General features: G+C 56.6%; 1 protein-coding gene across 1 annotated transcript in view; it reads left to right on the forward strand.

The window, feature by feature from the left end:
* The first annotated feature begins 277,802 nt into the window (after nucleotides 1-277,802).
* LOC139825424 (procollagen galactosyltransferase 2-like) overlaps nucleotides 277,803-288,358 on the forward strand; it is a 162,200-nt gene continuing 151,644 nt past the window's right edge. Inside the window, exon 1 of the mRNA XM_071802908.1 lies at nucleotides 277,803-277,918. The gene's annotated coding sequence lies outside the window, so the exon portion shown is untranslated. The remainder of the gene's footprint in view (nucleotides 277,919-288,358) is intronic.

A 288,358-nucleotide genomic window follows, 5' to 3' on the forward strand; every position in this document is an offset into this window, starting at 1 on the left:
CTGGGGACAAAGGGGGGTCCTGGGATGTCACAATGGGCCCTGGGGACAAAGGGGGTGTCCCCATGGTGCCACAACGAGCCCTGGGAGCAAGGCGGTGGCCAGGATGTCACAATGGGTCCTGGGGAAAATGGGGGGTGCCCAGGATGTCACAATGGACCGTGAGGACAAAGAGGGGGTCTCCATGGTGACACAATGGTCCCCAGTGACAAAGGGGGTCCCCTGAATGTCACAATAGGTCCTGGGGACAATGGGCGGTCCTGGGACATCACAATGGGCCCTGGGGACAAGGAGGGATCCCCAGGATGTCACAATGGGCCCTGGGGACAATGGGGGGTCCTGGGACATCACAATGGGCCCTGGGGACAAGGGGGTTCCCCAGGATGTCACAATGGGCCCTGGGGACAAAGAGGGGTCCCCTGAATGTCACAATGGGCCCTGGGGACAAGGGGGTGCAGAGGATGTCACAATGGGCCCTGGGGACAATGGGGGGTCCTGGGACGTCACAATGGGCCCTGGGGACAAGGAGGGATCCCCAAGATGTCACAATGGGCCCTGGGGACAATGGGGGGTCCTGGGACGTCACAATGGGCCCTGGGGACAAGGGGGGGTCCCCTGGATGTCACAATGGGCTCTGGGGACAAGGAGGGTCCCCAGGATGTCACAATGGGCCCTGGGGACAAAGAGCGTCCCCAGGATGTCACAATGGGCCCTGGGGACAACAGGCGGTCCTGGGATGTCACAATGGGCCCTGGGGACAAAGAGTGTCCCCAGGATGTCAGAATGGGCCCTGAGGACAAGTTGGGGTCCCCTGAATTTCACAATGGGCCCTGGGGACAAAGAGGGCTCCCCAGCATATCACAATGGGCCCTGGGGACAATGGGGGGTCCTGCGACGTCACAATGGGCCCTGGGGACAAGGAGGGATCCACAGGATGTCACAATGGGCCCTGGGGACAATGGGGGGTCCTGGGACGTCACAATGGGCCCTGGGGACAAGGAGGGATCCCCAGGACGTCACAATGGGCCCTGGGGACAAAGAGGGGTCCCCTGAATGTCACAATGGGCCCTGGGGACAAGGGGGTGCAGAGGATGTCACAATGGGCCCTGGGGACAATGGGGGGTCCTGGGATGTCACAATGGGCCCTGGGGACAAGTAGGGTTCCCCAGGATGTGACAATGGGCCCTGGGGACAATGGGGGGTCCTGGGACGTCACAATGGGCCCTGGGGACAAGGGGGGGTCCCCAGGATGTAACAATGGGCCCTGGAGACAATGGGGGGTCCTGGGACGTCACAATGGGCCCTGGGGACAAGGAGGGATCCCCAGGATGTCACAATGGGCCCTGGAGACAAGGGGGTTCCCCAGGTTGTCACAATGGGCCCTCGGGACAAGGGGGTGCCGAGGATGTCACAATGGGCTCTGGGGACAATGGGGGGTCCTGGGATGTCACAATGGGCCCTGGGGACAAGGAGGGATCCCCAGGATGTCACAATGGGCCCTGGGGACAATGGGGGGTCCTGGGATGTCACAATGGGCCCTGGGGACAAGGGGGGGTCCCCAGGATGTCACAAAGGGCCCTGGGGACAAGGGGGTGCCGAGGATGTCACAATGGGCCCTGGGGACAATGGGGGGTCCTGGGATGTCACAATGGGCCCTAAGGACAAGGGGGGGTCTCCAGGATGTCACAATGGGCCTTGGGAACAAGGGGGTCCCCCAGATATCACAATGGGCCCTGGGGACAAAGTAAGGTCCTGGGCTGTCACAATGGACCCTGAGGACAAGGGGGGTCCCCAGGATGTCACAATGAAGTCTTGGGACAAAGGGGGTCCCCAGGATGTCACAATGGGCCCTGGGGACCAGGGGGGGTCCTGGGATGTCACAATGGGCCCCAGTGACAAAGGGGGTCCCTATGGTGCCATAATGGGCCCTGGGGACAAATGGGGTCCCCTGGATGTCACAATGGGCTCTGGGGACAAGGAGGGTCCCCAGGATGTCACAATGGGCCCTGGGGACAAAGGGGGGTCCCCTGAATGTCACAATGGGCCCTGGGGACAAAGGGGGTCCCCACGGTATCAGAATGGGCCCTGGGGACAAAGGGGGGTCCCCTGAATGTCACAATGGGCCCTGGGGACAATGGGGGGTCCTGGGATGTCACAATGAGCCCTGCAGAAAAGCGTGGTACCCACGGTGTCACAATGGGCCCTGGGCACAAGGGGGGGTCCCCATAGTGTCACAATGGGTCCTGGGGACAAGTGGGGTCCCCAGGATGTCACAATGCGCCCTGGGGACAAAGAGGGGTCCCCTGAATGTCACAATGGGCCCTGGGGACAAGGCGGTGCAGTGGATGTCACAATGGGCCCTGGGGACAATGGGGGGTGTCCAGGGTGTCAGAATGAGTCCTGAGGACAAAGGGGGTCCCCAGGATGTCACAATGGGCCCTGGGGACCAGGGGGGGTCCTGGGATGTCACAATGGGCCCCAGTGACAAAGGGGGTCCCTATGGTGCCATAATGGGCCCTGGGGACAAATGGGGTCCCCTGGATGTCACAATGGGTTCTGGGGACAAGGAGTGTCCCCAGGATGTCACAATGGGCCCTGGGGACAAAGAGCGTCCCCAGCATGTCACAATGGGCCCTGGGGACAAAGAGTGTCCCCAGGATGTCAGAATGGGCCCTGAGGACAAGTTGGGGTCCCCTGAATTTCACAATGGGCCCTGGGGACAAAGAGGGCTCCCCAGCATATCACAATGGGCCCTGGGGACAATGGGGGGTCCTGCGACGTCACAATGGGCCCTGGGGACAAGGAGGGATCCACAGGATGTCACAATGGGCCCTGGGGACAATGGGGGGTCCTGGGACGTCACAATGGGCCCTGGGGACAAGGAGGGATCCCCAGGATGTCACAATGGGCCCTGGAGACAAGGGGGTTCCCCGGGTTGTCACAATGGGCCCTCGGGACAAGGGGGTGCCGAGGATGTCACAATGGGCTCTGGAGACAATGGGGGGTCCTGGGATGTCACAATGGGCCCTGGGGACAAGGGGGGGTCCCCAGGATGTCACAATGGGCCCTGGGGACAAGGGGGTGCCGAGGATGTCACAATGGGCCCTGGGGACAATGGGGGGTCCTGGGATGTCACAATGGGCCCTAAGGACAAGGGGGGGTCTCCAGGATGTCACAATGGGCCTTGGGAACAAGGGGGTCCCCCAGATATCACAATGGGCCCTGGGGACAAAGTAAGGTCCTGGGCTGTCACAATGGACCCTGAGGACAAGGGGCGTCCCCAGGATGTCACAATGAAGTCTTGGGACAAAGGGGGTCCCCAGGATGTCACAATGGGCCCTGGGGACCAGGGGGGGTCCTGGGATGTCACAATGGGCCCCAGTGACAAAGGGGGTCCCTATGGTGCCATAATGGGCCCTGGGGACAAATGGGGTCCCCTGGATGTCACAATGGGCTCTGGGGACAAGGAGGGTCCCCAGGATGTCACAATGGGCCCTGGGGACAAAGAGGGGTCCCCTGAATGTCACAATGGGCCCTGGGGACAAAGCGGGTCCCACGGTATCAGAATGGGCCCTGGAGACAAAGGGGGGTCCCCTGAATGTCACAATGGGCCCTGGGGAGAATGGGGGGTCCTGGGATGTCACAATGAGCCCTGCAGAAAAGCGTGGTACCCACGGTGTCACAATGGGTCCTGGGCACAAGGGGGGGTCCCCATAGTGTCACAATGGGTCCTGGGGACAAGTGGGGTCCCCAGGATGTCACAATGGGCCCTGGGGACAAAGAGGGGTCCCCTGAATGTCACAATGGGCCCTGGGGACAAGGCGGTGCAGTGGATGTCACAATGGGCCCTGGGGACAATGGGGGGTGTCCAGGATGTCACAATGGGCCCTGGGGACAAAGAGGAGTCCCCTGAATGTCACAATGGGCCCTGGGGAGAAGGGGGTGCAGTGGATGTCACAATGGGCCCTGGGGACAATGGGGGGTGTCCAGGATGTCAGAATGAGTCCTGAGGACAAGGGGGGGTCCCCATGGTGTCACAATGGGTCCCCAGTGACAAGGAGGGGTCCCCATGGTGTCACAATAGGCCCTGGGGACAAAGTGGGGTCCAAGAATGTCACAATGGGCCCTGGGGACAAAAGGGGTTGCCATGGTGCCACAATGGGCCCTGGGGTCAAAGGGGGTCCCCATGGTGCTACAATGGGCCCTGGGGACAAAGGGGGGTCCTGGGCTGTCACAATGGTCCCTGGGGACAAAGGGGGTGTCCCCATGGAGCCACAACGGGCCCTGGGAGCAAGGGGGTGGCCAGGATGTCACAATGGGTCCTGGGGAAAATGGGGGGTGCCCAGGATGTCACAATGGACCCTGAGGACAAGCGGGGGTCTCCAGGATGTCACAATGGGCCTTGGGAACAAGGGGGTCCCCCAGATATCACAATGGGCCCTGGGGACAAAGTAAGGTCCTGGGCTGTCACAATGGACCCTGAGGACAAGGGGCGTCCCCAGGATGTCACAATGAAGTCTTGGGACAAAGGGGGTCCCCAGGATGTCACAATGGGCCCTGGGGACCAGGGGGGGTCCTGGGATGTCACAATGGGCCCCAGTGACAAAGGGGGTCCCTATGGTGCCATAATGGGCCCTGGGGACAAATGGGGTCCCCTGGATGTCACAATGGGCTCTGGGGACAAGGAGGGTCCCCAGGATGTCACAATGGGCCCTGGGGACAAAGAGGGGTCCCCTGAATGTCACAATGGGCCCTGGGGACAAAGCGGGTCCCACGGTATCAGAATGGGCCCTGGAGACAAAGGGGGGTCCCCTGAATGTCACAATGGGCCCTGGGGAGAATGGGGGGTCCTGGGATGTCACAATGAGCCCTGCAGAAAAGCGTGGTACCCACGGTGTCACAATGGGTCCTGGGCACAAGGGGGGGTCCCCATAGTGTCACAATGGGTCCTGGGGACAAGTGGGGTCCCCAGGATGTCACAATGGGCCCTGGGGACAAAGAGGGGTCCCCTGAATGTCACAATGGGCCCTGGGGACAAGGCGGTGCAGTGGATGTCACAATGGGCCCTGGGGACAATGGGGGGTGTCCAGGATGTCACAATGGGCCCTGGGGACAAAGAGGAGTCCCCTGAATGTCACAATGGGCCCTGGGGAGAAGGGGGTGCAGTGGATGTCACAATGGGCCCTGGGGACAATGGGGGGTGTCCAGGATGTCAGAATGAGTCCTGAGGACAAGGGGGGGTCCCCATGGTGTCACAATGGGTCCCCAGTGACAAGGAGGGGTCCCCATGGTGTCACAATAGGCCCTGGGGACAAAGTGGGGTCCAAGAATGTCACAATGGGCCCTGGGGACAAAAGGGGTTGCCATGGTGCCACAATGGGCCCTGGGGTCAAAGGGGGTCCCCATGGTGCTACAATGGGCCCTGGGGACAAAGGGGGGTCCTGGGCTGTCACAATGGTCCCTGGGGACAAAGGGGGTGTCCCCATGGAGCCACAACGGGCCCTGGGAGCAAGGGGGTGGCCAGGATGTCACAATGGGTCCTGGGGAAAATGGGGGGTGCCCAGGATGTCACAATGGACCCTGAGGACAAGCGGGGGTCTCCATGGTGACACAATGGGCCCCAGTGACAAAGGGGGTCCCCTGAAGGTCACAATAGGTCCTGGGGACAATGGGGGGTCCTGGGACGTCACAATGGGCCCTGGGGACAAGGATGGCACCCCAGGATGTCACAATGGGCCCTGGGAACAAAGGGGGGTCCTGGGACGTCACAATGGGCCCTGGGGACAAGGAGGGTTCCCCAGGATGTGACAATGGGCCCTGGGGACAATGGGGGGTCCTGGGACGTCACAATGGGCCCTGGGGACAAGGGGGGGTCCCCAGGATGTCACAATGGGCCCTGGGGACAAGGGGGTGCCGAGGATGTCACAATGGGCCCTGGGGACAATGGGGGGTCCCCCAGATATCCCAATGGGCCCTGGGGACATAGTAAGTTCCTGGGCTGTCACAATGGACCTTGAGGACAAGGGGGGTCCCCAGGCTGTCACAATGAAGTCTTGGGACAAAGGGGGTCCCCAGGATGTCACAATGGGCCCTGGGGACCAGGGGGGTTCCTGGAATGTCACAATGGGCCCCAGTGACAAAGGGGGTCCCTATGGTGCCACAATGGGCCCTGGGGACAAATGGGGTCCCCTGGATGTCACAATGGGCTCTGGGGACAAGGAGGGTCCCCAGGATGTCACAATGGGCCCTGGGGACAAGGGGGTGTCCCCAGGCTGTCACAATGAAGTCTTGGGACAAAGGGGGTCCCCTGGATGTCACAATGGGCTCTGGGGACAAGGAGGGTCCCCAGGATGTCACAATGGGCCCTGGGGACAAAGAGCGTCCCCAGGATGTCACAATGGGCCCTGGGGGCAACAGGTGGTCCTGGGATGTCACAATGGGCCCTTGGGACAAAGAGTGTCCCCAGGATGTCAGAATGGGCCCTGAGGACAAGTTGGGGTCCCCCGAATTTCACATTGGGCCCTGGAGACAAAGAGGGCTCCCCAGCATATCACAATGGGCCCTGGGGACAATGGGGGGTCCTGGGACGTCACAATGGGCCCTGGGGACAAGGAGGGTCCCCAGGATGTCACAATGGGCCCTGGGGACAAGGGGGTGCCGAGGATGTCACAATGGGCCCTGGGGACAAGGAGGGATCCCCAGGATGTCACAATGGGCCCTGGGGATCCTGGGACGTCACAATGGGCCCTGGGGAAAAGGGGGGGTCCCCAGGAAGTCACAATGGGCCCTGGGGACAAGGGGGTGCCGAGGATGTCACAATGGGCCCTGGGGACAATGGGGGGTCCTGGGATGTCACAATGGGCCCTAAGGACAAGGGGGGGTCCCCAGGATGTCACAATGGGCCTTGGGAACAAGGGGGTGCCCCAGATATCCCAATGGGCCCTGGGGACAATGTAAGGTCCTGGGCTGTCACAATGGACCCTGAGGACAAGGGGGGTCCCCAGGCTGTCACAATGAAGTCTTGGGACAAAGGGGGTCCCCAGGATGTCACAATGGGCCCTGGGGACCACGGGGGGTTCTGGGATGTCACAATGGGCCCCAGTGACAAAGGGGGTCCCTATGGTGCCACAATGGGCCCTGGGGACAAAGGGGGGTCCTGGGATGTCACAATGGGCCCTGGGGACAAGGAGGGTCCCCAGGATGTCACAATGGGCCCTGGGGACAAGGGGGTGCCGAGGATGTCACAATGGGCCCTGGGGACAATGGGGGGTCCTGGGATGTCACAATGAGCCCTAAGGACAAGGGGGGGTCCCCAGGATGTCACAATGGGCCTTGGGAACAAGGGGGTCCCCCAGATATCACAATGGGCCCTGGGGACAAAGTAAGGTCCTGGGCTGTCACAATGGACCCTGAGGACAAGGGGGGTCCCCAGGATGTCACAATGAAGTTTTGTGACAAAGGGGGTCCCCAGGATGTCACAATGGGCCCTGGGGACCAGGGGGGGTCCTGGGATGTCACAATGGGCCCCAGTGACAAAGGGGGTCCCTATGGTGCCACAATGGGCCCTGGGGACAAATGGGGTCCCCTGGATGTCACAATGGGCTCTGGGGACAAGGAGGGTCCCCAGGATGTCACAATGGGCCCTGGGGACAAAGGGGGGTCCCCTGAATGTCACAATGGGCCCTGGAGACAAAGGGGGTCCCCACGGTATCAGAATGGGCCCTGGGGACAAAGGGGGGTCCCCTGAATGTCACAATGGGCCCTGGGGACAATGGGGGGTCCTGGGATGTCACAACGAGCCCTGCAGACAAGGGTGGTACCCACGGTGTCACAATGGGCCCTGGGCACAAGGGGGGCTCCCCATAGTGTCACAATGGGTCCTGGGGACAAGTGGGGTCCCCAGGATGTCACAATGGGCCCTGAAGACAATGGGGGGTCCTGGGACGTCACATTGGGCCCTGGGGACAAGGGAGGGTCCCCAGGATGTCACAATGGGCCCTGGGGACAAAGAGGCGTCTCCTGAATGTCACAATGGGCCCTGGGGAGAAGGGGGTGCAGTGGATGTCACAATGGGCCCTGGGGACAATGGGGGGTGTCCAGGATGTCAGAATGAGTCCTGAGGACAAGGGGGGGTCCCCATGGTGTCACAATGGGTCCCCAGTGACAAGGAGGGGTCCCCATGGTGGCACAATAGGCCCTGGGGACAAAGGGGGGTCCTGGGATGTCACAATGGGCCCTGGGGACAAAGGGGGTGTCCCCATGGTGCCACAACGAGCCCTGGGAGCAAGGGGGTGGCCAGAATGTCACAATGGGTCCTGGGGAAAATGGGGGGTGCCCAGGATGTCACAATGGACCCTGAGGACAAGCGGGGGTCTCCATGGTGACACAATGGTCCCCAGTGATAAAGGGGGTCCCCTGAATGTCACAATAGGTCCTGGGGACAATGGGGGGTCCTGGGACATCACAATGGGCCCTGGGGACAAGGAGGGATCCCCAGGATGTCACAATGGGCCCTGGGGACAATGGGGGTTCCTGGGACATCACAATGGGCCCTAGGGACAAGGGGGGGTCCCCAGGATGTCACAATGGGCCCTGGGGACAAGGGGGTGCCGAGGATGTCACAATGGGCCCTGGGGACAATGGGGGGTCCTGGGATGTCACAATGGGCCCTGGGGACAAGGGGGGGTCCCCAGGATGTCACAATGGGCCTTGGGAACAAGGGGGTGCCCCAGATATCCCAATGGGCCCTGGGGACAATGTAAGGTCCTGGGCTGTCACAATGGACCCTGAGGACAAGGGGGGTCCCCAGGTTGTCACAATGAAGTCTTGGGACAAAGGGGGTCCCCAGGATGTCACAATGGGCCCTGGGGACCAGGGGGGGTTCTGGGATGTCACAATGGGCCCCAGTGACAAAGGGGGTCCCTATGGTGCCACAATGGGCCCTGGGGACAAAGGGGGGTCCCCTGAATGTCACAATGGGCCCTGGGGACAAAGGGGGTCCCCACGGTATCAGAATGGGCCCTGGGGACAAAGGGGGGTCCCCTGAATGTCACAATGGGCCCTGGGGACAATGGGGGGTCCTGGGATGTCACAACGAGCCCTGCAGACAAGGGTGGTACCCACGGTGTCACAATGGGCCCTGGGCACAAGGGGGGCTCCCCATAGTGTCACAATGGGTCCTGGGGACAAGTGGGGTCCCCAGGATGTCACAATGGGCCCTGAAGACAATGGGGGGTCCTGGGACGTCACATTGGGCCCTGGGGACAAGGGAGGGTCCCCAGGATGTCACAATGGGCCCTGGGGACAAAGAGGCGTCTCCTGAATGTCACAATGGGCCCTGGGGAGAAGGGGGTGCAGTGGATGTCACAATGGGCCCTGGGGACAATGGGGGGTGTCCAGGATGTCAGAATGAGTCCTGAGGACAAGGGGGGGTCCCCATGGTGTCACAATGGGTCCCCAGTGACAAGGAGGGGTCCCCATGGTGGCACAATAGGCCCTGGGGACAAAGGGGGGTCCTGGGATGTCACAATGGGCCCTGGGGACAAAGGGGGTGTCCCCATGGTGCCACAACGAGCCCTGGGAGCAAGGGGGTGGCCAGGATGTCATAATGGGTCCTGGGGAAAATGGGGGGTGCCCAGGATGTCACAATGGACCCTGAGGACAAGCGGGGGTCTCCATGGTGACACAATGGTCCCCAGTGATAAAGGGGGTCCCCTGAATGTCACAATAGGTCCTGGGGACAATGGGGGGTCCTGGGACATCACAATGGGCCCTGGGGACAAGGAGGGATCCCCAGGATGTCACAATGGGCCCTGGGGACAATGGGGGTTCCTGGGACATCACAATGGGCCCTAGGGACAAGGGGGGGTCCCCAGGATGTCACAATGGGCCCTGGGGACAAGGGGGTGCCGAGGATGTCACAATGGGCCCTGGGGACAATGGGGGGTCCTGGGATGTCACAATGGGCCCTGGGGACAAGGGGGGGTCCCCAGGATGTCACAATGGGCCTTGGGAACAAGGGGGTGCCCCAGATATCCCAATGGGCCCTGGGGACAATGTAAGGTCCTGGGCTGTCACAATGGACCCTGAGGACAAGGGGGGTCCCCAGGTTGTCACAATGAAGTCTTGGGACAAAGGGGGTCCCCAGGATGTCACAATGGGCCCTGGGGACCAGGGGGGGTTCTGGGATGTCACAATGGGCCCCAGTGACAAAGGGGGTCCCTATGGTGCCACAATGGGCCCTGGGGACAAAGGGGGGTCCTGGGATGTCACAATGGGCCCTGGGGACAAGGAGGGTCCCCAGGATGTCACAATGGGCCCTGGGGACAAGGGGGTGCCGAGGATGTCACAATGGGCCCTGGGGACAATGGGGGGTCCTGAAATGTCACAATGAGCCCTAAGGACAAGGGGGGGTCCCCAGGATGTCACAATGGGCCTTGGGAACAAGGGGGTCCCCCAGATATCACAATGGGCCCTGGGGACAAAGTAATGTCCTGGGCTGTCACAATGGACCCTGAGGACAAGGGGGGTCCCCAGGATGTCACAATGAAGTTTTGGGACAAAGGGGGTCCCCAGGATGTCACAATGGGCCCTGGGGACCAGGGGGGGTCCTGGGATGTCACAATGGGCCCCAGTGACAAAGGGGGTCCCTATGGTGCCACAATGGGCCCTGGGGACAAATGGGGTCCCCTGGATGTCACAATGGGCTCTGGGGACAAGGAGGGTCCCCAGGATGTCACAATGGGCCCTGGGGACAAAGAGCGTCCCCAGCATGTCACAATGGGCCCTGGGGACAAAGGGGGTCCCCACGGTATCAGAATGGGCCCTGGGGACAAAGGGGGGTCCCCTGAATGTCACAATGGGCCCTGGGGACAATGGGGGGTCCTGGGATGTCACAACGAGCCCTGCAGACAAGGGTGGTACCCACGGTGTCACAATGGGCCCTGGGCACAAGGGGGGCTCCCCATAGTGTCACAATGGGTCCTGGGGACAAGTGGGGTCCCCAGGATGTCACAATGGGCCCTGAAGACAATGGGGGGTCCTGGGACGTCACATTGGGCCCTGGGGACAAGGGAGGGTCCCCAGGATGTCACAATGGGCCCTGGGGACAAAGAGGCGTCTCCTGAATGTCACAATGGGCCCTGGGGAGAAGGGGGTGCAGTGGATGTCACAATGGGCCCTGGGGACAATGGGGGGTGTCCAGGATGTCAGAATGAGTCCTGAGGACAAGGGGGGGTCCCCATGGTGTCACAATGGGTCCCCAGTGACAAGGAGGGGTCCCCATGGTGGCACAATAGGCCCTGGGGACAAAGGGGGGTCCTGGGATGTCACAATGGGCCCTGGGGACAAAGGGGGTGTCCCCATGGTGCCACAACGAGCCCTGGGAGCAAGGGGGTGGCCAGGATGTCACAATGGGTCCTGGGGAAAATGGGGGGTGCCCAGGATGTCACAATGGACCCTGAGGACAAGCGGGGGTCTCCATGGTGACACAATGGTCCCCAGTGATAAAGGGGGTCCCCTGAATGTCACAATAGGTCCTGGGGACAATGGGGGGTCCTGGGACATCACAATGGGCCCTGGGGACAAGGAGGGATCCCCAGGATGTCACAATGGGCCCTGGGGACAATGGGGGTTCCTGGGATATCACAATGGGCCCTAGGGACAAGGGGGGGTCCCCAGGATGTCACAATGGGCCCTGGGGACAAAGAGGGGTCCCCTGAATGTCACAATGGGCCCTGGGGACAAGGGGGTGCAGAGGATGTCACAATGGGCCCTGGAGACAATGGCGGGTCCTGGGACGTCACAATGGGCCCTGGGGACAAGGAGGGATCCCCAGGATGTCACAATGGGCCCTGGGGACAATGGGGGGTCCTGGGACGTCACAATGGGCCCTGGGGACAAGGGGGGGTCCCCAGGATGTCACAATGGGCCCTGGGGACAAGGAGGGATCCCCAGGATATCACAATGGGCCCTGGGGATCCTGGGACGTCACAATGGGCCCTCGAGACAAGGGGGGGTCCCCAGGATGTCACAATGGGCCCTGGGGATCCTGGGACGTCACAATGGGCCCTGGGGACAAGGGGGGGTCCCCAGGATGTCACAATGGGCCCTGGGGACAAGGGGGGGTCCCCAGGCTGTCACAATGAAGTCTTGGGACAAAGGGGGTCCCCAGGATGTCACAATGGGCCCTGGGGACCAGGGGGGTTCCTGGGATGTCACAATGGGCCCCAGTGACAAAGGGGGTCCCTATGGTGCCACAATGGGCCCTGGGGACAAAGGGGGTCCCCTGGATGTCACAATGGGCTCTGGGGACAAGGAGGGTCCCCAGGATGTCACAATGGGCCCTGGGGACAAAGAGCGTCCCCAGGATGTCACAATGGGCCCTGGGGACAACAGGCGGTCCTGGGATATCACAATGGGCCCTGGGGACAAAGAGTATCCCCAGGATGTCGGAATGGGCCCTGAGGACAAGTTGGGGTCCCCTGAATTTCACAATGGGCCCTGGGGACAAAGAGGGCTCTCCAGCATATCACAATGGGCCCTGGGGACAATGGGGGGTCCTGGGACGTCACAATGGGCCCTGGGGACAAGGAGGGATCCACAGGATATCACAATGGGCCCTGGAGACAATGGGGGTCCTGGGACGTGAAAATGGGCCCTGGGGACAAGGGGGGGTCCCCAGGATGTCACAATGGGCCCTGGGGACAAGGGGGTGCCGAGGATGTCACAATGGGCCCTGAGGACAATGGGGGGTCCTGGGATGTCACAATGGGCCCTAAGGACAAGGGGGTGTCCCCAGGATGTCACAATGGGCCTTGGGAACAAGGGGGTCCCCCATATATCACAATGGGCCCTGGGGACAAAGTAAGGTCCTGGGCTGTCACAATGGACCCTGAGGACAATGGGGGTCCCCAGGATGTCACAATGAAGTCTTGGGACAAAGGGGGTCCCCAGGATGTCACAATGGGCCCTAGGGACCAGGGGGGGTCCTGGGATGTCACAATGGGCCCCAGTGACAAAGGGGGTCCCTATGGTGCCACAATGGGCCCTGGGGACAAAGGGGGTCCCCTGGATGTCACAATGGGCTCTGGGGACAAGGAGGGTCCCCAGGATGTCACAATGGGCCCTGGGGACAAAGAGCGTCCCCAGGATGTCACAATGGGTCCTGGGGACAACAGGCGGTCCTGGGATGTCACAATGGGCCCTGGGGACAAAGAGTGTCCCCAGGATGTCAGAATGGGCCCTGAGGACAAGTTGGGGTCCCCTGAATTTCACAATGGGCCCTGGGGACAAAGAGGGCTCCCCAGCATATCACAATGGGCCCTGGGGACAATGGGGGGTTCTGGGACGTCACAATGGGCCCTGGGGACAAGGAGGGATCCACAGGATGTCACAATGGGCCCTGGGGACAATGGGGGGTCCTGAGACGTCACAATGGGCCCTGGGGACAAGGGGGGGTCCCCAGGATGTCACAATGGGCCCTGGGGACAAAGAGGGGTCCCCTGAATGTCACAATGGGCCCTGGGGAGAAGGGGGTCCAGTGGATGTCACAATGGGCCCTGGGGACAATGGGGGGTGTCCAGGATGTCAGAATGAGTCCTGAGGACAAGGGGGGGTCCCCATGGTGTCACAATGGGTCCCCAGTGACAAGGAGGGGTCCCCATGGTGTCACAATAGGCCCTGGGGACAAAGTGGGGTCCAAGAATGTCACAATGGGCCCTGGGGACAAAAGGGGTTGCCATGGTGCCACAATGGGCCTTGGGGTCAAAGGGGGTCCCCATGGTGCTACAATGGGCCCTGGGGACAAAGGGGGGTCCTGGGATGTCACAATGGGCCCTGGGGACAAGGGGGTGCAGAGGATGTCACAATGGGCCCTGGGGACAATGGGGGGTCCTGGGACGTCACAATGGGCCCTGGGGACAAGGAGGGATCCCCAGGATGTCACAATGGGCCCTGGGGACAATGGGGGGTCCTGGGACGTCACAATGGGCCCTGGGGACAAGGGGGGGTCCCCAGGATGTCACAATGGGCCCTGGGGACAAGGAGGGATCCCCAGGATGTCACAATGGGCCCTGGGGATCCTGGGACGTCACAATGGGCCCTGGAGACAAGGGGGGGTCCCCAGGATGTCACAATGGGCCCTGGGGATCCTGGGACGTCACAATGGGCCCTGGGGACAAGGGGGGGTCCTGGGACGTCACAATGGGCCCTGGGGACAAGGAGGGATCCACAGGATATCACAATTGGCCCTGGAGACAATGGGGGTCCTGGGACGTGAAAATAGGCCCTGGGGACAAGGGGGGGTCCCCAGGATGTCACAATGGGCCCTTGGGACAAGGGGGTGCCGAGGATGTCACAATGGGCCCTGAGGACAATGGGGGGTCCTGGGATGTCACAATGGGCCCCAGTGACAAAGGGGGTCCCTATGGTGCCACAATGGGCCCTGGGGACAAAGGGGGTCCCCTGGATGTCACAATGGGCTCTGGGGACAAGGAGGGTCCCCAGGATGTCACAATGGGCCCTGGGGACAAAGAGCGTCCCCAGGATGTCACAATGGGCCCTGGGGACAACAGGCGGTCCTGGGATATCACAATGGGCCCTGGGGACAAAGAGTGTCCCCAGGATGTCAGAATGGGCCCTGAGGACAAGTTGGGGTCCCCTGAATTTCACAATGGGCCCTGGGGACAAAGAGGGCTCCCCAGCATATCACAATGGGCCCTGGGGACAATGGGGGGTCCTGGGACGTCACAATGGGCCCTGGGGACAAGGAGGGATCCACAGTATGTCACAATGGGCCCTGGGGACAATGGGGGGTCCTGAGACGTCACATTGGGCCCTGGGGACAAGGGGGGGTCCCCAGGATGTCACAATGGGCCCTGGGGACAAAGAGGGGTCCCCTGAATGTCACAATGGGCCCTGGGGAGAAGGGGGTGCAGTGGATGTCACAATGGGCCCTGGGGACAATGGGGGGTGTCCAGGATGTCAGAATGAGTCCTGAGGACAAGGGGGGGTCCCCATGGTGTCACAATGGGTCCCCAGTGACAAGGAGGGGTCCCCATGGTGTCACAATAGGCCCTGGGCACAAAGTGGGGTCCAAGAATGTCACAATGGGCCCTGGGGACAAAAGGGGTTGCCATGGTGCCACAATGGGCCCTGGGGTCAAAGGGGGTCCCCATGGTGCTACAATGGGCCCTGGGGACAAAGGGCGGTCCTGGGCTGTCACAATGGGCCCTGGGGAAAAAGGGGGTCCCCAGGATGTCACAATGGGCCCTGGGGACAAGGAGGGATCCCCAGGATGTCACAATGGGCCCTGGGGATCCTGGGACGTCACAATGGGCCCTGGAGACAAGGGGGGGTCCCCAGGATGTCACAATGGGCCCTGGGGATCCTGGGACGTCACAATGGGCCCTGGGGACAAGGGGGGGTCCCCAGGATGTCACAATGGGCCCTGGGGACAAGGGGGGTCCCCAGGATGTCACAATGAAGTCTTGGGACAAAGGGGGTCCCCAGGATGTCACAATGGGCCCTGGGGACCAGGGGGGTTCCTGGGATGTCACAATGGGCCCCAGTGACAAAGGGGGTCCCTATGGTGCCACAATGGGCCCTGGGGACAAAGGGGGTCCCCTGGATGTCACAATGGGCTCTGGGGACAAGGAGGGTCCCCAGGATGTCACAATGGGCCCTGGGGACAAAGAGCGTCCCCAGGATGTCACAATGGCCCCTGGGGAAAACAGGCGGTCCTGGGATATCACAATGGGCCCTGGGGACAAAGAGTATCCCCAGGATGTCGGAATGGGCCCTGAGGACAAGTTGGGGTCCCCTGAATTTCACAATGGGCCCTGGGGACAAAGAGGGCTCTCCAGCATATCACAATGGGCCCTGGGGACAATGGGGGGTCCTGGGACGTCACAATGGGCCCTGGGGACAAGGAGGGATCCACAGGATATCACAATTGGCCCTGGAGACAATGGGGGTCCTGGGACGTGAAAATGGGCCCTGGGGACAAGGGGGGTCCCCAGGATGTCACAATGGGCCCTGGGGACAAGGGGGTGCCGAGGATGTCACAATGGGCCCTGAGGACAATGGGGGGTCCTGGGATGTCACAATGGGCCCCAGTGACAAAGGGGGTCCCTATGGTGCCACAATGGGCCCTGGGGACAAAGGGGGTCCCCTGGATGTCACAATGGGCTCTGGGGACAAGGAGGTTCCCAGGATGTCACAATGGGCCCTGGGGACAAAGAGCGTCCCCAGGATGTCACAATGGGCCCTGGGGACAACAGGCGGTCCTGGGATATCACAATGGGCCCTGGGGACAAAGAGTGTCCCCAGGATGTCAGAATGGGCCCTGAGGACAAGTTGGGGTCCCCTGAATTTCACAATGGGCCCTGGGGACAAAGAGGGCTCCCCAGCATATCACAATGGGCCCTGGGGACAATGGGGGGTCCTGGGACGTCACAATGGGCCCTGGGGACAAGGAGGGATCCACAGGATGTCACAATGGGCCCTGGGGACAATGGGGGGTCCTGAGACGTCACATTGGGCCCTGGGGACAAGGGGGGGTCCCCAGGATGTCACAATGGGCCCTGGGGACAAAGAGGGGTCCCCTGAATGTCACAATGGGCCCTGGGGAGAAGGGGGTGCAGTGGATGTCACAATGGGCCCTGGGGACAATGGGGGGTGTCCAGGATGTCAGAATGAGTCCTGAGGACAAGGGGGGGTCCCCATGGTGTCACAATGGGTCCCCAGTGACAAGGAGGGGTCCCCATGGTGTCACAATAGGCCCTGGGGACAAAGTGGGGTCCAAGAATGTCACAATGGGCCCTGGGGACAAAAGGGGTTGCCATGGTGCCACAATGGGCCCTGGGGTCAAAGGGGGTCCCCATGGTGCTACAATGGGCCCTGGGGACAAAGGGGGGTCCTGGGATGTCACAATGGGCCCTGGGGACAAAGGGGGTGTCCCCATGGTGCCACAACGGGCCCTGGGAGCAAGGGGGTGGCCAGGATGTCACAATGGGTCCTGGGGAAAATGGGGGGTGCCCAGGATGTCACAATGGACCCTGAGGACAAGCGGGGGTCTCCATGGTGTCACAACGGGCCCCAGTGACAAAGGGGGTCCCCTGAATGTCACAATAGGTCCTGGGGACAATGGGGGGTCCTGGGACGTCACAATGGGCCCTGGGGAAAAGGGGGGGTCCCCAGGATGTCACAATGGGCCCTGGGGACAAAGAGGGGTCCCCTGAATGTCACAATGGGCCCTGGGGACAAGGGGGTGCAGAGGATGTCACAATGGGCCCTGGAGACAATGGGGGGTCCTGGGACGTCACAATGGGCCCTGGGGACAAGGAGGAATCCCCAGGATGTCACAATGGGCCCTGGGGACAAAGGGGGTCCCCACGGTATCAGAATGGGCCCTGGGGCCAAAGGGGGGTCCCCTGAATGTCACAATGGGCCCTGGGGACAATGGGGGGTCCTGGGATGTCACAATGAGCCCTGCAGACAAGGGTGGTACCCACGGTGTCACAATGGGCCCTGGGCACAAGGGGGGGTCCCCATAGTGTCACAATGGGTCCTGGGGACAAGTGGGGTCCCCAGGATGTCACAATGGGCCCTGAAGACAATGGGGAGTCCTGGGATGTCACATTGGGCCCTGGGGACAAGGGAGGGTCCCCAGGATGTCACAATGGGCCCTGGGGACAAAGAGGAGTCCCCTGAATGTCACAATGGGCCCTGGGGAGAAGGGGGTGCAGTGGATGTCACAATGGGCCCTGGGGACAATGGGGGGTGTCCAGGATGTCAGAATGAGTCCTGAGGACAAGGGGGGGTCCCCATGGTGTCACAATGGGTCCCCAGTGACAAGGAGGGGTCCCCATGGTGTCACAATAGGCCCTGGGGACAAAGTGGGGTCCAAGAATGTCACAATGGGCCCTGGGGACAAAAGGGGTTGCCATGGTGCTACAATGGGCCCTGGGGACAAAGGGGGGTCCTGAGATGTCACAATAGGCCCTGGGGACAAAGGGGGTGTCCCCATGGTGCCACAACGGGCCCGGGGAGCAAGGGGGTGGCCCGGATGTCACAATGGGTCCTGGGGAAAATGGGGGGTGCCCAGGATGTCACAATGGACCCTGAGGACAAGCGGGGGTCTCCATGGTGTCACAACGGGCCCCAGTGACAAAGGGGGTCCCCTGAATGTCACAATAGGTCCTGGGGACAATGGGGGGTCCTGGGACGTCACAATGGGCCCTGGGGACAAGGAGGGATCCCCAGGATGTCACAATGGGCCCTGGAGACAATGGGGGGCCCTGGGACGTCACAATGGGCCCTGGGGACAAGGGGGGGTCCCCAGGATTTCACAACGGGCCCTGGGGACAAAGAGGGGTCCCCTGAATGTCACAATGGGCCCTGGGGACAAGGGTGTGCAGAGGATGTCACAATGGGCCCTGGGGACAATGGGGGGTCCTGGGATGTCACAATGAGCCCTAAGGACAAGGGGGGTCCCCAGGATGTCACAATGAAGTCTTGGGACAAAGGGGGTCCCCAGGATGTCACAATGGGCCCTGGGGACCAGGGGGGGTCCTGGGATGTCACAATGGGCCCCAGTGACAAAGGGGGTCCCTATGGTGCCACAATGGGCCCTGGGGACAAATGGGGTCCCCTGGATGTCACAATGGGCTCTGGGGACAAGGAGGGTCCCCAGGATGTCACAATGGGCCCTGGGGACAAAGAGCGTCCCCAGGATGTCACAATGGGCCGTGGGGACAAAGGGGGTCCCCACGGTATCAGAATGGGCCCTGGGGACAAAGGGGGGTCCCCTGAATGTCACAATGGGCCCTGGGGACAATGGGGGGTCCTGGGATGTCACAATGAGCCCTGCAGACAAGGGTGGTACCCACGGTGTCACAATGGGCCCTGGGCACAAGGGGGTGTCCCCATAGTGTCACAATGGGTCCTGGGGACAAGTGGGGTCCCCAGGATGTCACAATGGGCACTGAAGACAATGGGGGGTCCTGGGACGTCACATTGGGCCTTGGGGACAAGGGAGGGTCCCCAGGATGTCACAATGGGCCCTGGGGACAAAGAGGCGTCTCCTGAATGTCACAATGGGCCCTGGGGACAAGGGGGTGCAGAGGATGTCACAATGGGTCCTGGGGACAATGGGGGGTCCTGGGATGTCACAATGGGCCCTGGGGACAAGGAGGGATCCCCAGGATGTCACAATGGGCCCTGGGGACAATGGGGGGTCCTGGGACGTCACAATGGGCCCTGGGGACAAGGAGGGATCCCCAGGATGTCACAATGGGCCCTGGGGACCAGGGGGGGTTCTGGGATGTCACAATGGGCCCCAGTGACAAAGGGGGTCCCTATGGTGCCACAATGGGCCCTGGGTACAAAGTGGGGTCCAAGAATGTCACAATGGGCCCTGGGGACAAAAGGGGTTGCCATGGTGCCACAATGGGCCCTGGGGATAAAGGGGGGTCCTGGGATGTTACAATGGGCCCTGGGGACAAAGGGGGTGTCCCCATGGTGCCACAACGGGCCCTGGGAGCAAGGGGGTGGCCAGGATGTCACAATGGACCCTGAGGACAAGCGGGGGTCTTCATGGTGTCACAACGGGCCCCAGTGACAAAGGGGGTCCCCTGAATGTCACAATAGGTCCTGGGGACAATGGGGGGTCCTGGGACGTCACAATGGGCCCTGGGGACAAGGAGGGATCCCCAGGATGTCACAATGGGCCCTGGAGACAATGGGGGTCCTGGGACGTCACAATGGGCCCTGGGGAAAAGGGGGGTTCCCCAGGATGTCACAATGGGCCCTGGGGACAAGGGGGTGCCGAGGATGTCACAATGGGCCCTGGGGACAATGGGGTGTCCTGGGATGTCACAATGGGTCCTAAGGACAAGGGGGGGTCCCCAGGATGTCACAATGGGCCTTGGGAACAAGGGGGTCCCCCAGATATCACAATGGGCCCTGGGGACAAAGTAAGGTCCTGGGCTGTCACAATGGACCCTGAGGACAAGGGGGGTCCCCAGGATGTCACAATGAAGTCTTGGGACAAAGGGGGTCCCCAGGATGTCACAATGGGCCCTGGGGACCAGGGGGGGTCCTGGGATGTCACAATGGGCCCCAGTGACAAAGGGGGTCCCTATGGTGCCACAATGGGCCCTGGGGACAAATGGGGTCCCCTGGATGTCACAATGGGCTCTGGGGACAAGGAGGGTCCCCAGGATGTCACAATGGGCCCTGGGGACAAAGAGCGTCCCCAGGATGTCACAATGGGCCGTGGGGACAAAGGGGGTCCCCACGGTATCAGAATGGGCCCTGGGGACAAAGGGGGGTCCCCTGAATGTCACAATGGGCCCTGGGGACAATGGGGGGTCCTGGGATGTCACAATGAGCCCTGCAGACAAGGGTGGTACCCACGGTGTCACAATGGGCCCTGGGCACAAGGGGGTGTCCCCATAGTGTCACAATGGGTCCAGGGGACAAGTGGGGTCCCCAGGATGTCACAATGGGCACTGAAGACAATGGGGGGTCCTGGGACGTCACATTGGGCCTTGGGGACAAGGGAGGGTCCCCAGGATGTCACAATGGGCCCTGGGGACAAAGAGGCGTCTCCTGAATGTCACAATGGGCCCTGGGGACAAGGGGGTGCAGAGGATGTCACAATGGGTCCTGGGGACAATGGGGGGTCCTGGGATGTCACAATGGGCCCTGGGGACAAGGAGGGATCCCCAGGATGTCACAATTGGCCCTGGGGACAATGGGGGGTCCTGGGACGTCACAATGGGCCCTGGGGACAAGGAGGGATCCCCAGGATGTCACAATGGGCCCTGGGGATCCTGGGACGTCACAATGGGCCCTGGGGACAAGGGGGGGTCCCCAGGATGTCACAATGGGCCCTGGGGACAAGGGGGTGCCGAGGATGTCACAATGGGCCCTGGGGACAATGGGGGGTCCTGGGATGTCACAATGGGCCCTGAGGACAAGGGGGGGTCCCCAGGATGTCACAATGGGCCTTGGGAACAACGCGGTCCCCCAGATATCCCAATGGGCCCTGGGGACAATGTAAGGTCCTGGGCTGTCACAATGGACCCTGAGGACAAGGGGGGTCCCCAGGATGTCACAATGAAGTCTTGGGACAAAGGGGGTCCCCAGGATGTCACAATGGGCCCTGGGGACCAGGGGGGGTCCTGGGATGTCACAATGGGCCCCAGTGACAAAGGGGGTCCCTATGGTGCCACAATGGGCCCTGGGGACAAATGGGGTCCCCTGGATGTCACAATGGGCTCTGGGGACAAGGAGGGTCCCCAGGATGTCACAATGGGCCCTGGGGACAAAGAGCGTCCATAACATGTCACAATGGGCCGTGGGGACAAAGGGAGTCCCCACGGTATCAGAATGGGCCCTGGGGACAAAGGGGGGTCCCCTGAATGTCACAATGGGCCCTGGGGACAATGGGGGGTCCTGGGATGTCACAATGAGCCCTGCAGACAAGGGTGGTACCCACGGTGTCACAATGGGCCCTGGGCACAAGGGGGTGTCCCCATAGTGTCACAATGGGTCCTGGGGACAAGTGGGGTCCCCAGGATGTCACAATGGGCACTGAAGACAATGGGGGGTCCTGGGACGTCACATTGGGCCTTGGGGACAAGGGAGGGTCCCCAGGATGTCACAATGGGCCCTGGGGACAAAGAGGCGTCTCCTGAATGTCACAATGGGCCCTGGGGACAAGGGGGTGCAGAGGATGTCACAATGGGTCCTGGGGACAATGGGGGGTCCTGGGATGTCACAATGGGCCCTGGGGACAAGGAGGGATCCCCAGGATGTCACAATGGGCCCTGGGGACAATGGGGGGTCCTGGGACGTCACAATGGGCCCTGGGGACAAGGAGGGATCCCCAGGATGTCACAATGGGCCCTGGGGATCCTGGGACATCACAATGGGCCCTGGGGACAAGGGGGGGTCCCCAGGATGTCACAATGGGCCCTGGGGACAAGGGGGTGCCGAGGATGTCACAATGGGCCCTGGGGACAATGGGGGGTCCTGGGATGTCACAATGGGCCCTGGGGACAAGGGGGGGTCCCCAGGATGTCACAATGGGCCTTGGGAACAACGGGGTCCCCCAGATATCCCAATGGGCCCTGGGGACAATGTAAGGTCCTGGGCTGTCACAATGGACCCTGAGGACAAGGGGGGTCCCCAGGCTGTCACAATGAAGTCTTGGGACAAAGGGGGTCCCCAGGATGTCACAATGGGCCCTGGGGACCAGGGGGGGTTCTGGGATGTCACAATGGGCCCCAGTGACAAAGGGGGTCCCTATGGTGCCACAATGGGCCCTGGGTACAAAGTGGGGTCCAAGAATGTCACAATGGGCCCTGGGGACAAAAGGGGTTGCCATGGTGCCACAATGGGCCCTGGGGTCAAAGGGGGTCCCCATGGTGCTACAATGTGCCCTGGGGATAAAGGGGGGTCCTGGGATGTTACAATGGGCCCTGGGGACACAGGGGGTGTCCCCATGGTGCCACAACGGGCCCTGGGAGCAAGGGGGTGGCCAGGATGTCACAATGGACCCTGAGGACAAGCGGGGGTCTTCATGGTGTCACAACGGGCCCCAGTGACAAAGGGGGTCCCCTGAATGTCACAATAGGTCCTGGGGACAATGGGGGGTCCTGGGACGTCACAATGGGCCCTGGGGACAAGGAGGGATCCCCAGGATGTCACAATGGGCCCTGGAGACAATGGGGGTCCTGGGACGTCACAATGGGCCCTGGGGACAAGGGGGGTTCCCCAGGATGTCACAATGGGCCCTGGGGACAAGGGGGTGCCGAGGATGTCACAATGGGCCCTGGGGACAATGGGGGGTCCTGGGATGTCACAATGGGTCCTAAGGACAAGGGGGGGTCCCCAGGATGTCACAATGGGCCTTGGGAACAAGGGGGTCCCCCAGATATCACAATGGGCCCTGGGGACAAAGTAAGGTCCTGGGCTGTCACAATGGACCCTGAGGACAAGGGGGGTCCCCAGGAAGTCACAATGAAGTCTTGGGACAAAGGGGGTCCCCAGGATGTCACAATGGGCCCTGGGGACCAGGGGGGGTCCTGGGATGTCACAATGGGCCCCAGTGACAAAGGGGGTCCCTATGGTGCCACAATGGGCCCTGGGGACAAATGGGGTCCCCTGGATGTCACAATGGGCTCTGGGGACAAGGAGGGTCCCCAGGATGTCACAATGGGCCCTGGGGACAAAGAGCGTCCCCAGGATGTCACAATGGGCCGTGGGGACAAAGGGGGTCCCCACGGTATCAGAATGGGCCCTGGGGACAAAGGGGGGTCCCCTGAATGTCACAATGGGCCCTGGGGACAATGGGGGGTCCTGGGATGTCACAATGAGCCCTGCAGACAAGGGTGGTACCCACGGTGTCACAATGGGCCCTGGGCACAAGGGGGTGTCCCCATAGTGTCACAATGGGTCCTGGGGACAAGTGGGGTCCCCAGGATGTCACAATGGGCACTGAAGACAATGGGGGGTCCTGGGACGTCACATTGGGCCTTGGGGACAAGGGAGGGTCCCCAGGATGTCACAATGGGCCCTGGGGACAAAGAGGCGTCTCCTGAATGTCACAATGGGCCCTGGGGACAAGGGGGTGCAGAGGATGTCACAATGGGTCCTGGGGACAATGGGGGGTCCTGGGATGTCACAATGGGCCCTGGGGACAAGGAGGGATCCCCAGGATGTCACAATTGGCCCTGGGGACAATGGGGGGTCCTGGGACGTCACAATGGGCCCTGGGGACAAGGAGGGATCCCCAGGATGTCACAATGGGCCCTGGGGATCCTGGGACGTCACAATGGGCCCTGGGGACAAGGGGGGGTCCCCAGGATGTCACAATGGGCCCTGGGGACAAGGGGGTGCCGAGGATGTCACAATGGGCCCTGGGGACAATGGGGGGTCCTGGGATGTCACAATGGGCCCTGGGGACAAGGGGGGGTCCCCAGGATGTCACAATGGGCCTTGGGAACAACGGGGTCCCACAGATATCCCAATGGGCCCTGGGGACAATGTAAGGTCCTGGGCTGTCACAATGGACCCTGAGGACAAGGGGGGTCCCCAGGCTGTCACAATGAAGTCTTGGGACAAAGGGGGTCCCCAGGATGTCACAATGGGCCCTGGGGACCAGGGGGGGTTCTGGGATGTCACAATGAGCCCCAGTGACAAAGGGGGTCCCTATGGTGCCACAATGGGCCCTGGGTACAAAGGGGGTCCCCTGGATGTCACAATGGGCTCTGGGGACAAGGAGGGTCCCCAGGATGTCACAATGGGCCCTGGGGACAAAGAGCGTCCCCAGGATGTCACAATGGGCCCTGGGGACAACAGGCGGTCCTGGGATGTCACAATGGGCCCTGGGGACAAATAGTGTCCCCAGGATGTCAGCATGGGCCCTGAGGACAAGTTGGGGTCCCCTGAATTTCACAATGGGCCCTGGGGACAAAGAGGGCTCCCCAGCATATCACAATGGGCCCTGGGGACAATGGGGGGTCCTGGAACGTCACAATGGGCCCTGGGGACAAGGAGGGATCCACAGGATGTCACAATGGGCCCTGGGGACAATGGGGGGTCCTGGGACGTCACAATGGGCCCTGGGGACAAGGGGGGGTCCCCAGGATGTCACAATGGGCCCTGGGGACAAAGAGGGGTCCCCTGAATGTCACAATGGGCCCTGGGGAGAAGGGGGTGCAGTGGATGTCACAATGGGCCCTGGGGACAATGGCGATTGTCCAGGATGTCAGAATGAGTCCTGAGGACAAAGGGGGGTCCCCATGGTGTCACAATGGGTCCCCAGTGACAAGCAGGGGTCCCCATGGTGTCACAATAGGCCCTGGGGACAAAGTGGGGTCCAAGAATGTCACAATGGGCCCTGGGGACAAAAGGGGTTGCCATGGTGCCACAATGGGCCCTGGGGTCAAAGGGGGTCCCTATGGTGCTACAATGGGCCCTGGGGACAAAGGGGGGTCCTGGGATGTCACAATGGGCCCTGGGGACAATGGGGGGTCCTGGGACGTCATAATGGGCCCTGGGGACAAGGGGGGGTCCCCAGGATGTCACAATGGGCCCTGGGGACAAAGAGGGGTCCCCTGAATGTCACAATGGGCTCTGGGGACAAGGGGTGCAGAGGATGTCACAATGGGCCCTGGGGACAATGGGGGGTCCTGGGACGTCACAATGGGCCCTGGGGACAAGGAGGGATCCCCAGGATGTCACAATGGGCCCTGGAGACAATGGGGGTTCTGGTACGTCACAGTGGGCCCTGAGGACAAGGGGGGTTCCCCAGGATGTCACAATGGGCCCTGGGGACAAGGGGGTGCCGAGGATGTCACAATGGGCCCTGGGGACAATGGGGGGTCCTGGGATGTCACAATGGGCCCTAAGGACAAGGGGGTGTCCCCAGGATGTCACAATGGGCCTTGGGAACAAGGGGGTCCCCCAGATATCACAATGGGCCCTGGGGACAAAGTAAGGTCCTGGGCTGTCACAATGGACCCTGAGGACAAGGGGGGTCCCCAGGATGTCACAATGAAGTCTTGGGACAAAGGGGGTCCCCAGGATGTCACAATGGGCCCTGGGGACCAGGGGGGGTCCTGGGATGTCACAATGGGCCCCAGTGACAAAGGGGGTCCCTATGGTGCCACAATGATCCCTGGGGACAAATGGGGTCCCCTGGATGTCACAATGGGCTCTGGGGACAAGGAGGGTCCCCAGGATGTCACAATGGGCCCTGGGGACAAGGGGGTGTCCCCAGCATGTCACAATGGGCCCTGGGGACAAAGGGGGTCCCCACGGTATCAGAATGGGCCCTGGGGACAAAGGGGGGTCCCCTGAATGTCACAATGGGCCCTGGGGACAATGGGGGGTCCTGGGATGTCACAATGAGCCCTGCAGACAAGGGTGGTACCCACGGTGTCACAATGGGCCCTGGGCACAAGGGGGGGTCCCCATAGTGTCACAATGGGTCCTGGGGACAAGTGGGGTCCCCAGGATGTCACAATGGGCACTGAAGACAATGGGGGGTCCTGGGACGTCACATTGGGCCCTGGGGACAAGGGAGGGTCCCCAGGATGTCACAATGGGCCCTGGGGACAAAGAGGGGTCCCCTGAATGTCACAATGGGCCCTGGGGACAAAGAGGCGTCTCCTGAATGTCACAATGGGCCCTGGGGAGAAGGGGGTGCAGTGGATGTCACAATGGGCCCTGGGGACAATGGGGGGTGTCCAGGATGTCAGAATGAGTCCTGAGGACAAGGGGGGGTCCCCATGGTGTCACAATGGGTCCCCAGTGACAAGGAGGGGTCCCCATGGTGTCACAATAGGCCCTGGGGACAAAGTGGGGTCCAAGAATGTCACAATGGGCCCTGGGGACAAAAGGGGTTGCCATGGTGCCACAATGGGCCCTGGGGTCAAAGGGGGTCCCCATGGTGCTACAATGGGCCCTGGGGACAAAGGGGGGTCCTGGGATGTCACAATGGGCCCTGGGGACAAAGGGGGTGTCCCCATGGTGCCACAACGGGCCCTGGGAGCAAGGGGGTGGCCAGGATGTCACAATGGGTCCTGGGGAAAATGGGGGGTGCCCAGGATGTCACAATGGACCCTGAGGACAAGCGGGGGTCTCCATGGTGTCACAACGGGCCCCAGTGACAAAGGGGGTCCCCTGAATGTCACAATAGGTCCTGGGGACAATGGGGGGTCCTGGGACGTCACAATGGGCCCTGGGGACAAAGAGGGGTCCCCTGAATGTCACAATGGGCCCTGGGGACAAGGGGTGCAGAGGATGTCACAATGGGCCCTGGGGACAATGGGGGGTCCTGGGACGTCACAATGGGCCCTGGAGACAAGGAGAGATCCCCAGGATGTCACAATGGGCCCTGGAGACAATGGGGGTCCTGGGACGTCACAATGGGCCCTGAGGACAAGGGGGGTCCCCAGGATGTCACAATGAAGTCTTGGGACAAAGGGGGTCCCCAGGATGTCACAATGGGCCCTGGGGACAATGGGGGGTCCTGGGATGTCACAATGGGCCCTAAGGACAAGGGGGTGTCCCCAGGATGTCACAATGGGCCTTGGGAACAAGGGGGTCCCCCAGATATCACAATGGGCCCTGGGGACAAAGTAAGGTCCTGGGCTGTCACAATGGACCCTGAGGACAAGGGGGGTCCCCAGGATGTCACAATGAAGTCTTGGGACAAAGGGGGTCCCCAGGATGTCACAATGGGCCCTGGGGACCAGGGGGGGTCCTGGGATGTCACAATGGGCCCTAAGGACAAGGGGGTGTCCCCAGGATGTCACAATGGGCCTTGGGAACAAGGGGGTCCCCCAGATATCACAATGGGCCCTGGGGACAAAGTAAGGTCCTGGGCTGTCACAATGGACCCTGAGGACAAGGGGGGTCCCCAGGATGTCACAATGAAGTCTTGGGACAAAGGGGGTCCCCAGGATGTCACAATGGGCCCTGGGGACCAGGGGGGGTCCCCAGGATGTCACAATGGGCCCTGGGGACAAGGGGGTGCCGAGGATGTCACAATGGGCCCTGGGGACAATGGGGGGTCCTGGGTTGTCACAATGGGCCCTGGGGACAAGGGGGGGTCCCCAGGATGTCACAATGGGCCTTGGGAACAAGGGGGTCCCCCAGATATCCCAATGGGCCCTGGGGACAATGTAAGGTCCTGGGCTGTCACAATGGACCCTGAGGACAAGGGGGGTCCCCAGGCTGTCACAATGAAGTCTTGGGACAAAGGGGGTCCCCAGGATGTCACAATGGGCCCTGGGGACCAGGGGGGGTTCTGGGATGTCACAATGAGCCCCAGTGACAAAGGGGGTCCCTATGGTGCCACAATGGGCCCTGGGTACAAAGGGGGTCCCCTGGATGTCACAATGGGCTCTGGGGACAAGGAGGGTCCCCAGGATGTCACAATGGGCCCTGGGGACAAAGAGCGTCCCCAGGATGTCACAATGGGCCCTGGGGACAACAGGCGGTCCTGGGATGTCACAATGGGCCCTGGGGACAAAGAGTGTCCCCAGGATGTCAGAATGGGCCCTGAGGACAAGTTGGGGTCCCCTGAATTTCACAATGGGCCCTGGGGACAAAGAGGGCTCCCCAGCATATCACAATGGGCCCTGGGGACAATGGGGGGTCCTGGGACGTCACAATGGGCCCTGGGGACAAGGAGGGATCCACAGGATGTCACAATGGGCCCTGGGGACAATGGGGGGTCCTGAGACGTCACAATGGGCCCTGGGGACAAGGGGGGGTCCCCAGGATGTCACAATGGGCCCTGGGGACAAAGAGGGCTCCCCAGCATATCACAATGGGCCCTGGGGACAATGGGGGGTCCTGGAACGTCACAATGGGCCCTGGGGACAAGGAGGGATCCACAGGATGTCACAATGGGCCCTGGGGACAATGGGGGGTCCCCAGGATGTCACAATGGGCCCTGGGGACAAAGAGGGGTCCCCTGAATGTCACAATGGGCCCTGGGGAGAAGGGGGTGCAGTGGATGTCACAATGGGCCCTGGGGACAATGGGGGGTGTCCAGGATGTCAGAATGAGTCCTGAGGACAAGTGGGGGTCCCCATGGTGTCATAATGGGTCCCCAGTGACAAGGAGGGGTCCCCTTGGTGTCACAATAGGCCCTGGGGACAAAATGGGGTCCAAGAATGTAACAATGGGCCCTGGGGACAAAAGGGGTTGCCATGGTGTTACAATGGGCCCTGGGGTCAAAGGGGGTCCCCATGGTGCTACAATGTGCCCTGGGGACAAAGGGGGGTCCTGGGATGTCACAATGGGCCCTGGGGACAAAGGGGGTGTCCCCATGGTGCCACAACGGGCCCTGGGAGCAAGGGGGTGGCCAGGATGTCACAATGGGTCCTGGGGAAAATGGGGGGTGCCCAGGATGTCACAATGGACCCTGAGGACAAGCGGGGGTCTCCATGGTGTCACAACGGGCCCCAGTGACAAAGGGGGTCCCCTGAATGTCACAATAGGTCCTGGGGACAATGGGGGGTCCTGGGACGTCACAATGGGCCCTGGGGACAAGGAGGGATCCCCAGGATGTCACAATGGGCCCTGGGGACAAGGCGGGGTCCTGGGACGTCACAATGGGCCCTGGGGACAAGGGGGGGTCCCCAGGATGTCACAATGGGCCCTGGGGACAAAGAGGGGTCCCCTGAATGTCACAATGGGCCCTGGGGACAAGGGGCGCAGAGGATGTCACAATGGGCCCTGGGGACAATGGGGGGTCCTGGGACGTCACAATGGGCCCTGGGGACAAGGAGGGATCCCCAGGATGTCACAATGGGCCCTGGAGACAATGGAGGTCCTGGGACGTCACAGTGGGCCCTGAGGACAAGGGGGGTTCCCCAGGATGTCACAATGGGCCCTGGGGACAAGGGGGTGCCGAGGATGTCACAATGGGCCCTGGGGACAATGGGGGGTCCTGGGATGTCACAATGGGCCCTAAGGACAAGGGGGTGTCCCCAGGATGTCACAATGGGCCTTGGGAAAAAGGGTGTCCCCCAGATATCACAATGGGCCCTGGGGATAAAGTAAGGTCCTGGGCTGTCACAATGGACCCTGAGGACAAGGGGGGTCCCCAGGATGTCACAATGAAGTCTTGGGACAAAGGGGGTCCCCAGGATGTCACAATGGGCCCTGGGGACCAGGGGGGGTCCTGGGATGTCACAATGGGCCCCAGTGACAAAGGGGGTCCCTATGGTGCCACAATGGGCCCTGGGGACAAATGGGGTCCCCTGGATGTCACAATGGGCTCTGGGGACAAGGAGGGTCCCCAGGATGTCACAATGGGCCCTGGGGACAAGGGGGTGTCCCCAGCATGTCACAATGGGCCCTGGGGACAAAGGGGGTCCCCACGGTATCAGAATGGGCCCTGGGGACAAAGGGGGGTCCCCTGAATGTCACAATGGGCCCTGGGGACAATGGGGGGTCCTGGGATGTCACAATGAGCCCTGCAGACAAGGGTGGTACCCACGGTGTCACAATGGGCCCTGGGCACAAGGGGGGGTCCCCATAGTGTCACAATGGGTCCTGGGGACAAGTGGGGTCCCCAGGATGTCACAATGGGCACTGAAGACAATGGGGGGTCCTGGGACATCACATTGGGCCCTGGGGACAAGGGAGGGTCCCCAGGATGTCACAATGGGCCCTGGGGACAAAGAGGGGTCCCCTGAATGTCACAATGGGCCCTGGGGACAAAGAGGCGTCTCCTGAATGTCACAATGGGCCCTGGGGAGAAGGGGGTGCAGTGGATGTCACAATGGGCCCTGGGGACAATGGGGGGTGTCCAGGATGTCAGAATGAGTCCTGAGGACAAGGGGGGGTCCCCATGGTGTCACAATGGGTCCCCAGTGACAAGGAGGGGTCCCCATGGTGTCACAATAGGCCCTGGGGACAAAGTGGGGTCCAAGAATGTCACAATGGGCCCTGGGGACAAAAGGGGTTGCCATGGTGCCACAATGGGCCCTGGGGTCAAAGGGGGTCCCCATGGTGCTACAATGTGCCCTGGGGACAAAGGGGGGTCCTGGGATGTCACAATGGGCCCTGGGGACAAAGGGGGTGTCCCCATGGTGCCACAACGGGCCCTGGGAGCAAGGGGGTGGCCAGGATGTCACAATGGGTCCTGGGGAAAATGGGGGGTGCCCAGGATGTCACAATGGACCCTGAGGACAAGCGGGGGTCTCCATGGTGTCACAACGGGCCCCAGTGACAAAGGGGGTCCCCTGAATGTCACAATAGGTCCTGGGGACAATGGGGGGTCCTGGGACGTCACAATGGGCCCTGGGGACAAGGAGGGGTCCCCAGGATGTCACAATGGGCCCTGGGGACAAAGAGGGGTCCCCTGAATGTCACAATGGGCCCTGGGGACAAGGGGTGCAGAGGATGTCACAATGGGCCCTGGGGACAATGGGGGGTCCTGGGACGTGTACAATGGGCCCTGGAGACAAGGAGAGATCCCCAGGATGTCACAATGGGCCCTGGAGACAATGGGGGTCCTGGGACGTCACAATGGGCCCTGAGGACAAGGGGGGTCCCCAGGATGTCACAATGAAGTCTTGGGACAAAGGGGGTCCCCAGGATGTCACAATGGGCCCTGGGGACAATGGGGGGTCCTGGGATGTCACAATGGGCCCTAAGGACAAGGGGGTGTCCCCAGGATGTCACAATGGGCCTTGGGAACAAGGGGGTCCCCCAGATATCACAATGGGCCCTGGGGACAAAGTAAGGTCCTGGGCTGTCACAATGGACCCTGAGGACAAGGGGGGTCCCCAGGATGTCACAATGAAGTCTTGGGACAAAGGGGGTCCCCAGGATGTCACAATGGGCCCTGGGGACCAGGGGGGGTCCTGGGATGTCACAATGGGCCCTAAGGACAAGGGGGTGTCCCCAGGATGTCACAATGGGCCTTGGGAACAAGGGGGTCCCCCAGATATCACAATGGGCCCTGGGGACAAAGTAAGGTCCTGGGCTGTCACAATGGACCCTGAGGACAAGGGGGGTCCCCAGGATGTCACAATGAAGTCTTGGGACAAAGGGGGTCCCCAGGATGTCACAATGGGCCCTGGGGACCAGGGGGGGTCCCCAGGATGTCACAATGGGCCCTGGGGACAAGGGGGTGCCGAGGATGTCACAATGGGCCCTGGGGACAATGGGGGGTCCTGGGTTGTCACAATGGGCCCTGGGGACAAGGGGGGGTCCCCAGGATGTCACAATGGGCCTTGGGAACAAGGGGGTCCCCCAGATATCCCAATGGGCCCTGGGGACAATGTAAGGTCCTGGGCTGTCACAATGGACCCTGAGGACAAGGGGGGTCCCCAGGCTGTCACAATGAAGTCTTGGGACAAAGGGGGTCCCCAGGATGTCACAATGGGCCCTGGGGACCAGGGGGGGTTCTGGGATGTCACAATGAGCCCCAGTGACAAAGGGGGTCCCTATGGTGCCACAATGGGCCCTGGGTACAAAGGGGGTCCCCTGGATGTCACAATGGGCTCTGGGGACAAGGAGGGTCCCCAGGATGTCACAATGGGCCCTGGGGACAAAGAGCGTCCCCAGGATGTCACAATGGGCCCTGGGGACAACAGGCGGTCCTGGGATGTCACAATGGGCCCTGGGGACAAAGAGTGTCCCCAGGATGTCAGAATGGGCCCTGAGGACAAGTTGGGGTCCCCTGAATTTCACAATGGGCCCTGGGGACAAAGAGGGCTCCCCAGCATATCACAATGGGCCCTGGGGACAATGGGGGGTCCTGGGACGTCACAATGGGCCCTGGGGACAAGGAGGGATCCACAGGATGTCACAATGGGCCCTGGGGACAATGGGGGGTCCTGAGACGTCACAATGGGCCCTGGGGACAAGGGGGGGTCCCCAGGATGTCACAATGGGCCCTGGGGACAAAGAGGGCTCCCCAGCATATCACAATGGGCCCTGGGGACAATGGGGGGTCCTGGAACGTCACAATGGGCCCTGGGGACAAGGAGGGATCCACAGGATGTCACAATGGGCCCTGGGGACAATGGGGGGTCCCCAGGATGTCACAATGGGCCCTGGGGACAAAGAGGGGTCCCCTGAATGTCACAATGGGCCCTGGGGAGAAGGGGGTGCAGTGGATGTCACAATGGGCCCTGGGGACAATGGGGGGTGTCCAGGATGTCAGAATGAGTCCTGAGGACAAGTGGGGGTCCCCATGGTGTCATAATGGGTCCCCAGTGACAAGGAGGGGTCCCCTTGGTGTCACAATAGGCCCTGGGGACAAAATGGGGTCCAAGAATGTAACAATGGGCCCTGGGGACAAAAGGGGTTGCCATGGTGTTACAATGGGCCCTGGGGTCAAAGGGGGTCCCCATGGTGCTACAATGTGCCCTGGGGACAAAGGGGGGTCCTGGGATGTCACAATGGGCCCTGGGGACAAAGGGGGTGTCCCCATGGTGCCACAACGGGCCCTGGGAGCAAGGGGGTGGCCAGGATGTCACAATGGGTCCTGGGGAAAATGGGGGGTGCCCAGGATGTCACAATGGACCCTGAGGACAAGCGGGGGTCTCCATGGTGTCACAACGGGCCCCAGTGACAAAGGGGGTCCCCTGAATGTCACAATAGGTCCTGGGGACAATGGGGGGTCCTGGGACGTCACAATGGGCCCTGGGGACAAGGAGGGATCCCCAGGATGTCACAATGGGCCCTGGGGACAAGGCGGGGTCCTGGGACGTCACAATGGGCCCTGGGGACAAGGGGGGGTCCCCAGGATGTCACAATGGGCCCTGGGGACAAAGAGGGGTCCCCTGAATGTCACAATGGGCCCTGGGGACAAGGGGCGCAGAGGATGTCACAATGGGCCCTGGGGACAATGGGGGGTCCTGGGACGTCACAATGGGCCCTGGGGACAAGGAGGGATCCCCAGGATGTCACAATGGGCCCTGGAGACAATGGAGGTCCTGGGACGTCACAGTGGGCCCTGAGGACAAGGGGGGTTCCCCAGGATGTCACAATGGGCCCTGGGGACAAGGGGGTGCCGAGGATGTCACAATGGGCCCTGGGGACAATGGGGGGTCCTGGGATGTCACAATGGGCCCTAAGGACAAGGGGGTGTCCCCAGGATGTCACAATGGGCCTTGGGAAAAAGGGTGTCCCCCAGATATCACAATGGGCCCTGGGGATAAAGTAAGGTCCTGGGCTGTCACAATGGACCCTGAGGACAAGGGGGGTCCCCAGGATGTCACAATGAAGTCTTGGGACAAAGGGGGTCCCCAGGATGTCACAATGGGCCCTGGGGACCAGGGGGGGTCCTGGGATGTCACAATGGGCCCCAGTGACAAAGGGGGTCCCTATGGTGCCACAATGGGCCCTGGGGACAAATGGGGTCCCCTGGATGTCACAATGGGCTCTGGGGACAAGGAGGGTCCCCAGGATGTCACAATGGGCCCTGGGGACAAGGGGGTGTCCCCAGCATGTCACAATGGGCCCTGGGGACAAAGGGGGTCCCCACGGTATCAGAATGGGCCCTGGGGACAAAGGGGGGTCCCCTGAATGTCACAATGGGCCCTGGGGACAATGGGGGGTCCTGGGATGTCACAATGAGCCCTGCAGACAAGGGTGGTACCCACGGTGTCACAATGGGCCCTGGGCACAAGGGGGGGTCCCCATAGTGTCACAATGGGTCCTGGGGACAAGTGGGGTCCCCAGGATGTCACAATGGGCACTGAAGACAATGGGGGGTCCTGGGACATCACATTGGGCCCTGGGGACAAGGGAGGGTCCCCAGGATGTCACAATGGGCCCTGGGGACAAAGAGGGGTCCCCTGAATGTCACAATGGGCCCTGGGGACAAAGAGGCGTCTCCTGAATGTCACAATGGGCCCTGGGGAGAAGGGGGTGCAGTGGATGTCACAATGGGCCCTGGGGACAATGGGGGGTGTCCAGGATGTCAGAATGAGTCCTGAGGACAAGGGGGGGTCCCCATGGTGTCACAATGGGTCCCCAGTGACAAGGAGGGGTCCCCATGGTGTCACAATAGGCCCTGGGGACAAAGTGGGGTCCAAGAATGTCACAATGGGCCCTGGGGACAAAAGGGGTTGCCATGGTGCCACAATGGGCCCTGGGGTCAAAGGGGGTCCCCATGGTGCTACAATGTGCCCTGGGGACAAAGGGGGGTCCTGGGATGTCACAATGGGCCCTGGGGACAAAGGGGGTGTCCCCATGGTGCCACAACGGGCCCTGGGAGCAAGGGGGTGGCCAGGATGTCACAATGGGTCCTGGGGAAAATGGGGGGTGCCCAGGATGTCACAATGGACCCTGAGGACAAGCGGGGGTCTCCATGGTGTCACAACGGGCCCCAGTGACAAAGGGGGTCCCCTGAATGTCACAATAGGTCCTGGGGACAATGGGGGGTCCTGGGACGTCACAATGGGCCCTGGGGACAAGGAGGGGTCCCCAGGATGTCACAATGGGCCCTGGGGACAAAGAGGGGTCCCCTGAATGTCACAATGGGCCCTGGGGACAAGGGGTGCAGAGGATGTCACAATGGGCCCTGGGGACAATGGGGGGTCCTGGGACGTCACAATGGGCCCTGGAGACAAGGAGAGATCCCCAGGATGTCACAATGGGCCCTGGAGACAATGGGGGTCCTGGGACGTCACAATGGGCCCTGAGGACAAGGGGGGTCCCCAGGATGTCACAATGAAGTCTTGGGACAAAGGGGGTCCCCAGGATGTCACAATGGGCCCTGGGGACAATGGGGGGTCCTGGGATGTCACAATGGGCCCTATGGACAAGGGGGTGTCCCCAGGATGTCACAATGGGCCTTGGGAACAAGGGGGTCCCCCAGATATCACAATGGGCCCTGGGGACAAAGTAAGGTCCTGGGCTGTCACAATGGACCCTGAGGACAAGGGGGGTCCCCAGGATGTCACAATGAAGTCTTGGGACAAAGGGGGTCCCCATAATGTCACAATGGGCCCTGGGGACCAGGGGGGGTCCTGGGATGTCACAATGGGCCCTAAGGACAAGGGGGTGTCCCCAGGATGTCACAATGGGCCTTGGGAACAAGGGGGTCCCCCAGATATCACAATGGGCCCTGGGGACAAAGTAAGGTCCTGGGCTGTCACAATGGACCCTGAGGACAAGGGGGGTCCCCAGGATGTCACAATGAAGTCTTGGGACAAAGGGGGTCCCCAGGATGTCACAATGGGCCCTGGGGACCAGGGGGGGTCCCCAGGATGTCACAATGGGCCCTGGGGACAAGGGGGTGCCGAGGATGTCACAATGGGCCCTGGGGACAATGGGGGGTCCTGGGTTGTCACAAGGGGCCCTGGGGACAAGGGGGGGTCCCCAGGATGTCACAATGGGCCTTGGGAACAAGGGGGTCCCCCAGATATCCCAATGGGCCCTGGGGACAATGTAAGGTCCTGGGCTGTCACAATGGACCCTGAGGACAAGGGGGGTCCCCAGGCTGTCACAATGAAGTCTTGGGACAAAGGGGGTCCCCAGGATGTCACAATGGGCCCTGGGGACCAGGGGGGGTTCTGGGATGTCACAATGAGCCCCAGTGACAAAGGGGGTCCCTATGGTGCCACAATGGGCCCTGGGTACAAAGGGGGTCCCCTGGATGTCACAATGGGCTCTGGGGACAAGGAGGGTCCCCAGGATGTCACAATGGGCCCTGGGGACAAAGAGCGTCCCCAGGATGTCACAATGGGCCCTGGGGACAACAGGCGGTCCTGGGATGTCACAATGGGCCCTGGGGACAAAGGGGGGTCCCCAGGATGTCAGAATGGGCCCTGAGGACAAGTTGGGGTCCCCTGAATTTCACAATGGGCCCTGGGGACAAAGAGGGCTCCCCAGCATATCACAATGGGCCCTGGGGACAATGGGGGGTCCTGGGACGTCACAATGGGCCCTGGGGACAAGGAGGGATCCACAGGATGTCACAATGGGCCCTGGGGACAATGGGGGGTCCTGAGACGTCACAATGGGCCCTGGGGACAAGGGGGGGTCCCCAGGATGTCACAATGGGCCCTGGGGACAAAGAGGGCTCCCCAGCATATCACAATGGGCCCTGGGGACAATGGGGGGTCCTGGAACGTCACAATGGGCCCTGGGGACAAGGAGGGATCCACAGGATGTCACAATGGGCCCTGGGGACAATGGGGGGTCCCCAGGATGTCACAATGGGCCCTGGGGACAAAGAGGGGTCCCCTGAATGTCACAATGGGCCCTGGGGAGAAGGGGGTGCAGTGGATGTCACAATGGGCCCTGGGGACAATGGGGGGTGTCCAGGATGTCAGAATGAGTCCTGAGGACAAGTGGGGGTCCCCATGGTGTCACAATGGGTCCCCAGTGACAAGGAGGGGTCCCCTTGGTGTCACAATAGGCCCTGGGGACAAAATGGGGTCCAAGAATGTCACAATGGGCCCTGGGGACAAAAGGGGTTGCCATGGTGTTACAATGGGCCCTGGGGTCAAAGGGGGTCCCCATGGTGCTACAATGTGCCCTGGGGACAAAGGGGGGTCCTGGGATGTCACAATGGGCCCTGGGGACAAAGGGGGTGTCCCCATGGTGCCACAACGGGCCCTGGGAGCAAGGGGGTGGCCAGGATGTCACAATGGGTCCTGGGGAAAATGGGGGGTGCCCAGGATGTCACAATGGACCCTGAGGACAAGCGGGGGTCTCCATGGTGTCACAACGGGCCCCAGTGACAAAGGGGGTCCCCTGAATGTCACAATAGGTCCTGGGGACAATGGGGGGTCCTGGGACGTCACAATGGGCCCTGGGGACAAGGAGGGATCCCCAGGATGTCACAATGGGCCCTGGGGACAAGGCGGGGTCCTGGGACGTCACAATGGGCCCTGGGGACAAGGGGGGGTCCCCAGGATGTCACAATGGGCCCTGGGGACAAAGAGGGGTCCCCTGAATGTCACAATGGGCCCTGGGGACAAGGGGCGCAGAGGATGTCACAATGGGCCCTGGGGACAATGGGGGGTCCTGGGACGTCACAATGGGCCCTGGGGACAAGGAGGGATCCCCAGGATGTCACAATGGGCCCTGGAGACAATGGAGGTCCTGGGACGTCACAGTGGGCCCTGAGGACAAGGGGGGTTCCCCAGGATGTCACAATGGGCCCTGGGGACAAGGGGGTGCCGAGGATGTCACAATGGGCCCTGGGGACAATGGGGGGTCCTGGGATGTCACAATGGGCCCTAAGGACAAGGGGGTGTCCCCAGGATGTCACAATGGGCCTTGGGAAAAAGGGTGTCCCCCAGATATCACAATGGGCCCTGGGGATAAAGTAAGGTCCTGGGCTGTCACAATGGACCCTGAGGACAAGGGGGGTCCCCAGGATGTCACAATGAAGTCTTGGGACAAAGGGGGTCCCCAGGATGTCACAACGGGCCCTGGGAGCAAGGGGGTGGCCAGGATGTCACAATGGGTCCTGGGGAAAATGGGGGGTGCCCAGGATGTCACAATGGACCCTGAGGACAAGCGGGGGTCTCCATGGTGTCACAACGGGCCCCAGTGACAAAGGGGGTCCCCTGAATGTCACAATAGGTCCTGGGGACAATGGGGGGTCCTGGGACGTCACAATGGGCCCTGGGGACAAGGAGGGATCCCCAGGATGTCACAATGGGCCCTGGGGACAATGGGGGGTCCTGGGACGTCACAATGGGCCCTGGGGACAAGGGGGGGTCCCCAGGATGTCACAATGGGCCCTGGGGACAAGGGGTGCAGAGGATGTCACAATGGGCCCTGGGGACAATGGGGGGTCCTGGGACGTCACAATGGGCCCTGGAGACAAGGAGGGATCCCCAGGATGTCACAATGGGCCCTGGAGACAATGGGGGTCCTGGGACGTCACAATGGGCCCTGAGGACAAGGGGGGTTCCCCAGGATGTCAGAATGGGCCCTGGGGACAAGGCGGTGCCGAGGATGTCACAATGGGCCCTGGGGACAATGGGGGGTCCTGGGATGTCACAATGGGCCCTAAGGACAAGGGGGTGTCCCCAGGATGTCACAATGGGCCTTGGGAACAAGGGGGTCCCCCAGATATCACAATGGGCCCTGGGGACAAAGTAAGGTCCTGGGCTGTCACAATGGACCCTGAGGACAAGGGGGGTCCCCAGGATGTCACAATGAAGTCTTGGGACAAAGGGGGTCCCCAGGATGTCACAATGGGCCCTGGGGACCAGGGGGGGTCCTGGGATGTCACAATGGGCCCCAGTGACAAAGGGGGTCCCTATGGTGCCACAATGGGCCCTGGGGACAAATGGGGTCCCCTGGATGTCACAATGGGCCCTGGGGACAAGGCGGTGCCGAGGATGTCACAATGGGCCTTGGAGACAATGGGGGGTCCTGGGATGTCACAATGAGCCCTGCAGACAAGGGTGGTACCCACGGTGTCACAATGGGCCCTGGGCACAAGGGGGGGTCCCCATAGTGTCACAATGGGTCCTGGGGACAAGTGGGGTCCCCAGGATGTCACAATGGGCACTGAAGACAATGGGGGGTCCTGGGACGTCACATTGGGCCCTGGGGACAAGGGGGGGTCCCCAGGATGTCACAATGGGCCCTGGGGACAAAGAGGGGTCCCCTGAATGTCACAATGGGCCCTGGGGACAAGGGGTGCAGAGGATGTCACAATGGGCCCTGGGGACAATGGGGGGTCCTGGGACGTCACAATGGGCCCTGGAGACAAGGAGGGATCCCCAGGATGTCACAATGGGCCCTGGAGACAATGGGGGTCCTGGGACGTCACAATGGGCCCTGAGGACAAGGGGGGTTCCCCAGGATGTCAGAATGGGCCCTGGGGACAAGGCGGTGCCGAGGATGTCACAATGGGCCCTGGGGACAATGGGGGGTCCTGGGATGTCACAATGGGCCCTAAGGACAAGGGGGTGTCCCCAGGATGTCACAATGGGCCTTGGGAACAAGGGGGTCCCCCAGATATCACAATGGGCCCTGGGGACAAAGTAAGGTCCTGGGCTGTCACAATGGACCCTGAGGACAAGGGGGGTCCCCAGGATGTCACAATGAAGTCTTGGGACAAAGGGGGTCCCCAGGATGTCACAATGGGCCCTGGGGACCAGGGGGGGTCCTGGGATGTCACAATGGGCCCCAGTGACAAAGGGGGTCCCTATGGTGCCACAATGGGCCCTGGGGACAAATGGGGTCCCCTGGATGTCACAATGGGCTCTGGGGACAAGGAGGGTCCCCAGGATGTCACAATGGGCCCTGGGGACAAGGGGGTGTCCCCAGCATGTCACAATGGGCCCTGGGGTCAAAGGGGGGTCCCCTGAATGTCACAATGGGCCCTGGGGACAATGGGGGGTCCTGGGATGTCACAATGAGCCCTGCAGACAAGGGTGGTACCCACGGTGTCACAATGGGCCCTGGGCACAAGGGGGGGTCCCCATAGTGTCACAATGGGTCCTGGGGACAAGTGGGGTCCCCAGGATGTCACAATGGGCACTGAAGACAATGGGGGGTCCTGGGACATCACATTGGGCCCTGGGGACAAGGGGGGGTCCCCAGGATGTCACAATGGGCCCTGGGGACAAAGAGGGGTCCCCTGAATGTCACAATGGGCCCTGGGGACAAGGGGTGCAGAGGATGTCACAATGGGCCCTGGGGACAATGGGGGGTCCTGGGACGTCACAATGGGCCCTGGAGACAAGGAGGGATCCCCAGGATGTCACAATGGGCCCTGGAGACAATGGGGGTCCTGGGACGTCACAATGGGCCCTGAGGACAAGGGGGGTTCCCCAGGATGTCAGAATGGGCCCTGGGGACAAGGCGGTGCCGAGGATGTCACAATGGGCCCTGGGGACAATGGGGGGTCCTGGGATGTCACAATGGGCCCTAAGGACAAGGGGGTGTCCCCAGGATGTCACAATGGGCCTTGGGAACAAGGGCGTCCCCCAGATATCACAATGGGCCCTGGGGACAAAGTAAGGTCCTGGGCTGTCACAATGGACCCTGAGGACAAGGGGGGTCCCCAGGATGTCACAATGAAGTCTTGGGACAAAGGGGGTCCCCAGGATGTCACAATGGGCCCTGGGGACCAGGGGGGGTCCTGGGATGTCACAATGGGCCCCAGTGACAAAGGGGGTCCCTATGGTGCCACAATGGGCCCTGGGGACAAATGGAGTCCCCTGGATGTCACAATGGGCTCTGGGGACAAGGAGGGTCCCCAGGATGTCACAATGGGCCCTGGGGACAAGGGGGTGTCCCCAGCATGTCACAATGGGCCCTGGGGACAAAGGGGGTCCCCACGGTATCAGAATGGGCCCTGGGGACAAAGGGGCGTCCCCTGAATGTCACAATGGGCCCTGGGGACAATGGGGGGTCCTGGGATGTCACAATGAGCCCTGCAGACAAGGGTGGTACCCACGGTGTCACAATGGGCCCTGGGCACAAGGGGGGGTCCCCATAGTGTCACAATGGGTCCTGGGGACAAGTGGGGTCCCCAGGATGTCACAATGGGCACTGAAGACAATGGGGGGTCCTGGGACGTCACATTGGGCCCTGGGGACAAGGGAGGGTCCCCAGGATGTCACAATGGGCCCTGGGGACAAAGAGGGGTCCCCTGAATGTCACAATGGGCCCTGGGGACAAAGAGGCGTCTCCTGAATGTCACAATGGGCCCTGGGGAGAAGGGGGTGCAGTGGATGTCACAATGGGCCCTGGGGACAATGGGGGGTGTCCAGGATGTCAGAATGAGTCCTGAGGACAAGGGGGGTCCCCATGGTGTCACAATGGGTCCCCAGTGACAAGGAGGGGTCCCCATGGTGTCACAATAGGCCCTGGGGACAAAGTGGGGTCCAAGAATGTCACAATGGGCCCTGGGGACAAAAGGGGTTGCCATGGTGCCACAATGGGCCCTGGGGTCAAAGGGGGTCCCCATGGTGCTACAATGGGCCCTGGGGACAAAGGGGGGTCCTGAGATGTCACAATGGGCCCTGGGGACAAAGGGGGTGTCCCCATGGTGCCACAACGGGCCCTGGGAGCAAGGGGGTGGCCAGGATGTCACAATGGGTCCTGGGGAAAATGGGGGGTGCCCAGGATGTCACAATGGACCCTGAGGACAAGCGGGGGTCTCCATGGTGTCACAACGGGCCCCAGTGACAAAGGGGGTCCCCTGAATGTCACAATAGGTCCTGGGGACAATGGGGGGTCCTGGGACGTCACAATGGGCCCTGGGGACAAGGAGGGATCCCCAGGATGTCACAATGGGCCCTGGGGACAATGGGGGGTCCTGGGACGTCACAATGGGCCCTGGGTAAAAGGGGGGGTACCCAGGATGTCACAATGGGCCCTGGGGACAAAGAGGGGTCCCCTGAATGTCACAATGGGCCCTGGGGACAAGGGGTGCAGAGGATGTCACAATGGGCCCTGGGGACAATGGGGGGTCCTGGGACGTCACAATGGGCCCTGGAGACAAGGAGGGATCCCCAGGATGTCACAATGGGCCCTGGAGACAATGGGGGTCCTGGGACGTCACAATGGGCCCTGAGGACAAGGGGGGTTCCCCAGGATGTCACAATGGGCCCTGGGGACAATGGGGGGTCCTGGAATGTCACAATGGGCCCTAAGGACAAGGGGGTGTCCCCAGGATGTCACAATGGGCCTTGGGAACAAGGGGGTCCCCCAGATATCACAATGGGCCCTGGGGACAAAGTAAGGTCCTGGGCTGTCACAATGGACCCTGAGGACAAGGGGGGTCCGCAGGATCTCACAATGAAGTCTTGGGACAAAGGGGGTCCCCAGGATGTCACAATGGGCCCTGGGGACCAGGGGGGGTCCTGGGATGTCACAATGGGCCCCAGTGACAAAGGGGGTCCCTATGGTGCCACAATGGGCCCTGGGGACAAATGGGGTCCCTTGAATGTCACAATGGGCTCTGGGGACAAGGAGGGTCCCCAGGATGTCACAATGGGCCCTGGGGACAAGGGGGTGTCCCCAGCATGTCACAATGGGCCCTGGGGACAAAGGGGGTCCCCACGGTATCAGAATGGGCCCTGGGGACAAAGGGGGGTCCCCTGAATGTCACAATGGGCCCTGGGGACAATGGGGGGTCCTGGGATGTCACAATGAGCCCTGCAGACAAGGGTGGTACCCACGGTGTCACAATGGGCCCTGGGCACAAGGGGGGGTCCCCATAGTGTGACAATGGGTCCTGGGGACAAGTGGGGTCCCCAGGATGTCACAATGGGCACTGAAGACAATGGGGGGTCCTGGGACGTCACATTGGGCCCTGGGGACAAGGGGTTCAGAGGATGTCACAATGGGCCCTGGGGACAATGGGGGGTCCTGGGACGTCACAATGGGCCCTGGAGACAAGGAGGGATCCCCAGGATGTCACAATGGGCCCTGGAGACAATGGGGGTCCTGGGACGTCACAATGGGCCCTGAGGACAAGGGGGGTTCCCCAGGATGTCAGAATGGGCCCTGGGGACAAGGCGGTGCCGAGGATGTCACAATGGGCCCTGGGGACAATGGGGGGTCCTGGGATGTCACAATGGGCCCTAAGGACAAGGGGGTGTCCCCAGGATGTCACAATGGGCCTTGGGAACAAGGGGGTCCCCCAGATATCACAATGGGCCCTGGGGACAAAGTAAGGTCCTGGGCTGTCACAATGGACCCTGAGGACAAGGGGGGTCCCCAGGATGTCACAATGAAGTCTTGGGACAAAGGGGGTCCCCAGGATGTCACAATGGGCCCTGGGGACCAGGGGGGGTCCTGGGATGTCACAATGGGCCCCAGTGACAAAGGGGGTCCCTATGGTGCCACAATGGGCCCTGGGGACAAATGGGGTCCCCTGGATGTCACAATGGGCCCTGGGGACAAGGCAGTGCCGAGGATGTCACAATGGGCCCTGGGGACAATGGGGGGTCCTGGGATGTCACAATGAGCCCTGCAGACAAGGGTGGTACCCACGGTGTCACAATGGGCCCTGGGCACAAGGGGGGGTCCCCATAGTGTCACAATGGGTCCTGGGGACAAGTGGGGTCCCCAGGATGTCACAATGGGCACTGAAGACAATGGGGGGTCCTGGGACGTCACATTGGGCCCTGGGGACAAGGGGGGGTCCCCAGGATGTCACAATGGGCCCTGGGGACAAAGAGGGGTCCCCTGAATGTCACAATGGGCCCTGGGGACAAGGGGTGCAGAGGATGTCACAATGGGCCCTGGGGACAATGGGGGGTCCTGGGACGTCACAATGGGCCCTGGAGACAAGGAGGGATCCCCAGGATGTCACAATGGGCCCTGGAGACAATGGGGGTCCTGGGACGTCACAATGGGCCCTGAGGACAAGGGGGGTTCCCCAGGATGTCAGAATGGGCCCTGGGGACAAGGCGGTGCCGAGGATGTCACAATGGGCCCTGGGGACAATGGGGGGTCCTGGGATGTCACAATGGGCCCTAAGGACAAGGGGGTGTCCCCAGGATGTCACAATGGGCCTTGGGAACAAGGGGGTCCCCCAGATATCACAATGGGCCCTGGGGACAAAGTAAGGTCCTGGGCTGTCACAATGGACCCTGAGGACAAGGGGGGTCCCCAGGATGTCACAATGAAGTCTTGGGACAAAGGGGGTCCCCAGGATGTCACAATGGGCCCTGGGGACCAGGGGAGGTCCTGGGATGTCACAATGGGCCCCAGTGACAAAGGGGGTCCCTATGGTGCCACAATGGGCCCTGGGGACAAATGGGGTCCCCTGGATGTCACAATGGGCTCTGGGGACAAGGAGGGTCCCCAGGATGTCACAATGGGCCCTGGGGACAAGGCGGTGTCCCCAGCATGTCACAATGGGCCCTGGGGACAAAGGGGGTCCCCACGGTATCAGAATGGGCCCTGGGGACAAAGGGGGTCCCCTGGATGTCACAATGGGCCCTGGGGACAAGGCAGTGCCGAGGATGTCACAATGGGCCCTGGGGTCAATGGGGGGTCCTGGGATGTCACAATGAGCCCTGCAGACAAGGGTGGTACCCACGGTGTCACAATGGGCCCTGGGCACAAGGGGGGGTCCCCATAGTGTCACAATGGGTCCTGGGGACAAGTGGGGTCCCCAGGATGTCACAATGGGCACTGAAGACAATGGGGGGTCCTGGGACGTCACATTGGGCCCTGGGGACAAGGGAGGGTCCCCAGGATGTCACAATGGGCCCTGGGGAGAAGGGGGTGCAGTGGATGTCACAATGGGCCCTGGGGACAATGGGGGGTGTCCAGGATGTCAGAATGAGTCCTGAGGACAAGGGGGGTCCCCATGGTGTCACAATGGGTCCCCAGTGACAAGGAGGGGTCCCCATGGTGTCACAATAGGCCCTGGGGACAAAGTGGGGTCCAAGAATGTCACAATGGGCCCTGGGGACAAAAGGGGTTGCCATGGTGCCACAATGGGCCCTGGGGTCAAAGGGGGTCCCCATGGTGCTACAATGGGCCCTGGGGACAAAGGGGGGTCCTGAGATGTCACAATGGGCCCTGGGGACAAAGGGGGTGTCCCCATGGTGCCACAACGGGCCCTGGGAGCAAGGGGGTGGCCAGGATGTCAAAATGGGTCCTGGGGAAAATGGGGGGTGCCCAGGATGTCACAATGGACCCTGAGGACAAGCGGGGGTCTCCATGGTGTCACAACGGGCCCCAGTGACAAAGGGGGTCCCCTGAATGTCACAATAGGTCCTGGGGACAATGGGGGGTCCTGGGACGTCACAATGGGCCCTGGGGACAAGGAGGGATCCCCAGGATGTCACAATGGGCCCTGGGGACAATGGGGGGTCCTGGGACGTCACAATGGGCCCTGGGGAAAAGGGGGGGTACCCAGGATGTCACAATGGGCCCTGGGGACAAAGAGGGGTCCCCTGAATGTCACAATGGGCCCTGGGGACAAGGGGTGCAGAGGATGTCACAATGGGCCCTGGGGACAATGGGGGGTCCTGGGACGTCACAATGGGCCCTGGAGACAAGGAGGGATCCCCAGGATGTCACAATGGGCCCTGGTGACAATGGGGGTCCTGGGACGTCACAATGGGCCCTGAGGACAAGGGGGGTTCCCCAGGATGTCACAATGGGCCCTGGGGACAATGGGGGGTCCTGGGATGTCACAATGGGCCCTAAGGACAAGGGGGTGTCCCCAGGATGTCACAATGGGCCTTGGGAACAAGGGGATCCCCCAGATATCACAATGGGCCCTGGGGACAAAGTAAGGTCCTGGGCTGTCACAATGGACCCTGAGGACAAGGGGGGTCCCCAGGATGTCACAATGAAGTCTTGGGACAAAGGGGGTCCCCAGGATGTCACAATGGGCCCTGGGGACCAGGGGGGGTCCTGGGATGTCACAATGGGCCCCAGTGACAAAGGGGGTCCCTATGGTGCCACAATGGGCTCTGGGGACAAGGAGGGTCCCCAGGATGTCACAATGGGCCCTGGGGACAAGGGGGTGTCCCCAGCATGTCACAATGGGCCCTGGGGACAAAGGGGGTCCCCACGGTATCAGAATGGGCCCTGGGGACAAAGGGGGGTCCCCTGAATGTCACAATGGGCCCTGGGGACAATGGGGGGTCCTGGGATGTCACAATGAGCCCTGCAGACAAGGGTGGTACCCACGGTGTCACAATGGGCCCTGGGCACAAGGCGGGTCCCCATAGTGTCACAATGGGTCCTGGGGACAAGTGGGGTCCCCAGGATGTCACAATGGGCACTGAAGACAATGGGGGGTCCTGGGACGTCACATTGGGCCCTGGGGACAAGGGAGGGTCCCCAGGATGTCACAATGGGCCCTGGGGACAAAGAGGCGTCTCCTGAATGTCACAATGGGCCCTGGGGACAAAGAGGCGTCTCCTGAATGTCACAATGGGCCCTGGGGAGAAGGGGGTGCAGTGGATGTCACAATGGGCCCTGGGGACAATGGGGGGTGTCCAGGATGTCAGAATGAGTCCTGAGGACAAGGGGGGGTCCCCATGGTGTCACAATGGGTCCCCAGTGACAAGGAGGGGTCCCCATGGTGTCACAATAGGCCCTGGGGACAAAGTGGGGTCCAAGAATGTCACAATGGGCCCTGGGGACAAAAGGGGTTGCCATGGTGCCACAATGGGCCCTGGGGTCAAAGGGGGTCCCCATGGTGCTACAATGGGCCCTGGGGACAAAGGGGGGTCCTGGGATGTCACAATGGGCCCTGGGGACAAAGGGGGTGTCCCCATGGTGCCACAACGGGCCCTGGGAGCAAGGGGGTGGCCAGGATGTCACAATGGGTCCTGGGGAAAATGAGGGGTGCCCAGGATGTCACAATGGACCCTGAGGACAAGCGGGGGTCTCCATGGTGTCACAACGGGCCCCAGTGACAAAGGGGGTCCCCTGAATGTCACAATAGGTCCTGGGGACAATGGGGGGTCCTGGGACGTCACAATGGGCCCTGGAGACAAGGAGGGATCCCCAGGATGTCACAATGGGCCCTGGAGACAATGGGGGTCCTGGGACGTCACAATGGGCCCTGGGGACAAGGGGGGTTCCACAGGATGTCAGAATGGGCCCTGGGGACAAGGCGGTGCCGAGGATGTCACAATGGGCCCTGGGGACAATGGGGGGTCCTGGAATGTCACAATGGGCCCTAAGGACAAGGGGGTGTCTCCAGGATGTCACAATGGGCCTTGGGAACAAGGGGGTCCCCCAGATATCACAATGAGCCCTGGGGACAAAGTAAGGTCCTGGGCTGTCACAATGGACCCTGAGGACAAGGGGGGTCCCCAGGATGTCACAATGAAGTCTTGGGACAAAGGGGGTCCCCAGGATGTCACAATGGGCCCTGGGGACCAGGGGGGGTCCTGGGATGTCACAATGGGCCCCAGTGACAAAGGGGGTCCCTATGGTGCCACAATGGGCCCTGGGGACAAATGGGGTCCCCTGGATGTCACAATGGGCTCTGGGGACAAGGAGGGTCCCCAGGATGTCACAATGGGCCCTGGGGACAAGGGGGTGTCCCCAGCATGTCACAATGGGCCCTGGGGACAAAGGGGGTCCCCACGGTATCAGAATGGGCCCTGGGGACAAAGGGGGGTCCCCTGAATGTCACAATGGGCCCTGGGGACAATGGGGGGTCCTGGGATGTCACAATGAGCCCTGCAGACAAGGGTGGTACCCACGGTGTCACAATGGGCCCTGGGCACAAGGGGGGGTCCCCATAGTGTGACAATGGGTCCTGGGGACAAGTGGGGTCCCCAGGATGTCACAATGGGCACTGAAGACAATGGGGGGTCCTGGGACGTCACATTGGGCCCTGGGGACAAGGGGTGCAGAGGATGTCACAATGGGCCCTGGGGACAATGGGGGGTCCTGGGACGTCACAATGGGCCCTGGAGACAAGGAGGGATCCCCAGGATGTCACAATGGGCCCTGGAGACAATGGGGGTCCTGGGACGTCACAATGGGCCCTGAGGACAAGGGGTGTTCCCCAGGATGTCAGAATGGGCCCTGGGGACAAGGCGGTGCCGAGGATGTCACAATGGGCCCTGGGGACAATGGGGGGTCCTGGGATGTCACAATGGGCCCTAAGGACAAGGGGGTGTCCCCAGGATGTCACAATGGGCCTTGGGAACAAGGGGGTCCCCCAGATATCACAATGGGCCCTGGGGACAAAGTAAGGTCCTGGGCTGTCACAATGGACCCTGAGGACAAGGGGGGTCCCCAGGATGTCACAATGAAGTCTTGGGACAAAGGGGGTCCCCAGGATGTCACAATGGGCCCTGGGGACCAGGGGGGGTCCTGGGATGTCACAATGGGCCCCAGTGACAAAGGGGGTCCCTATGGTGCCACAATGGGCCCTGGGGACAAATGGGGTCCCCTGGATGTCACAATGGGCCCTGGGGACAAGGCAGTGCCGAGGATGTCACAATGGGCCCTGGGGACAATGGGGGGTCCTGGGATGTCACAATGAGCCCTGCAGACAAGGGTGGTACCCACGGTGTCACAATGGGCCCTGGGCACAAGGGGGGGTCCCCATAGTGTCACAATGGGTCCTGGGGACAAGTGGGGTCCCCAGGATGTCACAATGGGCACTGAAGACAATGGGGGGTCCTGGGACGTCACATTGGGCCCTGGGGACAAGGGAGGGTCCCCAGGATGTCACAATGGGCCCTGGGGACAAAGAGGGGTCCCCTGAATGTCACAATGGGCCCTGGGGACAAGGGGTGCAGAGGATGTCACAATGGGCCCTGGGGACAATGGGGGGTCCTGGGACGTCACAATGGGCCCTGGAGACAAGGAGGGATCCCCAGGATGTCACAATGGGCCCTGGAGACAATGGGGGTCCTGGGACGTCACAATGGGCCCTGAGGACAAGGGGTTTCCCCAGGATGTCAGAATGGGCCCTGGGGACAATGCGGTGCCGAGGATGTCACAATGGGCCCTGGGGACAATGGGGGGTCCTGGGATGTCACAATGGGCCCTAAGGACAAGGGGGTGTCCCCAGGATGTCACAATGGGCCTTGGGAACAAGGGGGTCCCCCAGATATCACAATGGGCCCTGGGGACAAAGTAAGGTCCTGGGCTGTCACAATGGACCCTGAGGACAAGGGGGGTCCCCAGGATGTCACAATGAAGTCTTGGGACAAAGGGGGTCCCCAGGATGTCACAATGGGCCCTGGGGACCAGGGGGGGTCCTGGGATGTCACAATGGGCCCCAGTGACAAAGGGGGTCCCTATGGTGCCACAATGGGCCCTGGGGACAAATGGGGTCCCCTGGATGTCACAATGGGCTCTGGGGACAAGGAGGGTCCCCAGGATGTCACAATGGGCCCTGGGGACAAGGGGGTGTCCCCAGCATGTCACAATGGGCCCTGGGGACAAAGGGGGTCCCCACGGTATCAGAATGGGCCCTGGGGACAAAGGGGGGTCCCCTGAATGTCACAATGGGCCCTGGGGACAATGGGGGGTCCTGGGATGTCACAATGAGCCCTGCAGACAAGGGTGGTACCCACGGTGTCACAATGGGCCCTGGGCACAAGGGGGGGTCCCCATAGTGTCACAATGGGTCCTGGGGACAAGTGGGGTCCCCAGGATGTCACAATGGGCACTGAAGACAATGGGGGGTCCTGGGACGTCACATTGGGCCCTGGGGACAAGGGAGGGTCCCCAGGATGTCACAATGGGCCCTGGGGACAAAGAGGGGTCCCCTGAATGTCACAATGGGCCCTGGGGACAAAGAGGCGTCTCCTGAATGTCACAATGGGCCCTGGGGAGAAGGGGGTGCAGTGGATGTCACAATGGGCCCTGGGGACAATGGGGGGTGTCCAGGATGTCAGAATGAGTCCTGAGGACAAGGGGGGTCCCCATGGTGTCACAATGGGTCCCCAGTGACAAGGAGGGGTCCCCATGGTGTCACAATAGGCCCTGGGGACAAAGTGGGGTCCAAGAATGTCACAATGGGCCCTGGGGACAAAAGGGGTTGCCATGGTGCCACAATGGGCCCTGGGGTCAAAGGGGGTCCCCATGGTGCTACAATGGGCCCTGGGGACAAAGGGGGGTCCTGAGATGTCACAATGGGCCCTGGGGACAAAGGGGGTGTCCCCATGGTGCCACAACGGGCCCTGGGAGCAAGGGGGTGGCCAGGATGTCACAATGGGTCCTGGGGAAAATGGGGGGTGCCCAGGATGTCACAATGGACCCTGAGGACAAGCGGGGGTCTCCATGGTGTCACAACGGGCCCCAGTGACAAAGGGGGTCCCCTGAATGTCACAATAGGTCCTGGGGACAATGGGGGATCCTGGGACGTCACAATGGGCCCTGGGGACAAGGAGGGATCCCCAGGATGTCACAATGGGCCCTGGGGACAATGGGGGGTCCTGGGACGTCACAATGGGCCCTGGGTAAAAGGGGGGGTACCCAGGATGTCACAATGGGCCCTGGGGACAAAGAGGGGTCCCCTGAATGTCACAATGGGCCCTGGGGACAAGGGGTGCAGAGGATGTCACAATGGGCCCTGGGGACAATGGGGGGTCCTGGGACGTCACAATGGGCCCTGGAGACAAGGAGGGATCCCCAGGATGTCACAATGGGCCCTGGAGACAATGGGGGTCCTGGGACGTCACAATGGGCCCTGAGGACAAGGGGGGTTCCCCAGGATGTCACAATGGGCCCTGGGGACAATGGGGGGTCCTGGGATGTCACAATGGGCCCTAAGGACAAGGGGGTGTCCCCAGGATGTCACAATGGGCCTTGGGAACAAGGGGATCCCCCAGATATCACAATGGGCCCTGGGGACAAAGTAAGGTCCTGGGCTGTCACAATGGACCCTGAGGACAAGGGGGGTCCCCAGGATGTCACAATGAAGTCTTGGGACAAAGGGGGTCCCCAGGATGTCACAATGGGCCCTGGGGACCAGGGGGGGTCCTGGGATGTCACAATGGGCCCCAGTGACAAAGGGGGTCCCTATGGTGCCACAATGGGCTCTGGGGACAAGGAGGGTCCCCAGGATGTCACAATGGGCCCTGGGGACAAGGGGGTGTCCCCAGCATGTCACAATGGGCCCTGGGGACAAAGGGGGTCCCCACGGTATCAGAATGGGCCCTGGGGACAAAGGGGGGTCCCCTGAATGTCACAATGGGCCCTGGGGACAATGGGGGGTCCTGGGATGTCACAATGAGCCCTGCAGACAAGGGTGGTACCCACGGTGTCACAATGGGCCCTGGGCACAAGGCGGGTCCCCATAGTGTCACAATGGGTCCTGGGGACAAGTGGGGTCCCCAGGATGTCACAATGGGCACTGAAGACAATGGGGGGTCCTGGGACGTCACATTGGGCCCTGGGGACAAGGGAGGGTCCCCAGGATGTCACAATGGGCCCTGGGGACAAAGAGGCGTCTCCTGAATGTCACAATGGGCCCTGGGGACAAAGAGGCGTCTCCTGAATGTCACAATGGGCCCTGGGGAGAAGGGGGTGCAGTGGATGTCACAATGGGCCCTGGGGACAATGGGGGGTGTCCAGGATGTCAGAATGAGTCCTGAGGACAAGGGGGGGTCCCCATGGTGTCACAATGGGTCCCCAGTGACAAGGAGGGGTCCCCATGGTGTCACAATAGGCCCTGGGGACAAAGTGGGGTCCAAGAATGTCACAATGGGCCCTGGGGACAAAAGGGGTTGCCATGGTGCCACAATGGGCCCTGGGGTCAAAGGGGGTCCCCATGGTGCTACAATGGGCCCTGGGGACAAAGGGGGGTCCTGGGATGTCACAATGGGCCCTGGGGACAAAGGGGGTGTCCCCATGGTGCCACAACGGGCCCTGGGAGCAAGGGGGTGGCCAGGATGTCACAATGGGTCCTGGGGAAAATGAGGGGTGCCCAGGATGTCACAATGGACCCTGAGGACAAGCGGGGGTCTCCATGGTGTCACAACGGGCCCCAGTGACAAAGGGGGTCCCCTGAATGTCACAATAGGTCCTGGGGACAATGGGGGGTCCTGGGACGTCACAATGGGCCCTGGAGACAAGGAGGGATCCCCAGGATGTCACAATGGGCCCTGGGGACAATGGGGGTCCTGGGACGTCACAATGGGCCCTGGGGACAAGGGGGGTTCCACAGGATGTCAGAATGGGCCCTGGGGACAAGGCGGTGCCGAGGATGTCACAATGGGCCCTGGGGACAATGGGGGGTCCTGGGATGTCACAATGGGCCCTAAGGACAAGGGGGTGTCTCCAGGATGTCACAATGGGCCTTGGGAACAAGGGGGTCCCCCAGATATCACAATGGGCCCTGGGGACAAAGTAAGGTCCTGGGCTGTCACAATGGACCCTGAGGACAAGGGGGGTCCCCAGGATGTCACAATGAAGTCTTGGGACAAAGGGGGTCCCCAGGATGTCACAATGGGCCCTGGGGACCAGGGGGTTCCTGGGATGTCACAATGGGCCCCAGTGACAAAGGGGGTCCCTATGGTGCCACAATGGGCCCTGGGGACAAATGGGGTCCCCTGGATGTCACAATGGGCTCTGGGGACAAGGAGGGTCCCCAGGATGTCACAATGGGCCCTGGGGACAAGGGGGTGTCCCCAGCATGTCACAATGGGCCCTGGGGAGAAAGGGGGTCCCCACGGTATCAGAATGGGCCCTGGGGACAAAGGGGGGTCCCCTGAATGTCACAATGGGCCCTGGGGACAATGGGGGGTCCTGGGATGTCACAATGAGCCCTGCAGACAAGGGTGGTACCCACGGTGTCACAATGGGCCCTGGGCACAAGGGGGGGTCCCCATAGTGTCACAATGGGTCCTGGGGACAAGTGGGGTCCCCAGGATGTCACAATGGGCACTGAAGACAATGGGGGGTCCTGGGACGTCACATTGGGCCCTGGGGACAAGGGGTGCAGAGGATGTCACAATGGGCCCTGGGGACAATGGGGGGTCCTGGGACGTCACAATGGGCCCTGGAGACAAGGAGGGATCCCCAGGATGTCACAATGGGCCCTGGAGACAATGGGGGTCCTGGGACGTCACAATGGGCCCTGAGGACAAGGGGGGTTCCCCAGGATGTCAGAATGGGCCCTGGGGACAAGGCGGTGCCGAGGATGTCACAATGGGCCCTGGGGACAATGGGGGGTCCTGGGATGTCACAATGGGCCCTAAGGACAAGGGGGTGTCCCCAGGATGTCACAATGGGCCTTGGGAACAAGGGGGTCCCCCAGATATCACAATGGGCCCTGGGGACAAAGTAAGGTCCTGGGCTGTCACAATGGACCCTGAGGACAAGGGGGGTCCCCAGGATGTCACAATGAAGTCTTGGGACAAAGGGGGTCCCCAGGATGTCACAATGGGCCCTGGGGACCAGGGGGGGTCCTGGGATGTCACAATGGGCCCCAGTGACAAAGGGGGTCCCTATGGTGCCACAATGGGCCCTGGGGACAAATGGGGTCCCCTGGATGTCACAATGGGCCCTGGGGACAAGGCAGTGCCGAGGATGTCACAATGGGCCCTGGGGACAATGGGGGGTCCTGGGATGTCACAATGAGCCCTGCAGACAAGGGTGGTACCCACGGTGTCACAATGGGCCCTGGGCACAAGGGGGGGTCCCCATAGTGTGACAATGGGTCCTGGGGACAAGTGGGGTCCCCAGGATGTCACAATGGGCACTGAAGACAATGGGGGGTCCTGGGACGTCACATTGGGCCCTGGGGACAAGGGGTGCAGAGGATGTCACAATGGGCCCTGGGGACAATGGGGGGTCCTGGGACGTCACAATGGGCCCTGGAGACAAGGAGGGATCCCCAGGATGTCACAATGGGCCCTGGAGACAATGGGGGTCCTGGGACGTCACAATGGGCCCTGAGGACAAGGGGGGTTCCCCAGGATGTCAGAATGGGCCCTGGGGACAAGGCGGTGCCGAGGATGTCACAATGGGCCCTGGGGACAATGGGGGGTCCTGGGATGTCACAATGGGCCCTAAGGACAAGGGGGTGTCCCCAGGATGTCACAATGGGCCTTGGGAACAAGGGGGTCCCCCAGATATCACAATGGCCCCTGGGGACAAAGTAAGGTCCTGGGCTGTCACAATGGACCCTGAGGACAAGGGGGGTCCCCAGGATGTCACAATGAAGTCTTGGGACAAAGGGGGTCCCCAGGATGTCACAATGGGCCCTGGGGACCAGGGGGGGTCCTGGGATGTCACAATGGGCCCCAGTGACAAAGGGGGTCCCTATGGTGCCACAATGGGCCCTGGGGACAAATGGGGTCCCCTGGATGTCACAATGGGCCCTGGGGACAAGGCAGTGCCGAGGATGTCACAATGGGCCCTGGGGACAATGGGGGGTCCTGGGATGTCACAATGAGCCCTGCAGACAAGGGTGGTACCCACGGTGTCACAATGGGCCCTGGGCACAAGGGGGGGTCCCCATAGTGTCACAATGGGTCCTGGGGACAAGTGGGGTCCCCAGGATGTCACAATGGGCACTGAAGACAATGGGGGGTCCTGGGACGTCACATTGGGCCCTGGGGACAAGGGGGGGTCCCCAGGATGTCACAATGGGCCCTGGGGACAAAGAGGGGTCCCCTGAATGTCACAATGGGCCCTGGGGACAAGGGGTGCAGAGGATGTCACAATGGGCCCTGGGGACAATGGGGGGTCCTGGGACGTCACAATGGGCCCTGGAGACAAGGAGAGATCCCCAGGATGTCACAATGGGCCCTGGATACAATGGGGGTCCTGGGACGTCACAATGGGCCCTGAGGACAAGGGGGGTTCCCCAGGATGTCAGAATGGGCCCTGGGGACAAGGCGGTGCCGAGGATGTCACAATGGGCCCTGGGGACAATGGGGGGTCCTGGGATGTCACAATGGGCCCTAAGGACAAGGGGGTGTCCCCAGGATGTCACAATGGGCCTTGGGAACAAGGGGGTCCCCCAGATATCACAATGGGCCCTGGGGACAAAGTAAGGTCCTGGGCTGTCACAATGGACCCTGAGGACAAGGGGGGTCCCCAGGATGTCACAATGAAGTCTTGGGACAAAGGGGGTCCCCAGGATGTCACAATGGGCCCTGGGGACCAGGGGGGGTCCTGGGATGTCACAATGGGCCCCAGTGACAAAGGGGGTCCCTATGGTGCCACAATGGGCCCTGGGGACAAATGGGGTCCCCTGGATGTCACAATGGGCTCTGGGGACAAGGGGGTGTCCCCAGCATGTCACAATGGGCCCTGGGGACAAAGGGGGTCCCCACGGTATCAGAATGGGCCCTGGGGACTAAGGGGGGTCCCCTGAATGTCACAATGGGCCCTGGGGACAATGGGGGGTCCTGGGATGTCACAATGAGCCCTGCAGACAAGGGTGGTACCCACGGTGTCACAATGGGCCCTGGGGACAAAGTGGGGTCCAAGAATGTCACAATGGGCCCTGGGGACAAAAGGGGTTGCCATGGTGCCACAATGGGCCCTGGGGTCAAAGGGGGTCCCCATGGTGCTACAATGGGCCCTGGGGACAAAGGGGGGTCCTGGGATGTCACAATGGGCCCTGGGGACAAAGGGGGTGTCCCCATGGTGCCACAACGGGCCCTGGGAGCAAGGGGGTGGCCAGGATGTCACAATGGGTCCTGGGGAAAATGAGGGGTGCCCAGGATGTCACAATGGACCCTGAGGACAAGCGGGGGTCTCCATGGTGTCACAACGGGCCCCAGTGACAAAGGGGGTCCCCTGAATGTCACAATAGGTCCTGGGGACAATGGGGGGTCCTGGGACGTCACAATGGGCCCTGGAGACAAGGAGGGATCCCCAGGATGTCACAATGGGCCCTGGAGACAATGGGGGTCCTGGGACGTCACAATGGGCCCTGGGGACAAGGGGGGTTCCACAGGATGTCAGAATGGGCCCTGGGGACAAGGCCGTGCCGAGGATGTCACAATGGGCCCTGCGGACAATGGGGGGTCCTGGGATGTCACAATGGGCCCTAAGGACAAGGGGGTGTCTCCAGGATGTCACAATGGGCCTTGGGAACAAGGGGGTCCCCCAGATATCACAATGGGCCCTGGGGACAAAGTAAGGTCCTGGGCTGTCACAATGGACCCTGAGGACAAGGGGGGTCCCCAGGATGTCACAATGAAGTCTTGGGACAAAGGGGGTCCCCAGGATGTCACAATGGGCCCTGGGGACCAGGGGGGGTCCTGGGATGTCACAATGGGCCCCAGTGACAAAGGGGGTCCCTATGGTGCCACAATGGGCCCTGGGGACAAATGGGGTCCCCTGGATGTCACAATGGGCTCTGGGGACAAGGAGGGTCCCCAGGATGTCACAATGGGCCCTGGGGACAAGGGGGTGTCCCCAGCATGTCACAATGGGCCCTGGGGACAAAGGGGGTCCCCACGGTATCAGAATGGGCCCTGGGGACAAAGGGGGGTCCCCTGAATGTCACAATGGGCCCTGGGGACAATGGGGGGTCCTGGGATGTCACAATGAGCCCTGCAGACAAGGGTGGTACCCACGGTGTCACAATGGGCCCTGGGCACAAGGGGGGGTCCCCATAGTGTCACAATGGGTCCTGGGGACAAGTGGGGTCCCCAGGATGTCACAATGGGCACTGAAGACAATGGGGGGTCCTGGGACGTCACATTGGGCCCTGGGGACAAGGGGTGCAGAGGATGTCACAATGGGCCCTGGGGACAATGGGGGGTCCTGGGACGTCACAATGGGCCCTGGAGACAAGGAGGGATCCCCAGGATGTCACAATGGGCCCTGGAGACAATGGGGGTCCTGGGACGTCACAATGGGCCCTGAGGACAAGGGGGGTTCCCCAGGATGTCAGAATGGGCCCTGGGGACAAGGCGGTGCCGAGGATGTCACAATGGACCCTGAGGACAAGGGGGGTCCCCAGGATGTCACAATGAAGTCTTGGGACAAAGGGGGTCCCCAGGATGTCACAATGGGCCCTGGGGACCAGGGGGGGTCCTGGGATGTCACAATGGGCCCCAGTGACAAAGGGGGTCCCTATGGTGCCACAATGGGCCCTGGGGACAAATGGGGTCCCCTGGATGTCACAATGGGCCCTGGGGACAAGGCAGTGCCGAGGATGTCACAATGGGCCCTGGGGACAATGGGGGGTCCTGGGATGTCACAATGAGCCCTGCAGACAAGGGTGGTACCCACGGTGTCACAATGGGCCCTGGGCACAAGGGGGGGTCCCCATAGTGTCACAATGGGTCCTGGGGACAAGTGGGGTCCCCAGGATGTCACAATGGGCACTGAAGACAATGGGGGGTCCTGGGACGTCACATTGGGCCCTGGGGACAAGGGGGGGTCCCCAGGATGTCACAATGGGCCCTGGGGACAAAGAGGGGTCCCCTGAATGTCACAATGGGCCCTGGGGACAAGGGGTGCAGAGGATGTCACAATGGGCCCTGGGGACAATGGGGGGTCCTGGGACGTCACAATGGGCCCTGGAGACAAGGAGGGATCCCCAGGATGTCACAATGGGCCCTGGAGACAATGGGGGTCCTGGGACGTCACAATGGGCCCTGAGGACAAGGGGGGTTCCCCAGGATGTCAGAATGGGCCCTGGGGACAAGGCGGTGCCGAGGATGTCACAATGGGCCCTGGGGACAATGGGGGGTCCTGGGATGTCACAATGGGCCCTAAGGACAAGGGGGTGTCCCCAGGATGTCACAATGGGCCTTGGGAACAAGGGGGTCCCCCAGATATCACAATGGGCCCTGGGGACAAAGTAAGGTCCTGGGCTGTCACAATGGACCCTGAGGACAAGGGGGGTCCCCAGGATGTCACAATGAAGTCTTGGGACAAAGGGGGTCCCCAGGATGTCACAATGGGCCCTGGGGACCAGGGGGGGTCCTGGGATGTCACAATGGGCCCCAGTGACAAAGGGGGTCCCTATGGTGCCACAATGGGCCCTGGGGACAAATGGGGTCCCCTGGATGTCACAATGGGCTCTGGGGACAAGGAGGGTCCCCAGGATGTCACAATGGGCCCTGGGGACAAGGGGGTGTCCCCAGCATGTCACAATGGGCCCTGGGGACAAAGGGGGTCCCCACGGTATCAGAATGGGCCCTGGGGACAAAGGGGGGTCCCCTGAATGTCACAATGGGCCCTGGGGACAATGGGGGGTCCTGGGATGTCACAATGAGCCCTGCAGACAAGGGTGGTACCCACGGTGTCACAATGGGCCCTGGGCACAAGGGGGGGTCCCCATAGTGTGACAATGGGTCCTGGGGACAAGTGGGGTCCCCAGGATGTCACAATGGGCACTGAAGACAATGGGGGGTCCTGGGACGTCACATTGGGCCCTGGGGACAAGGGAGGGTCCCCAGGATGTCACAATGGGCCCTGGGGACAAAGAGGGGTCCCCTGAATGTCACAATGGGCCCTGGGGACAAAGAGGCGTCTCCTGAATGTCACAATGGGCCCTGGGGAGAAGGGGGTGCAGTGGATGTCACAATGGGCCCTGGGGACAATGGGGGGTGTCCAGGATGTCAGAATGAGTCCTGAGGACAAGGGGGGTCCCCATGGTGTCACAATGGGTCCCCAGTGACAAGGAGGGGTCCCCATGGTGTCACAATAGGCCCTGGGGACAAAGTGGGGTCCAAGAATGTCACAATGGGCCCTGGGGACAAAAGGGGTTGCCATGGTGCCACAATGGGCCCTGGGGTCAAAGGGGGTCCCCATGGTGCTACAATGGGCCCTGGGGACAAAGGGGGGTCCTGAGATGTCACAATGGGCCCTGGGGACAAAGGGGGTGTCCCCATGGTGCCACAACGGGCCCTGGGAGCAAGGGGGTGGCCAGGATGTCACAATGGGTCCTGGGGAAAATGGGGGGTGCCAAGGATGTCACAATGGACCCTGAGGACAAGCGGGGGTCTCCATGGTGTCACAACGGGCCCCAGTGACAAAGGGGGTCCCCTGAATGTCACAATAGGTCCTGGGGACAATTGGGGGTCCTGGGACGTCACAATGGGCCCTGGGGACAAGGAGGGATCCCCAGGATGTCACAATGGGCCCTGGGGACAATGGGGGGTCCTGGGACGTCACAATGGGCCCTGGGGAAAAGGGGGGGTCCCCAGGATGTCACAATGGGCCCTGGGGACAAAGAGGGGTCCCCTGAATGTCACAATGGGCCCTGGGGACAAGGGGTGCAGAGGATGTCACAATGGGCCCTGGGGACAATGGGGGGTCCTGGGACGTCACAATGGGCCCTGGAGACAAGGAGGGATCCCCAGGATGTCACAATGGGCCCTGGAGACAATGGGGGTCCTGGGACGTCACAATGGGCCCTGAGGACAAGGGGGGTTCCCCAGGATGTCACAATGGGCCCTGGGGACAATGGGGGGTCCTGGGATGTCACAATGGGCCCTAAGGACAAGGGGGTGTCCCCAGGATGTCACAATGGGCCTTGGGAACAAGGGGATCCCCCAGATATCACAATGGGCCCTGGGGACAAAGTAAGGTCCTGGGCTGTCACAATGGACCCTGAGGACAAGGGGGGTCCCCAGGATGTCACAATGAAGTCTTGGGACAAAGGGGGTCCCCAGGATGTCACAATGGGCCCTGGGGACCAGGGGGGGTCCTGGGATGTCACAATGGGCCCCAGTGACAAAGGGGGTCCCTATGGTGCCACAATGGGCTCTGGGGACAAGGAGGGTCCCCAGGATGTCACAATGGGCCCTGGGGACAAGGGGGTGTCCCCAGCATGTCACAATGGGCCCTGGGGACAAAGGGGGTCCCCACGGTATCAGAATGGGCCCTGGGGACAAAGGGGGGTCCCCTGAATGTCACAATGGGCCCTGGGGACAATGGGGGGTCCTGGGATGTCACAATGAGCCCTGCAGACAAGGGTGGTACCCACGGTGTCACAATGGGCCCTGGGGAGAAGGGGGTGCAGTGGATGTCACAATGGGCCCTGGGGACAATGGGGGGTGTCCAGGATGTCAGAATGAGTCCTGAGGACAAGGGGGGTCCCCATGGTGTCACAATGGGTCCCCAGTGACAAGGAGGGGTCCCCATGGTGTCACAATAGGCCCTGGGGACAAAGTGGGGTCCAAGAATGTCACAATGGGCCCTGGGGACAAAAGGGGTTGCCATGGTGCCACAATGGGCCCTGGGGTCAAAGGGGGTCCCCATGGTGCTACAATGGGCCCTGGGGACAAAGGGGGGTCCTGAGATGTCACAATGGGCCCTGGGGACAAAGGGGGTGTCCCCATGGTGCCACAACGGGCCCTGGGAGCAAGGGGGTGGCCAGGATGTCACAATGGGTCCTGGGGAAAATGGGGGGTGCCCAGGATGTCACAATGGACCCTGAGGACAAGCGGGGGTCTCCATGGTGTCACAACGGGCCCCAGTGACAAAGGGGGTCCCCTGAATGTCACAATAGGTCCTGGGGACAATGGGGGGTCCTGGGACGTCACAATGGGCCCTGGGGACAAGGAGGGATCCCCAGGATGTCACAATGGGCCCTGGGGACAATGTGGGGTCCTGGGACGTCACAATGGGCCCTGGGTAAAAGGGGGGGTACCCAGGATGTCACAATGGGCCCTGGGGACAAAGAGGGGTCCCCTGAATGTCACAATGGGCCCTGGGGACAAGGGGTGCAGAGGATGTCCCAATGGGCCCTGGGGACAATGGGGGGTCCTGGGACGTCACAATGGGCCCTGGAGACAAGGAGGGATCCCCAGGATGTCACAATGGGCCCTGGAGACAATGGGGGTCCTGGGACGTCACAATGGGCCCTGAGGACAAGGGGGGTTCCCCAGGATGTCACAATGGGCCCTGGGGACAATGGGGGGTCCTGGGATGTCACAATGGGCCCTAAGGACAAGGGGGTGTCCCCAGGATGTCACAATGGGCCTTGGGAACAAGGGGATCCCCCAGATATCACAATGGGCCCTGGGGACAAAGTAAGGTCCTGGGCTGTCACAATGGACCCTGAGGACAAGGGGGGTCCCCAGGATGTCACAATGAAGTCTTGGGACAAAGGGGGTCCCCAGGATGTCACAATGGGCCCTGGGGACCAGGGGGGGTCCTGGGATGTCACAATGGGCCCCAGTGACAAAGGGGGTCCCTATGGTGCCACAATGGGCTCTGGGGACAAGGAGGGTCCCCAGGATGTCACAATGGGCCCTGGGGACAAGGGGGTGTCCCCAGCATGTCACAATGGGCCCTGGGGACAAAGGGGGTCCCCACGGTATCAGAATGGGCCCTGGGGACAAAGGGGGGTCCCCTGAATGTCACAATGGGCCCTGGGGACAATGGGGGGTCCTGGGATGTCACAATGAGCCCTGCAGACAAGGGTGGTACCCACGGTGTCACAATGGGCCCTGGGCACAAGGCGGGTCCCCATAGTGTCACAATGGGTCCTGGGGACAAGTGGGGTCCCCAGGATGTCACAATGGGCACTGAAGACAATGGGGGGTCCTGGGACGTCACATTGGGCCCTGGGGACAAGGGAGGGTCCCCAGGATGTCACAATGGGCCCTGGGGACAAAGAGGCGTCTCCTGAATGTCACAATGGGCCCTGGGGACAAAGAGGCGTCTCCTGAATGTCACAATGGGCCCTGGGGAGAAGGGGGTGCAGTGGATGTCACAATGGGCCCTGGGGACAATGGGGGGTGTCCAGGATGTCAGAATGAGTCCTGAGGACAAGGGGGGGTCCCCATGGTGTCACAATGGGTCCCCAGTGACAAGGAGGGGTCCCCATGGTGTCACAATAGGCCCTGGGGACAAAGTGGGGTCCAAGAATGTCACAATGGGCCCTGGGGACAAAAGGGGTTGCCATGGTGCCACAATGGGCCCTGGGGTCAAAGGGGGTCCCCATGGTGCTACAACGGGCCCTGGGGACAAAGGGGGGTCCTGGGATGTCACAATGGGCCCTGGGGACAAAGGGGGTGTCCCCATGGTGCCACAACGGGCCCTGGGAGCAAGGGGGTGGCCAGGATGTCACAATGGGTCCTGGGGAAAATGAGGGGTGCCCAGGATGTCACAATGGACCCTGAGGACAAGCGGGGGTCTCCATGGTGTCACAACGGGCCCCAGTGACAAAGGGGGTCCCCTGAATGTCACAATAGGTCCTGGGGACAATGGGGGGTCCTGGGACGTCACAATGGGCCCTGGAGACAAGGAGGGATCCCCAGGATGTCACAATGGGCCCTGGAGACAATGGGGGTCCTGGGACGTCACAATGGGCCCTGGGAACAAGGGGGGTTCCACAGGATGTCAGAATGGGCCCTGGGGACAAGGCGGTGCCGAGGATGTCACAATGGGCCCTGGGGACAATGGGGGGTCCTGGGATGTCACAATGGGCCCTAAGGACAAGGGGGTGTCTCCAGGATGTCACAATGGGCCTTGGGAACAAGGGGGTCCCCCAGATATCACAATGGGCCCTGGGGACAAAGTAAGGTCCTGGGCTGTCACAATGGACCCTGAGGACAAGGGGGGTCCCCAGGATGTCACAATGAAGTCTTGGGACAAAGGGGGTCCCCATGATGTCACAATGGGCCCTGGGGACCAGGGGGGGTCCTGGGATGTCACAATGGGCCCCAGTGACAACGGGGTCCCTATGGTGCCACAATGGGCCCTGGGGACAAATGGGGTCCCCTGGATGTCACAATGGGCCCTGGGGACAAGGCAGTGCCGAGGATGTCACAATGGGCCCTGGGGACAATGGGGGGTCCTGGGATGTCACAATGAGCCCTGCAGACAAGGGTGGTACCCACGGTGTCACAATGGGCCCTGGGCACAAGGGGGGGTCCCCATAGTGTCACAATGGGTCCTGGGGACAAGTGGGGTCCCCAGGGTGTCACAATGGGCACTGAAGACAATGGGGGGTCCTGGGACGTCACATTGGGCCCTGGGGACAAGGGGGGGTCCCCAGGATGTCACAATGGGCCCTGGGGACAAAGAGGGGTCCCCTGAATGTCACAATGGGCCCTGGGGACAATGGGGGGTCCTGGGACGTCACAATGGGCCCTGGAGACAAGGAGGGATCCCCAGGATGTCACAATGGGCCCTGGAGACAATGGGGGTCCTGGGACGTCACAATGGGCCCTGAGGACAAGGGGGGTTCCCCAGGATGTCAGAATGGGCCCTGGGGACAAGGCGGTGCCGAGGATGTCACAATGGGCCCTGGGGACAATGGGGGGTCCTGGGATGTCACAATGGGCCCTAAGGACAAGGGGGTGTCCCCAGGATGTCACAATGGGCCTTGGGAACAAGGGGGTCCCCCAGATATCACAATGGGCCCTGGGGACAAAGTAAGGTCCTGGGCTGTCACAATGGACCCTGAGGACAAGGGGGGTCCCCAGGATGTCACAATGAAGTCTTGGGACAAAGGGGGTCCCCAGGATGTCACAATGGGCCCTGGGGACCAGGGGGGGTCCTGGGATGTCACAATGGGCCCCAGTGACAAAGGGGGTCCCTATGGTGCCACAATGGGCCCTGGGGACAAATGGGGTCCCCTGGATGTCACAATGGGCTCTGGGGACAAGGAGGGTCCCCAGGATGTCACAATGGGCCCTGGGGACAAGGGGGTGTCCCCAGCATGTCACAATGGGCCCTGGGGACAAAGGGGGTCCCCACGGTATCAGAATGGGCCCTGGGGACAAAGGGGGGTCCCCTGAATGTCACAATGGGCCCTGGGGACAATGGGGGGTCCTGGGATGTCACAATGAGCCCTGCAGACAAGGGTGGTACCCACGGTGTCACAATGGGCCCTGGGCACAAGGGGGGGTCCCCATAGTGTCACAATGGGTCCTGGGGACAAGTGGGGTCCCCAGGATGTCACAATGGGCACTGAAGACAATGGGGGGTCCTGGGACGTCACATTGGGCCCTGGGGACAAGGGAGGGTCCCCAGGATGTCACAATGGGCCCTGGGGACAAAGAGGGGTCCCCTGAATGTCACAATGGGCCCTGGGGACAAAGAGGCGTCTCCTGAATGTCACAATGGGCCCTGGGGAGAAGGGGGTGCAGTGGATGTCACAATGGGCCCTGGGGACAATGGGGGGTGTCCAGGATGTCAGAATGAGTCCTGAGGACAAGGGGGGTCCCCATGGTGTCACAATGGGTCCCCAGTGACAAGGAGGGGTCCCCATGGTGTCACAATAGGCCCTGGGGACAAAGTGGGGTCCAAGAATGTCACAATGGGCCCTGGGGACAAAAGGGGTTGCCATGGTGCCACAATGGGCCCTGGGGTCAAAGGGGGTCCCCATGGTGCTACAATGGGCCCTGGGGACAAAGGGGGGTCCTGAGATGTCACAATGGGCCCTGGGGACAAAGGGGGTGTCCCCATGGTGCCACAACGGGCCCTGGGAGCAAGGGGGTGGCCAGGATGTCACAATGGGTCCTGGGGAAAATGGGGGGTGCCCAGGATGTCACAATGGACCCTGAGGACAAGCGGGGGTCTCCATGGTGTCACAACGGGCCCCAGTGACAAAGGGGGTCCCCTGAATGTCACAATAGGTCCTGGGGACAATGGGGGGTCCTGGGACGTCACAATGGGCCCTGGGGACAAGGAGGGATCCCCAGGATGTCACAATGGGCCCTGGGGACAATGGGGGGTCCTGGGACGTCACAATGGGCCCTGGGGAAAAGGGGGGGTCCCCAGGATGTCACAATGGGCCCTGGGGACAAAGAGGGGTCCCCTGAATGTCACAATGGGCCCTGGGGACAAGGGGTGCAGAGGATGTCACAATGGGCCCTGGGGACAATGGGGGGTCCTGGGACGTCACAATGGGCCCTGGAGACAAGGAGGGATCCCCAGGATGTCACAATGGGCCCTGGAGACAATGGGGGTCCTGGGACGTCACAATGGGCCCTGAGGACAAGGGGGGTTCCCCAGGATGTCACAATGGGCCCTGGGGACAATGGGGGGTCCTGGGATGTCACAATGGGCCCTAAGGACAAGGGGGTGTCCCCAGGATGTCACAATGGGCCTTGGGAACAAGGGGATCCCCCAGATATCACAATGGGCCCTGGGGACAAAGTAAGGTCCTGGGCTGTCACAATGGACCCTGAGGACAAGGGGGGTCCCCAGGATGTCACAATGAAGTCTTGGGACAAAGGGGGTCCCCAGGATGTCACAATGGGCCCTGGGGACCAGGGGGGGTCCTGGGATGTCACAATGGGCCCCAGTGACAAAGGGGGTCCCTATGGTGCCACAATGGGCTCTGGGGACAAGGAGGGTCCCCAGGATGTCACAATGGGCCCTGGGGACAAGGGGGTGTCCCCAGCATGTCACAATGGGCCCTGGGGACAAAGGGGGTCCCCACGGTATCAGAATGGGCCCTGGGGACAAAGGGGGGTCCCCTGAATGTCACAATGGGCCCTGGGGACAATGGGGGGTCCTGGGATGTCACAATGAGCCCTGCAGACAAGGGTGGTACCCACGGTGTCACAATGGGCCCTGGGGAGAAGGGGGTGCAGTGGATGTCACAATGGGCCCTGGGGACAATGGGGGGTGTCCAGGATGTCAGAATGAGTCCTGAGGACAAAGGGGGTCCCCATGGTGTCACAATGGGTCCCCAGTGACAAGGAGGGGTCCCCATGGTGTCACAATAGGCCCTGGGGACAAAGTGGGGTCCAAGAATGTCACAATGGGCCCTGGGGACAAAAGGGGTTGCCATGGTGCCACAATGGGCCCTGGGGTCAAAGGGGGTCCCCATGGTGCTACAATGGGCCCTGGGGACAAAGGGGGGTCCTGAGATGTCACAATGGGCCCTGGGGACAAAGGGGGTGTCCCCATGGTGCCACAACGGGCCCTGGGAGCAAGGGGGTGGCCAGGATGTCACAATGGGTCCTGGGGAAAATGGGGGGTGCCCAGGATGTCACAATGGACCCTGAGGACAAGCGGGGGTCTCCATGGTGTCACAACGGGCCCCAGTGACAAAGGGGGTCCCCTGAATGTCACAATAGGTCCTGGGGACAATGGGGGGTCCTGGGACGTCACAATGGGCCCTGGGGACAAGGAGGGATCCCCAGGATGTCACAATGGGCCCTGGGGACAATGGGGGGTCCTGGGACGTCACAATGGGCCCTGGGTAAAAGGGGGGGTACCCAGGATGTCACAATGGGCCCTGGGGACAAAGAGGGGTCCCCTGAATGTCACAATGGGCCCTGGGGACAAGGGGTGCAGAGGATGTCACAATGGGCCCTGGGGACAATGGGGGGTCCTGGGACGTCACAATGGGCCCTGGAGACAAGGAGGGATCCCCAGGATGTCACAATGGGCCCTGGAGACAATGGGGGTCCTGGGACGTCACAATGGGCCCTGAGGACAAGGGGGGTTCCCCAGGATGTCACAATGGGCCCTGGGGACAATGGGGGGTCCTGGGATGTCACAATGGGCCCTAAGGACAAGGGGGTGTCCCCAGGATGTCACAATGGGCCTTGGGAACAAGGGGATCCCCCAGATATCACAATGGGCCCTGGGGACAAAGTAAGGTCCTGGGCTGTCACAATGGACCCTGAGGACAAGGGGGGTCCCCAGGATGTCACAATGAAGTCTTGGGACAAAGGGGGTCCCCAGGATGTCACAATGGGCCCTGGGGACCAGGGGGGGTCCTGGGATGTCACAATGGGCCCCAGTGACAAAGGGGGTCCCTATGGTGCCACAATGGGCTCTGGGGACAAGGAGGGTCCCCAGGATGTCACAATGGGCCCTGGGGACAAGGGGGTGTCCCCAGCATGTCACAATGGGCCCTGGGGACAAAGGGGGTCCCCACGGTATCAGAATGGGCCCTGGGGACAAAGGGGGGTCCCCTGAATGTCACAATGGGCCCTGGGGACAATGGGGGGTCCTGGGATGTCACAATGAGCCCTGCAGACAAGGGTGGTACCCACGGTGTCACAATGGGCCCTGGGCACAAGGCGGGTCCCCATAGTGTCACAATGGGTCCTGGGGACAAGTGGGGTCCCCAGGATGTCACAATGGGCACTGAAGACAATGGGGGGTCCTGGGACGTCACATTGGGCCCTGGGGACAAGGGAGGGTCCCCAGGATGTCACAATGGGCCCTGGGGACAAAGAGGCGTCTCCTGAATGTCACAATGGGCCCTGGGGACAAAGAGGCGTCTCCTGAATGTCACAATGGGCCCTGGGGAGAAGGGGGTGCAGTGGATGTCACAATGGGCCCTGGGGACCAGGGGGGGTCCTGGGATGTCACAATGGGCCCCAGTGACAACGGGGTCCCTATGGTGCCACAATGGGCCCTGGGGACAAATGGGGTCCCCTGGATGTCACAATGGGCCCTGGGGACAAGGCAGTGCCGAGGATGTCACAATGGGCCCTGGGGACAATGGGGGGTCCTGGGATGTCACAATGAGCCCTGCAGACAAGGGTGGTACCCACGGTGTCACAATGGGCCCTGGGCACAAGGGGGGGTCCCCATAGTGTCACAATGGGTCCTGGGGACAAGTGGGGTCCCCAGGATGTCACAATGGGCACTGAAGACAATGGGGGGTCCTGGGACGTCACATTGGGCCCTGGGGACAAGGGGGGGTCCCCAGGATGTCACAATGGGCCCTGGGGACAAAGAGGGGTCCCCTGAATGTCACAATGGGCCCTGGGGACAAGGGGTGCAGAGGATGTCACAATGGGCCCTGGGGACAATGGGGGGTCCTGGGACGTCACAATGGGCCCTGGAGACAAGGAGGGATCCCCAGGATGTCACAATGGGCCCTGGAGACAATGGGGGTCCTGGGACGTCACAATGGGCCCTGAGGACAAGGGGGGTTCCCCAGGATGTCAGAATGGGCCCTGGGGACAAGGCGGTGCCGAGGATGTCACAATGGGCCCTGGGGACAATGGGGGGTCCTGGGATGTCACAATGGGCCCTAAGGACAAGGGGGTGTCCCCAGGATGTCACAATGGGCCTTGGGAACAAGGGGGTCCCCCAGATATCACAATGGGCCCTGGGGACAAAGTAAGGTCCTGGGCTGTCACAATGGACCCTGAGGACAAGGGGGGTGCCCAGGATGTCACAATGAAGTCTTGGGACAAAGGGGGTCCCCAGGATGTCACAATGGGCCCTGGGGACCAGGGGGGGTCCTGGGATGTCACAATGGGCCCCAGTGACAAAGGGGGTCCCTATGGTGCCACAATGGGCCCTGGGGACAAATGGGGTCCCCTGGATGTCACAATGGGCTCTGGGGACAAGGAGGGTCCCCAGGATGTCACAATGGGCCCTGGGGACAAGGGGGTGTCCCCAGCATGTCACAATGGGCCCTGGGGACAAAGGGGGTCCCCACGGTATCAGAATGGGCCCTGGGGACAAAGGGGGGTCCCCTGAATGTCACAATGGGCCCTGGGGACAATGGGGGGTCCTGGGATGTCACAATGAGCCCTGCAGACAAGGGTGGTACCCACGGTGTCACAATGGGCCCTGGGGAGAAGGGGGTGCAGTGGATGTCACAATGGGCCCTGGGGACAATGGGGGGTGTCCAGGATGTCAGAATGAGTCCTGAGGACAAAGGGGGTCCCCATGGTGTCACAATGGGTCCCCAGTGACAAGGAGGGGTCCCCATGGTGTCACAATAGGCCCTGGGGACAAAGTGGGGTCCAAGAATGTCACAATGGGCCCTGGGGACAAAAGGGGTTGCCATGGTGCCACAATGGGCCCTGGGGTCAAAGGGGGTCCCCATGGTGCTACAATGGGCCCTGGGGACAAAGGGGGGTCCTGAGATGTCACAATGGGCCCTGGGGACAAAGGGGGTGTCCCCATGGTGCCACAACGGGCCCTGGGAGCAAGGGGGTGGCCAGGATGTCACAATGGGTCCTGGGGAAAATGGGGGGTGCCCAGGATGTCACAATGGACCCTGAGGACAAGCGGGGGTCTCCATGGTGTCACAACGGGCCCCAGTGACAAAGGGGGTCCCCTGAATGTCACAATAGGTCCTGGGGACAATGGGGGGTCCTGGGACGTCACAATGGGCCCTGGGGACAAGGAGGGATCCCCAGGATGTCACAATGGGCCCTGGGGACAATGGGGGGTCCTGGGACGTCACAATGGGCCCTGGGTAAAAGGGGGGGTACCCAGGATGTCACAATGGGCCCTGGGGACAAAGAGGGGTCCCCTGAATGTCACAATGGGCCCTGGGGACAAGGGGTGCAGAGGATGTCACAATGGGCCCTGGGGACAATGGGGGGTCCTGGGACGTCACAATGGGCCCTGGAGACAAGGAGGGATCCCCAGGATGTCACAATGGGCCCTGGAGACAATGGGGGTCCTGGGACGTCACAATGGGCCCTGAGGACAAGGGGGGTTCCCCAGGATGTCACAATGGGCCCTGGGGACAATGGGGGGTCCTGGGATGTCACAATGGGCCCTAAGGACAAGGGGGTGTCCCCAGGATGTCACAATGGGCCTTGGGAACAAGGGGATCCCCCAGATATCACAATGGGCCCTGGGGACAAAGTAAGGTCCTGGGCTGTCACAATGGACCCTGAGGACAAGGGGGGTCCCCAGGATGTCACAATGAAGTCTTGGGACAAAGGGGGTCCCCAGGATGTCACAATGGGCCCTGGGGACCAGGGGGGGTCCTGGGATGTCACAATGGGCCCCAGTGACAAAGGGGGTCCCTATGGTGCCACAATGGGCTCTGGGGACAAGGAGGGTCCCCAGGATGTCACAATGGGCCCTGGGGACAAGGGGGTGTCCCCAGCATGTCACAATGGGCCCTGGGGACAAAGGGGGTCCCCACGGTATCAGAATGGGCCCTGGGGACAAAGGGGGGTCCCCTGAATGTCACAATGGGCCCTGGGGACAATGGGGGGTCCTGGGATGTCACAATGAGCCCTGCAGACAAGGGTGGTACCCACGGTGTCACAATGGGCCCTGGGCACAAGGCGGGTCCCCATAGTGTCACAATGGGTCCTGGGGACAAGTGGGGTCCCCAGGATGTCACAATGGGCACTGAAGACAATGGGGGGTCCTGGGACGTCACATTGGGCCCTGGGGACAAGGGAGGGTCCCCAGGATGTCACAATGGGCCCTGGGGACAAAGAGGCGTCTCCTGAATGTCACAATGGGCCCTGGGGACAAAGAGGCGTCTCCTGAATGTCACAATGGGCCCTGGGGAGAAGGGGGTGCAGTGGATGTCACAATGGGCCCTGGGGACCAGGGGGGGTCCTGGGATGTCACAATGGGCCCCAGTGACAACGGGGTCCCTATGGTGCCACAATGGGCCCTGGGGACAAATGGGGTCCCCTGGATGTCACAATGGGCCCTGGGGACAAGGCAGTGCCGAGGATGTCACAATGGGCCCTGGGGACAATGGGGGGTCCTGGGATGTCACAATGAGCCCTGCAGACAAGGGTGGTACCCACGGTGTCACAATGGGCCCTGGGCACAAGGGGGGGTCCCCATAGTGTCACAATGGGTCCTGGGGACAAGTGGGGTCCCCAGGATGTCACAATGGGCACTGAAGACAATGGGGGGTCCTGGGACGTCACATTGGGCCCTGGGGACAAGGGGGGGTCCCCAGGATGTCACAATGGGCCCTGGGGACAAAGAGGGGTCCCCTGAATGTCACAATGGGCCCTGGGGACAAGGGGTGCAGAGGATGTCACAATGGGCCCTGGGGACAATGGGGGGTCCTGGGACGTCACAATGGGCCCTGGAGACAAGGAGGGATCCCCAGGATGTCACAATGGGCCCTGGAGACAATGGGGGTCCTGGGACGTCACAATGGGCCCTGAGGACAAGGGGGGTTCCCCAGGATGTCAGAATGGGCCCTGGGGACAAGGCGGTGCCGAGGATGTCACAATGGGCCCTGGGGACAATGGGGGGTCCTGGGATGTCACAATGGGCCCTAAGGACAAGGGGGTGTCCCCAGGATGTCACAATGGGCCTTGGGAACAAGGGGGTCCCCCAGATATCACAATGGGCCCTGGGGACAAAGTAAGGTCCTGGGCTGTCACAATGGACCCTGAGGACAAGGGGGGTCCCCAGGATGTCACAATGAAGTCTTGGGACAAAGGGGGTCCCCAGGATGTCACAATGGGCCCTGGGGACCAGGGGGGGTCCTGGGATGTCACAATGGGCCCCAGTGACAAAGGGGGTCCCTATGGTGCCACAATGGGCCCTGGGGACAAATGGGGTCCCCTGGATGTCACAATGGGCTCTGGGGACAAGGAGGGTCCCCAGGATGTCACAATGGGCCCTGGGGACAAGGGGGTGTCCCCAGCATGTCACAATGGGCCCTGGGGACAAAGGGGGTCCCCACGGTATCAGAATGGGCCCTGGGGACAAAGGGGGGTCCCCTGAATGTCACAATGGGCCCTGGGGACAATGGGGGGTCCTGGGATGTCACAATGAGCCCTGCAGACAAGGGTGGTACCCACGGTGTCACAATGGGCCCTGGGCACAAGGGGGGGTCCCCATAGTGTCACAATGGGTCCTGGGGACAAGTGGGGTCCCCAGGATGTCACAATGGGCACTGAAGACAATGGGGGGTCCTGGGACGTCACATTGGGCCCTGGGGACAAGGGAGGGTCCCCAGGATGTCACAATGGGCCCTGGGGACAAAGAGGGGTCCCCTGAATGTCACAATGGGCCCTGGGGACAAAGAGGCGTCTCCTGAATGTCACAATGGGCCCTGGGGAGAAGGGGGTGCAGTGGATGTCACAATGGGCCCTGGGGACAATGGGGGGTGTCCAGGATGTCAGAATGAGTCCTGAGGACAAGGGGGGTCCCCATGGTGTCACAATGGGTCCCCAGTGACAAGGAGGGGTCCCCATGGTGTCACAATAGGCCCTGGGGACAAAGTGGGGTCCAAGAATGTCACAATGGGCCCTGGGGACAAAAGGGGTTGCCATGGTGCCACAATGGGCCCTGGGGTCAAAGGGGGTCCCCATGGTGCTACAATGGGCCCTGGGGACAAAGGGGGGTCCTGAGATGTCACAATGGGCCCTGGGGACAAAGGGGGTGTCCCCATGGTGCCACAACGGGCCCTGGGAGCAAGGGGGTGGCCAGGATGTCACAATGGGTCCTGGGGAAAATGGGGGGTGCCCAGGATGTCACAATGGACCCTGAGGACAAGCGGGGGTCTCCATGGTGTCACAACGGGCCCCAGTGACAAAGGGGGTCCCCTGAATGTCACAATAGGTCCTGGGGACAATGGGGGGTCCTGGGACGTCACAATGGGCCCTGGGGACAAGGAGGGATCCCCAGGATGTCACAATGGGCCCTGGGGACAATGGGGGGTCCTGGGACGTCACAATGGGCCCTGGGGAAAAGGGGGGGTCCCCAGGATGTCACAATGGGCCCTGGGGACAAAGAGGGGTCCCCTGAATGTCACAATGGGCCCTGGGGACAAGGGGTGCAGAGGATGTCACAATGGGCCCTGGGGACAATGGGGGGTCCTGGGACGTCACAATGGGCCCTGGAGACAAGGAGGGATCCCCAGGATGTCACAATGGGCCCTGGAGACAATGGGGGTCCTGGGACGTCACAATGGGCCCTGAGGAAAAGGGGGGTTCCCCAGGATGTCACAATGGGCCCTGGGGACAATGGGGGGTCCTGGGATGTCACAATGGGCCCTAAGGACAAGGGGGTGTCCCCAGGATGTCACAATGGGCCTTGGGAACAAGGGGATCCCCCAGATATCACAATGGGCCCTGGGGACAAAGTAAGGTCCTGGGCTGTCACAATGGACCCTGAGGACAAGGGGGGTCCCCAGGATGTCACAATGAAGTCTTGGGACAAAGGGGGTCCCCAGGATGTCACAATGGGCCCTGGGGACCAGGGGGGGTCCTGGGATGTCACAATGGGCCCCAGTGACAAAGGGGGTCCCTATGGTGCCACAATGGGCTCTGGGGACAAGGAGGGTCCCCAGGATGTCACAATGGGCCCTGGGGACAAGGGGGTGTCCCCAGCATGTCACAATGGGCCCTGGGGACAAAGGGGGTCCCCACGGTATCAGAATGGGCCCTGGGGACAAAGGGGGGTCCCCTGAATGTCACAATGGGCCCTGGGGACAATGGGGGGTCCTGGGATGTCACAATGAGCCCTGCAGACAAGGGTGGTACCCACGGTGTCACAATGGGCCCTGGGGAGAAGGGGGTGCAGTGGATGTCACAATGGGCCCTGGGGACAATGGGGGGTGTCCAGGATGTCAGAATGAGTCCTGAGGACAAGGGGGGTCCCCATGGTGTCACAATGGGTCCCCAGTGACAAGGAGGGGTCCCCATGGTGTCACAATAGGCCCTGGGGACAAAGTGGGGTCGAAGAATGTCACAATGGGCCCTGGGGACAAAAGGGGTTGCCATGGTGCCACAATGGGCCCTGGGGTCAAAGGGGGTCCCCATGGTGCTACAATGGGCCCTGGGGACAAAGGGGGGTCCTGAGATGTCACAATGGGCCCTGGGGACAAAGGGGGTGTCCCCATGGTGCCACAACGGGCCCTGGGAGCAAGGGGGTGGCCAGGATGTCACAATGGGTCCTGGGGAAAATGGGGGGTGCCCAGGATGTCACAATGGACCCTGAGGACAAGCGGGGGTCTCCATGGTGTCACAACGGGCCCCAGTGACAAAGGGGGTCCCCTGAATGTCACAATAGGTCCTGGGGACAATGGGGGGTCCTGGGACGTCACAATGGGCCCTGGGGACAAGGAGGGATCCCCAGGATGTCACAATGGGCCCTGGGGACAATGGGGGGTCCTGGGACGTCACAATGGGCCCTGGGTAAAAGGGGGGGTACCCAGGATGTCACAATGGGCCCTGGGGACAAAGAGGGGTCCCCTGAATGTCACAATGGGCCCTGGGGACAAGGGGTGCAGAGGATGTCACAATGGGCCCTGGGGACAATGGGGGGTCCTGGGACGTCACAATGGGCCCTGGAGACAAGGAGGGATCCCCAGGATGTCACAATGGGCCCTGGAGACAATGGGGGTCCTGGGACGTCACAATGGGCCCTGAGGACAAGGGGGGTTCCCCAGGATGTCACAATGGGCCCTGGGGACAATGGGGGGTCCTGGGATGTCACAATGGGCCCTAAGGACAAGGGGGTGTCCCCAGGATGTCACAATGGGCCTTGGGAACAAGGGGATCCCCCAGATATCACAATGGGCCCTGGGGACAAAGTAAGGTCCTGGGCTGTCACAATGGACCCTGAGGACAAGGGGGGTCCCCAGGATGTCACAATGAAGTCTTGGGACAAAGGGGGTCCCCAGGATGTCACAATGGGCCCTGGGGACCAGGGGGGGTCCTGGGATGTCACAATGGGCCCCAGTGACAAAGGGGGTCCCTATGGTGCCACAATGGGCTCTGGGGACAAGGAGGGTCCCCAGGATGTCACAATGGGCCCTGGGGACAAGGGGGTGTCCCCAGCATGTCACAATGGGCCCTGGGGACAAAGGGGGTCCCCACGGTATCAGAATGGGCCCTGGGGACAAAGGGGGGTCCCCTGAATGTCACAATGGGCCCTGGGGACAATGGGGGGTCCTGGGATGTCACAATGAGCCCTGCAGACAAGGGTGGTACCCACGGTGTCACAATGGGCCCTGGGCACAAGGCGGGTCCCCATAGTGTCACAATGGGTCCTGGGGACAAGTGGGGTCCCCAGGATGTCACAATGGGCACTGAAGACAATGGGGGGTCCTGGGACGTCACATTGGGCCCTGGGGACAAGGGAGGGTCCCCAGGATGTCACAATGGGCCCTGGGGACAAAGAGGCGTCTCCTGAATGTCACAATGGGCCCTGGGGACAAAGAGGCGTCTCCTGAATGTCACAATGGGCTCTGGGGAGAAGGGGGTGCAGTGGATGTCACAATGGGCCCTGGGGACAATGGGGGGTGTCCAGGATGTCAGAATGAGTCCTGAGGACAAGGGGGGGTCCCCATGGTGTCACAATGGGTCCCCAGTGACAAGGAGGGGTCCCCATGGTGTCACAATAGGCCCTGGGGACAAAGTGGGGTCGAAGAATGTCACAATGGGCCCTGGGGACAAAAGGGGTTGCCATGGTGCCACAATGGGCCCTGGGGTCAAAGGGGGTCCCCATGGTGCTACAACGGGCCCTGGGGACAAAGGGGGGTCCTGGGATGTCACAATGGGCCCTGGGGACAAAGGGGGTGTCCCCATGGTGCCACAACGGGCCCTGGGAGCAAGGGGGTGGCCAGGATGTCACAATGGGTCCTGGGAAAAATGAGGGGTGCCCAGGATGTCACAATGGACCCTGAGGACAAGCGGGGGTCTCCATGGTGTCACAACGGGCCCCAGTGACAAAGGGGGTCCCCTGAATGTCACAATAGGTCCTGGGGACAATGGGGGGTCCTGGGACGTCACAATGGGCCCTGGAGACAAGGAGGGATCCCCAGGATGTCACAATGGGCCCTGGAGACAATGGGGGTCCTGGGACGTCACAATGGGCCCTGGGGACAAGGGGGGTTCCACAGGATGTCAGAATGGGCCCTGGGGACAAGGCGGTGCCGAGGATGTCACAATGGGCCCTGGGGACAATGGGGGGTCCTGGGATGTCACAATGGGCCCTAAGGACAAGGGGGTGTCTCCAGGATGTCACAATGGGCCTTGGGAACAAGGGGGTCCCCCAGATATCACAATGGGCCCTGGGGACAAAGTAAGGTCCTGGGCTGTCACAATGGACCCTGAGGACAAGGGGGGTCCCCAGGATGTCACAATGAAGTCTTGGGACAAAGGGGGTCCCCAGGATGTCACAATGGGCCCTGGGGACCAGGGGGGGTCCTGGGATGTCACAATGGGCCCCAGTGACAACGGGGTCCCTATGGTGCCACATTTGGCCCTGGGGAAAAATGGGGTCTCCTGGGATGTCACAATGGGCCCTAAGGACAAGGGGGTGTCTCCAGGATGTCACAATGGGCCTTGGGAACAAGGGGGTCCCCCAGATATCACAATGGGCCCTGGGGACAAAGTAAGGTCCTGGGCTGTCACAATGGACCCTGAGGACAAGGGGGGTCCCCAGGATGTCACAATGAAGTCTTGGGACAAAGGGGGTCCCCAGGATGTCACAATGGGCCCTGGGGACCAGGGGGGGTCCTGGGATGTCACAATGGGCCCCAGTGACAACGGGGTCCCTATGGTGCCACATTTGGCCCTGGGGACAAATGGGGTCCCCTGGATGTCACAATGGGCTCTGGGGACAAGGAGGGTCCCCAGGATGTCACAATGGGCCCTGGGGACAAGGGGGTGTCCCCAGCATGTCACAATGGGCCCTGGGGACAAAGGGGGTCCCCACGGTATCAGAATGGGCCCTGAGGACAAAGGGGGGTCCCCTGAATGTCACAATGGGCCCTGGGGACAATGGGGGGTCCTGGGATGTCACAATGAGCCCTGCAGACAAGGGTGGTACCCACGGTGTCACAATGGGCCCTGGGCACAAGGGGGGGTCCCCATAGTGTCACAATGGGTCCTGGGGACAAGTGGGGTCCCCAGGATGTCACAATGGGCACTGAAGACAATGGGGGGTCCTGGGACGTCACATTGGGCCCTGGGGACAAGGGAGGGTCCCCAGGATATCACAATGGGCCCTGGGGACAAAGAGGGGTCCCCTGAATGTCACAATGGGCCCTGGGGACAAAGAGGCGTCTCCTGAATGTCACAATGGGCCCTGGGGAGAAGGGGGTGCAGTGGATGTCACAATGGGCCCTGGGGACAAAGTAAGGTCCTGGGCTGTCACAATGGACCCTGAGGACAAGGGGGGTCCCCAGGATGTCACAATGAAGTCTTGGGACAAAGGGGGTCCCCAGGATGTCACAATGGGCCCTGGGGACCAGGGGGGGTCCTGGGATGTCACAATGGGCCCCAGTGACAAAGGGGGTCCCTATGGTGCCACAATGGGCCCTGGGGACAAATGGGGTCCCCTGGATGTCACAATGGGCTCTGGGGACAAGGAGGGTCCCCAGGATGTCACAATGGGCCCTGGGGACAAGGGGGTGTCCCCAGCATGTCACAATGGGCCCTGGGGACAAAGGGGGTCCCCACGGTATCAGAATGGGCCCTGGGGACAAAGGGGGGTCCCCTGAATGTCACAATGGGCCCTGGGGACAATGGGGGGTCCTGGGATGTCACAATGAGCCCTGCAGACAAGGGTGGTACCCACGGTGTCACAATGGGCCCTGGGCACAAGGCGGGTCCCCATAGTGTCACAATGGGTCCTGGGGACAAGTGGGGTCCCCAGGATGTCACAATGGGCACTGAAGACAATGGGGGGTCCTGGGACGTCACATTGGGCCCTGGGGACAAGGGAGGGTCCCCAGGATGTCACAATGGGCCCTGGGGACAAAGAGGGGTCCCCTGAATGTCACAATGGGCCCTGGGGACAAAGAGGCGTCTCCTGAATGTCACAATGGGCCCTGGGGAGAAGGGGGTGCAGTGGATGTCACAATGGGCCCTGGGGACAATGGGGGGTGTCCAGGATGTCAGAATGAGTCCTGAGGACAAGGGGCGTCCCCATGGTGTCACAATGGGTCCCCAGTGACAAGGAGGGGTCCCCATGGTGTCACAATAGGCCCTGGGGACAAAGTGGGGTCCAAGAATGTCACAATGGGCCCTGGGGACAAAAGGGGTTGCCATGGTGCCACAATGGGCCCTGGGGTCAAAGGGGGTCCCCATGGTGCTACAATGGGCCCTGGGGACAAAGGGGGGTCCTGAGATGTCACAATGGGCCCTGGGGACAAAGGGGGTGTCCCCATGGTGCCACAACGGGCCCTGGGAGCAAGGGGGTGGCCAGGATGTCACAATGGGTCCTGGGGAAAATGGGGGGTGCCCAGGATGTCACAATGGACCCTGAGGACAAGCGGGGGTCTCCATGGTGTCACAACGGGCCCCAGTGACAAAGGGGGTCCCCTGAATGTCACAATAGGTCCTGGGGACAATGGGGGGTCCTGGGACGTCACAATGGGCCCTGGGGACAAGGAGGGATCCCCAGGATGTCACAATGGGCCCTGGGGACAAAGAGCGTCCCCAGCATGTCACAATGGGCCCTGGGGACAAAGGGGGGCCCACGGTATCAGAATGGGCCCTGGGGACAAAGGGGGGTCCCCTGAATGTCACAATGGGCCCTGGGGACAATGGGGGGTCCTGGGATGTCACAATGAGCCCTGCAGACAAGGGTGGTATCCACGGTGTCACAATGGGCCCTGGGGATAAGGGGGTGTCCCCAGGATGTCACAATGGGCCCTGGGGACAAGGGTGGTACCCACGGTGTCACAATGGTCACTGGGCACAAGGTGGGGTCCCTATAGTGTCACAATGGGTCCTGGGGACAAGGAGGGATCCCCAGGATGTCACAATGGACCCTGAGGACAAGCGGGGGTCTCCATGGTGTCACAACGGGCCCCAGTGACAAAGGGGGTCCCCTGAATGTCACAATATGTCCTGGGGACAATGGGGGGTCCTGGGACGTCACAATGGGCCCTGGGGACAAGGAGGGATCCCCAGGATGTCACAATGGGCCCTGAGTACAATGGGGGTTGCTGGGACGTCACAATGGGCCCTGGGGACAAGGGGGTGTAGAGGATGTCACAATGGGCCCTGGGGACAAGGGGGTGTCCCCAGGATGTCACAATGGTCCCTGGGGACAATGGGGGGTCCTGGGACGTCACAATGGGCCCTGGGGACAAGGAGGGATCCCCAGGATGTCACAATGATCCCTGGGGACAAAGTGGGGTGCCCAGGATGTCACAGTGGGCCCTGAGGAAAAGGGGGGCTCCCCATGGTGTCACAATGAGTCCCCAGTGACAAGGAGGGTCCCCATGGTGTCACGATGGGTCCTGGGGACAAGGGGGTCCCCAGGATGTAACAATGGACCCTGGGGACAATGGGGGGTCCTGGGGCATCACAATGGGTCCTGGGGACAAGGAGGGATCTCCAGGATGTCACAATGGGCCGTGGGGACTATGGGGGGTCCTGGGACGTCACAATGGGCCCTGGGGACAAGGGGGCGTCGCCAGGATGTCACAGGGGGCCCTGGGGACAAAGAGGGGTCCCTACAGTGTCACAATGGGTCCTGGGGACACATAGGGGCCATAGGACCTCACAATCGGCCCTGGGGACAAAGTGGGGGTCCCCTGAAAGTCACAATGAGCCCGGGGAACAGAGGGGGTCCCCAGGATCTCACACTGGGCCCTGGGGACAATGTGGCGTCCTGGGATGTCACAATGGGCCCTGGGGACAAAGGGGGCTCCCCAGGATATCACAATGTGGCTTGAGGACAAGGGGAGGTCCCCATGGTGTTACAATGGGTCCCCAGCGACAAGGGGGTCCCCCATGGTGTCACAATGAGCCCTGGGGACAATGGGGGGTCCTGGGATGTCACAATGGGCCCTGGGGATAAGGGGTTAGGGGGTTGCGTTAGGGGGTTGGAGGATTAGGTGGTGCAGGATTTGGGGGTGCAAGGCCAGGGGAGCAGGATTTTGCGGGGTCTGATTTGGGGCTACAGGGTCTGTGGCTGCAGGTTCCAGGGGTGCAGGATTTGGGGGTTCAGGGTTCAGGGTTCAGGGGTGCAGTGGTTTGGAGTGCAGTGGTTTGGGGTGCAGGGTTTGGGGAAGGAGGATATAGGGGTGCAGTGGTTTGGAGTGCAGTGGTTTGGGGTGCAGGGTTTGGGGAAGGAGGATATAGGGGTGCAGGGTTTAGGGTGCAGGATCTTTGGGTGCAGGGGTTTGGGGTGGAGGGCTTGGTAGGGCAGGATTTGGGGTGGAAAGTTTAGGGGGTAGGGCTGGGGGTGCAGGATTTGGGGGTGAAGGGGTTGTGAGGTGCAGGGTTCTGGGCTGCAGGGTTTGGGAGATCGGTACGTGGGGCTGGAGGATTTGGGGGTGCAGGGTTTGGAGCAGCAGGATCTGGGGGTGCAAGATTGGGGGTAGCAGGGTTTTGGGGGAGCAGGGTTTAGGGGTCAGGCTTTAGGGGGACAGGGTTTGGGGGGCAGGGTTGGGAGGGATGATTTTGGGGTGCAGGGTTTAGGGCAGCAGGATCTTGGGGTGAAAGGGTTTGGCGTGAAGGGTTGGGTAGGACAGGATTTGGGGTGCAGGATTTTAGGGTGCAACTTGTGGGGATCAGGATTTGGGGTACAGGGTTTGGGGGTGCAGGGTTTAGTGGTGCAGGGTTTGGGGGTGCAGGTCTTGGGGAGGCAGAATTGGGGGTGCAGGTTTTTGGAGTTCAGGGATTTGGGGGTGCAGATTTTGGGTGTTCAGGACCTGGGGGTGCAGGTTTGGGGGATGTAGGTTTGGGGTGCAGGGCTTAGGGTTTCAGTATCTTGGGTTGAAGAGGTTTGGGGTGAAGGGTTGTGTACGGCAGGATTTGGGGGTGCAGGGCTTTGGGCTGAATGTTTGGGGATGCAGGGTTCGCATGTTTAGGAACTGGGGGTGCAGGATTTGGGTTTGCAGGTTTGGGGAATTTTGCGGTAAAGGATTTGGGGTGCAGGGTTGGGGGACGCAGGATCTGAGGGTGCAGCGTTTGGGGTGCAGAGTTAGGGGCTGCAGGATCTGGGGTGCAGGGTTTGGGGGGCACTGTTTTGGGGGGAAGGATTTGCGAGATGCAGGGTTTAAGGGTTTAGAATTTGGAGGTGTCGAATTTTGGGGTGCAGGAGGTGTGGGGTTTGGGGTTGCAGGATTTGGGGGAGAATGGTTTGGGGGTGCAAGACTTGAGGGTGCAGGGTTTGGGGGTTTGGGACATGGGGCTGGAAGATTTGGGGGTGCAGGATTTGGGGTGCAGTGTGTGGGGGTGCAAGATCTTGGGGTGTACGAGCGTTGGGTGTGGGATTTGAAGGACAATGATTTGGGGGTGCAGGGATTGGGGGTGTAGGGTTTTGGGGTTGCTGCGTTTGGAGATTCGGGATGTGGAGGTCAAGGATTTGGGGGTACAAGGGCTGGTTGCAGGATTTGGGGGTACAGGGTTTGGTTGCAGGATTTGGGGAGCAAGGTTTGAAGTGCAGGGCTAAAGGGGGCAGGATTTGGAGGTGCAAGATTTGGTGGTCTGGGGTACTGGGGTGCAGAATTTTGGGGTGCGGGATTTGGGGGTGCAGGTTCCATGTCTTTAGGAACTGGGCGGGGAGGGTTTCTTGGTGCGGACTTTTGAGTGCAAGTTTGAGGGGCCTTGATTTTGGGGTGCACGGTTTGGGTGGCAGGATTCCGGGTGTAAGGTTTTGAGGTGCAGGACTTGGGGTGCAGGTTTCACACGTTAAGGAACTGGGGCTGCAGAGGTTGGGGGTGCAGCGTTGTGGGCTGCAGGGTTGAAGGGTGCAGGATTTAGGGGTACAGGTTTTGGGGGTGCAGGAGCTGGGGGTGCAGGCTGTAGGGATCCGAATATGGGGGTGCAGGGTTCTGGGGTGCAGGATCTGGGTGAGCAGGCTGTTGGGGTACAGAACCTTGTAGTTCAGCGTTTAGAGGCAGGATTTGGGGGTGCAGGGCTTTGGGGTGAGGGGTCTGGGGTGAGGGGTTCAGGTGTTCAGCACCTGGGGGTGCAGGACCTGAGGGCTGGAGGATTTGGGGGTGCAGGGATTTCAGGGTGCAACTTGTGGGGTGCAGGGTTTTGGGTATAGGGTTTAGGGGTGCAGAGTTTTGGGGGGGAGGATTGGGGAAGCAGGGTTTTGGGGTGCAAGGTTCAGTGGTGCAGGGTTCTGGGGGTGCAGGGTTTAGCGCAAGAATTGGGGGTGCAGGGTTTGGGATTGCAGGGTGTTGGGGGAAGGATCTGGGGGTACAAGATTGGGGGTAGCAGGGTTTTGGGGAGCAGGGTTTCAGGGTCAGGCTTTAGGGAGACAGGGTTTGGGGGGCAGGGCTGGGAGGGATGATTTGGGGGTGCAGGGTTTAGGGCAGCAGGATCTTGGGGTGAAGGGATTTGGGGTGAAGGGTGAGTAGGACAGGATTTGGGGGTGCAGGATTTTAGGGTGCAACTTGTGGGGGCAGGATTTGGGGTACAGGAGGTTGGGGGTGCAGGGTTTGGGGTGTAGGATTTAGTGGAGTAGAGAATGGGGGTGAAGGTCTTGTGGAGGCAGAATTGGGGGTGCAGGTCTTGGGGAGGCAGAATTGGGGGTGCAGATTTTGGGTGTTCAGGACCTGGGGGTGCAGGATTTGGGGATGTAGGTTTTGGGGGGTAGATTTTGGGGTGCTGGGTTCGGCACATGGGTCTGGAGGATTTGGGGGTGCAGGGTTAAGGGGTTTAGGATTTTGGGGTGCACAGTTTAGGGTGCACGTTCTGGGCATGTATGATTTCAGAGTGCAGGGCTTTGGGGTACAGGATTTGGGGTGCAGGGTTTTGGGGTCAGGATCTGGGGGTGCAGGGTGTTGGGGAGAAGGATTTGGGGGTGCAGCATTTTGAAGTGCAGGGTTTGGAGGAGGGAGGTTTTGGGGGTGAAGGATTTGGTGGTTCAGGTTTTGGGGGTGCAGTGTTAAGAGGGTGGAGGTTTAGGGGTGCAGGATTTGGGGGTTCAGGATGTGGGGGTGCAGGGTATGGGAGGGAAGGATCTGGGGCTTCAGGATTTGGGGGTGCACTGTTGGGGGTGCAGGGTTTAGAAGTCAGGTCTAAGAGTGCAGCGTTTGGGGTGCAGAGTGTGGGGTGCATAGGACTGGGGCACAGGATTTGGGGGTGCGGGGTTTCAGGGATCAGGATTTGGAGGTGTGGAGTTTTGGGGTGCAGGGGATGGGGTTGAAGGATCTGAGGGTGTAGGGTGGTGGGGGAAGGATTTGGGGGTGAGAGATTTGGGTGCAGGATTTGGGGGTTCAGTGTTTAGGGCAGCACAATCTTGGGGTGCAGGGGTTTGCAGTGAAAGGTTTGGTAGGCAGGCTTTGGGGTGCAGGATTCTGGGGGGCTGGGTTTGGGGTACAGGATTTGGTGTTGCAGGGATGGGGTTGAAGAGCTTGGGTTTCCAGGCCTTTGAGGTGCAGGATTTGGAGGTGCAGGGTTTGGGAGGGAATTCTTTGGGGTGCAGGGTTTGGGGGCAGGGTTTAGGGGTGTAGGGTATAGGACGGAAGGATTTGGGAATGCAGGGTTTGGGGTGCAGGTTTCGGGGTTCAGGAAGGTAGGGAGGGCAGGATTAGGGGGTGCAAGGTTTCAGTTGTAGGGTTTAGGGGTGCAGAGTTTGGTAGGGCCGAATTTGGGGGTGCAGGATCTGGGGTGCAGGGTTTGGGAAGACAGGATCGGGGGTGGAGGATTTGGGGGTGCAGGATTGAGGGGCAGGGTTTTGGTGCAGGGCTTGGGGTCAGGATCTGGGGTGCAGGTTTGGGAAGAGTATTTGGGGGTGCAGGATTTTGGGTGCCGTGTCTGCGGGGCAGGTTTGGGGTGATCACTGCTGATCCGCACACACTCGCTCTCTCTGGTATTCACCTCCACTCCTGCTCCTCCACCTCCCCACTGTTCTCTCCATCTCCTCTCTTCTCGTTCCCACCCCCCCACCCCAGTTCCTGGTGCTGAGTGCGAAGCTCAGCGCACACAGAGCTGCCCAGGGTGAGCAGTGCAGGTGCGGTTCGAGCTGGGAGGAAAGGCTGTGGGTGTGTTCAGCGTTCTGGGCCATGATGGGTATGAACCCCTACCGTGTTTAACACACCCGTGCTGTTTAACGGGGGCGTGTGGGGCGGAGCGAATCCCCCGCGCTGCTTTGCTTTTGCTCTGATGAACGGGAGTTTAAGGAATACAAGTGAGGAATTGGATTGAAATAAATAACTTACGCTTTTGCTATGGATAAAAACGTTTAAGCCAATAATTCACAAACAAATTTCGTAACTTTTTACATAGAACTTAAGCACCTTTTCCTTTCTCCAGGTGCAGAGCCCGTGCCTCACTTGGTTCCGTCTGCAAACAGCGCCCATCCCAGCTCGAATCCCCCTGCCCCTCTCACCCTGTGCAGCTCTTTGTGCGCTGAGCTCCGCACTCAGCACCAGCGGGTGCGGCTCCTCCTGAGGGGCTGGGGGGAGGGGGCGGGGCCAAGGGCTGGTTTGAGGGGGCGGGGCTGAGGCGGCGAGCTGCGATTGGCCGGCCGGGCCGCAGCGGCCGTTCCCGCCTGAGCCTTGGGGCGGAGCCAGAGCGGGAGTGCGGGGGGCGGCCGGGCCAGGAGCCGCCCGCAGAGCGCCCGGAGAGCGGGCTTCGGGGACTCTGCCCGGGAACGAGCGGCAGGAGGAGAGGAGACGGCCCCAGCGGTACCGGGTGAGCTTCTGGCTGGAGCCTGGGAGCTGTTCCTCCCAGCGAGGGCTGTCGGGCACTGAACGGGCTGCCCAGGGCAGGGCTGGAGCCACCATCCCTGGAGGGGTTTCCACAGGAGCTCCTGAGGGCCATGGTCAGTGCCGGGGGGTTGTGCTTGGACTCCAGCACCTTCAAGGTGTTTGACACCCAAAGGGATTCTGTGGCACACTCCATTTTCACATTGCCATGGAGCCCGGAGGTCCCAGCGGGGTTTGGATCAGCGTGTTCTGGAACATTCTCAGTGGTCGGGTCTGTGTGCAGAGTGTGGTGGGAACGAGAAGAGAGGAGATGGAGAGAACAGTGGGGAGGTGGAGGAGCAGGAGTGGAGGTGAATACCAGAGAGAGTGAGTGTGTGCGGATCAGCAGTGATTACCCCAAACCTGCCCCGCAGACACGGCACCCAAAATCCTGCACCCCAAAATACTCTTCCCAAACCCGCCCCCCCACATCCTTCCCCCCAGAACCCTCAAACCCCAAATCCTGCACCCTAGATTCTGCATCCCTGTTAACCCTTCACCCCAAAACCCTGCAACACAAAATCCTGCAGCACCAAATCCTGCAACCCTAATTTCGGCCCTACCAAACTCTGCACCCCTAAACCCTACAAGCGAAATCTTGCACCCCCTAAACCTGCCCTCCCAAATCCTAAACCCCCAACAATGCACCCCCAAACCCTGCACCCCAAATCCTGCCCCCCCCAACTTGCACTCTGCACCCCCAAACCGTGCACTCCCAATCCCTGAACACCCAAGTCCTGCACCCCCACGTCCTTAGCGCCCAAAATGTGCACCCCAGATCCTCCCCACCCAGTCCTGCACCCCTAATATTCCACCCTCTAATAATGCACCCCTAAGCCTCGCACCCTGAAAGCTGCACCCCCAGGTCCTGAGTCCCCAAACCCTGCACCCCCACATCCCGCGCCCTTAAATCCTGTCCTCCTAAAACCCAGGACCCCCATAATTTGCCTCCTCAAACCCTGCTCCCCAAAACCCTGCACTCCCAAACACAGCACCCCCAGGTCCTGAACACCCAAACCCTGCACCCCAAAACCCTGCACCCCCAAAAGCAGCACCCCCAGGTCCTGAACTCTGCACCCCAAACCCTGCAATCCCAAACCCTGCACCCATAATTCTGCCTCCCAAACCCTGATCCCTGAAACACTCCACCTCCAAACCCGGCACCCCCAAATCGTTCCCCAACACCCTGCACCCCCTAACCCTGAACCCCAAATACCAAAAACCCTGCACCCCAACATCCTGCAAGGTTTGGTAACCTTGCACCCTCAAATATTGCACTCCCCAAACCTGCATCCCGAAAGCATTCCTGCCCAAATTCTGGACCCTAAGATCCTGCACCCTAAAACCCTGCACCCCTAAAATCCTTCTCCCCAACCCTGCACCCCCAAAAACTCCGCCTCCACAACCTGAGCCCCCAAACCCTGTACTAAAACCTGCAACCACAGACCTGGCACGCCCAAACTCTGCACCCCAAATCCTCCCTCCCCAAAACCTGCACCCCAAAACCGTACATGCCCAGATCTTGCACCCCTAAATCTCTGCACTCCACAACCCTGCACCCTCAAATCCTGCACCCCTATATCCTGCCCCCCAAAACCCTGGCACCTCCAAACCCTTGACCCCCAAATCCTGCAACCCTAAACTAGTCACCCCCAAACCCTTCCCCACCAAACCCTGCACCCCCAATTCCTCCATCCCCACGTCATGAGCCCCCAAACCCTGCTGCCTAAAACTCTGCACCCCCAAATCCTGAATTCCCAGGCCCTGCACCCCAAACTTAGCTGTCAAAACTGTGCACCCAAAATTCTGCCCCCACCGAACCCTAACCCTGGCTCCCCAAACCCTGCCCCCCAAACCCTGCTTCCCGTTATCCTCCAACCCCACAGCCCAAATCCCCAGAACCAGCAACCCCAAAACCCTGTACCCCCATCCCTGCACCCCAAATCATTTTCCTTCAAATCCTACCTGCAAAACTTGTACACCCCAAGATCCTGCACCCCCAAACCCTGTGCCCCAAACACTGCACCCCCAAACCCTGCCCTTCTAGATCCTGCACCCCAATACCCTGCCCCCCCACGTTCTGAACCCCCAAAACCTGCTCCCCAAACCCTACCCCCCCCTAAACTGTCCACCCCCAAACTCTGCCCTACCGAGCCCTCCACCCCAAACCCCTGCACACCAAGATCCTGCTGCCCTAAACCCTGCACCCCCTTATCATCCTTCCCTAAACCCTGCACCCCAAACCCTGCACCCCAAACCACTGCATCCCAAACCTGACACCCCAGAACGCTGCAACACCACATCCTGCCCCCTTAAACTGCACACCCCAGAATTCTGCACTCTAAAGTCCTGCACCCCAAAGCGTGCCCTACCAAAACTTTGTACCCCAACCCCTGCAGCCCCAACCCCTGCACCTCCAACCCTGCATCCCCAAACCCTGCACCCCAAATCCTGCACTCCAAAATCATACACCCTGAAACACTGAAACCCCAAATCCTACCCCTCAAACACTGCACCCCAAATCCTTCCTCCAGAACACTGCAGCCCTAAACCCTGCACCCTAAATCCCTGCAGCCCCAAATCCCGTCTAACCTTGGACCCCCAAAACCTGCACCCCTAGATCCTTCCCCCCAAGTGAATGCACCCCCAAAACCTGAACCCCAAACCCTGTACCCCAAAACTCTACATCAACAAATCCTGAACCCTTAAACCCTGCACCCCCAGATCCTCCCTCCCCAAATGATTGCACCCCCAAATAAAAGCACCCCCAGATCCTGCTGCCCCATACCCAGCACCCCAAACTCTGCACCCAAAAATCCTGCACTCTCATAACCCTGCACCTCAAATAATTCCCTCGACCCTGCACCCCCAAAACCTGTAACCCCAAACGCTGCACCCCCAGATCCTGTCCCCAAACTCTGCACTGCCAGATCCTGCCCCCCATAACCCTTAAAGCCCAAATATTGCACCCCCAGATCCTTCCTCAACACCCTGTACCCCCAAATTCCCCACCGAAAACCTGCAGCCCCAAACCCTGCACCCCCAAATCCCTGCACCCCCAAACCCTGACCCCCCAGATAATGCCCCCAAAACCCTGCATCCCCAATTCTTCACCCCTAAACTCTGCACCCTCAAAACGTGCACCCCTAAATTCTGCACCCCCAAATCCTTCCTCCCAAGCCATGGACCCCCAAAACCTGTAATACCAAACTCTACAACCCCGAATCCTGCACCCCAAAACCCTGAACCCCAAAATACTGCACCCCTAAATTCTGCACCCCAAACCCTGCAGGCCAACCCCGGCACCCCGACGCCCTGCACCCCCAGTTCCTGAACACAGAAAACCTGCCAATGGGAACCCCAAAACCTTGCACCACAAATCACTTTCCTTCCAATCCCACACCCAAAACTCATACACCCCAAGATGCTGCACCCCAAAACCCTGCCCCCTAAACTTTGTACCCCAAACCCTACACCCCAAAACCTGCAGTCCCAGACCCTGCACCTGAAAACTCTACACCCCCAAATCCTTCACCCCAAAATCCTGCCCTACCAAGCCCTGCACCCTCAGATCCTGCACCCCAAAACCTTCACCCCAAAACCATCACCCCAAACCCTTCACCTGGCAACTCTGCCCCCCAAACCCTTCACCCCCCAACCCTACACCCCCAAATCCTCCACCCCAAAACCCTGTACCCCAAAACCCTTTACCCTAAAAGCTGCACCAGCAGATCCTTCCCTCAACTCCCTGCACCCCCAATTCCTGCCCCACCAGACCCTGCACCCCCAACCCTGCTCCTCTGTTCCTGCTCTCCACAAGCCTGCACCCCCAAATCTGTCCCCCAAAACTCTGAACCCCAACAGCATGCACGCTCGAATCCTCCACCCCTCATCCTGACCCCCAAACCCCTCACCCCAAAACCCTGCACCCCAGTACCCCAGACCACCAAATCTTGCACCTGCAAATCCTGTCCCCTTCAAACCCCTGTACCCCGAAATCTTGAACCCAAGCCCTGTACCGTGAAATCCTGCACCCAAGCCCTGTACCCCCAAATCCTTGACACCCACATCCTGAATCTTCAAAAACTGCAACCCCAAACCCTGCGCCCCCAAACCCTGCACCCCTGAACCCTGCACCCCAGATCCTGCACCACTGAACCCTGCATCCCCCAATCCCTTAACTCCCAAAACCTGCACCCCCAGACCCTGTAGCATCAAATCTGCCCCCCAAAACCCTGCAGCCCTGAACTATGCACCCCCAAATAATTTTCCTTCAAATCTCACACCCAAAGCTCGTAGACCCCAAGCTCATGCACCCCCAAACCTGCACCCCAAACCCTGTACCCCAGATCCTGCACCCCTGAACCCTGCATCCCCAATTCCTGCCCACCAAACCCTGCACCCCCTAACCCTGAACCCCAAATCCCTCACCCAAACACCCTGCACCCCCAAATCCTGCACCCCAAATCCTTCCCCAACACCCTGCTGCCCCAAATCCTGCACTCCCTAACCCTGAACCTGAAATCCCTCACCCAAAATCCTGCACCCCAGAACCCTGTACCCCAAAATCCTGCCCTACCCAACCCTTCACCTCGAAATTCTGTCCCCCAACCCTACACCCCTAAATCCCACACCCCCAGATCCTGCCGCCCAAATCCTGAAACCCCAAATCATGCACACCCGATTCTTCTCTCACAAGCCCTGCAACCCCATCCCTGCAACACCAAATCCTGTGCCCCAAAACCCAGCACCCCAGAATCCTGCACCCCAAATCCTGCCCTACCAAACCTTTCACTGCAAACCCCTGCACCCCAAGATTGTGCTGCCCTAAACAATGAACCCCCAAATCCTGCAGCCCCAGGTCCTTGCCTCCCAAAACTCTGCACCCCCAAATGCTGCACCTCCAATCTCTCACCCCCAAATCCTTCCGCACAGAGTCCCAGGATGTCAGGGGTTGGAAGGGACCTGGAAAGCTCATCCGGTGCAATCCCCCCATGGAGCAGGAACACCCAGCTGAGGTGACACAGGAAGGCGTGTACCCCACCACCCTGCACCCCCAAATCCTTCACCCCCAAACCCTGCCCCCCAAAACTCCACCCCTCCACATCCTGAACCCTGAAACCCCGCACCCCCAAATCCTCTGCCCCAATGCTCTGCACCCTTAACACTCTGCAACCTTAAACTTTCCCCCAAACCCTGGACTCTGAAACTCTGCACCCCAAAACCCTGATCCCCCAAATTCTTTCCCAAACCCTGCACCCTTGATTCCTGCACCCCCAGTTCCTGAACTCATGAAACCTGCACCCCCAAACCCCTGCACCCCCAAACCCTGCACTCTTAGACCTGACTTCTAAACCCTGCACCCCGAAACGGTGCACCCCCAAATCCTGAAGCCCCAGATCCTTCCCTCCCATACCCTGCAGCCCAAATCCTGAACCCCCAAATCCTGAACTCCAGGATCTTGCACCCCCAGACCCTGTACCCCCAAATCAGGCCCCAAAAACCCTGCACTCCCAACCCTGCACCCCCAAATCCTGCACCTCTAATCCTCCACCCCCTTAACACTGCACCCCCAAAACCTGCACCACCATATCTTGCACCCTCAAAACCTGAACCACCAAACCTTGCACCTCCAAAACCTCCCTCCTCCAAACCCTGGCCTTCAAAATGCTGCACCCCGAATCCTTCTCCCCAACACCCTGCACCCCCAGATCCTGACCCCAAAACCCTGCACCCCAAATCCTGTACCCCAAAGCCCTGCACTCTCAAATCATACATGCCCAGAACGTGCACCCTAAACCGTGCACCCCAAAATCCTAAACCCCTTAACCCTGCACCCCCAAATCCTCCAGACCCATGTGCCGAACCCAGCACCCCAAAATCTACCCCCCAAAACCTACATCCCCAAATCCTGCACCCCCAGGTCCTGAACACCCAAAATCCGCACCCCCAAACCCTTAACTCCCAAAACCTGCACCCCCAATTCTGCTTCCCCAGGATCTACAACCCAATCCGTGCTCCACTAAATCCTGCACCCACAAACCCTGCACCCCCAATCCCCTGTACCCCAAATCCTGCCCCCACAAGTGGCACCCTAAAAACCTGCACCCCAAATCCTGTCCTACCCAACCCTTCACCCCAAACCCCTTCACCCCAAGATCCTGCTGCCCTAAACCCTGCACCCCCAAATCATCCCTCCCAGTCCTGCCCCCCAAACCCTGACCCCCTAAAGCCTGACCCCGAAACCCTGCTCCCCAAAACCCTGGTACCCCAAACCTTGTACCCTCAGATCCTACACCCAATATCCTGCAATCCCAAACAATGCACCCCGATATTCTGATCCCTACAGCCTGCACCCCCAGCTCCTGCACCCCCAAAACCTGTACCCCTAAATCCTGCACCCTTCAACCCTGCAGCCCACAACGCTGCACCCCCAACCTCTGCAGCCCCAGTTCCTTAACGTGTGAAACCTGCGCCCCCAAGTCCTGCACCCCAAAACCTTACACCCGGAATCCTGCCCCCCAAACCATGCACCCCAAAATCAAGGCCCCTCAAACTTGCACTCAAAAGTCCGCACCACAAAATCCTGCCCCCCCAGTTCCTAAAGACATGGAACCTGCACCCCCAAAGCCTCACCCTAAAGCCCTGCAGCCCCAAATCCGGCCCTACCAAACCCTTCAGCCCCGCACCCCACGATCCTCCTACCCTAAACCCCAAGAGCCTGCACCCATAAATCCTGGAGCCCCAGATCCTGCACCCGACACCCTGCACCCCAGAACTCTGCACCTCCAGATCTAAACCCTTCAACCCTGCACCCCAAATCCTCCCCAAAACACTCCACCCCCAAAGCCTACAGCCCTGAATCCTGCCCCACAAACCCTGCACCCCCAGATCTGTCCCCGAAACTCTGTGCCCCAACAGCATGCACGCTCAAATCCTCCACCCCACATCCTGACCCCCAAATCCCTCACCCCAAAACCCTGCACCCCAATACCCCAGACCACCAAATCTTGCACCTCCAAATCCTGCCCCCTTTAGACCTGCACTTCAAACACTGCACCCCAAATCCTGCAACCAAACATTGTACCCCCAAATCCTTGACCTCCACATCCCGAATCTCCAAATGCAGCAACCCCAAAACCCTACACCCCCAAACCCTGCACCCCCAAATCATTGTCCTTCAAATCCCACACCCAACGCTCGTACACCCCCAGATCTTGCACCCCCACACACTGCACCCCAAATCCTACACCCCCAAATCCTCCAGCCCTACGTCCCAAACCCCCAAACCCTGCACCCCCAGTTCCTGAACATGCGAACCCTGCACCCCCAAACCCGAAGCCCGAAGCCCTGCACCCCCAAATCCTGTCCTACCCAACCCTTCACCCCAAACCACTTCACCCCAAGATCCTGCTGCCCTAAACCCTGCACCCCAAAATCATCCCTCCCAACCCTGCCCCCCAAACCCTGTCCCCGTAAAGCCTGACCCCGAAACCCTGCTACCCCCAATCTTGCACCCCCCAACTCTGCACCCCCAGATCCTACTGCTCCAAACCCTGCACCCCAAATCCTCCAGCCCCACGTACCGATCTCCCAAACCCTGCACCCCAGAACCCTGCACCCCACAACCCCTTCACCCCCAAATCCTGCACCCCCAGCCCTACCCCCTAAACCTTCCACCCGCAAACCCTGCCCTACCAAGCCCTCCACCCCAAACCCCTGCACCCCAAGATCCTGCACCCTAAACCCTGCACCTCCATATCCTCCTTCCCCAAACCCTGCACCCCAAAACACTGCACTCCAAACCACTGCACCCCTAAATCCTGCAACCCCAAATCCTGGCCCCCAAACCCGGCACCCCAAACTCCTGCACCCAAAGATCCTACTGCCCTAAACCCTGAACCCCCAAATCCTGCAACCCTGGAACCTGCAACCCCAGACCCTGTAGCCCCAAATCAGGCCCCGCAAAATCCTGCTCCCCCAGCCTTGCACCCTCAAATCCTGCACCACCTAATCCTCCAACCCCCTAACACAACCCCCTAACCCCTTGTCCCCAGGGCCCATTGTGACATCCCAGGACCACCCATTGTCCCCAGGGCCCATTGTGACATCCTGGGGACCCCTCTTTGTCCCCAGGGCCCATTGTGATGTCCCAGGACCCCCCATTGTGCCCAGAGCCCATTGTGACAGCCTAGGGAGCCCCTTTGTCCCCAGGGCCCATTGTGACACCATGGGGACCCCCCTTGTTCCCAGGGCCTATTGTGACATCCCAGGACCCTCCATTGTCCCCAGGGCCCATTGTGACATCCTGGGGACCCCCCTTCGTCCCCAGGGCCGATTGTGCGACTGTGGGGACTCCCTTTGTCCACAGGGCCCATTGTGATGTCCCAGGACCCCTCATTGTCCCCAGGACCCATCATGGCACCGTGGGGACCCCCTTGTCACTGGGGACCCATTGTGACACCATGGGGACCTCCCACTGTCCTCAGGGCCCATTGAGACATCCTGGGGACCCCCTTTGTCACTGGGGACCCATTGTGACATCCTGGGGACCCCTCTTTATCCCCAGGGCCCATTGTGACACCGTGGGGACCCCATTAGTCCCCAGGGCCCAGTGTGACATCCTGGGGACCTCCCTTTGTCCCCGGGGCTCATTGTGGCACCATGGGAAAGCCCTTTGTCACTGGGGCACATTGTGATATCCCAGGACCCCACTTTGTCCCCAGGGCCCATTGTGACATCCCAGGACCTCCTATTGTCCCCTGGGCCCATTGTGACACCATGGGGACCTCCCTTTGTCCCTGGGGCCCATTGTGACACCATAGAGACCGCCCCTTGTCCCCCGGGCCCGTTGTGACACCATGAGGACACCCCCTTGTCCTCAGAACTCATTGTGACATCCTGGGCACCCCCATTGTCCCCAGGGTCCACTGCGCCATCATGGGGACCACCTTTGTCCCCAGGGCGCATTGTGACATCCTGGGGAAACCCCTGTCCCCAGGGTCCATTGTGACGTTCAGAGGACCCCTATTTGTCCCCAGGGCCCATTGTGACATCCTGGGGACCTCCCCTTGTCCCCAGTGCCCATTGTGGCGTCCCAGGACCCCCCATTGTCCCCAGGGCCCATTGTGGCACCATGGGGACCCACCTTTGTCCCCAGGGTCTATTGTGAGACCATGGGGACCCCCCCGTGTCACTGGGGACCCATTGTGACACCATGGAGACCCCCCTTGTACTCAGGAGCCATTCTGACATCCTGGGTACCCCACATTGTTCCAAGGGCCCATTGTGACATCCTCGGGACCCCACTTTGTCCCCAGAGCCCATTGTGACATCCCAGGACCCCACTTTGTCCCCAGTGCCCATTGTGACACCATGTGACACCATGGAGACCCCTCTGGTCCGCAGGGCCCATTGTGACATTCAGGGGACCCCCTTTGTCACTGGGGCCCATTGTAACATCCCAAGCCCCACTTTGTCCCCAGTGACCATTGTGACACCGTGGGGACACCTCTTGTCCCCAGGGGCCATTGTGACATCCTGGGGACCCCCCATTGTCCCCAGGGTTTTGTGACACCATGGGGACCCCCTTTGTCCCCAAGGCCCATTGTGATGTCTCAGGATCCCCCGTTGTCCCCAGGGCCCATTGTTGCACCATGGGGACCCCCTTTGTCACTGGGGCCCATTGTGACATCCCAGGACCCCAATTTGTCCCCAGGACCCATTGTGACACCGTGGGTATCGCTCTGTGTCCCCAGGGCCCCTTGTGACACCATGGGGACCCCCATTGTCCCCAGGGCCCATAGTGGCACCGTGGGGATCCCCCTTTTCACTGGAAACCCATTCTGACACCGCAGGACCCCCCTTGTCCCCAGGGCCCATTGCGACATCCCAGGAACTCCCTTTGTCCCCAGGGTACTTTGTGGCACCATGGGGACCCCCTTTGTCACTGGGGCCCATTGTGACATCCCAGGACACCCCTGGTCCCCAGGGCCCATTGTGACATCCTCGGGACCCCCTTTGTCCCCAGAGCCCATTGTGACATTCTGGGAAGCCCCCATTGTCCCCAGGGCCCATTGTGAACATCCTGGAGACGCCCTTTGTGCTCAGGGCCCATTGTGACACTGTGGGGACCCCCTTTGTCCCCAGAGCCCATTGTGGCATCCCAGGATTCCCCTTTGTCCCCAGGGCCAGTTGTGACATCCTGCTGACCCCTCTTTGTCCCCAGGGCCCACTGTGACACCGTGGGGACCCACCTAGTTCTCAGGGCCCATTATGACATTCAGGGGACCCCTCTTTGTCTCCAGGGCCTATTGTGACATCGTGGGGAACCCCCGTTGTCTCCAGGGCCCATTGTGACGTCCCAGGACCCCCTATTGTCCCCAGGACCCATTGTGACATCCTGGGGACTCCCTTTGGAATCAGGGCTCATTGTGACATCCCAAGACCCCCCAGTGTCCCCAGGACCCATTGTGACATCCTGGGGTCCCCCATTGTCCTCAGGGTCCATTGTAACATCCTTGGGATGCCTCTTGTCCCCAGAGCCCATTGTGACATCCTGGGGACGCCACTTTGTCCCCAGGGTTCATTGTGAAACCGTGGGGACCCCGCTTGTCCTCAGGGCCCATTGTGACATCCCAGGACCCCCCATTGTCCCCAGGGCCCATAGTGAACATCCTGGGGACCCCCCTTTATCCCCAGGGCCCATTGTGACATCCTGGGGACCCCCTTTGTCCCCAGGGCCCATTGTGACATCCTGGTTACCCCCTTTGTCCCCAGTGCCCTTTGTGACATGGTGGGGACCCCCTTGTCCCCAGGGCCCATTGTGATGTCCCAGGACCCTCCATTGTCCCCAGGGCCCATTGTGACATCCTGGGGAACCCTCTTTGTACCCAGGGGCCATTGTGACATCCCAGGACCCCCCATTGTCCCCAGGGCCCATTGTGACATCCTGCGGACCCTCTTGTCCCCCGGGCCCATCGTAGCACTGTGGGGACCCCCCCCTTTGTCTCCAGTGCCCATTGTGATATCCTTGGGACCCCCCTTGTCCCCAGAGCCCATTGTGACATCCCGGGCACCCCCCCTTGTCTCCAGGGCCCATTGTGACGTCCCAGGACCCCCTTTGCCCCAGGCCCCATTTTGACATCCTGGGGACTCCCTTTGGACTCAGGGCCCATTGTGACATCCCAGGATCCTCCAGTGTCCCCAGGGCACATTGTGACATCCTGGGGACCCCCTTTGTCCCCAGAGCCCATTGTGACATCTTGGGGACCCCCCTTTGTCCCCAGGGTTCTTTGTGACACCGTGGGGACACCGCTTGTCCTCAGGACCCATTGTGATATCCGAGGACCCCCCATTATCCCCAGGGCCCATAGTGAACATCTTGGGGACCCTCCTTTATCCCCAGGGCCCATTGTGACATCCTGGGGACCCCCTTTGTCCCCAGGGCCCATTGTGACATCCTGGGGACCCCCTTGTCCCCAGGGCCTATCGTGATACCGTGGGTTTCCCATATATTCTCAGGGCCCATTGTGACAGGGTGGGACACCTCTTGGCCCCAGGGCCCATTGTGACATCCTGGGGACCCCTTTGTCACCGGAGCCCATTGTGGTATCCTGGGGAGCCCCCTTTGTCCCCAGGGCCCATTGTGACATCCCAGGACCCCCTCGTTGTCCCCAGGGTTCATTGTGAGACCGTGGGAACCCCCCTTGTCTGCAGGGCCCATTGTGATATCCCAGGACCCCACTTTGTCCCTACGTCCCATTTTGACACCGTGGGGACCCCGCTTGTCCTCAAGGACCATTGTGAACATTCAGGGGACCCCCAGTGTCCCCAGGGCCTATTGTGACATCCTGGGGACCCCCTTGTCTGCAGGACCCATTGTGACATCCCAGGACCCCAACCAGCACTGAGTCCCTGTGGGACCCTCCCTGCCCCCCAGCCTCTTGCCACACGGCCCCATCCCAGGGCACGCTTTGAGCCTTTGGGCCCGTTTCAAATCAAAGCTGGGATTGCTTTGGCACTTTGGGCCACTTTTGAGCTAAATCTGGGCACATTTGTGCCCTTTGGGATCGTTTCTGCCTATATCTGGGAGTTCTTTGGCTTTCCATTTTTTCCCAAAATGGGCCCTGGGGACAAGGGGCGTCCCCAGGATGTTACAGTGGGCCCTGGGGACAACTGGGGGTCCTGGACGTCACAATGGGATCTGGAGACAAGGGGGGGTCCCCAAGATGTCACAATAGGTCCTGGGTACAAAGAGGGGTCCCCTGAATATCACAATGGGCCCTGGGGACAACGGGGGGTCCTTGACGTCACAAAGGGCCCTAGGGACAAAGGGGGGTCCCTAAAATGCCACAATGAGCACTGGGGACAAGGGGGGATCCTGGGACGTCAGAATGGGCCCTGGGTACAAAGGGGGTCCCCACGGTGTCACAATTGGCCCCAGGGACAAAGTGGGGTCTCTAAGATGTCACAATGGGCTTTGGGGACAAGGAGGGTCCCCAGGATGTCACAATGGACACTGGAGACAAAACGGGGGTCCCTACGGTGCCACGGTGGGCCCTGGGGACAAGGGGGTCCCCAGGATGTCACAGCAGACTGTGAGGACAATAGGAGTCCCCAGGATGTCACAATGGGCCGTGGGGACAAGGGGGGTCCCCAGGATTTCACAATGGGCCCTGGGGACAAAGGGCGTGCCCAGAATGTCACAATGCACCCTGGGGACAAAGGGGGTCCTGGGATGTCACAATGGGCCCTGGGGACAAAGGGGGGTCCCAAGGATGTCACAATGGGCCCTGGGAACAATGGGGGGTCCTGAGATGTCACAATGGGCCCTGGGGACAAAGGGCGTGCCCAGAATGTCACAATGCACCCTGGGGACAAAGGGGGTCCTGGGATGTCACAATGGGCTTTGGGGACAAGGAGGGTCCCCAGGATGTCACAATGGACACTGGAGACAAAACTGGGGTCCATACGGTGCCACGGTGGGCCCTGGGGACAAGGGGGTCCCCAGGATGTCACAACAGACTGTGAGGACAATAGGAGTCCCCAGGATGTCACAATGGGCCGTGGGGACAAGAGGGGTCCCCAGGATTTCACAATGGGCCCTGGGGACAAGAGGGGGTCCCCTGAATGTCACAATGGGCCCTGGGTACAAAGTGGGGTCCTGGGATGTCACAATGGTCCCCTGTGACAAAGGGGGTCCCCATGGAGCCAAAATGGGCCCTGGGGACAAGGGGCGTCCCCAGGATGTTACAGTGGGCCCTGGGGACAACTGGGGGTCCTGGACGTCACAATGGGCTCTGGAGACAAGGGGGGGTCCCCAAGATGTCACAATAGGTCCTGGGCACAAAGAGGGGTCCCCTGAATATCACAATGGGCCCTGGGGACAACGGGGGGTCCTGGACGTCACAAAGGGCCCTAGGGACAAAGGGGGGTCCCTAAAATGCCACAATGAGCACTGGGGACAAGGGGGGATCCTGGGACGTCAGAATGGGCCCTGGGTACAAAGGGGGTCCCCACGGTGTCACAATTGGCCCCAGGGACAAAGTGGGGTCTCTAAGATGTCACAATGGGCTTTGGGGACAAGGAGGGTCCCCAGGATGTCACAATGGACACTGGAGACAAAACGGGGGTCCCTACGGTGCCACGGTGGGCCCTGGGGACAAGGGGGTCCCCAGGATGTCACAGCAGACTGTGAGGACAATAGGAGTCCCCAGGATGTCACAATGGGCCGTGGGGACAAGGGGGGTCCCCAGGATTTCACAATGGGCCCTGGGGACAAAGGGCGTGCCCAGAATGTCACAATGCACCCTGGGGACAAAGGGGGTCCTGGGATGTCACAATGGGCCCTGGGGACAAAGAGGGGTCCCCAGGATGTCACAATGGGCCCTGGGAACAATGGGGGGTCCTGAGATGTCACAATGGGCCCTGGGGACAAAGGGCGTGCCCAGAATGTCACAATGCACCCTGGGGACAAAGGGGGTCCTGGGATGTCACAATGGGCCCTGGGGACAAAGAGGGGTCCCCTGAATGTCACAATGGTCCCTGGGGACAAGGGTGGTCCAAACAGTGTCACAATGGGCCCTGGGAACAAGGGGGCTCCCCAGGATGTTACAATGGGCACTGGAGACAAAGGGGGGGTCCCCATTGTGTCACAGTGCGTCCCCAGTGACAAGGTGGGTCCCCACGGTGTCACAATGACCCTGGGGACAATTGGGGTCCTGGGATGTCACAATGGGCCCTGGGGAGAAAGACGGTCCCCAGGATGTCACAATGGGCACTGGGGACAAAAGGGCTCCTCATGGTGTCACAATGGGCCCTGGGGACAAACGGGGTCCCAAGGATGTCACAATGGGCCCTGGGGACTTGGGGGTCCCCAGGATGTCACAATGGGCTCTGGGGACAATGCGGGGTCCTGGGACGTCACAATGGGCCCTGGGGACAAAGGGGGTACCCACGGTGCCACGATGAGCCCTGGGCACAAGAGGGTGTACAGGATGTCACAATGGACTCTGGGGACGCTGTGGGGTGCCCAGGATATCACAAGGGGCCTTAAGGACAAGGAGGGGTCCCAGGATGTGACAATGGGCCCTGGGGACAAAGAGGGGTCCACTGAATGTCACAATGGGTCCTGGGGACAGTTGGGGGTCCCCTGAATGTCACAATGGGCCCTGGGGACAATGGGGGGTCCTGGGACGACACAATGGGCCCTGCGGACAACAGGAGGGCCCCAGGATGTCACAATGGGCCCTGGGGGCGAAGGGTGTCCCCAGGATGTCACAATGGGCTCTGGGGACAATGGGGGGTCCTGGGATGTCACAATGGGCCCTGGAGACAATGGGGAGTCCTGGGATGTCACAATGGGCTCTGGGGACAATGGGGGGTCCTGGGATGTCACAATGGGCCCTGGGGACAATGTGGGGTACTGGGATGTCACAATGGGCCCCAGTGACAAAGGGGGTCCCCATAGTGCCACAATGGGCCCTGGGGACAAAGGGGGCTCCCCAGGATGTCACAATGGGCCTTGGGAACAATGGGGGGTCCTCAGATGTCACAATGGGCCCCATAGACAAATGGGGTCCCAATGGTGTCACAATGGGCCGTGGGGACAAAGTGGGTCCCCTGAATGTCACAATGGGTCCTGGGGACTAGGGGTTCCCCACGGTGTCACAATGGGCCCTTGGGACAAAGTGAGATCCTGGGTTGTCACAATGGGCCCCAGTGACAAAGGGGGTCCCCATGGTGCCCCAATGGGCCGTGGGGACAAAGGGAGTCCCCAGGATGTCACAATGGGCCCTGGTGACAAAGGGGGTGTCCCCATGATGTCACAATGGACCCTGGGGACAATGGGGGTTACTGTGACGTCACAATGGGCCCTGTAGACAAGGGGACTTCTCCAGGATGTCACAATGGGCCCTGGGATGTCACAATGGGCCCTAAGGACAAAGGGGGTCCCCATGGTGCCACAATGGGCCCTGGGGACAAACGGGGTCCCCAGGATGCCATAATGGGCCCTCGGGACAAAGAGGGTCCCCACGGTATCACAATGGGTCCTAGGGATGAAGAGGGGTCCCCTGAATGTCACAATGGTCTCTGGGCACAAAGGGGGTCCCCAGGGTGTCACAATGAGCCCTGGGGACAAAGGGGGCCCCCACGGTGCCACGATGGGCCCTGGGGACAATGGGGGGTCTTGAGATGTCACAATGGGTCCTGGGGACAAAGGGGGTCCCCAGGATGTCACAATGGCCCTGGGGACAAGGAGGGGTCCTGAGATGTCACAATGGGCCCTGGAGACAAGGGGGGGTCCCCAGGATGTCACAATAGGCTCTGAGGGCAATGGGGGGTCCTGGCATGGCACAATGGCCCCTGGGGGCAAAGAAAGGTCCCCAGGATGTCACAGTGTGCCCTAGGGGACAATGGGGGGTCCTGCGATGTCACAATGGGCCCTGGGGACAAAGGGAGTCAGAGGATGGCACAATGGGCCCTGGGGAAAAAGGGGGTCCCCAGGATGTCACAATAGACCCTGGGGACAGCGGGGGCTCCTTGGCCGTCACAATGGACCCTGGGGACAAAGGGGGCTCCCCAGGATAGCACAATGGGCTCTGGTGACAAAGGGGTCCCCAGGATGTCACAATGGGCCCTGGGGACAATGGGGGTCCTGCGATGTCACAATGGGTCCTGGGGACAAGAGGGGGTCCCCAGGATGTGAGAATGGGTCCTGGGGACAAAGGGGGTCTCCCAGATGTCACAATGGGCCTTGGGGATAATGGGGGGTCCTGTGATGTCACAATGGGCTGTGGGGACAAAGGGGGCTCCCAGGGATGTGACAATGGGTTCTGGGGACAAACGGGAATCTGCGATGTCACAATAGGCCCTGGGGGCAAAGGGGGTCCCCATAGTGTCACAATGGCCCCTGGGGACAATGGCGGGTGCCCAGGATGTCACAATGGGCTTGGGGACAAAGTGGGTTCCCTAGGATGTAACAATGGGCCCTGAGGACAATGAGTTGTCCTGGGATGTCACAATGGGCCCTGGGGACAAAGGGGGCTCCCCAGGATGTCACAATGGACTCTGGGGACAAAGGGGGTTCCCCAGGATGTAACAATGGGCCCTGAGGACAATGGGGGGTCACCAGGATGTCACAATGGCCCTGGGGACAAAGGGGGTCCCCAGGATCTCACAATGGGCTCTGGGGACAATGGGGAGTCCTGGGATGTCACAATAGACCCCAGTGACAAAGAGGATCCCCATGGTGTCACAATGGGCCCTGGGTACAAAGGGAGTTCCCCAAGATGTCTCAATGGGCCCTGGGGACAAAGGGGGTCGCCACGATGTCACAATGTGCTCTGCAGACAATGGGGTGTTCTGGGGCTTCAAAATGGACCCTGGGGACAAAGGGAGTCCCCAGGATCTCACAATAGGCCCTGGGGACAAAGAGGGGTCCCCTGAATGTCAAAATGGGCCCTGGGGACAAGGGGGGACCCCACGGTGTCACAATGGGCCCTGGGGACAAAGTGGGCTCCTGGGATGTCACAATGGGCACTGGGGACAACAGGGGGTCCTGGGACGTAACAATGGGCCCTGGGGAAAAGTGGGGGGGGCCCAGGATGCAACAATGGGCCCTGGGGACAAAGAGGGGTCCCCTGAATGTCACAATGGGCCCTGGGGATAACGGGGGTCCTGGGATGTCACAATAGGCTCCAGTGACAAAGGGGGTCCCCGCGGTGTCACAATGGACCCTGGGGACAAAGGGGGTTCCTGCGACGTCACAATGGGCCCTGGGGACAAAGAGGGTCCCCAGGATGTCACAACGGGCCCTGGAGACAATGTGGGGTCCCCATGCTGTCACAATGCGTCCCCAGTGACAAGGGAGGTCCCCATGGTGTCACAATAGGCCCTGGGGACAAGGCGGGGGCTCCAGGGTGTTCCCCGTGGGAACAAATGGGGGGTCCTGAGATGTCACAATGGGCCCTGGGGACAAAGTGGGGTCCTGGGATGTCACAATGGGGCCCAGTGACAAAGGGGTTCCCATTGTGCCACAATGGGCCCTGGGGACAAACGGGGTTCCCAGGATGTCACAATGGACCCTGGAGACAACGAGGGGTCCCTTCAATGTCACAATGGGACTTGGGCACAACGGGGGGTCCGGGAATTTCACAGTGGGCCATGGGGACAAAGGGGGTCCCGAGGATGTCACAATGGGCACTGGGGACAAGGGGGTCCCCAGTGTGTCACGATGGGCCCTGAAGATAACAGGTGGTCATGGGACGTCACAATGGGCCCTGGGGACAAGGGGGGTCCCCACGGTGTCATAATGGGCCTTGGGTACAAAGTTGGGTCCTGAGATGTCACATTGGACCACAGTGACAAAAGGGGGCCCCATGGTGCCACAATTGGCCCTGGGGACCAAGAGGGGTCCCCTGAATGTCACGATGGGCTCTGGGGATCAAGGGGGGTCCCCACGGTGTCACAATGGGCGCTGGGGACAAGGGGGGTCCCCATGGTGTAACAATGGGCCCAAGTGACAAGGAGGGTTCCCACGGTGCGACGATAAGCCCTGGAGACATGGGGGTCCCCCGGATGTCACAATGGGCCCTGGGGACAAAGGGGGTCCCCAGGATGTCACAATGGGCCCTGGGGACAATGGGGGGTCCTGGGATGTCACGATGGGCCCTGGGGACAAAGAGAGTCCTCAGTATGTCACAATGGGCCCTGGGGACCAGGGGGTCCCCAGGATGTCACAATGGGCCCTGGGGACAAAGGGGGTCCTCAGGATGTCACAATGGGCCCTGGGGACAAAGGGGGCTCCCCAGGATGTCACAATGGACCCTGGGGACAAAGGGGGTCCTCAGGATGTCACAATGGGCCCTGGGGACAAGGGGGTCCCCAGGATGTCACAATGGACCCTGGGGACAAAGAGAGTCCTCAGGATGTCACAATGGGCCCTGGGGACAAAGGGGGTCCCCACAGTGTCACAATGGGCCCAGGGGACAACAGGGGGTCCTGGGATGTCACAATGGGCCCTGGGGACAAAGAGAGTCCTCAGGATGTCACAATGGGCCCTGGGGACAAGGGGGTCCTCAGGATGTCACAATGGGCCCTGGGGACAAAGGGGGCTCCCCAGGATGTCACAGTGGGCCCTGGGGACAAAGGGGGGTCCAGGGACATCACAATGGTCCCTGGGGACAAAGAGGGTTTACCAGGATGTAACAACGGGCTCTGGGGACAAGGGGTGGTCCTGAGATGTCACAATGGGCCCTGGCCACATAGTGGGTCCCCAGGATGTCACAATGGGCACTGGGGACAAAGGGGGCATCCCTATGGCATTACAGTGGGCCCAAGCAACAAGAGGGGTCCTCACGATGCCACTATGGACCCTGGGGACAATGGGGTCCCCCGGATGTCACAATGGGTCCTTCGGACAAACGGGGTCCCAGGATATCACAATAGGTCCTGGGGACAAGGGGGGTCCCCAGGATGTCACAATGGGCCTGGAGACAAAAAGGGTACCCATAGTGCCAAAATGGGCCCTGGGGGCAAAAGGGGGTCCCCAGTATGTCACAATGGGCCCTCAGGAAAAAGGGGGGTCCTTCGATATCACAATGGGCCCTGGGCACAAAGAGGGTCCCCAGGATGTCACGATGGGCACTGGGGACAAAGAGGGCGTCCCCATGGTGTCACAATGGGTCCCCAGTGACAAGGGCGGTCCCCAGGATGCCACAATGGGCCCCGAGGAAAAAGGGGGGTCCTTGGATATCACAATGGGCCCTGGGGACAACAGGGGGTCCTGGGATGTCACAATGGGCCCTGGGGACAAAGAGAGTCCTCAGGATGTCACAATGGGCCCTGGGGACAAGGGGGTCCTCAGGATGTCACAATGGGCCCTGGGGACAAAGGGGGGTCCTTGGATATCACAATGGGCCCTGGGGACAACAGGGGGTCCTGGGATGTCACAATGGGCCCTGGGGACAAAGAGAGTCCTCAGGATGTCACAATGGGCCCTGGGGACAAGGGGGTCCTCAGGATGTCACAATGGGCCCTGGGGACAAAGGGGGCTCCCCAGGATGTCACAGTGGGCCCTGGGGACAAAGGGGGGTCCAGGGACATCACAATGGTCCCTGGGGACAAAGAGGGTTTACCAGGATGTAACAACGGGCTCTGGGGACAAGGGGTGGTCCTGAGATGTCACAATGGGCCCTGGCCACATAGTGGGTCCCCAGGATGTCACAATGGGCACTGGGGACAAAGGGGGCATCCCTATGGCATTACAGTGGGCCCAAGCAACAAGAGGGGTCCTCACGATGCCACTATGGACCCTGGGGACAATGGGGTCCCCCGGATGTCACAATGGGTCCTTCGGACAAACGGGGTCCCAGGATATCACAATAGGTCCTGGGGACAAGGGGGGTCCCCAGGATGTCACAATGGGCCTGGAGACAAAAAGGGTACCCATAGTGCCAAAATGGGCCCTGGGGGCAAAAGGGGGTCCCCAGTATGTCACAATGGGCCCTCAGGAAAAAGGGGGGTCCTTCGATATCACAATGGGCCCTGGGCACAAAGAGGGTCCCCAGGATGTCACGATGGGCACTGGGGACAAAGAGGGCGTCCCCATGGTGTCACAATGGGTCCCCAGTGACAAGGGCGGTCCCCAGGATGCCACAATGGGCCCCGAGGAAAAAGGGGGGTCCTTGGATATCACAATGGGCCCTGGGGACAAGGGTCGTCCCCACCGTGACACAGTGGGCCATGGGGACAAAGGAGGTCACCCAGGATTTCACAATGGGCCCCACTGACAAAGGGAGTCCCCACGGTGTCACAACGGGCCCTGGGGACAATGGGGGGGTCCCCATGGTGTCACAATGGGTCCCCAGTGACAATGGGGGTCCACACAGTGCCATGATGGGCCATAGGGACAAGGGGGTCCCCAGGATTTCACAATGGGCCCTGGGGACAATGAGGGGTACCCAGGATGTCACAATGGGCCCTGGGGACCAGGTGGGGCTCTCCAGAATGTCACAATGGGCCCTGGGGACAAAGAGGGGTCCCCTGAATGTCACAATGGGCCCTGGGGACAAGGGGGGTCCTGGGATGTCACAATGGGCCCCAGTGACAAAGGGGGTCCCCATGGTGTCAAAATGGGTCCCGCGTGATAAGGGGGTTCCCCACAGTGCCACGATGGACCAGAGGGAAAAGGGGGGGTCCCCATGGTGTTAAAATGGGTTACCAGTGACAGGAAGGGTCCACATGGTGTCACGATGGGCCCTGGGGACAATGGGAGGTCCTGGGATGTCACAATGAGCCCTGGGGACAAACGGGGGTCCCTATGGTGTCACAATGGGTCCCCAGTGACAAGTGGGGTCCTGAGATGTCGCAGTGGGCCCTTGGGACAGTGGGGGATCCTGGGATGTCACAATGGGCCCTGGAGACATGGAGGGGTCCCCAGGATATCACAATGGGCCCTGAGGACAAGGGGGGGTTCTGGGACGTCACAATGGACCCTAGGGGACAATGGGGGGTGCACAGGATGTCACAATGGCCCCTGAGGACAAGGGGGCGTCCCCATGGTGTCACAATGTGTCCCCAGTGACAAGGGGGGTACCCATGGTGTAACAATGGGCCATGGGCAAAATGGGTGGGTCCTGGGAGGTGTACAATGGGCCCTGGGGACAACGGGGAGTCCTGGGACGTCCAATGGATCCTCTGGACAAAGGGGGTCCCCAGGATGTCACAATGGGCCCTGGGGACAAAGGGGAGTCCCCACGCAGTCACAATGGGCCCTGGGGACAAAGTGGAATCATGGAATGTCACAATGGGCCCCAGTGACAAAGGGGGTCCCCATGGTGCCACAATGGGCCCTGAGGAAAAAGGGGGTCCCCAGGATGTCACAATGGGCCCTGGGGACAAAGGGGGGGTCCCCATGTTGTCACAATGGGTCCCCAGTGACAAGGGCGGTCCTGGGATGTCACAATGGGCCCTGGGGACAAGGAGGGGTCCTGGGATCTCACAATGGGCCCCAGTGACAAAGGTAGTCCCCATGGTGCCACAATGGGACCTGGGAACAAAGGGGGTCCCCAGGATGTCAGAATATGCCCTGGGGATAATGGGGTGTCCCCATGGTGTTACAATGGGCCCTGGGGACAAGAGGGGGTGCCCAGGAAGTCACAATGGATACTGAGGAGATGAGGGGGTCCCCATGGTGTTACAATGGGTCCCCAGTGATAAGGGGGGGTCCCCATGGTGTCACAATGGGCCCTGGGGACAAAGTGGACCCCTGGGATGTCACAATGGGCCCTGGGGACAAGGTGGGGTCCTCCTTGTGTCACAATGGGTCCCCCGTGACAAGGCAGGTCCCCATGGTGTCACAATGGGCTCTGGGGACAAAGGGGGTCCCCAGGATGTCACAGTGGGCCCTGAAGACAAAGGTGGATCCCCTGAACGTCACAATGGGCCCTGGCGACAGTGGGGGATCCTGGGATGTCACAATGGGCACTGGGGACAAGGGGAGCTTTTGGGACATCACAATGGGCCCTGGGGACAAAGGGGCTCCCCAGGATGTCACAATGGGCCCTGGGAACAAGGGGGTTCCCAGGATGTCACAATGGGCCCTGAGGACAACGAGTGGTCCCCATAGTGTCACAATGGGTCCTGGGGAAAATGGCTGGTCCTGGGACGTCACAATGGGCCCTGGGGACAAGGGGGATCCCCACCCTGTCACAATGGGCCCTGGGGACAAAGGGGGTCCCCACGGCGTCACAATGTGCCCTTGGGAGAAAGGGAGGTCCCCAGGATGTCACAATGGGCCCTGAGGACAAGGGGAGGTCCCCATGGTGTCACAATGGGTCCCCAGTGACAAGGGGGTCCCCCATGGTATCACAATGAGCCCTGCGGACAATGGGGGGTCCTGGGGACAAGGGGTTTAGGGGGTTGTGTTAGGGGGTTGGAGGATTAGGTGGTGCAGGATTTGGGGGTGCAAGGCCGGGGGAGCAGGATTTTGCGGGGCCTGATTTGAGGCTACAGGGTCTGGGGTTGCAGGTTCCAGGGGTGCAGGATTTGGGGTTGCAGGATTTAGGGGTGCAGTGGTTTGGAGTGCAGTGGTTTGGGGTGCAGGGTTTGGGGAAGGAGGATATAGGGGTGCAGGGTTCAGGGTGCAGGATCTTGGGGTGCAGGGGTTTGGGGTGGAGGGCTTGGTAGGGCAGGACTGGGGGTGGAAAGTTTAGGGGGTAGGGCTGGGGGTGCAGGATTTGGGGGTGAAGGGGTTGTGGGGTGCAGGGTTCTGGGGTGCAGGGTTTGGGAGATCGGTACGTGGGGCTGGAGGATTTGGGGGTGCAGGGTTTGGAGCAGCAGGATCTGGGGGTGCAAGATTGGGGGTAGCAGGGTTTTGGGGGAGCAGGGTTTAGGGGTCAGGCTTTAGGGGGACAGGGTTTGGGGGGCAGGGTTGGGAGGGATGATTTTGGGGTGTAGGGTTTAGGGCAGCAGGATCTTGGGGTGAAGGGGTTTGGTGTGAAGTGTTGGGTAGGACAGGATTTGGGGTGCAGGTTTTTAGGGTGCAACTTGTGGGGGTCAGGATTTGGGGTACAGGGTTTGGGGGTGCAGGGTTTAGTGGTGCAGGGTTTGGGGGTTCAGGTCTTGGGGAGGCAGAATTGGGGGTGCAGGTTTTTGGAGTTCAGGGATTTGGGGGTGCAGATTTTGGGTGTTCAGGACCTGGGGGTGCAGGATTTGGGGATGTAGGTTTGGGGTGCAGGGCTTAGGGTTTCAGTATCTTGGGTTGAAGAGGTTTGGGGTGAAGGGTTGTGTACGGCAGGATTTGGGGGTGCAGGGCTTTGGGCTGAATGTTTGGGGGTGCAGGGTTCGCATGTTCAGGAACTGGGGGTGCAGGATTTGGGTTTGCAGGTTTGGGGAATTTTGCGGTAAAGGATTTGGGGTGCAGGGTTGGGGACGCAGGATCTGAGGGTGCAGCGTTTGGGGTGCAGAGTTAGGGGCTGCAGGATCTGGGGTGCAGGGTTTGGGGGGCACTGTTTTGGGGGGAAGGATTTGCAAGATGCAGGGTTTAAGGGTTTAGAATTTGGAGGTGTCGAATTTTGGGGTGCAGGAGGTATGGGGTTTGGGGTTGCAGGATTGGGCGGAGAATGGTTTGGGGGTGCAAGACTTGAGGGTGCAGGGTTTGGGGGTTTGGGACGTGGGGCTGGAGGATTTGGGGGTGCAGGATTTGGGGTGCAGTGTGTGGGGGTGCAAGATCTTGGGGTGTACGAGCTTTGGGTGTGGGATTTGAAGGACAATGATTTGGGGGTGCAGGGATTGGGGGTGTAGGGTTTTGGGCTTGCTGCGTTTGGAGATTCGGGATGTGGAGGTCAAGGATTTGGGGGTACAAGGGTTGGTTGCAGGATTTGGGGGTACAGGGTTTGGTTGCAGGATTTGGGGTGCAGGGTTTGAAGTGCAGGGCTAAAGGGGGCAGGATTTGGAGGTGCAAGATTTGGTGGTCTGAGGTACTGGGGTGCAGGGTTTTGGGGTGCGGGATTTGGGGGTGCAGGTTCCATGTCTTTAGGAACTGGGGGGGCAGGATTTTGTGGTGCGGACTTTTGAGTGCAAGTTTGAGGGGCCTTGATTTTGGGGTGCACGGTTTGGGGGGCAGGATTCCGGGTGTAAGGTTTTGGGGTGCAGGACTTGGGGGCGCAGGTTTCACACGTTAAGGAACTGGGGCTGCAGAGGTTGGGGGTGCAGCGTTGTGGGCTGCAGGGTTGAAGGGTGCAGTATTTAGGGGTACAGGTTTTGGGGGTGCAGGAGCTGGGGGTGCAGGCTGTAGGGATCAGAATATGGGGGTGCAGGGTTCTGGGGTGCAGGATCTGGGTGAGCAGGCTGTTGGGGTACAGAACCTTGTAGTTCAGCGTTTAGAGGCAGGATTTGGGGGTGCAGGGATTTGGGGGTGCAGGGCTTTGGGGTGCAAATTATGGGGTAGAAGGTTTTGGGGTGCAGGGTTTTGGGGGTGCAGGGTTTAGCGCCAGAATTGAGGGTGCAGGGTTTGGGATTGCAGGGTGTTGGGGTAAAGGATCTAGGGGTACAAGATTGGGGGTAGCAGGGTTTTGGGGAGCAGAGTTTCAGGGTCAGGCTTTAGGGGGACAGGGTTTGGGGGGCAGGGCTGGGAGGGATGATTTGGGGGTGCAGGGTTTAGGGCAGCAGGATCTTGGGGTGAAGGGGTTTGGGGTGAAGGGTGGGTAGGACAGGATTTGGGGTGCAGGATTTTAGGGTGCAACTTGTGGGGGCAGGATTTGGGGTACAGGAGGTTGGGGGTGCAGGGTTTGGGGGTGTAGGATTTAGTGGAGCAGGGACTGGGGGTGAAGGTCTTGTGGAGGCAGAATTGGGGGTGCAGGTCTTGGGGAGGCAGAATTGGGGGTGCAGATTTTGGGTGTTCAGGACCTGGGGGTGCAGGATTTGGGGATGTAGGTTTTGGGGGGTAGATTTTGGGGTGCTGGGTTCGGCACATGGGTCTGGAGGATTTGGGGGTGCAGGGTTAAGGGGTTTAGGATTTTGGGGTGCACAGTTTAGGGTGCACGTTCTGGGCATGTATGATTTGAGAGTGCAGGGCTTTGGGGTACAGGATTTGGGGTGCAGGGTTTTGGAGTTAGGATCTGGGGGTGCAGGGTGTTGGGGAGAAGGATTTGGGGGTGCAGCATTTTGAAGGGCAGGGTTTGGAGGAGGGAGGTTTTGGGGGTGAAGGATTTGGTGGTTCAGGTTTTGGGGGTGCAGTGTTAAGAGGGTGGAGGATTAGGGGTGCAGGATTTGGGGGTTCAGGATGTGGGGGTGCACGGTATGGGAGGGAAGGATCTGGGGCTTCAGGATTTGGGGGTGCACTGTTTGGGGGTGCAGGGTTTAGAAGTCAGGTCTAAGAGTGCAGCGTTTGGGGTGCAGAGTGTGGGGTGCATAGGACTGGGGCACAGGATTTGGGGGTGCGGGGTTTCAGGGATCAGGATTTGGAGGTGTGGAGTTTTGGGGTGCAGGGGATGGGGTTGAAGGATCTGAGGGTGTAGGGTGGTGGGGGAAGGATTTGGGGGTGAGAGATTTGGGTGCAGGATTTGGGGGTTCAGTGTTTAGGGCAGCACAATCTTGGGGTGCAGGGGTTTGCAGTGAAAGGTTTGGTAGGCAGGCTTTGGGGTGCAGGATTCTGGGGGGCTGGGTTTGGGGTACAGGATTTGGTGTTGCAGGGATGGGGTTGAAGAGCTTGGGTTTCCAGGCCTTTGAGGTGCAGGATTTGGAGGGGCAGGGTTTGGGAGGGAATTCTTTGGGGTGCAGGGTTTGGGGGCAGGGTTTAGGGGTGTAGGGTATAGGACGGAAGGATTTGGGAATGCAGGGTTTGGGGTGCAGGTTTCGGGGTTCAGGAAGGTAGGGAGGGCAGGATTAGGGGGTGCAAGGTTTCAGTTTTAGGGTTTAGGGGTGCAGAGTTTGGTAGGGCCGAATTTGGGGGTGCAGGATCTGGGGTGCAGGGTTTGGGAAGACAGGATCGGGGGTGGAGGATTTGGGGGTGCAGGATTGAGGGGCAGGGTTTTGGTGCAGGGCTTGGGGTCAGGATCTGGGGTGCAGGTTTGGGAAGAGTATTTGGGGGTGCATGATTGAGGGGCAGGGTTTTGGTGCAGGGCTTGGGGTCAGGATCTGGGGTGCAGGTTTGGGAAGAGTATTTTGGGGTGCAGGATTTTGGGTGCCGTGTCTGCGGGGCAGGTTTGGGGTGATCACTGCTGATCTGCACACACTCGCTCTCTCTGGTATTCACCTCCACTCCTGCTCCTCCACCTCCCCACTGTTCTCTCCATCTCCTCTCTTCTCGTTCCCACCCCCCCACCCCAGTTCCTGGTGCTGAGTGCGGAGCTCAGCGCACACAGAGCTGCCCAGGGTGAGCAGTGCAGGTGCGGTTCGAGCTGGGAGGAAAGGCTGTGGGTGTGTTCAGCGTTCTGGGCCATGATGGGTATGAACCCCTACCATGTTTAACACACCCGTGCTGTTTAACGGGGGCGTGTGGGGCGGAGCGAATCCCCCGCGCTGCTTTGCTTTTGCTCTGATGAACGGGAGTTTAAGGAATACAAGTGAGGAATTGGATTGAAATAAATAACTTACGCTTTTGCTATGGATAAAAACGTTTAAGCCAATAATTCACAAACAAATTTCGTAACTTTTTACATAGAACTTAAGCACCTTTTCCTTTCTCCAGGTGCAGAGCCCGTGCCTCACTTGGTTCCGTCAGCAAACAGCGCCCATCCCAGCTCGAATCCCCCTGCCCCTCTCACCCTGTGCAGCTCTTTGTGCGCTGAGCTCCGCACTCAGCACCAGCGGGTGCGGCTCCTCCTGAGGGGCTGGGGGGAGGGGGCGGGGCCAAGGGCTGGTTTGAGGGGGCGGGGCTGAGGCGGCGAGCTGCGATTGGCCGGCTGGGCCGCAGCGGCCGTTCCCGCCTGAGCCTTGGGGCGGAGCCAGAGTGGGAGTGCGGGGGGCGGCCGGGCCAGGAGCCGCCCGCAGAGCGCCCGGAGAGCAGGCTTCGGGGACTCTGCCCGGGAACGAGCGGCAGGAGGAGAGGAGACGGCCCCAGCGGTACCGGGTGAGCTTCTGGCTGGAGCCTGGGAGCTGTTCCTCCCAGCGAGGGCTGTCGGGCACTGAACGGGCTGCCCAGGGCAGGGCTGGAGCCACCATCCCTGGAGGGGTTTCCACAGGAGCTCCTGAGGGCCGTGGGCAGTGCCGGGGGGTTGTGCTTGGACTCCAGCACCTTCAAGGTGTTTGACACCCAAAGGGATTCTGTGGCACACTCCATTTTCACATTGCCATGGAGCCCGAAGGTCCCAGCGGGGTTTGGATCAGCGTGTTCTGGAACATTCTCAGTGGTCGGGTCTGTGTGCAGAGTGTGGTGGGAACGAGAAGAGAGGAGATGGAGAGAACAGTGGGGAGGTGGAGGAGCAGGAGTGGAGGTGAATACCAGAGAGAGCGAGTGTGTGCTGATCAGCAGTGATCACCCCAAACCTGCCCCGCAGACACGGCACCCAAAATCCTGCACCCCAAAATACTCTTCCCAAACCTGCACCCCAGATCCTGACCCCAAGCCCTGCACCAAAACCCTGCCCCTCAATCCTGCACCCCCAAATCCTCCACCCCTGATCCTGTCTTCCCAAACCCTGCACCCCAAATCCTGCACCCCCAAATTCGGCCCTACCAAACTCTGCACCCCTAAACCCTACAACTGAAACCTTGCACCCCCTAATCCTGCCCTCCCTACCTTCCTGAACCCCAAAACCTGCATCCCAAACCCTGCATTCCCAAATCTTTCCGTCCTATACCCTGCACCCCTAAACCCTGCCCCCAAACCCTGCACCCCAAAGAATTCCCTCCCAAACCTTGCACCTCCAAATCCTGCACCTCAAAGGCCTGGAAACCCAAGCCCTTCAACCCCATCCCTGCAACACCAAATCCTGTACCCCAAACCCAGCCCCCCAGAATCCTGCACCCCAAATCCTGCCTACCAAACCTTTCACTGCAAACCCCTGCACCCCAAGATTGTGCTGCCCTAAACACTGAACCCCCAAATCCTGCAGCCCCGGATCCTTGCCTGCCAAAACTCTGCACCCCCAAATCCTGCACCCCAAATCTCTCACCCCCACCACCCTGCACTCCCAACCCCTGCACCCCAAAACTCCACACCTCCAAATCCTGAACCCTGAAACCTCGCACCCCCAAATCCTGTGCCCCAGTCCTGTGCACCCCACACTCTGCAACCTTAAATTTCCCCCCAAGCCCCTGCACCCCAAACGCTGCACTCTTAGACCTGACTTCTAAACCCTGCACCCCCAAACAGTGCACCCCCAAATCCTGAAGCCCCAGATCCTTCCCTCCCATACTGTGCACCCCCAAATCCTGAACCCCCAGATCCTGAATTCCAGGATCTTGCACCCCCAGACCCTGCACCCCCAAATCAGACACACGAAAACTCTGCACCCCCAAATCTTGCACCTCTAAGCCTCCACCCCTTAACACTGCGTCCCCAAATCTTTCACCCCAAAACCTCAACCCAGAACCCTGTACCCCAAAACCCTACACCTCCAAATCCTGAACCCTTAAACCCTGCACCCCCAGATCCTCCCCCCAAATGAATGAACCCCCAAAACCTACACCCCCAGATGCTGCTGCCCCATACCCCGCACCCCAAACTCTGCACCCAGAAATCCTGCACTCTCATAACCCTGCACCTCAAACAATTCCCTCGACCCTGCACCCCCAGAACCTGTAACCCCAATCGCTGCACCCCCAGGTCCTGTCCCCAAACTCTGCACTGCCAGATCCTGCCCCCCTAAACCCTTAAAGCCCAAATATTGTACCCTCAGATCCTTCCTCAACACCCTGCACCCCCAAATTCCCCACCGAAAACCTGCACCCCCAGATCCTGCACCACCAAGTTCTGTACCCTGAAACCCTGCACTGAAAATCCTGCCCCCTAACTCTGCACCCCCAAATCCTGCACCCCCAAATCCTGCATCCCGAAATCCTGCACCCCCAAATCCTTCAACCCCCAAAGGCAATGCACTGCCAAACCCTGGACCCCCAGATACTGCACCCCAGAACCCTGCACGTTGAAATCCTGCACCCCAAACCCTGCAGCCCAGAACCCTATACCCGATATCCTGCCGCCCCACAACTTGCACCCCCCAAACCTGCAACCCCAAATACTGCACCCCAAATCCTGCATCTTGAAACCCTGCACCCCTAAATCCTTCCTCCCAAGCCATGAATCCCCAAAACCTGTAATACCAAATCCTACACCCCCAAATCCTGCACCCCAAAATCGTTGCCCCAAACCATTCGCCCCCGAATCTTTTATGTCCAAACCTGTCCCCCAAAACCTTGCACCCCTGAACTCTGCTCCCCCAAAGCCGGCCTGCGAAACCTTGTCAACCAATTCCATCACCCCCAGATCCTGCTCCCCAAACCCTGCACCCAAAATCCTGCCCCACAAACCCTGCGCCCTCAGATCCTTCCTTACCCAACCCTGCACCCCCAAATCCTCCAACCCCCAAATCCTCCATCCCCCAAGTCCTGAACCCTGCACCCCCAACTCCTCACCCCAAAGCCCTGCACCCCCAAATCCTGCCTCTAAACCCTGAACAACAAGGTTCTGCACCCCAAACCCTGCTCCCCCATATCCTGCTCCCCAGATCCTGCACCCCAGAATCCTGCACCCCCATACTGTGATCCCTGCACCCTGCACCCCCAGATCCTTCCCTCCCAAAACCCATAGCCCCATAACCCTGCACCCCAAAACGCTGCACCTCCAGATCGTGAACCTTTAAACCCTGCACCCCAAATCCTTCCTCCCCAAAACCTGCACCCCAAAACCCTACAATCCCAGATCTTGCACCTGCAAATCTCTGCACTCCACAACCCTGCACCCTCAAATCCTGCACCTGTATATCCTGCCCCCCAAAACCCTGGCACCTCCAAACCCTTGACCCCCAAATCCTGCAACCCTAAACCAGGCACCCCAAACCCTTCCCCACCAAACCCTGCACCCCTCAGACCCTGAAGCCCAAATCCCTCTCCCAAAGCCCCTGCACCCCTTAAATCCTGCACCCCTGAAATCCTGTTCCCTAAGACCCTGCACCCCAAAATACTGCACCCCAATCCCTGCAGGCCAACCCCGGCACCCCAGAGCCCTTCAACGCAAAATCCTGCACCCCCAGTTCTGAACATGCAAAACCTGCCCCCTAAACCCTGCACCCCAAAACCTGCCCCCTAACACTGCACCCCAAAATCCTTCCCCCCCAGTTTCTAAAGACATGAAACCTGCACCCCGATAACCTCACCCTAAAGCCCTGCACCCCCAAATCCTGCCCTACCAAAGCCTTCAGCCCTGCACCCCAAGATCCTCCTACCCTAAACCCCCAACACCCTGCACCCATAAATCCTGGAACCAAACCTTGCACTACAAACCCCTACACCCCCAAATCCTTCCCCCCTAACCCTGCACCCTGAAACCCTTCAACCCCAGATCATACACCCCCAAACCCTGCACCCCGAAAGCATTCACCCCCTAACACTGCACCCCCAAATCCTGGAACCCCGAATCTTGAAATCTCAAACCCTGCACTGCAACACCTTGTGCTTCCAAACCCTGCACCCCCAAACCTTGCACCCCCAGATTCTGCACCCCAAAACCCGGCACCCCAGACCCCTGCACACCTAAATTCTGCACCTCCAGGCTCTACACGTGTGGACCCTGTACCCCCAAACCCTGCATACACAAAACCTGACCTTGGAAATCCTGCACCCCCAAATCCTCCAGCCCCATGTCCTGAACTCCCAAACCCTGTACCCCTAAAACCTGCAACCACAAACCTGGCACCTCCAAACTCTGCACCCCAAATCTTCCCTCCCCAAAACCTGCACCCCAAAACCATACAAGCCCATATCTTGCACCCCTAAATCTCTGCACTTCACAACCCTGCACCCTCAAATCCTGCACCCCTATATCCTGCCCCCCAAAACCCTGCACCTCCAAACCCTTGACCCCCAAATCCTGCAACCCTAAACCAGGCACCCCAAACCCTTCCCCACCAAACCCTGCACCCCCAGTTCCTCCATCCCCACGTCATGAACCCCCAAACCCTGCTCCCCAAAACTCTTCACCCCCAAAGCCTGAATTCCCAACCCCTGCACCCCAAACTTAGCTGTCAAAACTGTGCTTCCCAAAATTCTGCCTCCTCAAGCCTGGCCCCACAGAACCCTGACCCTCACCCTGGCTCCCCAAACCCTGCACCCCAAACCCTGCACCCCCAAATCATTTTCCTTCAAATCCTGCATCCAAAACTCGTACACCCCAAGATCATGCACCCCCAAGTCCTGAAACTTCAAACCCTGCACCCTCAGATCCTTCCTTACCCAACCCTGCACCCCCAAACACTGCACCCTAAATCCGGCTTCCCCAAACCGTGCACCCCAAAATCAAGGCCCCTCAAACTTGATTCAAAAATCTGCACCACAAAACCCTGCCCCCCCAGTTCCTAAAGACATGGAACCTGCACCCCCAAAGCCTCACCCTAAAGCCCTGCACCCCCAAATCCGGCCCTACCAAACCCTTCAGCCCTGCACCCCAAGATCCTCCTACCCTAAGCCCCCAACACCATACACCCATAAATCCTGGAACCCCAGATCCTGCACCCCAAAACTCTGCAGCTCCAGATCCTAAACCCTTCAACCCTGCACCCCAAATCCTCCCCAAACACTCTACCCCCAAAGCCTACAGCCCTGAATCCTGCCCCACAAACCCTGCACCCCCAGATCTGTCCCCGAAACTCTGCCCCAACAGCACGCATGCTCAAATCCTCCACCCCCAAATCCCTGACCCCGAAACCCTGCACCCCCAAATCATTGTCCTTCAAATCCCACACCCAAAGCTCGTACACCCCAAGATCTTGCACCCCCACACAATGCACCCCAAATCCTGCACCCCCAAATCCTCCAGCCCCACGTCCCAAACCCCCAAACCCTGCACCCTCAAGTCTTGCACCCCCAAACCATTCTCCCCCAAATCCTGCAACCCCAAACCCCACACCTCCTGCACCCCAAAATTCGACACCTCCAAATTCTAAACTCTTAAACCCTGCATCTCGCAAATCCTTCCCCCCAAAACAGTGCCCCCCAAACCCTGCACCCCAGATCCTGCAGCCCCTAACTCTGCACCCCAAACGCTGCACCCTCAGATCCTGCGTCCCCCAACCCTGCACCCCAAATCCTTTACCGCAAAATTCCCCAAACCTGCAAACCCAAATCCTGCACCCCCAGTTCCTGAACATGTGAACCCTGCACCCCCAAACCTTCAGCCCGAAGCCCTGCACCCCCAAATCCTGCCGTACACAACCCTTCACCCCAAACCTCTTCAACCCAAGATACTGAAACCCTAAGCCCTGCACCCCAAACCTACATCCCCAAATCCTGCACCCCCAGGTCCTGAAGACCCAAAATCTGCACCCCCAAATCCCTTAACTCCAAAAACCTGTACCCCCAATTCTGCCTTCCCAAGACCTGCACCCCCAAACCCTGCACCACTAAACCCTGCACCCCAAATCCTGACCCCCACAAGTTGCACCCTAAAAACCTGCACCCCAAATCCTGTCCTACCCAACCCTTCACCCCAAATCCCTTCACCCCAAGATTGTGCTGACCTAAACCCTGCACCCCAAAATCATCCCTCCCAACCCTGCCCCCTAAACCCTGTCCCCCTAAAGCCTGACCCCTAAACCCTGCTCCCCAAAACCCTGCTACCCCCAATCTTGCACCCCCAGATCCTGCTGCTCCAAACCCTGTACCCCCAAATCCTCCAGCCCCACGTACCGATCTCCCAAACCCTGCACCCCAGAACCCTGCATCTCACAACCCCTTCACCCCCAAATCCTGCACCCCCAGCCCTACCCCCTAAACTTTCCACCCCCAGTCCTGCCCTACCAAGCCCTCCACCCCAAACCCCTGCACCCCAAGATCCTGCACCCTGAACCCTGCACCCCTATATCCTCCTTCCCCAAACCCTGCACCCCAAACCACTGCACTCCAAACCACTGCACCCCTAAACCCTGAACCTCCAAATCCTGCACCCCTGGAACCTGCAACCACAGACCCTGTAGCCCCAAATCAGGCCCCGCAAAATCCTGCTCCCTTGGCCTTGCACCCCCAAATCCTGCACCACCTAATCCTCCAAACCCCTAACACAACGCCCTAAACCCCTTGTCCCCAGGGCCCACTGTGACATCCCAGGACCCCCCATTGTCCCCAGGGCTCATTGTGACACCATGGAGGACCCCCTTGTCGCTGGGGACCCATTGTAACACCATGGGGACCTCCCCTTGTCCTCAGGCCCCATTGTGATATCCTGGGGAGCCCCCTTTGTCACTGGGGCCCATTGTGACATCCCAGGACCCCACATTGTCCCCAGGGCCCATTGTGACATCCTGGGGACCCCTCTTTGTCCCCAGGACCCATTGTGACGTCCCAGGACCCCCCATTGTCCCCAGAGCGCATTGTGACATCCTGGAGACCCTTTTTGTCCGTAGGGCCCATTGTGACGTCCCAGGACTCCCCATTGTCCCCAGGGTCCATTGTTACATCCTGGGGACCCCCTTGTCCCCAGGACCCATCGTGACACCATGGGCACCCTCCTTGTTACTGGGGACCCATTGTGACACCATGGGGAGCCCCCCTTGTCCTCAGGGCCCATTGTGACATCCTGGGCACCCTCCTTTGTCCCCCGGGACCATTGTAACACCGTAGGGACCCCCTTTGTCCCCAGGGCCCATTGTGACACTGTGGGGAACACCCTTGTCCCCAGGGCCTATTGTTATGTACCAGGACCCCCCTTTGTCCCCAGGGCCCATTGTGACACCTTGGGAACCCCCTTGTCACTGGGGACCCATTGTGACACCATGGGGAACACCCCTTGTCCTCAGGGCCTATTGTGAACATCCTGGGGAACCTCCAATGTCCTCAGAGCCCAGTGTGAGATTCTGGGGACCCCCTCTGTTCCCCGGGCTCATTGTGACTTTCAGGGGACCCCCCCTTTGTCCCCAGGGCCAATTGTGAGGTCCTAGGGCCCCTCTGTGTCCCCAGGGCTCATCGTGACACCATGGGGACCCTCCTTGTCACTGGGGACCCATTGTGACATCCCAGGACTCCACATTGTCCCCAGGGCCCATTGTGACATCCTGGGGACCCCTCTTTGTCCCCAGGACCCATTGTGACGTCCCAGGACCCCCCATTGTCCCCAGGGTCCATTGTTACATCCTGGGGACCCCCTTGTCCCCAGGACCCATCGTAACACCATGGGGACCCTCCTTGTCACTGGGGACCCATTGTGACACCATGGGGAGCCCCCCTTTTCCTCAGGGCCCACTGTGACATCCTGGGGACCCCACTTTGTCCCCCGGGACCATTGTAACACCGTGGGGACCCCCTTTGTCCCCAGGGCCCATTGTGACACTGTGGGGACCCCTCTTCTCCCCAGGGCCTATTGTTATGTTCCAGGACCCCCCATTTTCCCCAGGGCCCATTGTGAATCCTTGGGGACCCCCTTGTCACTGGGGACCCATTGTGACACCATGGGGACCACCCCTTGTCCTCAGGGCCTATTGTGAACATCCTGGGGAACCTCTATTTTCCCCAGAGTCCATTGAGAGATCCTGGGGACCCCCTTGTCCCCAGGTCCCATTGTGACATCCTGGGGAACCTCCATTGTACCCAGAGCCCATTGTGAGTTCCTGGGGACCCCCTTGTCCCCAGGTCACATTGTGACATCCTGGGGAGCCTCTTTGTCCCCACAGCCCATTGTGACATCCTGGGGACCCCCTTTGTCCCCAGGGCCCATTGTGACATCCTGGGGACCTCCTTGTCCCCAGGACCCATCCTGGCACCGTGGGGACCTCCCTTGTCACTGGGGACCCTTTGTGACACCATGGGGACCTCCCATTGTCCTCAGGGCCCATTGAGACATCCTGGGGACCCCCTTTGTCACTGGGGACCCGTTGTGACATCCCAGGAACCCCATTGTCCCAAGGGCCCATTGTGACATCCTAGGGACCTCCCTTTGTTCCCAGGGCTCATTGTGGCACCATGGGGACCCCCTTTGTCACTGTGTCACATTGTGATATCCAAGAATCCCACGTTGTCCCCAAGGCCCATTTTCACATCCTGGGGACCCCCTTTCTCCCCAGGGCCCATTGTGACATTCAGGGGACCCCTCTTTCTCCCCAGGGCCCATTGTGACATCCTGGGGACCCCCCCTTGTCACTGGGGCCCATTGTGACGTCCCAGGACCCCCCACTGTCCCCAGGGCCCATTGTGGCATCCTGGGGATCCCTGCTTGGCCCCAGGGCCCATTGTGACGTCTTAGGACACCCCATTGTCCCCCGGACCCATTGTGACATTCAGGGCACCCCCTTGTCCCCAGGGCCCATTGTGACATTCAGGGCACCCCCTTGTCCCCAGGGCCCATTGTGACATTCAGGGGATGCCTCTTTGTACCCAGGGCACATTGTGACATCCTGGGGACCCCCCCTTGTCCCCAGGGCCCATTGTGACGTCCCAGAACCCCCTATTGTCCCCAGGGCCCATTGTGACATCCTGGGGATCCCTCCTTGTCCCCGGGGCCCATTGTGACATCCCAGGACCCCACATTGTCCCCAGGACCCATTGTGACATCCTGGGGACCCCACTTGTCCCCAGGACCCATTGTGACACTATGGGGACCCCCCCTTGTTCCCAGGGTCCATTGTGACACCGTGGGTACCACCCTTGTCCACAGGGCTCATTGTGACATCCCAGGACCCCCCTTTGTCCCCAGGGCCCATTGTGACATCCAGGGGATCCCCTTTGTCCCCAGGGCCCATTGTGACATCGCAGGACCCCCCCTGGTCCGCAGGGACCATTGTGACATCCTGGGGACTCCTTTTGTCCCCACGGCCCATTGTGGCACCATGGGGACCCCCTTTGTCACCGGGGCCCATTGTGACATCCCAGGACTCCACTTTGTCCCAAGGGCTTATTGTGACACCATGGGGACCTCCCTTGTTCCCAGGGCCCATTGTGACATCCCATGACCCCCCTTTGTCCCCAGTGCTATTGTGAAATCCTGGGGACCCCCTTTGTGCCCAGGGCCCATTGTGGCACCATGGGGAACCCCTTTGTCACTGGGGGCCATTGTGACATTCCAGGACTCCACTTTGTCCCCAGGGCTCGTTTTGACGCCTTGGGGATCCCCCTTTGTCCCCAGGGTCCATTGTGACATCCTGGGCAACCCCATTGTCCCCAGGGCCCATTGTGACATCTGGGGGACCCCCTTGTCCCCAGGAGCCATCGTGGCACTGTGGGGACCCTACTTGTCACTTGGGGCCATTGTGACACCATGGGGACCCCCCCTTTGTCCCCAGTGCCCATTGTGACATCCTGCGGACCCCCCTTTGTCCCCAGGGCCCATTTTGACATTCAGGGGACTCACCATTGTCCCCAGGGCCCATTGTGACCTTCAAGGGACCCCCATTGTTCCCAGGGCCCATTGTGACTTTCAGGGGACCCCACCTTGTCCCCAGGGCTGATTGTGACGTCCTAGGGCCCCTCTGTGTCCCCAGGGCCCATTGTGACACTTTAGAGACCCCTCTTTGTCCCCAGGGCCCATTGTGACATCTTGGGGACCCCCCCTTGTCCCCAGGGCCCATTGTGACGTCCCAGGACCCCCCATTGTCCCCAGGGCCCATTGTGACATCCTCGGCACCCCCTTGTCCCCAGGGCCCATTGTGACATCCCAGGACCCCCCATTTTCCCCAGGGCCCAGTGTGACATTCAGGGGACCCCCTTTGTCACTGGGGTCCATTGTGACATCCCAGGACCCCACATTGTCCCCAGGGCCCATTGTGACATTCAGGGGTCCCCCCCTTGTCCCCAGGGCCCATTGTGATGTCCCAGGACCCCTCAGTGTCCCCACGGCCCATTGTGACATCCTGGGGACCCCCCTTTGTCACTGGGGCTCATTGAGACATCGTGGGGACCAACTTTGTCCCCAGGGCCCATTGTGACGTCCCAGGACCTCCCGTTGTCCCCAGTGTCCATTGTGACATGCGAGGAGCCCACTTTGTCCCCAGGACCCATTTTGATATTGAGGGGAGCCACGTTTCTCCCCAGGGCCCATTGTGACACCATGGGGACCCCCCCTTGTCACTGGGGGCCCATTGTGACACCATGGGGACCCCCCCTTGTCACTGGGCACCCATTGTGACACCATGGGGACCCCCCCTTGTCCTCAGGACTCATTCTCACATCCTGGGCACTCTCCATTGTCCCCAGGGCCCACTGTGACATCCTGGGGACCCTCAATGTCCCCAGGGCCCATTGTGACATCCCAGAACCTCCTATTTTCCCCAGGGCCCATTGTGACATCCTGGGGACCCCCATTGTCCCCAGGGCCGATTGTGACATTCCAGGACCCCCCATTGTCCGCAGGGCCCATTGTGACATCCACTGCACCCCCTTGTCCCCAGGGCCCATTGTGACATTCAGGGGACCCCTCTTTGTCCCCAGGACTCATTGTGACATCCTGGGGACCCCGCCTTGTCACTGGGGCCCATTGTGGCGTCCCAGGACCCCCCATTGTCCCCAGGGCCCATTGTGACATCCTGGGGATCCCTGCTTGACCCCAGGGCCCATTGTGATGTCCCAGGACCCCCCATTGTCCCCAGGGCCCATTGTGACATTCAGGGCACCCCCTTGTCCCCAGGGCCCATTGTGACATTCAGGGGATGCCTCTTTCTACCCAGGGCACATTGTGACATCCTGGGGACCCCCCCTTGTCCCCAGGGCCCATTGTGACGTCCCAGGACCCCCTATTGTCCCCAGGGCCCATTGTGACATCCTGGGGATCCCTCCTTGTCCCCAGGGCCCATTGTAACGTCCCAGGACCCCCCATTGTCCACCAGGACCTATTGTGACATCCCAGGACCCCACATTGTCCCCAGGACCCATTGTGACATCCTGGGGACCCTCATTGTCCCCAGGGCCCATTGTGACATCCCAGAACCTCCTATTGTCCCCAGGGCCCATTGTGACATCCTGGGGACCCCCATTGTCCCCAGGGCTGATTGTACACATTCCAGGACCCCCCATTGTCCCCAGGGCCCATTGTGACATCCACTGCACCTCCTTGTCCCCAGGGCCCATTGTGACATTCAGGGGACCCCTCTTTGTCCCCAGGGCCCATTGTGACATCCTGGGGACCCCCCCTTGTCACTGGGGCCCATTGTGACGTCCCGAGACCCCCCATTGTCCCCAGGGCCCATTGTGACATTCAGGGGACCCCCTTTGTCACTGGGGCCCATTGTGACATCCCAGGACCCCACATTGTCCACAGGGCCCATTGTGACACCGTGGGGATCCCCTTTGTCCGCAGGGCTCATTGTTACATCCCAGGACCCCCCTTTGTCCCCAGGGCCCATTCTGATACCGTGGGGATCCCCTTTGTCCCCAGAGCCCATTGTGATATCCAGGGGACCCCCTTTGTCCCCAGGGCCCATTGTGACATCGCAGGACCCACCGTGGTCCCCAGTGCCCATTGTGACATCCTGGGGACCCCTTTTGTCCCCACGGCCCATTGTGGCACCATGGGGACCCCCTTTGTCACTGGGGCCCATTGTGACATTCCAGGACCCCAGTTTGTCCCCAGGGCTTATTGTGACACCATGGGGACCTCCCTTTTCCCCAGGGCCCATTGTGACATCCCATGACCCCCCTTTGTCCCCAGTGCTATTGTGAAATCCTGGGGACCTCCTTTGTGCCCAGGGCCCATTGTGGCACCATGGGGAACGCCTTTGTCACTGGGGGCCATTGTGACATTCCAGGATTCCACTTTGTCCCCAGGGCTCGTTCTGACACCTTGGGGACTCCCATTGTCCCCAGGGCCCATTGTGATATCCTGGGGATCCCCCTTTGTCCCCAGGGTCCATTGTGACATCCTGGGCAACCCCATTGTCCGCAGGGCCCATTGTGACATCTGGGGGACCCCCTTGTCCCCAGGACCCATCGTGGCACCGTGGGGCCCTCTTTGTCACTTGGGCCCATTGTGACACCATGGGGACGCCCCCTTTGTCCCCAGTGCCCATTGTGACATCCTGCGGACCCCCCTTTGTCCCCAGGGCCCATTTTGACATTCAGGGAACCCACCATTGTCCCCAGGGCCCATTGTGACCTTCAAGGGACCCCCATTGTTCCCAGGGCCCATTGTGACGTCCTGGGGAGCCCCCTCTGTTCCCAGGGCTCATTGTGACTTTCAGGGGATCCCCCCTTGTCCCCAGGGCTGATTGTGACGTCCTAGGGCCCCTCTTTGTCCCCAGGGCCCATTGTGACATCCTGGGGACCCCCCCTTGTCCCCAGAGCCCATTGTGACGTCCCAGGACCCCCCATTGTCTCCAGGGCCCATTGTGACATCCTGGGGATCCCTCCTTGTCCCCAGGGCCCATTGTGACGTCCCAGGACCCCCCATTGTCCCCAGGGCCCATTGTGACATCCTCGGCACCCCCTTGTCCCCAGGGCCCATTGTGACATTCAGGGGACCCCTCTTTGTCCCCAGGGTCCATTGTGACATCCTGGGGACCCCCTCTTGTCCCCAGGGCCCATTGTGACGTCCCAGGACCCCCCATTGTCCCCAAGGCCCATTGTGACATTCAGGGGACCCCTCTTTGTCCCCAGGGCCTATTGTGACATCCTGGGGACCCTCTCTTGTCCCCAGGGCCCATTGTGAGGTCCCAGGAACCCCCATTGTCCCCAGGGCCCATTGTGACATCTTGGGGATCCCTCCTTGTCCCCAGGGCCCATTGTGACGTCCCAGGAACCCCCCATTGTCCCCAGGACACATTGTGACATTCAGGGGACCCCCTTTGTCACTGGGGCCCCTTGTGACATCCTTGGGATCCCTCCTTGTCCCCAGGGCCTATTGTGATGTCCCAGGAACCCCCATTGTCCCCAGGGCCCATTGTGACATTCAGGGGACCCCCTTTTTCACTGGGGCCCATTGTGACATCCCAGGACCCCACATTGTCCCCAGGGCCCATTGTGACATTCAGGGAACCCCCTTTGTCACCGGGGCCCATTGTGACGTCCGAGGATCCCCCATTGTCCCAAGGGTCCATTGTTACATCCTGGGGACCCCCTTGTCCCCAGGACCCATCGTGACACCATGGGGACCCTCCTTGTCACTGGGGACCTGTTGTGACACCATGGGGACCCCCCCTTGTCCTCAGGGCCCATTGTGACATCCTGGGCATCCCCCTTTGTCCCCTGGGACCATTGTAACACTATGGGGACCCCCTTTGTCCCCAGGGCACATTGTGACACTGTGGGGAACCCCCTTGTCCTCAGGGCCTATTGTTACGTCCCAGGACCCCCCATTGTCCCCAGGGCCCATTGTGACACCTTGGGGACCCCCTTGTCACTGGAGACCCATTGTGACAGCATGGGGACCACCCCTTGTCCTCAGGGCCTATTGTGAACATCCTGGGGAACCTCCATTGTCCCCAGAGCCCATTGTGAGTTCCTGGAGACCCCCTTGTCCCCAGGTCCCATTGTGACATCCTGGGGAGCCTCTTTGTCCCCAGGGCCCATTGTGACATACTGGGGACCTCCTTTGTCACTGGGGACCCATTGTGACACCATGGGGACCTCCCATTGTCTTCAGGGCCCATTGAGACATCCTGGGGACCCCCTTTGTCACTGAGGACCCATTGTGACATCCCAGGATCCCCATTGTCCCAAGGGCCCATCGTGACATCCTGGGGACCCCCCTTTGTCTCCAGGACATATTGTGACACCGTGGGGACCTCATTAGTCCCCAGGGCCCATTGTGACATCCTAGGGATCCCCTCTTGTACCCAGGGCCCATGGTGACGTCCCAGGACCCCCCCTTGTCCCCAGGGCCCATTGTGACATTCACGGGACTCCCCTTTGTCCCCAGGGCCCATTCTGATATGGTGGGGACCCCCTTTGTACCCAGGGCCAATTGTGACATCCTGGGGACGCCCTTTGTACCCAGGGCCCATTTTGACACCGTCAACACCCCCCTTTGTCCCCAGGGCCCATTGTGACATCCTGGGGACCCTCCCTGTCCCCAGAGCCCATTGTGACATCCAGGGGACCCCCTTTGTCCCCAGGGCCCATTGTGGCACCATGGGGACCCCCTTTGTCACTGGGGCCCATTGTGACATCCCAGGACCCCCCTTTGTCCCCAGGGCCCATTGTGGCACCATGGGGACCCCCTTTGTCACTGGGGCCCATTGTGACATCCTGGGGACCCCCCTTTGTCCCCAGGGCCCATTGTGACATCCTGGGGTCCCCCCTTTGTCCCCAGGGCCCATTGAAATGTCCCAGGACCACCGTTTGTCCCCAGGGTTCATTGTGACATCCTGGGGACCCCATTTGTCCCCATGGCCCATTGTGGCACCATGGGGACCCCCTTTGTCACCGGGGCCCATTGTGACATCTCAGGACCCCACTTTGTCCCCAGGGCTTATTGTGACACCATGGGGATCTCCCTTGTCCCCAGGGCCCATTGTGACATCCCATGACCCCCCTTTATCCCCAGTGCTATTGTGAAATCCTGGGGACCCCTTTTGTCCCCAGGGCCCATTGTGGCACCATGGGGACCCCCTTTGTCACTGGGGCCCATTGTGACATCCTGGGGACCCCCCTTTGTCCCCAGGGCCCATTGTGACATCCTGGGGTCCCCCCTTTGTCCCCAGGGCCCATTGAAATGTCCCAGGACCACCCTTTGTCCCCAGGGTTCATTGTGACATCCTGGGGACCCCATTTGTCCCCATGGCCCATTGTGGCACCATGGGGACCCCCTTTGTCACCGGGGCCCATTGTGACATCTCAGGACCCCACTTTGTCCCCAGGGCTTATTGTGACACCATGGGGATCTCCCTTGTCCCCAGGGCCCATTGTGACATCCCATGACCCCCCTTTATCCCCAGTGCTATTGTGAAATCCTGGGGACCCCTTTTGTCCCCAGGGCCCATTGTGGCACCATGGGGACCCCCTTTGTCACTGGGGCCCATTGTGACATCCTGGGGACCCCCCTTTGTCCCCAGGGCCCATTGTGACATCCTGGGGTCCCCCCTTTGTCCCCAGGGCCCATTGAAATGTCCCAGGACCACCCTTTGTCCCCAGGGTTCATTGTGACATCCTGGGGACCCCATTTGTCCCCATGGCCCATTGTGGCACCATGGGGACCCCCTTTGTCACCGGGGCCCATTGTGACATCTCAGGACCCCACTTTGTCCCCAGGGCTTATTGTAGACACCATGGGGATCTCCCTTGTCCCCAGGGCCCATTGTGACATCCCATGACCCCCCTTTATCCCCAGTGCTATTGTGAAATCCTGGGGACCCCTTTTCTCCCCAGGGCCCATTGTGGCACCATGGGGAACCCCTTTGTCACTGGGGGCCATTGTGACATTCCAGGATTCCACTTTGTCCCCAGGGCTCGTTCTGACACCTTGGGGACTCCCATTGTCCCCAGGGCCCATTGTGACATCCTGGGCAACCCCATTGTCCCCAGGGCCCATTGTGACATCTGGGGGATGCCCTTGTCCCCAGGACCCATCCTGGCACCGTGGGGACCCTCCTTGTCACTTGGGCCCATTGTGACACCATGGGGACCCCCTCTTTGTCTCCAGTACCTATTGTGACATCCTGGGGATCCCTCCTTGTCCCCAGGGCCCATTGTGACGTCCCAGGACCCGCCATTGTCCCCAGGGCCCATTGTGACATTCAGGGGACCCCCTTTGTCACTGGGGCCCATTGTGAAATCCCAGGACTCCACATTGTCCCCAGGGCCCATTGTGACATCCTGGGGAACCCACTTGTCCCCAGGACCCATTGTGACACTATGGGGAACCCCCTTGTCCCCAGAGCCCACTGTGACACTGTGGGTACCACCCTTGTCCGCAGGGCTCATTGTGACATCCCAGGACCCCCCATTGTCCCCAGGGCCCATTGTGACATTCTAGGACCCCACTTTGTCCCCAGGTCCTATTGTGACACCATGGGGACCCCTCCTTGTCACTGGGGACCCATTGTGACACCGTGGGGACCCCCCCTTGTCCTCAGGACTCATTCTCACATCCTGGGCACCCCCCATTGTCCCCAGGGCCCATTGTGACATCCTGGGGACCCCCATTGTCCCCAGGGCCCATTGTAACATTCCAGGACACCCCATTGTCCCCAGGGCCCATTGTGACATCCTCGGCACCCCCTTGTCCCCAGGGCCCATAGTGACATCCTGGGGACACCCCCATGTCCCCAGGGCCCATTGTGACATCCCAGGACCCCCCATTGTCCCCAGGGCCCATTGTGACATCCTGGGGATCCCTCCTTGTCCCCAGGGCCCATTGTTACGTCCCAGGACCCCCCATTGTCCCCAGGACCTATTGTGACACCATGGGGACCCCCTTTGTCACTGGGGCCCATTGTGACACCATGGAGACCCCCGCTTGTCTTCAGGGTCCATTGTGACATCCTGGGCAGCCCCCATTTTCCCCAGGACCCATTGTGACATCCTGGCCACCCCCTTGCTCCCAGGGCCCGTTGTGGCACCATGGGGACACCCCCTTTGTCCCCACGGCCCATTGTGACATCCCAGGACCCCCCTTTGTCCCCAGGGCCCATTGTAGCACCATGGGGACCCCCTTTGACCCCAGGGCCCATTGTGGCACCATGGCAACCCCTTTTGTCCCCAGGGCCCATTGTGACATTCTTGGACCCCACTTTGTCCCCAGGGCCTATTGTAACACCATGGGGACCCCTCCTTGTCACTGGGGACCCATTGTGACACCATGGGGACCCCCCCTTGTCCTCAGGACTCATTCTCACATCCTGGGCACCCCCCATTGTCCCCAGGGCCCATTGTGACATCCACTGCACCCCCTTGTCCCCAGGGCCCATTGTGACATTCAGGGGAAACCTCTTTGTCCCCAGGGCCCATTGTGACATCCTGGGGACCCCCCTTGTCCCCAGGGCCCATTGTGACGTCCCAGGACCCCCCATTGTCCCCAGGGCCCATTGTGACACCGTGGGTACCACCCTTGTCCCCAGGGCTCATTGTGATATCCCAGGACCCCCCATTGTCCCCAGGGCCCATTGTGACATTCAGGGCCCCCCACTTTGTCCCCAGGGCCCATTCTTATACCGTGGGGACCCCCTTTGTCCCCAGGGCCCATTGTGACATGCTGGGGACGCTCTTTGTCCCCAGGGCCCATTGTGACATCCTGGGGACCGTCCTTGTCCCCAGAGCCCATTGTGACATCCAGGGGACCCCCTTTGTCCCCAGGGCCCATTGTGGCACCATGAGGACCCTCTTTGTCACTGGGGCCCATTGTGACAGCCCAGGACCCCCCTTTGTCCCCAGGGCCCATTGTGACATCCTGGGGATCCCTCCTTGTCCCCAGGGCCCATTGTGACATCCTGGGGATCCCTCCTTGTTCCCAGGGCCCATTGTGACGTCCCAGGACCCCCCATTGTCCCCAGGGCCCATTGTGACATTCAGGGGACCCCCTTTGTCACTGGGGCCCATTGTGACATCCCAGGACCCCACATTGTCCCCAGGGCCCATTGTGACATTCAGGGGTCCCCCCCTTGTCCCCAGGACCCATTGTGATGTCCCAGGACCCCTCATTGTCCCCACGGCCCATTGTGACATCCTGGGTACCCCCCTTTGTCACTGGGGCTCATTGAGACATCGTGGGGACCAACTTTGTCCCCAGGGCCCATTGTGACGTCCCAGGACCTCCCGTTGTCCCCAGTGTCCATTGTGACATTCAGGGGAAACCTCTTTGTCCCCAAGACCCATTGTGACATCCTGGGGACCCCCTTGCTCCCAGGGCCCATTGTGGCACCATGGGGACATCCGCTTTGTCCCCAGGGCACATTGTGACATCCCAGAACCTCCTATTGTCCCCAGGGCCCATTGTGACATCCTGGGAACCCCCATTGTCCCCAGGGCCCATTGTGACGTCTTAGGACCCCCCATTGTCCCCAGGGCCCATTGTGACATTCAGGGCACGCCGTTGTCCCCAGGGCCCATTGTGACATTCACGGGACCCCCCTTTGTCCCCAGGGCCCATTCTGATATGGTGGGGAACCCCTTTGTCCCCAGGGCCAATTGTGACATCCTGGGGACGCCCTTTGTCCCCAGGGCTCATTTTGACACTGTCGACACCCTCCTTTGTCCCCAGGGCCCATTGTGACATCCTGGGGACCCTCCTTGTCCCCAGAGCCCATTGTGACATCCAGGGGACCCCCTTTGTCCCCAGGGCCCATTGTGGCACCATGGGGACCCCCTTTGTCACTGGGGCCCATTGTGACATCCCAGGAGCCCCCTTTGTCCCCAGGGCCCATTGTGACATCCTGGGGACCCCCATTGTCCCCACGGCCCATTGTGACATTCCAGGACCCCCCATTGTCCCCAGGACCTATTGTGACACCATGGGGACCCCCTTTGTCACTGGGGCCCATTGTGACACCATGGAGACCCCCGCTTGTCTTCAGGGTCCATTGTGACATCCTGGGCAGCCCCCATTTTCCCCAGGACCCATTGTGACATCCTGGCCACCCCCTTGCTCCCAGGGCCCGTTGTGGCACCATGGGGACACCCCCTTTGTCCCCACGGCCCATTGTGACATCCCAGGACCCCCCTTTGTCCCCAGGGCCCATTGTAGCACCATGGGGACCCCCTTTGACCCCAGGGCCCATTGTGGCACCATGGCAACCCCTTTTGTCCCCAGGGCCCATTGTGACATTCTTGGACCCCACTTTGTCCCCAGGGCCTATTGTAACACCATGGGGACCCCTCCTTGTCACTGGGGACCCATTGTGACACCATGGGGACCCCCCCTTGTCCTCAGGACTCATTCTCACATCCTGGGCACCCCCCATTGTCCCCAGGGCCCATTGTGACATCCACTGCACCCCCTTGTCCCCAGGGCCCATTGTGACATTCAGGGGAAACCTCTTTGTCCCCAGGGCCCATTGTGACATCCTGGGGACCCCCCCTTGTCCCCAGGGCCCATTGTGACGTCCCAGGACCCCCCATTGTCCCCAGGGCCCATTGTGACACCGTGGGTACCACCCTTGTCCCCAGGGCTCATTGTGATATCCCAGGACCCCCCATTGTCCCCAGGGCCCATTGTGACATTCAGGGCCCCCCACTTTGTCCCCAGGGCCCATTCTTATACCGTGGGGACCCCCTTTGTCCCCAGGGCCCATTGTGACATGCTGGGGACGCTCTTTGTCCCCAGGGCCCATTGTGACATCCTGGGGACCGTCCTTGTCCCCAGAGCCCATTGTGACATCCAGGGGACCCCCTTTGTCCCCAGGGCCCATTGTGGCACCATGAGGACCCTCTTTGTCACTGGGGCCCATTGTGACAGCCCAGGACCCCCCTTTGTCCCCAGGGCCCATTGTGACATCCTGGGGATCCCTCCTTGTCCCCAGGGCCCATTGTGACATCCTGGGGATCCCTCCTTGTTCCCAGGGCCCATTGTGACGTCCCAGGACCCCCCATTGTCCCCAGGGCCCATTGTGACATTCACGGGACTCCCCTTTGTCCCCAGGGCCCATTCTGATATGGTGGGGACCCCCTTTGTACCCAGGGCCAATTGTGACATCCTGGGGACGCCCTTTGTACCCAGGGCCCATTTTGACACCGTCAACACCCCCCTTTGTCCCCAGGGCCCATTGTGACATCCTGGGGACCCTCCCTGTCCCCAGAGCCCATTGTGACATCCAGGGGACCCCCTTTGTCCCCAGGGCCCATTGTGGCACCATGGGGACCCCCTTTGTCACTGGGGCCCATTGTGACATCCCAGGACCCCCCTTTGTCCCCAGGGCCCATTGTGGCACCATGGGGACCCCCTTTGTCACTGGGGCCCATTGTGACATCCTGGGGACCCCCCTTTGTCCCCAGGGCCCATTGTGACATCCTGGGGTCCCCCCTTTGTCCCCAGGGCCCATTGAAATGTCCCAGGACCACCGTTTGTCCCCAGGGTTCATTGTGACATCCTGGGGACCCCATTTGTCCCCATGGCCCATTGTGGCACCATGGGGACCCCCTTTGTCACCGGGGCCCATTGTGACATCTCAGGACCCCACTTTGTCCCCAGGGCTTATTGTGACACCATGGGGATCTCCCTTGTCCCCAGGGCCCATTGTGACATCCCATGACCCCCCTTTATCCCCAGTGCTATTGTGAAATCCTGGGGACCCCTTTTGTCCCCAGGGCCCATTGTGGCACCATGGGGACCCCCTTTGTCACTGGGGCCCATTGTGACATCCTGGGGACCCCCCTTTGTCCCCAGGGCCCATTGTGACATCCTGGGGTCCCCCCTTTGTCCCCAGGGCCCATTGAAATGTCCCAGGACCACCCTTTGTCCCCAGGGTTCATTGTGACATCCTGGGGACCCCATTTGTCCCCATGGCCCATTGTGGCACCATGGGGACCCCCTTTGTCACCGGGGCCCATTGTGACATCTCAGGACCCCACTTTGTCCCCAGGGCTTATTGTGACACCATGGGGATCTCCCTTGTCCCCAGGGCCCATTGTGACATCCCATGACCCCCCTTTATCCCCAGTGCTATTGTGAAATCCTGGGGACCCCTTTTGTCCCCAGGGCCCATTGTGGCACCATGGGGACCCCCTTTGTCACTGGGGCCCATTGTGACATCCTGGGGACCCCCCTTTGTCCCCAGGGCCCATTGTGACATCCTGGGGTCCCCCCTTTGTCCCCAGGGCCCATTGAAATGTCCCAGGACCACCCTTTGTCCCCAGGGTTCATTGTGACATCCTGGGGACCCCATTTGTCCCCATGGCCCATTGTGGCACCATGGGGACCCCCTTTGTCACCGGGGCCCATTGTGACATCTCAGGACCCCACTTTGTCCCCAGGGCTTATTGTAGACACCATGGGGATCTCCCTTGTCCCCAGGGCCCATTGTGACATCCCATGACCCCCCTTTATCCCCAGTGCTATTGTGAAATCCTGGGGACCCCTTTTCTCCCCAGGGCCCATTGTGGCACCATGGGGAACCCCTTTGTCACTGGGGGCCATTGTGACATTCCAGGATTCCACTTTGTCCCCAGGGCTCGTTCTGACACCTTGGGGACTCCCATTGTCCCCAGGGCCCATTGTGACATCCTGGGCAACCCCATTGTCCCCAGGGCCCATTGTGACATCTGGGGGATGCCCTTGTCCCCAGGACCCATCCTGGCACCGTGGGGACCCTCCTTGTCACTTGGGCCCATTGTGACACCATGGGGACCCCCTCTTTGTCTCCAGTACCTATTGTGACATCCTGGGGATCCCTCCTTGTCCCCAGGGCCCATTGTGACGTCCCAGGACCCGCCATTGTCCCCAGGGCCCATTGTGACATTCAGGGGACCCCCTTTGTCACTGGGGCCCATTGTGAAATCCCAGGACTCCACATTGTCCCCAGGGCCCATTGTGACATCCTGGGGAACCCACTTGTCCCCAGGACCCATTGTGACACTATGGGGAACCCCCTTGTCCCCAGAGCCCACTGTGACACTGTGGGTACCACCCTTGTCCGCAGGGCTCATTGTGACATCCCAGGACCCCCCATTGTCCCCAGGGCCCATTGTGACATTCTAGGACCCCACTTTGTCCCCAGGTCCTATTGTGACACCATGGGGACCCCTCCTTGTCACTGGGGACCCATTGTGACACCGTGGGGACCCCCCCTTGTCCTCAGGACTCATTCTCACATCCTGGGCACCCCCCATTGTCCCCAGGGCCCATTGTGACATCCTGGGGACCCCCATTGTCCCCAGGGCCCATTGTAACATTCCAGGACACCCCATTGTCCCCAGGGCCCATTGTGACATCCTCGGCACCCCCTTGTCCCCAGGGCCCATAGTGACATCCTGGGGACACCCCCATGTCCCCAGGGCCCATTGTGACATCCCAGGACCCCCCATTGTCCCCAGGGCCCATTGTGACATCCTGGGGATCCCTCCTTGTCCCCAGGGCCCATTGTTACGTCCCAGGACCCCCCATTGTCCCCAGGACCTATTGTGACACCATGGGGACCCCCTTTGTCACTGGGGCCCATTGTGACACCATGGAGACCCCCGCTTGTCTTCAGGGTCCATTGTGACATCCTGGGCAGCCCCCATTTTCCCCAGGACCCATTGTGACATCCTGGCCACCCCCTTGCTCCCAGGGCCCGTTGTGGCACCATGGGGACACCCCCTTTGTCCCCACGGCCCATTGTGACATCCCAGGACCCCCCTTTGTCCCCAGGGCCCATTGTAGCACCATGGGGACCCCCTTTGACCCCAGGGCCCATTGTGGCACCATGGCAACCCCTTTTGTCCCCAGGGCCCATTGTGACATTCTTGGACCCCACTTTGTCCCCAGGGCCTATTGTAACACCATGGGGACCCCTCCTTGTCACTGGGGACCCATTGTGACACCATGGGGACCCCCCCTTGTCCTCAGGACTCATTCTCACATCCTGGGCACCCCCCATTGTCCCCAGGGCCCATTGTGACATCCACTGCACCCCCTTGTCCCCAGGGCCCATTGTGACATTCAGGGGAAACCTCTTTGTCCCCAGGGCCCATTGTGACATCCTGGGGACCCCCCTTGTCCCCAGGGCCCATTGTGACGTCCCAGGACCCCCCATTGTCCCCAGGGCCCATTGTGACACCGTGGGTACCACCCTTGTCCCCAGGGCTCATTGTGATATCCCAGGACCCCCCATTGTCCCCAGGGCCCATTGTGACATTCAGGGCCCCCCACTTTGTCCCCAGGGCCCATTCTTATACCGTGGGGACCCCCTTTGTCCCCAGGGCCCATTGTGACATGCTGGGGACGCTCTTTGTCCCCAGGGCCCATTGTGACATCCTGGGGACCGTCCTTGTCCCCAGAGCCCATTGTGACATCCAGGGGACCCCCTTTGTCCCCAGGGCCCATTGTGGCACCATGAGGACCCTCTTTGTCACTGGGGCCCATTGTGACAGCCCAGGACCCCCCTTTGTCCCCAGGGCCCATTGTGACATCCTGGGGATCCCTCCTTGTCCCCAGGGCCCATTGTGACATCCTGGGGATCCCTCCTTGTTCCCAGGGCCCATTGTGACGTCCCAGGACCCCCCATTGTCCCCAGGGCCCATTGTGACATTCAGGGGACCCCCTTTGTCACTGGGGCCCATTGTGACATCCCAGGACCCCACATTGTCCCCAGGGCCCATTGTGACATTCAGGGGTCCCCCCCTTGTCCCCAGGACCCATTGTGATGTCCCAGGACCCCTCATTGTCCCCACGGCCCATTGTGACATCCTGGGTACCCCCCTTTGTCACTGGGGCTCATTGAGACATCGTGGGGACCAACTTTGTCCCCAGGGCCCATTGTGACGTCCCAGGACCTCCCGTTGTCCCCAGTGTCCATTGTGACATTCAGGGGAAACCTCTTTGTCCCCAAGACCCATTGTGACATCCTGGGGACCCCCTTGCTCCCAGGGCCCATTGTGGCACCATGGGGACATCCGCTTTGTCCCCAGGGCACATTGTGACATCCCAGAACCTCCTATTGTCCCCAGGGCCCATTGTGACATCCTGGGAACCCCCATTGTCCCCAGGGCCCATTGTGACGTCTTAGGACCCCCCATTGTCCCCAGGGCCCATTGTGACATTCAGGGCACGCCGTTGTCCCCAGGGCCCATTGTGACATTCACGGGACCCCCCTTTGTCCCCAGGGCCCATTCTGATATGGTGGGGAACCCCTTTGTCCCCAGGGCCAATTGTGACATCCTGGGGACGCCCTTTGTCCCCAGGGCTCATTTTGACACTGTCGACACCCTCCTTTGTCCCCAGGGCCCATTGTGACATCCTGGGGACCCTCCTTGTCCCCAGAGCCCATTGTGACATCCAGGGGACCCCCTTTGTCCCCAGGGCCCATTGTGGCACCATGGGGACCCCCTTTGTCACTGGGGCCCATTGTGACATCCCAGGAGCCCCCTTTGTCCCCAGGGCCCATTGTGACATCCTGGGGACCCCCATTGTCCCCACGGCCCATTGTGACATTCCAGGACCCCCCATTGTCCCCAGGACCTATTGTGACACCATGGGGACCCCCTTTGTCACTGGGGCCCATTGTGACACCATGGAGACCCCCGCTTGTCTTCAGGGTCCATTGTGACATCCTGGGCAGCCCCCATTTTCCCCAGGACCCATTGTGACATCCTGGCCACCCCCTTGCTCCCAGGGCCCGTTGTGGCACCATGGGGACACCCCCTTTGTCCCCACGGCCCATTGTGACATCCCAGGACCCCCCTTTGTCCCCAGGGCCCATTGTAGCACCATGGGGACCCCCTTTGACCCCAGGGCCCATTGTGGCACCATGGCAACCCCTTTTGTCCCCAGGGCCCATTGTGACATTCTTGGACCCCACTTTGTCCCCAGGGCCTATTGTAACACCATGGGGACCCCTCCTTGTCACTGGGGACCCATTGTGACACCATGGGGACCCCCCCTTGTCCTCAGGACTCATTCTCACATCCTGGGCACCCCCCATTGTCCCCAGGGCCCATTGTGACATCCACTGCACCCCCTTGTCCCCAGGGCCCATTGTGACATTCAGGGGAAACCTCTTTGTCCCCAGGGCCCATTGTGACATCCTGGGGACCCCCCCTTGTCCCCAGGGCCCATTGTGACGTCCCAGGACCCCCCATTGTCCCCAGGGCCCATTGTGACACCGTGGGTACCACCCTTGTCCCCAGGGCTCATTGTGATATCCCAGGACCCCCCATTGTCCCCAGGGCCCATTGTGACATTCAGGGCCCCCCACTTTGTCCCCAGGGCCCATTCTTATACCGTGGGGACCCCCTTTGTCCCCAGGGCCCATTGTGACATGCTGGGGACGCTCTTTGTCCCCAGGGCCCATTGTGACATCCTGGGGACCGTCCTTGTCCCCAGAGCCCATTGTGACATCCAGGGGACCCCCTTTGTCCCCAGGGCCCATTGTGGCACCATGAGGACCCTCTTTGTCACTGGGGCCCATTGTGACAGCCCAGGACCCCCCTTTGTCCCCAGGGCCCATTGTGACATCCTGGGGATCCCTCCTTGTCCCCAGGGCCCATTGTGACATCCTGGGGATCCCTCCTTGTTCCCAGGGCCCATTGTGACGTCCCAGGACCCCCCATTGTCCCCAGGGCCCATTGTGACATTCAGGGGACCCCCTTTGTCACTGGGGCCCATTGTGACATCCCAGGACCCCACATTGTCCCCAGGGCCCATTGTGACATTCAGGGGTCCCCCCCTTGTCCCCAGGACCCATTGTGATGTCCCAGGACCCCTCATTGTCCCCACGGCCCATTGTGACATCCTGGGTACCCCCCTTTGTCACTGGGGCTCATTGAGACATCGTGGGGACCAACTTTGTCCCCAGGGCCCATTGTGACGTCCCAGGACCTCCCGTTGTCCCCAGTGTCCATTGTGACATTCAGGGGAAACCTCTTTGTCCCCAAGACCCATTGTGACATCCTGGGGACCCCCTTGCTCCCAGGGCCCATTGTGGCACCATGGGGACATCCCCTTTGTCCCCAGGGCACATTGTGACATCCCAGAACCTCCTATTGTCCCCAGGGCCCATTGTGACATCCTGGGGACCCCCATTGTCCCCAGGGCCCATTGTGACGTCTTAGGACCCCCCATTGTCCCCAGGGCCCATTGTGACATTCAGGGCACGCCGTTGTCCCCAGGGCCCATTGTGACATTCACGGGACCCCCCTTTGTCCCCAGGGCCCATTCTGATATGGTGGGGAACCCCTTTGTCCCCAGGGCCAATTGTGACATCCTGGGGACGCCCTTTGTCCCCAGGGCTCATTTTGACACTGTCGACACCCTCCTTTGTCCCCAGGGCCCATTGTGACATCCTGGGGACCCTCCTTGTCCCCAGAGCCCATTGTGACATCCAGGGGACCCCCTTTGTCCCCAGGGCCCATTGTGGCACCATGGGGACCCCCTTTGTCACTGGGGCCCATTGTGACATCCCAGGAGCCCCCTTTGTCCCCAGGGCCCATTGTGACATCCTGGGGACCCCCATTGTCCCCACGGCCAATTGTGACATTCTAGGACCCCCCATTGTCCCCAGGGCCCATTGTGACATCCACTGCACCCCCTTGTCCACAGGGCCCATTGTGACATTCAGGGGACCCCTCTTTGTCCCCAGGTCCCATTGTGACATCCTGGGGCCCCCCCTTGTCCCCAGGGCCCATTGTGACGTCTTAGGACCCCCCATTGTCCCCAGGGCCCATTGTGACATTCAGGGCACCCCCATTGTCCCCAGGGCCCATTGTGACATTCCGGGGACGCCTCTTTGTCCCCAGGACCCATTGTGACATTCAGGGGACCCCTTTGTCACTGGGTCCCATTGTGACATCCCAGGACCCCACATTGTCCCCAGGACACATTGTGACATCCTGGGGACCCCACTTGTCCCCAGGACCCATTGTGACACTATGGGGACCCCCCCTTGTTCCCAGGGCCCATTGTGACACCGTGGGTACCACTCTTGTCCGCAGGGCTCATTGTGACCTCCCAAGACCCCCCTTTGTCCCCAGGGCCCATTCTGATACCGTGGGGATCCCCTTTGTCCCCAGAGCCCATTGTGACATCCAGGGGACCCCCTTTGTCCCCAGGGCCCATTGTGACATCGCAGGACCCCCCTGGTCGCCAGGGCCCATTGTGACATCCTGGGGATGCCCCCTTGTCACCAGGACCCATTGTGACGTCCCAGGACCCCCCATTCTCCCCAGGGCCCATTGTGACATCCTGGGGATCCCTGCTTGGCCCCAGGGCCCATTGTGACGTCTGAGGACCCCCCATTGTCCCCAGGGCCCATTGTGACATTCAGGGGACGCCTCTTTGTACCCAGGGCACATTGTGACATCCTGGGGACCCCTTTTGTCCCCACGGCCCATTGTGGCACCATGGGGACCCCCTTTGTCACTGGGGCCCATTGTGACATCCCAGGACCCCACTTTGTCCCCAGGGCTTATTGTGACACCATGGGGACCTCCCTTGTCCCCAGGGCCCATTGTGACATCCCATGACCCCCCTTTGTCCCCAGTACTATTGTGAAATCCTGGGGACCCCCTTTGTGCCCAGGGCCCATTGTGGCACCATGGGGAACCCCTTTGTCACTGGGGGCCATTGTGACATTCCAGGATTCCACTTTGTCCCCAGGGCTCGTTCTGACACCTTGGGGACTCCCATTGTCCCAAGGGCCCATTGTGACATCCTGGGGATCCCCCTTTGTCCCCAGGGTCCATTGTGACATCCTGGGCAACCTCATTGTCCCCAGGGCCCATTGTGACATCTGGGGGACCCCCTTGTTTCCAGGACCCATCGTGGCACCGTGGGGACCCTCCTTGTCACTTGGGCCCATTGTGACACCATGGGCACCCCCTCTTTGTCCCCAGTGCCCATTGTGACAACCTGCGGACCCCGCTTTGGCCCCAGGGCCCATTTTGACATTCAGGGGACCCACCATTGTCCTCAGGACCCATTGTGAGGTCCCAGGACCCCCCATTGTCCCCAGGGCCCATTGTGACATCCTGGGGCACCTCCTTGTCCCCAGGGCCGATTGTGACCTTCAAGGGACCCCCATTGTTCCCAGGGCCCATTGTGATGTCCTGGGGAGCCCCCTATGTTCCCAGGGCTCATTGTGACTTTCAGGGGACCCCCCTTGTCCCTAGGGCTGATTGTGACGTCCTAGGGCCCGTCTGTGTCCCCAGGGCCCATTGTGACACTTTAGAGACCCCTCTTTGTCCCCAGGGCCCATTGTGACATCCTGGAGACCCCCCCTTGTCCCCAGGGCCCATTGTGACGTCCCAGGACCCCCCATTGTTCCCAGGGCCCATTGTGACGTCCTGGGGAGCCCCCTCTGTCCCCAGGGCCCATTGTGACATCCTGGAACCCCCCCCTTGTCCCCAGGGCCCATTGTGACGTCCCAGGACCCTCCATTGTCCCCAGGGCCCATTGTGACATCCTCGGCACCCCCTTGTCCCCAGGGCCCATTGTGACATCCTGGGGACCCCCTCTTGTCCCCAGGGTCCATTGTGACGTCCCAGGACCCCCCATTGTCCCCAGGGCCCATTGTGACATCCTGGGGAACCCTCCTTGTCCCCAGGGCCCATTGTGATGTCCCAGGACCCCCCATTGTCCCAAGGGCCCATTGTGACATTCAGGGGACCCCCTTTTTCACTGGGGCCCATTGTGACATCCCAGGACCCCCCCTTGTCCCCAGAGCCCATTGTGACATCCTGGAGACCCCCTTTGTCTCCAGGGCCCATTGTGACGTCCGAGGACCCCCCATTGTCCCCAGGGTCCATTGTTACATCCTGGGGACCCCCTTGTCCCCAGGACCCATCGTGACACCATGGGGACCCTCCTTGTCACTGGGGACCCATTGTGACACCATGGGGACCCTGCCTTGTCCTCATGGCTCATTGTGACATCCTGTGCATCCCCCTTTGTCCCCCGGGACCATTGTAACACCGTGCGGACCCCCTTTGTCCCCAGGGCCCATTGTGACACTGTGGGGAAGCCCCTTGTCCCCAGGGCCTATTGTTACATCCCAGGACCCCCCATTGTCCCCAGGGCCCATTGTGACACCTTGGGGACCCCCTTGTCACTGGAGACCCATTGTGACAGCATGGGGACCACCCCTTGTCCTCAGGGCCTATTGTGAACATCCTGGGGAACCTCCATTATCCCCAGAGCCCATTGTGAGTTCCAGGAGACCCCCTTGTCCCCAGGTCCCATTGTGACATCCTGGGGAGCCTCTTTGTCCCCAGGGCCCACTGAGACATCCTAAGGACCCCCTTTGTCACTGGGGACCCATTGTGACATCCCAGGAACCCCATTGTCCCCAGGGCCCATTGTGACATCCCAGGACCCCCCATTGTCCCCAGGGCCCATTGTGACCTCCTCGGCACCCCCTTGTCCCTAGGGCCCATTGTGACATTCACGGGACCCCCTTTGTCCCCAGGGCCCATTGTGACATCCTGGGGACGCCCTTTGTCCCCAGGGCCCATTTTGACACCGTCGACACCCCCCTTTGTCCCCAGGGCCCATTGTGACATCCTGGGCACCCTCCTTCTCCCCAGAGCCCATTGTGACATCCAGGGGACCCCCTTTGTCCCCAGGGCCCATTGTGACATCCTGGGGTCCCCCCTTTGTCCCCAGGGCCCATTGAAATGTCCCAGGACCACCGTTTGTCCCCAGGGTTCATTGTGACATCCTGGGGACCCCATTTGTCCCCACGGCCCATTGTGGCACCATGGGGACCCCGTTTGTCACTGGGGCCCATTGTGACATCCCAGGACCCCACTTTGTCCCCAGGGCTTATTGTGACACCATGGGGATCTCCCTTGTCCCAAGGGCCCATTGTGGCATCCCATGACCTTCCTTTATCCCCAGTGCTATTGTGAAATCCTGGGGACCCCTTTTGACCCAGGGCCCATTGTGGCACCATGGGGAACCCCTTTGTCACTGGGGGCCATTGTGACATTCCAGGATTCCACTTTGTCCCCAGGGCTCGTTCTGACACCTTGGGGACTCCCATTGTCCCCAGGGCCCATTGTGACATCCTGGGCAACCCCATTGTCCCCAGGGCCCATTGTGACATCTGGGGAACGCCCTTGTCCCCAGGACCCATCGTGGCACCGTGGGGACCCTCCTTGTCACTTGGGCCCATTGTGACACCATGGAGACCCCCCCTTTGTCTCCAGTACCCATTTTGACATCCTGGGGATCCCTCCTTGTCCCCAGGACCCATTGTGACATTCAGGGGACCCTCTTTGTCACTGGGGCCCATTGTGAAATCCCAGGACTCCACATTGTCCCCAGGGCCCATTGTGACATCCTGGGGACCCCACTTGTCCCCAGGACCCATTGTGACACTATGGAGACCCCCCCTTGTGCCCAGAGCCCACTGTGACACTGTGGGTACCACCCTTGTCCGCAGGGCTCATTGTGACATCCCAGGACCCCCCATTATCCCCGGGGCCCATTGTGACATTCTAGGACCCCACTTTGTCCCCAGGGCCTATTGTGATATCATGGGGACCCCTCCTTGTCACTGGGGACCCATTGTGACACCATGGGGACCAACCCTTTGTCCCCAGTGCCCATTGTGACATCCTGCGCACCCCCCTTTGTCCCCAGGGTCCATTGTGACATCCTGGGCAACCCCATTGTCCCCAGGGCCCATTGTGACATCTGGGGGACGCCCTTGTCCCCAGGACCCATCGTGGCACCGTGGGGACCCCCATTGTCCCCAGGGCCCATTGTGACATCCTCGGCACCCCCTTGTCCCCAGGGCCCATTGTGACATCCTGGGCAACCCCCCTTGTCCCCAGGGCCCATTGTGACGTCCCAGGACCCCCCCTTCTCCCCAGGGCCCATTGTGACATTCAGGGGACCCCCCTTATCCCCAGGGCCCATTGTGACATCCCAGGACCCCCCATTGTCCCCAGGGCCCATTGTGACATCCTGGGGATCGCTCCTTGTCCCCAGGGCCCATTTTGACGTCCCAGGACCCCCCATTGTCCCCAGGACCCATTGTGACATTCAGGGGACCCCCTTTGTCACTGGGGCCCATTGTGACATCCCAGGACCCCACATTGTCCCCAGGGCCCATTGTGACATCCTGGGGACCCCACTTGTCCCCAGGACCCATTGTGACACCATGGGGACCCCCATTTGTGCCCAGGGCCCATTGTGGCACTGTGGGTACCACCCTTGTCCGCAGGGCTCATTGTGACATCCCAGGACCCCCCATTGTCCCCAGGGCCCATTGTGACGTTCAGGGGACCCCCCTTTGTCCCCAGGGCCTATTCTGATACCGTGGGGACCCCCTTTGTCCCCAGGGCCCATTGTGACATCCTGGGGGCGCTCTTTGTCCCCAGGGCCCATTGTGACATCTTGGGGACCGTCCTTGTCCCCAGAGCCCATTGTGACATCCAGGGGACCCCCTTTGTCCCCAGGGCCCATTGTGGCACCATAGGGACCCACTTTGTCACTAGGGCCCATTGTGACATCCCAGGACCCGCCCTGGTTCCCAGGGCCCATTGTGATATCCATGGGACCCCCATTGTCCCAAGACTTCATTGTGACATCCTGGGGACCCCCCTTGTCCTCAGGGTCCATTGTGACAGCCCAGGACCTTACTTTGTCCCCAGGGCCCATTGTGATATCTGGGGGACCCCCTTGTTCCCAGGGCCCATTGTGACATCCTGGAGACACCCCCTTGTCCCCAGGGCCCATTGTGACGTCCCAGGACCCCCCATTGTCTCCAGGGCCCATTGTGACATCCTGGGGATCCCTCCTTGTCCCCAGGGCCCATTGTGACATCCGGCGGACCCCCCTTTGTCCCCAGGGCCCATTGTGACATCCTAGGGACCCGTTTCTCCCCAGGGCCCATTGTGGAACCATGGGGACCCCCCCTTGTCACTGGGGGCCCATTGTGACACCATGGAGACCCCTGCTTGTCCTCAGGGTCCATTGTGACATCCTGGGCACCCCCCATTTTCCCCAGGACCCATTGTGACATCCTGGCCACCCCCTTGCTCCCAGGGCCCATTGTGGCACCATGGGGATACCCCCTTGTCCCCAGGGCCCATTGTGACATCCCAGGACCCCCCTTTGTCCCCAGGACCCATTGTAGCACCATGGGGACCCCTTTTGTCCCCAGGGCCCATTGTGACATTCTTGGACCCCACTTTGTCCCCAGGGCCTATTGTGACACCATGGGGAAACCTCCTTGTCACTGGGGACCCATTGTGACACCATGGGGACCCCTCCTTGTCCTCAGGACTCATTCTCACCTCCTGGGTACCCCCCATTGTCCCCAGGGCCCATTGTGACATCGTGGGGACCCTCATTGTCCCCAGGGCCCATTGTGACATCGTGGGGACCCCCATTGTCCCCAGGGCCCATTGTGACATACTCGGCACCCCCTTGTCCCCAGGGCCCATTGTGACATCCTGGGCACCCCCCCTTGTCCCCAGGGCCCATTGTGACGTTCCAGGACCCCCCCTTGTCCCCAGGGCCCATTGTGACATTCAGGGGACCCCTCTTTGTCCCCAGGGCCCATTGTGACATCCTGGGGACCCCCCCTTATCCCCAGGGATCATTGTGACGTCCCAGGACCCCCCATTGTCCTTAGGGCCCATTGTGACATCCTGGGGATCGCTCCTTGTCCCCAGGGCCCATTGTGACGTCCCAGAACCCCCCATTGTCCCCAGGACCCATTGTGACATTCAGGGGACCCCTGTCGAGGGTTAGGATTGCGGGGTGACAATCAAACCCTGGCAGATGTATTGTTAACCTCCTCTCCCCCCCACTTCTCCCTTTTGCCCCTGCCTCTCCCCCCTTCACACTCAGGACAGGCGATCGGGAGGGAAAGAAGGACAGAGAGAGAAGAGTTGGAAAAGTTAAAGATGTTTTACTAATGCTACTAATAAGAATAGAGAAAATAATAAAAAATATACAAAACCAATCTTGTAAGTCTCAGCAACTGCAGAGCCAGCACCCAAAGTCCTGGATTAGACTCTGCAGCCAACCGGAGCTGGATTCAGTCTCTCACTAGGCCTCAGTTCGCAGGGACGACCAGCAAGGTCCTCTCCTAATGTCAGCCATGAGGAAAAAGGGAAAAAAGCAAAGGGCCGACATCCTCGTGATCTCCCACTTTTATATGAAGTATTCACGTGAATGGAATGTTATACACCGTTGGTCAGTCTCTCGGACATCAGTTTTCTCGTTGCCCCTCTCGCGAGATGTCCATCCGTGCTTATCAATAAGTTTTCATTCCATTGCTAGGTTTAACCAAAACATGTGTTGGGTTCTCCAGGAAAATGCAGCTAACATGAAGGCTTTAGCTGACAGGCAAATTCACTAAAAAAGAAACTTGTTTTTAACAAAACCAGGACATTCCACCCCTTATAATATGACATTCACTGAATACTTAAACCTTATCAATACAATATATCAATACAATCTAATTAATCACTACTACTATATATATATATACATATGTACATATATACACAGGAGTAATTAATCAGTGGGCCATCCTTTGAAAAGTTAATTAAGTTCATTTTGTCACCACAGTCTCCCAGGGCAGGAAAAATGGTACAAGTGCATCTCATGACCACTGTTTGTGGGTTAAGGACACCAACTTCGAAGAAGGTGTCGGGCGCCACTCGAAGAAGCCAGCGCTGGTTTCATCACCATTGTCTTGATCTGAAAGACACTTATTAAACATTGTTAGTGCGGCAATTCACATCATACAGTTCAGCATTGCCTATTTTCACCTAAAATCAAATCCCCTTGAGGTACACACCGAACTTCTCCATCCTTAAGCATCACCCACTAGGTGCTGCCAGGTCCCTGGGCAAAAACAATCCCACGAATAGGTTTGCCTGTGCCTGAGGCAGGAGTAACCCATACTGCCTTTCCTAAGATATTTTTCATGTGTACTACAGGGACTTTATCTCCTTCTACAGTCCGTAGAATTTCTGATTGGGCAGGCCCGGCTCGATTGGTTGATCCCCTAGTGTTGACCAACCAAGTGGCTTTTGCTAAATGTGAATCCCAGTTTTTAAAGGTTCCGCCACCAAGTGCCTTTAGTGTAGTTTTTAACAAACCATTGTACCTTTCAATTTTCCCAGAGGCTGGTGCATGATATGGAATATGATATACCCACTCAATACCATGTTCTTTGGCCCAATTGTCTATAATACTGTTTTTGAAATGAGTACCGTTGTCTGATTCAATTCTTTCTGGCGTACCGTGCCGCCAAAGGACTTGCTTCTCAAGGCCCAAGATAGTATTTCGGGCTGTAGCATGAGGTACGGCATATGTTTCCAACCATCCAGTGGTTGCTTCTACCATTGTAAGTACATAACGCTTACCTTGACGTGTTTGTGGAAGTGTAATATAATCAATCTGCCAAGCTTCTCCATACTTATACTTTAACCATCGCCCCCCATACCATACAGGTTTTAACCGTTTTGCTTGTTTGATTTCGGCGCAAGTTTCACATTCATGAATAACCTGTGAAATAGTGTCCATAGTTAAATCCACCCCTCGATCACGAGCCCATTTGTATGTTGCATCTCTGCCTTGATGCCCTGAAGCATCATGGGCCCACCGAGCTAGGAAAAGTTCACCTTTATGTTGCCAGTCCAAGTCCACCTCAGCTACTTTAATCTTAGCAGCTTGATCCGCTTGTTGGTTGTTTAGATGTTCCTCGGTGGCTCGACTTTTAGGCACATGAGCATCTACATGACGAACTTTCACAGGCAGGCTCTCTAGCCGAGCAGCTATGTCTTGCCACAGTGTGGCAGCCCAAATGGGTTTACCTCTGCGCTGCCAGTTGCTTTTCTTCCATTGCTGTAGCCACCCCCACAAGGCATTTGCTACCATCCATGAGTCAGTATAGAGATAAAGTATTGGCCACTTCTCTCGTTCAGCAATGTCCAAAGCCAGCTGGATGGCTTTCACTTCTGCAAACTGACTGGATTCACCTTGTCCTTCAGTGGCTTCTGTAACTTGTTGTGTGGGACTCCACACAGCAGCTTTCACCTTCGATGTTTTCCTACAAGACGACAGGATCCATCTGTGAACAGTGCATACTGCTTATCAGTCTCTGAAAGCGTATTATATGGTGGTGCTTCTTCAGCACGTTTTACTTCCTCCTCATCTGGAGACATCCCAAAGTCTTTGCTTTCTGGCCAGTCTGTAATCACTTCTAATATCCCTGGACAGTTGGGACTTCCAATTCGAGCTCGTTGTGTGATCAGTGCAATCCATTTACTCCATGTAACTTCGGTTGCATGATGTGGAGAGGGAACCGTCCCTTTGAACATCCAGCTCAGCACCGGCAGTCGAGGTGCCAGGAGGAGCTGTGCTTCAGTGCCCATCACTTCTGAAGCAGCTCGAACTCCTTCATATGCTGCTAGTATCTCCTTTTCAGTTGGAGTACAGCTGGCCTCAGATCCTTTGTATCCTCGACTCCAAAAACCTAGGGGTCGACCTCGGGTTTCTCCTGGTGCTTTCTGCCAGAGGCTCCAGGTAAGTCCATTATCTCCGGCTGCGGTGTAGAGCACATTTTTAACATCTAGTCCAGTTCGGACTGGTCCAAGGGCCACTGCATGAGTTATCTCACGCTTAATTTGTTCAAAGGCTTGTCGTTGTTCAGGGCCCCACTCAAATTGGTTCTTTTTATGAGTCACTCGATAGAGAGGGCTCACAATGTGGCTGTAGTCAGGAATGTGCATTCTCCAAAAACCTACAACGCCCAAGAAAGTCTGTGTCTCCTTCTTATTAGTAGGTGGAGACATTGCTGCAATTTTGTTGATCACATCCATTGGGATCTGACGACGGCCATCTTGCCATTTTATTCCTAAAAACTGGATCTCTCATGCAGGTCCCTTGACCTTGCTTCGTTTTATGGCAAAACCAGCATCCAAAAGAATCTGAATTATTCTCTCACCTTTCTCGAAGACTTCTTTTGCTGTGTCACCCCATACAATGATGTCATCAATATATTGCAAGTGTTCTGGAGCTTCACCTTGCTCCAGCGTGGTCTGGATCAGTCCATGGCAGATGGTAGGACTGTGTTTCCACCCCTGGGGCAAGCGATTCCATGTATACTGGATGCCCCTCCAGGTGAAAGCAAACTGCGGCCTGCACTCTGCTGCTACAGGAATAGAGAAAAATGCATTAGCAATGTCAATTGTAGCATACCACTTGGCTGCCTTTGACTCCAGTTCAAATTGCAGTTCTAGCATGTCAGGCACAGCAGCACTCAGTGGTGGTGTAACTTCATTCAGGCCACGATAGTCTACAGTTAGTCTCCACTCGTCACTAGACTAACGCACTGGCCAGATTGGGCTGTTAAAAGGTGAGCGAGTCTTACTGATCACACCCTGGCTTTCCAATTGACGGATCAGCTTCTGGATAGGAATCAAAGAGTCTCGATTGGTGCGATATTGCCGGCGATGCACCGTCGTGGTAGCAATTGGCACCTGCTGATCGTCAACCCTCAGCCGTCCTACAACAGAAGGGTCATCTGAAAGACCAGGCAAATCAGACAGCTGTTCAATTTTCTCAGTGTCCACAGCTGCTATACCAAATGCCCACCTATACCCTTTTGGGTCCTTAAAATACCCTCTCCTGAGGTAGTCTATACCAAGGATGCACGGAGCATCTGGACCAGTCACAATGGGATGCTTTTGCCAGTTTTTTCCAGTTAGGTTCATTTCAGCCTCTACAACAGTCAGTTCCTGGGATCCCCCAGTCACTCCAACAATATTGATGGATTGCATTCCTTTATAATTAGAAGGAATTATTGTGCACTGAGCACCAGTGTCCACCAAAGCTTTGTACTCCTGGGGTTGTGTTGTACCAGGCCATAATATTTGTACAGTCCAATAAACTCTGTTATCCCTTTCCTCCACCTGGTTGGAGGCAGGGCACCTGTAATTCCTGTTTTGCACAGTCTCTGGGTGTGAATTAGAGGTTCCTTCAAAAGCATCAGAATCTCTTCTGCTCCTTTTGTAAACTGGAGCAGCCACCTTCCTAGGAGTTTTTCCTTTTATCTCACGTACTCGTTCTTGAAGTTCTGAGGTAGGCCTTCCATGCCACTTATTCATATTTTCTCCCTGCTCATGTAGGAAGAACCACAGTGAACCTCTTTTTGTGGGCTGTCTCTGCCCTCTCTCTCGAGATTGGAAACGCCTTCTCCTAACAGCTGAAACATAGGTTTGTGCAGGTCGTGAACGGTACGAGTCTTCTCTGAGCTCTTTGATTTCTTGCAACAGCTTTTCAAACCGGTCATCAGATTTTTCACACAGTTTCTCCACAGCGGAGACACAAGCCCGTAGAGAACCAGCAAGGCTGTCCTCAAAGTACCGGAGCTGCTCAATCACTTCATTAATTTCTTGTACACCTCTAGCTGACCAGACCATTCCTGCCAATGACTTAGCATATGCAGGTGGTGCACTTTGTACAAATCTGCGCCACATAGATTTTGTACAATTGATTCTATCTGGGTCTGTCCCCTCTTGGCTGTTTGGTCCTAGATAGATGATCTCTCGCACAGCTAATTCTCTCAGGAACTGGATACCTCTCTCCATAGTATTCCATTTCCCTAACGTGGATATACAATCTTCCTTGTAGGGAAAACTGACTTTCATAGCTGCCAGGAGTCGGGTCCAGAGAGTAGCGGCATTAGACTCTCTTGAAATTGCCCTATCAATGGTGGAATCTTTTGACAGAGATCCCAGCTGCCTAGCTTCACCACCTTCTAATTCAATTGTTTCTGCCCCATTGTCCCAGCATCGCAGCAGCCAGGTTAAAATATTCTCGCCTTCACGACGACTAAAGTCTTCTCGCAGATCTCTCAGCTCACCTGGAGAAAAGGACCGAGTGGTGGTCACTTCATCTCCACCCTGTCCTGATGATGATGCCTCTTGGGTTGATGTTGGCCCTGTGCCATCACCTGCTGTACGGGTAGTCTTTCTAGTGACTTTCTTACAACCAGCAACTGATGCTGATATGGGTTCACCATCATCTGATTCATTTCCAGAATCTGAATGACTGTCACAGTGATTGCTGTGGTTACAGCAGCAACAGTGCCCAGTGTGTGAAGACGGGGGGGCTGCCTTGTTAGCCTTTGAGGCTGGAGAAGTAACGTTATCTGCAGCGACCTTGGCAGAGGAGCTCTGCGGAGGAGCTGTAGCTTCAGCCTGTAAAGCCGCGGTTGGGGGGACAGTGGCTGCAGCAGCAGCTTTGGCTGTTTTACCTTTTCTCGAGCGGCTAGGAGTGCTTTTTGCTAAAGCTTCCGAAGACACACCGCAAATCTCAGGACTAAGAAGAGACGCAAACCTCCTATTGAACCTCATTTCTCTTAACAGTAACACAAACTGACACACATTCAGCAAACCAGATAACACCATCACAGTTCTATCAAAGCTCCAAGGGTATTCAAAGTTCTCTAAAACATTTGCAAACTGTCCTAGCGAAAACACAAAAGTATTGTTAGTCAGCCTTTCTAAAGATTCGCTTGACCAATTAGCAAATATAGAGCCATTCTGCTCTTTAATCTCTCCTGGAGGTTTTTCAAGGTAAAGCAAAAGCGAGTAGAAATTCATTAGCGGCTGCAATATAATGAAATAAACCAGTGCCATACCACACAGCATCATCATGACCGCTGTCCAGTTTCTTGTTGTTATATAATGAATACTTCGATTCAGAAAGAAACACCAACAAAGATATGGGATCAGCGAGCACAATGTAGAAAATAGCTGATATAACTTATGCCACAACATCTTTAAATCAATGTAATTCACTTTGCCTTAATACCACTAAATAATATCCAAAGCAAACAGACACACGAGTATCACAACTCTATGAGTTGGCACCGTGCCAAGAAAATTGAAAGGTACGTCAGAGCAGTAGAAAAGCCAAAAATCTCCAAATTTACCCCTTTCTCGTGCCCCACGTTGGGCGTCAATTATCTGTCGAGGGTTAAGATTGCGGGGTGACAATCAAACCCTGGCAGATGTATTGTTAACCTCCTCTCCCCCCCACTTCCCACTTTTGCCCCTGCCTCTCCCCCCTTCCCACTCAGGACAGGCGATCGGGAGGGAAAGAAGGACAGAGAGAAGAGAGTTGGAAAAGTTAGAGATGTTTTACTAACGCTACTAATAAGAATAGAGAAAATAATACAAAATATACAAAACCAATCTTGTAAGTCTCAGCAACTGCAGAGCCAGCACCCGAAGTCCTGGATTAGACTCTGTAGCCAACCGGAGCTGGATTCAGTCTCTCACTAGGCCTCAGTTCGCAGGGACGACCAGCAAGGTCCTCTCCTAATGTCAGCCATGAGGAAAAAAGGGAAAGAGGGCAAAGGGGCGAGATCCTCGTGATCTCCCACTTTCATATGAAGTATTCACGTGAATGGAATGTTATACACCATTGGTCAGTCTCTCGATCACCAGTTTCTCGTCGCCCCTCTCGTGAGATGTCCATCCATGCTTATCAATAAGTTTGCATTCCATTGCTAGGTTTAACCAAAACATGTGTCAGGTTCTCCAGGAAAATGCAGCTAATATGAAGGCTTTAGCTGACAGGTAAAAATTCGCTAAAAGAGAAACTTGTTTTTAACAAAACCAGGACATAAGCCTAAACCGCAAAGATCTCTCCATAAAGATGGTTTTTATACTGTACTTCCACAATCTTCTGGCAGTACAAAAGAACAAGCGGCAGATGTACTTAGGCTGAGTCATGCTGGTTTGGTGCAGAGACCATGCATATCATGGGAATAGTTCAGCATTTCTGCTCTGGTTTTCATTGTATTACACCAAAACACCCACCTGATGACATCATTTCAAGAGCAAAAGCAGCAATTTGCAGAATTCAGCTTCTTTGGGGAACTGAGCAATTGCTGAGCTGACACCAAGTCCTGCTGGGTCCCTGTCACCTGCAGAGTGCCCGCATCCTCACCACGGTAGCGGGCATTGCGACAAAGGTTCTATGTCAACTGGGTGTGGCAGCCGAGCGCCCCCTAGGAGACGGTGAGCCTGTCAGCCCCGGGCCTGTCACTGCCTGCTGTCCCCCCTGTCACCAGCAAGGCCTCTGAAAAGTTTCCAAAACATCCCCAGACTTGGGTCCAAAGTGGTCAAAAGTCTCCAAGAGACAAGTCGGGAAGAAGATATAGAACAGAGGGAGAAAGGCAAGGGAGCAGGCCAAAGGGAGGCAAGAGGAAAAAGTAGTGCTGGGCTGCACGACTGAAATGGAGGAATTGAAAGAGGAAAGCCAGGAAGCAGGAGAGTTTGAGAAAAGGAGAGAGGAAAGAAGAGACATGCAGCCAGACGAGGGCTTAGTGAGAGAGGCTGGGACAGAGAACAGGATGAGAAGGAAATAAGGCAAGGCAAGGCAAGGCTAGGCCAAAGGACGTTTCTTTGATTTATATTTTCTACCACATTCATCTTGAGATGAGGAGGAAAGCCATCAAACCTTATGGATTAGGCCCAAACAAAAGCCCCGGCTACTTGAGACACTTAGACTAACCCTAAACCACAAAGATCTCTCCATAAAGATGGTTTTTATACTGTACTTCCACAATCTGCTGGCAGTACAGAAGAACAAGCGGCAGATGTACTTAGGCTGAGTCATGGTGGTTTGGTGCAGAGACCATGCATATCATGGGAATATTTCAGCATTTCTGCTCTGGTTTTCAGTGTATTACACCAAAACCCCCACCTGATGACATCATTTCAAGAGCAAAAGCAGCAATTTGCAGAATTCAGCTTCTTTGGGGAACTGAGCAATTGCTGAGCTGACACCAAGTCCTGCTGGGTCCCTGTCACCTGCAGAGTGCCCGCATCCTCACCACGGTCGCGGGCATTGTGACAAAGGTTCTATGTCAGCTGGGTGTGGCAGCCGAGCGCCCCCTAGGAGACGGTGAGCCTGTCAGCCCCGGGCCTGTCACTGCCTGCTGTCCCCCCTGTCACCAGCAAGGCCTCTGAAAAGTTTCCAAAACATCCCCAGACTTGGGTCCAAAGTGGTCAAAAGTCTCCAAGAGACAAGTCGGGAAGAAGATATGGAACAGAGGGAGAAAGGCAAGGGAGCAGGCCAAAGGGAGGCAAGAGGAAAAAGTAGTGCTGGGCTGCACGACTGAAATGGAGGAATTGAAAGAGGAAAGCCAGGAAGCAGGAGAGTTTGAGAAAAGGAGAGAGGAAAGAAGAGACATGCAGCCAGACGAGGGCTTAGTGAGAGAGGCTGGGACAGAGAACAGGATGAGAAGGAAATAAGGCAAGGCAAGGCAAGGCTAGGCCAAAGGACGTTTCTTTGATTTATATTTTCTACCACATTCATCTTGAGATGAGGAGGAAAGCCATCAGACCTTATGGATTAGGCCCAAACAAAAGCCCCGGCTACTTGAGACACTTAGACTAAGCCTAAACCACAAAGATCTCTCCATAAAGATGGTTTTTATACTGTACTTCCACAATCTGCTGGCAGTACAGAAGAACAAGCGGCAGATGTACTTAGGCTGAGTCATGGTGGTTTGGTGCAGAGACCATGCATATCATGGGAATATTTCAGCATTTCTGCTCTGGTTTTCAGTGTATTACACAAAAACCCCCACCTGATGACATCATTTCAAGAGCAAAAGCAGCAATTTGCAGAATTCAGCTTCTTTGGGGAACTGAGCAATTGCTGAGCTGACACCAAGTCCTGCTGGGTCCCTGTCACCTGCAGAGTGCCCGCATCCTCACCACGGTCGCGGGCATTGTGACAAAGGTTCTATGTCAGCTGGGTGTGGCAGCCGAGTGCCCGCTGGGGGAGGGTGAGCCTGTCAGCCCCAGGCCTGTCACTGCCTGCTGTCCCCCCTGTCACCAGCGAGGCCTCTGAAAAGTTTCCAAAACATCCCCAGACTTGGCTCCAAAGTGGCCGAAAGTCTCCAAGAGACAAGTCAGGAAGAAGGATATGGAACAGAGGGAGAAAGGCAAGGGAGCAGGCCAAAGGGAGGCAAGAGGAAAAAGTAGTGCCGGGCTGCAGGACTGAAATGGAGGAATTGAAAGACGAAAGCCAGGAAGCAGGAGAGTTTGAGAAAAGGAGAGAGGAAAGAAGAGACATGCAGCCAGACGATGGGTTAGTCAGAGAGGCTGGGACAGAGAACAGGATGAGAAGGAAATAAGGCAAGGCAAGGCAAGGCAAGGCTAGGCCAAAGGACGTTTCTTTGATTTATATTTTCTACCACATTCATCTTGAGATGAGGAGGAAAGCCATCAGACCTTATGGATTAGGCCCAAACAAAAGCCCCGGCTACTTGAGACACTTAGACTAAGCCTAAACCACAAAGATCTCTCCATAAAGATGGTTTTTATACTGTACTTCCACAATCTGCTGGCAGTACAAAAGAACAAGCGGCAGATGTACTTAGGCTGAGTCATGGTGGTTTGGTGCAGAGACCATGCATATCATGGGAATATTTCAGCATTTCTGCTCTGGTTTTCAGTGTATTACACCAAAACCCCCACCTGATGACATCATTTCAAGAGCAAAAGCAGCAATTTGCAGAATTCAGCTTCTTTGGGGAACTGAGCAATTGCTGAGCTGACACCAAGTCCTGCTGGGTCCCTGTCACCTGCAGAGTGCCCGCATCCTCACCACGGTCGCGGGCATTGTGACAAAGGTTCTATGTCAGCTGGGTGTGGCAGCCGAGTGCCCGCTGGGGGAGGGTGAGCCTGTCAGCCCCGGGCCTGTCACTGCCTGCTGTCCTCCCTGTCACCAGCGAGGCCTCTGAAAAGTTTCCAAAACATCCCCAGACTTGGCACCAAAGTGGCCGAAAGTCTCCAAGAGACAAGTCAGGAAGAAGGATATGGAACAGAGGGAGAAAGGCAAGGGAGCACGCCAAAGGGAGGCAAGAGGAAAAAGTAGTGCCGGGCTGCAGGACTGAAATGGAGGAATTGAAAGAGGAAAGCCAGGAAGCAGGAGAGTTTGAGAAAAGGAGAGAGGAAAAAGAGACATGCAGCCAGACGAGGGGTTAGTGAGAGAGGCTGGGACAGAGAACAGGATGAGAAGGAAATAAGGCAAGGCAAGGCAAGGCTAGGCAAAAGGACGTTTCTTTGATTTATATTTTCTACCACATTCATCTTGAGATGAGGAGGAAAGCCATCAGACCTTATGGATTAGGCCCAAACAAAAGCCCCGGCTACTTGAGACACTTAGACTAAGCCTAAACCACAAAGATCTCTCCATAAAGATGGTTTTTATACTGTACTTCCACAATCTGCTGGCAGTACAGAAGAACAAGCGGCAGATGTACTTAGGCTGAGTCATGGTGGTTTGGTGCAGAGACCATGCATATCATGGGAATATTTCAGCATTTCTGCTCTGGTTTTCAGTGTATTACACCAAAACCCCCACCTGATGACAGCATTTCAAGAGCAAAAGCAGCAATTTGCAGAATTCAGCTTCTTTGGGGAACTGAGCAATTGCTGAGCTGACACCAAGTCCTGCTGGGTCCCTGTCACCTGCAGAGTGCCCGCATCCTCACCACGGTCGCGGGCATTGTGACAAAGGTTCTATGTCAGCTGGGTGTGGCAGCCGAGCGCCCGCTAGGGGAGGGGGAGGCTGTCAGCCCCGGGCCTGTCACTGCATTCTGTAACCCCTGTCACCAGCGAGCCCTCTGAAAAGTTTCCAAAACATCCCCAGACTTGGCTCCAAAGTGGCCAAAAGTCTCCAAGAGACAAGTTGGGAAGAAGGATATGGAACAGAGGGAGAAAGGCAAGGGAGCAGGCCAAAGGGAGGCAAGAGGAAAAAGTAGTGCCGGGCTGCAGGACTGAAATGGAGGAATTGAAAGAGGAAAGCCAGGAAGCAGGAGAGTTTGAGAAAAGGAGTGAGGAAAGAAGAGACATGCAGCCAGACGAGGGGTTAGTGAGAGAGGCTGGGACAGAGAACAGGATGAGAAGGAAATAAGGCAAGGCAAGGCAAGGCTAGGCCAAAGGACGTTTCTTTGATTTATATTTTCTACCACATTCATCTTGAGATGAGGAGGAAAGCCATCAGACCTTAGGGATTAGGCCCAAACAAAAGCCCCGGCTACTTGAGACACTTAGACTAAGCCTAAACCACAAAGATCTCTCCATAAAGATGGTTTTTATACTGTACTTCCACAATCTGCTGGCAGTACAGAAGAACAAGCGGCAGATGTACTTAGGCTGAGTCATGGTGGTTTGGTGCAGAGACCATGCATATCATGGGAATATTTCAGCATTTCTGCTCTGGTTTTCATTGTATTACACCAAAACACCCACCTGATGACATCATTTCAAGAGCAAAAGCAGCAATTTGCAGAATTCAGCTTCTTTGGGGAACTGAGCAATTGCTGAGCTGACACCAAGTCCTGCTGGGTCCCTGTCACCTGCAGAGTGCCCGCATCCTCACCACGGTAGCGGGCATTGCGACAAAGGTTCTATGTCAGCTGGGTGTGGCAGCCAAGCGCCCGCTAGGGGAGGGTGAGCCTGTCAGCCCCGGGCCTGTCACTGCCTGCTGTCCCCCCTGTCACCAGCGATGCCTCTGAAAAGTTTCCAAAAAATCCCCAGACTGGGGTCCAAAGTGGCCAAAAGTCTCCAAGAGACAAGTCGGGAAGAAGGATATGGAACAGAGGGAGAAAGGCAAGGGAGCAGGCCAAAGGGAGGCAGGAGGAAAAAGTAGTGCCGGGCTGCAGGACTGAAATGGAGGAATTGAAAGACGAAAGCCAGGAAGCAGGAGAGTTTGAGAAAAGGAGAGAGGATAGAAGAGACATGCAGCCAGACGAGGGCTTAGTGAGAGAGGCTGGGACAGAGAACAGGATGAGAAGGAAATAAGGCAAGGCAAGGCAAGGCAAGGCTAGGCCAAAGGACGTTTCTTTGATTTATATTTTCTACCACATTCATCTTGAGATGAGGAGGAAAGCCATCAGACCTTATGGATTAGGCCCAAACAAAAGCCCCGGCTACTTGAGACACTTAGACTAACCCTAAACCACAAATATCTCTCCATAAAGATGGTTTTTATAGTGTACTTCCACAATCAGCTGGCAGTACAAAAGAACAAGCGGCAGATGTACTTAGGCTGAGTCATGGTGGTTTGGTGCAGAGACCATGCATATCATGGGAATATTTCAGCATTTCTGCTCTGGTTTTCAGTGTATTACACCAAAACCCCCACCTGATGACATCATTTCAAGAGCAAAAGCAGTAATTTGCAGAATTCAGCTTCTTTGGGGAACTGAGCAATTGCTGAGCTGACAGAAGTCCTGCTGGGTCCCTGTCACCTGCAGAGTGCCTGCATCTTCACCACGGTCGCGGGCATTGCGACAAAGGTTCTATGTCAGCTGGGTGTGGAGCCGAGTGCCCGCTGGGGGAGGGTGAGCCTGTCAGCCCCAGGCCTGTCACTGCCTGCTGTCCCCCCTGTCACCAGCGAGGCCTCTGAAAAGTTTCCAAAACATCCCCAGACTTGGCTCCAAAGTGGCCAAAAGTCTCCAAGAGACAAGTCAGGAAGAAGGATATGGAACAGAGGGAGAAAGGCAAGGGAGCAGGCCAAAGGGAGGCAGGAGGAAAAGTAGTGCCGGGCTGCAGGACTGAAATGGAGGAATTGAAAGAGGAAAGCCAGGAAGCAGGAGAGTTTGAGAAAATGAGAGAGGAAAGAAGATACATGCAGCCAGACGAGGGCTTAGTGAGAGAGGCTGGGACAGAGAACAGGATGAGAAGGAAATAAGGCAAGGCAAGGCAAGGCAAGGCTAGGCCAAAGGACGTTTCTTTGATTTATATTTTCTACCACATTCATCTTGAGATGAGGAGGAAAGCCATCAGACCTTATGGATTAGGCCCAAACAAAAGCCCCGGCTACTTGAGACACTTAGACTAAGCCTAAACCACAAAGATCTCTCCATAAAGATGGTTTTTATAGTGTACTTCCACAATCTGCTGGCAGTACAGAAGAACAAGCGGCAGATGTACTTAGGCTGAGTCATGGTGGTTTGGTGCAGAGACCATGCATATCATGGGAATATTTCAGCATTTCTGCTCTGCTTTTCAGTGTATTACACCAAAACACCCACCTGATGACATCATTTCAAGAGCAAAAGCAGCAATTTGCAGAATTCAGCTTCTTTGGGGTACTGAGCAATTGCTGAGCTGACACCAAGTCCTGCTGGGTCCCTGTCACCTGCAGAGTGTCCGCATCCTCACCACGGTAGCGGGCATTGTGACAAAGGTTCTATGTCAGCTGGGTGTGGCAGTCGAGTGCCCCCTAGGAGACGGTGAGCCTGTCAGCCCCGGGCCTGTCACTGCCTGCTGTCCCCCCTGTCACCAGCGAGGCCTCTGAAAAGTTTCCAAAACATCCCCAGACTTGGCTCCAAAGTGGCCAAATGTCTCCAAGAGACAAGTCGGGAAGAAGGATATGGAACAGAGGGAGAAAGGCAAGGGAGCAGGCCAAAGGGAGGCAGGAGGAAAAAGCAGTGCCGGGCTGCAGGACTGAAATGCAGGAATTGAAAGACGAAAGCCAGGAAGCAGGAGAGTTTGAGAAAAGGAGAGAGGATAGAAGAGACATGCAGCCAGACGAGGGCTTAGTGAGAGAGGCTGGGACAGAGAACAGGATGAGAAGGAAATAAGGCAAGGCAAGGCAAGGCTAGGCCAAAGGACGTTTCCTTGATTTATATTTTCTACCACATTCATCTTGAGATGAGGAGGAAAGCCATCAGACCTTATATATTAGGCCCAAACAAAAGCCCCGGCTACTTGAGACACTTAGACTAAGCCTAAACCACAAAGATCTCTCCATAAAGATGGTTTTTATACTGTACTTCCACAATCAGCTGGCAGTACAAAAGAACAAGCGGCAGATGTACTTAGGCTGAGTCATGGTGGTTTGGTGCAGAGACCATGCATATCATGGGAATATTTCAGCATTTCTGCTCTGGTTTTCATTGTATTACACCAAAACACCCACCTGATGACATCATTTCAAGAGCAAAAGCAGCAATTTGCAGAATTCAGCTTCTTTGGGGAACTGAGCAATTGCTGAGCTGACACCAAGTCCTGCTGGGTCCCTGTCACCTGCAGAGTGCCCGCATCCTCACCACGGTCGCGGGCATTGTGACAAAGGTTCTATGTCAGCTGGGTGTGGCAGCCGAGTGCCCGCTGGGGGAGGGTGAGCCTGTCAGCCCCAGGCCTGTCACTGCCTGCTGTCCCCCCTGTCACCAGCGAGGCCTCTGAAAAGTTTCCAAAACATCCCCAGACTTGGCTCCAAAGTGGCCGAAAGTCTCCAAGAGACAAGTCAGGAAGAAGGATATGGAACAGAGGGAGAAAGGCAAGGGAGCAGGCCAAAGGGAGGCAAGAGGAAAAAGTAGTGCCGGGCTGCAGGACTGAAATGGAGGAATTGAAAGACGAAAGCCAGGAAGCAGGAGAGTTTGAGAAAAGGAGAGAGGAAAGAAGAGACATGCAGCCAGACGATGGGTTAGTCAGAGAGGCTGGGACAGAGAACAGGATGAGAAGGAAATAAGGCAAGGCAAGGCAAGGCAAGGCTAGGCCAAAGGACGTTTCTTTGATTTATATTTTCTACCACATTCATCTTGAGATGAGGAGGAAAGCCATCAGACCTTATGGATTAGGCCCAAACAAAAGCCCCGGCTACTTGAGACACTTAGACTAAGCCTAAACCGCAAAGATCTCTCCATAAAGATGGTTTTTATACTGTACTTCCACAATCTGCTGGCAGTACAAAAGAACAAGCGGCAGATGTACTTAGGCTGAGTCATGGTGGTTTGGTGCAGAGACCATGCATATCATGGGAATATTTCAGCATTTCTGCTCTGGTTTTCAGTGTATTACACCAAAACCCCCACCTGATGACATCATTTCAAGAGCAAAAGCAGCAATTTGCAGAATTCAGCTTCTTTGGGGAACTGAGCAATTGCTGAGCTGACACCAAGTCCTGCTGGGTCCCTGTCACCTGCAGAGTGCCCGCATCCTCACCACGGTCGCGGGCATTGTGACAAAGGTTCTATGTCAGCTGGGTGTGGCAGCCGAGTGCCCGCTGGGGGAGGGTGAGCCTGTCAGCCCCGGGCCTGTCACTGCATTCTGTCCTCCCTGTCACCAGCGAGGCCTCTGAAAAGTTTCCAAAACATCCCCAGACTTGGCACCAAAGTGGCCGAAAGTCTCCAAGAGACAAGTCAGGAAGAAGGATATGGAACAGAGGGAGAAAGGCAAGGGAGCACGCCAAAGGGAGGCAAGAGGAAAAAGTAGTGCCGGGCTGCAGGACTGAAATGGAGGAATTGAAAGAGGAAAGCCAGGAAGCAGGAGAGTTTGAGAAAAGGAGAGAGGAAAAAGAGACATGCAGCCAGACGAGGGGTTAGTGAGAGAGGCTGGGACAGAGAACAGGATGAGAAGGAAATAAGGCAAGGCAAGGCAAGGCTAGGCAAAAGGACGTTTCTTTGATTTATATTTTCTACCACATTCATCTTGAGATGAGGAGGAAAGCCATCAGACCTTATGGATTAGGCCCAAACAAAAGCCCCGGCTACTTGAGACACTTAGACTAAGCCTAAACCACAAAGATCTCTCCATAAAGATGGTTTTTATACTGTACTTCCACAATCTGCTGGCAGTACAGAAGAACAAGCGGCAGATGTACTTAGGCTGAGTCATGGTGGTTTGGTGCAGAGACCATGCATATCATGGGAATATTTCAGCATTTCTGCTCTGGTTTTCAGTGTATTACACCAAAACCCCCACCTGATGACAGCATTTCAAGAGCAAAAGCAGCAATTTGCAGAATTCAGCTTCTTTGGGGAACTGAGCAATTGCTGAGCTGACACCAAGTCCTGCTGGGTCCCTGTCACCTGCAGAGTGCCCGCATCCTCACCACGGTCGCGGGCATTGTGACAAAGGTTCTATGTCAGCTGGGTGTGGCAGCCGAGCGCCCGCTAGGGGAGGGGGAGGCTGTCAGCCCCGGGCCTGTCACTGCATTCTGTAACCCCTGTCACCAGCGAGCCCTCTGAAAAGTTTCCAAAACATCCCCAGACTTGGCTCCAAAGTGGCCAAAAGTCTCCAAGAGACAAGTTGGGAAGAAGGATATGGAACAGAGGGAGAAAGGCAAGGGAGCAGGCCAAAGGGAGGCAAGAGGAAAAAGTAGTGCCGGGCTGCAGGACTGAAATGGAGGAATTGAAAGAGGAAAGCCAGGAAGCAGGAGAGTTTGAGAAAAGGAGAGAGGAAAGAAGAGACATGCAGCCAGACGAGGGGTTAGTGAGAGAGGCTGGGACAGAGAACAGGATGAGAAGGAAATAAGGCAAGGCAAGGCAAGGCTAGGCCAAAGGACGTTTCTTTGATTTATATTTTCTACCACATTCATCTTGAGATGAGGAGGAAAGCCATCAGACCTTATGGATTAGGCCCAAACAAAAGCCCCGGCTACTTGAGACACTTAGACTAAGCCTAAACCACAAAGATCTCTCCATAAAGATGGTTTTTATAGTGTACTTCCACAATCTGCTGGCAGTACAAAAGAACAAGCGGCAGATGTACTTAGGCTGAGTCATAGTGGTTTGGTGCAGAGACCATGCATATCATGGGAATATTTCAGCATTTCTGCTCTGGTTTTCAGTGTATTACACCAAAACCCCCACCTGATGACATCATTTCAAGAGCAAAAGCAGCAATTTGCAGAATTCAGCTTCTTTGGGGAACTGAGCAATTGCTGAGCTGACACCAAGTCCTGCTGGGTCCCTGTCACCTGCAGAGTGCCCGCATCCTCACCACGGTCGCGGGCATTGTGACAAAGGTTCTATGTCAGCTGGGTGTGGCAGCCGAGTGCCCGCTGGGGGAGGGTGAGCCTGTCAGCCCCGGGCCTGTCACTGCATTCTGTAACCCCTGTCACCAGCGAGGCCTCTGAAAAGTTTCCAAAACATCCCCAGACTTGGCTCCAAAGTGGCCGAAAGTCTCCAAGAGACAAGTCCGGAAGAAGGATATGGAACAGAGGGAGAAAGGCAAGGGAGCAGGCCAAAGGGAGGCAAGAGGAAAAAGTAGTGCCGGGCTGCAGGACTGAAATGGAGGAATTGAAAGAGGAAAGCCAGGAAGCAGGAGAGTTTGAGAAAAGGAGAGAGGAAAAAGAGACATGCAGCCAGACGAAGGGTTAGTGAGAGAGGCTGGGACAGAGAACAGGATGAGAAGGAAATAAGGCAAGGCAAGGCAAGGCTAGGCCAAAGGACGTTTCTTTGATTTATATTTTCTACCACATTCATCTTGAGATGAGGAGGAAAGCCATCAGACCTTATGGATTAGGCCCAAACAAAAGCCCCGGCTACTTGAGACACTTAGACTAAGCCTAAACCACAAAGATCTCTCCATAAAGATGGTTTTTATACTGTACTTCCACAATCTGCTGGCAGTACAGAAGAACAAGCGGCAGATGTACTTAGGCTGAGTCATGGTGGTTTGGTGCAGAGACCATGCATATCATGGGAATATTTCAGCATTTCTGCTCTGGTTTTCATTGTATTACACCAAAACACCCACCTGATGACATCATTTCAAGAGCAAAAGCAGCAATTTGCAGAATTCAGCTTCTTTGGGGAACTGAGCAATTGCTGAGCTGACACCAAGTCCTGCTGGGTCCCTGTCACCTGCAGAGTGCCCGCATCCTCACCACGGTAGCGGGCATTGCGACAAAGGTTCTATGTCAGCTGGGTGTGGCAGCCGAGTGCCCGCTGGGGGAGGGTGAGCCTGTCAGCCCCGGGCCTGTCACTGCCTGCTGTCCCCCCTGTCACCAGCGAGGCCTCTGAAAAGTTTCCAAAACATCCCCAGACTTGGCTCCAAAGTGGCCGAAAGTCTCCAAGAGACAAGTCAGGAAGAAGGATATGGAACAGAGGGAGAAAAGCAAGGGAGCAGGCCAAAGGGAGGCAAGAGGAATAAGTAGTGCCGGGCTGCAGGACTGAAATGGAGGAATTGAAAGACGAAAGCCAGGAAGCAGGAGAGTTTGAGAAAAGGAGAGAGGAAAGAAGAGACATGCAGCCAGACGATGGGTTAGTCAGAGAGGCTGGGACAGAGAACAGGATGAGAAGGAAACAAGGCAAGGCAAGGCAAGGCAAGGCTAGGCCAAAGGACGTTTCCTTGATTTATATTTTCTACCACATTCATCTTGAGATGAGGAGGAAAGCCATCAGACCTTATATATTAGGCCCAAACAAAAGCCCCGGCTACTTGAGACACTTAGACTAAGCCTAAACCACAAAGATCTCTCCATAAAGATGGTTTTTATACTGTACTTCCACAATCTGCTGGCAGTACAGAAGAACAAGCGGCAGATGTACTTAGGCTGAGTCATGGTGGTTTGGTGCAGAGACCATGCATATCATGGGAATATTTCAGCATTTCTGCTCTGGTTTTCAGTGTATTACACCAAAACCCCCACCTGATGACAGCATTTCAAGAGCAAAAGCAGCAATTTGCAGAATTCAGCTTCTTTGGGGAACTGAGCAATTGCTGAGCTGACACCAAGTCCTGCTGGGTCCCTGTCACCTGCAGATTGCCCGCATCCTCACCACGGTAGCGGGCATTGTGACAAAGGTTCTATGTCAGCTGGGTGTGGCAGCCGAGCGCCCGCTAGGGGAGGGGGAGGCTGTCAGCCCCGGGCCTGTCACTGCATTCTGTAACCCCTGTCACCAGCGAGCCCTCTGAAAAGTTTCCAAAACATTCCCAGACTTGGCTCCAAAGTGGCCAAAAGTCTCCAAGAGACAAGTTGGGAAGAAGGATATGGAACAGAGGGAGAAAGGCAAGGGAGCAGGCCAAAGGGAGGCAAGAGGAAAAAGTAGTGCCGGGCTGCAGGACTGAAATGGAGGAATTGAAAGAGGAAAGCCAGGAAGCAGGAGAGTTTGAGAAAAGGAGAGAGGAAAGAAGAGACATGCAGCCAGACGAGGGGTTAGTGAGAGAGGCTGGGACAGAGAACAGGATGAGAAGGAAATAAGGCAAGGCAAGGCAAGGCTAGGCCAAAGGACGTTTCTTTGATTTATATTTTCTACCACATTCATCTTGAGATGAGGAGGAAAGCCATCAGACCTTATGGATTAGGCCCAAACAAAAGCCCCGGCTACTTGAGACACTTAGACTAAGCCTAAACCACAAAGATCTCTCCATAAAGATGGTTTTTATAGTGTACTTCCACAATCTGCTGGCAGTACAAAAGAACAAGCGGCAGATGTACTTAGGCTGAGTCATGGTGGTTTGGTGCAGAGACCATGCATATCATGGGAATATTTCAGCATTTCTGCTCTGGTTTTCAGTGTATTACACCAAAACACCCACCTGATGACATCATTTCAAGAGCAAAAGCAGCAATTTGCAGAATTCAGCTTCTTTGGGGAACTGAGCAATTGCTGAGCTGACACCAAGTCCTGCTGGGTCCCTGTCACCTGCAGAGTGCCCGCATCCACACCACGGTAGCGGGCATTGCGACAAAGGTTCTATGTCAGCTGGGTGTGGCAGCCGAGCGCCCGCTAGGGGAGGGTGAGCCTGTCAGCCCCGGGCCTGTCACTGCCTGCTGTCCCCCCTGTCACCAGCGAGGCCTCTGAAAAGTTTCCAAAAAATCCCCAGACTGGGGTCCAAAGTGGCCAAAAGTCTCCAAGAGACAAGTCGGGAAGAAGGATATGGAACAGAGGGAGAAAGGCAAGGGAGCAGGCCAAAGGGAGGCAGGAGGAAAAAGTAGTGCCGGGCTGCAGGACTGAAATGGAGGAATTGAAAGACGAAAGCCAGGAAGCAGGAGAGTTTGAGAAAAGGAGAGAGGATAGAAGAGACATGCAGCCAGACGAGGGGTTAGTGAGAGAGGCTGGGACAGAGAACAGGATGAGAAGGAAATAAGGCAAGGCAAGGCAAGGCAAGGCTAGGCCAAAGGACGTTTCTTTGATTTATATTTTCTACCACATTCATCTTGAGATGAGGAGGAAAGCCATCAGACCTTATGGATTAGGCCCAAACAAAAGCCCCGGCTACTTGAGACACTTAGACTAAGCCTAAACCACAAAGATCTCTCCATAAAGATGGTTTTTATAGTGTACTTCCACAATCTGCTGGCAGTACAGAAGAACAAGCGGCAGATGTACTTAGGCTGAGTCATGGTGGTTTGGTGCAGAGACCATGCATATCATGGGAATATTTCAGCATTTCTGCTCTGGTTTTCAGTGTATTACACCAAAACCCCCACCTGATGACAGCATTTCAAGAGCAAAAGCAGCAATTTGCAGAATTCAGCTTCTTTGGGGAACTGAGCAATTGCTGAGCTGACACCAAGTCCTGCTGGGTCCCTGTCACCTGCAGAGTGCCCGCATCCTCACCACGGTCGCGGGCATTGTGACAAAGGTTCTATGTCAGCTGGGTGTGGCAGTGGAGCGCCCGCTGGGGGAGGGTGAGCCTGTCAGCCCCGGGCCTGTCACTGCCTGCTGTCCCCCCTGTCACCAGCGAGGCCTCTGAAAAGTTTCCAAAACATCCCCAGACTTGGGTCCAAAGTGGCCGAAAGTCTCCAAGAGACAAGTCGGGAAGAAGGATATGGAACAGAGGGAGAAAGGCAAGGGAGCAGGCCAAAGGGAGGCAAGAGGAAAAAGTAGTGCCGGGCTGCAGGACTGAAATGGAGGAATTGAAAGACGGAAGCCAGGAAGCAGGAGAGTTTGAGAAAAGGAGAGAGGAAAGAAGAGACATGCAGCCAGACGATGGGTTAGCCAGAGAGGCTGGGACAGAGAACAGGATGAGAAGGAAATAAGGCAAGGCAAGGCAAGGCTAGGCCAAAGGACGTTTCCTTGATTTATATTTTCTACCACATTCATCTTGAGATGAGGGGGAAAGCCATCAGACCTTATGGATTAGGCCCAAACAAAAGCCCCGGCTACTTGAGACACTTAGACTAACCCTAAACCACAAATATCTCTCCATAAAGATGGTTTTTATAGTGTACTTCCACAATCAGCGGGCAGTAGAAAAGAACAAGCGGCAGATGTACTTAGGCTGAGTCATGGTGGTTTGGTGCAGAGACCATGCATATCATGGGAATATTTCAGCATTTCTGCTCTGGTTTTCATTGTATTACACCAAAACACCCACCTGATGACATCATTTCAAGAGCAAAAGCAGCAATTTGCAGAATTCAGCTTCTTTGGGGAACTGAGCAATTGCTGAGCTGACAGCAAGTCCTGCTGGGTCCCTGTCACCTGCAGAGTGCCCGCATCCTCACCACGGTCGCGGGCATTGTGACAAAGGTTCTATGTCAGCTGGGTGTGGCAGCCGAGTGCCCGCTGGGGGAGGGTGAGCCTGTCAGCCCCAGGCCTGTCACTGCCTGCTGTCCCCCTGTCACCAGCGAGGCCTCTGAAAAGTTTCCAAAACATCCCCAGACTTGGCTCCAAAGTGGCCGAAAGTCTCCAAGAGACAAGTCAGGAAGAAGGATATGGAACAGAGGGAGAAAGGCAAGGGAGCAGGCCAAAGGGAGGCAAGAGGAAAAAGTAGTGCCGGGCTGCAGGACTGAAATGGAGGAATTGAAAGAGGAAAGCCAGGAAGCAGGAGAGTTTGAGAAAAGGAGAGAGGAAAGAAGAGACATGCAGCCAGACGAGGGGTTAGTGAGAGAGGCTGGGACAGAGAACAGGATGAGAAGGAAATAAGGCAAGGCAAGGCAAGGCAAGGCTAGGCCAAAGGACGTTTCTTTGATTTATATTTTCTACCACATTCATCTTGAGATGAGGAGGAAAGCCATCAGACCTTATATATTAGGCCCAAACAAAAGCCCCGGGTACTTGAGACACTTAGACTAAGCCTAAACCACAAAGATCTCTCCATAAAGATGGTTTTTATACTGTACTTCCACAATCAGCTGGCAGTACAAAAGAACAAGCGGCAGATGTACTTAGGCTGAGTCATGGTGGTTTGGTGCAGAGACCATGCATATCATGGGAATATTTCAGCATTTCTGCTCTGGTTTTCATTGTATTACACCAAAACACCCACCTGATGACATCATTTCAAGAGCAAAAGCAGCAATTTGCAGAATTCAGCTTCTTTGGGGAACTGAGCAATTGCTGAGCTGACACCAAGTCCTGCTGGGTCCCTGTCACCTGCAGAGTGTCTGCATCATAACCACGGTAGCGGGCATTGTGACAAAGGTTCTATGTCATCTGGGTGTGGCAGTCGAGCGCCCCCTAGGAGACGGTGAGCCTGTCAGCCCCGGGCCTGTCACTGCCTGCTGTCCCCCCTGTCACCAGCGAGGCCTCTGAAAAGTTTCCAAAACATCCCCAGACTTGGCTCCAAAGTGGCCAAAAGTCTCCAAGAGACAAGTCGGGAAGAAGGATATGGAACAGAGGGAGAAAGGCAAGGGAGCAGGCCAAAGGGAGGCAGGAGGAAAAAGCAGTGCCGGGCTGCAGGACTGAAATGGAGGAATTGAAAGAGGAAAGCCAGGAAGCAGGAGAGTTTGAGAAAAGGAGAGAGGAAAGAAGAGACATGCAGCCAGACGATGGGTTAGTCAGAGAGGCTGGGACAGAGAACAGGATGAGAAGGAAACAAGGCAAGGCAAGGCAAGGCAAGGCTAGGCCAAAGGACGTTTCCTTGATTTATATTTTCTACCACATTCATCTTGAGATGAGGAGGAAAGCCATCAGACCTTATGGATTAGGCCCAAACAAAAGCCCCGGCTACTTGAGACACTTAGACTAAGCCTAAACCACAAAGATCTCTCCATAAAGATGGTTTTTATACTGTACTTCCACAATCTTCTGGCAGTACAAAAGAACAAGCGGCAGATGTACTTAGGCTGAGTCATGGTGGTTTGGTGCAGAGACCATGCATATCATGGGAATAGTTCAGCATTTCTGCTCTGGTTTTCAGTGTATTACACCAAAACCCCCACCTGATGACATCATTTCAAGAGCAAAAGCAGCAATTTGCAGAATTCAGCTTCTTTGGGGAACTGAGCAATTGCTGAGCTGACACCAAGCCCTGCTGGGTCCCTGTCACCTGCAGAGTGTCTGCATCATAACCACGGTAGCGGGCATTGTGACAAAGGTTCTATGTCATCTGGGTGTGGCAGTCGAGCGCCCCCTAGGAGACGGTGAGCCTGTCAGCCCCGGGCCTGTCACTGCCTGCTGTCCCCCCTGTCACCAGCGAGGCCTCTGAAAAGTTTCCAAAACATCCCCAGACGTGTCTCCAAAGTGGCCGAATGTCTCCAAGAGACAAGTCAGGAAGAAGGATATGGAACAGAGGGAGAAAGGCAAGGGAGCAGGCCAAAGGGAGGCAGGAGGAAAAAGCAGTGCCGGGCTGCAGGACTGAAATGGAGGAATTGAAAGAGGAAAGCCAGGAAGCAGGAGAGTTTGAGAAAAGGAGAGAGGAAAGAAGAGACATGCAGCCAGACGAGGGGTTAGTGAGAGAGGCTGGGACAGAGAACAGGATGAGAAGGAAATAAGGCAAGGCAAGGCAAGGCTAGGCCAAAGGACGTTTCTTTGATTTATATTTTCTACCACATTCATCTTGAGATGAGGAGGAAAGCCATCAGACCTTATGGATTAGGCCCAAACAAAAGCCCCGGCTACTTGAGACACTTAGACTAAGCCTAAACCGCAAAGATCTCTCCATAAAGATGGTTTTTATACTGTACTTCCACAATCTTCTGGCAGTACAAAAGAACAAGCGGCAGATGTACTTAGGCTGAGTCATGGTGTTTTGGTGCAGAGACCATGCATATCATGGGAATATTTCAGCATTTATGCTCTGGTTTTCAGTGTATTTCACCAAAACACCCACCTGATGACATCATTTCAAGAGCAAAAGCAGCAATTTGCAGAATTCAGCTTCTTTGGGGAACTGAGCAATTGCTGAGCTGACACCAAGTCCTGCTGGGTCCCTGTCACCTGCAGAGTGCCAGCATCCTCACCACGGTAGCGGGCATTGTGACAAAGGTTCTATGTCAGCTGGGTGTGGCAGTCGAGCGCCCCCTAGGGGAGGGGGAGCCTGTCAGCCCCAGGCCTGTCACTGCCTGCTGTCCCCCCTGTCACCAGCGAGGCCTCTGAAAAGTTTCCAAAACATCCCCAGACTTGGCTCCAAAGTGGCCAAAAGTCTCCAAGAGACAAGTCGGGAAGAAGGATATGGAACAGAGGGAGAAAGGCAAGGGAGCAGGCCAAAGGGAGGCAAGAGGAAAAAGTAGTGCCGGGCTGCAGGACTGAAATGGAGGAATTGAAAGACGAAAGCCAGGAAGCAGGAGAGTTTGAGAAAATGAGAGAGGAAAGAAGAGACATGCAGCCAGACGAGGGGTTAGTCAGAGAGGCTGGGACAGAGAAAACGATGAGAAGGAAATAAGGCAAGGCAAGTCAAGGCTAGGCCAAAGGACGTTTCCTTGATTTATATTTTCTACCACATTCATCTTGCAATGAGGAGGAAAGCCATCAGACCTTATGGATTAGGCCCAAACCAAAGCCCCGGCTACTTGAGACACTTAGACTAAGCCTAAACCACAAAGATCTCTCCATAAAGATGGTTTTTATACTGTACTTCCACAATCTGCTGGCAGTACAGAAGAACAAGCGGCAGATGTACTTAGGCTGAGTCATGGTGGTTTGGTGCAGAGACCATGCATATCATGGGAATATTTCAGCATTTTTGCTCTGGTTTTTAGTGTATTACACCAAAACACCCACCTGATGACATCATTTCAAGAGCAAAAGCAGCAATTTGCAGAATTCAGCTTCTTTGGGGAACTGAGCAATTGCTGAGCTGACACCAAATCCTGCTGGGTCCCTGTCACCTGCAGAGTGCCCGCATCCTCACCACGCTCGCGGGCATTGTGACAAAGGTTCTATGTCAGCTGGGTGTGGCAGCCGAGTGCCCGCTGGGGGAGGGTGAGCCTGTCAGCCCCGGGCCTGTCACTGCCTGCTGTCCCCCCTGTCACCAGCGAGGCCTCTGAAAAGTTTCCAAAACATCCCCAGACGTGTCTCGAAAGTGGCCGAATGTCTCCAAGAGACAAGTCGGGAAGAAGGATATGGAACAGAGGGAGAAAGACAAGGGAGCAGGCCAAAGGGAGGCAAGAGGAAAAAGTAGTGCCGGGCTGCAGGGCTGAAATGGAGGAATCGAAAGAGGAAAGCCAGGAAGCAGGAGAGTTTGAGAAAAGGAGAGAGGAAAGAAGAGACATGCAGCCAGACGATGGGTTAGTCAGAGAGGCTGGGACAGAGAACAGGATGAGAAGGAAACAAGGCAAGGCAAGGCAAGGCTAGGCCAAAGGACGTTTCCTTGATTTATATTTTCTACCACATTCATCTTGAGATGAGGAGGAAAGCCATCAGACCTTATATATTAGGCCCAAACAAAAGCCCCGGCTACTTGAGACACTTAGACTAAGCCTAAACCACAAAGATCTCTCCATAAAGATGGTTTTTATACTGTACTTCCACAATCAGCTGGCAGTACAAAAGAACAATCAGCAGATGAACTTAGGCTGAGTCATGGTGGTTTGGTGCAGAGACCGTGCATATCATGGGAATAGTTCAGCATTTCTGCTCTGGTTTTCAGTGTATTACACCAAAACCCCCACCTGATGACATCATTTCAAGAGCAAAAGCAGCAATTTGCAGAATTCAGCTTCTTTGGGGAACTGAGCAATTGCTGAGCTGACACCATGTCCTGCTGGGTCCCTGTCACCTGCAGAGTGCCCGCATCCTCACCACGGTAGCGGGCATTGTGACAAAGGTTCTATGTCAGCTGGGTGTGGCAGTCGAGCGCCCCCTAGGAGACGGTGAGCCTGTCAGCCCCGGGCCTGTCACTGCCTGCTGTCCCCTCTGTCAGCAGCGAGGCCTCTGAAAAGTTTCCAAAACATCCCCAGACTTGGCTCCAAAGTGGCCAAAAGTCTCCAAGAGAAGAGTCGGGAAGAAGGATATGGAACAGAGGGAGAAAGGCAAGGGAGCAGGCCAAAGGGAGGCAAGAGGAAAAAGTAGTGCCGGGCTGCAGGACTGAAATGGAGGAATTGAAAGACGAAAGCCAGGAAGCAGGAGAGTTTGAGAAAAGGAGAGAGGAAAGAAGAGACATGCAGCCAGACGAGGGGTTCGTCAGAGAGGCTGGGACAGAGAAAACGATGAGAAGGAAATAAGGCAAGGCAAGTCAAGGCTAGGCCAAAGGACGTTTCCTTGATTTATATTTTCTACCACATTCATCTTGAGATGAGGAGGAAAGCCATCAGACCTTATGGATTAGGCCCAAACAAAAGCCCCGGCTACTTGAGACACTTAGACTAAGCCTAAACCACAAAGATCTCTCCATAAAGATGGTTTTTATACTGTACTTCCACAATCTGCTGGCAGTACAAAAGAACAAGCGGCAGATGTACTTAGGCTGAGTCATGGTGGTTTGGTGCAGAGACCATGCATATCATGGGAATATTTCAGCATTTCTGCTCTGGTTTTCAGTGTATTACACCAAAACACCCACCTGATGACATCATTTCAAGAGCAAAAGCAGCAATTTGCAGAATTCAGCTTCTTTGGGGAACTGAGCAATTGCTGAGCTGACACCAAGTCCTGCTGGGTCCCTGTCACCTGCAGAGTGCCCGCATCCTCACCACGGTAGCGGGCATTGTGACAAAGGTTCTATGTCAGCTGGGTGTGGCAGTCGAGCGCCCCCTAGGGGAGGGGGAGCCTGTCAGCCCCGGGCCTGTCACTGCCTGCTGTCCCCCCTGTCACCAGCGAGGCCTCTGAAAAGTTTCCAAAACATCCCCAGACTTGGCTCCAAAGTGGCCAAAAATCTCCAAGAGACAAGTCGGGAAGAAGGATATGGAACAGAGGGAGAAAGGCAAGGGAGCAGGCCAAAGGGAGGCAAGAGGAAAAAGTAGTGCCGGGCTGCAGGACTGAAATGGAGGAATTGAAAGAGGAAAGCCAGAAAGCAGGAGAGTTTGAGAAAAGGAGAGAGGAAAGAAGAGACATGCAGCCAGACGAGGGGTTAGTCAGAGAGGCTGGGACAGAGAAAACGATGAGAAGGAAATAAGGCAAGGCAAGGCAAGGCTAGGCTAGGCCAAAGGACGTTTCTTTGATTTATATTTTCTACCACATTCATCTTGAGATGAGGAGGAAAGCCATCAGACCTTATGGATTAGGCCCAAACAAAAGCCCCGTCTACTTGAGACACTTAGACTAAGCCTAAACCACAAAGATCTCTCCATAAAGATGGTTTTTATACTGTACTTCCACAATCTTCTGGCAGTACAAAAGAACAAGCGGCAGATGTACTTAGGCTGAGTCATGGTGGTTTGGTGTAGAGACCATGAATATCATGGGAATATTTCAGCATTTCTGCTCTGGTTTTCAGTGTATTACACCAAAACACCCACCTGATGACATCATTTCAAGAGCAAAAGCAGCAATTTGCAGAATTCAGCTTCATTGAGGAACTGAGCAATTGCTGAGCTGACACCAAGTCCTGCTGGGTCCCTGTCACCTGCAGACTGCCCGCATCCTCACCACGGTCGCGGGCATTGTGACAAAGGTTGTATGTCAGCTGGGTGTGGCAGTCGAGCGCCCCCTAGGAGACGGTGAGCCTGTCATCCCCGGGCCTGTCACTGCATTCTGTACCCCCTGTCACCAGCGAGGCCTCTGAAAAGTTTCCAAAACATCCCCAGACTTGGGTCCAAAGTGGCCAAAAGTGTCCAAGAGACAAGTCGGGAAGAAGGATATGGAACAGAGGGAGAAAGGCAAGGGAGCAGGCCAAAGGGAGGCAAGAGGAAAAAGCAGTGCCGGGCTGCAGGACTGAAATGGAGGAATTGAAAGAGGAAAGCCAGGAAGCAGGAGAGTTTGAGAAAAGGAGAGAGGAAAGAAGAGACATGCAGCCAGACGAGGGTTAGTCAGAGAGGCTGGGACAGAGAACAGGATGAGAAGGAAATAAGGCAAGGCAAGTCAAGGCTAGGCCAAAGGACGTTTCCTTGATTTATATTTTCTACCACATTCATCTTGAGATGAGGAGGAAAGCCATCAGACCTTATGGATTAAGCCCAAACCAAAGCCCCGGCTACTTGAGACACTTAGACTAAGCCTAAACCACAAAGATCTCTCCATAAAGATGGTTTTTATACTGTACTTCCACAATCAGCTGGCAGTACAGAATAACAAGCGGCAGTGTTGCTTTATCCATGCGAGCCACGGAACCTGACACGCCAATATGATGTTCACAGAGTTCGCTTTATTGTCGGACCGGGCTAGCTTTATAGCAAAGCTGCCCTGTCCACGCGCCTTACAACAACGTGATTGGTTGTAACTCGTGTTATACAATAACATGATAGGCTGCATGTACTGTCCACGCGCTCTGCACGCATGTGTCCGGCGATTGCTCACTCATTATTACCTTCTAATGGTGCTCCTTTAGTCTCTTTTGTCTCTGGCTTCACCTCTCAGCCAGGCTGGCGACAACCCCATCCCCCTGGGGCGAGGGGGGCTCTGCCACTATACGGCAGATGTACTTAGGCTGAGTCATGGTGGTTTGGTGCAGAGACCATGCATATCATGGGAATATTTCAGCATTTCTGCTCTGGTTTTCAGTGTATTACACCAAAACACCCACCTCATGACATCATTTCAAGAGCAAAAGCAGCAATTTGCAGAATTCAGCTTCTTTGGGGAACTGAGCAATTGCTGAGCTGACACCATGTCCTGCTGGCTCCCTGTCACCTGCAGAGTGCCCGCATCCTCACCGCGGTAGCGGGCATTGTGACAAAGGTTCTATGTCAGCTGGGTGTGGCAGCCGAGCGCCCACTAGGGGAGGGGGAGCCTGTCATCCCCGGGCCTGTCACTGCCTGTTGTCCCCCCTGTCACCAGCGAGGCCTCTGAAAAGTTTCCAAAACATCCCCAGACTTGGCTCCAAAGTGGCCAAAAGTCTCCAAGTGACAAGTTGGGAAGAAGGATATGGAACAGAGGGAGAAAGGCAAGGGAGCAGGCCAAAGGGAGGCAAGAGGAAAAAGTAGGGCCGGGCTGCAGCACTGAAATGGAGGAATTGAAAGACGAAAGCCAGGAAGCAGGAGAGTTTGAGAAAAGGAGAGAGGAAAGAAGAGACATGCAGCCAGACAAGGGGTTAGTGAGAGAGGCTGGGACAGAGAACAGGATGAGAAGGAAATAAGGCAAGGGAAGGCAAGGCTAGGCCAAAGGACGTTTCCTTGATTTATATTTTCTACCACATTCATCTGGAGACGAGGAGGAAAGCCATCAGACCTTACGGATTAGGCCCAAACAAAAGCCCTGATTACTTGAGACACTTAGACTAAGCCTAAACCACAAAGATCTCTCCATAAAGATGGTTTTTATACTGTACTTCCACAATCAGCTGGCAGTACAGAAGAACAAGCGGCAGATGTACTTAGGCTGAGTCATGGTGGTTTGGTGCAGAGACCATGCATATCATGGGAATATTTCAGCATTTCTGCTCTGGTTTTCAGTGTATTACACCAAAACACCCACCTCATGACATCATTTCAAGAGCAAAAGCAGCAATTTGCAGAATTCAGCTTCTTTGGGGAACTGAGCAATTGCTGAGCTGACACCAAGACCTGCTGGCTCCCTGTCACCTGCAGAGTGCCCGCATCCTCACCACGGTCGCTGGCATTGTGACAAAGGTTCTATGTCAGCTGGGTGTGGCAGCCGAGCGCCCGCTAGGGGAGGGGGAGACTGTCAGCCCCGGGCCTGTCACTGCATTCTGTCCCCCCTGTCACCAGCGAGGCCTCTGAAAAGTTTCCAAAACATCCCCAGACTTGGGTGAAGCATGGCCAAAAGTCTCCAAGAGACAAGTCGGGAAGAAGGATATGGAACAGAGGGAGAAAGCCAAGGGAGCAGGCCAAAGGGAGGCAAGAGGAAAAAGTAGTGCCGGGCTGCAGGACTGAAATGGAGGAATTGAAAGAGGAAAGCCAGGAAGCAGGAGAGTTTGAGAAAAGGAGAGAGGAAAGAAGAGACATGCAGCCAGACGAGGGGTTAGTGAGAGAGGCTGGGACAGAGAACAGGATGAGAAGGAAATAAGGCAAGGCAAGGCAAGGCTAGGCCAAAGGACGTTTCCTTGATTTATATTTTCTACCACATTCATCTGGAGACGAGGAGGAAAGTCATGAGACCTTACGGATTAGGCCCAAACAAAAGCCCTGGCTACTTGAGACACTTAGACTAAGCCTAAACCACAAAGATCTCTCCATAAAGATGGTTTTTATACTGTAGTTCCACAATCAGCTGGCAGTACAGAAGAACAAGCGGCAGATGTACTTAGGCTGAGTCATGGTGGTTTGGTGCAGAGACCATGCATATCATGGGTATATTTCAGCATTTCTGCTCTGGTTTTCAATGTATTACTCCAAAACACCCACCTGATGACATCATTTCAAGAGCAAAAGCAGCAATTTCCAGAATTCAGCTTCTTTGGGGAACTGAGCAATTGCTGAGCTGACACCAATTCCTGCTGGGTCCCTGTCACCTGCAGAGTGCCCGCATCCTCACCGCGGTAGCGGGCATTGTGACAAACGTTCTATGTCAGCTGGGTGTGGCAGCCGAGCGCCCGCTAGGGGAGGGGGAGCCTGTCATCCCCGGGCCTGTCACTGCATTCTGTACCCCCTGTCACCAGCGAGGCCTCTGAAAAGTTTCCAAAACATCCCCAGACTTGGCTCCAAAGTGGCCAAAAGTCTCCAAGAGACAAGTCGGGAAGAAGGATATGGAACAGAGGGAGAAAGGCAAGGGAGCAGGCCAAAGGGAGGCAAGAGGAAAAAGTAGTGCCGGGCTGCAGGACTGAAATGGAGGAATTGAAAGACGAAAGCCAGGAAGCAAGAGAGTTTGAGAAAAGGAGAGAGGAAAGAAGAGACATGCAGCCAGACGAGGGCTTAGTGAGAGAGGCTGGGACAGAGAACAGGATGAGAAGGAAATAAGGCAAGGCAAGGCAAGGCTAGGCCAAAGGACGTTTCCTTGATTTATATTTTCTACCACATTCATCTGGAGACGAGGAGGAACGTCATCAGACCTTACGGATTAGGCCCAAACAAAAGCCCTGGCTACTTGAGACACTTAGACTAAGCCTAAACCACAAAGATCTCTCCATAAAGATGGTTTTTACACTGTACTTCCACAACCTTATGTCAGTACAGAAGAACAAGCGGCAGATGTACTTAGGCTGAGTCATGGTGGTTTGGTGCAGAGACCATGCATATCATGGGAATAGTTCAGCATTTCTGCTCTGGTTTTCAGTGTATTACACCAAAACACCCACCTCATGACATCATTTCAAGAGCAAAAGCAGCAATTTGCAGAATTCAGCTTCTTTGGGGAACTGAGCAATTGCTGAGCTGACACCAAGTCCTGCTGGGTCCCTGTCACCTGCAGAGTGCCCGCATCCTCACCACGGTCGCGGGCATTGTGACAAAGGTTCTATGTCAGCTGGGTGTGGCAGCCGAGCGCCCGCTAGGGGAGGGGGAGCCTGTCAGCCCCGGGCCTGTCACTGCCTGCTGTCCCCCCTGTCACCAGCGAGGCCTCTGAAAAGTTTCCAAAACATCCCCAGACTTGGCTCCAAAGTGGCCAAAAGTCTCCAAGAGACAAGTCGGGAAGAAGGATATGGAACAGAGGGAGAAAGGCAAGGGAGCAGGCCAAAGGGAGGCAAGAGGAAAAAGTAGTGCCGGGCTGCAGGACTGAAATGGAGGAATTGAAAGAGGAAAGCCAGGAAGCAGGAGAGTTTGAGAAAAGGAGAGAGGAAAGAAGAGACATGCAGCCAGACGAGGGGTTAGTGAGAGAGGCTGGGACAGAGAACAGGATGAGAAGGAAATAAGGCAAGGGAAGGCAAGGCTAGGCCAAAGGACGTTTCCTTGATTTATATTTTCTACCACATTCATCTGGAGACGAGGAGGAAAGCCATCAGACCTTACGGATTAGGCCCAAACAAAAGCCCTGGCTACTTGAGACACTTAGACTAAGCCTAAACCACAAAGATCTCTCCATAAAGATGGTTTTTATACTGTAGTTCCACAATCAGCTGGCAGTACAGAAGAACAAGCGGCAGATGTAGTTAGGCTGAGTCATGGTGGTTTGGTGCAGAGACCATGCATATCATGGGAATATTTCAGCATTTCTGCTCTGGTTTTCAGTGTATTACACCAAAACACCCACCTCATGACATCATTTCAAGAGCAAAAGCAGCAATTTGCAGAATTCAGCTTCTTTGGGGAACTGAGCAATTGCTGAGCTGACACCAAGTCCTGCTGGGTCCCTGTCACCTGCAGAGTGCCCGCATCCTCACCACGGTCGCGGGCATTGTGACAAAGGTTCTATGTCAGCTGGGTGTGGCAACCGAGCGCCCACTAGGGGAGGGGGAGCCTGTCAGCCCCGTGCCTGTCACTGCCTGCTGTCCCCCCTGTCACCAGCGAGGACTCTGAAAAGTTTCCAAAACATCCCCAGACTTGGGTCCAGCATGGCCAAAAGTCTCCAAGAGACAAGTCGGGAAGAAGGATATGGAACAGAGGGAGAAAGGCAAGGGAGCAGGCGAAAGGGAGGCAAGAGGAAAAAGTAGTGCCGGGCTGCAGGGCTGAAATGGAGGAATTGAAAGAGGAAAGCCAGGAAGCAGGAGAGTTTGAGAAAAGGAGAGAGGAAAGAAGAGACATACAGCCAGACGAGGGGTTAGTGAGAGAGGCTGGGACAGAGAACAGGATGAGAAGGAAATAAGGCAAGGCAAGGCAAGGCTAGGCCAAAGGACGTTTCTTTGATTTATATTTTCTACCACATTCATCTGGATATGAGGAGGAAAGCCATCAGACCTTATGGATTAGGCCCAAACAAAAGCCCCGGCTACTTGAGACACTTAGACTAAGCCTAAACCACAAAGATCTCTCCATAAAGATGGTTTTTATACTGTACTTCCACTATCTTCTGGCAGTACAGAAGAACAAGCGGCAGATGTACTTAGGCTGAGTCATGGTGGTTTGGTGCAGAGACCATGCATATCATGGGAATAGTTCAGCATTTCTGCTCTGGTTTTCAGTGTATTACACCAAAACACCCACCTGATGACATCATTTCAAGAGCAAAAGCAGCAATTTGCAGAATTCAGCTTCTTTGGGGAACTGAGCAATTGCTGAGCTGACACCAAGTCCTGCTGGGTCCCTGTCACCTGCAGAGTGCCCGCATCCTCACCACGGTAGCGGGCATTGTGACAAAGGTTCTATGTCAGCTGGGTGTGGCAGCCGAGCGCCCGCTAGGGGAGGGGGAGCCTGTCAGCCCCGGGCCTGTCACTGCCTGCTGTCCCCCCTGTCACCAGCACGCCCTCTGAAATGTTTCCAAAACATCCCCAGACTTGGCTCCAAAGTGGCCAAAAGTCTCCAAGAGACAAGTCGGGAAGAAGGATATGGAACAGAGGGAGACAGGCACGGGAGCAGGCCAAAGGGGGGTAAGAGGAAAAACTAGTGCGGGGCTGCAGGACTGAAATGGAGGAATTGAAAGACGAAAGCCAGGAAGCAGGAGAGTTTGAGAAAAGGAGAGAGGAAAGAAGAGACATGCAGCCAGACGAGGGGTTAGTGAGAGAGGCTGGGACAGAGAACAGGATGAGAAGGAAATAAGGCAAGGCAAGGCAAGGCTAGGCCAAAGGACGTTTCTTTGATTTATATTTTCTACCACATTCATCTGGAGATGAGGAGGAAAGCCATCAGACCTTATGGATTAGGCCCAAACAAAAGCCCCGGCTACTTGAGACACTTAGACTAAGCCTAAACCACAAAGATCTCTCCATAAAGATGGTTTTTATACTGTACTTCCACAATCTTCTGGCAGTACAGAAGAACAAGCGGCAGATGTACTTAGGCTGAGTCATGGTGGTTTGGTGCAGAGACCATGCATATCATGGGAATAGTTCAGCATTTCTGCTCTGGTTTTCAGTGTATTACACCAAAACACCCACCTGATGACATCATTTCAAGAGCAAAAGCAGCAATTTGCAGAATTCAGCTTCTTTGGGGAACTGAGCAATTGCTGAGCTGACACCAAGTCCTGCTGGGTCCCTGTCACCTGCAGAGTGCTCGCATCCTCACCACGGTAGCGGGCATTGTGACAAAGGTTCTATGTCAGCTGGGTGTGGCAGCCGAGCGCCCGCTAGGGGAGGGGGAGCCTGTCAGCCCCGGGCCTGTCACTGCCTGCTGTCCCCCCTGTCACCAGCGAGGCCTCTGAAAAGTTTCCAAAACATCCCCAGACTTGGCTCCAAAGAGGCCAAAAGTCTCCAAGAGACAAGTCGGGAAGAAGGATATGGAACAGAGGGAGACAGGCACGGGAGCAGGCCAAAGAAAGGTAAGAGGAAAAACTAGTGCGGGGCTGCAGGACTGAAATGGAGGAATTGAAAGACGAAAGCCAGGAAGCAGGAGAGTTTGAGAAAAGGAGAGAGGAAAGAAGAGACATGCAGCCAGACGAGGGGTTAGTGAGAGAGGCTGGGACAGAGAACAGGATGAGAAGGAAATAATGCAAGGCAAGGCAAGGCTAGGCCAAAGGACGTTTCTTTGATTTATATTTTCTAGAACATTCATCTGGAGATGAGGAGGAAAGCCATCAGACCTTATGGATTAGGCCCAAACAAAAGCCCCGGCTACTTGAGACACTTAGACTAAGCCTAAACCACAAAGATCTCTCCATAAAGATGGTTTTTATACTGTACTTCCGCAATCAGCTGGCAGTACAGAAGAACAAGCGGCAGATGTACTTAGGCTGAGTCATGGTGGTTTGGTGCAGAGACCATGCATATCATGGGAATAGGTCAGCATTTCTGCTCTGGTTTTCAGTGTATTACACCAAAACACCTACCTGATGACATCATTTCAAGAACAAAAGCAGCAATTTGCAGAATTCAGCTTCTTTGGGGAACTGAGCAATTGCTGAGCTGACAGCAAGACCTGCTGGGTACCTGTAACCTGCAGAGTGCCCGCATCCTCCCCACGGTAGCGGGCATTGTGACAAAGGTTCTATGTCAGCTGGGTGTGGCAGCCGAGCGCCCGCTAGGGGAGGGGGAGCCTGTCAGCCCCGGGCCTGTCACTGCCTGCTGTCCCCCCTGTCACCAGCGAGGCCTCTGAAAAGTTTCCAAAACATCCCCAGACGTGGGTCCAAAGTGGCCAAAAGGCTCCAAGAGACAAGTCGGGAAGAAGGATATGGAACAGAGGGAGACAGGCACGGGAGCAGGCCAAAGGGAGGTAAGAGGAAAAACTAGTGCGGGGCTGCAGGACTAAAATGGAGGAATTGAAAGACGAAAGCCAGGAAGCAGGAGAGTTTGAGAAAAGGAGAGAGGAAAGAAGAGACATGCAGCCAGACGAGGGCTTAGTGAGAGAGGCTGGGACAGAGAACAGGATGAGAAGGAAATAAGGCAAGGCTAGGCCAAAGGACGTTTCTTTGATTTATATTTTCTACCACATTCATCTTGAGATGAGGAGGAAAGCCATCAGACCTTATGGATTAGGCCCAAACAAAAGCCCCGGCTACTTGAGACACTTAGACTAAGCCTAAACCACAAAGATCTCTCCATAAAGATGGTTTTTATACTGTACTTCCACAATCTTCTGGCAGTACAGAAGAACAAGCGGCAGATGTATTTAGGCTGAGTCATGGTGGTTTGGTGCAGAGACCATGCATATCATGGGAATAGTTCAACATTTCTGCTCTGGTTTTCAGTGTATTACACCAAAACACCCACCTGATGACATCATTTCAAGAGCAAAAGCAGCAATTTGCAGAATTCAGCTTCTTTGGGGAACTGAGCAATTGCTGAGCTGACACCAGGTTTTGCTGGGTCCCTGTCACCTGCAGAGTGCCCGCATCCTCATCACGGTCGCGGGCATTGTGACAAAGGTTCTAAGTCAGCTGGGTGTGGCAGCCGAGAGCCCGCTAGGGGAGGGGGAGCCTGTCAGCCCCGGGCCTGTCACTGCCTGCTGTCCCCCCTGTCACCAGCGAGGCCTCTGAGAAGTTTCGAAAACATCCCCAGACTTGGCTCCAAAGTGGTCAAAAGTCTCCAAGAGACAAGTCGGGAAGAAGGAGATGGAACAGAGGAAGAAAGGCAAGGGAGCAGGCCAAAGGGAATAAGAGGAAAAACTAGTGCGGGGCTGCAGGACTGAAATGGAGGAATTGAAAGACGAAAGCCAGGAAGCAGGAGAGTTTGAGAAAAGGAGAGAGGAAAGAAGAGACATGCAGCCAGACGAGGGGTTAGTGAGAGAGGCTGGCACAGAGAACAGGATGAGAAGGAAATAAGGCAAGGCAAGGCAAGGCTAGGCCAAAGGACGTTTCCTTGATTTATATTTTCTACCACATTCATCTGGAGATGAGGAGGAAAGCCATCAGACCTTATGGATTAGGCCCAAACAAAAGCCCCGGCTACTTGAGACACTTAGACTAAGCCTAAACCACAAAGATCTCTCCATAAAGATGGTTTTTATACTGTACTTCCGCAATCAGCTGGCAGTACAGAAGAACAAGCGGCAGATGTACTTAGGCTGAGTCATGGTGGTTTGGTGCAGAGACCATGCATATCATGGGAATAGTTCAGCATTTCTGCTCTGGTTTTCAGTGTATTACACCAAAACACCCACCTGATGACATCATTTCAAGAGCAAAAGCAGCAATTTGCAGAATTCAGCTTCTTTGGGGAACTGAGCAATTGCTGAGCTGACACCAAATCCTGCTGGGTCCCTGTCACCTGCAGAGTGCCCGCATCCTCACCACGGTAGCGGGCATTGTGACAAAGGTTCTATGTCAGCTGGGTATGGCAGCTGAGCGCCCACTAGGGGAGGGGGAGCCTGTCAGCCCTGGGCCTGTCACTGCCTGCTGTCCCCCCTGTCACCAGCGAGGCCTCTGAAAAGTTTCCAAAACATCTCCAGACTTGGCTCCAAAGTGGGTCAAAAGTCTCCAAGAGACAAGTCGGGAAGAAGGATATGGAACAGAGGGAGACAGGCACGGGAGCAGGCCAAAGGGAGGTAAGAGGAAAAACTAGTGCGGGGCTGCAGGACTGAAATGGAGGAATTGAAAGACGAAAGCCAGGAAGCAGGAGAGTTTGAGAAAAGGAGAGAGGAAAGAAGAGACATGCAGCCAGACGAGGGGTTAGTGAGAGAGGCTGGGACAGAGAACAGGATGAGAAGGAAATAAGGCAAGGCAAGGCAAGGCTAGGCCAAAGGACGTTTCTTTGATTTATATTTTCTACCACATTCATATGGAGATGATGAGGAAAGCCATCAGACCTTATGGATTAGGCCCAAACAAAAGCCCCGGCTACTTGAGACACTTAGACTAAGCCTAAACCACAAAGATCTCTCCATAAAGATGGTTTTTATACTGTACTTCCACAATCTGCTGGCATTACAGAAGAACAAGCGGCAGATGTACTTAGGCTGAGTCATGGTGGTTTGGTGCAGAGACCATGCATATCATGGGAATAGTTCAGCATTTCTGCTCTGGTTTTCAGTGTATTGCACCAAAACACCCACCTGATGACATCATTTCAAGAGCAAAAGCAGCAATTTGCAGAATTCAGCTTCTTTGAGGAACTGAGTAATTGCTGAGCTGACACCTAGTCTTGCTGGGTCCCTGTCACCTGCAGAGTGCTCGCATCCTCACACGGTAGCGGGCATTGTGACAAAGGTTCTAAGTCAGCTGGGTGTGGCAGTCGAGCGCCCGCTAGGGGAGGGGGAGCCTGTCAGCCCCGGGCCTGTCACTGCCTGCTGTCCCCCCTGTCACCAGCGAGGCCTCTGAAAAGTTTCCAAAACATGCCCAGACTTGGGTGAAGCATGGCCAAAAGTCTCCAAGAGACAAGTCGGGAAGAAGGATATGGAACAGAGGGAGAAAGGCAAGGGAGCAGGCCAAAGGGAGGCAAGAGGAAAAAGTAGTGCCGGGCTGCAGGACTGAAATGGAGGAATTGAAAGACGAAAGCCAGGAAGCAGGAGAGTTTGAGAAAAGGAGAGAGGAAAGAAGAGACATGCAGCCAGACGAGGGGTTAGTGAGAGAGTCTTGGAGAGAGAACAGGATGAGAAGGAAATAAGGCAAGGCAAGGCAAGGCTAGGCCAAAGGACGCTTCTTTGATTTATAATTTCTACCACATTCATCTTGAGATGAGGAGGAAAGCCATCAGACCTTATGGATTAGGCCAAACAAAAGCCCCGGCTACGTGAGACACTTAGACTAAGCCTAAACCACAAAGATCTCTCCATAAAGATGGTTTTTACACTGTACTTCCACAATCTGCTGGCAGTACAAGAGAAGAAGCGGCAGATGTACTTAGGCTGAGTCATGGTGGTTTGGTGCAGAGACCATGCATATCATGGGAATATTTCAGCATTTCTGCTCTGGTTTTCAGTGTATTACACCAAAACAGCCACCTGATGACATCATTTCAAGAGCAAAAGCAGCAATTTGCAGAATTCAGCTTCTTTGGAGAACTGAGCAATTGCTGAGCTGACACCAAGTCCTGCTGGGTCCCTGTCACCTGCAGAGTGCCCGCATCCTCACCACGGTAGCGGGCATTGTGACAAAGGTTCTATGTCAGCTGGGTGTGGCAGCCGAGCGCCCGCTAGGGGAGGGGGAGCCTGTCAGCCCCGGGCCTGTCACTGCCTGCTGTCCCCCCTGTCACCAGCGAGCCCTCTGAAAAGTTTCCAAAACATCCCCAGGCTTGGCTCCAAAGTGGCCAAAAGTCTCCAAGAGACAAGTCGGGAAGAAGGATATGGAACAGAGGGAGGCAGGCACGGGAGCAGGCCAAAGGGAGGTAAGAGGAAAAACTAGTGCGGGGCTGCAGGACTGAAATGGAGGAATTGAAAGACGAAAGCCAGGAAGGAGGAGAGTTGGAGAAAAGGAGAGAGGAAAGAAGAGACATGCAGCCAGACGAGGGCTTAGTGAGAGAGGCTGGGACAGAGAACAGGATGAGAAGGAAATAAGGCAAGGCAAGGCAAGGCTAGGCCAAAGGAGGTTTCTTTTATTTATGTTTTCTACCACATTCATCTGGATATGAGGAGGAAAGCCATCAGACCTTATGGATTAGGCCCAAACAAAAGCCCCGGCTACTTGAGACAGTTAGACTAAGCCTCAACCACAAAGATCTCTCCATAAAGATGGATTTTATACTGTACTTCCACTATCTTCTGGCAGTACAGAAGAACAAGCGGCAGATGTACTTAGGCTGAGTCATGGTGTTTTGGTGCAGAGACCATGCATATCATGGAAATAGTTCAGCATTTCTGCTCTGGTTTTCAGTGTATTACACCAAAACACCCACCTGATGACATCATTTCAAGAGCAAAAGCAGCAATTTGCAGAATTCAGCTTCTTTGGGGAACTGAGCAATTGCTGAGCTGACACCAAGTCCTGCTGGGTCCCTGTCACCTGCAGAGTGCCCGCATCCTCACCACGGTAGCGGGCATTGTGACAAAGGTTCTATGTCAGCTGGGTGTGGCAGCCGAGCGCCCGCTAGGGGAGGGGGAGCCTGTCAGCCCCGGGCCTGTCACTGCCTGGTGTCCCCCCTGTCACCAGCACGCCCTCTGAAAAGTTTCCAAAACATCCCCAGACTTGGCTCCAACGTGGCCAAAAGTCTCCAAGAGACAAGTCGGGAAGAAGGATATGGAACAGAGGGAGACAGGCACGGGAGCAGGCCAAAGAAAGGTAAGAGGAAAAACTAGTGCGGGGCTGCAGGACTGAAATGGAGGAATTGAAAGACGAAAGCCAGGAAGCAGGAGAGTTTGAGAAAAGGAGAGAGGAAAGAAGAGACATGCAGCCAGACGAGGGCTTAGTGAGAGAGGCTGGGACAGAGAACAGGATGAGAAGGAAATAAGGCAAGGCAAGGCAAGGCTAGGCCAAAGGACGTTTCTTTGATTTATATTTTCTACCACATTCATCTGGAGATGAGGAGGAAAGCCATCAGACCTTATGGATTAGGCCCAAACAAAAGCCCCGGCTACTTGAGACACTTAGACTAAGCCTAAACCACAAAGATCTCTCCATAAAGATGGTTTTTATACTGTACTTCCGCAATCAGCTGGCAGTACAGAAGAACAAGCGGCAGATGTATTTAGGCTGAGTCATGGTGGTTTGGTGCAGAGACCATGCATATCATGGGAATAGTTCAGCATTTCTGCTCTGGTTTTCAGTGTATTGCACCAAAACACCCACCTGATGACATCATTTCAAGAGCAAAAGCAGCAATTTGCAGAATTCAGCTTCTTTGAGGAACTGAGTAATTGCTGAGCTGACACCTAGTCTTGCTGGGTCCCTGTCACCTGCAGAGTGCTCGCATCCTCACACGGTAGCGGGCATTGTGACAAAGGTTCTAAGTCAGCTGGGTGTGGCAGTCGAGCGCCCGCTAGGGGAGGGGGAGCCTGTCAGCCCCGGGCCTGTCACTGCCTGCTGTCCCCCCTGTCACCAGCGAGGCCTCTGAAAAGTTTCCAAAACATCTCCAGACTTGGGTCCAAAGTGGCCAAAAGTCTCCAAGAGACAAGTCGGGAAGAAGGATATGGAAAAAAGGGAGACAGGCATGGGAGCAGGCCAAACGGAGGCAAGAGGAAAAACTAGTGCGGGGCTGCAGGACTGAAATGGAGGAATTGAAAGAGGAAAGCCAGAAAGCAGGAGAGTTTGAGAAAAGGAGAGAGGAAAGAAGAGACATGCAGCCAGACGAGGGGTTAGTGAGAGAGGCTGGGACAGAGAACAGGATGAGAAGGAAATAAGGCAAGGCAAGGCAAGGCGAGGCCAAAGGACGTTTCTTTGATTTATCTTTTCTAGAACATTCATCTGGAGATGAGGAGGAAAGCCATCAGACCTTATGGATTAGGCCCAAACAAAAGCCCCGGCTACTTGAGACACTTAGACTAAGCCTAAACCACAAAGATCTCTCCATAAAGATGGTTTTTATACTGTACTTCCACAATCCGCTGGCAGTACAGAAGAACAAGCAGCAGATGTACTTAGGCTGAGTCATGGTGGTTTGGTGCAGAGACCATGCATATCATGGGAATAGTTCAGCATTTCTGCTCTGGTTTTCAGTGTATTACACCAAAACACCCACCTGATGACATCATTTCAAGAGCAAAAGCAGCAATTTGCAGAATTCAGCTTCTTTGGGGAACTGAGCAATTGCTGAGCTGACACCAAGTCCTGCTGGGTCCCTGTCACCTGCAGAGTGCCCGCATCCTCACCCGGTAGCGGGCATTGTGACAAAGGTTCTATGTCAGCTGGGTGTGGCAGCCGAGCGCCCGCTAGGGGAGGGGGAGCCTGTCAGCCCCAGGCTTGTCACTGCCTGCTGTCCCCCCTGTCACCAGCGAGGCCTCTGAAAAGTTTCCAAAACATCCCCAGACGTGGGTCCAAAGTGGCCAAAAGTCTCCAAGAGACAAGTCGGGAAGAAGGATATGGAACAGAGGGAGACAGGCATGGGAGCAGGCCAAAGGGAGGCAAGAGGAAAAAGCAGTGCCGGGCTGCAGGACTGAAATGGAGGAATTGAAAGACGAAAGCCAGAAAGCAGGAGAGTTTGAGAAAAGGAGAGAGGAAAGAAGAGACATGCAGCCAGACGAGGGCTTAGTGAGAGAGGCTGGGACAGAGAGCAGGATGAGAAGGAAATAAGGCAAGGCAAGGCAAGGCTAGGCCAAAGGACGTTTCTTTGATTTATATTTTCTACCACATTCATCTTGAGATGAGGAGGAAAGCCATCAGACCTTATGGATTAGGCCCAAACAAAAGCCCCGGCTACTTGAGACACTTAGACTAAGCCTAAACCACAAAGATCTCTCCATAAAGATGGTTTTTATACTGTACTTACGCAATCAGCTGGCAGTACAGAAGAACAAGCGGCAGATGTACTTAGGCTGAGTCATGGTGGTTTGGTGCAGAGACCATGCATATCATGGGAATAGTTCAGCATTTCTGCTCTGGTTTTCAGTGTATTACACCGAAACACCCACCTGATGACATCATTTCAAGAGCAAAAGCAGCAATTTGCAGAATTCAGCTTCTTTGGGGAACTGAGCAATTGCTGAGCTGACACCAAATCCTGCTGGGTCCCTGTCACCTGCAGAGTGCCCGCTTCCTCACCACGGTCGCGGGCATTGTGACAAAGGTTCTATGTCAGCTGGGTATGGCAGCTGAGCGCCCGCTAGGGGAGGGGGAGCCTGTCAGCCCCGGGCCTGTCACTGCCTGCTGTCCCCCATGTCACCAGTGAGGCCTCTGAAAAGTTTCCAAAACATCTCCAGACTTGGCTCCAAAGTGGTCAAAAGTCTCCAAGAGACAAGTCGGGAAGAAGGATATGGAACAGAGGGAGACAGGCATGGGAGCAGGCCAAAGGGAGGTAAGAGGAAAAACTAGTGGGGGGCTGCAGGACTGAAATGGAGGAATTGAAAGACGAAAGCCAGGAAGCAGGAGAGTTTGAGAAAAGGAGAGAGGAAAGAAGAGACATGCAGCCAGACGAGGGCTTAGTGAGAGAGGCTGGGACAGAGAACAGGATGAGAAGGAAATAAGGCAAGGCAAGGCAAGGCTAGGCCAAAGGACGTTTCCTTGATTTATATTTTCTACCACATTCATCTGGAGATGAGGAGGAAAGCCATCAGACCTTATGGATTAGGCCCAAACAAAAGCCCCGGCTACTTGAGACACTTAGACTAAGCCTAAACCACAAAGATCTCTCCATAAAGATGGTTTTTATACTGTACTTCCTCAATCTTCTGGCAGTACAGAAGAACAAGCAGCAGATGTACTTAGGCTGAGTCATGGTGGTTTGGTGCAGAGACCATGCATATCATGGGAATAGTTCAGCATTTCTGCTCTGGTTTTCAGTGTATTGCACCAAAACACCCACCTGATGACATCATTTCAAGAGCAAAAGCAGCAATTTGCAGAATTCAGCTTCTTTGAGGAACTGAGTAATTGCTGAGCTGACACCTAGTCTTGCTGGGTCCCTGTCACCTGCAGAGTGCTCGCATCCTCACCACGGTAGCGGGCATTGTGACAAAGGTTCTAAGTCAGCTGGGTGTGGCAGTCGAGCGCCCGCTAGGGGAGGGGGAGCCTGTCAGCCCCGGGCCTGTCACTGCCTGCTGTCCCCCCTGTCACCAGCGAGGCCTCTGAAAAGTTTCCAAAACGTCCCCAGACTTGGGTCAAAGTGGCCAAATGTCTCCAAGAGACAAGTCGGGAAGAAGGATATGGAACAGAGGGAGAAAGGCAAGGGAGCAGGCCAAAGGGAGGCAAGAGGAAAAAGTAGTGCCGGGCTGCAGGACTGAAATGGAGGAATTGAAAGACGAAAGCCAGGAAGCAGGAGAGTTTGAGAAAAGGAGAGAGGAAAGAAGAGACATGCAGCCAGACGAGGGCTTAGTGAGAGAGGCTGGGACAGAGAACAGGATGAGAAGGAAATAAGGCAAGGCTAGGCCAAAGGACGTTTCTTTGATTTATATTTTCTAGAACATTCATCTTGAGATGAGGAGGAAAGCCATAAGACCTTATGGATTAGGCCCAAACAAAAGCCCCGGCTACTTGAGACACTTAGACTAAGCCTAAACCACAAAGATCTCTCCATAAAGATGGTTTTTATACTGTACTTCCACAATCTTCTGGCAGTACAGAAGAACAAGCGGCAGATGTATTTAGGCTGAGTCATGGTGGTTTGGTGCAGAGACCATGCATATCATGGGAATAGTTCAACATTTCTGCTCTGGTTTTCAGTGTATTACACCAAAACACCCACCTGATGACATCATTTCAAGAGCAAAAGCAGCAATTTGCAGAATTCAGCTTCTTTGGGGAACTGAGCAATTGCTGAGCTGACACCAGGTTTTGCTGGGTCCCTGTCACCTGCAGAGTGCCCGCATCCTCACCACGGTAGCGGGCATTGTGACAAAGGCTCTAAGTCAGCTGGGTGTGGCAGCCGAGCGCCCGCTAGGGGAGGGGGAGCCTGTCAGCCCCGGGCCTGTCACTGCCTGCTGTCCCCCCTGTCACCAGCGAGGCCTCTGAAAAGTTTCCAAAACATCCCCAGACTTGGCTCCAAAGTGGTCAAAAGTCTCCAAGAGACAAGTCGGGAAGAAGGATATGGAACAGAGGAAGAAAGGCAAGGGAGCAGGCCAAAGGGAATAAGAGGAAAAACTAGTGCGGGGCTGCAGGACTGAAATGGAGGAATTGAAAGAGGAAAGCCAGGAAGCAGGAGAGTTTGAGAAAAGGAGAGAGGAAAGAAGAGACATTCAGCCAGACGAGGGGTTAGTGAGAGAGGCTGGCACAGAGAACAGGATGAGAAGGAAATAAGGCAAGGCAAGGCAAGGCTAGGCCAAAGGACGTTTCCTTGATTTATATTTTCTACCACATTCATCTGGAGATGAGGAGGAAAGCCATCAGACCTTATGGATTAGGCCCAAACAAAAGCCCCGGCTACTTGAGACACTTAGACTAAGCCTAAACCACAAAGATCTCTCCATGAAGATGGTTTTTATACTGTACTTCCGCAATCAGCTGGCAGTACAGAAGAACAAGCGGCAGATGTACTTAGGCTGAGTCATGGTGGTTTGGTGCAGAGACCATGCATATCATGGGAATAGTTCAGCATTTCTGCTCTGGTTTTCAGTGTATTACACCAAAACACCCACCTGATGACATCATTTCAAGAGCAAAAGCAGCAATTTGCAGAATTCAGCTTCTTTGGGGAACTGAGCAATTGCTGAGCTGACACCAAGTCCTGCTGGGTCCCTGTCACCTGCAGAGTGCCCGCATCCTCACCACGGTAGCGGGCATTGTGACAAAGGTTCTATGTCAGCTGGGTGTGGCAGCCGAGCGCCCGCTAGGGGAGGGGGAGCCTGTCAGCCCCGGGCCTGTCACTGCCTGCTGTCCCCCCTGTCACCAGCGAGGCCTCTGAAAAGTTTCCAAAACATGCCCAGACTTGGGTGAAGCATGGCCAAAAGTCTCCAAGAGACAAGTCGGGAAGAAGGATATGGAACAGAGGGAGAAAGGCAAGGGAGCAGGCCAAAGGGAGGCAAGAGGAAAAAGTAGTGCCGGGCTGCAGGACTGAAATGGAGGAATTGAAAGACGAAAGCCAGGAAGCAGGAGAGTTTGAGAAAAGGAGAGAGGAAAGAAGAGACATGCAGCCAGACGAGGGCTTAGTGAGAGAGGCTGGGACAGAGAACAGGATGAGAATGAAATAAGGCAAGGCAAGGCAAGGCTAGGCCAAAGTACGTTTCTTTGATTTATATTTTCTACCACATTCATCTGGAGATGAGAAGGAAAGCCATCAGACCTTATGGATTAGGCCCAAACAAAAGCCCCGGCTACTTGAGACACTTAGACTAAGCCTAAACCACAAAGATCTCTCCATAAAGATGGTTTTTATACTGTACTTCCGCAATCAGCTGGCAGTACAGAAGAACAAGCGGCAGATGTACTTAGGCTGAGTCATGGTGGTTTGGTGCAGAGACCATGCATATCATGGGAATAGTTCAGCATTTCTGCTCTGGTTTTCAGTGTATTACACCAAAACACCCACCTGATGACATCATTTCAAGAGCAAAAGCAGCAATTTGCAGAATTCAGCTTCTTTGGGGAACTGAGCAATTGCTGAGCTGACACCAGGTTTTGCTGGGTCCCTGTCACCTGCAGAGTGCCCGCATCCTCACCACGGTAGCGGGCATTGTGACAAAGGCTCTAAGTCAGCTGGGTGTGGCAGCCGAGAGCCCGCTAGGGGAGGGGGAGCCTGTCAGCCCCGGGCCTGTCACTGCCTGCTGTCCCCCCTGTCACCAGCGAGGCCTCTGAAAAGTTTCCAAAACATCCCCAGACTTGGCTCCAAAGTGGTCAAAAGTCTCCAAGAGACAAGTCGGGAAGAAGGATATGGAACAGAGGAAGAAAGGCAAGGGAGCAGGCCAAAGGGAATAAGAGGAAAAACTAGTGCGGGGCTGCAGGACTGAAATGGAGGAATTGAAAGACGAAAGCCAGGAAGCAGGAGAGTTTGAGAAAAGGAGAGAGGAAAGAAGAGACATGCAGCCAGACGAGGGCTTAGTGAGAGAGGCTGGGACAGAGAACAGGATGAGAAGGAAATAAGGCAAGGCAAGGCAAGGTTAGGCCAAAGGACGTTACTTTGATTTATATTTTCTACCACATTCATCTGGAGATGAGGAGGAAAGCCATCAGACCTTATGGATTAGGCCAAACAAAAGCCCCGGCTACGTGAGACACTTAGACTAAGCCTAAACCACAAAGATCTCTCCATAAAGATGGTTTTTACACTGTACTTCCACAATCCGCTGGCAGTACAGAAGAACAAGCAGCAGATGTACTTAAGCTGAGTCATGGTGGTTTGGTGCAGAGACCATGCATATCATGGGAATAGTTCAGCATTTCTGCTCTGGTTTTCAGTGTATTACACCAAAACAGCCACCTGATGACATCATTTCAAGAGCAAAAGCAGCAATTTGCAGAATTCAGCTTCTTTGGGGAACTGAGCAATTGCTGAGCTGACACCAAGTCCTGCTGGGTCCCTGTCACCTGCAGAGTGCCCGCATCCTCACCCGGTAGCGGGCATTGTGACAAAGGTTCTATGTCAGCTGGGTGTGGCAGCCGAGCGCCCACTAGGGGAGGGGGAGCCTGTCAGCCCCGGGCTTGTCACTGCCTGCTGTCCCCCCTGTCACCAGCGAGGCCTCTGAAAAGTTTCCAAAACATCCCCAGATGTGGGTCCAAAGTGGCCAAAAGTCTCCAAGAGACAAGTCGGGAAGAAGGATATGGAAAAAAGGGAGACAGGCATGGGAGCAGGCCAAACGGAGGCAAGAGAAAAAAGTAGTGCGGGGCTGCAGGACTGAAATGGAGGAATTGAAAGAGGAAAGCCAGGAAGCAGGAGAGTTTGAGAAAAGGAGAGAGGAAAGAAGAGACATGCAGCCAGACGAGGGGTTAGTGAGAGAGGCTGGGACAGAGAACAGGATGAGAAGGAAATAAGGCAAGGCAAGGCAAGGCGAGGCCAAAGAACGTTTCTTTGATTTATATTTTCTAGAACATTCATCTGGAGATGAGGAGGAAAGCCATCAGACCTTAAGGATTAGGCCCAAACAAAAGCCCCGGCTACTTGAGACACTTAGACTAAGCCTAATCCACAAAGATCTCTCCATAAAGATGGTTTTTATACTGTACTTCCACAATCTTCTGGCAGTACAGAAGAACAAGCAGCAGATGTACTTAGGCTGAGTCATGGTGGTTTGGTGCAGAGACCATGCATATCATGGGAATAGTTCAGCATTTCTGCTCTGGTTTTCAGTGTATTACACCAAAACACCCACCTGATGACATCATTTCAAGAGCAAAAGCAGCAATTTGCAGAATTCAGCTTCTTTGGGGAACTGAGCAATTGCTGAGCTGACACCAAGTCCTGCTGGGTCCCTGTCACCTGCAGAGTGCCCGCATCCTCACCACGGTCGCGGGCATTGTGACAAAGGTTCTATGTCAGCTGGGTGTGGCAGCCGAGCGCCCGCTAGGGGAGGGGGAGCCTGTCAGCCCCGGGCCTGTCACTGCCTGCTGTCCCCCCTGTCACCAGCGAGGCCTCTGAAAAGTTTCCAAAACATCTCCAGACTTGGCTCCAAAGTGGTCAAAAGTCTCCAAGAGACAAGTCGGGAAGAAGTATATGGAAGAGAGGGAGACAGGCACGGGAGCAGGCCAAAGGGAGGTAAGAGGAAAAACTAGTGAGGGGCTGCAGGACTGAAATGGAGGAATTGAAAGACGAAAGCCAGGAAGCAGGAGAGTTTGAGAAAAGGAGAGAGGAAAGAAGAGACATGCAGCCAGACGAGGGGTTAGTGAGAGAGGCTTGGAGAGAGAACAGGATGAGAAGGAAATAAGGCAAGGCAAGGCAAGGCTAGGCCAAAGGACGTTTCTTTGATTTATATTTTCTACCACATTCATCTGGAGATGATGAGGAAAGCCATCAGACCTTATGGATTAGGCCCAAATAAAAGCTCCGGCTACTTGAGACACTTAGACTAAGCCTAAACCACAAAGATCTCTCCATAAAGATGGTTTTTATACTGTACTTCCACAATCTTCTGGTAGTACAGAAGAAGAAGCAGCAGATGTACTTAGGCTGAGTCATGGTGGTTTGGTGCAGAGACCATGCATATCATGGGAATAGTTCAGCATTTCTGCTCTGGTTTTCAGTGTATTGCACCAAAACACCCACCTGATGACATCATTTCAAGAGCAAAAGCAGCAATTTGCAGAATTCAGCTTCTTTGAGGAACTGAGTAATTGCTGAGCTGACACCTAGTCTTGCTGGGTCCCTGTCACCTGCAGAGTGCTCGCATCCTCACCACGGTAGCGGGCATTGTGACAAAGATTCTAAGTCAGCTGGGTGTGGCAGTCGAGCGCCCGCTAGGGGAGGGGGAGCCTGTCAGCCCCGGGCCTGTCACTGCCTGCTGTCCCCCCTGTCACCAGCGAGGCCTCTGAAAAGTTTCCAAAACATGCCCAGACTTGGGTCCAAAGTGGCCAAAAGTCTCCAAGAGACAAGTCGGGAAGAAGGATATGGAACAGAGGGAGAAAGGCAAGGGAGCAGGCCAAAGGGAGGCAAGAGGAAAAAGTAGTGCCGGGCTGCAGGACTGAAATGGAGGAATTGAAAGACGAAAGCCAGGAAGCAGGAGAGTTTGAGAAAAGGAGAGAGGAAAGAAGAGACATGCAGCCAGACGAGGGGTTAGTGAGAGAGGCTTGGAGCGAGAACAGGATGAGAAGGAAATAAGGCAAGGCAAGGCAAGGTTAGGCCAAAGGACGCTTCTTTGATTTATAATTTCTACCACATTCATCTTGAGATGAGGAGGAAAGCCATCAGACCTTATGGATTAGGCCAAACAAAAGCCCCGGCTATGTGAGACACTTAGACTAAGCCTAAACCACAAAGATCTCTCCATAAAGATGGTTTTTACACTGTACTTCCACAATCCGCTGGCAGTACAAGAGAAGAAGCGGCAGATGTACTTAGGCTGAGTCATGGTGGTTTGGTGCAGAGACCATGCATATCATGGGAATATTTCAGCATTTCTGCTCTGGTTTTCAGTGTATTACACCAAAACAGCCACCTGATGACATCATTTCAAGAGCAAAAGCAGCAATTTGCAGAATTCAGCTTCTTTGGAGAACTGAGCAATTGCTGAGCTGACACCAAGTCCTGCTGGGTCCCTGTCACCTGCAGAGTGCCCGCATCCTCACCACGGTAGCGGGCATTGTGACAAAGGTTCTAAGTCAGCTGGGTGTGGCAGTCGAGCGCCCGCTAGGGGAGGGGGAGCCTGTCAGCCCCGGGCCTGTCACTGCCTGCTGTCCCCCCTGTCACCAGCGAGGCCTCTGAAAAGTTTCCAAAACATCCCCAGACTTGGCTCCAAAGTGGTCAAAAGTCTCCAAGAGACAAGTCGGGAAGAAGGATATGGAACAGAGGAAGAAAGGCAAGGGAGCAGGCCAAAGGGAGGTAAGAGGAAAAACTAGTGCGGGGCTGCAGGACTGAAATGGAGGAATTGAAAGACGAAAGCCAGGAAGCAGGAGAGTTTGAGAAAAGGAGAGAGGAAAGAAGAGACATGCAGCCAGACGAGGGGTTAGTGAGAGAGGCTGGCACAGAGAACAGGATGAGAAGGAAATAAGGCAAGGCAAGGCAAGGCTAGGCCAAAGGACGTTTCCTTGATTTATATTTTCTACCACATTCATCTGGAGATGAGGAGGAAAGCCATCAGACCTTATGGATTAGGCCCAAACCAAAGCCCCGGCTACTTGAGACACTTAGACTAAGCCTAAACCACAAAGATCTCTCCATAAAGATGGTTTTTATACTGTACTTCCGCAATCAGCTGGCAGTACAGAAGAACAAGCGGCAGATGTACTTAGGCTGAGTCATGGTGGTTTGGTGCAGAGACCATGCATATCATGGGAATAGTTCAGCATTTCTGCTCTGGTTTTCAGTGTATTACACCAAAACACCCACCTGATGACATCATTTCAAGAGCAAAAGCAGCAATTTGCAGAATTCAGCTTCTTTGGGGAACTGAGCAATTGCTGAGCTGACACCAAATCCTGCTGGGTCCCTGTCACCTGCAGAGTGCCCGCATCCTCACCACGGTCGCGGGCATTGTGACAAAGGTTCTATGTCAGCTGGGTATGGCAGCTGAGCGCCCGCTAGGGGAGGGGGAGCCTGTCAGCCCCGGGCCTGTCACTGCCTGCTGTCCCCCCTGTCACCAGCGAGGCCTCTGAAAAGTTTCCAAAACATCTCCAGACTTGGCTCCAAAGTGGTCAAAAGTCTCCAAGAGACAAGTCGGGAAGAAGGATATGGAACAGAGGGAGACAGGCAAGGGAGCAGGCCAAAGGGAGGCAAGAGGAAAAAGTAGTGCGGGGCTGCAGGACTGAAATGGAGGAATTGAAAGAGGAAAGCCAGGAAGCAGGAGAGTTTGAGAAAAGGAGAGAGGAAAGAAGAGACATGCAGCCAGACGAGGGGTTAGTGAGAGAGGCTTGGAGAGAGAACAGGATGAGAAGGAAATAAGGCAAGGCAAGGCAAGGTTAGGCCAAAGGACGTTTCTTTGATTTATATTTTCTACCACATTCATCTTGAGATGAGGAGGAAAGCCATCAGACCTTATGGATTAGGCCAAACAAAAGCCCCGGCTACGTGAGACACTTAGACTAAGCCTAAACCACAAAGATCTCTCCATAAAGATGGTTTTTACACTGTACTTCCACAATCCGCTGGCAGTACAAGAGAAGAAGCGGCAGATGTACTTAGGCTGAGTCATGGTGGTTTGGTGCAGAGACCATGCATATCATGGGAATATTTCAGCATTTCTGCTCTGGTTTTCAGTGTATTACACCAAAACAGCCACCTGATGAAATCATTTCAAGAGCAAAAGCAGCAGTTTGCAGAATTCAGCTTCTTTGGAGAACTGAGCAATTGCTGAGCTGACACCAAGTCCTGCTGGGTCCCTGTCACCTGCAGAGTGCCCGCATCCTCACCACGGTAGCGGGCATTGTGACAAAGGTTCTATGTCAGCTGGGTGTGGCAGCCGAGCGCCCGCTAGGGGAGGGTGAGCCTGTCAGCCCCGGGCCTGTCACTGCCTGCTGTCTCCCCTGTCAGCAGCGAGGCCTCTGAAAAGTTTCCAAAACATCTCCAGACTTGGGTCGAAAGTGGCCAAAAGTCTCCAAGAGACAAGTCGGGAAGAAGGATATGGAAAAAAGGGAGACAGGCACGGGAGCAGGCCAAACGGAGGCAAGAGGAAAAAGTAGTGCGGGGCTGCAGGACTGAAATGGAGTAATTGAAAGAGGAAAGCCAGGAAGCAGGAGAGTTTGAGAAAAGGAGAGAGGAAAGAAGAGACATGCAGCCAGACGAGGGGTTAGTGAGAGAGGCTGGGACAGAGAACAGGATGACAAGGAAATAAGGCAAGGCAAGGCAAGGCTAGGCCAAAGGACGTTTCTTTGATTTATATTTTCTACCACATTCATCTTGAGATGAGGAGGAAAGCCATCAGACCTTATGGATTAGGCCCAAACAAAAGCCCCGGCTACTTGAGACACTTAGACTAAGCCTAAACCACAAAGATCTCTCCATAAAGATGGTTTTTATACTGTACTTCCACAATCTTCTGGCAGTACAGAAGAACAAGCGGCAGATGTATTTAGGCTGAGTCATGGTGGTTTGGTGCAGAGACCATGCATATCATGGGAATAGTTCAACATTTCTGCTCTGGTTTTCAGTGAAATACACCAAAACACCCACCTGATGACATCATTTCAAGAGCAAAAGCAGCAATTTGCAGAATTCAGCTTCTTTGGGGAACTGAGCAATTGCTGAGCTGACACCAGGTCCTGCTGGGTCCCTGTCACCTGCAGAGTGCCCGCATCCTCACCACGGTAGCCGGCATTGTGACAAAGGTTCTATGTCAGCTGGGTGTGGCAGCCGAGAGCCCGCTAGGGGAGGGGGAGCCTGTCAGCCCCGGGCCTGTCACTACCTGCTGTCCCCCCTGTCACCAGCGAGGCCTCTGAAAAGTTTCCAAAACATCCCCAGACTTGGCTCCAAAGTGGTCAAAAGTCTCCAAGAGACAAGTCGGGAAGAAGGATATGGAACAGAGGAAGAAAGGCAAGGGAGCAGGCCAAAGGGAGGTAAGAGGAAAAACTAGTGCGGGGCTGCAGGACTGAAATGGAGGAATTGAAAGACGAAAGCCAGGAAGCAGGAGAGTTTGAGAAAAGGAGAGAGGAAAGAAGAGACATGCAGCCAGACGAGGGGTTAGTGAGAGAGGCTGGCACAGAGAACAGGATGAGAAGGAAATAAGGCAAGGCAAGGCAAGGCTAGGCCAAAGGACGTTTCCTTGATTTATATTTTCTACCACATTCATCTGGAGATGAGGAGGAAAGCCATCAGACCTTATGGATTAGGCTCAAACAAAAGCCCCGGCTACTTGAGACACTTAGACTAAGCCTAAACCACAAAGATCTCTCCATAAAGATGGTTTTTATACTGTACTTCCGCAATCAGCTGGCAGTACAGTAGAACAAGCGGCAGATGTACTTAGGCTGAGTCATGGTGGTTTGGTGCAGAGACCATGCATATCATGGGAATAGTTCAGCATTTCTGCTCTGGTTTTCAGTGTATTACACCAAAACACCCACCTGATGACATCATTTCAAGAGCAAAAGCAGCAATTTGCAGAATTCAGCTTCTTTGGAGAACTGAGCAATTGCTGAGCTGACACCAAATCCTGCTGGGTCCCTGTCACCTGCAGAGTGCCCGCATCCTCACCACGGTCGCGGGCATTGTGACAAAGGTTCTATGTCAGCTGGGTATGGCAGCTGAGCGCCCGCTAGGGGAGGGGGAGCCTGTCAGCCCCGGGCCTGTCACTGCCTGCTGTCCCCCCTGTCACCAGCGAGGCCTCTGAAAAGTTTCCAAAACATCTCCAGACTTGGCTCCAAAGTGGTCAAAAGTCTCCAAGAGACAAGTCGGGAAGAAGGATATGGAACAGAGGGAGACAGGCACGGGAGCAGGCCAAAGGGAGGTAAGAGGAAAAACTAGTGCGGGGCTGCAGGACTGAAATGGAGGAATTGAAAGACGAAAGCCAGGAAGCAGGAGAGTTTGAGAAAAGGAGAGAGGAAAGAAGAGACATGCAGCCAGACGAGGGGTTAGTGAGAGAGGCTTGGAGAGAGAACAGGATGAGAAGGAAATAAGGCAAGGCAAGGCAAGGCTAGGCCAAAGGACGTTTCTTTGATTTATATTTTCTACCACATTCATCTTGAGATGAGGAGGAAAGTTATCAGACCTTATGGATTAGGCCCAAACAAAAGCCCCGGCTACTTGAGACACTTAGACTAAGCCTAAACCACAAAGATCTCTCCATAAAGATGGTTTTTATACTGTACTTCCACAATCTTCTGGCAGTACAGAAGAACAAGCAGCAGATGTACTTAGGCTGAGTCATGCTGGTTTGGTGCAGAGACCATGCATATCATGGGAATAGTTCAGCATTTCTGCTCTGGTTTTCAGTGTATTGCACCAAAACACCCACCTGATGACATCATTTCAAGAGCAAAAGCAGCAATTTGCAGAATTCAGCTTCTTTGAGGAACTGAGTAATTGCTGAGCTGACACCTAGTCTTGCTGGGTCCCTGTCACCTGCAGAGTGCTCGCATCCTCACCACGGTAGCGGGCATTGTGACAAAAGTTCTAAGTCAGCTGGGTGTGGCAGTCGAGCGCCCGCTAGGGGAGGGGGAGCCTGTCAGCCCCGGGCCTGTCACTGCCTGCTGTCCCCCCTGTCACCAGCGAGGCCTCTGAAAAGTTTCCAAAACATCCCCAGACGTGGGTCCAAAGTGGCCAAAAGTCTCCAAGAGACAAGTCGGGAAGAAGGATATGGAACAGAGGGAGACAGGCATGGGAGCAGGCCAAAGGGAGGCAAGAGGAAAAAGCAGTGCCGGGCTGCAGGACTGAAATGGTGGAATTGAAAGACGAAAGCCAGGAAGCAGGAGAGTTTGAGAAAAGGAGAGAGGAAAGAAGAGACATGCAGCCAGACGAGGGCTTAGTGAGAGAGGATGGGACAGAGAACAGGATGAGAAGGAAATAAGGCAAGGCAAGGCAAGGCTAGGCCAATGGACGTTTCTTTTATTTATATTTTCTACCACATTCATCTGGAGATGAGGAGGAAAGCCATCAGACCTTATGCATTAGGCCCAAACAAAAGCCCCGGCTACTTAAGACACTTAGACTAAGCCTAAACCACAAAGATCTCTCCATAAAGATGGTTTTTACACTGTACTTCCGCAATCAGCTGGCAGTACAGAAGAACAAGCGGCAGATGTACTTAGGCTGAGTCATGGTGGTTTGGTGCAGAGACCATGCATATCATGGGAATAGTTCAGCATTTCTGCTCTGGTTTTCAGTGTATTACACCAAAACACCCACCTGATGACATCATTTCAAGAGCAAAAGCAGCAATTTGCAGAATTCAGCTTCTTTGGGGAACTGAGCAATTGCTGAGCTGACACCAAGTCCTGCTGGGTCCCTGTCACCTGCAGAGTGCCCGCATCCTCACCACGGTCGCGGGCATTGTGACAAAGGTTCTATGTCAGCTGGGTATGGCAGCTGAGCGCCCGCTAGGGGAGGGGGAGCCTGTCAGCCCCGGGCCTGTCACTGCCTGCTGTCCCCCCTGTCACCAGTGAGGCCTCTGAAAAGTTTCCAAAACATCTCCAGACTTGGCTCCAAAGTGGTCAAAAGTCTCCAAGAGACAAGTCGGGAAGAAGTATATGGAACAGAGGGAGACAGGCACGGGAGCAGGCCAAAGGGAGGTAAGAGGAAAAACTAGTGAGGGGCTGCAGGACTGAAATGGAGGAATTGAAAGACGAAAGCCAGGAAGCAGGAGAGTTTGAGAAAAGGAGAGAGGAAAGAAGAGACATGCAGCCAGATGAGGGGTTAGTGAGAGAGGCTTGGAGAGAGAACAGGATGAGAAGGAAATAAGGCAAGGCAAGGCAAGGCTAGGCCAAAGGACGTTTCCTTGATTTATATTTTCTACCACATTCATCTGGAGATGATGAGGAAAGCCATCAGACCTTATGGATTAGGCCCAAATAAAAGCTCCGGCTACTTGAGACACTTAGACTAAGCCTAAACCACAAAGATCTCTCCATAAAGATGGTTTTTATACTGTACTTCCACAATCTTCTGGTAGTACAGAAGAAGAAGCAGCAGATGTACTTAGGCTGAGTCATGGTGGTTTGGTGCAGAGACCATGCATATCATGGGAATAGTTCAGCATTTCTGCTCTGGTTTTCAGTGTATTGCACCAAAACACCCACCTGATGACATCATTTCAAGAGCAAAAGCAGCAATTTGCAGAATTCAGCTTCTTTGAGGAACTGAGTAATTGCTGAGCTGACACCTAGTCTTGCTGGGTCCCTGTCACCTGCAGAGTGCTCGCATCCTCACCACGGTAGCGGGCATTGTGACAAAGATTCTAAGTCAGCTGGGTGTGGCAGTCGAGCGCCCGCTAGGGGAGGGGGAGCCTGTCAGCCCCGGGCCTGTCACTGCCTGCTGTCCCCCCTGTCACCAGCGAGGCCTCTGAAAAGTTTCCAAAACATGCCCAGACTTGGGTGAAGCATGGCCAAAAGTCTCCAAGAGACAAGTCGGGAAGAAGGATATGGAACAGAGGGAGAAAGGCAAGGGAGCAGGCCAAAGGGAGGCAAGAGGAAAAAGTAGTGCCGGGCTGCAAGACTGAAATGGAGGAATTGAAAGACGAAAGCCAGGAAGCAGGAGAGTTTGAGAAAAGGAGAGAGGAAAGAAGAGACATGCAGCCAGACGAGGGGTTAGTGAGAGAGGCTTGGAGCGAGAACAGGATGAGAAGGAAATAAGGCAAGGCAAGGCAAGGTTAGGCCAAAGGACGCTTCTTTGATTTATAATTTCTACCACATTCATCTTGAGATGATGAGGAAAGCCATCAGACCTTATGGATTAGGCCAAACAAAAGCCCCGGCTACGTGAGACACTTAGACTAAGCCTAAACCACAAAGATCTCTCCATAAAGATGGTTTTTACACTGTACTTCCACAATCCGCTGGCAGTACAAGAGAAGAAGCGGCAGATGTACTTAGGCTGAGTCATGGTGGTTTGGTGCAGAGACCATGCATATCATGGGAATATTTCAGCATTTCTGCTCTGGTTTTCAGTGTATTACACCAAAACAGCCACCTGATGACATCATTTCAAGAGCAAAAGCAGCAATTTGCAGAATTCAGCTTCTTTGGAGAACTGAGCAATTGCTGAGCTGACACCAAGTCCTGCTGGGTCCCTGTCACCTGCAGAGTGCCCGCATCCTCACCACGGTAGCGGGCATTGTGACAAAGGTTCTAAGTCAGCTGGGTGTGGCAGTCGAGCGCCCGCTAGGGGAGGGGGAGCCTGTCAGCCCCGGGCCTGTCACTGCCTGCTGTCCCCCCTGTCACCAGCGAGGCCTCTGAAAAATTTCCAAAACATCCCCAGACTTGGCTCCAAAGTGGTCAAAAGTCTCCAAGAGACAAGTCGGGAAGAAGGATATGGAACAGAGGAAGAAAGGCAAGGGAGCAGGCCAAAGGGAGGTAAGAGGAAAAACTAGTGCGGGGCTGCAGGACTGAAATGGAGGAATTGAAAGACGAAAGCCAGGAAGCAGGAGAGTTTGAGAAAAGGAGAGAGGAAAGAAGAGACATGCAGCCAGACGAGGGGTTAGTGAGAGAGGCTGGCACAGAGAACAGGATGAGAAGGAAATAAGGCAAGGCAAGGCAAGGCTAGGCCAAAGGACGTTTCCTTGATTTATATTTTCTACCACATTCATCTGGAGATGAGGAGGAAAGCCATCAGACCTTATGGATTAGGCCCAAACATAAGCCCCGGCTACTTGAGACACTTAGACTAAGCCTAAACCACAAAGATCTCTCCATAAAGATGGTTTTTATACTGTACTTCCGCAATCAGCTGGCAGTACAGAAGAACAAGCGGCAGATGTACTTAGGCTGAGTCATGGTGGTTTGGTGCAGAGACCATGCATATCATGGGAATAGTTCAGCATTTCTGCTCTGGTTTTCAGTGTATTGCACCAAAACACCCACCTGATGACATCATTTCAAGAGCAAAAGCAGCAATTTGCAGAATTCAGCTTCTTTGAGGAACTGAGTAATTGCTGAGCTGACACCTAGTCTTGCTGGGTCCCTGTCACCTGCAGAGTGCTCGCATCCTCACCACGGTAGCGGGCATTGTGACAAAAGTTCTAAGTCAGCTGGGTGTGGCAGTCGAGCGCCCGCTAGGGGAGGGGGAGCCTGTCAGCCCCGGGCCTGTCACTGCCTGCTGTCCCCCCTGTCACCAGCGAGGCCTCTGAAAAGTTTCCAAAACATGCCCAGACTTGGGTGAAGCATGGCCAAAAGTCTCCAAGAGACAAGTCGGGAAGAAGGATATGGAACAGAGGGAGAAAGGCAAGGGAGCAGGCCAAAGGGAGGCAAGAGGAAAAAGTAGTGCCGGGCTGCAGGACTGAAATGGAGGAATTGAAAGACGAAAGCCAGGAAGCAGGAGAGTTTGAGAAAAGGAGAGAGGAAAGAAGAGACATGCAGCCAGACAAGGGGTTAGTGGGACAGGCTGGGACAGAGAACAGGATGAGAAGGAAATAAGGCAAGGCAAGGCAAGGCTAGGCCAAAGGACGTTTCTTTGATTTATATTTTCTACCACATTCATCTTGAGATGAGGAGGAATGCCATCAGACCTTATGCATTAGGCCAAACAAAAGCCCCGGCTACGTGAGACACTTAGACTAAGCCTAAACCACAAAGATCTCTCCATAAAGATGGTTTTTATACTGTACTTCCACAATCCGCTGGCAGTACAAGAGAAGAAGCGGCAGATGTACTTAGGCTGAGTCATGGTGGTTTGGTGCAGAGACCATGCATATCATGGGAATATTTCAGCATTTCTGCTCTGGTTTTCAGTGTATTACACCAAAACCCCCACCTGATGACATCATTTCAAGAGCAAAAGCAGCAATTTGCAGAATTCAGCTTCTTTGGGGAACTGAGCAATTGCTGAGCTGACAGCAAGTCCTGCTGGGTCCCTGTCACCTGCAGAGTGTCCACATCCTCACCACGGTCGCGGGCATTGTGACAAAGGTTCTATGTCAGCTGGGTGTGGCAGCCGAGCGCCCGCTAGGGGAGGGGGAGCCTGTCAGCCCCGGGCCTGTCACTGCCTGCTGCCCCCCTGTCACCAGCGAGGCCTCTGAAAAGCTTCCAAAACTTCCCCAGAATTGGGTCCAAAGTAGGCCACAAGTCTCCAAGAGACAAGTCGGGAAGAAGGATATGGAACAGAGGGAGAAAGCCAAGGGAGCAGGCCAAAGAGAGGCAAGAGGAAAAAGTAGTGCCAGGCTGCAGGACTGAAATGGAGGAATTGAAAGACGAAAGCCAGGAAGCAGGAGAGTTTGAGAAAAGGAGAGAGGAAAGAAGAGACATGCAGCCAGACAAGGGGTTAGTGAGAGAGGCTGGGACAGAGAACAGGATGAGAAGGAAATAAGGCAAGGCAAGGCAAGGCTAGGCCAAAGGACGTTTCTTTGATTTATATTTTCTACCACATTCATCTTGAGATGAGGAGGAAAGCCATCAGACCTTATGGATTAGGCCCAAACAAAAGCCCCGGCTACTTGAGACGCTTAGACAAAGCCTAAACCACAAAGATCTTACCGTAAAGATGGTTTTTATACTGTACTTCCACAATCTTCTGTCAGTACAGAAGAACAAGTGGCAGATGTACTTAGGCTTAGTCATGGTGGTTTGGTGCAGAGACCATGCATATCATGGGAATAGTTCAGCATTTCTGCTCTGGTTTTCAGTGTATTACACCAAAACACCCACCTGATGACATCATTTCAAGAGCAAAAGCAGCAATTTGCAGAATTCAGCTTCTTTGGGGAACTGAGCAATTGCTGAGCTGACACCAAGTCCTGCTGGGTCCCTGTCACCTGCAGAGTGCCCGCATCCTCACCACGGTCGCGGGCATTGTGACAAAGGTTCTATGTCAGCTGGGTGTGGCAGCCGAGCGCCCGCTAGGGGAGGGGGAGCCTGTCAGCCCCGGGCCTGTCACTGCCTGCTGTCCCCCCTGTCACCAGCGAGGCCTCTGAAAAGTTTCCAAAACATGCCCAGACTTGGCTCCAAAGTGGCCAAAAGTCTCCAAGAGACAAGTCGGGAAGAAGGATATGGAACAGAGGGAGAAAGGCAAGGGAGCAGGCCAAAGGGAGGCAAGAGGAAAAAGTAGTGCGGGGCTGCAGGACTGAAATGGAGGAATTGAAAGACGAAAGCCAGGAAGCAGGAGAGTTTGAGAAAAGGAGAGAGGAAAGAAGAGACATGCAGCCAGACGAGGGGTTAGTGAGAGAGGCTGGCACAGAGAACAGGATGAGAAGGAAATAAGGCAAGGCAAGGCAAGGCTAGGCCAAAGGACGTTTCTTTGATTTATATTTTCTACCACATTCATCTGGAGATGAGGAGGAAAGGCATCAGACCTTATGGATTAGGCCAAACAAAAGCCCCGGCTACGTGAGACACTTAGAGTAAGCCTAAACCACAAAGATCTCTCCATAAAGATGGTTTTTATACTGTACTTCCACAATCTGCTGGCAGTACAAGAGAAAAAGCGGCAGATGTACTTAGGCTGAGTCATGGTGGTTTGGTGCAGAGACCATGCATATCATGGGTATATTTCAGCATTTCTGCTCTGGTATTCAGTGTATTACACCAAAACAGACACCTGATGACATCATTTCAAGAGCAAAAGCAGCAATTTGCAGAATTCAGCTTCTTTGGGGAACTCAGCAATTGCTGAGCTGACAGTAGTCCTGCTGGGTCCCTGTCACCTGCAGAGTGTCCACATCCTCACCACGGTCGCGGGCATTGTGACAAATGTTCTATGTCAGCTCAGTGTGGCAGTCGAGCGCCCGCTAGGAGAGGGGGAGCCTGTCAGCCCCGGGCCTGTTACTGCCTGCTGTCCCCCCTGTCACCAGCGAGGCCTCTGAAAAGTTTCCAAAACGTCCCCAGACTTGGGTCCAAAGTGGCCAAATGTCTACAAGAGACAAGTCGGGAAGAAGGATATGGAACAGAGGGACAAAGCCAAGGGAGCAGGCCAAAGGGAGGCAAGAGGAAAAAGTAGTGCCGGGCTGCAGGACTGAAATGGAGGAATTGAAAGACGAAAGCCAGGAAGCAGGAGAGTTTGAGAAAAGGAGAGAGGAAAGAAGAGACATGCAGCCAGATGAGGGGTTAGTGAGAGAGGCTGGGACAGAGAACAGGATGAGAAGGAAATAAGGCAAGGCAAGGCAAGGCTAGGCCAAAGGACGTTTCTTTGATTTATATTTTCTACCACATTCATCTTGAGATGAGGAGGAAAGCCATCAGACCTTATGGATTAGGCCAAACAAAAGCCCCGGCTACGTGAGAAACTTAGACTAAGCCTAAACCACAAAGATCTCTCCATAAGGATGATTTTTATACTGTACTTCCACAACCTGATGGCAGTACAAGAGAACAAGCGGCAGATGTACTTAGGCTGAGTCATGGTGGTTTGGTGTAGAGACCATGCATATCATGGGAATATTTCAGCATTTCTGCTCTGGTTTTCAGTGTATTACACCAAAACACCCACCTGATGACATCATTTCAAGAGCAAAAGCAGCAATTTGCACAATTCAGCTTCTTTGGGGAACTGAGCAATTGCTGAGCTGACACCAAGTCCTGCTGGGTCCCTGTCACCTGCAGAGTGCCTGCATCCTCACCACGGTAGCGGGCATTGTGACAAAGGTTCTATGTCAGCTCAGTGTGGCAGCCGAGCGCCCGCTAGGGGAGGGGGAGCCTGTCAGCCCCGGGCCTGTCACTGCCTGCTGTCCCCCCTGTCACCAGCGAGGCCTCTGAAAAGTTTCCAAAACATGTCCAGACTTGGGTCCAAAGTGGCCAAAAGGCTCTAAGAGACAAGTCGGGAAGAAGGATATGGAACAGAGGGAGAAATCCAAGGGAGCAGGCCAAAGGGAGGCAAGAGGAAAAAGTAGTGCCGGGCTGCAGGACTGAAATGGAGCAATTGAAAGACGAAAGCCAGGAAGGAGGAGAGTTTGAGAAAAGGAGAGAGGAAAGAAGAGACATGCAGCCAGATGAGGGGTTAGTGAGAGAGGCTGGGACAGAGAACAGGATGAGAAGGAAATAAGGCAAGGCAAGGCAAGGCTAGGCCAAAGGACGTTTCTTTGATTTATATTTTCTACCACATTCATCTGGAGATGAGGAGGAAAGGCATCAGACCTTATGGATTTGGCCAAACAAAAGCCCCGGCTACGTGAGACACTTAGACTAAGCCTAAACCACAAAGATCTCTCCATAAGGATGGTTTTTACACTGTACTTCCACAACCTGATGGCAGTACAAGAGAACAAGCGGCAGATGTACTTAGGCTGAGTCATGGTGGTTTGGTGCAGAGACCATGCATATCATGGGAATAGTTCAGCATTTCTGCTCTGGTTTTCAGTGTATTACACCAAAACACCCACCTGATGACATCATTTCAAGAACAAAAGCAGCAATTTGCAGAATTCAGCTTCTTTGGGGAACTGAGCAATTGCTGAGCTGACACCAAGTCCTGCTGGGTCCCTGTCACCTGCAGAGTGTCCGCATCCTCACCACTGTAGCGGGCATTGTGACAAAGGTTCTATGTCAGCTGGGTGTGGCAGTCGAGCGCCCGCTAGGGGAGGGGGAGCCTGTCAGCCCCGGGCCTGTCACTGCCTGCTGTGCCCCCTGTCACCAGCGAGGCCTCTGAAAAGTTTCCAAAACATGCCCAGACTTGGGTCCAAAGTGGTCAAAAGTCTCCAAGAGACAAGTCAGGAAGAAAGATATGGAACAGAGGGAGAAAGCCAAGGGAGCAAGCCTAAGGGAGGCAAGAGGAAAAACTAGTGCGGGGCTGCAGGACTGAAATGGAGGAATTGAAAGACGAAAGCCAGGAAGCAGGAGAGTTTGAGAAAAGGAGAGAGGAAAGAAGAGACATGCAGCCAGACAAGGGGTTAGTGAGAGAGGCTGGGACAGAGAACAGGATGAGAAGGAAATAAGGCAAGGCAAGGCAAGGCTAGGCCAAAGGACGTTTCTTTGATTTATATTTTCTACCACATTCATCTTGAGATGAGGAGGAAAGCCATCAGACCTTATGGATTAGGCCCAACCAAAAGCCCCGGCTACTTGAGACGCTTAGACTAAGCCTAAACCACAAAGATCTCTCCATAAGGATGGTTTTTATACTGTACTTCCACAACCTGATGGCAGTACAAGAGAACAAGCGGCAGATGTACTTAGGCTGAGTCATGGTGGTTTGGTGCAGAGACCATGCATATCATGGGTATATTTCAGCATTTCTGCTCTGGTTTTCAGTGTATTACACCAAAACAGACACCTGATGACATCATTTCAAGAGCAAAAGCAGCAATTTGCAGAATTCAGCTTCTTTGGGGAACTCAGCAATTGCTGAGCTGACAGTAGTCCTGCTGGGTCCCTGTCACCTGCAGAGTGTCCACATCCTCACCACGGGCGCGGGCATTGTGACAAATGTTCTATGTCAGCTGGGTGTGGCAGTCGAGCGCCCGCTAGGAGAGGGGGAGCCTGTCAGCCCCGGGCCTGTTACTGCCTGCTGTCCCCCCTGTCACCAGCGAGGCCTCTGAAAAGTTTCCAAAACGTCCCCAGACTTGGGTCCAAAGTGGCCAAATGTCTACAAGAGACAAGTCGGGAAGAAGGATATGGAACAGAGGGACAAAGCCAAGGGAGCAGGCCAAAGGGAGGCAAGAGGAAAAAGTAGTGCCGGGCTGCAGGACTGAAATGGAGGAATTGAAAGACGAAAGCCAGGAAGCAGGAGAGTTTGAGAAAATAAGAGAGGAAAGAAGAGACATGCAGCCAGATGAGGGGTTAGTGAGAGAGGCTGGGACAGAGAACAGGATGAGAAGGAAATAAGGCAAGGCAAGGCAAGGCTAGGCCAAAGGACGTTTCTTTGATTTATATTTTCTACCACATTCATCTTGAGATGAGGAGGAAAGCCATCAGACCTTATGGATTAGGCCAAACAAAAGCCCCGGCTACGTGAGAAACTTAGACTAAGCCTAAACCACAAAGATCTCTCCATAAGGATGGTTTTTATACTGTACTTCCACAACCTGATGGCAGTACAAGAGAACAAGCGGCAGATGTACTTAGGCTGAGTCATGGTGGTTTGGTGCAGAGACCATGCATATCATGGGTATATTTCAGCATTTCTGCTCTGGTTTTCAGTGTATTACACCAAAACAGACACCTGATGACATCATTTCAAGAGCAAAAGCAGCAATTTGCAGAATTCAGCTTCTTTGGGGAACTCAGCAATTGCTGAGCTGACAGTAGTCCTGCTGGGTCCCTGTCACCTGCAGAGTGTCCACATCCTCACCACGGTCGCGGGCATTGTGACAAATGTTCTATGTCAGCTGGGTGTGGCAGTCGAGCGCCCGCTAGGAGAGGGGGAGCCTGTCAGCCCCGGGCCTGTTACTGCCTGCTGTCCCCCCTGTCACCAGCGAGGCCTCTGAAAAGTTTCCAAAACGTCCCCAGACTTGGGTCCAAAGTGGCCAAATGTCTCCAAGAGACAAGTCGGGAAGAAGGATATGGAACAGAGGGACAAAGCCAAGGGAGCAGGCCAAAGGGAGGCAAGAGGAAAAAGTAGTGCCGGGCTGCAGGACTGAAATGGAGGAATTGAAAGACGAAAGCCAGGAAGCAGGAGAGTTTGAGAAAAGGAGAGAGGAAAGAAGAGACATGCAGCCAGATGAGGGGTTAGTGAGAGAGGCTGGGACAGAGAACAGGATGAGAAGGAAATAAGGCAAGGCAAGGCAAGGCTAGGCCAAAGGACGTTTCTTTGATTTATATTTTCTACCACATTCATCTTGAGATGAGGAGGAAAGCCATCAGACCTTATGGATTAGGCCAAACAAAAGCCCCGGCTACGTGAGAAACTTAGACTAAGCCTAAACCACAAAGATCTCTCCATAAGGATGATTTTTATACTGTACTTCCACAACCTGATGGCAGTACAAGAGAACAAGCGGCAGATGTACTTAGGCTGAGTCATGGTGGTTTGGTGTAGAGACCATGCATATCATGGGAATATTTCAGCATTTCTGCTCTGGTTTTCAGTGTATTACACCAAAACACCCACCTGATGACATCATTTCAAGAGCAAAAGCAGCAATTTGCAGAATTCAGCTTCTTTGGGGAACTGAGCAATTGCTGAGCTGACACCAAGTCCTGCTGGGTCCCTGTCACCTGCAGAGTGCCTGCATCCTCACCACGGTAGCGGGCATTGTGACAAAGGTTCTATGTCAGCTGAGTGTGGCAGCCGAGCTCCCGCTAGGGGAGGGGGAGCCTGTCAGCCCCGGGCCTGTCACTGCCTGCTGTCCCCCCTGTCACCAGCGAGGCCTCTGAAAAGTTTCCAAAACATGCCCAGACTTGGGTCCAAAGTGGTCAAAAGTCTCCAAGAGACAAGTCGGGAAGAAAGATATGGAACAGAGGGAGAAAGCCAAGGGAGCAGGCCTAAGGGAGGCAAGAGGAAAAAGTAGTGCCGGGCTGCAGGATTGAAATGGAGGAATTGAAAGACGAAAGCCAGGAAGCAGGAGAGTTTGAGAAAAGGAGAGAGGAAAGAAGAGACATGCAGCCAGACAAGGGGTTAGTGAGAGAGGCTGGGACAGAGAACAGGATGAGAAGGAAATAAGGCAAGGCAAGGCAAGGCTAGGCCAAAGGACGTTTCTTTGATTTATATTTTCTACCACATTCATCTTGAGATGAGGAGGAAAGCCATCAGACCTTATGGATTAGGCCCAAACAAAAGCCCCGGCTACTTGAGACGCTTAGACTAAGCCTAAACCACAAAGATCTTACCTTAAAGATGGTTTTTATACTGTACTTCCACAATCTTCTGTCAGTACAGAAGAACAAGTGACAGATGTACTTAGGCTGAGTCATGGTGGTTTGGTGCAGAGACCATGCATATCATGGGAATATTTCAGCATTTCTGCTCTGGTTTTCAGTGTATTATACCAAAACACCCACCTGATGACATCATTTCAAGAGCAAAAGCAGCAATTTGCAGAATTCAGCTTCTTTGGGGAACTGAGCAATTGCTGAGCTGACACCAAGTCCTGCTGCGTCCCTGTCACCTGCAGAGTGCCCGCATCCTCACCACGGTAGCGGGCATTGTGACAAAGGTTCTATGTCAGCTGGGTGTGGCAGCCGAGCGCCCGCTAGGGGAGGGGGAGCCTGTCAGCCCCGGGCCTGTCACTGCCTGCTGTCCCCCCTGTCACCAGCGAGGCCTCTGAAAAGTTTCCAAAACATCCCCAGACTTGGGTGCAAAGTAGCCAAAAGTCTCTAAGAGACAAGTTGGGGAGAAGGATATGGAACAGAGGGAGAAAGCCAAGGGAGCAGGCCAAAGGGAGGCAAGAGGAAAAAGTAGTGCCGGGCTGCAGGACTGAAATGGAGGCATTGAAAGAGGAAAGCCAGGAAGCAGGAGAGTTTGAGAAAATAAGAGAGGAAAGAAGAGACATGCAGCCAGATGAGGGGTTAGTGAGAGAGGCTGGGATAGAGAACAGGATGAGAAGGAAATAAGGCAAGGCAAGGCAAGGCTAGGCCAAAGAACGTTTCTTTGATTTATATTTTCTACCACATTCATCTGGAGAGGAGGAGGAAAGCCATCAGACCTTATGGATTAGGCCAAACAAAAGCCCCGGCTACGTGAGACACTTAGACTAAGCCTAAACCACAAAGATCTCTCCATAAGGGTGTTTTTTACACTGTACTTCCACAACCTGATGGCAGTACAAGAGAACAAGCGGCAGATGTACTTAGGCTGAGTCATGCTGGTTTGGTGCAGAGACCATGCATATCATGGGAATAGTTCAGCATTTCTGCTCTGGTTTTCAGTGTATTACACCAAAACACCCACCTGATGACATCATTTCAAGAACAAAAGCAGCAATTTGCAGAATTCAGCTTCTTTGGGGAACTGAGCAATTGCTGAGCTGACACCAAGTCCTGCTGGGTCCCTGTCACCTGCAGGGTGCCCGCATCCTCACCACGGTGGCGGGCATTGTGACAAAGGTTCTATGTCAGCTCAGTGTGGCAGCCGAGCGCCCGCTAGGGGAGGGGGAGCCTGTCAGCCCGGGGCCTGTCACTGCCTGCTGTGCCCCCTGTCACGAGCGAGGCCTCTGAAAAGTTTCCAAAACATGCCCAGACTTGGGTCCAAAGTGGTCAAAAGTCTCCAAGAGACAAGTCGGGAAGAAAGATATGGAACAGAGGGAGAAAGCCAAGGGAGCAGGCCTAAGGGAGGCAAGAGGAAAAAGTAGTGCCGGGCTGCAGGATTGAAATGGAGGAATTGAAAGACGAAAGCCAGGAAGCAGGAGAGTTTGAGAAAAGGAGAGAGGAAAGAAGAGACATGCAGCCAGACAAGGGGTTAGTGAGAGAGGCTGGGATAGAGAACAGGATGAGAAGGAAATAAGGCAAGGCAAGGCAAGGCTAGGCCAAAGGACGTTTCTTTGATTTATATTTTCTACCACATTCATCTTGAGATGAGGAGGAAAGCCATCAGACCTTATGGATTAGGCCCAAACAAAAGCCCCGGCTACTTGAGACGCTTAGACTAAGCCTAAACCACAAAGATCTTACCTTAAAGATGGTTTTTATACTGTACTTCCACAATCTTCTGTCAGTACAGAAGAACAAGTGGCAGATGTACTTAGGCTGAGTCATGGTGGTTTGGTGCAGAGACCATGCATATCATGGGAATATTTCAGCATTTCTGCTCTGGTTTTCAGTGTATTATACCAAAACACCCACCTGATGACATCATTTCAAGAGCAAAAGCAGCAATTTGCAGAATTCAGCTTCTTTGGGGAACTGAGCAATTGCTGAGCTGACACCAAGTCCTGCTGCGTCCCTGTCACCTGCAGAGTGCCCGCATCCTCACCACGGTAGCGGGCATTGTGACAAAGGTTCTATGTCAGCTGGGTGTGGCAGTCGAGCGCCCGCTAGGGGAGGGGGAGCCTGTCAGCCCCGGGCCTGTCACTGCCTGCTGTCCCCCCTGTCACCAGCGAGGCCTCTGAAAAGTTTCCAAAACATCCCCAGACTTGGGTGCAAAGTAGCCAAAAGTCTCTAAGAGACAAGTTGGGGAGAAGGATATGGAACAGAGGGAGAAAGCCAAGGGAGCAGGCCAAAGGGAGGCAAGAGGAAAAAGTAGTGCCGGGCTGCAGGACTGAAATGGAGGCATTGAAAGAGGAAAGCCAGGAAGCAGGAGAGTTTGAGAAAATAAGAGAGGAAAGAAGAGACATGCAGCCAGATGAGGGGTTAGTGAGAGAGGCTGGGATAGAGAACAGGATGAGAAGGAAATAAGGCAAGGCAAGGCAAGACTAGGCCAAAGGACGTTTCTTTGATTTATATTTTCTACCACATTCATCTTGAGATGAGGAGGAAAGCCATCAGACCTTATGGATTAGGCCCAAACAAAAGCCCCGGCTACTTGAGACACTTAGACTAAGCCTAAACCACAAAGATCTCTCCATAAAGATGGTTTTTATACTGTACTTCCACAATCTTCTGTCAGTACAGAAGAACAAGCGGCAGATGTACTTAGGCTGAGTCATGGTGGTTTGGTGCAGAGACCATGCATATCATGGGAATAGTTCAGCATTTCTGCTCTGGTTTTCAGTGTATTACACCAAAACACCCACCTGATGACATCATTTCAAGAACAAAAGCAGCAATTTGCAGAATTCAGCTTCTTTGGGGAACTGAGCAATTGCTGAGCTGATACCAAGTCCTGCTGGGTCCCTGTCACCTGCAGAGTGTCCGCATCCTCACCACTGTAGCGGGCATTGTGACAAAGGTTCTATGTCAGCTGGGTGTGGCAGTCGAGCGCCCGCTAGGGGAGGGGGAGCCTGTCAGCCCCGGGCCTGTCACTGCCTGCTGTGCCCCCTGTCACCAGCGAGGCCTCTGAAAAGTTTCCAAAACATGCCCAGACTTGGGTCCAAAGTGGTCAAAAGTCTCCAAGAGACAAGTCGGGAAGAAAGATATGGAACAGAGGGAGAAAGCTAAGGGAGCAGGCCTAAGGGAGGCAAGAGGAAAAAGTAGTGCCGGGCTGCAGGACTGAAATGGAGGAATTGAAAGACGAAAGCCAGGAAGCAGGAGAGTCTGAGAAAAGGAGAGAGGAAAGAAGAGACATGCAGGCAGACGATGGGTTAGTGAGAGAGGCTGGGACAGAGAACAGGATGAGAAGGAAATAAGGCAAGGCAAGGCAAGGCTAGGCCAAAGGACGTTTCTTTGATTTATATTTTCTACCACATTCATCTTGAGATGAGGAGGAAAGCCATCAGACCTTATGGATTAGGCCCAAACACAAGCCCCGGCTACTTGAGACGCTTAGACTAAGCCTAAACCACAAAGATCTTACCTTAAAGATGGTTTTTATACTGTACTTCCACAATCTTCTGTCAGTACAGAAGAACAAGCGGCAGATGTACTTAGGCTGAGTCATGGTGGTTTGGTGCAGAGACCATGCATATCATGGGAATAGTTCAGCATTTCTGCTCTGGTTTTCAGTGTATTATACCAAAACACCCACCTGATGACATCATTTCAAGAGCAAAAGCAGCAATTTGCAGAATTCAGCTTCTTTGGGGAACTGAGCAATTGCTGAGCTGACACCAAGTCCTGCTGGGTCCCTGTCACCTGCAGAGTGTCCACATCCTCACCACGGTCGCGGGCATTGTGACAAAGGTTCTATGTCAGCTGAGTGTGGCAGTCGAGCGCCCGCTAGGGGAGGGGGAGCCTGTCAGCCCCGGGCCTGTCACTGCCTGCTGTCCCCCCTGTCACCAGCGAGGCCTCTGAAAAGTTTCCAAAACGTCCCCAGACTTGGGTCCAAAGTGGCCAAAAGTCTCCAAGAGACAAGTCGGGAAGAAGGATATGGAACAGAGGGAGAAAGCCAAGGGAGCAGGCCAAAGGGAGGCAAGAGGAAAAAGTAGTGCCGGGCTGCAGGACTGAAATGGAGGAATTGAAAGACGAAAGCCAGGAAGCAGGAGAGTTTGAGAAAAGGAGAGAGGAAAGAAGAGACATGCAGCCAGATGAGGGGTTAGTGAGAGAGGCTGGGACAGAGAACAGGATGAGAAGGAAATAAGGCAAGGCAAGGCAAGGCTAGGCCAAAGGACGTTTCTTTGATTTATATTTTCTACCACATTCATCTTGAGATGAGGAGGAAAGCCATCAGACCTTATGGATTAGGCCCAAACAAAAGCCCGGGCTACTTGAGACACTTAGACTAAGCCTAAACCACAAAGATCTCTCAATAAAGATGGTTTTTACACTGTACTTCCACAATCTGCTGGCAGTACAAGAGAACCAGCGGCAGATGTACTTAGGCTGGCCAGTAGAATTATAAGGGATTCCAAACAGGTGTTGTACCTTCCACTGGGTGAGGAATGCTGCAAGTCTGTCAGAGTGGTATGCAGGACCATTATCTGTTTTGATTTGTGTAGGGATACCCATGACAGCAAAAGCTTGTAGTAAATGACGTTTTACTGCCTTTGCATTTGCTGAGGTCAAGGCTGTAGCCCACAGCAGTCCTGAACAGGTATCTATGGAGACATGAATGTACTTTTGTCTGCCAAATGGTGCAAATTCAGTAATATCAGTTTGCCATAACTGACCTGGCTGCAAGCCCCTAGGATTTACTCCCTTTTGTTGGAGATGGACTATGCGGGCACAATCAGGACAAGCTGCAATAATGGCTCGAGCTTGTTCCTTTGTAATTGTAAACTGCTTTCGGAGTGCTGCTGAGGATTGATGAAAGAATTCGTGAGCTTGTCTGGTTTGTTCAAAAGGGGATATATCTGCTACTGCCACAAGTTTGTCTATAATCCTGTTTCCCTCTACTAGACCACCTGGTATGTTAGTATGGCTTTTTATATGCATGATAAATACTTGTGCTGTCCTATAATCTAATACGTTCCACAAATCTAACAATGCTTCATACAATAAGGAATTGGAAACTCGCTGCAAAAGTGCTCTATGTATTCTTTGTACAATTCCCACAACATAAAGAGAATCTGTTACCAGATTAACTGGAGAGTTATGCCATTTTTTCAATGCTGCTAAGCATATTGAGGGCAGTTTCTTTTAATACGTCCTGTCTGTTTGCAAGTAAAACATGCTAGGCCACAAGAAGAAGGGCTTTGGCCTTTCATTGCAGGCTTACGTGCTGCAGCCAAGGCCGCAGCGTGGGCTTGAGCATGTATTTTTGCTTTTTCTACCTCCTGTTGCATAATTGGTACCCGTGTGCAAGTTTCCACCATCTCTGCTAAAGAAGCACTTTTTCCCAAACCGGCTAATATCTGTTGGCATTGGGTGTTTGCATTCATCATAGCCAAATCTTTCCCCACAGCAGCTTTTGCCTCTGGAGTCAAGTTAGGAGAGGCATCTATAGCTTCTTTTAAACAATCCACAAATGTCATATATGGTTCCCCAGGATCCCACTCTATTGTAGAATAGGGTGGCACAGGGTTACCTCTATTTGGCAATTCTTTCACTGCCACCAAGGCAAGCCCTTGCGTTTGCTGCAAAATCCTTGGATGAAGTGCTGCCTGAGTAGCACCATCCGCATATTGCCCACGACCCAGTAACTGGTCCATGCTAGCTAACCGCAACGGATCATCAGATGGTAAACGAACATTTTCTAATACTGCCAGTTCCACTTTCCCCTGCCACTTGTCCAAGAACAGCAAATACCCTGTTGGAGGAAGCAATAACTCCATCAATGCCCTAATATCTGTTTGAGTTAGTACTTGCCCCTTGAAAAATGAATTGATTAGCTGCATCACATGCTTATTATCCATACCATATTGCATAACTGCACTTTGCAATTGCTTAACCGTTTTCCAATCAAAAGGCGACCACTGCCTTTGTCCTCTATTATCTATGTGCACTGGCATTGCTGTAATACTACCAGGTAACATGATCCCTTCAATAGTTGCATCTCTGATTACCCCTTGCCAACGTTGTCCTGCATTATAAGAATGATCTCGAGGAATATCTCTACCCTGATGCACAGGGGCAGCACCCAAATTATCATTATTATCACTGCTATACAATTCCCTTGTGTTTCCCTGTGGATCAGTAAGTCGACGCATATTTGCAAACCGATCTGCTAACCCAGTCTCCAGCCCTTTTCCATATTGCGCTCTCAAATATTCATCTGCTTCTCTTACAGACCACATCCCATCTTCAACACATTGTCTAGCCCATTTTTGTATTTGCTCCCTTTTGATACGGAGCTCCTCGGGAGCGAGGTCTAATTCCACCCCCTCCCTTTCCTGTTTTCCCCGTTTTTCACATTCCCTGCCAATTGCCTCCAGCCCGTCCTTAATTGCATCTGACGCCTTTTTATATGCTATTAACCGCGAAGTTTTACTGTTACCGCCATCTAGTCATTTCATAGCTTCTAGAACTTCTTGCATCTGGCTCTCCTGCCGTCTCAGTAAGTCCTTCAGGCTCTTCACATGGCTCTCCTCCTGGAAGTCAGGGCGATTATGCGGTGCTCCGTCCTGGTGTTCCATCGGGTCCTCCGGCAAAGGCACGTCGGCTGGATTAACTTGTCCTGGCTTGTTGAAACTTGCCGGTTGCTGCCATTCGTTGTCGGAGCCAGGCAATGGCTCAACGGGTGCAGAGGGTATAATTTGCTCTCTGCCCCAGAACTCCAGATCTGATACGGGACATACCAGCGGTGTTGATTCTTCGGAGTCCTCGGAGGGTGGGCAGCTCGCAGCGGGCGGCTCCGAGGGGATGGCACACAGCTCCGGCTCCTCTGAGACTTCCTGCATCAGCTGCCTGATCTCCCGCCAGGGTCCGGCGAGATCGCAAGCCTCGCGGCTCCCCCTTGTAACCTCTTCCCATAGTTCGGTCCCTATGTCCTCCCATGTACCGGGAGAAAAAAATTCGTCAGTCGAACGAACACAGCCCTTACGCTGGGCGAATAGTAAAAGGCGCTCCACCACGTCTTTTTCCAAAATTCTTCCTGTTCTTGCAGCCAGCTGCAGAATACTTCTCACTATTATTTTTTCTTCCACGGATGCCGTGTTTCCCATGCCACCTGCTTCTTCGTAGGCCTACTTTCCGCTATGATTGAGCGCTGGGCTGGTGTCGCCCCCAGGTGGCGTCCTCGCGTCTTCACTTCCGGCGATCTTGCTTCGATACGAAGTATCACGTCGGGGTCACCAAAGTGTTGCTTTATCCATGCGAGCCACGGAACCTGACACACGAATATGATGTTCACAGAGTTCCTTTATTGTCGGACCAGGCTAGCTTTATAGCAAAGCTGCCCTGTCCACGCGCCTTACAACAACGTGATGGGTTGTAACTAGTGTTATACAATAACATGATAGGCTGCATGTGCTGTCCACGCGATCTGCACGCATGTGTCCGGCGATTGCTCACTCATTATTACCTTCTAATGGTGCTCCTTTAGTCTCTTTTGTCTCTGGCTTCACCTCTCAGCCAGGCTGGCGACAACCCCATCCCCCTGGGGCGAGGGGGGCTCTGCCACTACAGAAAGCCAGGAAGCAGGAGAGTTTGAGAAAAGGAGAGAGGAGAGAAGAGACATGCAGCCAGACAAGGGTTTAGTGAAAGAGGCTGGGACAGAGAACAGGATGAGAAGGAAATAAGGCAAGGCAAGGCAAGACTAGGCCAAAGGACGTTTCTTTGATTTATATTTTCTACCACATTCATCTGGAGAGGAGGAGGAAAGCCATCAGACCTCACGGATTAGGCCCAAACAAAAGCCGCGTCTACTTGAGACACTTAGACTAAGCCTAAACCACAAAGATCTCTCCATAAATATGGTTTTTATACTGTACTTCCGCAATCAGCTGGCAGTACAGAAGAACAAGCGGCAGATGTACTTAGGCTGAGTCATGGTGGTTTGGTGCAGAGACCATGCATATCATGGGAATATTTCAGCATTTCTGCTCTGGTTTTCAGTATATTACACCAAAACAGACACCTGATGACATCATTTCAATATCAAAAGAACAATTATCAGAATTCAGCTACTTTGGGGAACTGAGCAAATGCTGATCTGACACCAAGTCCTGCTGGGTCCCTGTCACCTGCAGAGTGCCTGCATCCTCACCACGGTAGCAGGTATTGTGACAAAGGTTCTATGTCAGCCGGGAGTGGCAGCCGAGCACCCGCTATGGGAGGGGCAGCCTGTCAGCCCGGGGCTGTCACTGCCTGCTGTCCCCCCTGTCACCAGGGAGGCCTCTGAAAAGTTTCCAAAACATCCCCAGACTTGGCTCCAAAGTGGCCAAAAGTCTCCAAGAGACAAGTCGGGAAGAAGGATATGGAACAGAGGGAGAAAGGCAAGGGAGCAGGCCAAAGGGAGGTAAGAGGAAAAAGTAGTGTCGGGCTGCAGGACTGAAATGGAGGAACTGAAAGACGAAAGCCAGGAAGCAGGAGAGTTTGAGAAAAGGAGAGAGGAAAGAAGAGACATACAGCCGGACGAGGGGTTAGTGAGAGAGGCTGGGACAGAGAACAGGATGAGAAGGAAATAAGGCAAGGCAAGGCAAGGCTAGGCCAAAGGACATTTCTTTGTTTTATATTTTCTACCACATTCACGTTTAGATGAGGAGGAAAGCCATCAGACCTATGGATTAGGCCGAAACAAAAGCCCCGGCTACTTGAGACACTTAGACTAAGCCTAAACCACAAAGATATCTCTATAAAGATGGGTTCTATACTGTACTTCCACAATCTTCTGGCAGTACAGAAGAACAAGCGGCAGATGTACTTAGGCTGAGTCATGGTGGTTTGGTGCAGAGACCATGCATATCATGGGAATAGTTCAGCATTTCTGCTCTGGTTTTCAGTGTATTACACCAAAACACCCACCTGATGACATCATTTCAAGAACAAAAGCAGCAATTTGCAGAATTCAGCTTCTTTGGGGAACTGAGCAATTGCTGAGCTGACACCAAGTCCTGCTGGGTCCCTGTCACCTGCAGAGTGCCCGCATCCTCACCACGGTAGCGGGCATTGTGACAAAGGTTCTATGTCAGCTGGGTGTGGCAGTCGAGCGCCCGCTAGGGGAGGGGGAGCCTGTCAGCCCCGGGCCTGTCACTGCCTGCTGTCCCCCCTGTCACCAGCGAGGCCTCTGAAAAGTTTCCAAAACATCCCCAGACTTGGGTGCAAAGTGGCCAAAAGTCTCTAAAAGACAAGTCGGGAAGAAGGATATGGAGCAGAGGGAGAAAGGCAAGGGAGCAGGCCAAAGGGAGGTAAGAGGAAAAAGTAGTGTCGGGCTCCAGGACTGAAATGGAGGAATTGAAAGACGAAAGCCAGGAAGCAGGAGAGTTTGAGAAAAGGAGAGAGGAAAGAAGAGACATACAGCCGGACGAGGGGTTAGTGAGAGAGGCTGGGACAGAGAACAGGATGAGAAGGAAATAAGGCAAGGCAAGGCAAGGCTAGGCCAAAGGACATTTCTTTGTTTTATATTTTCTACCACATTCACGTTTAGATGAGGAGGAAAGCCATCAGACCTATGGATTAGGCCGAAACAAAAGCCCCGGCTACTTGAGACACTTAGACTAAGCCTAAACCACAAAGATATCTCTATAAAGATGGTTTCTATACTGTACTTCCACAATCTTCTGGCAGTACAGAAGAACAAGCGGCAGATGTACTTAGGCTGAGTCATGGTGGTTTGGTGCAGAGACCATGCATATCATGGGAATAGTTCAGCATTTCTGCTCTGGTTTTCAGTGTATTACACCAAAACACCCACCTGATGACATCATTTCAAGAGCAAAAGCAGCAATTTGCAGAATTCAGCTTCTTTGGGGAACTGAGCAATTGCTGAGCTGACACCTAGTCCTGCTGGGTCCCTGTCACCTGCGGAGTGCCCGCATCCTCACCACGGTAGCGGGCATTGTGACAAAGGTTCTCTGTCAGCTGGGTGTGGCAGCCGAGCGTCCCTTAGGGGAGGGGGAGCCTGTCAGCCCCGGGCCTGTCACTGCCAGCTGTCCCACCTGTCACAAGCGAGGCCTCTGAAAAGTTTCCAAAACTGCCCCACACTTGGCTCCAAAGTGGCCAAAAGTCTACAAGAGACAAGTCGGGAAGAAGGATATGGAACAGAGGGAGAAAGGCAAGGGAGCAGGCCAAAGGGAGGTAAGAGGAAAAAGTAGTGCCGGGCTGCGGGACTGAAATGGAGGAATTGAAAGACGAAAGCCAGGAAACAGGAGAGTTTTAGAAAAGGAGAGAGGAAAGAAGAGACATGCAGCCAGACGAGGGGTTAGTGAGAGAGGCTGGGACAGAGAACAGGATGAGAAGGAAATAAGGCAAGGCCAGGCTAGGCTAGGCCAAAGGACGTTTATTTGATTTATATTTTCTACCACATTCATCTTGAGAGGAGGAGGAAAGCCATCATACCTTACGGATTAGGCCCAAACAAAAGCCCCGGCTACTTGAGACACTTAGACTAAGCCTAAACCACAAAGATCTCTCCATAAAGATGGTTTTTACAGTGTACTTCCACAATCTTCTGGCAGTACAGAAGAACAAGCAGCAGATGTACTTAGGCTGAGTCATGGTGGTTTGGTGCAGAGACCATGCATATCATGGGAATATTTCAGCATTTCTGCTCTGGTTTTCAGTGTATTACACCAAAACACCCACCTGATGACATCATTTCAAGAGCAAAAGCAGCAATTTGCAGAATTCAGCTTCTTTGGGGAACTGAGCAATTCCTGAGCTGACACCAAGTCGTGCTGGGTCCCTGTCACCTGCAGAGTGCCCGCATCCTCACCACGGTAGCAGGCATTGTGACAAAGGTTCTATGGCAGCTGGATGTGGCAGTCGAGCGCCCCCTAGGAGAGGGGGAGCCTGCCATCCCCGGGCCTGTCACTGCCTGCTGTCCCCCCTGTCACCAGCGAGGCCTCTGAAAAGTTTCCGAAACATCCCCACACTTGGCTCCAAAGTGGCCAAAAGTCTCCAAGAGACAAGTCGGGAAGAAGGATATGGAATAGAGGGTGAAGCCAAGGTAGCAGGCCAAAAGGAGGCAAGAGTAAAATGTAGTGCCGGGCTGCAGGACTGAAATGGAGGAATTGAAAGACGAAAGCCAGGAAACAGGAGAGTTTGAGAAAAGGAGAGAGGAAAGAAGAGACATGCAGCCAGACGAGGGGTTAGTCAGAGAGGCTGGGACAGAGAACAGGATGAGAAGGAAATAAGGCAAGGCCAGGCTAGGCTAGGCCAAAGGACGTTTCTTTGATTTATATTTTCTACCACATTCATCTGGAGACGAGAAGGAAAGCCATCAGACCTTATGGATTAGGCCCAAACAAAAGCCCTGGCTACTTGAGACACTTAGACTAAGCCTAAACCACAAAGATCTCTCCATAAAGATGGTTTTTATACTGTACTTCAACAATCAGCTGGCAGTACAAAAGAACAAGCAGCAGATGTATTTAGGCTAAGTCATGGTGGTTTGGTGCAGAGACCATGCATATCATGGGAATATTTCAGCATTTCTGCTCTGGTTTTCAGTGTATTACACCAAAACACCCACCTGATGACATCATTTCAAAGGCAAAAGCAGCAATTTGCAGAATTCAGCTTCTTTGGGGAACTGAGCAATTGCTGAGCTGACACCAAGTCCTGCTGGGTCCCTGTCACCTGCAGAGTGCCCGCATCCTCACCACGGTAGCGGGCATTGTGACAAAGGTTCTAGGTCAGCTGGGTGTGGCAGCCGAGCGCCCGCTAGGGGAGGGGGAGACTGTCAGCCCCGGGCCTGTCACTGCCTGCTGTCCCCCCTGTCACCAGCGAGGCCTCTGAAAAGTTTCCAAAACATCCCCTGACTTGGGTCCAAAGTGGCCAACAGTCTCCAAGAGACAAGTCGGGAAGAAGGATATGGAACAGAGGGAGAAAGCCAAGGGAGCAGGCCAAAGGGAGGCAAGAGGAAAAACTAGTGCCCGGCTGCAGGACTGAAATGGAGGAATTGAAAGACGAAAGCCAGTAAGCAGGAGAGTTTGAGAAGAGGAGAGAGGAAAGAAGAGACATGCAGCCAGACCAGTGGTTAGTGAGAGAGGCTGGGACAGATAACAGGATGAGAAGGAAATAAGGCAAGGCAAGGCAAGGCTAGGCCAAAGGACGTTTCTTTGATTTATATTTTCTACCACATTCATCTGGAGATGAGGAGGAAAGCCATCAGGCCTTATGGATTAGGCCCAAACAAAAGCCCCGGCTACTTGAGACACTTAGACTAAGCCTAAACCACAAAGATCTCTCCATAAAGATGGTTTTTATACTGTACTTCCACAATCAGTTGGCAGTACAAAAGAACAAGCGGCAGATGTACTTAGGCTGAGTCACTGTGGTTTGGTGCAGAGACCATGCATATCATGGGAATATTTCAGCATTTCCGCTCTGGTTTTCAGTGTATTACACCAAAACACCCACCTGATGACATCATTTCAAGAGCAAAAGCAGCAATTTGCAGAATTCAGCTTCTTTGGGGAAGTGAGCAATTGCTGAGCTGACAGCAAGTCCTGCTGGGTCCCTGTCACCTGCAGAGTGCCCGCATCCTCACCACGGTAGCGGGCATTGTGACAAAGGTTCTATGTCAGCTGGGTGTGGCAGCCGAGCACCCGCTAGGGAGGGGGAGCCTGTCAGCCCCGGGCCTGTCACTGCCTGCTGTCCCCCCTGTCACCAGCAACGCATCTGAAAAGTTTCCAAAACATCCCCAGACTTGGCTCCAAAGTGGCCAAAAGTCTCCAAGAGACAAGTCGGGAAGAAGGATATGGAACAGAGGGAGAAAGGCAAGGGAACAGGCCAAAGGGAGGCAAGAGGAAAAACTGGTGCGGGACTGCAGGACTGAAATGGAGGAATTGAAAGGCGAAAGCCAGGAAGCAGGAGAGTTTGAGAAAAGGAGAGAGGAAAGAAGAGACATGCAGCCAGACGAGGGGTTAGTGAGAGAGGCTGGGACAGAGAACAGGATGAGAAGGAAATAAGGCAAGGCAAGGAAAGGCTAGGCCAAAGGACGTTCCCTTGATTTATATTTTCTACCACATTCATCTGGAGAGGAGGAGGAAAGCCATAAGTCCTTTCGGATTAGGCCCAAACAAAAGCCCCGGCTACTTGAGACACTTAGACTAAGCCTAAACCACAAAGATCTCTCCATAAAGATGGTTTTTACAGTGTACTTCCACAATCAGCTGGCAGTACAAAAGAACAAGCGACAGATGTATTTAGGCTGAGTCATGGTGGTTTGGTGCAGAGACCATGCATATCATGGGAATAGTTCAACATTTCTGCTCTGGTTTTCAGTGTATTACACCAAAACACCCACCTGATGACATCATTTCAAGAGCAAAAGCAGCAATTTGCAGAATTCAGCTTCTTTGGGTAACTGAGCAATTCCTGAGCTGACACCAAGTCCTGCTGGGTCCCTGTCACCTGCAGAGTGCCCGCATCCTCCCCACGGTAGCGGGCATTGTGACAAAGGTTCTATGTCAGCTGGGTGTGGCAGCCGAGTGCCCGCTAGGGGAGGGGGAACCTGTCAGCCCCGGGCCTGTCACTGCCTGCTGTCCCCCCTGTCACCAGCGAGGCCTCTGAAAAGTTTCCAAAACATCCCCAGACTTGGCTCCAAAGTGGCCAAAAGTCTCCAAGAGACAAGTCGGGAAGAAGGATATGGAACAGATGGAGAAAGCCAAGGTAGCAGGCCAAAGGGAGGCAAGAAAAAAAACTAGTGCGGGGCTGCAGGACTGAAATGGAGGAATTGAAAGGCGAAAGCCAGGAAGCAGGAGAGTTTGAGAAAAGAAGAGAGGAAAGAAGAGACATGCAGCCAGATGAGGGGTTAGTGAGAGAGGCTGGGACAGAGAACAGGATGAGAAGGAAATAAGGCAAGGCACGGAAAGGCTAGGACAAAGGACGTTCCCTTGATTTATATTTTCTACCACATTCATCTTGAGAGGAGGAGGAAAGCCATAAGACCTTATGGATTAGGCCCAAACAAAAGCCCCGGCTACTTGAGACACTTAGACTAAGCCTAAACCACAAAGATCTCTCCATAAAGATGGTTTTTATACTGTACTTCCACAATCTTCTGGCTGTACAAAAGAACAAGCGGCAGATGTACTTAGGCTGAGTCATGGTGGTTTGGTGCAGAGACCATGCATATCATGGGAATATTTCAGCATTTCTGCTCTGATTTTCAGTGTATTACACCAAAACACCCACCTGATGACATCATTTCAAGCGTAAAAGCAGCAATTTGCAGAATTCAGCTTCTTTGGGGAACTGAGCAATTGCTGAGCTGACAGCAAGTCCTGTTGGGTCCCTGTCACCTGCAGAGTGCCCGCATCCTCCCCACGGTAGCAGGCATTGTGACAAAGGTTCTATGTCAGCTGGGTGTGGCAGTCGAACGCCCGCTAGGAGAGGGGGAGCCTGTCAGCCCCAGGTCTGTCACTGCCTGCTGTCCCCCCTGTCACCAGCGAGGCCTCTGAAAAGTTTCCAAAACATCCCCAGATTGGCTCCAAAGTGGCCAAAAGTCTCCAAGAGACAAGTTGGGAAGAAGGATATGGAACAGATGGAGAAAGCCAAGGGAGCAGGCCAAAGGGAAGCAATAGGAAAAAGCAGTGCTGGGCTGTAGGACTGAAATGGAGGAATTGAAAGACGAAAGCAAGGAAGCAGGAGATTTTGAGAAAAGGAGAGAGGAAAGAAGAGACATGCAGCCAGACGAGAGGTTAGTGAGAGAGGCTGGGACAGAGAACAGGATGAGAAGGAAATAAGGCAAGGCAAGTCAAGGCTAGGCCAAAGGACGTTTCTTTGATTTATATTTTCTACCACATTCATCTGGAGATGAGGAGGAAAGCCATCAGACCTTATGGATTAGGCCCAAACAAAAGCCCCGGCTACTTGAGACACTTAGACTAAGCCTAAACCACAAAGATCTCTCCATAAAGATGGTTTTTATACTGTACTTCAACAATCAGCTGGCAGTACAAAAGAACAAGCGGCAGATGTACTTAGGCTGAGTCATGGTGGTTTGGTGCAGAGACCATGCATATCATGGGAATAGTTCAGCATTTCTGCTCTGGTTTTCAGTGTATTGCACCAAAACACCCACCTGATGACATCATTTCAAGAGCAAAAGCAGCAATTTGCAGAATTCAGCTTCTTTGGGGAACTGAGCAATTGCTGAGCTGATACCAAGTCCTGCTGGGTCCCTGTCACCTGCAGAGTGCCCGCATCCTCACCACGGTAGCGGGTATTGTGACAAAGGTTCTATGTCAGCTGGGTGTGGCAGCCGAGCGCCCGGTAGGGGAGGGGGAGCCTGTGAGCCCCAGGCCTGTCACTGCCTGCTGTCCCCCCTGTCACCAGCGAGGCCTCTGAAGAGTTTCCAAAACATCCCCAGACCTGGGTCCAAAGTGGCCAAATGTCTCCAAGAGACAAGTCGGGAAGAAGGATATGGAACAGAGGGAGAAAGCCAAGGGAGCACGCCAAAGGCAGGCAAGAAAAAAAACTAGTGCGGGGCTGCAGGACTGAAATGGAGGAATTGAAAGACGAAAGCCAGGAAGCAGGAGAGTTTGAGAAAAGGAGAGACGAAAGAAGAGACATGCAGCCAGACGAGGGGTTAGTGAGAGAGGCTGGACAGAGAACAGGATGAGAAGGAAATAAGGCAAGGCAAGGCAAGGCTAGGCCAAAGGACGTTTCATTGATTTATATTTTCTACCACATTCATCTGGAGATGAGGAGGAAAGCCATCAGGCCTTATGGATTAGGCCCAAACAAAAGCCCCGGCTACTTGAGACACTTAGACTAAGCCTAAACCACAAAGATCTCTCCATAAAGATGGTTTTTATACTGTACTTCCACAATCAGCTGGCAGTACAAAAGAACAAGCAGCAGATGTACTTAGGCTGAGTCATGGTGGTTTGGTGCAGAGACCATGCATATCATGGGAATAGTTCAGCATTTCTTCTCTGGTTTTCAGTGTATTACACCAAAACACCCACCTGATGACATCATTTCAAGAGCAAAAGCAGCAATTTGCAGAATTCAGCTTCTTTGGGGAACTGAGCAATTGCTGAGCTGACAGCAAGTCCTGCTGGGTCCCTGTCACCTGCAGAGTGCCCGCATCCTCACCACGGTAGCGGGCATTGTGACAAAGGTTCTAGGTCAGCTGGGTGTGGCAGCCGAGCACCCGCTAGCAGAGGGGGAGCCTGTCAGCCCCGGGCCTGTCACTGCCTGCTGTCCCCCCTGTCACCAGCAAGGCATCTGAAAACTTTCCAAAACTGCCCCAGACTTGGCTCCAAAATGGCCAAAAGTCTCCAAGAGACAAGTCGGGAAGAAGGATATGGAACAGAGGGAGAAAGGCAAGGGAGCAGGCCAAAGGGAAGCAAGAGGCAAAACTAGTGCGGGACTGCAGGACTGAAATGGAGGAATTGAAAGACGAAAGCCAGGAAGCAGGAGAGTTTGAGAAAAGGAGAGAGGAAAGAAGAGACATGCAGCCAGACGAGGGGTTAGTGAGAGAGGCTGGGACAGAGAACAGGATGAGAAGGAAATAAGGCAAGGCAAGGCAAGGCTAGGCCAAAGGACGTTTCTTTGATTTATATTTTCTACCACATTCATCTGGAGATGAGGAGGAAAGCCATCAGACCTTAGGGATTAGGCCCAAACAAAAGCCCCGGCTACTTGAGACACTTAGACTAAGCCTAAACCACAAAGATCTCTCCATAAAGATGGTTTTTATACGGTACTTCCACAATCTTCTGGCAGTACAGAAGAACAAGCGGCAGATGTACTTAGGCTGAGTCATGGTGGTTTGGTGCAGAGACCATGCATATCATGGGAATATTTCAGCATTTCTGCTCTGGTTTTCAGTGTATTACACCAAAACACCCACCTGATGACATCATTTCAAGAGCAAAAGCAGCAATTTGCAGAATTCAGCTTCTTTGGGGAACTGAGCAATTGCTGAGCTGACAGCAAGTCCTGCTGGGTCCCTGTCACCTGCAGAGTGCCCGCATCCTCACCACGGTAGCGGGTATTGTGACAAAGGTTCTATGTCAGCTGGGTGTGGCAGCCGAGCGCCCGGTAGGGGAGGGGGAGCCTGTGAGCCCCAGGCCTGTCACTGCCTGCTGTCCCCCCTGTCACCAGCGAGGCCTCTGAAGAGTTTCCAAAACATCCCCAGACTTGGCTCCAAAGTGGCCAAATGTCTCCAAGAGACAAGTCGGGAAGAAGGATATGGAACAGAGGGAGAAAGCCAAGGGAGCAGGCCAAAAGGAGGCAAGAAAAAAAACTAGTGCGGGGCTGCAGGACTGAAATGGAGGAATTGAAAGACGAAAGCCAGGAAGCAGGAGAGTTTGAGAAAAGGAGAGACGAAAGAAGAGACATGCAGCCAGACGAGGGGTTAGTGAGAGAGGCTGGACAGAGAACAGGATGAGAAGGAAATAAGGCAAGGCAAGGCAAGGCTAGGCCAAAGGACGTTTCATTGATTTATATTTTCTACCACATTCATCTGGAGATGAGGAGGAAAGCCATCAGGCCTTATGGATTAGGCCCAAACAAAAGCCCCGGCTACTTGAGACACTTAGACTAAGCCTAAACCACAAAGATCTCTCCATAAAGATGGTTTTTATACTGTACTTCCACAATCAGCTGGCAGTACAAAAGAACAAGCAGCAGATGTACTTAGGCTGAGTCATGGTGGTTTGGTGCAGAGACCATGCATATCATGGGAATATTTCAGCATTTCTTCTCTGGTTTTCAGTGTATTACACCAAAACACCCACCTGATGACATCATTTCAAGAGCAAAAGCAGCAATTTGCAGAATTCAGCTTCTTTGAGGAACTGAGCAATTGCTGAGCTGACAGCAAGTCCTGCTGGGTCCCTGTCACCTGCAGAGTGCCCGCATCCTCACCACGGTAGCGGGCATTGTGACAAAGGTTCTATGTCAGCTGGGTGTGGCAGCCGAGCACCCGCTAGCAGAGGGGGAGCCTGTCAGCCCCGGGCCTGTCACTGCCTGCTGTCCCCCCTGTCACCAGCAAGGCATCTGAAAACTTTCCAAAACTGCTCCAGACTTGGCTCCAAAATGGCAAAAAGTCTCCAAGAGACAAGTCGGGAAGAAGGATATGGAACAGAGGGAGAAAGCCAAGGGAGCAGGCCAAAGGGAGGCAAGAAAAAAAACTAGTGCGGGGCTGCAGGACTGAAATGGAGGAATTGAAAGACGAAAGCCAGGAAGCAGGAGAGTTTGAGAAAAGGAGAGACGAAAGAAGAGACATGCAGCCAGACGAGGGGTTAGTGAGAGAGGCTGGACAGAGAACAGGATGAGAAGGAAATAAGGCAAGGCAAGGCAAGGCTAGGCCAAAGGACGTTTCATTGATTTATATTTTCTACCACATTCATCTGGAGATGAGGAGGAAAGCCATCAGGCCTTATGGATTAGGCCCAAACAAAAGCCCCGGCTACTTGAGACACTTAGACTAAGCCTAAAGCACAAAGATCTCTCCATAAAGATGGTTTTTATACGGTACTTCCACAATCAGCTGGCAGTACAAAAGAACAAGCAGCAGATGTACTTAGGCTGAGTCATGGTGGTTTGGTGCAGAGACCATGCATATCATGGGAATATTTCAGCATTTCTTCTCTGGTTTTCAGTGTATTACACCAAAACACCCACCTGATGACATCATTTCAAGAGCAAAAGCAGCAATTTGCAGAATTCAGCTTCTTTGGGGAACTGAGCAATTGCTGAGCTGACAGCAAGTCCTGCTGGGTCCCTGTCACCTGCAGAGTGCCCGCATCCTCACCACGGTTGCGGGCATTATGACAAAGGTTCTATGTCAGCTGGGTGTGGCAGCCGAGCGCCCAATAGGGGAGGGGGAGCCTGTCAGCCCCGGGCCTGTCACTGCCTGCTGTCCCCCCTGATCACCAGCAAGGCCTCTGAAAAGTTTCCAAAACATCCCCAGAATTGGCTCCAAAGTGGCCAAAAGTCTCCAAGAGACAAGTCGGGAAGAAAGATATGGAACAGAGGGAGAAAGGCAAGTGAGCAGGCCAAAGGGAGGCAAGAGGAAAAACTGGTGCGGGGCTGCAGGACTGAAATGGAGGAATTGAAAGGCGAAAGCCAGGAAGCAGGAGAGTTTGAGAAAAGGAGAGAGGAAAGAAGAGACATGCAGCCAGACGAGGGGTTAGTGAGAGAGGCTGGGACAGAGAACAGGATGAGAAGGAAATAAGGCAAGGCAAGGCAAGGCTAGGCCAAAGGACGTTTCATTGATTTATATTTTCTACCACATTCATCTGGAGATGAGGAGGAAAGCCATCAGGCCTTATGGATTAGGCCCAAACAAAAGCCCCGGCTACGTGAGACACTTAGACTAAGCCTAAACCACAAAGATCTCTCCATAAAGATGGTTTTTATACTGTACTTCCACAATCTTCTAACAGTACAGAAGAACAAGCGGCAGATGTACTTAGGCTGAGTCACTGTGGTTTGGTGCAGAGACCATGCATATCATGGGAATATTTCAGCATTTCTGCTCTGGTTTTCAGTGTATTACACCAAAACACCCACCTGATGACATCATTTCAAGAGCAAAAGCAGCAATTTGCAGAATTCAGCTTCTTTGGGGAACTGAGCAATTGCTGAGCTGACACCAAGTCCTGCTGGGTCCCTGTCACCTGCAGAGTGCCCGCATCCTCACCACGGTAGCGGGCATTGTGACAAAGGTTCTATGTCAGCTGGGTGTGGCAGCCGAGCGCCCGCTAGGGGAGGGGGAGCCTGTCAGCCCCGGGCCTGTCGCTGCCTGCTGTCCCCCCTGTCACCAGCGAGGCCTCTGAAAAGTTTCCAAAACATCCCCAGATTGGCTCCAAAGTGGCCAAAAGTCTCCAAGAGAGAAGTCGGGAAGAAGGATATGGAACAGATGGAGAAAGTCAAGGGAGCAGGCCAAAGGGAGGCAATAGGAAAAAGCAGTGCTGGGCTGCAGGACTGAAATGGAGGAATTGAAAGACGAAAGCAAGGAAGCAGGAGATTTTGAGAAAAGGAGAGAGAAAAGAAGAGACATGCAGCCAGACGAGGGGTTAGTGAGAGAGGCTGGGACAGAGAACAGGATGAGAAGGAAATAAGGCATGGCACGGAAAGGCTAGGCCAAAGGACGTTTCCTTGATTTATATTTTCTACCACATTCATCTGGAGAGGAGGAGGAAAGCCATCAGACCTTATGGATTAGGCCCAAACAAAAGCCCCGGCTACTTGAGACACTTAGACTAAGCCTAAACCACAAAGATCTCTCCATAAAGATGGTTTTTATACGGTACTTCCACAATCTTCTGGCAGTACAGAAGAACAAGCGGCAGATGTACTTAGGCTGAGTCATGGTGGTTTGGTGCAGAGACCATGCATATCATGGGAATATTTCAGCATTTCTGCTCTGGTTTTCAGTGTATTACACCAAAACACCCACCTGATGACATCATTTCAAGAGCAAAAGCAGCAATTTGCAGAATTCAGCTTCTTTGGGGAACTGAGCAATTGCTGAGCTGACAGCAAGTCCTGCTGGGTCCCTGTCACCTGCAGAGTGCCCGCATCCTCACCACGGTTGCGGGCATTATGACAAAGGTTCTATGTCAGCTGGGTGTGGCAGCCGAGCGCCCAATAGGGGAGGGGGAGCCTGTGAGCCCCAGGCCTGTCACTGCCTGCTGTCCCCCGTGATCACCAGCAAGGCCTCTGAAAAGTTTCCAAAACATCCCCAGACTTGGGTCCAAAGTGGCCAAATGTCTCCAAGAGACAAGTCGGGAAGAAGGATATGGAACAGAGGGAGAAAGCCAAGGGAGCAGGCCAAAGGGAGGCAAGAAAAAAAACTAGTGCGGGGCTGCAGGACTGAAATGGAGGAATTGAAAGACGAAAGCCAGGAAGCAGGAGAGTTTGAGAAAAGGAGAGACGAAAGAAGAGACATGCAGCCAGACGAGGGGTTAGTGAGAGAGGCTGGACAGAGAACAGGATGAGAAGGAAATAAAGCAAGGCAAGGCAAGGCCAAAGGACGTTTCATTGATTTATATTTTCTACCACATTCATCTGGAGATGAGGAGGAAAGCCATCAGGCCTTATGGATTAGGCCCAAACAAAAGCCCCGGCTACTTGAGACACTTAGACTAAGCCTAAAGCACAAAGATCTCTCCATAAAGATGGTTTTTATACTGTACTTCCACAATCAGCTGGCAGTACAGAAGAACAAGCGGCAGATGTACTTAGGCTGAGTCACTGTGGTTTGGTGCAGAGACCATGCATATCATGGGAATAGTTCAGCATTTCTTCTCTGGTTTTCAGTGTATTACACCAAAACACCCACCTGATGACATCATTTCAAGAGCAAAAGCAGCAATTTGCAGAATTCAGCTTCTTTGGGGAACTGAGCAATTGCTGAGCTGACAGCAAGTCCTGCTGGGTCCCTGTCACCTGCAGAGTGCCCGCATCCTCACCACGGTAGCGGGCATTATGACAAAGGTTCTATGTCAGCTGGGTGTGGCAGCCGAGCGCCCAATAGGGGAGGTGGAGCCTGTCAGCCCCGGGCCTGTCACTGCCTGCTGTCCCCCCTGTCACCAGCAAGGCATCTGAAAACTTTCCAAAACATCCCCAGACTTGGGTCCAAAGTGGCCAAATGTCTCCAAGAGACAAGTCGGGAAGAAGGGTATGGAACAGAGGGAGAAAGCCAAGGGAGCAGGCCAAAGGGAGGCAAGAAAAAAAACTAGTGCGGGACTGCAGGACTGAAATGGAGGAATTGAAAGACGAAAGCCAGGAAGCAGGAGAGTTTGAGAAAAAGAGAGACGAAAGAAGAGACATGCAGCCAGACGAGGGGTTAGTGAGAGAGGCTGGGACAGAGAACATGATGAGAAGGAAATAAAGCAAGGCAAGGCAAGGCCAAAGGACGTTTCATTGATTTATATTTTCTACCACATTCATCTGGAGATGAGGAGGAAAGCCATCAGACCTTATGGATTAGGCCCAAACAAAAGCCCCGGTTACTTGAGACACTTAGACTAAGCCTAAACCACAAAGATCTCTCCATAAAGATGGTTTTTATACGGTACTTCCACAATCTTCTGGCAGTACAGAAGAACAAGCAACAGATGTACTTAGGCTGAGTCATGGTGGTTTGGTGCAGAGACCATGCATATCATGGGAATAGTTCAGCATTTCTGCTCTGGTTTTCAGTGTATTACACCAAAACACCCACCTGATGACATCATTTCAAGAACAAAAGCAGCAATTTGCAGAATTCAGCTTCTTTGGGGAACTGAGCAATTGCTGAGCTGACACCAAGTCCTGCTGGGTCCCTGTCACCTGCAGAGTACCCGCATCCTCACCACGGTTGCGGGCATTATGACAAAGGTTCTATGTCAGCTGGGTGTGGCAGCCGAGCGCCCAATAGTGGAGGGGGAGCCTGTCAGCCCCGGGCCTGTCACTGCCTGCTGTCCCCCCTGATCACCAGCAAGGCCTCTGAAAAGTTTCCAAAACATCCCCAGACTTGGGTCCAAAGTGGCCAAAAGTCTCCAAGAGACAAGTCGGGAAGAAAGATATGGAACAGAGGGAGAAAGGCAAGGGAGCAGGCCAAAGGGAGGCAAGAGGAAAAACTGGTGCGGGGCTGCAGGACTGAAATGGAGGAATTGAAAGGCGAAAGCCAGGAAGCAGGAGAGTTTGAGAAAAGGAGAGAGGAAAGAAGAGACATGCAGCCAGACGAGGGGTTAGTGAGAGAGGCTGGGACAGAGAACAGGATGAGAAGGAAATAAGGCAAGGCAAGGCAAGGCAAGGCTAGGCCAAAGGACGTTTCATTGATTTATATTTTCTACCACATTCATCTGGAGATGAGGAGGAAAGCCATCAGGCCTTATGGATTAGGCCCAAACAAAAGCCCCGGCTACGTGAGACAGTTAGACTAAGCGTAAACCACAAAGATCTCTCCATAAAGATGGTTTTTATAGTGTACTTCCACAATCAGCTGGCAGTACAGAAGAACAAGCGGCAGATGTACTTAGGCTGAGTCACTGTGGTTTGGTGCAGAGACCATGCATATCATGGGAATAGTTCAGCATTTCTGCTCTGGTTTTCAGTGTATTACACCAAAACACCCACCTGATGACATCATTTCAAGAGCAAAAGCAGCAATTTGCAGAATTCAGCTTCTTTGGGGAACTGAGCAATTGCTGAGCTGACAGCAAGTCCTGCTGGGTCCCTGTCACCTGCAGAGTGCCCGCATCCTCACCACGGTAGCGGGCATTGTGACAAAGGTTCTATGTCAGCTGGGTGTGGCAGCCGAGCGCCCGCTAGGGGAGGGGGAGCCTGTCAGCCCCGGGCCTGTCACTGCCTGCTGTCCCCCCTGTCACCAGCGAGGCCTCTGAAAAGTTTCCAAAACATCCCCAGATTGGCTCCAAAGTGGCCAAAAGTCTCCAAGAGACAAGTCGGGAAGAAGGATATGGAACAAAGGGAGAAAGCGAAGGGAGCAAGCCAAAGGGAGGAAAGAGTAAAATCTAGTGCTGGGCTGCAGGACTGAAATGGAGGAATTGAAAGGAGAAAGCCAGGAAGCAGGAGAGTTTGAGAAAAGGAGAGAGGAAAGAAGAGACATGCAGCCAGGCGAGGGGTTAGTGAGAGAGGCTGGGACAGACAACAGGATGAGAAGGAAATAAGGCAAGGCAAGGCAAGGCTAGGCCAAAGGACGTTTCTTTGATTTATATTTTCTACCACATTCATCTGGAGAGGAGGAGGAAAGCCATCAGACCTTTCGGATTAGGCCCAAACAAAAGCCCCGGTTACTTGAGACACTTAGACTAAGCCTAAACCACAAAGATCTCTCCATAAAGATGGTTTTTATACTGTACTTCCACAATCAGTTGGCAGTACAGAAGAACAAGCGGCAGATGTACTTAGGCTGAGTCATGGTGGTTTGGTGCAGAGACCATGCATACCATGGGAATATTTCAGCATTTCTGCTCTGGTTTTCAGTGTATTACACCAAAACACCCACCTGATGACATCATTTCAAGAGCAAAAGCAGCAATTTGCAGAATTCAGCTTCTTTGGGGAACTGAGGAATTGCTGAGCTGACAGCAAGTCCTGCTGGGTCCCTGTCACCTGCAGAGTGCCCGCATGCTCACCACGGTAGCGGGCATTGTGACAAAGGTTCTATGTCAGCTGGGTGTGGCAGCCGAGCGCCCGCTAGGGGAGGGGGAGCCTGTCAGCCCCGGGCCTGTCACTGCCTGCTGTCCCCCCTGTCACCAGCGAGGCCTCTGAAAAGTTTCCAAAACATCCCCAGACTTGGCTCCAAAGTGTCCAAAAGTCTCCAAGAGACAAGTCGGGAAGAAAGATATGGAACAGAGGGAGAAAGGCAAGGGAGCAGGCCAAAGGGAGGCAAGAGGAAAAACTGGTGCGGGACTGCAGGACTGAAATGGAGGAATTGAAAGGCGAAAGCCAGGAAGCAGGAGAGTTTGAGAAAAGGAGAGAGGAAAGAAGAGACATGCAGCCAGACGAGGGGTTAGTGAGAGAGGCTGGGACAGAGAACAGGATGAGAAGGAAATAAGGCAAGGCAAGGCAAGGCTAGGCCAAAGGACGTTTCTTTGATTTATATTTTCTACCACATTCATCTGGAGATGAGGAGGAAAGCCATCAGGCCTTATGGATTAGGCCCAAACAAAAGCCCCGGCTACTTGAGACGCTTAGACCAAGCCTAAACCACAAAGATCTCTCCATAAAGATGGTTTTTATAGTGTACTTCCACAATCAGCTGGCAGTACAAAAGAACAAGCGGCAGATGTATTTAGGCTGAGTCATGGTGGTTTGGTGCAGAGACCATGCATATCATGGGAATTATTCAGCATTTCTGCTCTGGTTTTCAGTGTATTACACCAAAACAGCCACCTGATGACATCATTTCAAGAGCAAAAGCAGCAATTTGCAGAATTCAGCTTCTTTGGGGAACTGAGCAATTGCTGAGCTGACAGCAAGTCCTGCTGGGTCCCTGTCACCTGCAGAGTGCCCGCATGCTCACCACGGTAGCGGGCATTGTGACAAAGGTTCTATGTCAGCTGGGTGTGGCAGCCGAGCGCCCGCTAGGGGAGGGGGAGCCTGTCAGCCCCGGGCCTGTCACTGCCTGCTGTCCCCCCTGTCACCAGCGAGGCCTCTGAAAAGTTTCCAAAACATCCCCAGACTTGGCTCCAAAGTGTCCAAAAGTCTCCAAGAGACAAGTCGGGAAGAAAGATATGGAACAGAGGGAGAAAGGCAAGGGAGCAGGCCAAAGGGAGGCAAGAGGAAAAACTGGTGCGGGACTGCAGGACTGAAATGGAGGAATTGAAAGGCGAAAGCCAGGAAGCAGGAGAGTTTGAGAAAAGGAGAGAGGAAAGAAGAGACATGCAGCCAGACGAGGGGTTAGTGAGAGAGGCTGGGACAGAGAACAGGATGAGAAGGAAATAAGGCAAGGCAAGGCAAGGCTAGGCCAAAGGACGTTTCTTTGATTTATATTTTCTACCACATTCATCTGGAGATGAGGAGGAAAGCCATCAGGCCTTATGGATTAGGCCCAAACAAAAGCCCCGGCTACTTGAGACGCTTAGACCAAGCCTAAACCACAAAGATCTCTCCATAAAGATGGTTTTTATAGTGTACTTCCACAATCAGCTGGCAGTACAAAAGAACAAGCGGCAGATGTATTTAGGCTGAGTCATGGTGGTTTGGTGCAGAGACCATGCATATCATGGGAATTATTCAGCATTTCTGCTCTGGTTTTCAGTGTATTACACCAAAACAGCCACCTGATGACATCATTTCAAGAGCAAAAGCAGCAATTTGCAGAATTCAGCTTCTTTGGGGAACTGAGCAATTGCTGAGCTGACAGCAAGTCCTGCTGGGTCCCTGTCACCTGCAGAGTGCCCGCATCCTCACCACGGTAGCGGGCATTGTGACAAAGGTTCTATGTCAGCTGGGTGTGGCAGCCGAGCGCCCGCTAGGGGAGGGGGAGCCTGTCAGCCCCGGGCCTGTCACTGCCTGCTGTCCCCCCTGTCACCAGCGAGGCCTCTGAAAAGTTTCCAAAACATCCCCAGAATTGGCTCCAAAGTGGCCAAAAGTCTCCAAGAGACAAGTCGGGAAGAAGAATATGGAACAGAGGGAGAAAGGCAAGGGAGCAGGCCAAAGGGAGGTAAGAGAAAAAACTAGTGCGGGGCTGCAGGACTGAAATGGAGGAATTGAAAGACGAAAGCCAGGAAGCAGGAGAGTTTGAGAAAAGGAGAGACGAAAGAAGAGACATGCAGCCAGACGAGGGGTTAGTGAGAGAGGCTGGGACACAGAACAGGATGAGAGGGAAATAAGGCAAGGCAAGGCTAGGCCAAATGACGTTTCCTTGCTTTACATTTTCTACCACATTCATCTGGAGACGAGCAGGAAAGCCATCAGACCTGATGGATTAGGCCCAAGCAAAAACCCCGGCTACTTGAGACACTTAGACTAAGCCTAAAATGCAAAGATCTCTCCATAAGGATGTTTTTTATACTCTACTTCCACAATCTGCTGGCAGTACAAAAGAATAAGCGGCAGATCTCCTTAGGTTGAGTCACGGTGCTTTGCTCCTAAGACCATGCATATCATGGGAATATTTCAGCATTTCTGCTCTGGTTTTCAGTGTATTACACCAAAACACCCACCTGATGACATCATTTCAAGAGCAAAAGCAGCAATTTGCAGAATTCAGCTTCTTTGGGGAACTGAGAAATTGCTGAGCTGACACCAAGTCCTGCTGGGTCTCTGTCACGCGCAGAGTGCCCGCATCCTCACCACGGGAGCGGGCATTGTGACAAAGGTTCTATGTCAGGTGTGTGTGGCAGCCGAGCGCCCCCGAGGGGACGGGGAGCCTGTCATCCCCGGGCCTGTCACTGCCTGCTGTCCCCCCTGTCACCAGCAAGGCCTCTGAAAAGTTTCCAAAACATCCGCAGACTTGGGTCCAGCGTGGCCAAAAGTCTCCAAGAGACAAGTCAAAAAGAAGGATATGGAACAAAGGGAGAAAGCGAAGGGAGCAAGCCAAAGGGAGGAAAGAGGAAAATCTAGTGCCGGGCTGCAGGACTGAAATGGAGGAATGGAAAGACAAAAGCCAGGAAGCAGGAGAGTTTGAAAAAAGGAGAGAGGAAAGAAGAGACATGCAGCCAGACGAGGGGTTAGTGAGAGAGGCTGGGACAGAGAACAGGATGTGAAGGAAATAAGGCAAAGCAAGGCTAAGCCAAAGGACGTTTCCTTGCTTTATATTTTCTACCACATTCATCTGGAGACGAGGAGGAAAGCCATCAGACCTGATGGATTAGGCCCAAGCAGAAACCCCGGCTACTTGAGACACTTAGACTAAGCCTAAAATGCAAAGATCTCTCCATCAGGATGGTTTTTATACTCTACTTCCACAATCTGCTGGCAGTACAAAAGAATAAGCGGCAGATCTACTTATGAGCAAAGCACCGTGACACAGCCTAAAACCATGCATACCATGGGAATATTTCAGCATTTCTGCTCTGGTTTTCAGTGCATTACACCAAAACACCCACTTGATGACATCTTTGCAACAGCAACAGCAGCAATTTGCAGAATTCAGCTTCTTTGGAAAACTGAGAAATTGCTGAGCTGACACCAAGTCCTGCTGTGTCTCTGTCACGCGCAGAGTGCCCGCATCCTCACCACGGTAGCGGGCATTGTGACAAAGGTTCTATGTCAGCTGGGTGTGGCAGCCGAGCGCCCCCGAGGGGAGGGGCAGCCTGTCAGCCCCGGGACTGTCACTGCCTGCTGTCTCCCCCCTCTAGCAGCGAGGCCTCTGAAAAGTTTCCAAAACATCCCCAGACTTGGCTCCAAAGTGGCCAAAAGTCTCCAAGAGACAAGTCGGAAAGAAAGATATGGAACAAAGGGAGAAAGCGAAGGGAGCAAGCCAAAGGGAGGGAAGAGGAAAATCTAGTGCCGGCCTGCAGGACTGAAATGGAGGAATGGAAAGACAAAAGACAGGAAGCAGGAGAGTTTGAGAAAAGGAGAGAGGAAAGAAGAGACATGCAGCCAGACGAGGGCTTAGTGAGAGAGGCTGGCACAGAGAACAGGATGAGAAGGAAATAAGGCAAGGCAAGGCTAGGCCAAAGGACGTTTCCTTGCTTTATATTTGTCCTGGTTTTGTTAAAAACAAGTTTCTCTTTTAGTGAATTTGCCTGTCAGCTAAAGCCTTCATGTTAGCTGCATTTTCCTGGAGAACCCAACACATGTTTTGGTTAAACCTAGCAATGTAATGCAAACTTATTGATAAGCACGGATGGATATCTCGCGAGAGGGGCAACGAGAAACTGATGTCCGAGAGACTGACCAACGGTGTATAACGTTCCATTCACGTGAATACTTCATATAAAAGTGGGAGATCACGAGGATCTCGTCCCTTTTTGCCCTTTTTCCTTTTTTTTCCTCATGGCTGACATTAGGAGAGGACCTTGATGGTCGTCCCTGTGAACTGAGGCCTAGTGAGAGACTGAATGCAGCTCCGGTTGGCTACAGAGTCTAATCCAGGACTTTGGGTGCTGGCTCTGCAGTTGCTGAGACTTACAAGATTGGTTTTGTATATTTTGTATTATTTTCTCTATTCTTATTAGTAGCATTAGTAAAACATCTTTAACTTTTCCAACTCTCTTCTCTCTGTCCTTCTTTCCCTCCCGATCGCCTGTCCTGAGTGGGAAGGGGGGAGAGGCAGGGGCAAAAGGGGGAAGTGGGGGGGAGAGGAGGTTAACAATACATCTGCCAGGGTTTGATTGTCACCCCGCAATCTTAACCCTCGACAATATTTTCTACCACATTCATCTGGAGACGAGGAGGAAAGCCATCAGACCTGATAGATTACGCCCAAGCAAAAACCCCGGCTACTTGAGACACTTAGACTAAGCCTAAAATGCAAAGATCTCTCCATAAGGATGGTTTTTATAATCTACTTCCACAATCTGCTGGCAGTACAAAAGAATAAGCAGCAGATCTACTTAGGCTGAGTCACGGTGCTTTGCTCCTAAGACCATGCATACCATGGGAATATTTCAGCATTTCTGCTCTGGTTTTCAGTGTATTACACCAAAACACCCACCTGATGACATCATTGCAACAGCAACAGCAGCAATTTGCAGAATTCAGCTTCTTTGGAAAACTGAGAAATTGCTGAGCTGACACCAAGTCCTGCTGTGCGTCTGTCACGCGCAGAGTGCCCGCATCCTCACCACGGTAGCGGGCATTGTGACAAAGGTTCTATGTCAGCTGGGTGTGGCAGCCGAGCGCCCGCTAGGGGAGGGGGAGCCTGTCAGCCCCGGGCCTGTCACTGCCTGCTGTCCCCCTCGTCACCAGCGAGGCCTCTGAAAAGTTTCCAAAACATCCCCAGACTTGGGTCCAGCGTGGCCAAAAGTCTCCAAGAGACAAGTCGGAAAGAAGGATATGGAACAAAGGGAGAAAGCGAAGGGAGCAAGCCAAAGGGAGGGAAGAGGAAAAGCTAGGGCCGGGCTGCAGGACTGAAATGGAGGAATGGAAAGACAAAAGCCAGGAAGCAGGAGAGTTTGAGAAAAGGAGAGAGGAAAGAAGAGACATGCAGCCAGACGAGGGCTTAGTGAGAGAGGCTGGGACAGAGAACAGGACGAGAAGGAAATAAGGCAAGGCAAGGCTGGGCCAAAGAACGTTTCCTTGCTTTATATTTTCTACCACATTCATCTGGAGACGAGCAGGAAAGCCATCAGACCTGATGGATTAGGCCCAAGCAAAAACCCCGGCTACTTGAGACACTTAGACTAAGCCTAAAATGCAAAGATCTCTCCATCAGGATAGTTTTTATACTCTACTTCCACAATCTGTTGGCAGGACAAAAGAATAAGCGGCAGATCTACTTAGGCTGAGTCACCGTGCTTTGCTCCTAAGACCATGCATACCATGGGAATATTTCAGCATTTCTGCTCTGGTTTTCAGTGTATTACACCAAAACACCCACCTGATGACATCATTGCAACAGCAACAGCAGCAATTTGCAGAATTCAGCTTCTTTGGGGAACTGAGAAATTGCTGAGCTGACACCAAGTCCTGCTGGGTCCCTGTCACGCACACAGAGTGCCCACATATTCACCACGGGAGCGGGCATTGTGACAAAGGTTCTATGTCAGCTGTTGCTCTTCCGACCGGCAAGAGAGCTACAGCGAAGCATGCCGAACGGAGAATATAGCAGCAGCTCATCTGTTCACACCTTGTTTCTGCCTTGTGCTTGAACGCCAATACGTTCGTGCTTCTGTGAGATGAAAGACGTCCTTCTTCATATGTGGTTGCTCACACCGGTCCACTTGTTTGTGTATCCATTCAGTGCTGGGCTGCGGGGCATTCAGAAGTGTCTCTGTGGAGACGTCTGCATAGAGGCAGCTGTCAGAACACGCACACTCGATTGTTCACCAAAACATATGCAGACGCGTCCTTACCCTGTAGATTTGGATGGACAGAGTTCCCTGTGTTCGCAAGAGACAAGGGAATCGCATCTGTATGCACAGAAGCAATAGCGGACCGTTTCCCTTGGAGTGAACACGAAAGAGCCGTCTATACACTCGCAGACAGGGGAACGTGCCTCAATGCGGTCACAGAGGCAGCAGCTTTTGAACAGAGGCTCTGGTGATTCTGGCACACTCCTGAAAGTCGCGCACACTGCTGTTCACTCGCTAAACGACCTCTTGGGAAACACGTCTCCGGTCCATGTACCGCTCAGATTTCTTCTCGTGTAACTGTGAACTGTGTCAGCGCGGGGATTCCGTCTCTGTTGAGCAGATGTCAATCCTGCCTCGCTTTTGCTTTGTTGCCTCTACCAAGATGATTTCCCGTTTCTCTCTTCACTGGAGCAGGCAGACACAGCCAACGCACAGCACGTGTCAAGAGACACACTCCATCCGCTGAGCTCAACGCTTGTGCAGATGCACGTGTGCGACGAAGTCAACACACGTGCTTGTGGAGAGAAAGAAAGGGACTCCCAGGCGTGTGGAGCAACGGATAGAAAGAGCGGGCGCTAAGGAACACAGAGTTTCAGGCAGACTGTCTCCACACAAACAGGCACCTGTCTGCAGGTATCCTAGATCTTGATTCTTGAACTTGAGGAAACACGCGTCTGAGCAAAACTCCCAAACGCTTCCAGGAAAGACACAGGCTCTCCCACAAGCACACAAGTGTTTGCCCTCAGCTATAGATCAGCGACAAGCTTGTGAAGAGATGCCCTGCTATTCTTTCGCCTTATGGCATCATGTGTTTCGTTTCTCTTGGAGATCGATTGCTAAGCGTCTTTCCTCGGGCGACTGTGAAGCATTTGCCACCGGAGGAGAAGTAGTACGGAGCAGCATTCAGTACTGTCTACGTCACGGCCCCTTATAAGACGGCGGCACTGGCGCACACACACACAGAGGAGACGGCGGCACTACTTAAAAGCTTCAAGATGCTGGGAAGAAGTGCCAGTCCCTTAGACTGGAGGGGTACAGAGCACAGCTGCCGATGCAGCCCAGAACTACACCATAAAACACAACTGCGCAGAAACATCCAAAATGCAAAAACCATCCACGCTTTCAGCTGCTGATACAAGAAAACCAGGACCCGATTGGCGCTACGCCAACTGGCACCGGCGTTCCGGATCCCGGGATGGCGCCCGGGATGTCTGTCGGGTCCCTCAAGCGCGACGAGACCCCGGGACCGTCTGACAGGCACAATGCAAGCCTCCCGACCTGCAATACAACACTAACACTAGGCTGGAGCTGCCCTGCCCGGGACACGCTGGCATCGCACTGTGAAGTTCCCTGGACCCTTCGCCTGCCCAAAAGGGACTGTTCCTGGATCACCCTTGCCCCAAAGAGAACTTTACCCCCCTCCCTGCAGTTCCCAACCCCTTCCCAGCCCCCCAGCCTCCACTTATCTTTCAGAGGGCCAAGAGACTGAATCCATCTTCAACAGAGGAAAACACCACATGTGCTGATAGAGATCGTCCTGCATCACCAAGTTCCTCCTTGTCCTGGTTTTGTTAAAAACCAAGTTTCTCTTTTAGTGAATTTTTGCCTGTCAGCTAAAGCCTTCATATTAGCTGCATTTTCCTGGAGAACCCAACACATGTTTTGGTTAAACCTAGCAATGGAATGCAAACTTATTGATAAGCACGGATGGACATCTCGCGAGAGGGGCAACGAGAAACTGATGATCGAGAGACTGACCAACCATGTATAACATTCCATTCACGTGAATACTTCATATAAAAGTGGGAGATCACGAGGATCTCGGCCCCTTTTTGCCCTTTTTGCCCTTTTTCCCTTTTTCCTCATGGCTGACATTAGGAGAGGACCTTGCTGGTCGTCCCTGCGAACTGAGGCCTAGTGAGAGGCTGAATCCAGCTCCGGTTGGCTACAGAGTCTAATCCAGGACTTTGGGTGCTGGCTCTGCAGTTGCTGAGACTTACAAGATTGGTTTTGTATATTTTGTATTATTTTCTCTATTCTTATTAGTAGCATTAGTAAAACATCTTTAACTTTTCCAACTCTCTTCTCTCTGTCCTTCTTTCCCTCCCGATCGCCTGTCCTGAGTGGGAAGGGGGGAGAGGCAGGGGCAAAAGGGGGAAGTGGGGGGGAGAGGAGGTTAACAATACATCTGCCAGGGTTTGATTGTCACCCCGCAATCCTAACCCTCGACAGATAATTGGCGCCCAACGTGGGGCAAGAGAAAGGGGTAAATTTGGAGATTTTTGGCTTTTCTACTGCTCTGACGTACCTTTCAATTTTCTTGGCACGGTGCCAACTCATAGAATTGTGATACTCGCGTGTCTGTTTGCTTTGGATATTATTTAGTGGTATTAAGGCAAAGTGAATTACATCGATTTAAAGATGTTATGGCAAAAGTTGTATCAGTTATTTTCTACATTGTGCTCGCTGATCCCATATCTGTGTTGGTGTTTCTTTCTGAATCGAAGTATTCATTATATAACAACAAGAAACTGGACAGCGGTCATGATGATGCTGTGTGGTATGGCACTGGTTTATTTCATTATATTGCAGCCGCTAATGAATTTCTACTCGCTTCTGCTTTACCTTGAAAAACCTCCAGGAGAGATTAAAGAGCAGAATGGCTCTATATTTGCTAATTGGTCAAGCGAATCTTTAGAAAGGCTGACTAACAATACTTTTGTGTTTTCGCTAGGACAGTTTGCAAATGTTTTAGAGAACTTTGAATATCCTTGGAGCTTTGATAGAACTGTGATGGTGTTATCTGGTTTGCTGAATGTGTGTCAGTTTGTGTTACTGTTAAGAGAAATGAGGTTCAATAGGAGGTTTGTGTCTCTTTTTAGTCCTGAGATTTGCGGTGCGCCTTCGGAAGCTTTAGCAAAAAGCACTCCTAGCCACTCGAGAAAAGGCAAAACAGCCAAAGCTGCTGCTGCAGCCACTGTCCCCCCAACCGCGGCTTCACGAGCTGATGCTACAGCTCCTCCGCAGAGGAGGTATGGGGGGCGATGGTTAAAGTGTAAGTATGGAGAAGCTTGGCAGATTAATTATATCACACTTCCACAGACACGTCAAGGTAAGCGTTATGTACTTACAATGGTGGAAGCAACCACCGGATGGTTGGAAACATCTGCCGTACCTCATGTTACAGCCCGAAATACCATCTTGGGCCTTGAGAAGCAAGTCCTTTGGCGGCACGGTACGCCAGAAAGAATTGAATCAGACTATGGTACTCATTTCAAAAACAGTATTATAGACAATTGGGCCAAAGAACATGGTATTGAGTGGGTGTATCATATTCCATATCATGCACCAGCCTCTGGGAAAATTGAAAGGTACAATGGTTTGTTAAAAACTACACTAAAGGCACTTGGTGGTGGAACCTTTAAAAACTGGGATTCACATTAAGCAAAAGCCACTTGGTTGGTCAACACCAGGGGATCAACCAATCGAGCCGGGCCTGCCCAATCAGAAATTCTATGGACTGTAGAAGGAGATAAAGTCCCTGTAGTACACATGGAAAATATGTTAGGATAGGCAGTCTGGGTTCCTCCTGCCTCAGGCACAGGCAAACCTATTTGTGGGATTGTTTTTGCCCAGGGACCTGGCAGCACCTGGTGGGTGATGCTGAAGGATGGAGAAGTTCAGTGTGTACCTCAAGGGGATTTGATTTTAGGTGAAAATACTCAATACTGAACTGTATGATGTGAATTGCCGCACTAACAATGTTTAATAAGTGTCTTTCAGATCAAGACAATGGTGATGAAACCAGCGCTGGCTTCTTCGAGTGGCGCCCGACACCTTCTTCGAAGTTGGTGTCCTTAACCCACCAACAGGGGTCATGAGATGCACTTGGACCATTTTCCCTGCCCTGGGAGACTGTGGTGACAAAATGAACTTAATGAACTTTTCAAAGGATGGTCCACTGATTAATTACTCCTGTGTATATATGTACATATGTGTATATATATATATAGTAGTGATTAATTAGATTGTATTGATAGATTGTATTGATAAGGTTTAAGTATTCAGTGAATGTCATATTATAAGGGGTGGAATGTCCTGGTTTTGTTAAACAAGAAGTTTCTCTTTTAGTGAATTTGCCTGTCAGCTCAAGCTTCATATCAGCTGCATTTTCCTGGAGAACCGGACACATGTTTTGGCAAACCCAGCAATGGAATGAAAACTTATTGATAAGCACGGATGGACATCTCGCGAGAGGGGCAATAAGAAACCGGTGAGAACTGTGTATAACATTACGTTCACGTGAATACTTCATATAAAAGCGGGAGATCACGAGGATCTCGGGCCTTTTTTCCTCATGGCCGACATTAGGAGAGGACCTTACTGGTCGTCCCTGCGAACTGAGGCCAGTGAGAGACTGAATCCAGCTCCGGTTGGCTACAGAGTCTAATCCAGGACTTTGGGTGCCTGCCCTGCAGTTGCTGAGACTTACAAGATTGGTTTTGTATATTTTGTATTATTTTCTCTGTTCTTATCAGTAGCATCAGTAAAACATCTTTAACTTTTCCAAATCTCTTCCCTCTGTGCTTCTTCCCCTCCCAATCGCCTGTGCTGAGTGGGAAGGGTGAGAGGGAGGGGAAAAAGGGGGAATTGGGGGGGGGAGAGGAGGTTGACAACACATCTGGCAGGGTTTGAGTGTCACCCCGCAATCTTAAAACTCGACAGGGACAAAAAGGGTCGTGGGATGTCACAATGGGCCCTGCAGACAAGGGTGGTCGCCAGGATATCACAATGGGCTCTGGTGACAATGGGGTCCCCAGGATATCACAATGGGCCCTGGGGACAACAGGCGGTCCTGGGATGTCACAATAAGCCCTGGGGACAAAGAGCATCCCCAGGATGTCACAATGGGCCCTGGGGACAATGGGGGGTCCTGGGATGTCACAATGGGCCCTGGGGACAAGGGGGGGTCCCCAGGATGTCACAATGGGCCCTGGGGACAAAGAGGGGTCCCCTGAATGTCACAATGGGCCCTGGGGACAAGGGGGTGCCGAGGATGTCACAATGGACCCTGGGGACAATGGGGGGTCCTGGGACGTCACAATCGGCCCTGAGGAGAAAGGGGGTCCCCACGGTATCAGAATGGGCCCTGGGGACAAAGGGGGGTCCCCTAAATGTCACAATGGGCCCTGGGGACAATGGGGGGTCCTGGGACGTCACAATGGGCCCTGGGGACAAGGGGGGGTCCCCAGGATGTCACAATGGGCCCTGGGGACAAAGAGGGGTCCCCTGAATGTCACAATGGGCCCTGGGGACAAGGGGGTGCAGTGGATGTCACAATGGGCCCTGGGGACAATGGGGGGTGTCCAGGATGTCACAATGAGTCCTGAGGACAAGGGGGGGTCCCCATGGTGTCACAATAGGCCCTGGGGACAAAGTGGGGTCCAAGAATGTCACAATGGGCCCTGGGGACAAAAGGGGTTGCCATGGTGCCACAATGGGCCCTGGGGGCAAAGGGGGTCCCCATGGTGCTACAATGGGCCCTGGGGACAAAGGGGGGTCCTGGGATGTCACAATGGGCCCTGGGGACAAAGGGGATGTCCCCATGGTGCCACAACGGGCCCTGGGAGCAAGGGGGTGGCCAGGATGTCACAATGGGTCCTGGGGAAAATGGGGGGTGCCCAGGATGTCACAATGGACCCTGAGGACAAGCGGGGGTCTCCATGGTGTCACAATGGGCCCCAGTGACAAAGGGAGTCCCCTGAATGTCACAATAGGTCCTGGGGACAGTGGGGTATCCTGGGACGTCACAATGGGCCCTGGGGACAAGGAGGGATCCCCAGGATGTCACAATGGGCCCTGGGGACAATGGGGGGTCCTGGGACGTCACAATGGGCCCTGGGGACAAGGAGGGGGTCCCCAGGATGTCACAATGGGCCCTGGGGACAAAGAGAGGCCCCCTGAATGTCACAATGGGCCCTGGGGACAAGGGGGTGCAGAGGATGTCACAATGGGCCCTGGGGACAATGGGGGGTCCTGGAAGGTCACAATGGGCCCTGGGGACAAGGGGGGGTCCCCAGGATGTCACAATGGGCCCTAGGGACAATGGGGGGTCCTGGGACGTCACAATGGGCCTTGGGAACAAGGGGGTACCCCAGATATCACAATGGGCCCTGGGGACAATGTAAGGTCCTGGGCTGTCACAATGGACCCTGAGGACAAGGGGGGTCCCCAGGATGTCACAATGGGGCCTGGGGACCAGGGTGGGTCCTGGGATGTCACAATGGGCACCAGTGACAAAGGGGGTCCCTATGGTGCCAAAATGGGCCCTGGGGACAAAGGGGGTCCCCTGGATGTCACAATGGGCTCTGGGGAAAAGGAGGGTCCCCAAGATGTCACAATGGGCCCTGGGGACAAAGAGCGTCCCCAGGATGTCACAATGGGCCCTGGGGACAAAGGGGGTCCCCACGGTATCAGAATGGGCCCTGGGGACAAAAGGGGGTCCCCTGAATGTCACAATGGGCCCTGGGGACAATGGGGGGTCCCCAGGATGTCACAATGGGCCCTAGGGACAATGGGGGGTCCTGGGACGTCACAATGGGCCTTGGGAACAAGGGGGTACCCCAGATATCACAATGGGCCCTGGGGACAATGTAAGGTCCTGGGCTGTCACAATGGACCCTGAGGACAAGGGGGGTCCCCAGGATGTCACAATGGGGCCTGGGGACCAGGGTGGGTCCTGGGATGTCACAATGGGCACCAGTGACAAAGGGGGTCCCTATGGTGCCACAATGGGCCCTGGGGACAAAGGGGGTCCCCTGGATGTCACAATGGGCTCTGGGGAAAAGGAGGGTCCCCAAGATGTCACAATGGGCCCTGGGGACAAAGAGCGTCCCCAGGATGTCACAATGGGCCCTGGGGACAAAGGGGGTCCCCACGGTATCAGAATGGGCCCTGGGGACAAAAGGGGGTCCCCTGAATGTCACAATGGGCCCTGGGGACAATGGGGGGTCCTGGGATGTCACAATGAGCCCTGCGGACAAGGGTGGTACCCACGGTGTCACAATGGGCCCTGGGCACAAGGGGGAGTCCCCATAGTGTCACAATGGGTCCTGGGGACAAGTGGGGCCCCCAGGATGTCACAATGGGCTCTGGGGACAATGTGGGGTCCCCAGGATATCACAATGGGCCCTGGAGACAATGTGGGGTCCTGGGATTTCACAATGGGCCCCAGTGACAAAGGGGGTCCCCTGAATGTCACAATAGGTCCCGGGGACAATGGGGGGTCCTGGGCTGTCACAATGGGCTCTGGGGACAAGGAGGGATTCCCAGGATGTCACAATGGGCCCTGGGGACAAGGGGGTGTCCCCAAGATGTCACAATGGGCCCTGCAGACAAGGGTGGTACCCAGGGTGTCACAATGGTCACTGGGCACAAGGGGGGGTCCCTATAATGTCACAATGGGTCCTGGGGACAAGTGGGGTCCCCTGAAAGTCACAATGGGCCCTGGGGACAGTGTGGGGTCCTGGGATGTCACAATGGGCCCCAGTGACAAACGGGGGCCCCTGAATGTCACAATGGGCCCTGGGGACAATGGGGGGTCCTGGGACGTGACAATGGGCCCTGGGGACAAGGAGGGATCCCCAGGATGTCACAATGGGCCCTGGGGACAATGGCGGGTCCTGAGACATCACAATGGTCCCTGGGGACAAGGGGGGGTCCCCAGGATGTCACAATGGGCCCTGGGGACAAAGAGGGGTCCCCTGAATGTCACAATGGGCCCTGGGGACAAGGGGGTGCCGAGGGTGTCACAATGGGCCCTGGGGACAATGGGGGGTCCTGGGGCCTCACAATTGGCCCTGAGGACAATGGTGGGTCCCCTGAATGTCACAATGGGCCCTGGGGACAATGGGGGGTCCTGGGACGTGACAATGGGCCCTGGGGACAAGGAGGGATCCCCAGGATGTCACAATGGGCCCTGGGGACAATGGCGGGTCCTGAGACATCACAATGGGCCCTGGGTATAAGGGGGGGTCCCCAGGATGTCACAATGGGCCCTGGGGACAATGGCGGGTCCTGAGACATCACAATGGGCCCTGGGGACAAGGGGGGGTCCCCAGGATGTCACAATGGGCCCTGGGGACAAAGAGGGGTCCCCTGAATGTCACAATGGGCCCTGGGGACAAGGGGGTGCCAAGGATGTCACAATGGGCCCTGAGGACAATGGTAGGTCCCCTGAATGACACAATGGGCCCTGGGGACAAAGGGGGGTCCGCAGGATGTCACAATGGGCACTGGGGACAAAGGGGGGGTCCCCATGGTGTCACAATGGGCCCAAGTGACAAGGAGGGTCCCCACGGTGCCACGATGGGTCCTGGGGACAAGCGCATCCCCCAGATGTCACAATGGGCCGTGGGGACAATGGGGTTGCCCAGGATGTCACAATGGGCCCTGGGGACAATGGGAGTCCCTAAGGTGTCAGAACGAGCCCTAGGGACAAAGTGGAATCCTGGAATGTCACAATGGCCCCCAGTGACAAAGGGGTTCCCCATGGTGCCACAATGGGCCCTGGGGACAAAAGGGGTCCCCAGGATTTCACAATAGCACTGGGGACAAAGGGGGGTCCTGGGACGTGACAATGGGCCCTGGGGACAAAAGGGATCCCCAGGATGTCACAATGGGCCCTGGGGACAATGGGGAGTCCTGGGACGTCACAATGGGCCCTGGGGACAAGGGGGGATCCCCAGGATGTCACAATGGGCCCTGGGGACAAAGAGGGGTCCCCTGAATGTCACAATGGGCCCTGGGGACAATGGGGGGTGTCCAGGATGTCACAATGAGTCCTGAGGACAGGGGGGGTCGCCATGGTGTCACAATGGGTCCCCAGTGACAAGGAGGGGTCCCCATGGTGTCACAATAGGCCCTGGGGACAAATGAAGTCCCCTGGATGTCACAATGGGCTCTGGGAACAAGGAGGTTCCCCAGGATGTCACAATGGGCCCTGGGGACAAAGAGCGTCCCTAGCATGTCACAATGGGCCCTGGGGACAAAGGGGGGTCCCCTGAATGTCACAATGGGCCCTGGGGACAATGGGGGGTCCTGGGATGTCACAATGAGCCCTGCAGACAAGGGTGGTACCCACGGTGTCACAATGGGCCCTGGGCACAAGGGGGGGTCCCCATAGTGTCACAATGGGTCCTGGGGACAAGTGGAGTCCCCAGGATGTCACAATGGGCCCTGGGGACAATGGGGGGTCCTGGGACGTCACAATGGGCCCTGGGGACAATGTGGGGTCCCCTGAAAGTCACAATGGGCCTTGGGGACAAGGGGGTGCCGAGGATGTCACAATGGGCCCTGGGGACAATGGGGGGTCCCCTGAATGTCACAATGGGCCCTGGGGACAAAGGGGGGTCCACAGGATGTCACAATGGGCCCTGGGGACAATGTGGGGTCCTGAGATTTCACAATGGGCCCCAGTGACAAAGGGGGTCCCCTGAATGTCACAATGGGTCCTGGGGATAATGGGGGGTCCTGGGACGTCACAATGGGCCCTGGGGACAAGGAGGGATTCCCAGGATGTCACAATGGGCCCTGGGGACAAGGGGGTGTCCCCAGGATGTCACAATGGGCCCTGCGGACAAGGGTGGTACCCACGGTGTCACAATGGTCACTGGGCACAAGGGGGTTCCCTATAGTGTCACAATGGGTCCTGGGGACAAGTGGGGGTCCCCTGAATGTCACAATGGGCCCTGGGGACAAGGGGGTGCAGAGGATGTCACAATGGGCCCTGGGGACAATGGGGGGTCCCCAGGATGTCACAATGGGCCCTGGGGACAAGGGGGGGTCCCCAGGATGTCACAATGGGCCTTGGGAACAAGGGGGTCCCCCAGATATCACAATGGGCCCTGGGGACAATGTAAGGTCCTGGGCTGTCACAATGGACCCTGAGGACAAGGGAGGTCCCCAGGATGTCACAATGGGGCCTGGGGACCAGGGTGGGTCCTGGGATGTCACAATGGGCACCAGTGACAAAGGGGGTCCCTATGGTGCCACAATGGGCCCTGGGCACAAAGGGGGTCCCCTGGATGTCACAATGGGCTCTGGGGACAAGGAGGGTCCCCAAGATGTCACAATGGGCCCTGGGGACAAAGAGCGTCCCCAGCATGTCACAATGGGCCCTGGGGACAAAGGGGGTCCCCACGGTATCAGAATGGGCCCTGGGGACAAAGGGGGGTCCCCTGAATGTCACAATGGGCCCTGGGGACAATGGGGGGTCCTGGGATGTCACAATGAGCCCTGCGGACAAGGGTGGTACCCACGGTGTCACAATGGGCCCTGGGCACAAGTGGGGGTCCCCATACTGTCACAATGGGTCCTGGGGACAAGTGGGGTCCCCAGGATGTCACAATGGGCTCTGGGGACAATGTGGGGTCCCCAGAATGTCACAATGGGCCCTGGGGACAATGTGGGGTCCTGGGATTTCACAATGGGCCCCAGTGACAAAGGGGGTCCCCTGAATGTCACAATGGGTCCTGGGGACAATGGGGGGTCCTGGGACGTCACAATGGGCTCTGCGGACAAGGAGGGATTCCCAGGATGTCACAATGGGCCCTGGGGACAAGGGGGAGTCCCCAGGATGTCACAATGGGCCCTGCAGACAAGGGTGGTACCCAGGATGTCACAATGGTCACTGGGCACAAGGGGGGTCCCTATAATGTCACAATGGGTCCTGGAGACAAGTGGGGTCCCCTGAAAGTCACAATGGGCCCTGGGGACAATGTGGGGTCCTGGGATGTCACAATGGGCCCCAGTGACAAACGGGGGCCCCTGAATGTCACAATGGGCCCTGGGGACAATGGGGGGTCCTGGGACGTGACAATGGGCCCTGGGGACAAGGAGGGATCCCCAGGATGTCACAATGGGCCCTGGGGACAATGGCGGGTCCTGAGACATCGCAATGGGCCCTGGGGACAAGGGGGGGTCCCCAGGATGTCACAATGGGCCCTGGGGACAAAGAGGGGTCCCCTGAATGTCACAATGGGCCCTGGGGACAAGGGGGTGCCGAGGATGTCACAATGGGCCCTGGGGACAATGGGGGGTCCTGGGGCCTCACAATGGGCCCTGAGGACAATGGTGGGTCCCCTGAATGTCACAATGGGCCCTGGGGACAAAGGGGGGTCTGCAGGATGTCACAATGGGCACTGGGGACAAAGGGGGGGTCCCCATGGTGTCACAATGGGCCCAAGTGTCAAGGAGGGTCCCCACGGTGCCACGATGGGTCCTGGGGACAAGGGCGTCCCCCAGATGTCACAATGGGCCCTGGGGACAATGGGGTTGCCCAGGATGTCACAATGGGCCCTGGGGACAATGGGAGTCCCCAAGGTGTCAGAACGAGCCCTGGGGACAAAGTGGAATCCTGGAATGTCACAATGGCCCCCAGTGACAAAGGGGTTCCCCATGGTGCCACAATGGGCCCTGGGGACAAAAGGGGTCCCCAGGATTTCACAATAGCACTGGGGACAAAGGGGGGTCATGGGATGTCACAATGGGCCCCAGTGACAAACGGGGTCCCCATGGTGCCACAATGGGCCGTGGGGACAAATGGGGTCCCCAGGATGTCACAATGAACGCTGGGGACAAAGGGTGGTCCTGGGACATTTCAATGGGCCCTGGGGACAAAGGGGGGACCCCAAAATTTCACAATGGGCCCTGGGGACAAAGGGGGGTCCGCAGGATGTCACAATGGGCCCTGGGGAATATGGGGGGTCCTGGCATGTCACAATGGGCCTTGGGGACAAAGGGGGTCCCCAGGATGTCACAATGGGCACTGGGGAAAAGGGGGTCCCCCAGATATCGCAATGGGCCTTGGGGACAAGGTAAGGTCCTGGGATGTCACAGTGGACCATGAGGAAAAGCGGGGTCCCCGGGATGTCACAATGGGCCCTGGGGACCAGGGGGGGTCCTGGGATGTCACAATGGGCCCCAGTGACAAAGAGGGTCCTCATGGTGCCACAATGGGCCCTGGGGACAAAGGGGGTCCCCTGGATGTCACAATGGGCCCTGGGGAAAATGGGGGGTCCTGGGACGTCACAATGGGCCCTGGAAACAAGGGGGGGGTCACCAGGATGTCACAATGGGCCCTGGGGACAAGGGGGTGCAGACGATGTCACAATGGGCCCTGGGGACAATGGGGGGTCCTGGGACGTCACAATGGGCTCTGGGGACAAGGAGGGATCTCCAGGATGTCACAATGGGCCCTGGGGAAAAGGGGGGGTCCCCAGGATGTCACAATGGGCCCTGGGGACAAGGGGGTGCCGAGGATGTCACAATGGGCCCTGGGGACAATGGGGGGTCCTGGGATGCCACAATGGGCCCTGGGGACAAGGGTGGGTCCCCAGGATGTCACAATGGGCCCTGGGGACAAGGGGGTGCAGTGGATGTCACAATGGGCCCTGGGGACAATGGGGGGTCCTGGGACGTCACAATGGGCCCTGGGGACAAGGAGGGATCTCCAGGATGTCACAATGGGCCCTGGGGACAAGGGGGGGTCCCCAGGATGTCACAATGGGCCCTTGGGACAAGGGGGTGCCGAGGATGTCACAATGGGCCCTGGGGACAATGGGGGGTCCTGGGATGCCACAATGGGCCCTGGGGACAAGGGTGGGTCCCCAGGATGTCACAATGGGCCTTGGAAACAAGGGGGTCCCCCAGATATCACAATGGGCCCTGGGAACAATGTAAGGTCCTGGGCTATCACAATGGACCCTGAGGACATGGGGCTCCCCAGGATGTCACAATGGGGCCTGGGGACAAAGACTGTCCCCAGGATGTCACAATGGTCCCTGGGGACAATGGGGGGTCCTGGGATGTCACAATGAGCCCTGCAGACAAGGGTGGTACCCACAGTGTCACAATGGGCCCTGGGCACAAGGGGGGGTCCCCAGGATGTCACAATGGGTCCTGGGGACAAGTGGGGTCCCCAGGATGTCACAATGGGCCCTGGGGACAATGTGGGGTCCTGGGATGTCAGAATGGGCCCCAGTGACAAAGGGGGGTCCCCTGAATGTCACAATGGGTCCTGGGGACAATGGGGGGTCCTGGGACGTCACAATGGGCCCTGGGGACAAGGAGCGATCCGCAGGATGTCACAATGGGCCCTGGGGACAATGGGGGGTCCTGGGACATCACAATGGGCCCTGGGGATAAGGGGGGGTCCCCAGGATGTCACAATGGGCCCTGGGGACAAAGAGGGGTCCCCTGAATGTCACAATGGGCCCTGGGGACAAGGGGGGGTCCTGGGACGTGACAATGGGCCCTGGGGACAAGGGGGGGTGCCCAGGATGTCACAATGGGCCCTGGGGACAAGGGGGTGCCGAGGATGTCACAATGGGCCATGGGGACAATGGGGGGTCCTGGAATGTCACAATGGGCCCTGGGGACAATGGGGGGTCCTGGAATGTCACAATGGGCCCTGGGGACAATGGGGGTCCCCAGAATGTCACAATGGGCCCTGGGGACAATGGGGGGTGCCCAGGATGTGAGAATGAGTCCTGAGGACAAGGAGGGGTCCCCATGGTGTCACAATGGATCCCCAGTGACAAGGAGGGGTCCCCATGTTGTCACAATAGGCCCTGGGGACAAAGTGGGTTCCTAGAATGTCACAATGGCCCTGGGGACAAAAGGGGTCCGCATGGTGCTACAATGGGTCCTGGGAGCAAGGGTGTGGCCAGGATGTCACAATGGACCCTGGGGACAAGGGGGGGTCTCCAGGATGTCACAATGGGCCCTGGGAACAAGGGGGTCCCCCAGATATCACAATGGGCCCTGGGGACAAAGTAAGGTCCTGGGCTGTCACAATGGACCCTGAGGACAAGGGGGGTCCCCAGGATGTCACAATGAAGTCTTGGGACAAAGGGGGTCCCCAGGATGTCAAAATTGGTCCTGGGGACCAGGGGGGGTCCTGGGATGTCACAATGGGCCCAGATGACATAGTGGGTCGCTATCGTGCCACAATGGGCCCTGGGGACAAAGGGGGTCCCCTGGATGTCACAATGGGCTCTGGGGACAAGGAGGGTCCCCAGGATGTCACAATGGGCCCTGGGGACAAAGAGCGTCCCCAGGATGTCACAATGGGCCCTGGGGACAAAGGGGGTCCCCACGGTATCAGAATGGGCCCTGGTGACAAAGGGGGGTCCCCTGAATGTCACAGTGGGTCCTGGGGACAAGGGGGTGCAGTGGATGTCACAATGGGCTCTGGGGACAATGTGGGGTCCTGGGACGTCACAATGAGCCCTGCGGACAAGGGTGGTACCCACAGTGTCACAATGGGCCCTGGGCACACGGGGGGGTCCCCATAGTGTCGCAATGGGTCCTGGGGACAAGTGGGGTCCCCAGGATGTCACAATGGGCCCTGGGGACAATGTGGGGTCCTGGGATGTCACAATGGGCCCCAGTGACAAAGGGGGTCCCCTGAATGTCACAATGGGTCCTGGGGACAATGGGGGGTCCTGGGATGTCACAATGGGCCCTGGGGAGAAGGGGGGGGGTCCCCAGGATGTCACAATGTGCCCTGGGTACAAAGAGGCGTTCCCGGAATGTCACAATGGGCCCTGGGGACAAGGGGGTACCCTGAATGTCACAATGGGCCCTGGGGACAATGGGGGGTCCTAAGACGTCACAATGGGCTCTGGGGACAAGGAGGGATCCCCAGGATGTCACAATGGGCCCTGGGGACAATGGGGGGTCCTGGGAGGTCACAATGGGCCCCAGTGACAAGGGGGGGTCCCCAGGATGTCACAATGGGCCCTGGGGACAAGGGGGTGCAGTGGATGTCACAATGGGCCCTGGGGACAATGTGGGGTCCTGGGATGTCACAATGGGCCCCAGTGACAAGGGGGGGTCCCCTGAATGTCACAATGGGCCCTGGGGACAAGGGGGTGCAGTGGATGTCACAATGGGCTCTGGGGACAATGTGGGGTCCTGGGATGTCACAATGGGCCCCAGTGACAAAGGGGGTCCCCTGAATGTCACAATGGGCCCTGGGGACAATGGGGGGTCCTGGGACGTCACAATGGGCCTTGGGGACAAGGAGGGATCCCCAGGATGTCACAATGGGCCGTGGGGACTATGGGGGGTCCTGGGACGTCACAATGGGCCCTGGGGACAAGGGGGCGTTGCCAGGATGTCACAAGGGGCCCTGGGGACAAAGAGGGGTCCCTACAGTGTCACAATGGGTCCTGGGGACACAGAGGGGCCCTAGGACCTCACAATCGGCCCTGGGGACAACGGTGGGTCCCCTGAAAGTCTCAATGAGCCCGGGGAATAGAGGGGGTCCCCAGGATCTCACAATGGGCTCTGGGGACAATGTGGGGTCCTGGGATGTCACAATGGGCCCTGGGGACAAAGGGGGCTCCCCAGGATATCACAATGGGGCCTGAGGACAAGGGGAGGTCCCCATGGTGTTACAATGGGTCCCCAGCGACAAGGGGGTCCCCCATGGTGTCACAATGAGCCCTGGGGACAATGGGGGGTCCTGGGGTCTCACAATGGGCCCTGGGGACAAGGGGTTTAGGGGGTTGTGTTAGGGGGTTGGAGGATTAGGTGGTTCAGGATTTGGAGGTGCAAGGCCGGGGGAGCAGGATTTTGCGGGGCCTGATTTGGGGCTACAGGGTCTGTGGTTGCAGGTTCCAGGGGTGCAGGATTTGGGGGTTCAGGGTTTAGGGGTGCAGTGGTTTGGAGTGCAGTGGTTTGGGGTGCAGGGTTTGGGGAAGGAGGATATGGGGGTGCAGGGTTTAGGGTGCAGGATCTTGGGGTGCAGGGGTTTGACGTGAAGGGTTGGGTAGGACAGGATTTGGGGTGCAGGTTTTTAGGGTGCAACTTGTGGGGGGCAGGATTTGGGGTACAGGGTTTGGGGGTGCAGGGTTTAGTGGTGCAGGGTTTGGGGGTTCAGGTCTTGGGGAGGCAGAATTGGGGGTGCAGGTTTTTGGAGTTAAGGGATTTGGGGGTGCAGATTTTGGGTGTTCAGGACCTGGGGGTGCAGGATTTGGGGATGTAGGTTTGGGGTGGCAGGGCTTAGGGTTTCAGTATCTTGGGTTGAAGAGGTTTGGGGGGAAGGGTTGGGTACGGCAGGATTTGGGGGTGCAGGGCTTCGGGCTGAGGGTTTGGGGGTGCAGGGTTCGCATGTTCAGGAACTGGGGGTGCAGGATTTTGGTTTGCAGGTTTGGGGAATTTTGGGGTAAAGGATTTGGGGTGCAGGATTGGGGACGCAGGATCTGAGGGTGCAGCGTTTGGGGTGCAGAGTTAGGGGCTGCAGGATCTGGGGTGCAGGGTTTGGGGGGCACTGTTTTGGGGGGAAGGATTTGGGGGATGCAGGGTTTAAGGGTTTAGAATTTGGAGGTGTCGAATTTTGGGGTGCAGGAGGTGTGGGGTTTGGGGTTGCAGGATTGGGGGGAGAATGGTTTGGGGGTGCAAGACTTGAGGGTGCAGGGTTTGGGGGTTTGGGACGTGGGGCTGGAGGATTTGGGGGTGCAGGGTTTGGGGTGCAGTGTGTGGGGGTGCAAGATCTTGGGGTGTACGAGCGTTGGGTGTGGGATTTGAAGGACAATGATTTGGGGGTGCAGGGATTGGGGGTGTAGGGTTTTGGGGTTGCTGCCTTTGGAGATTTGGGATGTGGAGGTCAAGGATTTAGGGGTACAAGGGCTGGTTGCAGGATTTGGGGTACAGGGTTTGGTTGCAGGATTTGGGGTGCAGGGTTTGAAGTGCAGGGCTAAAGAGGGCAGGATTTGGAGGTGCAAGATTTGGTGGTCTGGGGTACTGGGGTGCAGGGTTTTGGGGTGCGGGATTTGGGGGTGCAGGTTCCATGTCTTTAGGAACTGGGCGGGGAGGGTTTCTTGGTGCGGACCTTTGAGTGCAAGTTTGAGGGGCCTTGATTTTGGGGTGCACGGTTTGGGGGGCAGGATTCCGGGTGTAAGGTTTTGGGGTGCAGGACTTGGGGGCGCAGGTTTCACACGTTAAGGAACTGGGGCTGCAGAGGTTGGGGGTGCAGCATTGTGGGCTGCAGGGTTGAAGGGTGCAGGATTTAGGGGTACAGGTTTTGGGGGTGCAGGAGCTGGGGGTGCAGGCTGTAGGGATCCGAATATGGGGGTGCAGGGTTCTGGGGTGCAGGATCTGGGTGAGCAGGCTGTTGGGGTACAGAACCTTGTAGTTCAGCGTTTAGAGGCAGGATTTGGGGGTGCAGGGATTTGGGGGTGCAGGGATTTGGGGGTGCAGGGCTTTGTGGTGCAACTTATGGGGTAGAAGGTTTTGGGGTGCAGGGTTTTGGGGGTGCAGGGTTTAGCGCCAGAATTGGGGGTGCAGGGTTTGGGATTGCAGGGTGTTGGGGGAAGGATCTGGGGGTACAAGATTGGGGGTAGCAGGGTTTTGGGGAGCAGGGTTTAGGGGTCAGGCTTTAGGGGGACAGGGTTTGGGGGGCAGGGCTGGGAGGGATGATTTGGGGGTGCAGGGTTTAGGGCAGCAGGATCTTGGGGTGAAGGGGTTTGGGGTGAAGGGTTGGGTAGGACAGCATTTGGGGTGCAGGATTTTAGGGTGCAACTTGTGGGGGCAGGATTTGGGGTACAGGAGGTTGGGGGTGCAGGGTTTGGGGTGTAGGATTTAGTGGAGCAGAGAATGGGGGTGAATGTCTTGTGGAGGCAGAATTAGGGGTGCAGGTCTTGGGGAGGCAGAATTGGGGGTGCAGATTTTGGCTGTTCAGGACCTGGGGGTGCAGGATTTGGGGATGTAGGTTTTGGGGGGTAGATTTTGGGGTGCTGGGTTCGGCACATGGGTCTGGAGGATTTGGGGGTGCAGGGTTAAGGGGTTTAGGATTTTGGGGTGCACAGTTTAGGGTGCACGTTCTGGGCATGTATGATTTGAGAGTGCAGGGCTTTGGGGTACAGGATTTGTGGTGCAGGGTTTTGGAGTCAGGATCTGGGGGTGCAGGGTGTTGGGGAGAAGGATTTGGGGGTGCAGCATTTTGAAGTGCAGGGTTTGGAGGAGGGAGGTTTTGGGGGTGAAGGATTTGGTGGTTCAGGTTTTGGGGGTGCAGTGTTAAGAGGGTGGAGGTTTAGGGGTGCAGGATTTGGGGGTTCAGGATGTGGGGGTAAAGGGTATCAAAGGGAAGGATCTGGGGCTTCAGGATTTGGGGGTGCACTGTTTGGGGGTGCAGGGTTTAGAAGTCAGGTCTAAGAGTGCAGCGTTTGGGGTGCAGACTGTGGGGTGCATAGGACTGGGGCACAGGATTTGGGGGTGCGGGGTTTCAGGGATCAGGATTTGGAGGTGTGGAGTTTTGGGGTGCAGGGGATGGGGTTGAAGGATATGAGGGTGTAGGGTGGTGGGGGAAGGATTTGGGGGTGAGAGATTTGGGGTGCAGGATTTGGGGGTGCAGAGTTTTGGGAGGCAAGGATCTGGGGCTGCAGGATTTGGGGGTTCAGTGTTTAGGGCAGCACAATCTTGGGGTGCAGGGGTTTGCAGTGAAAGGTTTGGTAGGCAGGATTTGGGGTGCAGGATTCTGGGGTGCTGGGTTTGGGGTACAGGATTTGGTGTTGCAGGAATGGGGTTGAAGGGCTTGGGTTTCCAGGCCTTTGAGGTGCAGGATTTGGAGGTGCAGGGTTTGGGAGGGAATTCTTTGGGGTGCAGGGTTTGGGGGCAGGGTTTAGGGGTGTAGGGTATAGGACAGAAGGATTTGGGAATGCAGGGTTTGGGGTGCAGGTTTCGGGGTTCAGGAAGGTAGGGAGGGCAGGATTAGGGGGTGCAAGGTTTCAGTTGTAGGGTTTAGGGGTGCAGAGTTTGGTAGGGCCGAATTTGGGGGTGCAGGGTTTGGGGTGCAGGGTTTGGGAAGACAGGATCGGGGTGGAGGATTTGGGGGTGCAGGATTGAGGGGCAGGGTTTTGGTGCAGGGCTTGGGGTCAGGATCTGGGGTGCAGGGTTTGGGAAGAGTATTTTGGGGTGCAGGATTTTGGGTGCCGTGTTTGCGGGGCAGGTTTGGGGTGATCAGTGCACCTTTTCCTTTCTCCAGGTGCAGAGCCCGTGCCTCACTTGGTTCCGTCTGCAAACAGCGCCCATCCCAGCTCGAATCCCCCTGCCCCTCTCACCCTGTGCAGCTCTTTGTGCGCTGAGCTCCGCACTCAGCACCAGCGGGTGCGGCTCCTCCTGAGGGGCTGGGGGGAGGGGGCGGGGCCAAGGGCTGGTTTGAGGGGGCGGGCCTGAGGCGGCGAGCTGCGATTGGCCGGCCGGGACGCAGGGGCCGTTCCCGCCTGAGCCTTGGGGCGGAGCCAGAGCGGGAGTGCGGGGGGCGGCCGGGCCAGGAGCCGCCCGCAGAGCGCCCGGAGAGCGGGCTTCGGGGACTCTGCCCGGGAACGAGCGGCAGGAGGAGAGGAGACGGCCCCAGCGGTACCGGGTGAGCTTCTGGCTGGAGCCTGGGAGCTGTTCCTCCCAGCGAGGGCTGTCGGGCACTGAACGGGCTGCCCAGGGCAGGGCTGGAGCCGCCATCCCTGGAGGGGTTTCCACAGGAGCTCCTGAGGGCCGTGGGCAGTGCCGGGGGGTTGTGCTTGGACTCCAGCACCTTCAAGGTGTTTGACACCCAAAGGGATTCTGTGGCACACTCCATTTTCACATTGCCATGGAGCCTGGAGGTCCCAGCGGGGTTTGGATCAGCGTGTTCTGGAACATTCTCAGTGGTCGGGTCTGTGTGCAGAGTGTGGTGGGAACGAGAAGAGAGGAGATGGAGAGAACAGTGGGGAGGTGGAGGAGCAGGAGTGGAGGTGAATACCAGAGAGAGCGAGTGTGTGCGGATCAGCAGTGATCACCCCAAACCTGCCCCGCAGACACGGCACCCAAAATCCTGCACCCCAAAATACTCTTCCCAAACCTGCACCCTAGATCCTGACCCCCAGAACCCTCAAACCCCAAATCCTGCACCCTAGATTCTGCATCCCTGTTAACCCTTCACCCCAAAACCCTGCAACACAAAATCCTGCAGCACCAAATCCTGCAACCCCAATTTCGGCCCTACCAAACTCTGCACCCCTAAACCCTACAAGCGAAATCTTGCACCCCCTAAACCTGCCCTCCCAAATCCTAAACCCCCAACAATGCACCCCCAAACCCTGCACCCCAAATCCTGCCCCCCCAGCTTGCACTCTGCACCCCCAAACCGTGCACTCCCAATCCCTGAACGCCCAAGTCCTGCACCCCCACGTCCTTAGCGCCCAAAATGTGCACCCCAGATCCTCCCCACCCAGTCCTGCACCCCTAATATTCCACCCTCTAATAATGCACCCCTAAGCCTCGCACCCTGAAAACTGCACCCCCAGGTCCTGAGTCCCCAAACCCTGCACCCCCAAATCCCGCGCCCTTAAATCCTGTCCTCCTAAAACCCAGGACCCCCATAGTTTGCCTCCCCAAACCCTGCTCCCCAAACCACTGCACCCCCAAACACAGCACCCCCAGGTCCTGAACACCCAAACCCTGCACCCCAAACCCTGTACCCCCAAAGGCAGCACCCCCAGGTCCTGAACACGCAAACTCTGCACCCCAAACCCTGCCATCCCAAACCCTGCACCCATAATTCTGCCTCCCAAACCCTGAATCCCTGAAACACTCCACCTCCAAACCCGGCACCCCCAAATCGTTCCCCAACACCCTGCACCCCCTAACCCTGAACCCCAAATACCAAAAACCCTGCACCCCAAGATCCTGCAAGGTTTGGTAACCTTGCACCCTCAAATATTGCACTCCCCAAACCTGCACCCCGAAAGCATTCCTGCCCAAATTCTGTACCCTAAGATCCTGCACCCTAAAACCCTGCACCCCCAAAATCCTTCTCCCCAACCCTGCACCCCCAAAAACTCCGCCCCCACAACCTGAACCCCCAAACCCTGTACTAAAACCTGCAACCACAGACCTGGCACGCCCAAACTCTGCACCCCAAATCCTCCCTCCCCAAAACCTGCACCCCAAAACCGTACAGACCCAGATCTTGCACCCCTATATCTCTGCACTCCACAACCCTGCACCCTCAAATCCTGCACCCCTATATCCTGCCCCCCAAAACCCTGGCACCTCCAAACCCTTGACCCCCAAATCCTGCAACCCTAAACCAGGCACCCCCAAACCCTTCCCCACCAAACCCTGCACCCCCAGTTCCTCCATCCCCACGTCATGAGCCCCCAAACCCTGCTCCCTAAAACTCTGCACCCCCAAATCCTGAATTCCCAGGCCCTGCACCCCAAACTTAGCTGTCAAAACTGTGCACCCAAAATTCTGCCCCCAGCGAACCCTAACCCTGGCTCCCCAAACTGTGCCCCCCAAACCCTGCTTCCCGTTATCCTCCAACCCCACAGCCCAAATCCCCAGAACCAGCAACCCCAAAACCCTGTACCCCCATCCCTGCACCCCAAATCATTTTCCTTCAAATCCTACCTGCAAAACTTGTACACCCCAAGATCCTGCACCCCTAAACCCTGTGCCCCAAACACTGCACCCCCAAACCCTGCCCTTCTAGATCCTGCACCCCAATACCCTGCCCCCCCAGGTTCTGGACCCCCAAAACCTGCTCCCCAAACCCTACCCCCCCTAAACTGTCCACCCCCAAACTCTGCCCTACTGAGCCCTCCACCCCAAACCCCTGCACGCCAAGATCCTGCTGCCCTAAACCCTGCACCCCCTTATCATCCTTCCCTAAACCCTGCACCCCAAACCACTGCACCCCAAACCACTGCACCCCAAACCTGACACCCCAGAACGCTGCAACGCCACATCCTGCCCCCTTAAACTGCACACCCCAGAATTCTGCACCCTAAAGTCCTGCACCCCAAAGCGTGCCCTACCAAAACTTTGTACCCCAACCCCTGCAGCCCCAAACCCTGCACCTCCAACCCTGCACCCCCAAACCCTGCACCCCAAATCCTGCACTCCAAAATCATACACCCTGAAACACTGAAACCCCAAATCCTACCCCTCAAACACTGCACCCCAAATCCTTCCTCCAGAACACTGCAGCCCTAAACCCTAAATCCCTGCAGCCCCAAATCCCGTCTAACCTTGGACCCCCAAAATCTGCACCCCTAGATCCTTCTCCCCAAGTGAATGCACCCCCAAAACCTGAACTCCAAACCCTGTACCCCAGATCCTGACCCCAAGCCCTGCACCAAAACCCTGCCCCTCAGTCCTGCACCCCCAAATCCTCCACCCCCGATCCTGTCTTCCCAAACCCTGCACCCCAAACCCTGCACCCCCAAATTCGGCCCCACCAAACTCTGCACCCCTAAACCCTACAACTGAAACCTTGCACCCCCTAATCCTGCCCTCCCTACCTTCCTGAACCCCGAAACCTGCACCCCAAACCCTGCATTCCCAAATCCTTCTGTCCTATACCCTACACCCCTAAACCTGCCCCCAAACCCTGCACCCCAAAGAATTCCCTCTCAAACCTTGCACCTCCAAATCCTGCACCTCAAAGGCCTGGAAACCCAAGCCCTTCAACCCCATCCCTGCAACACCAAATCCTGTACCCCAAACCCAGCACCCCAGAATCCTGCACCCCAAATCCTGCCCTACCAAACCTTTCACTGCAAACCCCTGCACCCCGAGGTTGTGCTGCCCTAAACACTGAACCCCCAAATCCTGCAGCCCCGGATCCTTGCCTCCCAAAACTCTGCACCCCCAAATCCTGCACCCCAAATCTCTCACCCCCACCACCCTGCACTCCCAACCCCTGCACCCCAAAACTCCACACCTCCAAATCCTGAACCCTGAAACCTCGCACCCCCAAATCCTGTGCCCCAGTCCTGTGCACCCCACACTCTGCAACCTTAAATTTCCCCCCAAGCCCCTGCACCCCAAACGCTGCACTCTTAGACCTGACTTCTAAACCCTGCACCCCCAAACAGTGCACCCCCAAATCCTGAAGCCCCAGATCCTTCCCTCCCATACCCTGCAGCCCCAAATCCTGAACCCTCAGATCCTGAATTCCAGGATCTTGCACCCCCAGACCCTGCACCCCCAAATCAGACACACGAAAACTCTGCACCCCCAAATCTTGCACCTCTAAGCCTCCACCCCTTAACACTGCATCCCCAAATCTTTCACCCCAAAACCTCAACCCAGAACCCTGTACCCCAAAACCCTACACCTCCAAATCCTGAACCCTTAAACCCTGCACCCCCAGATCCTCCCCCCAAATGAATGAACCCCCAAAACCTACACCCCCAGATGCTGCTGCCCCATACCCTGCACCCCAAACTCTGCACCCAGAAATCCTGCACTCTCATAACCCTGCACCTCAAATAATTCCCTCGACCCTGCACCCCCAAACCTGTAACCCCAATCGCTGCACCCCCAGGTCCTGTCCCCACACTATGCACTGCCAGATCCTGCCCCCCTAGACCCTTAAAGCCCAAGTATTGTACCCTCAGATCCTTCCTCAACACCCTGCACCCCCAAATTCCCCACCGAAAACCTGCACCCCCAGATCCTGCACCACCAAGTTCTGTACCCTGAAACCCTGCACTGAAAATCCTGCCCCCTAACTCTGCACCCCCAAATCCTGCACCCCCAAATCCTGCATCCCTAAACCCTGCACCCCCAAATCCTTCAACCCCCAAAGCCAATGCACTGCCAAACCCTGGACCCCCAGATACTGCACCCCAGAACCCTGCACGTTGAAATCCTGCACCCCCAAACCCTGCAGCCCAGAACCCTATACCCGATATCTTGCCGCCCCACAACTTGCACCCCCCAAACCTGCAACCCCAAATACTGCACCCCGAATCCTGCATCTTGAAACCCTGCACCCCTAAATCCTTCCTCCCAAGCCATGATTCCCCAAAACCTGTAATACCAAATCCTGCACCCCTAAATTCAGCCCTACCATACTTTGCACCCCTATAATTCAGCCCTACCAAACTTTGCACCCCTAAACCCTGAAATCTTACACCCCCTGATCCTGCCCTCCCAAATCCTGAGCCCTGCACCCCCAAAGCCTGCATTCCCAAACGCAGCACCCCCAGGTCCTGAGCACCCAAACACTGCACCCCCAAATTAGGCAGCCCCAAACCCAGCACCCCAAAATCCTCCATTCACAAACTCTGCATCCCCCAAACCTGGACCCCCACATGTGCACCCCCAAAATCATGCCCCCCTGAAACGCTGCACTTCAAAACCCTGCACCCCTAAATCCTTCCCCCAAAACCCTGCCCCCCCAAACCCTACACCCCAAGGTCCTTCCCCCACCTCCTGGAACCCTAAACACTGCACCCCAAAGAATTCCCTCCCAAACCTTGCACCTCCAAATCCTGCACCTCAAAGGCCTGGAAACCCAAGCCCTTCAACCCCATCCCTGCAACACCAAATCCTGTACCCCAAACCCAGCACCCCAGAATCCTGCACCCCAAATCCTGCCTACCAAACCTTTCACTGCAAACCCCTGCACCCCGAGGTTGTGCTGCCCTAAACACTGAACCCCCAAATCCTGCAGCCCCAGATCCTTGCCTCCCAAAACTATGCACCCCCACATCCTGCACCCCAACTCTCTCACCCCCAAATCCTCCCCCCACCACCCTGCAGCCTCAAATCCTTCACCCCCATCCCCTGCACCCCTAAACTCCACACCTCCAAATCTTGAACCCTGAAACCCCGCACCCCCAAATCCTGAGTCCCAGTCCTGTGCACCCCACACTCTGCAACCTTAAATTTTCCCCCAAACCCCTGCACCCTAAACGCTGCACTCTTAGACCTGACTTCTAAACCCTGCACCCCCAAACATTGCACCCCCAAACCCTGCACCCCTAATCCTCCACCCTCTTAACACTGCACCCCCAAAACCTGAACCACCAAATCTTTCACCCCCAAAACCTCCCTCCTCCAAACCCTGCACTTCAAAATGCTGCAACCCCAAATCCTTCTCCCCAACACCCTGCACCCCCAGATCCTGACCCCAAAACCCTGCCCCCCAAATCCTGTACCCCAAAGCCCTGCACTCTGAAATCATACATGTCCAGAACGTGCACCCTAAACTGTGCACCCCAAAATCCTAAACCCCTTAACCCTGCACGCCCAAATCCTCCAGACCCATGTGCCGAACCCAGCACCCCAAAATCTACCCCCCAAAACCTACATCCCCAAATCCTGCACCCCAGGTCCTGAACACCCAAAATCTGCACCCCCAATTCTGCCTCCCCAAGACCTGCACCCCCAATTCTGCCTCCACAAGACCTTCACCCCCAGTCCCTGCTCCACTAAATCCTACACCCCCAAACCCTGCACCCCCAACCTCCTGTACCCCAAATCCTGCCCCCACAAGTTGCACCCCAAAACCCTGCTACCCCACATCTTGTACCCCCAGATCCTTCCCCCAACACCCTGCAATCCCAAACCCTGCACCCCCAATTCTGGCGCTAAACCCTGCACCCCCAGAACCCTGCACCACTGAACCTTGCACCCTGAAACCCTGCTCCCCCAATCCCCCCCCCCAAAACTCTGCACCCCAAAATCCTATACCCAAAACTCTGCACCCCACAAGTTGCACCCCATATCCCTGCACCCCAAATCCCTGCACCCCCAAATCCTCCAACCCCCAAGTCCTGCACCCCTAGGTGCTGAACACCTGAATCCCTCACCCCAGACCCCTCACCCCAAAGCCCTGCACCCCCAAATCCTGCCTCTAAACGCTGAACTACAAGGTTCTGTACCCTAACAGCCTGCTCACCCAGATCCTGCACCCCAGAACCCTGCACCCCCATATTCTGATCCCTACAGCCTGCACCCCCAGCTCCTGCACCCCCAAAACCTGTACCCCTAAATCCTGCACCCTTCAACCCTGCAGCCCACAACGCTGCACCCCCAACCTCTGCAGCCCCAGTTCCTTAGCGTGTGAAACCTGCGCCCCCAAGTCCTGCACCCCAAAACCTTACACCCGGAATCCTGCCCCACAAACCATGCACCCCAAAATCAAGGCCCCTCAAACTCGCACTCAAAAGTCCGCACCAAAAAACCCTCCCCGCCCAGTTCCTAAAGACATGGAACCTGCACCCCCAAATCCCGCACCCCAAAACCCTGCACCCCAGTACCCCAGACCACCAAATCTTGCACCTCCAAATCCTGCCCCCTTTAGCCCTGCACTTCAAACCCTGCACCCCAAATCCTGCAACCAACCCTGTACCCCCAAATCCTGCAGCCAGCCCTTGTACCCCTAAATCCTTGACCTCCACATCCCGAATCTCCAAACGCAGCAACCCCAAAACCCTACACCCCCAATCCCTGCACCCCCAAATCATTGTCCTTCAAATCCCACACCCAAAGCTCGTACACCCCCAGATCTTGCACCCCCACACACTGCACCCCAAATCCTGCACCCCTAAATCCTCCAGCCCCATGTCCCAAACCCCCAAACCCTGCACCCTCAAGTCTTGCACCCTAATTCTGCCTCCCCAAGTCCTGCACCCCCAAACCCTGCACCACTAAACCCTGCACCCCCAAACCCTGTACCCCAAATCCTGACCCCCACAAGTTGCACCCTAAAAACCTGCACCCCAAATCCTGTCCTACCCAACCCTTCACACCAAACCCCTTCACCCCAAGATCCTGCTGCCCTAAACCCTGCACCCCAAAATCATCCCTCCCAACCCTGCCCCTCAAGCCCTGTCCCCGTAAAGCCTGACCCCTAAACCCTGCTCCCCAAAACCCTGCTACCCCCAATCTTGCACCCCCCAACTCTGCACCCCCAGATCCTGCTGCTCCAAACCCTGCACCCCAAATCCTCCAGCCTCACGTACCGATCTCCCAAACCCTGCACCCCAGAACCCTGCACCCCACAACCCCTTCACCCCCAAATCCTGCACCCCCAGCCCTACCCCCAAACCTTCCACCCGCAAACCCTGCCCTACCAAGCCCTCCACCCCAAACCCCTGCACCCCAAGATCCTGCACCCTAAACCCTGCACCTCCATATCCTCCTTCCCCAAACCCTGCACCCCAAAACACTGCACTCCAAACCACTGCACCCCTAAATCCTGCAACCCCAAATCCTGGCCCCCAAACCCGGCACCCCAAACTCCTGCACCCAAATATCCTACTGCCCTAAACCCTGAACCCCCAAATCCTGCACCCCTGGAACCTGCAACCCCAGACCCTGTAGCCCCAAATCAGGCCCCGCAAAATCCTGCTCCCCCAGCCTTGCACCCTCAAATCCTGCACCACCTAATCCTCCAACCCCCTAACACAACCCCCTAACCCCTTGTCCCCAGGGCCCATTGTGACATCCCAGGACCACCCATTGTCCCTAGGGCCCATTGTGACATCCTGGGGACCCCTCTTTGTCCCCAGGGCCCATTGTGATGTCCCAGGACCCCCCATTGTGCCCAGAGCCCATTGTGACAGCCTAGGGAGCCCCTTTGTCCCCAGGGCCCATTGTGACACCATGGGGACCCCCCTTGTTCCCAGGGCCTGTTGTGACATCCCAGGACCCTCCATTGTCCCCAGGGCCCATTGTGACATCCTGGGGACCCCCCTTCGTCCCCAGGACCGACTGTGCGACTGTGGGGACTCCCTTTGTCCCCAGGGCCCATTGTGATGTCCCAGGACCCCTCATTGTCCCCAGGACCCATCATGGCACCGTGGGGACCCCCCTTGTCACTGGGGACCCATTGTGACACCATGGGGACCTCCCACTGTCCTCAGGGCCCATTGAGACATCCTGGGGACCCCCTTTGTCACTGGGGACCCAGTGTGACATCCTGGGGACCCCTCTTTATCCCCAGGGCCCATTGTGACACCGTGGGGACCCCATTAGTCCCCAGGGCCCAGCGTGACATCCTGGGGACCTCCCTTTGTCCCCAGGGCTCGTTGTGGCACCATGGGGAAGCCCTTTGTCACTGGGGCACATTGTGATATCCCAGGACCCCACTTTGTCCCCAGGGCCCATTGTGACATCCCAGGACCTCCTATTGTCGCCTGGGCCCATTGTGACACCATGGGGACCTCCATTTGTCCCTGGGGCCCATTGTGACACCATAGAGACCGCCCCTTGTCCCCCGGGCCCATTGTGACACCATGAGGACACCCCCTTGTCCTCAGAACTCATTGTGACATCCTGGGCACCCCCATTGTCCCCAGGGTCCACTGCGACATCATGGGGACCACCTTTGTCCCCAGGGCCCATTGTGACATCCTGGGGAAACCCCTGTCCCCAGGGTCCATTGTGACGTTCAGAGGACCCCTATTTGTCCCCAGGGCCCATTGTGACATCCTGGGGACCTCCCCTTGTCCCCAGTGCCCATTGTGGCGTCCCAGGATCCCCCATTGTCCCCAGGGCCCATTGTGGCACCATGGGGACCCACCTTTGTCCCCAGGGTCTATTGTGAGACCATGGGGACCCCCCCGTGTCACTGGGGACCCATTGTGACACCATGGAGACCCCCCTTGTACTCAGGAGCCATTGTGACATCCTGGGCACCCCACATTGTCCCAAGGGCCCATTGTGACATCCCAGGCCCCACTTTGTCCCCAGTGACCATTGTGACACCGTGGGGACCCCTCTTGTCCCCAGGGGCCATTGTGACATCCTGGGGACCCCCCATTGTCCCCAGGGTGTTGTGACACCATGGGGACCCCCTTTGTCGCCAAGGCCCATTGTGATGTCTCAGGATCCCCCGTAGTCCCCAGGGCCCATTGTTGCACCATGGGGACCCCCTTTGTCACTGGGGCCCATTGTGACATCCCAGGACCCCAATTTGTCCCCAGGACCCATTGTGACACCGTGGGTATCGCCCTGTGTCCCCAGGGACCCTTGTGACACCATGGGGACCTCCCTTTGTCCCCAGGGCCCATAGTGACATCCCAGGACCCCCCTTTGTCCCCAGGGCCCATTGTGGCATCGCAGAACCCCCCATTGTCCCCAGGGCCCATTGTGACATCCTGGGGATCACCCTGTGTCCCCAGGGCCCATTGTGACACCGTGGGGACCCTCTTTGTCCCCAGGGCCCATTGTGACATTCAGGGGACCCCTCTTGTCCCCAGGGCTCATTGTGACATCCTGGGGACCCCCTTTGTCCACAGAGACCATTGTGACATCGCAGGACCTCCCATTTTCCCCAGGGCCCATTGTAACATCCTGGGGATCCCCTTTGTCCCCAGGGCCCAATGTGACACTGTGGGGACCCCACCTTGTCCCGAGGGCCCATTGTTACATTCCACGACCCCTCCTTGTCCCCAGGGCCCATTGTGACATCCTGGGGACCCCTTTGTCACCAGAGTCCCTTGTGACATCCTTTGGATGCCCTTTGTCCCCAGGGCCCATTGTGACATCCTCGGGACCCCCTTTGTCCCCAGAGCCCATTGTGACATCCTGGGAAGCCCCCATTGTCCCCAGGGCCCATTGTGAACATCCTGGAGACGCCCTTTGTGCTCAGGGCCCATTGTGACACCGTGGGGACCCCCTTTGTCCCCAGAGCCCATTGTGGCATCCCAGGATTCCCCTTTGTCCCCAGGGCCCGTTGTGACATCCTGGGGACCCCTCTTTGTCCCCAGGGCCCATTGTGACACCATGGGGACCCACCTAGTTCTCAGGGCCCATTATGACATTCAGGGGACCCCTCTTTGTCTCCAGGGCCTATTGTGACATCGTGGGGAACCCCCGTTGTCTCCAGGGCCCATTGTGACGTCCCAGGACCCCCTATTGTCCCCAGGACCCATTGTGACATCCTGCGGACTCCCTTTGGAATCAGGGCCCATTGTGACATCCCAAGAACCCCCAGTGTCCCCAGGACCCATTGTGACATCCTGGGGACCCCCTTTGTCCTCAGGGTCTATTGTAACATCCTTGGGATGCCTCTTGTCCCCAGAGCCCATTGTGACATCTTGGGGACCCCCCTTTGTCCCCAGGGTTCATTGTGACACCGTGGGGACCCCGCTTGTCCTCAGGGCCCATTGTGACATCCCAGGACCCCCCATTGTCCCCAGGGCCCATAGTGAACATCCTGGGGACCCCCCTTTATCCCCAGGGCCCATTGTGACATCCTGGGTACCCCCTTTGTCCCCAGGGGCCATTGTGACATCCTGGGGACCCCCTTGTCCCCAGGGCCTATCGTGATACCGTGGGTTTCCCATATATTCTCAGGGCCCATTGTGACAGGGTGGGACACCTCTTGGCCCCAGGGCCCATTGTGACATCCTGGGGACCCCTTTGTCACCGGAGCCCATTGTGATATCCTGGGGAGCCCCCTTTGTCCCCAGGGCCCATTGTGACATCCCAGGACCCCCTCGTTGTCCCCAGGGTTCATTGTGACACCGTGGGGACCCCCCCTTGTCTGCAGGGACCATTGTGATATCCCAGGACCCCACTTTGTCCCTACGGCCCATTTTGACACCGTGGGGACCCCGCTTGTCCTCAAGGACCATTGTGAACATTCAGGGGACCCCCAGTGTCCCCAGGGCCTATTGTGACATCCTGGGGACCCCCTTGTCTGCAGGACCCATTGTGACATCCCAGGACCCCAACCAGCACTGAGTCCCTGTGGGACCCTCCCTGCCCCCCAGCCTCTTGCCACACGGCCCCATCCCAGGGCACGCTTTGAGCCTTTGGGCCCGTTTCAAATCAAAGCTGGGATTGCTTTGGCACTTTGGGCCACTTTTGAGCTAAATCTGGGCACATTTGTGCCCTTTGGGATCGTTTCTGCCTATATCTGGGAGTTCTTTGGCTTTCCAGTTTTGTTTATAGGACAAGGGGTGTTCCCACGGTGCCACAATGGCCCTGGGGACAAAGGGGATCCCCAGGATGTCACAATGGGTCCTGGGAACAAGGAGGGGTCGTGGAATGTCACAATGGGCCCTTGGGACAAGGGGGGTCCTCACGGTGCCACAATGGGCCCTGGGGACAAAGGGGATCCCCAGGATGTCACAATGGGCCCTGGGGACAAGGGGGGGTTCTGGGATGTCGCAATGGGCCCTGGGGACAAAGGGGGGGTCCCCAGGATTTCAAAATGGGCCCTAAGGACAATGGGGGGTCCTGGGCCGTCACAATTGGCACTGGAGACAAGGGGGGGTCCCCAGGATGTCACAATAGGCCCTGGGGACTAAGAGGGGTGCCCTGAATGTCACAATGGGCCCTGAGGACAAGGGGGGGTCCTGGGACGTCACAATGTCCCCCTGTGGACAAAGGGGGTCCCCATGGTACCACAATGGGCCCTGTCAGCAAACGGGGTCCCCAGGATGTCACAATGGGCCCTGGGGACAAGAGGGGTCCCACCCTCTCACAATGGGTCCTGGGGACAAAGAGGGGTGCCCTGAATGTCACAATGGGCCCTGTGGACAAGGGAGGGTCCTCGGATGTCACAATGGGCCCTCGGGACAATTGGGGGGTCCTAAAGATATCACAATGGGCCCTGTGGACAAACGAGGGTCCCCAAAATGTCACAATTTGCCCTGGGGACAACGGGGGGTCATGGGACATCACAATGGGCCCTGGGGACAAAGGGAGTCGCCAGGATGTCACAATGGGTCCTGGGGACAAGGGGGTCCCCAGGATGTTACAATGCGCCCTGGGGACAAAGTGGGGTCCTAGGACGTCACAATGGGCCCTGGGGACAAGAGGGGGTCCCCTGAATGTCACAATGGGCCCCGGGGACAATGTGGGGTACTGGGATGTCACAATGGGCCCCAGTGACAAAGGGGGTCCCCATAGTGCCACAATGGGCCCTGGGGACAAAGGGGGCTCCCCTGGATGTCACAATGGGCCTTGGGCACAATGGGGGGTCCTCAGATGTCACAATGGGCCCCATAGATAAATGGGGTCCCCATGGTGTCACAATGGGCCGTGGGGACAAAGGGCGTCCCCTGAATGTCACAATGGGTCCTGGGGCTAGGGGGTCCCCACGGTGTCACAATGGGCCCTTGGGACAAAGTGAGATCCTGGGTTGTCACAATGGGCCCCAGTGACAAAGGGGGTCCGCATGGTGCCCCAATGGGCCGTGGGGACAAAGGGAGTCCCCAGGATGTCACAATGGGCCCTGGTGAACAAAGGGGGTGTCCCCATGATGTCACAATGGACCCTGGGGACAATGGGGATTACTGTGACGTCACAATGGGCCCTGTAGACAAGGGGACTTCTCCAGGATGTCACAATGGGCCCTGGAGACAAACGGGGTCCCCAGGATGCCATAATGGGCCCTCGGGACAAAGAGGGTCCCCACGGAATCACAATGGGTCCTAGGGATGAAGAGGGGTCCCCTGAATGTCACAATGGTCTCTGGGCACAAGGGGGGTCCCCAGGGTGCCACAATAAGCCCTGGGGACAAAGGGGGTCCCCACGGTGCCACGATGGGACCTGGGGACAATGGGGGGTCCTGCGATGTCACAATGGGTCCTGGGGACAAGAGGGGGTCCCCAGGATGTGAGAATGGGTCCTGGGGACAAAGGGGGTCTCCAGGATGTCACAATGGGCCTTGGGGACAATGGGGGGTCCTGTGATGTCACAATGGGCCCTGGGAACAAAGGGGGCTCCCAGGGATGTCACAACGGGTTCTGGGGACAAACGGGAATCTGCGATGTCACAATAGGCACTGGGGACAAAGGGGGTCCCCACAGTGTCACAATGGCCCCTGGGGACAATAGGGGGTGCCCAGGATGTCACAATGGACCCTGAGGACAAAGGGGGGTCCCCAGGGTGTCACAATGGGCTTGGGGACAAAGGGGCTTCCCCAGGATGTAACAATGGGCCCTGAGGACAATGAGGGGTCCTGGGACGTCACGATGGGCCCTGGGGACAAAGGGGGGTCCCCAGTATGTCACAATGGGCTCTGTGGACAAAGGGGAGTCCTGGGACATCACAAAGGACCCCAGTGACAAAGGGGGTCCCCAGGATGTCACAGTGGGCCCTGGGAAAAAAGGGGGGTCTTGGGACGTCACAATGGGCCCTGGGGACAAAGGGCGTCCCCATGGTACCACAATGGGTCCTGGGCACAAATCAGGGTCCCCAGGATGTCACAATGTGCCCTGGGGACAATGGGGGGTCCTGCGATGTCACAATGGGCCCTGGGGACAACGGAGGTCCCCAGAATGTTACAATGGGCCCTGGGGACAATGGGGGGTCCTGGGAGGTCACAATGGGCCCTGGGGACAAAGAGGGGTGCCCTGAATGTCACAATGGGCCCTGGGGACAAGGGGGGTCCTGGGATGTCACAATCGGCCCCAGTGACAAAGGGGGTCCCCATGGTGCCACAATGGGCCCTGGGGACAAAGGGAGTCCCTAGGATGCGAGAATGGGCCCTCAGGACAAGGGGGGTCCCGACCGTTTCACAATGGGCCCTGGGGACAAAGAGGGTCCCCATGGTGTCACAGTGGGTCCCCAGTGACAAGGGGGGTCCCCACGGTGTCACAATGGGCCCTGGGGACAAAGCGGGGTCCCCAGGATGTTCACAATGGGCCCTGTAGACAATGGGGGGTCCTAGGATATCACAATGGGCTCTGATGACAAAGGGGTCCCCAAGATGTCAGAATGAACCCTGGGGACAAGGTGTGTCCCCAGGATGTCACAATGGGCTCTGGGGACAGTGGGGGTCCTGGGATGTCACAGTGGGCCGTGGGGACAACGGGGGGTCCCCTGAATATCACAATGGGCCCTGGGGACAAAGGGGGGGTCACAAGGATTTCACAATGGGCCCTGGGAACAATGTGGGGTTCTGGGACATCACGCTTGGCCCTGGAGACAAGGGGGTGTCCCCAGGATGTCAAAATAGGCCCTGGGGACAAAGAGGGATCCCCAGGATGTCACAGTGGGCCGTGGGGACAATGGGGGGTCCTGCGATGTCACAATGGGCCCTGGGGACAATGGGGGTCCCCTGAATGTCACAATGGGCCCTGGGGACAAGGGGGGTCTCCATGGTGTCACAATGGGCCCTGGGGAGAAACTGGCGTCCTGGGATGTCACAATGGGCGCCAGTGACAAAGGGAGTCCCCACAGTGTCACAATGGGTCCTGGGGACAAAGAGGGGTCCTAGGACGTCACAATCGGCCCTGAGGACAAGGGGGGGCCCCTGAATCTCACAATGAGCCATGGGGACAAAGGGAGTCCCTTGAATGTCACAATGGGCCCTGGGGACAAAGGGGGTCCCCAGGATGTCACAATGGGCCCTGGGGACAACGGGGGGTCCCGACAAACTCACAATGGGCGCTGGGAACAAAGGGGGTCCCCAGGATGTCACAATGGGCCCTGGTGACAAGGGGGGTCCCCTGAATGTCACAATGGGCCCTGGGGACAAAGGGGGTCCCCAGGATGTCACAATGGGCCCTGGGGACAACGGGGGGTCCCGACACACTCACAATGGGCCCTGGGGACAAAGGGGGACCCCAGGATGTCACAATGGGCCCTGGGGACAACGGGGGGTCCCGACACACTCACAATGGGCCCTGGTGACAAGGGGGGTCCCCTGAATGTCACAATGGGCCCGTGGGACAAAGGGGGCTCCCCAGAATGTCACAATGGGCCCTGGGGACAAAGTGGGGTCCTGGGATGTCACAATGGGCCCTGGGGACAAAAAGGGGTCTTACCCTGACACAATGGGCCCTGGGGACAATGGGGTTTCCTGGGACGTCACAATGGGCCCTGGGGACAATGGTTGTCCCCAGGATGTCACAATGGGCCCTGGGGACAAGGGGGGTCCCACGGTGTCACAATGGGCCCTGGAGAAAAGGGGGGGTCCCCAGGATGTCACAGTAGGCCCTGGGGACAAAGAGGGGTCCACAGGATGTCACAATGGGCCCTGGGGAATATGGGCGGTCCCCAGGATGTCACAATGTTTCCTGGGGACAATGGAGGGTCCTGGGATGCCACTATGGGTCCTGGGGACAAAGAGAGTTCCTCAGGACGTCACAATGGGCCCTGTGGACAAAGAGGGTCCTGAGGATGTCACAATGGGCAATGGGGACAAGTGGGCGGTCCTGGGACGTCACAATGGGCCCAGGGGACAAAGAGGGGTCCACAGGATGTCACAATGGGCCCTGGGGACAAAGGGGGGGTCCTGGAATCACACAATGGGCCCTAGGGACAAAGAGGGGTCCCCTGAATGTCACAATGCGCCCTAAGGACAATGGGGGTCCCCACGGTGTCACAATGGGCCCTGGGGACAAAGGGGGTCCCCAGGATGTCACAATGGGCACTGGGGACAAAGGGAGTCCCCAGGATGTTCACAATGGGCCCTGGGGACAATGGGGGGTCCTGGGATGTCACAATGGGCCTTGGGGACAAAGGGCGTCCCCTGGATGTCACAATGGGCCCTGGGGAGAAAGTGGGGTCCTGGGACGTCACAGTGGGCCCTGGTGACAAGGGGGGTCCCCAGGATTTCACAATGGGCACTGGAGACAAAGGGGGGGTTCCCATCGTGTCACAATGCGTCCCCACAGACAAGGGTGTTCCCCACGGTGTCACAATGGGCCTTTGGGACAAAGTGGGGTCCTGGCATGTCACAATGGACCCTGGGGACAAAGGGGGTCCCCAGGATGTCACAATGGGCCCTGGGGACAAGGGGGGTCCCCAGGATGTCACAATGGGTCCTGGGGACAAGGGGGGGTCCAGGGATGTCACAATGGACTCTGGGGACAAAGGAGGTCCCCAGAATTTCACAATGGGCCCTGGGGACAAAGGGGGTCCCCAAGATGTCACAATGGCCCTGGGGACAAAGGGGGTCCCCAGGATCTCACAATGGGCTCTGGGGACAACGGGGAGTCCTGGGAGGTCACAATAGACCCCAGTGACAAAGGGGATCCCCATGGTGTCACAATGGGCCCTGGGGACAAAGGGGGTTCCCCTGAATGTCAAAATGGGCCCTGGGGACAAGGGGGGACCCCACGGTGTCAAAATGGGCCCTGGGGACAAGGGGGGACCCCATGGTGTCACAATGGGCCCTGGGGACAAAGGGGGTTCCCCTGAATGTCAAAATGGGCCCTGGGGACAAGGGGGGACCCCATGGTGTCACAATGGGCCCTGGGGACAAAGAGGGGTCCCCTGAATGTCAAAATGGGCCCTGGGGACAAGGGGGGACCCCACGGTGTCACAATGGGCCCTGGGGACAAAGTGGGCTCCTGGGATGTCACAATGGGCACTGGGGACAACAGGGGGTCCTGGGACGTAACAATGGGCCCTGGGGAAAAGTGGGGGGGGCCCAGGATGCAACAATGGGCCCTGGGGATAACGGGGGTCCTGGGATGTCACAATAGGCTCCAGTGACAAAGGGGGTCCCCACGGTGTCACAATGGACCCTGGGGACAAAGGGGGGTCCTGCGACGTCACAATGGGCCTTGGAGACAAAGAGGGTCCCCAGGATGTCACAACGGGCCCTGGAGACAATGTGGGGTCCCCATGGTGTCACAATAGGCCCTGGGGACAATGGGGGGTCCCTTCAATGTCACAATGGGACCTGGGGACAGTGGGGGGTCCGGGAATTTAACAATGGGCCATGGGGACAAAGGGGGTCCCCAGGATGTCACAATGGGCACTGGGGACAAGGGGTCCCCAGTGCGTCACAATGGGCCCTGAAGATAACAGGTGGTCATGGGACGTCACAATGGGCTCTGGGGACAATGGGGGTCCCCATGGGGTCACAATGCGTCCCCAGTGACAAGGGGGGTCCCCATGGTGTCACAATGGGCCCTGGGGACAAGGGGGGTCCCCACGGTGTCATAATGGGCCTTGGGTACAAAGTTGGGTCCTGAGATGTCACATTGGACCACAGAGACAAAAGGGGGCCCCATGGTGCCACAATTGGCCCTGGGGACCAAGAGGGGTCCCCTGAATGTCACAATGGGCTCTGGGGATCAAGGGGGGTCCCCACGCTGTCACAATGGGCGCTGGGGACAAGGGGGGTCCCCATGGTGTAACAATGGGCCCAAGTGACAAGGAGGGTTCCCACGGTGCGACGATGAGCCCTGGAGACATGGGGGTCCCCCGGATGTCACAATAGGTCCTGGGGACAAGGGGGGTCCCCAGGATGTCACAATGGGCCTGGAGACAAAAGGGGTACCCATGGTGCCAAAATGGGCCCTGGGGACAAAAGGGGGTCCCCAGTATGTCACAATGGGCCCTGAGGAAAAAGGGGGGTCCTTGGATATCACAATGGGCCCTGGGGACAAGGGTCGTCCCCACCGTGACACAATGGGCCATGGGGACAAAGGAGGTCACCCAGGATTTCACAATGGGCCCCACTGACAAAGGGAGTCCCCACGGTGTCACAACGGGCCCTGGGGACAACGAGGAGTCCTGGGATGCCACAATGGGCCCTGGGGACAAAGGGGGGGTCCCCATGGTGTCACAATGGGTCCCCAGTGACAATGGGGGTCCCCACAGTGCCATGATGGGCCATAGGGACAAGGGGGTCCCCAGGATTTCACAATGGGCCCTGGGGACAATGAGGGGTACCCAGGATGTCACAATGGGCCCTGAGGAAAAAACGGGGTACCCATGGTGTCAAAATGGGTCCCTAGTGACAAGGGGGGTCCCCACGGTGTCACGATGGGCCCTGGGGACAAAGGGGGTCCTGGGATGTCACATTGGGCCCTGGGGACCAGGTGGGGCTCTCCAGAATGTCACAATGGGCCCTGGGGACAAAGAGGGGTCCCCTGAATGTCACAATGGGCCCTGGGGACAAGGGGGGTCCTGGGATGTCACAATGGGCCCCAGTGACAAAGGGGGTCCCCATGGTGTCAAAATGGGTCCCACGTGATAAGGGGGTTCCCCACAGTGCCACGATGGACCAGAGGGAAAAGGGGGATCCCCATGGTGTCAAAATGGGTTTCCAGGCCTTTGAGGTGCAGGATTTGGAGGTGCAGGGTTTGGGAGGGAATTCTTTGGGGTGCAGGGTTTGGGGGCAGGGTTTAGGGGTGGAGGGTATAGGACGGAAGTATTTGGGAATGCAGGGTTTGGGTGCAGGTTTCGGGGTTCAGGAAGGTAGGGAGGGCAGGATTAGGGGGTGCAAGGTTTCAGTTGTAGGGTTTAGGGGTGCAGAGTTTGGTAGGGCCGAATTTGGGGGTGCAGGGTTTGGGGTGCAGGGTTTGGGAAGACAGGATCGGGGTTGGAGGATTTGGGGGTGCAGGATTGAGGGGCAGGGTTTTGGTGCAGGGCTTGGGGTCAGGATCTGGGGTGCAGGGTTTGGGAAGTGTATTTTGGGGTGCAGGATTTTGGGTGCCGTGTTTGCGGGGCAGGTTTGGGGTGATCAGTGCACCTTTTCCTTTCTCCAGGTGCAGAGCCCGTGCCTCACTTGGTTCCGTCTGCAAACAGCGCCCATCCCAGCTCGAATCCCCCTGCCCCTCTCACCCTGTGCAGCTCTTTGTGCGCTGAGCTCCGCACTCAGCACCAGCGGGTGCGGCTCCTCCTGAGGGGCTGGGGGGAGGGGGCGGGGCCAAGGGCTGGTTTGAGGGGGCGGGGCTGAGGCGGCGAGCTGCGATTGGCCGGCCGGGACGCAGGGGCCGTTCCCGCCTGAGCCTTGGGGCGGAGCCAGAGCGGGAGTGCGGGGGGCGGCCGGGCCAGGAGCCGCCCGCAGAGCGCCCGGAGAGCGGGCTTCGGGGACTCTGCCCGGGAACGAGCGGCAGGAGGAGAGGAGACGGCCCCAGCGGTACCGGGTGAGCTTCTGGCTGGAGCCTGGGAGCTGTTCCTCCCAGCGAGGGCTGTCGGGCACTGAACGGGCTGCCCAGGGCAGGGCTGGAGCCGCCATCCCTGGAGGGGTTTCCACAGGAGCTCCTGAGGGCCGTGGGCAGTGCCGGGGGGTTGTGCTTGGACTCCAGCACCTTCAAGGTGTTTGACACCCAAAGGGATTCTGTGGCACACTCCATTTTCACATTGCCATGGAGCCCGGAGGTCCCAGCGGGGTTTGGATCAGCGTGTTCTGGAACATTCTCAGTGGTCGGGTCTGTGTGCAGAGTGTGGTGGGAACGAGAAGAGAGGAGATGGAGAGAACAGTGGGGAGGTGGAGGAGCAGGAGTGGAGGTGAATACCAGAGAGAGCGAGTGTGTGCGGATCAGCAGTGATCACCCCAAACCTGCCCCGCAGACACGGCACCCAAAATCCTGCACCCCAAAATACTCTTCCGAAACCTGCACCCCAGATCCTGACCCCCAGAACCCTCAAACCCCAAATCCTGCACCCTAGATTCTGCATCCCTGTTAACCCTTCACCCCAAAACCCTGCAACACAAAATCCTGCAGCACCAAATCCTGCAACCCCAATTTCGGCCCTACCAAACTCTGCACCCCTAAACCCTACAAGCGAAATCTTGCACCCCCTAAACCTGCCCTCCCAAATCCTAAACCCCCAACAATGCACCCCCAAACCCTGCACCCCAAATCCTGCCCCCCCAGCTTGCACTCTGCACCCCCAAACCGTGCACTCCCAATCCCTGAACGCCCAAGTCCTGCACCCCCACGTCCTTAGCGCCCAAAATGTGCACCCCAGATCCTCCCCACCCAGTCCTGCACCCCTAATATTCCACCCTCTAATAATGCACCCCTAAGCCTCGCACCCTGAAAACTGCACCTCCAGGTCCTGAGTCCCCAAACCCTGCACCCCCAAATCCCGCGCCTTTAAATCCTGTCCTCCTAAAACCCAGGACCCTCATAGTTTGCCTCCCCAAACCCTGCTCCCCAAAACCCTGCACTCCCAAACACAGCACCCCCAGGTCCTGAACACCCAAACCCTGCTCACCAAAACCCTGCACCCCCAAACACAGCACCCCCAGGTCCTGAACACCCAAACCCTGCACCCCAAAACCCTGCACCCCCAAAAGCAGCACCCCCAGGTCCTGAACTCTGCACCCCAAACCCTGCAATCCCAAACCCTGCACCCATAATTCTGCCTCCCAAACCCTGATCCCTGAAACACTCCACCTCCCAACCCTGCACCCCCAAATCGTTCCCCAACACCCTGCACCCCCTAACCCTGAACCCCAAATACCAAAAACCCTGCACCCCAAGATCCTGCAAGGTTTGGTAACCTTGCACCCTCAAATATTGCACTCCCCAAACCTGCACCCCGAAAGCATTCCTGCCCAAATTCTGTACCCTAAGATCCTGCACCCTAAAACCCTGCACCCCCAAAATCCTTCTCCCCAACCCTGCACCCCCAAAAACTCCGCCCCCACAACCTGAACCCCCAAACCCTGTACTAAAACCTGCAACCACAGACCTGGCATGCCCAAACTCTGCACCCCAAATCCTCCCTCCCCAAAACCTGCACCCCAAAACCGTACAAGCCCAGATCTTGCACCCCTAAATCTCTGCACTCCACAACCCTGCACCCTCAAATCCTGCACCCCTATATCCTGCCCCCCAAAACCCTGGCACCTCCAAACCCTTGACCCCCAAATCCTGCAACCCTAAGCCAGGCACCCCCAAAGCTTTCCCCACCAAACCCTGCACCCCCAATTCCTCCATCCCCACGTCATGAACCCCCAAACCCTGCTCCCTAAAACTCTGCACCCCTAAACCCTGAATTCCCAGGCCCTGCACCCCAAACTTAGCTGTCAAAACTGTGCACCCAAAATTCTGCCCCCACCGAACCCTAACCCTGGCTCCCCAAACCCTGCCCCCCAAACCCTGCTTCCCGTTATCCTCCAACCCCACAGCCCAAATCCCCAGAACCAGCAACCCCAAAACCCTGTACCCCCATCCCTGCACCCCAAATCATTTTCCTTCAAATCCTACCTGCAAAACTTGTACACCCCAAGATCCTGCACCCCCAAACCCTGTGCCCCAAACACTGCACCCCCAAACCCTGCCCTTCTAGATCCTGCACCCCAATACCCTGCCCCCCCACGTTCTGAACCCCCAAAACCTGCTCCCCAAACCCTACCCCCCCCTAAACTGTCCACCCCCAAACTCTGCCCTACCGAGCCCTCCACCCCAAACCCCTGCACGCCAAGATCCTGCTGCCCTAAACCCTGCACCCCCTTATCATCCTTCCCTAAACCCTGCACCCCAAACCCTGCACCCCAAAGCACTGCACCCCAAACCTGACACCCCAGAACGCTGCAACGCCACATCCTGCCCCCTTAAACTGCACACCCCAGAATTCTGCACCCTAAAGTCCTGCACCCCAAAGCGTGCCCTACCAAAACTTTGTACTCCAACCCCTGCAGCCCCAACCCCTGCACCTCCAACCCTGCACCCCCAAACCCTGCACCCCAAATCCTGCACTCCAAAATCATACACCCTGAAACACTGAAACCCCAAAGCCTACCCCTCAAACACTGCACCCCAAATCCTTCCTCCAGAACACTGCAGCCCTAAACCCTGCACCCTAAATCCCTGCAGCCCCAAATCCCGTCTAACCTTGGACCCCCAAAACCTGCACCCCTAGATCCTTCCCCCCAAGTGAATGCACCCCCAAAACCTGAACCCCAAACCCTGTACCCCAAAACTCTACATCAACAAATCCTGAACCCTTAAACCCTGCACCCCCAGATCCTCCCTCCCCAAGTGAATGCACCCCCAAACAAAAGCACCCCCAGATCCTGCTGCCCCATACCCAGCTCCCCAAACTCTGCACCCAAAAATCCTGCACTCTCATAACCCTGAACCTCAAATAATTCCCTCGACCCTGCACCCCCAAAACCTGTAACCCCAAACGCTGCACCCCCAGATCCTGTCCCCAAACTCTGCACTGCCAGATCCTGCCCCCCATAACCCTTAAAGCCCAAATATTGCACCCCCAGATCCTTCCTCAACACCCTGTACCCCCAAATTCCCCACCGAAAACCTGCAGCCCCAAACCCTGCACCCCCAAATCCCTGCACCCCCAAACCCTGACCCTCCCAGATAATGCCCCCAAAACCCTGCATCCCCAATTCTTCACCCCTAAACTCTGCACCCTCAAAACGTGCACCCCTAAATTCTGCACCCCCAAATCCTTCCTCCCAAGCCATGGACCCCCAAAACCTGTAATACCAAACTCTACAACCCCGAATCCTGCACCCCAAAACCCTGAACCCCAAAATACTGCACCCCTAAATTCTGCACCCCAAACCCTGCAGGCCAACCCCGGCACCCCAACGCCCTGCACCCCCAGTTCCTGAACACAGAAAACCTGCCAATGGGAACCCCAAAACATTGCACCCCAAATCACTTTCCTTCAAATCCCACACCCAAAACTCATACACCCCAAGATGCTGCACCCCAAAACCCTGCCCCCTAAACTTTGTACCCCAAACCCTACACCCCAAAACCTGCAGTCCCAAACCCTGCACCTGAAAACTCTACACCCCCAAATCCTTCACCCCAAAATCCTGCCCTACCAAGCCCTGCACCCTCAGATCCTGCACCCCAAAACCTTCACCCCAAAACCTTCACTGCAGACCTTTCACCCCAAACCCTTCACCTGCAGCTCTGTCCCCCAAACCCTTCACACCCCAACCCTACACCCCCAAATCCTCCACCCCAAAACCCTGTACCCCAAAACCCTTTACCCTAAAAGCTGCACCAGCAGATCCTTCCCTCAACTCCCTGCACCCCCAATTCCTGCCCCACCAGACCCTACACCCCCAACCCTGCTCCTCTGTTCCTGCTCTCCACAAGCGTGCACCCCCAAATCTGTCCCCCAAAACTCTGAACCCCAACAGCACGCACGCTCGAATCCTCCACTCCTCATCCTGACCCCCAAACCCCTCACCCAAAACCCTGCACCCCAGTACCCCAGACCACCAAATCTTGCACCTGCAAATCCTGTCCCCTTCAAACCCCTGTACCCCGAAATCTTGAACCCAAGCCCTGTACCGTGAAATCCTGCACCCAAGCCCTGTACCCCCAAATCCTTGACACCCACATCCTGAATCTTCAAAAACTGCAACCCCAAACCCTGCCCCCCCAAACCCTGCACCCCTGAACCCTGCACCCCAGATCCTGCACCACTGAACCCTGCATCCCCCAATCCCTTAACTCCCAAAACCTGCACCCCCAGACCCTGTAGCACCAAATCTGCCCCCCCTAAACCCTGCAGCCCTGAACTCTGCACCCCCCAATAATTTTCCTTCAAATCTCACACCTAAAGCTCGTAGACCCCAAGCTCATGCACCCCCAAACCTGCACCCCAAACCCTGTACCCCAGATCCTGCACCCCTGAACCCTGCATCCCCAATTCCTGCCCACCAAACCCTGCACCCCCTAACCCTGAACCCCAAATCCCTCACCCAAACACCCTGCACCCCCAAATCCTGCACCCCAAATCCTTCCCCAACACCCTGCTGCCCCAAATCCTGCACTCCCTAACCCTGAACCTGAAATCCCTCACCCAAAATCCTGCACCCCAGAACCCTGTACCCCAAAATCCTGCCCTACCCAACCCTTCACCTCGAAATTCTGTCCCCCAACCCTACACCCCTAAATCCCGCACCCCCAGATCCTGCCGCCCAAATCCTGAAACCCCAAATCATGCACACCCGATTCTTCTCTCACAAGCCCTGCACCCCAAAACTCTGCACCCCCAAATCCTGTCCCCCAAAACATTGCGCCCCAAACCTTGAACCCGCAAACCCTGCACACCCAGGTCCTGAACACCTGAACCCTGCACCCCCAAATCCTTTAACCCCCAAACCCTGTACCCCAAATCCTTCCCCAACACCCTGCACCCCCAAAGCCTGCACCCCATGACTCTGAACCCCCAATCCCTCACTCAAAATCCCTGCACCCACGAACCCTTCACCCCAAGATCCTTCCCCACAACACCCTGCACCCATAGATCCTGTACCCCCAGATCCTGCACCCCAGAACCCTGAACCTCCAAACTCAGCCCTACCAAACCTTCACCCTAAAATCCTGCACCCTAAAATCCTTCTCCCCAACCCCCAACCCTGCACACCCAAATCCTGCACCCCAAAACCCAGCACCACAGAACCCTTTGCCCCAAAGGCCTGCACCCCAAAATTCCTGCCACCCTAGACCCTGAACCCCCAAACCCTGCACTCTAAATCCTGCTCTCTAAACCCTTCGCCCCAAAACCCTGCGCCCTCAAATCCTGCCTCCCAAAAATGTACATCCCGAACCCTGAACCCCAAACCCTGCACCCCAAGATCCTGCCCCACCAAACCCTGCACCCCAAGTCCCTGCTACCCTAAACCCTGCACCCCCAAATCCTTGCCCCCCAATCCTGCTGACCAAAAGTCGGCTCCTCTAAATCCTGCACCCCAATATCCTGCCCCTCCAAAACCCTACACCCCCTAAACCCTGCACCCCAAATCTGCACCCCCAAACCCTGCACTCCCCAATCCTTCATCCCCAAGGCCGTCACCCCTCAAATGCTGCACCCCTGAAATCCTGTTCCCTGAGACCCTGCACCCCCAGGTCCTGAAACCCAAACCCCTGCACCCCAAAATACTGCACCCCAACCCCTGCAGGCCAACCCCGGCACCCCAGAGCCCTTCAACGCAAAATCCTGCACCCCCAGTTCCTGAACACGCAAAACCTGCCCCCAAACCCTGCACCCCAAAACCTTGCACCACAAATCATTTTTTTTCAAATCCCACACCCAAAACTCGTACACCCCAAGATCCTGCGCCCCAAAACCCTGCCCCCTAAACTTTGTACCCCCAAACCCTACACCCCAAAACCTGCAGTCCCAAACCCTGCCCCCCAAGCCCTACACCCCAAAATCTACAGTCCCAAACCCTGCACCCCAAAATACTGCACTCCAAAATCCTGCACGCCCAGATTTTACACTCCCAAACCCTTCACCCCCAAAACATTCACCTCCTAACACTGAGCCCCCAAATCCTGCACCCCCAAATCCTGCCTCATCAAGCCCTGTACCCTGAAGCCGTGCATCCCAAAAGCCTGCACTGTAAATTCTGCCCCCCAAACCTGCCCCCCAAAATTGTCCCCCATACAACCTTAACCCCCCCAATCCTGAATCCCCCTAATCCTGCACCCCACATCCTTGCCCCCAAGCCCTTCACCCCCAAACCTGGCATCCCAAACCCTGCCCCCCAAATATCTCGCCCCCAGATCCTTCCCCCAAACCATTTCCCCCGAAACTTGTAGGTCCAAACCCATCCCCCAAACCCCTGAACTCTGCTCCCCAAACCTTGTCACCCAAATCCATCACCCCCAGATCCTGCTCCCCAAAACCTGCACCCAAAATCGTGCCCCACTAACCCTGCACCCCCAAATTCTGACCCCCAATCAATGCACTGACAAACTCTGCACCCGCAGATCCTTCCCCCCCAACCCGGCACCCTGAAATCCCTCACCCCAGATCCCTGCACTCTCAAATCTTGCATCCCCACAAAATGTGCACCCCATGTTCTACCCCCAGACACCCTGCCCCCATTAATCCTGTACCCCCAAATCCTGCACCCCCAAGTGCTGAAACTTCAAACACTGCACATTCAAAGCCTTCCTTGCCCTGCCCTGCACCCCCAAATCCTGCAAGCCCCTAAATCCTCCAACCCCCAGGTCCTGGAGCCCTGAACCCTACACCCCAACCCCTCACCCCAAAGCCCTGCACCCTCAAATCCTGCCTCTAAACCCTGAACACACGAACCCTGCACCCCAAACCTCACCCGAAAGTCCTGCACCCCCAGACCCTGCTCTACCAAACCCTTCAGTGCAGACCCCTGCACCCCAAGATCCTGAATTCCAAAGTCTGCACCCCGTGATCATCCATCCCCAAACCCTGCACCCCCAAATCCTTCACCTCAAAACCCGGCACCCCAGAATCCCGAACCACCAAATCTTGCACCCCCAAATCCTGCCCCCTCAAACCCTGCACTTCAAAACCCGGCAGCCCCAAATCGTCCCCCCCAAGCCCCTGTACCCCTAAACCATGCACCCCATTATTCTTTCCCCCAAACCCTTCACCCCCCAGCCGTACAACCCCAAGTCCTGCACCCTAAATCCTACATCCCCAAACCCTGCACCTCCAAATCCAGTCCCCCAACAATGCACCCCCAAACCCTGCACCCCAAATCCTGCCCCCCCAGCTTGCACTCTGCACCCCCAAACCGTGCACTCCCACTCCCTGAACGCCCAAGTCCTGCACCCCCACGTCCTTAGCGCCCAAAATGTGCACCCCAGATCCTCCCCACCCAGTCCTGCACCCCTAATATTCCACCCTCTAATAATGCACCCCTAAGCCTCGCACCCTGAAAGCTGCACCCCCAGGTCCTGAGTCCCCAAACCCTGCACCCCCAAATCCCACGCCCTTAAATCCTGTCCTCCTAAAACCCAGGACCCCCATAATTTGCCTCCCTAAACCCTGCTCCCCAAACCACTGCACCCCCAATGCAGCACCCTCAGGTCCTGAACACCCAAATCCTGCACCCCAAAACCCTGCACCCCCAAACACAGCACCCCGAAAGAATTCCCTCCCAAACCTTGCACCTCCAAGGCCTGGAAACCCAAGCCCTTCAACCCCATCCCTGCAACACCAAATCCTGTGCCCCAAAACCCAGCACCCCAGAATCCTGCACCCCAAATCCTGCCCTACCAAACCTTTCACTGCAAACCCCTGCACCCCAAGATTGTGCTGCCCTAAACAATGAACCCCCAAATCCTACACCCCCAGGTCCTTGCCTCCCAAAACTCTGCACCCCCAAATGCTGCACCTCCAATCTCTCACCCCCAAATCCTTCCGCACAGAGTCCCAGAATGTCAGGGGTTGGAAGGGACCTGGAAAGCTCATCCGGTGCAATTCCCCCATGGAGCAGGAACACCCAGCTGAGGTGACACAGGAAGGCGTGTACCCCACCACCCTGCACCCCCAAATCCTTCACCCCCAAACTCTGCCCCCCAAAACTCCACCCCTCCACATCCTGAACCCTGAAACCCCGCACCCCCAAATCCTCTGCCCCAATGCTCTGCACCCTTAACACTCTGCAACCTTAAACTTTCCCCCAAACCCTGAACTCTGAAACTCTGCACCCCAAAACCCTGATCCCCCAAATTCTTTCCCAAACCCTGCACCCTTGATTCCTGCACCCCCAGTTCCTGAACTCATGAAACCTGCACCCCCAAACCCCTGCACCCCCAAACCCTGCACTCTTAGACCTGACTTCTAAACCCTGCACCCCGAAACGGTGCACCCCCAAATCCTGAAGCCCCAGATCCTTCCCTCCCATACCCTGCAGCCCAAATCCTGAACCCCCAAATCCTGAACTCCAGGATCTTGCACCCCCAGACCCTGTACCCCCAAATCAGGCACCAAAAACCCTGCACTCCCAACCCTGCACCCCCAAATCCTGCACCTCTAATCCTCCACCCCCTTAACACTGCACCCCCAAAACCTGCACCACCATATCTTGCACCCTCAAAACCTGAACCACCAAACCTTGCACCTCCAAAACCTCCCTCCTCCAAACCCTGCCCTTCAAAATGCTGCACCCGAATCCTTCTCCCCAACACCCTGCACCCCCAGATCCTGACCCCAAAACCCTGCACCCCAAATCCTGTACCCCAAAGCCCTGCACTCTCAAATCATACATGCCCAGAACGTGCACCCTAAACCGTGCACCCCAAAATCCTAAACCCCTTAACCCTGCACCCCCAAATCCTCCAGAACCATGTCCCGAACCCAGCACCCCAAAATCTACCCCCCAAAACCTACATCCCCAAATCCTGCACCCCCAGGTCCTGAACACCCAAAATCTGCACCCCCAATTCTGCCTCCCCAAGACCTGCACCCCCAATTCTGCCTCCACAAGACCTTCACCCCCAATCCGTGCTCCACTAAATCCTGCACCCACAAACCCTGGACCCCCAATCCCCTGTACCCCAAATCCTGCCCCCACAAGTGGCACCCTAAAAACCTGCACCCCAAATCCTGTCCTACCCACCCTTCACCCCAAACCCCTTCACCCCAAGATCCTGCTGCCCTAAACCCTGCACCCCCAAATCATCCCTCCCATTCCTGCCCCCCAAACCCTGTCCCCCTAAAGCCTGACCCCGAAACCCTGCTCCCCAAAACCCTGCTACCCCCAATCTTGTACCCCCAGATCCTTCCCCCAACACCCTGCAATCCCAAACCCTGCACCCCCAATTCTGGCGCTAAACCCTGCACCCCCAGAACCCTGCACCACTGAACCTTGCACCCCAAAACCCTGCTCCCCCAATCTTCCCCCCCAAAACTCTGCACCCCAAAACCCTATACCCAAAACCTTGCACCCCACAAGTTGCACCCATATCCCTGCACCCCCAAATTCCTGCACCCCCAAATCCTCCAGCCCCCAAGTCCTGCACCCCCAGGTGCTGAACACCTGAACCCCTCACCCCAGACCCCTCACCCCAAACCCTGCACCCCCAAATCCTGCCTCTAAACGCTGAACTACAAGGTTCTGTACCCCAACAGCCTGCTCACCCAGGTCCTGCACCCCAGAACCCTGCACCCCCATATTCTGATCCCTACAGCCTGCACCCCCAGCTCCTGCACCCCCAAAACCTGTACCCCTAAATCCTGCACCCTTCAACCCTGCAGCCCACAACGCTGCACCCCCAACCTCTGCAGCCCCAGTTCCTTAACGTGTGAAACCTGCACCCCAAGTCCTGCACCTCAAAACCTTACACCCGGAATCCTGCCCCCCAAACCATGCACCCCAAAATCAAGGCCCCTCAAACTTGCACTCAAAAGTCCGCACCAAGAAACCCTCCCCCCCCAGTTGCTAAAGACATGGAACCTGCACCCCCAAATCCCGCACCCCAAAACCCTGCACCCCAGTACCCCAGACGACCAAATCTTGCACCTCCAAATCCATCCCCTTTAGCCCTGCACTTCAAACCCTGCACCCCAAATCCTGCAACCAAACCCTGTACCCCAAATCCTGCTGTACACAACCCTTCACCCCAAACCTCTTCAACCCAAGATACTGAAACCCTAAGCCCTGCACCCCCAAACCTACATCCCCAAATCCTGCACCCCCAGGTCCTGAACACCCAAAATCTGCACCCCCAAACCCTTAACTCCAAAAACCTGCACCCCCAATTCTGCCTCCACAAGACCTGCACCCCCAAACCCTGCACCACTAAACCCTGCACCCCCAAACCCTGTACCCCAAATCCTGACGCCAAGTTGCACCCTAAAAACCT

The sequence above is a fragment of the Patagioenas fasciata genome (assembly GCF_037038585.1).
Source record: "Patagioenas fasciata isolate bPatFas1 chromosome 6 unlocalized genomic scaffold, bPatFas1.hap1 SUPER_6_unloc_2, whole genome shotgun sequence".
In the NCBI taxonomy this organism is placed as follows: Eukaryota; Metazoa; Chordata; class Aves; order Columbiformes; family Columbidae; genus Patagioenas; species Patagioenas fasciata.